This window comes from Sinohyriopsis cumingii, unplaced genomic scaffold, assembly GCF_028554795.1.
Source record: "Sinohyriopsis cumingii isolate HCF-2022 unplaced genomic scaffold, ASM2855479v2 utg001837l, whole genome shotgun sequence".
In the NCBI taxonomy this organism is placed as follows: domain Eukaryota; kingdom Metazoa; phylum Mollusca; class Bivalvia; order Unionida; family Unionidae; genus Sinohyriopsis; species Sinohyriopsis cumingii.
In genome coordinates, this window is record NW_028316068.1 from 428,125 (window position 1) to 716,482 (window position 288,358).

A 288,358-nucleotide genomic window follows, 5' to 3' on the forward strand; every position below is an offset into this window, starting at 1 on the left:
ACAAGTCTTCCATGGTTCGTTGCAAAAACTGATTTTTGGTGCCACGGTCAGGGTAACAGACGGGACATCCGTGAAATAAGCAACCGTTAAACTCGTACACGATCTTGGGGTTTTCTAAGTCCCAGCCATCTACCGAATACGTTCCGATGGTCTTTTCGCCCCCTCCGTTGCGGGCATGCTGAATCCATTTGTCTTCCTTGTCGCACAAGTAATGTAACCAACGTAGGGCTTTGACCGAGTATTGACGTTTGACATAGTGGGTCGTTTGAGGACTGATGACAGCCACGGTGTTTTCAGGCATGAATCGTTGGCGGTACACCAAGGAACACGCTTTGGCAATGGTGCAAGCTTCTTTCAAAGGATCGACCCCTCCGTGTTCCATAAACAGTTCTCGAAATTTTCCACAGCAACGCCGTAAAATGTCCACGTCGGAACGACAATACTTTAGCATTTCTTCCTGAAAGTCGAAAGGGTCCGAGGCGTGAGCCTGGTACCAAGCGTAGAAAGCTTCTCGTTGTTCGGTACGCATGTTGTCGGGGTCGTAATAGTGAGCCTCAGGTAAATGGGGTAGAACGGCGTGTTGATTGGCTTCCGTATTGAAAAAGTGTGGAAAGTACCCTTTAGCCATTTCTGTCATTCCAAACGTTTTAGGCATTCGACTCAAAGGCATGGCCAAATAGCTCATCGAATCTTTAAACTGTACCTGTCCCACTTGCATGAAAATGATTTTAGCTCCGTTCAAAGTCACTTTAGGACGCTCGGTGCCTTGTTCCGTATAGTACCTCAAAAGAAACTGTCCATCGTATCCGGAGAAATTGTGAGCCATCACCGTGGCATGACGATGACAATCTCCGTAACGTTCGATCTCCTCTTGGCTCCACGTCTTGTCGACGGGGTGTAAGACCCATTGGGCAAAATCGGCTAACGTGTTCGGCCCCCGAAAGATTTTTTCACGCCCTCCGGGAATCTTGCTGCAGTGAGGGCAATGACTGAAGATAGGTTCTTGAATGCACTTCTCGCACGCTCGATGAGCCACGCAGAAATTAGGAATGTGAATGCCGGTCTCTTGCATGCATTCGAAATCGAAAAAGATGAAATTGCCTTTCTTCTTGTGACCGTCCTCTTTCTCTGGTGGGGGTTGGTATTTTTGCACGTAGCATTGGTGTTCCAAGTCCACGATGTGGTGACAAATGTGACATTTTTTCTTTCCTGAACATACGTGTGCCTTGGTATTATTGGTACGTATGACTTGTTCACACGTAGAGCACAATCTCAGCAGTTGACAAGCGCATTTCTTCTGTGAACCTTGCGTCTTCAAATGTTGTTGGTAACAGGTAGGGCTGACAAACGTGCGCAGACAAGTTGAACAAGGCACTGGTTCTTCGCTCAGACAGGGTGAAGAGGCCAAACATCCTGTGCATTTCGATCCACAATGCTTGTGTTGCTCTCGATTGTTATAACCATGGTCACATTTCTCACAGTAATAACTGTATCCCAGGAATCCAGTGACAGTGGTAATCGTATCGAAATGGTCATCGTGATAATAGACATGAATGTATTTTCCGTCCTTAACGTCTTGCCCTCGAAACAATAGAGGTCCGCGCACTTCTTGAGGGTGCACTTTCAAGGTGTATCGTGGAGCTAGGACATCTTGCAATTTTTGCATCTCAGGAATGCCACAGGGTGTGTCTTTGGACAAGCCAGCTTGTTGCAACAGGAGTTCTGCTTCGTTTCGTTGTTTGGCTCGGTCCGATTGTTGAATAGTGTTCCAGGTTCTTTTCCATTCTACCGTGTCGTTCTTGTTGGCATAGGTTCGTCCCACCACGATGGCACGGGCTAAACACATCTGGTCATGAGGGTTGCGAATTCGGACGAGACTCTTTTTGGTGTTGCGAAGGTCGTCCACCAATAACATCTTTTTGCGTCCAGTCCCTTGAGGAGGAGAGACGTGGGTCATGTCCAGTGTGGCTTTACCATCGGTGATGTCAAACTGGTCATTGGATTGTTGCACGTGTTGAATCTTGTCCATGACTTTGGAAGCAGTCAATTCTGCAGGGGTGCTAAACTCGATCCAAACAGGGGATTTCAAACCGTCGTGTTGTATGGAAAGTCTCAAGCGGTCGTCTTCTTTGGGTTGATATTGTTGCTTGAGTGAAGTGAGCAAAGAATCCCACACCCCAGTGATAAACCCTTCTGCTTTCTCTAACGGCACTTCAGCCTTGAAATCTTTAAACTTCACCGTGTATTTGTAAGCCGTGGTTCTAAATTTTCTAGAGGAGCGCTTTTCCGTCTCTCGAATGGAATAGTACTTTTCAGGGTTAACTAAGGGTGGTGAATTTGGTTTAGAGAGTTCTGATTCTGGTTCACTCATGTCCTCTTCAAAATCACTGGCATGAATGTGTGCCAAGATTTCAGCCCTGGTACGAGGCGATAGATCACGTTTCTGCCTCTTACTTTCTTCTTCTTCTTTCTTCTCGAATGAATTAGATCGTTTCATCTTGAAAGCAAAAAGTCAAATGACTCAAGTTCAAACACCATGAGCTACTTTATAGTCATAGCAGACCAGCGTATATAAAAGGGTGTGTGTCTTGTCCTTTCACTATTCATTTCACTCCCAAGCCGAACACAACGATGGAAGAGACTAACCAAATCGAACGTTTCGTCAGAGCTTTGCGAGGGGTCATTAGAAAATTCTCTTCAGACCAGCCTACGGACTACTCTCCTTCCTTTAGAGATAAAAGTCAAGATACTTGCTATATCTGTCAGAAGAAAGGGCATTAGTCTTCAGAGTGTCCAGACCGTCAAAAAAGAACAAAAACAGGGACTAAAAAAGACAAAAGTCAAGATACCTGTTATTATTGTAAAGAAAAAGGACATTGGTCTCCAGATTGCCCAAAAAAGAAACAAGAGGAGTCAGAAGAAAAGAGGGATTCTTCAGAAGAAGAGAGGGATTCTTCGGAAGAAAAGAGGGATTCGTCAGAGGAAGAAAGAAGACAATTCTATTTACAAGAGGCAAAGAAAGAGGAGAAGAAAAGAAGAAGGGAAGAAAATGAGGAAAAGACGGTGAAGAAATTTAAAAAACAGAGAGACTAAACAAGGAGAAAGAAGAAGTCAATGAACTTTTTATTAAAGTGTTGTCTTGTGAATTGTGAATTGGATTGGAAAAAAATGGATAAAAGAATAAATTAATGATATAAGGTAAGTGTCTTTGAGTTTTGATTTTAAAATAAGAACGTACACTCACGCACTCATACACAGACACGTACTATAAGGGTAAAATGGGTGGGTTTTTTGAGTTATTGGCAAATTGAAATTGTATTTCTTTTCGAGAAATGTGGGTGGCCCTGAAAAGGGCCTTTTTTCTTCATGGTGAAGGGGTGAGTTTAAGCAATCAACTTTAACTGCCTTAAGCCTTTGCCACGGCCAAGGCCTACTTCTGGACTGCGTAATGTTGATGATGATGATGATAATGATTGGGTTGAAATCACTAAGGGTGGTACGGTAGGCTTAGTCACAGGGTTGACGTGTTTAGCTCGGGAAGGTCGTATTCTCTTCGGTCGTAATAAAGAAGTCTGATACATTTGTTTCAGACTTCTTAACTCCGCTAAAATGTCCAACAGTACCGTGACCGTTTGATTTTCACCCTCTTGTTTCTTTGCTGCTACTTCTTCTTGCTGTTGCTGCTGTTGTTTTTTTCTTACCTCTTCTTCTTGCTGCTGCTGTAGGAGAAAAGCTTGTTCCGCTTCCTTTTGTCGTTGCATAAATTTCTCCAATTCTTCTTTCTGTCTCTGTCTAAAATTCTCCACTTGCGGTAATGAAGAAGGTAACGCAGGTTCCGGAACAAATTCTTGCGAGGAGAGAAAATCCACAAAATCCCAATTCACCTCTTCTGAAAGTAAGTCCGGGTTCCCTTGGGCAGTCTCCCCTGTTGGTGCAGCCCAATGGATCGTTTTCTGAGTTTCCGTCATGTTGAATCACTGTCGCATAGATTGACTGCACACAAGCGCTAGCGAATCTATATAGACCAACAGACGTCACAGACTGCTCTCTTCGGATTGGATGCGGGCTGACTGAATTTTGTAACGCGTGTTCGGATTGGTGAATGAACTCAGTCCGTTTCAATCCTACCTGTACCTATAAATAAGCGCAGTTGACTGCATTGATTCACCTGTTCTCGTCGCTTCAAGATGTGGACCACAGTTGAGTCATCCACCCTTGTGTCTTCCATGATGTTTCGGACAGACTTGCTCATGTATGTCCGATCCAAGTGGACCGTTGTCCACAGGACAAACACCAGCCTGTGGATACGTAGGATCTACGTTGAAAGACAAGGATGCCTGAAAAGAGTGCTGGTTTACGGACCAACAGTGAGACGCAGCCTAAGGACAAGAAGAAGACCAATACGGTGCCCTTTATGTTAATGAATACATTAACATAAACCCAAAGGCCCTTTTCAGGGCCAGCCATATTTCTCGAAAAGAGATAGCCTTTCCATTGCCTACCCTTTTTTTATTTTTTAATTTTTTTTAAAAAAAATATAAAAAAAATCCCATGTTCAATTTCCCTTGACGCTATAAAGGCCCACTTTAGTGAAAGCCATTGACGCTATAAAGGCCCACCCTGTTTAATTTCCTTTAACGCTAAACTGCCCCACGATTTTTTCTTTCTCCATGTTAATTTCCCTTGACGGTAATCTTACCCACGATTTTTCTCCATGTTAAATTTCCCTTGACGGTAATCTTGCCCAGGGGTGTTTTTAATGCTAATTCCCATTGACCGTAAAGTGCCCCCCTTCACTACTGACATTCTGTTATAAGGAGAAAACATGTATTAACGTGTATCAAGTACAAGGGCATTCTGTTAAAGGAGCAAATAGATATGTAACGTGTCATCAAATATCAAGGCATTTTTTGTGTGCAGCTTTTGTTTTAAACTAACTTCAACCTAACATTTAAATGCTACAAATGCGGAAATATGACATCAGTGAACACGTCTTATTCAATGGAGTCACGACGTTTTAAAGTTCTACTACAGAATCCATGCAAACAATATAAATACATTAAAAAGTAGCTTATATTATATTAGATTAGTGTGAAGCTGCAATCTTTCCGTTTTAGCACAGTAAGATTTCCCGCAATTCAATAATTTAAAATTTTGAACTGGTATTACCACTATATGGACTTAAATTAAGTACTAGAACAGAGAGAAACCCACAAGTTTTGTAAAATTTGACAAATAATATTTATTTCCCAAGAATATAAAGTGACAATTTAGAAACAAGTGACAGTATTGTGAATTAAATCCCATATATTCCAAATCATAATACGATAATAGATTAATATTTGTAGCAAATCCATCTTATCATTTCGTTCCAGAATTGTTTGACTATTTCACTTTTCGGTATCAAATACTGCTTTGTTTCTTTAATAATATTACAAAATGAAGAACTTCAGTACAATCTTGCATAGCTGTTTTCAAGAAAGAGATTGCTGTCAGAATTGTACGAGTATTATCAACAGAAACCAAAAGAAATTCCCAACAACAAAACGCAGAAGAATATAGGTGGGTTTATCTTCTCATTTAGTCCGCTGTTCATTATCTATGACAATAGGGGCGGTTTGAGAAAGGGGTATGAAGTGTAACCTCCCCCAAAATAAAATAAAATAAGATAAATAAATGAGCGCGCGAAAAGCATAATTTTTCCTATGGGATTTTTCTTCTGTTTTTTTTTTCTTTGTGATTTGTTCACAGTTAGATCGTTGTCATTATCTCCTAGAAATGTTTCAGATGTAGGGGCTTCCAGGGTAAGGTGACCACTCTTCCGGATTTATAACGGAATTTCAGGTTTTTAGGTGATCTTTTCCCATACTAAACGTCCTCATTTTTGCGTGTTTGCAAACAAGTATCCATTATTCTTGAGTTCCGTCACTTGCCACCCAATTCCTTCGGCTTAGCCCCCTGGGTCATTGCCAGGGTTTCCGTCCAATGGACCGTTTGCCTGCTCGTCTACACTCTCCCCATGACGATAATTCTAGATCCGCCACTGGACAAAATAAAGTTCGAGAGACACTTTAATATCGGCATTATCTAACAATGACAGCACCACGCCACAGTTAACATAAGTGTATAATTTCCGCCACTTGAATAATATCCACTTAATGAAAGAGCATCCTCTGTACGTGACAACTTAAAACATACTGATATACCACCCTTGTTGCTTGAGTGGACCAATAAACCCGACCAAAGTGTCAACGTTTGTGCCGCATCATAACATATTATTGAGCACTGTACATCGGTCTTTCCCGCCATTTTCAGATCGCGGTGAAGAGATGCTTTCGAGGCAAATCCCGCTACTGCTTGAGAATATTTTCGGTCTTGAATGGCCCGGGTCCCTGGGATATTTGAATGTTCAGACCTCAGTGAAGAGGTGCACAAAGGAGGGAGCAAATAAAAAATTATACCCCGTAATCAAACTGTCCCTTACACCGCTACAGGATGGTGAGTGAGTTAACCTAAGTGTAAGTAATAAACGTATCTGTAATACACAACTTGTCAGTAGTACCAGTCAATGCTGAGACTTCTTTTTCGAATATCGTTTTCTTAAGCAATCGATATATTTCTTTTCTACATAGAAAACGGAGGTATTTCAAAATTATTGTATGCACAATGCTAAAGAATTCAATGAAAAATGGACCAGTAATGGCATTGCGAGTAAAAGATGAACACAAATTCTACGGTACCAATAATACGTCCGATAAAATTTCAGTACAGACATGGTTGTGCATCTCAGGGATATGAGTAAAAAATAGAAATGAGCCCATTGTGACTTAGTTTTCTGATCATGTTAATACTGTATAAAAAAAACTACACGAAACCTCACTATTTAACTGAGTGAATGAACAAATGCACGATCGAGTGAAATCAAAGACAAATTTTGGAAAGCCTGAATGTTTTAGGTTGTTTTTGTTCCATGTTTCTGCACACAAAAAATCTAAAAAAAGGAAGAAATATGATTCATTTGATCTTTTTATGAAGTATTGTTACCAGTCGATGTGGGTGGGGTGAGTTGAATGGAGACTGTACGCTATCAGACTCGTGGCTATAAACTTCTCTCAGATAAGGGATTTTACAACATCTGCATCAACGTCAAATGTTATTTTGTCTGTATAGTGAACACTCCTCTCTAACGTGGACTAAAACTGTCCGGGCGGCAAGACCATATTTGTTGGTATCATGACGTTAATATTATTCCGGCACATGTCGACAAGAATCATATGCCTACATTCAGTCTTCTAGGGATTATTAATAAGTACCCAGTTCACTTTAAGAAAAAAAAGTTTTATTGTGCAACCATCTTGCATGCCGTATATTGATCACTGATATCGTGCATGTTCAGCATAAATAATGCGATGTTGAAAATACATCAAATAAAATGAGGATTAATTGAAACTTAATAAAATGTTGTAATTTAAAGGAGATTTAGTGCTAATGTAGAAAAGTCCGATGTGATCCAAACGCTCCTGACGTTGGACGGTGAGATTCAAACAAAAACAGTGAGGAAACAAAATGTGATCCACAATAGTCCAAACAAACCAAAGAGCCGCTTTGTCTCATATCTCTAAATTTCATTAATTACATTCATCTTAGACGATAAAATGCAAAGAAGCAAAAGAAAGGCAAACACGAAATCGTCGAGGAGGTCTTCTCATTGAAACATAAACGAACAGTCAGGAAGAAATCCTGGTGGATCTTATCACCAATGCGAAAGGCACGGTCAAATAATAGAAGAAAACGACGATGGTTATGACGATAATGATGATGATCTTAAAAAGGAAACAATGATATAGTGGACAAATTAATGATTGTCACAATATACACGTGGCAGCGTTTTAAGGTCATAATAATTTGAAATGCAGTATAAATTTACATATATTTAGTAGGGCTAGGGTTACGGAGTGACCACATCTCTAATTGCAGGTCAAAGGCAAAATCAATATGTTTGTGCTTTGTTAGTGGTCAGCCGTCTCTTGATTTTCCATGCGAGTTGACACAACTGGTTATTTTTGCAGCATAAATAAGCTTCCAAGCAAGTACTGTGAGTTGTGAAATTCACCTGTCCTCCCTTATTTCTAAGATATTATCATTGCAGTATTTATTTTCCAAAGTAGAGAATCGTGAAGAATCCTCATCAAAGTCATAGTCAAATACGCTTTCATGCCGGTGTATTTTATATAATTGCTTGCAATCTATTATGAAGACGTGCACTTGAGGCAGAGTTTTCCGCAATAGTACGGTAGAGATACTGCTATCGGTCGAAGTCTGGTTAGGTGGAGCTTCCGCCAGTAGTGAAGTGGGATACTATAGGGACTATGGGAAAATACATTACAGACCACCACCACCCGGGACGGACAAGATTTATAGGGACAATCGGAATTAACATTGCAGACCCCCTTGGGACGAGATCGGGACAATGGGAAATTTAACATGGGTGGGACTATACAGGGACAAAAAAATATTGGGTCTGTATAGGGACAAGGGAAAGACTTCACGATTGGTACCACTGTAGCATGTAGGGGCATGTGACTTTACAAGACTGAGCAAAAAGCGGGGTGTACAGAGAGAATACAGACAAGACTTACATTATACATTATACAACATTTAAAAATTTTTGGAAGGGGTTAGGCAAGAAAGTCAATTTCTTTTCGAGATATAGGAGGGGGCCTGAAAACGGCCTTTGGGTTGTTCTTCTTCTACTTTCTCAATTTTTTCCACCAGCTCCTGACTTTCTCCATTATTCCTTTCTTCTTCTCCTTTTTTTGAGACTCTGGCATCCAGTCAGGGTGGCCCATGGCTCTAAACTTCTGTTGGATCTTCATCCAGTTATAGTTGAGCCTCTCAAACTCTTCCTTTTTCTTTCAATTCTCTTGTTCTTTCCTATCTTTTGCCCACCTGTCCTTGATTTTCTGCACTTCTACATCTATCACCTTTCTCATCAGTTCTTCCGTTTTCTTCAGTTGTTCACTACCCCTTTTGACAAACGGCCACTCTGACCATTGCTCTATCTCCTCTAAATAGAATCTGACTTCTGTTACCATGTCCAGAGACTCTTTTATTGTCCCCACTCTGGTATACTCTGGGTGAATGTATCCTCTCAACCTCTTCACCTGTTCCTTTATGATCCCCTCTATCATCTCCCTGGCTAATTTTTGTTCTTGACATAGTCAAGACTTTTTCTTAACCTCCATTCTCTTTCAATTTTTTCAATAGCATATTCCCCATCCACCATCCAAAAGTAAGTATTTCTTAAATCATTGAACAACGCTGACACTTCCATCTTCTCTTCTTATTCCGTAGAATGGCACGAACGACGAACGCTATGGATTTTATATGTAAAGCACGGACGTGAAGGAAAACATCCCCTACTTTTCTCTTCTCATATTATCTACTATCCACACAAAAGTAAGGAGACTGTAAAACATAACCAAAATCTACTATCCACACACGGGAGAAGCCAAATCAAACCCAAACTATACTATCCACACACTGGAAGCAGCAAAAAACATGACCACAATCTACTATCCACACACGGGAAGGAGCAAAAACAAAACCATAATCTACTATCCACACACGGGAAGCAGCAAAAACAAAACCAAATCTACTATCCACACACGCGAAGCAGCCAAAATAAACCCCCCAACCCCCCCCCCCCCCCCACAAAACAAACAAACCATCCATACAGAATGGAATGTTTAATAACCACACACTCTACTATCCACACTAACGTACGTGAGGCTTACAAAAACCAATAATCTACCATCCACACAAACGTACGCGAGCACTTACAAACACATACATACCCCCCCCCACACACACATTCACACCAGGAAAGGAGTGAGTGTTTATTTTCACACTACTCCACATTCACACATTGGCAATTTTATTACAGTTTCTTTTCTAGAGTTTTGGTTAGCCCTGAAAAGGGCTGTTTGTTTATAACTCCAGAGGCACCTGGCTAATGCTGGCATCTCCCAGGTCTGGCACCACACACACATCTTCTACTCCAATCGTTCTCCCAGTTGACTCTATTAGATGGGAGTGCAGAGGCTGGATGGTTATCCTCAGCACCCCACTCTTCAGTTTCTGGGATTCTGAACTCTTGTTGTTGTTGTTATCTCTGTCTTCTCCTGCGCTGCCAGACCCGAGGATGATGCCCTTGCCGTGGCTCCCGCTGTCTCTCTGATTCCTCCTCCCAGTTTTCCATTTGGGGGACAGCAGCTTTTGGTACTGGTGGAAGAGGTTGTGTCCGTGGCTGTGGTGCAGCTACTGGTTGTGGTACTGGAAGTGGTAGTGGAGGTACCAATGGCTTTCCTCACACTTAGGTCTTATCATTATGTGAGACCTGATCCCACTCTTCCTTTCCTCCTCTTCTTTCTTCTTTCCCCCCTCCTCCTCTTCTATTTTCGCTTCCTCGGCTATTGCCTCCATAGCCAGCTCGTCCAGGAGGCGTCTGGCATACTCCAGGTGCATCTGGAGTTCAAGAAGTTTTGCAATTCTTGTGTTCATTCTTCACTGTTGAAAGGTCAACGATTGGTAGCCAGACTGCCGAGTGTTTCGTATTTATATCAAAAGCACGAACGTGAAGGAAAACATCCCCCAAGACCCAAAACTTACTTACTTACTTACTTGCTTAGTTGGATTAGAGTGATTTTCGCTCCAATGGAGCATGTATCACTGTTTTATTAACGCACAGCGTGCTATTTAAATACTCCTGGGGGAAGGAAGGAGAGCTACATCCCCCATGCTTTCATGTGTTCATGGAACACTTATTAATTAGACCCTTATTAATTAGGCCGTCAGACTGAGGCACTATTTAGTTCCTAGCGATCTGGATGTATGGCCAAGGTGAGTGGGATTGGAACCAGCACGCACTCATTGCTTAGGTTGCATTGCTTCATTGAAAAATTAGCGATTATGGCAAATCATAAGTTATCAGAACATGAACCCTAAGCAGTCGCTGTCAGATCTTCACCATTTAACAGTGTTGATCTGATTTTAATCAGATTGGACCCAACGTAATGGTACAACGACTCTGAAATAATTAACAACTCAACAATAATCTGAAGAATACATGCAGACCTTGTTTTCGCAAACAATAACATTAACAGCTATACCAGGAGTAAGTTGCTCAGCACTTATTGATGTTAGTAGATTGAAATGGAAAATCGATATTACCAAACTTAAATTCACCCAGAAGTGATTTATACTTTTTGGGTTGGTCTGTATTACTATTCATACGATATAACGCAGACAAAAGGGCACATTAAAAACGTTGATTGTCATAAACTATTTAAAAGTATTTACTTGAGCACACTGCAGAATCTATAATGGCGTCGAAATCTAACACTATCCACTGATAGGATTAAATTGGGAAATACGCAGCTGAACATCCTAACCTCTATCTACAGTCCATCCTGAGCTAGTATTGTCGTATTTCATCAACGTTTCAATAATCTTTGCAAAACCTTTATCGATTTTATCAATGATGGTCTCATTATCTTTATGGCTCTAGGTTATAAGTGGATCGCTATGAATCTATAAAGTTGGATGCATCTGTAAGTGGTATAATCAAATTTAGATGCAAAACAATATTTACTTAAACTCTAGAGGTGCATGTGCGCTGTAATAGTGATAAGATACCTGGCAGTTTTACCGGGTCTTTATCTGGCTTGTATTTGGCTGGGATAATTACCGAGCATTTTGAAAAATACCAATACGTAATTCAGATTCAGGTATTTGTAATTGTTGAGTTTTTGCGTCAGCGTCCATAGTAATGGTAAGTGTAGTACGGTGTTATTTCAGCCGGATTGGTTTGTGTAGTAATCTTGATATAATACTATGCTGCGTTTCGCGAAGTTGCTGTACAGTTCACCGTGGTTCCTCTGGAGAAAGCCGGAATACACACACACACCCCTCGATAAAAAAATGAAAAAAATCGCAGAAAAGTGCGTTTTCCTGCGCTTTTGAGTTATTTTCCTACGCTTTTGAATCGTTTTTCAAGAAGTTTTTTTTGGAGAGTTTCCCGGCGATTTTTGTCGTTTTCTGGTCTTTCTCAAAGTCCAGATATTTGGGGTTTTACTGTACATGGAATGTGTTACTGTACATTAAATGTTTTACTGTATGTGGAGTCTTTTACTGTATATTTAATGCCTGTAATTAGGCCCTCAACCAAAAATATTTTGAAAAATTTCTTTTGGATGAAAATGTGGAAACTTCCTTTAGTTAAAGCAAGTAGACATTTTTGGCAATGACAAAAGGTAAAATCAAATACATGCAGATGAAACTTAAAAGTCACCTCTTGAATTTTACAATCCATAAATATCCATTATGTACTGTCTTAAAATGAATGATTTTTCATGGTGAATGGTACAGTTGACCAGTGGTGCACGACAACTCAGCCAGGTCTGGTTGCGAGTCCTGATAGCTAACAATTGAGTCACCATGGTTGCTGATAACCAGCTTCCTTTATTTCACAAATGTGGACACAGTTTTATATAAATAAAGAAAATCCAGAAAAATGAAAACATTTTTATGAAAAGTTGACATTTATTTTGACTTGCTACGATGGTGATTCCTCTAAATTTATTTTGTAATAAACATGATGAAAATGTGCACTGAATAAAGTATTTAATACATACACATAACTGAATACACATTTTGTTCCGAGTCAGCAGAAAGAATGAGTTCGATATTGCATAGGGATTCACTGAGGCTGTCATGCTTATTCATGAACCATATCAAATGAGCTCTTTTCCCCAGACTTGGTAATAAACTCAAATGCAATTTTGTGTTTATTAATATCCCCATTTTATACTTTCAAAATATTTGTAGCTTTATTGTATAAATGAAATTCAAGATTTATAAAAGTTTGATTCGTTGCATCTATATCAATGGCATCTGTATCAAATGCCAGACAAAGCATGGAAAATTAAACAAGTATGTGATAAAGTAGAATATAATCGATAGTGGGGTCGTTTTTATGTTTTCAGAAAATCTAAATAAAGAAAAAAAAATGCATTTTTATTTAAAGTCAACTTGGATTTTCTCTGCTATGTAATAAAATTGATAATAAACAGATGAACAAACTTTCTATAAAAAGGAAAATGTAAAAAGAAGTCAAAGTTCAAGGTCATCATAATTTTAAGAAAATAATTTCTGTAAAATTTATGACAATATTAAACTCATTCTGAGTAACATAAAAGTATTGGTAGTAAATTGGTATATATTATTTGACATGCATGTATACTGGGGCATAGGTATGTATAATATAACATGTAATTAAGTCATACAAATATTCCCATGTGCAAAATATAATAGAATGCATACAAAAAGTCATCTCATTTCCCATTCATTATTTGTACTTAATTGCTGGATTAGGTGTTTCATTATAAATACAATGTTATCATTGCCTAATGAAATGGGATACATGACCATATCTGCCTTGTAACGGGAACCATGTTATAATGAATAACCTTATAATAGGAAGTGTGTTATAATAAATAGCCTTATAAGCAGGAGCTGTGCTATAATAAATAGCTTTATAATAGGAAGTATTATAATGAATAGTCTTATAATAGGAAGTGTGTTATAATAAACAGCCTTATAAGCAGGAATTGTGTTATAATAAATAGCCTTATACCAAGAACCATGTTATAATTAATGGCCTTATAAAAGGGGCCCTGTTATAATTAATGGCCTTACAAAAGGAACCCCGTTATAATGAATGGCCGTATAACTGGAAACATCCTATAATGAGGGCCTTATAAAAGGAGCCCTGTCATAATGAATAACCTTATAACAGAAACCACCCTATAATGAAAGGCCTTATAACAGGAACCATATTATGATGAAGAGCATTATAATAAGAACCATCCTATAATGAATGGTCTTATAACAGGAATCGTGTTATAATGAATTTCCTTATAACTGGAACCATATTATAATGAAGGGCATTATAACAGGAACCATTCTATATGTAATGGCCTTAATACAGGAAATGTGCTATAATGATTGGCCTTATAACAAGAACTGTTATGATGAAGGACCTTATAACAGCAACCATCCAGTAAATGAAGGGCCTAAAAGTGAAAGAGGGCTTTACCTGTTTAGTTTTGCATATTTCTTAAATCCAAACATAATGGATATAATAACAGGAAATTTCCTGAGATTCATTCTTACCTTTTTGTCAGTTAGTGTTATTATATGTCATTTTAATGTGCAAGAAATTTGTCAACGGTCTCTTAATCTTGGCATCAGAATATGATGTCTGATTGGAATGTCTTTTAAAAAGTAATGTTCTACAGTAGAATACAAAAATTATTTGATGAGGAATATAAAACCAAAACTAAATTATATATAAGAAAATTATATATACAAAAATAAATCCAATCTTGTGGACACCTTTCAAATTATTTTGTAAACAAATCTATGTTCACTGTGTCTGAAAACTTTTAAGACTCTCTTTAAACAGTCACAATGAATTTTAATGTATCCTTTCCTTTCACAAAGCTCCAGATTTCAGGAGTAATTCAAAATTCTCTCTTTCACAAAGATCCATACTTCATGAGTAATTCAAAATTCTCTCTCTTTTACAAAGCCTAGACTTCAGGAGTAATTCAAAATTCTCTCTCTTTCACAAAGCCTAGACTTCAGGAGTAATTCAAAATTCTCTCTCTTTCACAAAGCCTAGACTTCAGGAGTAATTCAAATTTCAATCGCACAATCCAGCCGAAAGGTGAACTTGTATCCCAATCCTCAACATACTAGTATCATATTACTGGGTTATCTCTTCAGATTTTATTTCCTATTTTCTGATGGCACATTTCCCTGTTATCAGAATATGTTGCTATAAACTAAATGATTGTCCGAATTTGAGGTTATATTTAGCGTTACTTTAACAACTTGTATTTAGAATGTTTATTTCTTGTGCTTATCTTGCTTTTCATTTAAACAAAACCCTTAACCTTTACCGTTATATTTCACAGTTCCTATTAGATAAAACCATATATACTCATGAGTCCAACTGCAAACCGCATAGACCCAGATCCGCCATCACATAATGTGCTGGTAGATCTGGTTCTGTGCAGTGTGTAAAGAGTAATCACCAAAACAAACAACATACATACAACCAGATCTGCAGGTGCATTATGCTATGGCAGATCATCATCTTTGCTGATTGCAGTTTCACTTGACTTATAAGTGAGTATCAATGGTAATCCAAGGTAGTCCAATGTTAGAGTGTTGGACTCAATCCAAGGGCCCTGGATTTGATACCAAGGTCATCTGCCTTTGTGTGTTACCATGTAGCATGATTTTTCTTGACATGATTTACCCAATACTATGTTGTAAGTGTCATTAAAACCCAACCAACCAACCCAAAAAACTTGTTGCTACTTCTGATGGCAAGTTCGTTAACAACTTGTGTATATAGTTTTTTTTAATCCTGATACACCAACCAATTTGTCCATTATACTCTTCTCATTAATAACATTTATGCAAATTATAAGTTAATGAGTACATAAATTGTCATGCATTCAAACTAATTCTCAGGAAATTTATCATTTGAGGCAAAAACTGCATTATATATGGCATAATTATTATATCAAATGTGACATTATATTGGGTGTGACAATTATTGTATTAAATGTGCTATAATTGTTGCATTAAATGTGCAATAATTATGGTAGTAAATGAGATAATTATTGTATTAAGTGTGACATAATTGTGTTATTAAGTGTGACATGCTTATTGATGAATCCAATTACATTTTCTTTGCTCTTGCATGACTCAATAATCTAAATTAGTACTTGAAATTACAGTCTACCAATGTTGGCACTTTATAAATGGTTCTCAGTTCACTAATGACAGGTTTGGTAATAGTTGTGACATCAATAAGTAACATATTAGTGTTAAAAAATTATCTAGTAATAAAACATTTTGCCTGGATTAAAGTTTTAATGGAACTTATAAATATTAAAATTAAAAAATCATTACAAATATACATACAATAAGTAGATGCTGTGATGTCTCTGCCTTTTATTATAAATGTAACTGTCACCATTAGGGCTCCAAAATTTTACTTGACAAATTTCCATATTTTGCCTTTATTCACAATCTAGATTATACAGTGCTCTCTGGGATTTAGTTTCTTGCTCACTGAAATAATCACTATTCTTTGGATTTGAAGACTTCTAGATGGTTGAAACAGACTCTTTTACTGTCAAGAATTTGTATCACGGACATGTTCTTGTATATGCATTTCCTTTTAAATAGGTTTTGTTTCAAAAACATATATCCCTACCACATTCCTACTTATGTGTTTCAAATTTCCACATTTTAACACATTTACAATGCAGTATCAGACTGCCCAGTCTGAAACGGTATTATCGGACACATTATAAACCATTTCGTCCTTAGAGATTTTCATGGTAAAAAATGCTCACCCCTTTTTGTATTTTGCCCAAAACAAAAACCTTTGTCTACGATATAATACTGATTTGGCACCAACAAAATCTAATATTTAATCATTTCTGTCAATGGAATCTTCCCATTAATGATGTAGGTGCAGTCTAATCAAAGTTGTGAGAATGTCAATGTTATGATAATCTTGGTGTTACCAAATACATAAACAATTTAATTACCATACATTTAATAAGGTAGACATTGTTTTATGGGTACAATTTTCATTAAGCAATTTTAAATTCTGAATTCAAATTGTCTAAAAGCCTCATTTTATCTCTTAAAACTGTCCAGCCTTGAACAAGATCTGAACGTGTGTTACCTCCTGTAAACAACTTTTCATTCTATTTCTTTACAAGAATTTTATGATCTGCATTTTTCAGCACACAGGACTATGATTCATTTTTTTGTCTGGTGATTAGTTACCCTGCGCATGACCTTTTTAAATTTGTATCTATCTGCTTCTTGGTTATAAACCGTTCACGGAGTCTTTGCTTTGATCGTTCAGTGATGTATCCAAGTGTTAATAAACATAATTTTGTTCCTAATCTACCTCACATACACTTCAGTTTTAATTTATATAGAAATAAATGTATATTTCTTGCATGAATCTCCTATCAGATATATATCCCCATTTACAGTCTTTTTATTGGTTTACTTTTACATCTATATTTTTCCAAAATTCAAAAGGTATTTTGATGACCCCCACCCCTTTTCTTCAAACCTCACATTTTTTGGATTTTGCTACCCTTCAGTTTCCCAATTTTCCAGGTTGAATATAAATCATTTTAGTCTTTCTCCAAAGATTCCACATGTCTGGATTTTATTTAATGAGAAGTTCTTTGAGATCTTATTTCAAATTAATATTACTTGTTGCTCAATTTTTCTCATTGGTTTACTAAACTAACTTGCATTTTCTATTATCTTAATTTTTCCTTCATGAATCCTATCTGTTCAGTGTCTGATGCATTGGACTCAAGACAAGAAGAAGGCATGAGCTCGATTTCCACCAAAGTATCAGACCAGATCAGGTACTGCAGTTTGTCTTTTACTCTATTTACTTTGAAACAATTTTATATGTAAGATGTTCCTAGTCCTAAAACACACAGTGACTATTAGCACTAGTCTAAAATTCCTTGAACTATTGGTTTTACCTATCTCCATGAAAACCAAACATTTTCAATTTCATTTATAGGTAATTTTCAAATGAAGCTTCTTGGGCACATGCACAGAAATAGAATTGTATTATATATTATATCTGAAATACTAGATCAAAGTTACTCCAATGCATAAATAGTGACCTCTTCTGTGATCAATAAAAATTCCAGAAAATGCTACGTTATGCCTGCTCTGCAAAGGAAAATACCAAACAAAGTCTGGAGTTTGAAAAGATAATGCAAGATAAAGATTCTTGTTTCTTGTTTTGGAGTTGAACACCATTTCTCAGTTCAAGACAGGCTATGAATGGCAGCCAGCATAACTGGCAGCGGAACAACTAGTGAAACCCATGGTATCAATCATATACCCACTGGAAACCACTTTTAAGTTTTCTCATAACCACACTGGCAGAGGCCTAGGCTCAAACCCATGTTGACATAGGTGAGGTGCCATTGTTTAGTAGAGGTGAATACTTTATACCACTCTGCCACCCAGGGTCCAGACAAAGATTCACTAATTATATTTTGAACCTGACAAAAGTTATTTGTGTGGAAAAACAGTTTATGCTCTACTGTGAAACCAGCTTTTAAAGAATGCTACATGTTTAGGCTTGTTCTCTTAGCATGTGTGGCAAAAGCTACACTTTTAAGACTATCATGCCAAAGCATATAATGTTCCTTGTTGAAGGACCCCCTATGTCTGCCAACTGGTGCTGATTCAATGGTTGGAATCAATCCCATATTTTTTTGGTCACAAGGTCAATGCATTGACCTCTGATGTGATAAGAACACAAAATTCTGTCCTCTGTAAACAGGCATCTTTTATAGCAAGATTAGATGTGACAGTAAATGAATATTAAGGTTTAATGATGTCCTTTTTAAGCAGGTTTTCTTCCTAAGAATGTGTCCACTAAGGTGATTGTTTTATTCATGTCCAATAACATTAGCACACTTTCAATAAACAATCAACAATGATTACACAACAAAGGAGTATTTTGAATAAACAGACTTCATAAATTAATTTGGCAGAGATGATTGATACTGAACACAATTTATGAACTGTTTCCGACAGGCTCCAAAAACTGTTACAGAATCATTACTAGTTGTTACAGGCTCCAAAACCTGTTGCTCATTCATTACTAATTGTTATAGGCTCCAAGAACTGTTATTGAATTATAACTGTTACTGGCTCTAAGAAATGCTAATAAGTCATAACTAATTGTTACAGGCTCCAAGAAGTACTACTGAATCATAAGTATTTGTTACATGCTCCAAGGAATGTTAATGAGTCATAACTGATTGTTACAGGTTTGAGAAGTACTATTGGATAATAAACTATTACAGGCTCCAAGAACTATAACTGAAAATCATAACTGATTGTTACAGGCTCCAAGAAGTACTATTGAACCATAATTGATTGTTACAGGCACCAAGAAGTACTACTGAACCATAATTGATTGTTACAGGCACCATGAAGTACTATTGAACCATAATTGATTGTTACAGGCACCAAGAAGTACTACTGAACCATAATTGATTGTTACAGGCACCATGAAGTACTACTGAACCATAATTGATTGTTACAGGCACCATGAAGTACTATTGAACCATAATTGATTGTTACAGGCACCAAGAAGTATTATTGAACCCTAAATGATTGTTACAGGCTCCAAGAAGTATTACTGAACCCTAAATGATTGTTACAGGCACCAAGAAGTACTACTGAACCATAACTGATTGTTACAGGCACCAAGAAGTACTATTGAACCATAATTGATTGTTACAGACACCAAGAAGTATTATTGAACCCTAAATGATTGTTACAGGCACCAAGAAGTACTACTGAACCATAATTGATTGTTACAGGCACCAAGAAGTACTATTGAACCATAATTGATTGTTACAGGCACCAAGAAGTATTATTGAACCCTAAATGATTGTTACAGGCTCCAAGAAGTATTACTGAACCCTAAATGATTGTTACAGGCTCCAAGAAGTATTACTGAACCCTAAATGATTGTTACAGGCACCAAGAAGTACTACTGAACCATAATTGATTGTTACAGGCACCAAGAAGTACTACTGAACCATAATTGATTGTTACAGGCACCAAGAAGTATTACTGAACCCTAAATGATTGTTACAGGCTCCAAGAAGTATTACTGAACCCTAAATGATTGTTACAGGCTCCAAGAAGTATTACTGAACCCTAAATGATTGTTACAGGCACCAAGAAGTACTACTGAACCATAATTGATTGTTACAGGCACCAAGAAGTACTATTGAACCATAATTGATTGTTACAGGCACCAAGAAGTACTATTGAACCATAATTGATTGTTACAGGCACCAAGAAGTATTACTGAACCCTAAATGATTGTTACAGGCTCCAAGAAGTATTACTGAACCCTAAATGATTGTTACAGGCACCAAGAAGTACTACTGAACCATAATTGATTGTTACAGGCACCAAGAAGTACTATTGAACCATAATTGATTGTTACAGGCACCAAGAAGTACTATTGAACCATAATTGATTGTTACAGGCACCAAGAAGTACTACTGAACCATAATTGATTGTTACAGGCACCAAGAAGTACTACTGAACCATAATTGATTGTTACAGGCACCAAGAAGTACTACTGAACCATAATTGATTGTTACAGGCACCAAGAAGTATTAATGAACCCTAAATGATTGTTACAGGCTCCAAGAAGTATTACTGAACCCTAAATGATTGTTACAGGCTCCAAGAAGTATTACTGAACCCTAAATGATTGTTACAGGCACCAAGAAGTATACTGAACCATAATTGATTGTTACAGGCACCAAGAAGTACTATTGAACCATAATTGATTGTTACAGGCACCAAGAAGTACTACTGAACCATAATTGATTGTTACAGGCACCAAGAAGTATTATTGAACCCTAAATGATTGTTACAGGCTCCAAGAAGTATTACTGAACCCTAAATGATTGTTACAGGCTCCAAGAATTGCACTGCTGTTCAATCATAACTGATTATGGCTAATTATTTTTCTTACTGATCAGTGATCATGAAAAAGATTTTCTATGGAATACTGTAATGTAATTTTAAAATAAAAATTCTCAATCAAAACAAACATTTTGCTGGTCCCAAGTTCTAGGAATGTCCAAAATGTTCATGAAGCTCACTGCAAAATTGGAAAATGTTAAGTGCTGTTTTTCCAAAAGGGCTATTGGCTGTAACAAGACGTACATGCTGATAAGAATCTTCAATAATTATCGCAAAGCTTTAGTAAGAAAAAACATCAAAAACAAAAATGTAAAACATTGATACAATTAAATATGCATGAAATATATCAAAATTCTAGTGGAAATTAATTTAAAAAAAGTAAACTATAAACAAAATGAGAAATAAAAGAAATTATTGAAATGCAAGATGACTTAAAATCAGTTGTGAATACTATACATAATAAAGGGTTTGTAAATAAATATTAAAAAGTTACAAAAAATGGAAACTATTGCATATTAGTGAATTTTATAACTTCTGAATCGAAAGGCCTAAAAAAAACACAACAAAAATGATGAAAAGAATAAAAACAACACATTTACCTGTAATTTAATTTCAGATCTACATATATCTGACCATTTGAGAATTATGATTTCTGATCTTTTGGGCAAAAACTATTTCCGCATTTTCATCAAGAACAGTGTATGAATAGAAAGAATACAGTTTAATTATACAATCGATGAATAGATGGAATATGATTTCATTATACAAAAGATGAATAGATGGAATATGATTTCATTATACAAAAGATGAATAGATGGAATATGATTTCATTGTACAAAAGATGAATAGATGAAATACAATTTCTAAATACAATAGATGAATAGATGGAATAAAATTACATAAGCAAATGGAATAAAATGTCATTCCCATCATTAATGCAGAAAAGAAAAGAAAATTATATGCAAAGAATTTTCTTTTGTCATATAGAAAACAAAAGCCACTCACAAAGCTTTTGATTGTTTCAGGCAGAACTGTTGTTTTCTAACCCAGAGTTGGTTCAAAAATTGATAAAATATACCAGTCACAAAGAGTTTGATTGTTTCAGGCAGAACTGTTGTTTTCAGACTGGAATGTAGACCTAAAATTGATTATAATAAATCAGATATAAAATATATGTGGTTCTGGCAGAGCTGTTCTTTTTGAACTTTGACATGAACAAAAATAAACTAGTCACAGATTTTTTAACTGTTTCAGGCAGTACTGTTTTGTTTTGACTTGAACGTGTCTGTAAAATTTATTATAATATATCAGACACAAAGATTTTGATCGTTTCATGAACAGCTGTTGTTTTCCGACTTGAATGTGACCCTCAAATTCATTACAATCAACTAGGCACAAAGATTTTGACTGTTTCAAGCAGAACTGTTCTTTTCTAACTTGTACCTGGTCCCAAAATTGATTACAATAGCATCAGTGTCATCAGATTGGTTATGTTTTCTGGAAATTGGTTGGGTCCATGGATGCTGAACCTTTGCACGTGCAGGATTTCTCCGACTTGGAATAGCAAACATTGAGCTTGGCTGTATCACATATCTAGAAAGAAATAAGTAATTTACATATTACTTACAATTGTTCTATGTGAATTTTTCAGGGAGACCTGTGTTCAACCCAGATTAATGTCAATCATATATTGTGTTAATCAGATTACTGTCATTTACATGTATGTTAAAACAGAATACTTCATTCATATGTGTTAAAACTTGATTACTGTCATTTACATTTTGTTAAAAATAGATTATTTCATTTACATTTGCATTAAAACTTGATTACTTCATTTACATTTGTGTTAAAAATAGATTATTTCATTCACATTTGTGTTAAAACTTGATTACAGTCATTTACATTTCTGTTAAAACCAAATTAATGCCATTTATTTTCATGTTAAAACCAGGATACTGTACTGTCATTCACATTACTGCAAATTACCTGAATTGCATTACACACCCATTTAAACTTATATAGCTGATCTGGCAGTCAATAGAAATGTTCAATCTTTGATTCTATAGTACATGTCACACATCTAACCTTTCCATTCCAAGACTGAATTTCATGTGTGTCAACACGGACAAGTGAAAATAAGTACTTTTATTTCAACATACAGTATTATTACCCTGCAAATGACTAATCACTGCAACTAACAAAAAACATCGTGCATTAATACCAAATGCCAGTATATTTTTACAGTTATGGATCGTAACAATCCGAAGTCATCAAATGTATAGAATGGTGTGCATTCAACTGAATATTTACCCCCATATAAAGATGTACATAGAAAAGTAAATACATGTTTCTAATTATCCAGAATGTAACAGCTGAATGAGCATTTTAAAATTTATTAAATTTTAACATATCACAGACTTTTCGTATCAAATATAAAAAAATGAATGTTTGAAATTGAATTTTGTTCAGTATGACACCAATGTTCAGATCTGATTGGCCTTCAGCAACAGAAAGCCTGCATGGATGATTTATGCCATCTAGTTACATGCTAATGATTTTCCAAGGTTCTATACACTTTATGGCATAGATGATTTATGCCACCTAGTTACATGCTAATGATTTTCCAAGGTTCTATACACTTTATGGCATGGATGATTCATGCCATCTAGTTACATGCTAATGATTTTCCAAGGTTCTATACACTTTATGGCATGGATGATTTATGCCAGCTAGTGAATTGCTAGTGATTTTCCAAGGTTCTATACACTTTATGGCATGGATAATTCATGCCAGCTAGTGAATTGCTAGTGATTTTCCTAGGTTCTATACACTTTATGGCATGGATGATTTATGCCAGCTAGTGAATTGCTAGTGATTTTCCAAGGTTCTATACACTTTATGGCATGGATGATTTATGCCAGCTAGTGAATTGCTAGTGATTTTCCAAGGTTCTATATCCTTTATGGCATGGGTGATTTATGCCATCTAGTTACATGCTAGTGATTTTCCAAGGTTCTATACACTTAATGGTATGAATGATTTATGCCAGCTAGTGAATTGCTAGTGATTTTCCAAGGTTCTATATCCTTTATGGCATGGGTGATTTATGCCAACTAGTGAACTGCTAGTGATTTTCCAAGGTTCTATATCCTTTATGGCATGGGTGATTTATGCCAACTAGTGAACTGCTAGTGATTTTCCAAGGTTCTATATCCTTTATGGCATGGGTGATTTATGCCAACTAGTGAACTGCTAGTGATTTTCCAAGGTTCTATATCCTTTATGGCATGGGTGATTTATGCCAGCTAGTGAATTGCTAGTGAGTTTCCAAGGTTCTATATCCTTTATGGCATGGGTGATTTATGCCAGCTAGTGAACTGCTAGTGATTTTCCAAGGTTCTATATCCTTTATGGCATGGGTGATTTATGCCAGCTAGTGAATTGCTAGTGAGTTTCCAAGGTTCTATATCCTTTATGGCATGGGTGATTTATGCCAGCTAGTGAACTGCTAGTGATTTTCCAAGGTTCTATATCCTTTATGGCATGGGTGATTTATGCCAGCTAGTGAACTGCTAGTGATTTTCCAAGGTTCTATATCCTTTATGGCATGGGTGATTTATGCCAACTAGTGAACTGCTAGTGATTTTCCAAGGTTCTATATCCTTTATGGCATGGGTGATTTATGCCAACTAGTGAACTGCTAGTGATTTTCCAAGGTTCTATATCCTTTATGGCATGGGTGATTTATGCCAGCTAGTGAATTGCTAGTGAGTTTCCAAGGTTCTATATCCTTTATGGCATGGGTGATTTATGCCAACTAGTGCAACCCTAGCAGAATCTGTGTCACATCTCAACATTTCTATTTCATCATTATTTTTTTAAGTGACTGCTTATGTGATAGAATTAGTTTTGAGCTTGTCAATATATATAGTTCACAAAACAGTAATGTTTACCATATATATATAATATAGAAGAATAGCAGGGACAAAGTTAAGAAAAATAGGAAGTCCGACAAAAAAGTAGGAACAACTAGGGCTATTGGAACGCCAAAATAAAAGACAGGAGCTGGCAACCATGTGAGAGTTCATAGCAGCGCATTACACATTCTGTATATATTCTCAAGCATGCTATGTCCTTCTGCAAAACTCTTAGACCTTATTCTTCTGTCCCATAATGTGCCAGCAAATCAGGGTATATGTTGTTTGTGCTACAGATTACTTCTAACAAACTACATAGACTGAGATTTCCTGGTACTTTATACAATGTCAGATATGGACCTATGAAGTTTGCAGTTCGACTTATAACAGAGTATTTATGATAGGTAATAACAGACATCACATCAATGATGTCCATACTGTAATGATGTCATATGGCACATTAGGCATTGATATTGGGGGCGCTCACCAGATAATATGTACTTTTGAGAGAGTGACGTATGTAAGGTGAAGTAGTTCGCATTTAAAACATGCACAATGGAGAGAATGTTGGCATACCTCTATGCTACATTAATGTAATGTGGATGATATTTCTTTTGGATATTGTACTTTTGGAAATTTTACATGATTTAAGCACACTGCTAAGTAAAATGACTGCTCCCTTGTGTTAAAAAATCAGCCTGAATTAGTCTAAAGTACACTATACATAGCAGCTATTAAAATAGGGAAAATGAATTTTGCCAGACTAGACAATACCAGTTTCTGAAAGTGCAATGAATGAATTACCAAATATATAAAAGGTAAAAAAAGTTATCGGCTCTGCATCCGAGATGAATGCTCTAACCACTCAGCCACCGGAGCGGTGCAGTGAATGTAAACATTATGTTAAACTAAAACATTTGTAAAGTACATGTATACCTTATTTATCTCATTTACAGTTGCACAAACTTCAGTTCCAAACTCTATGCAGCTCAATGGCTTGTTCCTATTGCTCAACTTAAGTCTTTTTTTCTTCTTCATTTCAGATGCTGACGGTAATCATATATTCCGCCAGGTGACATACTCAAATTGACATGTGATATCCAATAAATATAATTTTGTCCCTTTATGATATCATTCATAAGAATTTGAATATTCCTTTTTATTATTTTGTGATGATTATTAACACTTTTTAAGAGGCTTAATTTCCGTTTCCTTTTCAACATGCATCGCTTGGTGGAAGCCATTTTTTAAAATTCTAAAATCAACAGTTTGATCATACAGATGCTTTACATTACAAAATGTGTACAGTTTGAAGCATCTGAGGTATTGCTGTAAAGTTAGTCTGGTACCCTGACTAAGCCCACTATTTTTCATGAAATCCGGATCCAGACCAAATACAGATGAACCAATTATCCAGATTTTTTTACAACAATAATTTTCCTATAGTTTTTGCTTTTATTCCATGCATGTATTTTAATGGTCATTTTCGTAAGACTTATGGCAAAATTGTAAGGATAGGCAGGTATGACTTAAGAGTGACAATTTAGACACAGTGATCTAATTTTGGTATGCTGCATTACTCCTATCCAATGTTTCTACATACCAATTAATGCAAGTGTAGATGAAAAAGAATGCAAGAATTATTGTAGGAGTAACAATGAACAGCTAAAAAAGGTCATTGAAGCCTGAAAGTTAGGTCAAAGTGGTCTTGTTTTGGTATGGTTATGTTGCTTTCATCAAGATGTATCTATATATCAATTTTCATAAGTAATGGTGATATAAGGTTTGATATAGTAAATGAACAGCTGAAAATATCAATGTCAATCTAGCATGCAGATTATCTTGTATTGACCTAGTTCAGGCATTACTGGGTTACATAATCCATATGTTTCAACCAATACATACCAATGTTCATGAGTAAAGTTGAAATATTGTATAAGCTATTAAGGGTGCAATCAATGAATTGCTTAAAATACAAGTCATTAAAGCATTCAAATTAAGTCACAGCGACTTAGTTTGGGGAATGACTGAGTTACTCCTCCTGAAATGCATCATCATACCAAATAACATAATTGCAGTTGAAATATGGTTTAAGATATTGAGGGGTAACAAAATACGGAAGCGGTAGCAAAGAAAATAATAAATGAATGAACATAAATGAATGGGCAAAAAATTATGGCACCACCCATTTCTGTTGGTCAGGGGATAACATAGTCATTCAAGTGTGGAATCTAAGTCAAACTGGCCTACTTCTATTTGTTTTTTTTATACCCAAAAAGATGTGTCCATGAACAGAGCTGCATATCTTCCAATGCAATAGTACACACGAAAATGAGGTAAATGAAAACCTTAACAAAAGTCGAGAATGAGTTAAATATAGATTACACTGACCTACATTTGGTAAAGTGGTGTTGTATATTAAGATGTATCCACAAACGAAATTAAATGTGACTCTGTGACTAAATTTACTTGAAAAACCTACTACAACACTGAAGTGAATGCAAAGTAAAAACCGAAATATTAATCTCTAAGTTAATAATGTATTATCACTGTAAAAACAGGAAAGACTAAATTTCAATGCAAGGACTTCCAATATCTAGGAACGTCATCTTGATTTAAAATCCAATGCAAAGACCTTCAAATGCCCAGGATCCTTATTTTAATTTAAAATTCAAAGCAAAGATATCAATGCCCAACATCCAAGACTAATTTGATTTAAAATTCAATGCAAAAGCCTTCTAATGTCCAGGATCATTATTTGATTTAAAATTCAACGCAAAGGCCTTCTAATGTCCAGGAACATTATTTGATTTAAAATTCAACGCAAAGGCCTTCTAATGTCCAGGATCATCATTTGATTTAAAATTCAACGCAAAGACCTTCTAATGTCCAGGATCATCATTTGATTTAAAATTCAACGCAAAGACCTTCTAATGTCCAGGATCATTATTTGATTTAAAACTCAACGCAAAGGCCTTCTAATGTCCAGGAACATCATTTGATTTAAAATTCAATGCAAAGACCTTCTAATGTCCAGGATCATCATTTGATTTAAAATTCAACGCAATGATTTTCCAATGTACAGGATCTTTTTTTATATAGAATAGATACTTACACTAGATCCCCAACTTTTAGTGTCCTTTGTGGAGAAGGGTTCAGAATGACATAGGATACCTCATTCTTTGAGCTTTCTATTTCACCTGCAAAAAAACCCCCCAGATATAAAATATTGATAAATGGCACAAATTTACTTAATGCTATGAAATGTATTGTGCTACTGCTGTCCAATTTACAGGGACACATACAATTTACAGGGACACATACAATTCTTGTAATTAAGAACATGGATTGAGGATACTGGCAGGTGGTATGAATGCATATTTTAAATATCAAGATTAGCCTTGAAATGTTATCTCCCTTAACCTGGATGCATTGTATCATGTGTACAAAGTAAGAGTGTGTGTCTGTGGGTGTGTGTGTGTGTGTTAAGATTTTTAACATAGCTTTAACAATTTTAGTTATAATCATTACGAGGTCTGCGGTTTAGAGTGATGTCTAGCACTGGGGCATCATGCTGCAGACATGTAGCATGATGTCCCACCCAGTCACATTATCCTGATACCAGGCCAACCAGTCCTATCATAACCTCTTAATGCTGACTGCCAAGTGAGGCAGCTGTTAGTACCATTTTTATAATTCTTTGGTATGACTTGGCTGAGATTTGAACCCAAGGTGGATGCTCTAACCATACAGGTCAATGGAGTAGTCCATACAAAGTAGGATGGTGATCCTATATTTTATTTTGATATGAGCAGGTATTCATATACAGAACGTGCAAGTCTAATCAATCTGCAAACAACAAACACCCTGATCTGCCATCACCTAATGCACCTTGGATCAGGATTTATGTTTGTTCTATCATTCCAGTGGCCTAGTGATTAGTGCATCCAACATGGGTGCGGAGGTCAAGGGTTCAACCCTGGCTGGGTCATACTAAAGACTTATAAAAATAAACTAACACCTGCCTTGCTTGCCACTCAGCATTAAGAGGTTAGTGTTAGGACTGGTTGGCCTGGTATCAAGATATTGTGACTGGGTGGGACATCATTTTACATGTCCTTGGCATGATGCCCCAGTGTTAGACATCACTATAAACAGCCACACTGCAGACATCAAAGCAATATGACTGAACTTTTTTTAAAGCTATGTAAAAATCTAAATCGTACACACACTTTTGTTCTACTGGATGCTTAATATGAGTAAAAAAGTTCTTAACATTTATAAATTGTCATTTATTTGGGTCAAGTGCAATGATCCTATTGGAGCAACGTCTGAGTCTCAAAAATGCATGAACACTTCCTGGAAGGTCTGCAGGTATGTTGAGAAAACACTTGTTTGTGAAATAAGTCATTAGTTACAATATTGGACTATGATGCTCTCCACTGCCTTTGCACACAGCTAGTTTGGTACACTTTGAAAAATTCCCAATATACAGTAATGTTAGCAGTTACAAGCTTTTGCAAATGACAGTATGCAATAATGTTATTTAATCTGGACAAGATGATATTTTGGGGGCTAAATGCATGAAGCGGCTCTGAAATGATATACATTTATTGCGTTACCTTGTATAAATATAAAATTAGCAGTAGTAGTACTGGTATATAGCTACCAACCTATCTATCAAAGTGAAGGAAAAAAATTCATCTGAAAAATAAAAAAGTTCACAATGACCAACACTTACAGTAATCTTCTTCACACAGTGCCAGTCTTTTCATCCTGTTACGCACTAGATCTGAGATATCAGCTTGTTCTTGGTTGTAACTTGTACTCCAGTGTTTTGACATGCACACAGATGAGTTTTTCCTCAAGTCATGCTTAAACCTTGGCTTGGCGGTGTTGTTGTTCTCCTACAACAAGAAAGTCATTTAAAAAAGTTAATTCACTGCTTTATCTCTTTAACAGAATGAAAATCTTATCTCCCTTAAGAACAGAGAAAGATGTCCTACAATACATAATCATGCCACACCTAGAATATTGTTGTTTTATCTTGGGTAATAGTGTTACACAAAAAATCAGGAAAGATTACTGAAATTTCAAAACAGAGCAGCTAGAGTTATCCATGATACAGATTTAGATTTTTAAATCCTACAGCGGCTTCCATTTCAACAGAGAACTCAGTTTCATAAGGTTTTACTTGTCAATAAATCCTTACATGGATTGGCTCCTGATTATCTTAAATGTAACTTTAAATTTGTTGAAATATACATGTGCATAAACTAAGATCCAGCTCAAACAGCAAGATATTTACCTAAACCAAGTTCCGAGTCTGATAAGAAGAGTTGTGCTTTTTCTGGAGCCAAACTGGAATTCCATACCACCTAATATAAAGTCAGCTGACCCATGCCAAGCTTTCGAAAAAAAGCTTCCAAGTCAACATCTACAGAAACAATCATTTGTATGATTTTGTTTAACTCATCTGGCCCCTGAGGTTTTTGTCGTTTTCTCTTGCAATGCGCGTAGGAAAGACATTGGGGGGGGCTATTTCTGAATACATCGTAATACATCAACTTTCAACAGATTTTCCACGAGTCTAATGCCTGGTTGTATTAGAAACATCATTTTCCATTGGTTATTTTGCTTGCGCATGAGCAGAAGGGTATAAGTTGGAGTTCTTTTTTTTTTTGCTTAATGGACCCACTATTTTTTTTACGGAGACTGCTCTTGATTCCTAATGCCCTTTTTTTTTTTTGCTTAATGGACCCACTATTTTTTTTATGGAGACTGCTCTTGATTCCTAATGCCCACCTTATCCTAGTTTTTGCAAAGGTTCACCTGCCTGTGTGAAGTTCAGACCAGTCTGTCTTAGATCTGAGGCCAAAAATCCATACACAAAATCGCATTCTGACCACGAACAAATTTTGGGTGAGGAAAAAAAAAAAACGGGTCCAAAAAATGAGTTTTTTTCCTCTGTATTTTGTAGTGCTACTAGAACTTCCAGATTATTTGGCATTATTTTAGAGCTATTTCTGTCTGCTTTTTTGTAATACCACCCACGCTGGTGTATCTTAAATGACCTTGATGCTGCAAAGCTCGGAAATAGGGTACAGTCTCATCACATCTACAGACGGGATTGGGGCTGAATCAGTTAATCAAGTTTATGGAAATTTCTTAGAAATTGTCAAAGAATGGCTTTTTTTGTAACTTATGTGCAATACTGATGCACAAGTGATGAAATAAATAAGTAATATTCAGATTTGGTGATGTCACCAAAATTCTCCCATTAACTCATTCAGCCCCGGAGGTTTTTGTCACTTTTGCCTGAAAATGCACGTTGGAAAGACATTTCGGGGGCTATTTCTAATATATCGGCTTTCAACAGATTTTCCATGAGACTAATGCCTAGTTGTATTAGAAACATCATTTTCCATTGGTTATTTTGCTTGCGCATGAGCAAAATGGTAAAAGTTGGAGTTCTTTATTCCTTTTTGCTTAACTCTTTACCTCATAGAGCATAGTGACAAAGTGCAGCGCGCTATAAATAAAACACCTGTTACCTAGTAGACCGCATATGCATAGCCTTCCTGTGAACTGTTAAGCAATGTAGTGTATGTTACGTTTAACAGCAATTTTAACCATTTTACATTTTTGTTACACATCTATTATTTGTGGAAAAATTTAAGAGTAAAGTCCGATTGTTATAGCTGTGTAATTATTTTTCACGGAAGAATTTTTTATCTGCTTTAAAATCTTGAGAGAACTCGTTCACCGTCATGTCAGTGAGGCCGCGTGACCAACTGTAGCTGCTATTTCCCATACTCGAAATTTACATGTTTTTCGTCTGTGTCTACATCACTAAATCATCTGAATTTGATAATTTATAAAAAATAATTGCCGCCTACATCAATATCAGAGCCTTTACTTAAGTTATTGAATCTTTCCTAGTTGTGATTCTAATCGTGAAAACTTCATAAGTACTGAATGAAATCTGCGACCGCCATTTTGGAGAGTGGAGATTACGACCCAGTTACTTTAAATAGCAGATATCGACAAGTGCATAAACAGTGACCACGTGATCTGACGTAATTGTCATTCACAGAAATGAATGTAGCATCTAATAGGTGGGTTTTCCCAAAAACCAGCTCAAAATGGCTGATGTTTACAGCAGGCGTCAAAAGGCGCTTCCATGTGAATGGAGTTGAGGTGTTGAAGGCTCTTCCATGCGTATGGAGTAGAGGCGTCCAAAGACGCTTGTATGAGATAAAAGGTTAATGGACCCATTATTTTCGTATGCAGACCGCTCTTTATTCCAAACACCCACCTTATCCTAGTTTTTTCAAAGGTTCACCTGTCTGTGTGTAGTTCAGACCAGTCTGCTTTAGATCTGAGGCCAAAAGGTCTAAAATCCATACACAAAATCGCATTCTGACCACAAGCAAATTTTGGGTGAAAGAAAACCGGGTCCAGAAAGTAAGGTTTTTCCCTCTGTATTTTGTAGTGCAACCAGAACTTCCAGATTATTTGGTATCATGTTAGAGCTATATTTTGTCTGCCTTTTTGTAATACCACCCACGTTGGTGTATCTTAAATGACCTTGATGCTGCAGAGCTTGGAAATATGGTACAGCCTCATCATGCCTACAGGCGGAATTGGGGCCGAATGAGTTAAATCAGTATTACTACTCTTTAAAACATAATTTGTTATATGATGTACAATGTGTTACATATGTTCGCTACTACTCTTTGTATGAATCCTGTGTGTACTCATCCTTAAAGCCTTCTGCATATTTTGCAGTAGCAAACCTGCCAACCCTGATGAGTCCGTCTCAGTAAGGCAGTTGATTTTTTTCCTGTATGATTGACCAGTTTTTGGTAAGGTGTAACACAATATCAATAACTGCTATTGTAAAGCTGGAAAACATAATTAAAAGTGAGATGCAGTGATGATAAACATTATGTTCAACTGAAAAGTTTGTAAAGTACACGCGTACTTTATTTATCTTCGTGGTATTGGTTTCAGAGCCCTTAAGAGCAAATCACAAAATAATTTGTAAACAATGTAAGTTTTATTAAATGTTCATTTACACTTTGAATCATCATTATACCTATACCAGCTTTTATTCACAAGAATCTGAATTTTTCTTTTTATTCTTCTGTTTATTATTAACACTTTTCAAGAGGCTTATTGCCCTTTTTGTCTTAAATATGCATCACTTGCTGGACCTCATTTAAAAAAAAATTAAATAATCAACAGTTTGATCATGCAGACACTTCGCATGAACAAATAGGTGCAGTTTAAAGCATCTGGGGTGCTGCTGTAAAGTTAGTCTGGTTCCCTGACTAATTTCACTAATTCTAATATGAAACCTGAATCCAAATCAAACACAGATATAACAATTATCTGGATTTTTGGCAATAATCATTTTCCCATAGTTTTTGCTTGTATGCAATTTGAGGGTAATTTTTGTAAGACATGGCAAAATCAGAAGGGTTGGCAGGTCTGTTGCAGTGGTGGATCAATTGTCTAGATTTTAATAGCATTGTTGTCTATAGATACCACTTCTTGTAAAAACTGTGCAATATATATATAGATAGAGAGAGAGAGAGAGAGAGAGAGAGAGAGAATTATAAATATACACCAGACAGAACGGAAAGTGCTATCCCTGGATTCCTACAGAAGAATGCTTGATAATAGTTGGCAGAATTATTATTATAATACAAATGAAACTATCATACAGGTTAGAGAATTTTTAATTCGTACTTTATGGAGATTCGAACCCATAAGCAGAATTAATATCTGCTACACACAAATGCATATAACACCGATTGAGTAACATCATTTTTGGTGATGTGTGCTTAGACGTGAGGGATCATGGACTCGTGTGTGCAGGCAAGGCAATGGGTACCATTTATCTGTGGACCTGGGTTCGAATCTCTGTAGAGTACAAATTAAAAATTCTCTAACCTGTATGATAGCATCATTTGTATTAAAATATTAATTCTGAGTACTATTAATCAAGCATTTTTCTATAGGAATCCAGGGGTAGCACTCTCCATTCTGTCTGGTGTATATTTACAATTCTCTGTAATTAATTTTATATACCTTGATTTCTTTCATAGGAATCCGGAATGACTGTAGATAAATGAGAATTAATTATTAGGTCATCATGCGAGTGTGTCTGCTCCACACAAGTGCATATAACACCGACTGAGTAACATCATTTTTGGTGATGTGTGCTTAGTCATGAGGGAATATGGGCTCGTGTGTGCAGGCAAGGTGATGGGTTCCACTTACCTGCAGACCTGGGTAGGAATCTCCATATAGTATGAATTGCAAATTATATAACCTTTATGATAGTAATATTTTTAATATATATATATATATATATATATATATATATATATATATATATATATATATATATATATATATATATACATACATACATACATACACTGGATGTACAAATGCAATTGTAGAAAGCTTATGGAAGATTGATCAGTTGACCAAATAAGCTTCTTTAAAGTCATTATTATTATTATTATTATTATTATTATTATTATTCAATAAATGTACACATTTAGCATGTACAGAAAAAATATGTTTGTTCCAGTGAACTCTTTATTTATTGAATAAATCAAACACTAAACCACAGATACCTCATCTTTATTTATTTAATAAATCAAACACTAAACCACAGATACCTCAACCCACTTTAATAAATCTAACACCAAAAAAAGAGATACCAAAATCCACTTTAATAAATCTAACACCCAGAGATACCAGGTACTAACACCCACTTTAATAAATCAAATACCAAAACATAGATACTGGGCACCAACACACTCTAATACATCTAACATTGAAACAGAGATAGCAGATACCTCAACCCACTTTAATAAATCTAACACAAAAACAGAGATACCTCAACCAACTTTAATAAATCTAACACTAAAACAGATATCAGGTACATCCACACACTTTAATAAATCAAAAACCAAAACAAAGATACTGGGCACCAACACTTTAATAAATCTAAGACTCAAACACAGATACTGGGCACCAACAATTTAATAAATCTAACACTCAAACACAGATACTGAGCACCAACGCTTTAATAAATCTAACACTAAAACAGAGATATCATGTACCTCCACCCATATTAATAAATCGAACACCAAGCCCGAGATACCGCCACCCACTTTAATAAATCAAACACCAAAACCAGATATACTGCCACCCACTCATCAGTGCATCATATTCTATATAAAAAAAGTGTTTTTCTTTCAACAATTATTCCTTTAAAATTACAATAATTACATATGTAACTATTTTGGTTTTCCACAAATGCTAAAATTTCATTGTATTACATATATCATGTACACATAGTGACCTTTACCTTGAGGCTATAAGAATGATTACAAATGCGAGAAATGTCAAGGCAAGATATGCATAACAAGCAAAAGTTTCATGAAAAAGAACATTGGTTCAAAATTTATAACCATATATGATTGAGATTTTAGTGAATTTCACTGAAATAGCAGTCATATTTTCACTGTCTAATAGTGTATATTTAATTCCTTCAGGGATAAACAGACCTTCCTACTGAATCAATCCACTCATAACTGATAAAAAAAATAACCTATCTACAGATAGGCCTACTGAACTGCTTCACTCACAATGGATAAAACACCAATTTCCAGACAGGCCTACAGAACTGCTCCACTCATAATGGATAAAACACCAATCTACAGATAGGCCTACACTACTGCTCCACTCATAATGGATAGAACACCAAGCTACAGACAGGCCTACAGAACTGCTCCACTCATAATGGATAAAACACCAATCTACATATATGCCTACAGAACTGATCCACTCATAATGGATAAAACACCAATTTCCAGACAGGCCTACAGAACTGCTCCACTCATAATGGATAAAACACCAATCTACAGATAGGCCTACACCACTGCTCCACTCATAATGGATAAAACACCAATTTCCAGACAGGCCTACAGAACTGCTCCACTCATAATGGATAAAACACCAATCTACAGATAGGCCTACAGAACTGCTCCATTCATAATGGATAAAACACCAATATACAGATAGGCCTACTGAACTGCTCCATTCATAATGGATAAAACACCAATTTCCAGACAGGCCTACAGAACTGCTCCCTCATAATGGATAAAACACCAATCTACAGATAGGCCTACAGAACTGCACCATTCATAATGGATAAAACACCAATCTACAGACAGGCCTACAGAACTGATCCACTCATAATGGATAAAACACCAATTTCCAGACAGGCCTACACTACTGCTCCACTCACAATGGATAAAACACCAATTTCCAGACAGGCCTGCAGAACTGCTCCACTCATAATGGATAAAACACCAATCTACAGATATGCATACAGAACTGCTCCACTCATAATGGATAAAACACCAATCTACAGATAGGCCTACACTAATGCTCCACTCACAATGGATAAAACACCAATTTACAGATAGGCCAACTGTCAGAACTGTTCCACTCATAATGGATAAAACACCAATCTACAGATAGGCCTACTGAACTGCTCCACTCATAATGGATAAAACACCAATCTACAGATAGGCCTACAGAACTGCTCCATTCATAATGGATAAAACACCAATCTACAGATAGGCCTACTGAACTGCTCCACTCATAATGGATAAAACACCAATTTACAGATAGGCCTACAGAACTGCTCCACTCACAATGGATAAAACACCAATTTCCAGTCAGGCCTACAGAACTGCTCCACTCATAATTGATAAAACACCAATCTACAGATATGCATACAGAACTGCTCCACTCATAATGGATAAAACACCAATCTACAGATAGGCCTACGCTACTGCTCCACTCACAATGGATAAAACACCAATTTACAGATAGGCCAACTGTCAGAACTGTTCCACTCATAATGGATAAAACACCAATCTACAGATATATGCCTACAGAACTGCTCCACTCATAATTGATAAAACACCAATCTACAGATAGGCCTACAGAACTGCTCCATTCATAATGGATAAAACACCAATATACAGATAGGCCTACTGAACTGCTCCACTCATAATGGATAAAACACCAATTTCCAGACAGGCCTACAGAACTGCTCCCTCATAATGGATAAAACACCAATTTACAGATAGGTCTAGAGAATTGTTCCACTCATAATGGGTAAAACACCAATCTATAGATAGGCCTACAGAAATGCTCCACTAATAATGGATAAAACACCAATCTACAGATAGGCCTACAGAACTGCTCCACACATAATAGATAAAACACCAATTTCCAGTCAGGCCTACAGACCTGCTCCACTCATAATGGATAAAACACCAATCTACAGATATGCATACAGAACTGCTCCACTCATAATGGATAAAACACCAATCTACAGATAGGCCTACACTACTGCTCCACTCACAATGGATAAAACACCAATTTACAGATAGGCCAACTGTCAGAACTGTTCCACTCATAATGGATAAAACACCAATCTACAGATAGGCCTACAGAACTGCTCCACTCATAATGGATAAAACACCAATTTACAGATAGGTCTAGAGAATTGTTCCACTCATAATGGGTAAAACACCAATCTATAGATAGGCCTACAGAAATGCTCCACTAATAATGGATAAAACACCAATCTACAGATAGGCCTACAGAACTGCTCCACCCATAATGGATAAAACACCAATTTACAGATAGGTCTAGAGAATTGTTCCACTCATAATGGATAAAACACCAATCTATAGATAGGCCTGCAGAAATGCTCCACTAATAATGGATAATACACCAATCTACAGATAGGCCTACACTACTGCTCCACTCATAATGGATAAAACACCAATTTCCAGACAGGCCTAAACTGCTCCACTCATAATGGATAAAACACCAATCTACAGATAGGCCTACAGAAATGCTCCACTAATAATGGATAAAACACCAATCTACAGATAGGCCTACACTACTGCTCCACTCATAATGGAAAAAACACCAATTTCCAGACAGGCCTAAACTGCTCCACTCATAATGGATAAAACACCAATCTACAGATAGGCCTACAGAACTGCTCCACTCAAAATGGATAAAACACCAATCTACAGATAGGCCTACACTACTGCTCCACTCATAATGGATAAAACGCCAATTTCCAGACAGGCCTACAGAACTGCTCCACTCATAATGGATAAAACACCAATTTCCAGATAGGCCAACTGAACTGTTCCACTCATAATGGATAAAACACCAATCTACAGATAGGCCTACACTACTGCTCCACTCACAATTGATAAAACACCAATTTACAGATAGGCCAACTGAACTGTTCCACTTATAATGGATAAAACACCAATCTACAGATATGCCTACAGAACTGCTCCACTCATAATGGATAATACACCAATTTACAGATAGGCCTAGAGAACTGTTCCACTCATAATGGATAAAACACCAATCTATAGATAGGCCTACAGAAATGCTCCACTAATAATGGATAAGACACCAATTTACAGTCAGGCCTACAGAACTGCTTCATTCAATCCAGATAAAACAAAAATCTACTACATGCCCACAGATCTTCTCCACTCACAGCATGTAAAACAACAGCCTACAGACATGCCAATGAACTGGTCCACTCATAATGGATAAAAGAGAAATCTACAGACATGCCTTTGAACTGATCTACTCATAACAAGTAAAACAAATACAAATGTTATGTTCTAAACCTAACGTGTGCAAATCTCTCATGACAAATGCATGTAAACATGTTTATAACACCTGTCTAAAGCACTGTAGAGCTGTAATATATAATTTCTGTGTTAACTTTGTTTGCGCTGTCCATCTTTCATTTTTAAAAATGTAAGTCATGTACCATATTTAGAAAATAATACTGTTCTGACCATGCTTTCCTCCTCATATGAGTTTGCCATATGTTCGTCCGTACGATACAAAGCTATAGGAACCTCTCCTGTTGTTGTGCACAGTCCATTGTAGAGCTCACCATATGTACGATAACTGGCCTTCGTTGTTTTCTTGACTTTAATCTTTAGAAGACAAAAGGGAGGATAATGTAACAGTCAACTAATTTACCATAAAATCTCAATCTGAATAACAAACACAATGATGAAAATAAGTGTATATAGAAAATAAGCACAGATGGGCCTTCCTGTATTTTGGTGGCAAATATAAGCATACATACACTTGAAAGACAAAGTACAAGATGCAACAAGAAGCACAACTGGACCTGATATCACTTACCTGGCTTACATATAACTCGACCAGTTCACTAAGTGCAATATGTTAAAATATACCCCAAACTTCTTATGTTAATTTCAACTACTTTATTATATCCTGATAAATCTTTGTTCAAAAGATGATGGTATTATTAGATTAGTATGCACAGGCTCTTCCTCATGAATGAAGTCATCCTAGATTGTGGTGATATAAATCCACATACCAAGTTTTATCAGTTTTAATAAAACAGAATATAAAAATGTTTTCTGCAAACAATAATCAACATGTTTCAACTGACTTTATCAGGGCAAGAAATATACCAGGACTAATTTAAGACTTACTTTTTATTGCCATAATCGGAACAAAAGTCAATTGTAATGTTTCCACAATCAGTGCAATTAAAGATAACCTCATCTTCTGTTAGAAAAACATAGCTCTTTGTATCCTACTTGATTGGACATGCATGCCAACTTTGAACATAATCTTGGGAAAGGATAGACACATGGACTCATAGATGTATGGACATTATGCCCACTCTGTGCTTAATTTTGGGAATGTATAGACATATGTACAGATGGATTAATGAACATGTATGCCAACTTTGACCTTAATCTTGGGAATGGACAGACAAATGGACTGATGGATGTACGGACATGTATGCCAACTTTGACCTTAATCTTGGGAATGGACAGACAAATGGACTGATGGCTGTATGGACATGTATGCCAATTCTGACCTTAAACTTGGGAATAGACAAACAAATGGACTGATGGATGTATGGACATGTATGCCAACTTTGACCTTAATCTTGGGAATGGACAGACATATGGACTCATAGCTGTATGGACATGTATGCCAAATTTTACTTTAATCGTGGGAATGGACAGACATATGGATGTATGGACATGTATGATAACGTTTACCTTAATCTCGGGAATGGATACACATACTGACTGAAGGATGTATGGACATGTATGCTAACTTTTACCTTAATCTTGGGAATGGACAGACAAATGGACTGATGGATGTATAAACATGTATGTCAACTTTGACTTTAATCTTGTGATTGGATAGACATACTGACTGATGGATGCATGGACATGTATGCCAACTTTGACATTGACCTTGGGAATGGACAGACATACTGTCTGATGGTTGTATGGACATGTATGTCAACTTTGACCTTAATCTTGTGATTGGATAGACATACTGACTGATGGATGCATGGACATGTATGCCAACTTTGACATTAACCTTGGGAATGGACAGACATACTGTCTGATGGTTGTATGGACATGTATGTCAACTTTGACGTTAACCTTGTGAATGGACAGACATACTGACTGATGGTTGTAATGGACATGTATGCCAACTTTGACCTTAATCTTGGGAATGGATAGATATATGGACTGATGTATGTATGGACATGTATGCCAAAGTGATTGCTATACTGAATTTTCACCAAAACAGGCACTACAAGTAGTTTATGTTATAGAATCTATGCTCAAATTCTAAAGAAAAGTTTATTTTGCTAGTTCAAGTTTTGTTGATAATATTATTAGTCAGATCACAATGAAGTGTCAAAATGGGAATCCATGAAGCTGATTTATGGCAGTGATGAAACTATATTTCCTGGAACTGAATACACTTTTATGGTTGATTTGTCTGTTTTTTCCCACACCTGGAATAGAAAGCTGTAATGTCCAGGAGCTCACACCATCTAGAAAGTAACACTACCTAACTATTCTTTCCAATGTGAAAGCCTGGTTGGGAAACTGAAAGTATCATTCAAAAATGATAATGTCAAAAATTATATATTTTCCAGTCAGTTATCTCCACATAATTTTGTAGATGAATGTTGGAGAACAAACTAATTCCCATATTTCAATAATTAATTATTTAATTAATTAATCATAGTAGATACTACCAGCTATTCAGGGTGAAACCATGAAGAAACAAGACATGCAAATGTATGTCTTTTGCCAACACACAAATGTATGGTAGTGGGTTTTTTTCTGTTGCCACATTTAATATCTACCATCTAGTATTATGCTTCCTCCTTGGTCTGTTGAAGAAATGGGCACTCACTGTAGAGACTGCAACAGTTGCAGCTGTTGGCTGACTTTAGCTAAAGTAATATGGCAAGTTTAAATAGTCCAACCAATCATTATTGTTGTTGTATACTGTATTGGTTTGTCTGATAATGGCTAAACACAATTTTTACATTGTTAGTTTATAGTTCCCTGACACCAAAGACAAAATGCTTAACAGTACTGGAATAATGTTAACATCAACAACAATAATGCTGACTCAGGTGAACATTAAATACGGATCAATTTGTGGCCAATGAAAGCCAACTACTCAAAAGCTGAGGACAACCAAACATCGTTAAGTAAAGAAAACTGTTTTGATTCTCTTTCATTTGCTGCTCTTAAATGGATTAAATAAGTGAGAAAACAAGCGTGACACTTTCCATTAGCAGGACTGATGGTGAGTTACAAATATTGTGTGTTATTAGAACTAACTATAGAGATGGCAAAAGTTTCTGAATAATTTTGATTATGTCTACCTTTGGAGTAAATGAAGCAATTTACCAGGCAACAAGATTTTAAAACTTAGTTGCCTAAGGAAAACCATGTACTTCACAATTCATATTTATATACAAGTATAAACAATAGTGTTGCTATAAATTTAAAGTTTTCAGTCAAAATTGAAATTATTCATTATATATACATAACATAACATTTTATAATGCTGATATAAACATTACCTATTATATACATAACTTACATGTGTAGATATTAAATGCTTATTTCATGACCAAACATCCTTATGGTGAACTTACACTGGACAAGTGCCCTGAGTTTTCCTCTTCATCAATTCCTAGCAGAAGTCGTACAAAGGTGATCAGGTACCCCTTCACAAAGGTCTGAAAAATAAAGTAATACAATGAAAAGTGCAATGACCCTTTTTAGTGACTTTTGATTTCAACATCGTATCCATAGAATGGACATACAGTGGTTCTTGTATTCATCTATCTCATCACGTCCCATAAATCCACTGCAAATTTTATTTTTACTCAGTCACTTTAAAATAACCATGGATTGAAACCTTTAAAAAAAATTCAATTAAGAATACTCTGATCAAGTTTGATTTTCAAATTTTTCTGTTCAATATAGCAAAAAACAATTTCAATTCTTATAAATATGTTTAATGCTGTCTGGTGTATATTTTTAATCTGGCAGTTTGTTGAATATACAGTGTGACCCTGCTATAACATGGTAGTTGGGGTTCATAGAACCCGACCTTGTTATAGACTGAACTGTGTTTTAAGCAACAAAATCATTTAGCTGAAGAAAATGATGCATTTACCTAAAATATGGTGGGGTGGGTGTAATAAAAGTGTGCACAAAAATACGTGCTTTTCATTAAATGAAGACAAACTAATCTGAAAAACACCTGTATATTGACAACTTACATTTGTGTAGTACAAAGCCATAATCCATTAAGTTATGTACTTATATACCATAAATTCATGAATTCGCCTCGGATGCAGGAGGTCGTGGGTTCGATCCCCGGCCAAGTCAAACCCAAGACTTACAAAAATGGTACTAACAGCTGCCTCGCTTGGTGCTCAGCATTAAGAGGTTAGCGTTAGGACTGGTTGGCCTGGTGTCAGAATAATGGACTTGGTGGGACATCAGCATGATGCCCCAGTACTAGACATCACTATAAACTGCCACAATGCAGACATTGTAGCGATATGACTGAAAAATTGTTAAAGCTGCGTTAAAAATCCAAATCACACATCACATGTAGTTATAGACTTCATGTGTGTATGACCAAAGGGATTATTAGTACATATGACCAAAGGGATTTTACAGTGGGATAAAGTCAAATATATAGCAGTACCAATATCACGTTTCTAACTGTAATATGATGGGTGTGTGAATATGGGAAATTCAGAGATAGATGTGAGGGAAGCAGTGATAAACCTTGGTAACCAGAAACTGATGTAAGTTGGATGCAAGAACATATCAATAGCAAGTCAAGTTTTGGGGTTTCAGGAAGGCTTTGACAAATCTGGGTAAACAGGTCAGAATCATGACATATCTTGGATAACTGGGTTGTATTCCTGCTGTTTCAGCACCATTTAGTTATGGTATGATCTGGAGGAAGGGAGCTGTCATTCGTCTAGTAATGGTTAGCAAATCATATTCTATATGTGGGTGTGGGATTACGATATGTGTATATAGACATACACATGTATAAGACATAGTGTGGGGCAGAACACAGAAGGATAGAAAGCAAAAAGAAAGCGGAGAAAGAAAAAGGGGCAGCAGACAGAGATGTACAAGATGGGAATTAAGAGAAGGGATAAATAATAGACATAATAAAGTGATAGATAATCTGAGTGGAAAAATATAGATAAACATTAGTGTAGAATTTAGAGAGGTGGACAGAACGAGTGTGTATACTGGATATAACAGCAGATTACAATATAACATAGTGTTTTAATTAGTATACCACTGGTCCCCACCTCACCCTGAAGTCAACAGAAAGACCCAATAGGTCAAACAGACCGCACCTAATGGGTCAGATATAACTCACATATCGTTAAAGAACACCAATAACACATTAATTTTTTTTTTTTAAATGGTAGTCCTCGTTTTGATCTAAATCCAATTGTCACTTAAAAATTTACTGCACTTGTCGCAAGTGGCATAATTCTATAGCTGTTTACATACATGTATATGTACTTAAATTGGGCCAGACAGTAGCATCTTTCTGAAGCCACCCTGGGGATGAGGCTATTGATAGGGAAATGAAAGGTTCAATTAACTTGACAGCCATATACCTATAGCTTCAAAAGATTGGAAATTTAATATGCATTTTATGCCGCCATTGTTAGCGAAACATATTTTGTTCCTGCAAAAATGATTCTTTCATGGCCCAGTCAACGTGTTCCAGTCACTTTGGGAAATGCCACAATCTATCAGATTCCTTTGCTTTTATTTAAGTTTGGTGCTTTGATGAATGAATCATTGTTGTTATTGGAGAATGTAGTTGGCTTGCCCAAATGAAGGGTACATATGATATTGAAGTTACCGTTAAAGGACAGCTTCGGTGGACCAAACAGATGTCTGTTTCTTATTGCAGTGGCAACATCAAATAATTATAGAATATTGAGACTGATTTTTTTTCCCTCATTTGCTTAGTATTTGATCAGAATGATCATTGGTTAAAAGGTGATCAATTTTCTTTGAAGTTTCAGCAAAACTAATTTTTCTGGGTACATTTTAAAAACAAAATTAATCAGTCATCATTTGGTTGATTTTCCTGCCTTCAAAAGTTAGCCGATTGTCGCTAGTCCTGGTAGCATAGATAGACCAACAAGTAGATCTCCAGGTGCTTTTTTCTTTGTGAGATTTTGGGTGGCTGAGTGATGCTGCCTTCCAGGCATGGGTCATAAAAAATTTTTAAAAAGAAGGCCAACAGGAGATGAATACACAGTTGCTGTTCTGTTCTGACAAGTATTACTATGGAAAATATGTGTGTTCTGAAAGTTTTAATTCTGTGAGTTAAAAGAAGAGGAATTTTACTGACTGGGCTGGTCTTTTAGCATTCTAATATCTGCCTGCATTTCATTATTACATCCCCATGATGCACTGACTGTACAAGTCATTTCAACATTGGCTGTTTTTGGTGATGCAGACTTGTACAGCAATTTAAGATGGGTTGTATTTGGTATGCAGCCATTTACAGCATGTCAACATTGGATGTATTTGTTGATACAGACTTATAAAGCAATTTAAGATTGTATTTGATCATGCATACTGAAACAGCACTTCAACACTAGCTGCATTTGGTGATGCAGACTTAAGGAGCATTTCAACATTGGCTGTATTTGCTGATGCAGAATTAAGCAGCATTTCAACATTGTCTGTATTTGGTGATGCAGAATTAAGCAGCATTTCAACATTGGCTGTATTTGGTAATGCAGAATTAAGCAGCATTTCAACATTGTCTGTATTTGGTCATGCAGAATTAAGCAGCATTTCAACATTGGCTGTATTTGGCAATGCAGACTTAAGCAGCATTTCAACAATGGCTGTATTTGGTGATGCCGACATATACAGCATTGCAGCACTGGATAAATCTGGTGATGCAGATGTAAACAGCATTTCAACAATGGCTGTATTTGGTGATGCCGACATATACAGCATTGCAGCATTGGATAAATCTGGTGATGCAGATGTAAACAGCATTTCAACATTGGCTGTATTTGGTGATGCCGACATATACAGCATTGCAGCATTGGATAAATCTGGTGATGCAGATGTAAACAGCATTTCAACATTGGCTGTATTTGGCAATGCAGACTTAAGCAGCATTTCAACAATGGCTGTATTTTGTGATACCGACATATACAGCATTGCAGCATTGGATAAATCTGGTGATGCAGATGTAAACAGCATTTCAACATTGGCTGTATTTGGTGATGCCGACATATACAGCATTGCAGCATTGGATAAATCTGGTGATGCAGATGTAAACAGCATTTCAACATTGGCTGTATTTGGTGATGGAGACTTATGTACAACAAGGGTACAATAAATGGAAAAGTACTCACCCACACCATGTTTATTAGTCCTCTATGGAGGCACTAGTATGGTATTATTGAATCTGGGTATTTATAACCAACAGGGGGGGCGCTCACCAGATAATATGTACTTTTGAAAGAGTGACTTATGTAAGGTGAAGTAGTTCGCATTTAAAACATGCACAATGGAGAGAATGTTGGCATACCTCTATGCTACATTAATGTAATGTGGATGATATTTCTATTGGATATTGTACTTTTGGAAATTTTACATGATTTAAGCACACTGCTAACTAAAATGACTGCTCCCTTGTGTTAAAAAATCAGCCTGAATTAGTCTAAAGTACACTATACATAGCAGCTATTAAAATAGGGAAAATGAATTTTGCCAGACAAGACAATACCAGCTTCTGAAAGTTCAATGAACGAATTACCAAATATATAAAATGTAAAAAAAGTTATCAGCTCTTTTTTATACAATTTACCTCTGAAGTTTAGGAAGTGAAAATGACCAAGTAGAGCTAGCACTTTTCTGAAAGGTGCACACCTGAAGTAAGGCCAAGCGGTATACTCTATAACCCATAGTACACCCATCAATCATACACCAAAATAAAGGGAATTAAAGGTTCTTTGCATTATACCTAAGATATACAAGGTCTTTTTTAAATAGCCAGTATAACCAGTGAGGAAACCTGGGGAAATTCTTTTTCTTTAAAATCCTAACCCTATGCAAAATACGAAACTGTAGAGCGTCACCTAGGTCTCAATAATCTTGACTTTTGGTCTGGGTATTAATGACCAATAGGTCTCAATAACCTTGACTTTTGGTCTGGGTATTAATGACCAATAGGTCTCAATAACCTTGACTTTTGGTCTGGGTATTAATGACCAATAGGTCTCAATAACCTTGACTTTTGGTCTAGGTATTAATAACCAATAGGTCTCAATAACCTTGACTTTTGGTCAAGGCATGCAGTTTTGAAATAAACATTTTGTGACTGCTAGCTGTTGCACAGGATGATCTGCATGTCTTTACACTTTTTAAAACAACATCTTTGTTTACCTGATAGAGAAGAGTATCCAGCATGCAGGCACTAAACACCTGTCCAGCTGCAAATGGAAGCCGCAAAATGTGAGGCAGATTGGAAAAGATGCTGGACGCGAGTTTCTGAAATAATGTAGAATCCAAAGAATTAAAATGTTTTTTTCATTCTGAGAAATTAAAAATGTCTTTTCCAAATGTGCTAATCATAGTTTAAAAAGGACAAAATCTAATTTTTCAGACAATAATAATGATACTACTATTATTATTATTAAAATGTAAATGATATATCCCTGTTATATATTTATCCCATCATGTACATGTGTTAATCAATACAAACTGGATAATGTATATTTTCTGCAGATTTATCAAAATATCTTGAAACATTTATTGTGTACATTAATTTTGAATGGTAGCTAATTTTAAAGCCAATTCATTTTAATTGTCTGAAGGGGTGTCTTCTTTAAACAGCTAATAAGCATGTCTTTCATTACTGTATTTTTATACTGATTATTTCAAAACATTTAATTGTAGAATACTTCTTTCAAAATTAAAGCAGAGTACCATGAGAAGCACATCATATGTCCCACCAACTAGCCTCTAGTCATCTTTCTAGATAACTGCAATTTTTTTTGCAGAAATCATGTTTCTTCCTTCAGTCAGTGATCTTGACCTTTGACCTTTAATCTCCAACAAATGAATAGATCTTTAAGTAGAAGCCATCCACAACTTAGCTCAGTCCTGGTCGGTTATGTAGAACTGATGTCATTGTGCATAAACCATTCTTCCTCTCCGTCACAGTGACCTTGAACTTTTGACCCTAAAATGAATAGGAGTATTCCTTACCCTAATTGCAAGCCATCCACAAAACATTTGAGTTATGCAGTGCAGAACTTATGATTTTTTTAAACAATTTTATTCTTTCAATCACAGTGAACTTGACCTTGGGCCATATGACTCCAATATCAGTGCTTTTTTTCCATACTCAGAGTATGAGATCTCAAGTTACTACTAAACGGAAACCATTTTTCTTCTCTCATTTACAATGTATTGAGACATTGTATGGAAACCAAATTGGGGTGAGTGAGTGATTTGTATCTTTAACATAGCTGTAATAATTTATGTGTCATATTGCTTCGACACCTGCAGTGTGGCAGTTTATAGTGATATCTAGCACTGGGGCATCATGCTGCAGACATGAAGCATAATGTCCCACCTAGTCACATTATCATGACACCAGTCCTAACACTAACCTCTTAATGCTGAGCACCTAGTGAGGCAGCTGTTAGTAACATTTTTATAAGTCTTTGGCATGACTTGGCCATGGTTCGAACCTGCAACCTACCACATATGAGCTGAACACTCTTACCACTAGGCCACCAGAGTGGTTGGAAACCAAATTGGTAACAGACCAACATTTGGATAGGCATCATAACATCATAGGTTCCATGTTTTGGCAGATGTATGTAAAAGAATGAGGAAAAAATAGTATATTCAGTTTAAAGATAGTGGAGGGGGCCATGTGTGGCTGAGTGGTCTAAAGCACTCTCCGTTACGGATCACTGCCATATCACCTCTGTCTGCGTGGGTTCTAGTCTCGGATTCAACCAATGATGGGTATGTGAGAACGCTTGCCAGTAGCTTCTTGTGGGTCAGTGGTTCTTTCCGGGGTTTTCCCAGGTTCTTTCTCCACCATTAATACTGGCCGCCATGTATAGCCTATCGTGTGCTAGAAAATAGCATTAAACCCTACAACAACAACAGCATCAAAGATAGTGGACGAGAGTTAATGTGCAGAAACAATATTTGAAAATGACTGATGGACAGATATCAATCATAGCATAATACATGTATGCCCCACCATACAGCAGATGCATAAAAAATGCATAAGAAAAAACATCCCTTTCAATTAACAACTAGGGTACAACTACAGTTAAAGTGAAACAATAAATTTGGAAACAGACTGATTGACAGACAGACAGACAGACAGGGAGACAGAGATGGATAAACCAACAGATGGAAGGACATCATCATACCAGAATATATTCTGCCATATGACGGCGCACTAAATGCATAAATATGACACACTTTTTGATCAACAAAGTTATCAATAAAAAGGAAAACAAACCAAACTTAGCCCTGTATATATAAATCTAAAATCAAGAACTTACATCATTCATTAATTAGTCTGATTATATATTACTAATTTACATCTTTTCTTAATTTGTCTAGTTATCTATCAAGCTAATATATAAAAAAATTAAAACAAGAAATGCTTCATTGCTTCATGCATGCACTTGATAAGTAAAAATTGTTTTTATACTGCTGAATGACATCCGTGTATTTATTCAGTATGAATTTCACTTGCTGAAATGTCAATTAGTAAATACCTGCTTGAAAACTGCTCATAACTGGTTACTTAAAAAAGACTTAATTACCATTGGGTCTATTTAAATTTTGAGAAAAAGACCTTCAAAATTATATACTACTGTATGAAATAGATTGAATTTTCTGCAAATTCCACTTATGTCTGTTTGTAATCTTATAAACCAGTCCCAAAATCTGTACTGATACTGACACAGGCTCATATCATTTCTTAAAATTTATCTAATATATAATAAAAGAGATGACACTTCTCCCATTTCTCCTGTGACCTATTTCAGAATTAACACCGATATTTCAATCTTCATGTTGTTACGTATATTTAATTTAATTGTTTCTAAGTTTTAAAATCTTTTTATTTTTAATTTCATTATATGTCAAAATAATGTAGTTTTGTTTACTAGGAACTCGATACTTTTCCAGAAAATAGTTTGACCATGACTGTTCAGTTGTAATCACCTTAAGCTGACCTAATTCCTGACCTTAATTCAGAAATCAGCAAGAGAAGAAATTTTTTTAAAAAAAATCTTTTTCTTAGTCAGATGATTGGTTCTTGTCAAGGTCATACTGGGACAACGTGCTTTTATACGTAAATACTTCTTGAAGGTTCTGGAAACTTGACCCTCATCTGGGAATTCGTTTTGCATTTCGAGTTACTGTATAATCATTGTTTATAGAGATGTTTCTTGGTTGGGCTTCTAAACACTGGGACATAAAGGTGTTTCTTTTGTTGTATCATTTTGTGAATTACATTTTAATTTTCATTCAGATTATTTGGATCTAAAGGATAATTCTGTTTCCTGGAGAAATCTGAGTGCTCATACAGAATTCTTGGACAAAGACATTTCATTCAATTTTATTGGGAAATTCAAACAACTGATTATTGTTTGTGAATAACACAGAACTGTAGACATTCCAAAACCAGAAAGGATACGGTATACATCATCGCATTCCATCTTGGATTCTTAATCAGGAATCAAATTTGGATTCATTTGAACATTTCATTATTAGAACTTCTAAAATTTAATTCATTGATTATTCTTGGATTACCTTTGGATTTGACTCTTAAAACTGTAAGTTCATATTTCTTCATTTTTACAGTATTTTTCTAAAGAAATAAATTATTTATTAAATTTTTCAAAGCTTGTTGTTTTCATTCTCTCTTTTGTTACTGTTCATTAGAGCCTAAACATGTAACATAAGAATGTCACACAGCATATTAATCTCAGCCGAATGCTCTTAAGTTCGATATTTTAGACTTTGTCAAATCCAACTCACAGTACTCCATTAGAAATGAATACTCATTTTCCAGTGACACCGCAGAAGTTGGCCATGATCGTGCTAATTTAATATGCAAGTGAGCTCAATGGAATACTGCTCTCTCACTAGTTTACAAAAATGAGGTTAGCAGCTAGTGCATTGTCATTTTGGTCAACCAATAAGTTGGTAGATTTCTATATATTGAGCAATGTTTATTAGTAAAATTCATCACAAATTAGACTCTTGACCAAGGTTGTCACTGACAATACTATTTAACACTGTGTTCCCTTTATTTAATTAAACTTTATCACAATAAATTTTCAATAATGTTAGGTATCAAAACAGAAACTGGTGACAACAAGCTGTCTAATTTATCTCTTAAATTCTCCGAGATCACATGTCAGAGACACATGCTGACTTCTGGTCTTCATACCTTCTGTGTAAGAAATGATACTGATGTGGGCTTCCTGTGGACTAACCAGCGTACTAGATGAACCTAATCAACTGTGTGTTCAAATTTACGATACAAATGTTTATGGCAAACAACAAAGTGATCCATACTGCAACCTAACATTATTTTGCTCAGAACTCAATAAATATAACTCATGATTAGTCAAGTTATGACTTAATTACATAATTGTTTCTATCATCAAGCGGTGGTGGAAAATTCCTGGGTTTGTCCTAACTTTAATCAATATTTGCAAAATTCAAAGTCTTTTCACAGTTGGGAAGAATCGTATTTCCAATTTCGTGGTAGCATGGTAATCTGTAAACAGAGTCACCTTCAGATTTGAGCACTGGAATTGTCCATATGTTTAGAAATGCAGAATATTTTTTATTAAACTGCAAACAAGATCTAAAACATATTTGTAAAAATTGGGGTTTTCTGGCAAATACTAACTGTGCTGCTCTCTAATTTTGATGCCTGCTTCAGGCAAATATTTCAAACATTTAAACTGGATTGAAAACAGAGTTGTTTAATAATGAATGTAATAATCTGTAACTTTTTCAGGGATTAATTACTTCCTTTAGAGACAAATTATTTACAACTGACAGGTACTGTTGTGGTTTATAAAAATATTAGAGTAACTGTGACTTAAAGAAATGCAAGAAGTATATATATTACTTGAAGAAATGCAAGAGGTATTTATATTACATGTACTTGGAGAAAGGCCTGAGGTATTTATATTACTTGAAGAAATGCAAGAGGTATTTATATTGCTTGAAGAAATGCAAGAGGTATTTATATTACATGTACTTGGAGAAAGGCCTGAGGTATTTATATTACTTGAAGAAATGCAAGAGGTATTTATATTACATTTACTTGGAGAAAGGCCTGAGGCATTTATATTACTTGAAGAAATGCCTGAGGTATTTATATTACATGTACTTGGAGAAAGGCCTGAGGTATTTATATTACTTGATGAAATGCAAGAGGTATTTATATTACATGTACTTGGAAAAAGGCCTGAGGTATTTATATTACTTGAAGAAATGCAAGAGGTATTTATATTGCTTGAAGAAATGCAAGAGGTATTTATATTACATGTACTTGGAGAAATGCCTGAGGTATTTATATTACTTGAAGAAACGCAAGAGGTATTTATATTACATGTACTTGGAGAAATGCCTGAGGTATTTATATTACTTGATGAAATGCAAGAGGTATTTATATTACATGTACTTGGAAAAAGGCCTGAGGCATTTATATTACTTGAAGAAACGCAAGAGGTATTTATATTACATGTACTTGGAAAAAGGCCTGAGGTATTTATATTACTTGAAGAAATGCAAGAGGTATTTATATTACATGTACTTGGAAAAAGGCCTGAGGTATTTATATTACTTGAAGAAATGCAAGAGGTATTTATATTGCTTGAAGAAATGAAAGAGGTATTTATATTACTTGAAGAAATGCAAGAGGTATTTATATTACATGTACTTGGAGAAAGGCCTGAGGTATTTATATTACTTGAAGAAATGAAAGAGGTATTTATATTACTTGAAGAAATGCAAGAGGTATTTATATTACATGTACTTGGAGAAAGGCCTGAGGTATTTATATTACTTGAAGAAATGCAAGAGGTATTTATATTGCTTGAAGAAATGCAAGAGGTATTTATATTACATGTACTTGGAGAAAGGCCTGAGGTATTTATATTACTTGAAGAAACGCAAGAGGTATTTATATTACATGTACTTGGAGAAAGGCCTGAGGTATTTATATTACTTGAAGAAATGAAAGAGGTATTTATATTAGAGAAGAGCTCAAGGTATGTATAGTACATGGAGAAAGGCCTGACGTATTTATATTACTCTGAACTGTTTGAGTGTCTTAAGACATATTTCATTGATTTAAGACTGAATATGAATAGAAGAAATGCTAGGATCTGCCTTGTCTTACTGGAAATAATGTGCCATACCAATGGAACAATTAATAGTGTAGATCTTTGTAAACAATTCCCTCTTTGGCTTCAGTGTAATGTAACTTTTACTTCTAATTGAGCTTATATTTGGAGTACCATCAGCATCTCTTTGGTGAAAGATATTGCATAGGCAGACAGGAATGACTTTCTGGGCACAAAAAAAATGCAGAAACATAAATTTGGACTTTCTAAAGAATATTCTGTAACATAATGGTAAAATCTTTTATACAATTCATTCCATCCTGAAAATTGTCAATACATTGATCTATAATTAAACTGTATGCCCTCTTTTGGAGTCTTATAAATTTTGTTATGCTTGAATTAGATGCAATGCCCCAAATTACATTACAACAGTCAAAGTAAGTCTGATTATAACTTTAATTAAAGATGCCCTTATACTGAAATGGAATGAATGCTCTGATGCAGCCAAAGATAAAAATTGTTTCTGAGACATATTTAATGTGAATAATAGCCACTTTTAGATATATATATACAAATACACCAAGAATATAATCTTGAGAGGTCACGTTCAGGATAACATTGTCAAATGGAAACTTAAGAGCTTATCACCATCTAGCCTTGATCTTTTCTTGTTTTCTTGTAACTAGTAAGGAATTTGATTTTTTGTAATTATAACCATGCTATTTTGCTCAGGTACATGGTTGAATTGGGTGCTCTTTTCTATAGCCTAAATTTTTATTTATTCCTGTTATTATGGCTCTTTTATAAAGAATGATTTTGGAAACACATGACACTGGTCTTGTATTTTTATTCCAGTAATAAGATTCTCTAAGCCAATTTTTTTTAATCTCACATTCAATTTAATTCTGTAGAAATTGATATTTTCTCTAAACCACAATTTGTACCTCACATTCAATTCAATTCTGTAGAAATTTGTTTTCTCTAAACCAAAATTTGTACATCACATTCAATTCTGTAGAAACTGATGTTTTCTCTCAACTAAACTAAGTACCTCACATTCAAATAAATTCTGTAGAAATTGATGTTTTCTCTAAACCAAAATGTGTACCTCAGATTCAATTCGATTCTGTAGAAATTGTTTTCTATAAACTAAAATTTGTACCTCACATTCAATTCAATTCTGTAGAAATTGATGTTTTCTCTAAACCAAAATTTGTATCTCACATTCAATTAAATTTTGTAAAAGCTGATGTTTTTTCTAAAGAAAAATGTGTACCTCATGTACAGTTAAATTTTGCAGAAATAGAAATGGTTTTTCTAAACCAAAACATCTACCTCACATTCAACTGAATTCTGTACAGAGATGTTTTCTATATAAAAAAATATATGTACCTCATATTAAATTATTTTTTATTATTATAGAGATATTTTCTCTAAACTCAAATTTATACCTCACATTCAATTAAATTTTGTACAAATAGAGCTATTTTTACATTTGTATCAATATTAAGTATTATGATCAATGTCTATTCAAGAAATGAAAGTTACAGGGAAGGTGAATTCCTGTTCCATTTTTAAAAAAATGGTGAATTTCTAAAATTAGGAGTAATTTCATAAAGAAACTTGATTTACTAAGGGTTTAAATAACAAGAATATTTAACAGTTGCATAATTTTATGCAATTTACATTTTGTACTTCACATCTGAGAAAAGTTAGTATTTTGTTGTTAGTAATATATAGTTTCTTGCTGAGTAAATATTGTTTATGGTAAGTATAGTATAAACTGAAATACATGGGGCTCAGATTAAGATCATTAGTATGGCAGCAAAGGTGTTACTTTCTAGACTACTGTAGAAGCTATGGTATAAAATGAACTATACGACTCAGTTTATTAGTGAGGTAAGTTCTCTTGTTATTGGTACATGCACTGCTATGGGTCACAGAGAGACAGATTGAAGTAAATCAAGACCATCTCAAGAAATAAGATGTCTTGGGATGTCTGTAACAAGAAATTCCAATAGTTCCCAAGTTATTTGTTATGCAGTTAGTTTCAGGATTTCTGAGGATCTCCCAGGATTTTTCAGGACATTTCTCGAGACCCGAATGCAAGACACAAGGATGAAAGAAATCTTTATCAAGACACTTCTCAAAAGACATTTCAGGATGGTTTATGTCCTGAAATGTCTTAAAATGTTTCAATACTGCCTAGAGATATCCTGAGAGCTACTAAGTCATGTTGGCTGAGTGGTTAGTGTGTTTATTTAACAACTGAAGAGTGCGGGTTCGAATCCTATAATTAGACCATTACCTCAGCTCTAAATAACCTACTTGTGTTACTGTGCTGTGAAGCACCAAATCAAACCAAATCTTGAGACCTCTTGTCTTGCAAGTCTAAATAACCTACTTGTGTTACTGTGCTGTAAAGCACCAAAATCAAACCAAATCTTGAGACCTCTTGTCTTGCAAGTCTAAATAACCTACTTGTGTTACTGTGCTGTGAAGCACCAAATCAAACCAAATCTTGAGACCTCTTGTCTTGCAAGTCTAAATAACCTACTTGTGTCACTGTGCTGTGAAGCACCAAATCAAACCAAATCTTGAGACCTCTTGTCTTGCAAGTCTAAATAACCTACTTGTGTCACTGTGCTGTAAATCAAATCAAACCAAATCTTGAGACCTCTTGTCTTGCAAGTCTAAATAACCTACTTGTGTCACTGTGCTGTAAATCAAATCAAACCAAATCTTGAGACCTCTTGTCTTGCAAGTCTAAATAACCTACTTGTGTCACTGTGCTGTAAATCAAATCAAACCAAATCTTGAGACCTCTTGTCTAGTAAGTCTAAATAACCTACTTGTGTCACTGTGCTGTGAAGCACCAAATCAAACCAAATCTTGAGACCTCTTGTCTTGCAAGTCTAAATAACCTACTTGTGTCACTGTGCTGTAAATCAAATCAAACCAAATCTTGAGACCTCTTGTCTTGCAAGTCTAAATAACCTACTTGTGTCACTGTGCTGTAAATCAAATCAAACCAAATCTTGAGACCTCTTGTCTTGCAAGTCTAAATAACCTACTTGTGTTACTGTGCTGTAAAGCACCAAATCAAACCAAATCTTGAGACCTCTTGTCTTGCAAGTCTAAATAACCTACTTGTGTTACTGTGCTGTGAAGCACCAAATCAAACCAAATCTTGAGACCTCTTGTCTTGCAAGTCTAAATAACCTACTTGTGTTACTGTGCTGTAAAGCACCAAATCAAAACAAATCTTGAGACTTCTTGTCTTGCAAGTCTAAATAACCTACTTGTGTTACTGTGCTGTAAATCAAATCTAACCAAATCTTGAGACCTCTTGTCTAGTAAGTCTAAATAACCTACTTGTGTTACTGTGCTGTAAAGCACCAAAATCAAATCAAATCTTGAGACTTCTTGTCTTGCAAGTCTAAATAACCTACTTGTGTTACTGTGCTGTAAAGCACCAAATCAAAACAAATCTTGAGACCTCTTGTCTTGCAAGTCTAAATAACCTACTTGTGTTACTGTGCTGTAAAGCACCAAAATCAAATCAAATCTTGAGACTTCTTGTCTTGCAAGTCTAAATAACCTACTTGTGTTACTGTGCTGTAAAGCACCAAATCAAAACAAATCTTGAGACCTCTTGTCTTGCAAGTCTAAATAACCTACTTGTGTTACTGTGCTGTAAAGCACCAAAATCAAATCAAATCTTGAGACTTCTTGTCTTGCAAGTCTAAATAACCTACTTGTGTTACTGTGCTGTAAAGCACCAAATCAAGACAAATCTTGAGACCTCTTGTCTTGCAAGTCTAAATAACCTACTTGTGTTACTGTGCTGTAAAGCACCAAATCAAACCAAATCTTGAGACCTCTTGTCTAGTAAGTCTAAATAATCTACTTGTGTTACTGTGCTGTAAAGCACCAAAATCAAACCAAATCTTGAGACCTCTTGTCTCGCAAGTCTAAATAACCTACTTGTGTTACTGTGCTTTAAAGCACCAAATCAAACCAAATCTTGAGACCTCTTGTCTTGCAAGTCTAAATAACCTACTTGTGTTACTGTGCTGTAAAGCACCAAAACCAAACCAAATCTTGAGACCTCTTGTCTTGCAAGTCTAAATAACCTACTTGTGTTACTGTGCTGTAAAGAACCAAAATCAAACCAAATCTTGAGACCTCTTGTCTTGCAAGTCTAAAAAAAAACCTCAGACATTTCTGGATTAATCAAGATATGTTTTGAGCATTGTCTTGAGATAAATTTCAAGATATTGCAGGCTATCTATCTGTCTGCAAGGGTAACTATCCATCTAACATAAGAAAGTGGAAAGCAGCTGAAAAGGGTTTCATCTAAATGGCTTTAATGACCTATGGTCGGAATAAAATCCAAGCATATGATTGTCTAACAAATAAGGAAAAACAAATGAAATTATATATTAAAAAAACAGTTGTGAAAAGATAACTCCAGCCTGGAAGGAAGGGAAAAATAAAGGAAAAACTACAAGAAGGAGCACACCAGGACCTAAATCAAAGGAACAATAAAGGGTTTTGTGTTATTAGTATTGTAAGTTTACATCAGCTGAATAACAAATACAAAAAAGAATAGCAACAACTGGACATCTATGTGGGTTAATATCACCTTGGTCCGAAAGACCTACCCTCTCAAGTCTGGAACCCATCTGCTGATAGACGTCATGAGCACAGAACTGTATGTATCGCATGTTTGACTCCTGTGTCAACTCAGTAATGATGTTTGTTTTTGGGAATAGTCTACATTAATACATAACAATAATTACAATATCTGCTTCTGTGAAACATGCAGGCAAATGTAACAACACAGAACAAGATATCACATCATATAAAGTACTAGCAAATCAGGATGGAGTCTATTCAATTCAGGCCACTTTAACAACACAGACCCAGATCTCCCATCACATAATGTACCTGCTGATCAGGATGTGGTCAGTTCTATTTAGGTGACTGTAACAAGACAGATCCAGCTCTCCCATCATATAATGTACCAGCAAATCAGAATGGTGTCTATTCTATTCAGGCAACTGTAACAACACAGACCCAGATCTTCCAATGTCACATAATGTACCAGCAAATCAGGGCTGCACTTTCGAGAGATTCACACTAATTTCTACAAACTGTGCCACAATCTCCACCAAATGTGCAAAAACTGCATGTCTAATTTGCAAGACCAACCTTCATTTCTTCACTAAATCCTTCCTTTAATTAAAAAAATATTCCCCCTGTTCTTTTAAAGGAGAGGATAATCATCTCCACCTTCCTAAACCACTCCAAATGTTCAGTTCCAAAAAAAAAGACTCTGCAAGGTCTATGATTTTTGTTGTACTTGTGATTTCAAGCATAAAGCAACAACACTCCTAATCTGCCAGCACAGTATGGAATCACAGATCAAACATTATGGAATCACAGATCAAACATTATGGAATCACAGATCAAACACTAATGGATCACTGGGCAAGATCTTTGATTTTAGTTGTATTTGTGATTTGAGGTAAACAGCAAAGTTCCTGATCTGCTAGTATAATGTATGATCACAGATCAGTGTCTGTTATTTTTGTTGTTGCATGTGCGATTTCAGATTTCAGGCAAACTGTAAAAAACTAACAAAGGTCTCATTTAGAAGATACAGACAAAATTGTAAGCATACATGCATTTCCATATTTGAAAACCAAACATTTACAAAACAGCATCATCACAAGCCATGGGCAACAACCCTTTATGCATGTTCATCACCAATGGTTGACTGCTGATATTGTCCCATTTTTCACAAATACACATAAATAAAATATGCTATCAACAACACAGTGTAACAATCTTCTACACGTAAATGAAAGTTCCTGCTTTATCAATTGGTAAGTGATTACAGTGTCTGGAAAAAAAACTTTCACTGGCCATTTTAAATAGTGTGATAATGAATTTTGACAGTCTGAATTATCCCTGTATCACAAGGCTGTAGTTTAGATGTTGTATTTGGGGGCAGAAAGACCAAACTGACAATCTGGATGTGCACTGCAGTTGTCTACAATAATTAAAATGTTCCGATTTTTCCTTTTCATTTTATTGTTGACAGTTACAAGCCATTTACTAAAGATGTCTGATGTCATCCAAGCCTTTCTGTTGGATTCATAGGCAACACCCACAGATCTTAAATTAAATGATCTAAAACATCTTGGGTTGCGTGATTTGCCTATAATTAAGGGGTCCAGTTTTTCTCCAGTTGCACTACATGCTAACAATAGTGTCAACCTCTCCTTTGCTTTTTTCCCTCCTTTGCGAACATCATCTTTCACCACTAGGGACCTGTCAGGAAGTCCTCTGTAAAAGAGTCCTGTTTCATCAGCATTAAAAATATCACATAGGTTATACCCTTCTGTGATGGTCGGTAGTCTTTTTTTCCAGTCATCAACTGTCTATAAATTCACATCAGCTGATTCTCCACTGAGCACACTTGCTGTGATATTTTATCTAACTGGGACAATGCTAGAGGGCAATTCAGGTGAAATCATACCCTTAGTGCCTGTCATTTTCCCTGAATAAATATATGCTATTAAAACATTTCTTATTTTGCTTTTCTGCAGTCATTTGATACACATAAAATGGCAACCCCCAAAAAAACATTAAGAAAAACCAGGGATTTCATAAAAATCCATCCTAATAAGATCTATTCCCCTTGGGAACTCTTCATATAAAAGAATTCTTATTTAATTGAGACAGGAATTCTGGTATATCTGTGTACAAATGTATACAGTACTTCTGTACCACTGGAATAGCAGCAACTGGTTCTGAGACTTTAACACAGGACCTTAATGTTAGTGATGCCATGCCTTCACTGCCAAAAATGTGATACTTATTATGTCTCATCATTGAAAGGTGAGACAAAAACAAAACTGCTTCATTTTTTTAGACTGATCCAGAGTCAGTCAGCAACTCTACTCACTTTTTTTCTGAGGCTCTCAGCCAAGAAAATAATTAAAAATGAATTTATACATCTGAAGAAATCTGAATGATTGTTGCATCTATCATATTTCATATAACGTCATGTTAATTTTGGCCAGTTGTAATTTAGCAATGATCAATGTAGCGTGATTGAAATAATTAAAGTGCTACATGATTTAATTTTGTGATTTGATCATGATATCACTAAATAAATTGGAAATGTATCCATTACTAAATATACACACTAAAATGTATCCATTACTAAATATAGACACTAAAATGTATCCATGACTAAATATACACACTAAAATGTATCCATTACTAAACATACACACTAAAATGTATCCATTACTAAACATACACACTAAAATGTATCCATTACTAAACATGCACACTAAAATGTATCCATTACTAATATACACACTAAAATGTATCCATTACTAAACATACACACTAAAATGTATCCATTACTAATATACACACTAAAATGTATCCATTACTAAACATACACACTAAAATGTATCCATTACTAAACATACACACTAAAATGTATCCATTACTAAACATACACACTAAAATGTATCCATTACTAAACATACACACTAAAATGTATCCATTACTAAACATACACACTAAAATGTATCCATTACTAAATATACACACTAAAATGTATCCATTACTAAGTATAACCACTATATGATACAAGATAAGAGTATTAAAACAGCATACTCACTTGGATATAGTCTGAACCGCCACAATGGTCTCTGCATCTACAAGGTAATCTTCATTATTTGTGCTTGAAGTCTCTCTGTTCACGATTACCAAGTGACTTGCCTTGTTAATGCCTGCCTTTAACAAGTCATCCACACTGTTGAAAAGAACAATAAAGCTTAACAAATTCAAATGCTGAACTGTTTTTCTATCTCTTTCTCATTTACATATCTACAGGTATTTATTACATATATACTTTTTAATATAACTTTATTTATCAGCATATGGTGTTAAAGTGGCAACAAAGATTGAAATAAAGCAAAATTTAAAATAGGTATAGCACAATTTCCTAAAAAAATCATAAATTTTATCTTTCTTTCTTTACTCATGTTATGATAACTCAAATTTACCAAGGGAAACTTATATATATACATATATATATATATATATATATATATATATATATATATATATATATATATATATATATATATATATACAAACATACATACATGCACACACACTAATGCAGATTGGTGCAGAACTTAAAAATCTTCAAATTTAGTTCTTTTACAAAATTTATTAATGCCATAAATTTTCTATTTTCCCTTCTTTCTTAGTTCACAACACATTATGGATTTTCAATGAATTTTATAAACATAAAATGCATCCAGAAAACAGTTTTCACTCATTTTCTGATGCAACCATGATTTTATTATGTATTATTTTAATACAGTATTTTATAAATAGTTTTACAAAAATTCAAACAACTCATGGGCATCTGTAAATCCCACATAAATTGGATCCAACTGCAAACAACACGCATCTGACATGTATAACGCAACAGCAGATCAGGGTCTATGCTGTCTGTTCTAATGGTTAATCCTGACAAACTGCATAGATCCAGATCTGTCAGTGCACTATGGTATAGCATATCTGGATCTGTGCACTTTACTGCTGAATCTGACTCATATAATAGTAATAATAATAATAATGAGGACTTTGTATAGCACCTAATCTTTAGAAGCTCTAAGCGCTTTACAACATTAGACAACACCTATAAGATAAAAAACATAATGAAATGATTACAAAAACAAACACCATGAAATTAGAAAACATTAAAAAAACATGCTGAGAATATTTAAGGTCCCAAACCAAAATGCATCCTTGCTGAAAGCTTGTGGCAAGCTTGCGGTAAGCTTGCGATAAGCTAGTTTGATGTTTATAAGCTAACATGGATGCTTGCGCAAGCTTATACAAGCAAGTGCAGGCTTAGGCAAGATAGCTGGATATAACCGCAAGCTTGCACAAGCTTTCGCAAGCTTGTACAAGCTTTCTTGTTTGCTTCAGAAATTAAAACTAGCTTGAACAAGCTTTCTTGTTTGTTTCATAAAGTAAAACTAGCTTGCACAAGCTTACTTGTTTTCTTCAGAAAGTAAAATTAGCTTGCGCAAGCTTGTTTTCTTCAGAAAGTAAAACTAGTTTGCGCAAGCTTTCTTGTATGTTTCAGAAAGTAAATTTAAACTAGCTTGCAACAAGTTTCTTCATTCATATATATATATATATATATATATATATATATATATATATATATATATATCCATTGCTTGTGAAAGTTTGAGACCATGTATCCAAGTAGCAGGCACCATCACTGTCACGCCCCTACAAAAACAAATTCATGACTTGATGAACAATCATGAAGTGTTCATGAAAGTTCCTCAGCTAAGTTCATGAACTTCAAGAATTTTGATGAATCATGTACTTGAAGTTCATGAATAACACTGATGAATTTTTATGAACTATTATAATATCTTTGAAGTTCCTGAAATGTCATGAACTAATGGTTCATGAACAATTCAAGTACTTTGATGCAATACCATGGTATTTCTTAAAAAATGTATATTAAATATCTATATCATTATATTCATAAAATTTTCATGAAAATTTATCATACAAACTTCTCACAATATTAGTGAAATTTAAATAAAGGTGAATTTTTTCTTCTTTTTTTAAAATGATATACTGTATAAATGTTCATATAGATCTTTAATTCAATACTTGTGTACTTAACCTGAGTATTTCTGGATTAATATGGGAAAATATTTTCTGGCCAGCATCAACAAAATGTATTTGCTTTAAAAAGCTTTCAATGACTTTGTCCTAACGTTTATTTTCTTCTCTCCATTACTGTTATAAACTGCATATTCTATTGACTTAGTCACTGGTTGCCAATTTGCAGTAAAAACCAAAATATATTAACAACGATTATCCTGACTGGATGACTATGAAAAAAGACGTGATATGATTGGTTAATATACGCGCGCGATTTCAACAGTTAAGCTTCCTCAAAAACCAAAGATCATGCAGATGGTTAGGCAAAAACCTCGAACAAAAACCGTGGACTCCATGGAATGGACAGATGAGAATATTTTTAATATCATTTTTTTAAAGTAAGTAGAAGTGCAGAGAAGCGATTTTGAAGAATATGAAGGAAATGATTTGGTGAGAGCAAAATTAGGCGGAAAAGCGTACCAAGCCTGGATGACCAAAATTACGGTGAGTATCTTTTTCTTGGTCATTCGTGATTATTTCAGTAGAAGTTATATGGATATTTTATTGGTTTATATATGCCATCATATTATTTATAACCAAGCTAATGACACGATTTTGTTCAGACCTAATTTAAACTTGCTCATCAAAGTTTTGAAAATCACTAAACATTATCACCCCCACCCTCCAGTTCTCGATACCAGACGTGGTATGATATTGATAGGAGTTGAGATGTTCAAGATCGTTTTCTTTTACATGACATCACTATTTCTATAATCTGATGTAATTTGGTAATTTAAAAAAAAAAATTAAGAAAATAGTTAATGCGTGAAACTTCACAATAAAAGTGCAAATAACAACGTGATGAAACTGGAAGCAGCTATACGCAACATGCGGAGTCGGAGTGGATGCATTAGTGACATACTAAGGGCCTATACCACACAAGTCTGGCGTTTTATCAATAAAAAATGCCGAAAATATTTGAAAGCATGAAATAACCATTATCTGTAATATATACGGTTATTTAGTGTAACGATGTTGTCAAAAAATTGTCATATTTTACTGAATAAAACATCCGTCTCCTGCGACTATACCTATGGCTAGACAGATTCAATTAATATAAAACAGTGACAAAATTCTGCAATAATATAAATGCTCAGTATTATGTGTAAGGGATTAAATCATTTTTGAGTTGGATCATATTATTCCAGTAAGTAAAGTGGGGTACAATGATAATGTGCTAAAAGCTAAAAACAATGTTGATCAGAGATTATCTGTAATTAACTAACTTTACCTTTTTTCAGACCAGACAGCAGAAAAGTAAAATTGTTAGAGGATGAAGTTTATAGGTTAAGGAAGAAAATTTGAAAACTGGAGGATCCAAGATGGAAGAGACATTAAATTGTGACTGCTGCAACAATGTTAAAGATCCAAACAGTAATCGGATGGAACAGCTTAAGTTGCAGAAGGAGACATTCAGTAGTGACAATGGACAGGATTTGATTAAATTATAGTCCCTGAACATCTTCACAAAAGAGTTATCAGACAGGTCAGTCTCTGGAAGAAGATTGGTCAGGAGAAACCCCAGCTGAAAGACAGCCCCATGACGATGAAATATGCTTCAACAGTTGATTGCAGGCAACTGCCCCAATATCTCTTGAACATTTTTCAAAGAAAAATTACAGAACATACAAAAAGTGTTGCTAAGGGTAAAAAAAAAAAGAATATCACTTGTCAGTTTAAATTTATCTGAAATCAAATACAGTTTTTAAGATAATATGTTGCATTTTATACTGTATTAACCCCATCCCCCATCTAAGGTTAATGTATGATTCAGGATGAAATAGGTATTTGTTACTTGTCAGGTAATCATATTTTGTTTTATAGGCACTGTTCATGAAGTCATGAATCATTGAGAAACTTTGTTCATCATAGTTCATGAATATGTTCATGCACTTGTTCATGAATGATGATGATCCAATTTGTGGACTGTTTTCAGTTCATGCACATTCTAGAATAATTCATACACCTTTTGATGAACTTTCATGAATGGTTCTTGAACCAAGTTCATGAACAGTTCATGCCAGTTCATTCAATATTCATGATCATTTCATAGGGGCGTGACACTTGCAGCTAGGGGAACACATAAAGCTTCTGCAGCCTTGGGTAAGCTTGCAGTGAATGAATAAACTTGAACAATGGAATTAAACTTAATGTTTTGGCAGAACAGATTTATTTTCCACTGCATTGCAACTATAAGATTACATTATTTAATCATTAAATATGCAGATTATTTCATTGGAATGAAGTAAATCTTTGCAATATATTATGATAATATGGTCCACCAGGAGCAGTTGAGTCTAAAATGCATTTTTGGACAGGGGCCTTCGGACTCACAGACCCCCCCCCATCACATTTTCAGGGGTTTTTTTGGAAGGGGGGAAAACACAATCATGTCTGATTTTTGAAAGCCCAGATGCTTGTAGCAAGAAATCTCTGCAAGCTTGCAACAAGCTAGTAACAAGCTTGCGCAAGCTAGTAACAAGCTTGTGTATACTTATTGTACTAGGTAAATAAATAACAAGCTTGCGCATGCTTGTGCAAGCTTAAGCTTGCGCAAGCTTGTGCAAGCTTAAGCTTTCGCAAGCTTGTGCATGCTTATGACACTTTTCTTAAATAAGCTTGCGCAAGCTTGCTGCAATGTTCCAAATACAAGCTTGCCACAAGCTTTATAAATAAGCTTGTGGCAAGCTTGCTGCAAGCTTCAAAACAAGCTTGCAATTTTGGTTTGGGGTAGGAAACATTATTAGGTCTTTAAGTTTGTTCTTGCAGTCAAAATAAGTGAGTTTTGAGAGCCCTCTTGAATGTGATCACTGTGTCTTTGTGTCTAAGTTCAGTGGGCAATTCATTCCACGTTGCTGGGCCCTGGTATGCCAAAGAACGCTGTCCATATGACTTTGTTTTCATAGTGGGAATAATGAGTAAACGATTGTCTGAAGAGGAGCGTAAGTATCTTGCTGGTGTGTACACATGGGTGAGGTCGGATAGGTATGTTGGACTGGAGTCCGACAGTGAAATGTAGCACAGAGAACAATTTTTGTGTTTGATTCTGGATCGAATGGATAGCCAGTGTAGGGTACAGAGCAGCGGAAAGGTGTGCTCTGATCGTGGTACTCTAAGTATGATCCGAGCAGCTGTGTTTTGAACTTTTTGAAGTTTCTGGAGCAGATATCGAGATGAACCAGACAGAATTGAGTTACAATAGTCCAGTTTTGAAAGTACTAATGAACACACAAGTGTTTTAGAGGCATCAACTGAAAGATATTTGCAAATTGAGCTGATGTGTCTCAGCTCAAGATATGCAGCCTTGCATGTGTTCATGACATGTTGGTGCAATGTGAGAGTACTGTCCAGAGTAACACCTAGGTTTCGTACTGATTGTGTGAATTTAATGTTGGTGCTGCTGATATTTATTGTTTGAGGTAAAGGATGTGAATGAGAAAGTCTTTGTGTTGTGATCAGAATGGCCTCAGTTTTATCATCATTCATCTGCAGCTTGTTACATGTCATCCATGATTTCACATCAGAAATGCACCTCTCTACACCTTGGATGGTAGCATCAACTTCAGCTGGGTGGCTAGATTTGTATATTTGGGTGTCATCAGCGTACGACTGGTGAGACACTGGATGATGATCTATGACACTTGAAAGCGACTGAGTGTACAGAATGAAGAGAACAGGTCCAAAAACAGACCCTGTTGGAACACCAAAACATATATCAACTGGGCTGGAGTGTATTCCATTTGCAGATACAATTTGTGTCCTGTTGACCAAGTAGGACTTGAACCACAGTAAGGCTGTATCATGAATGCCAAATACATGCTGGAGACAATGAAGTAATATATCATGGTCTATTGTGTCAAATGCTGCAGACAAATCAAGGAGGGTAAGGACTGTAATCTTTCCGCTATCCAACGCAGAGAAAATATAATTAACTACTTTTAGAAGAGTAGTTTCAGTACTGTGGCAAGGGTGATATGCAGATTGTACATTGCTAAAAAGACTTTTTGAATTTAGATGAGATACAAGCTGGGATAGAACAACCTTTTCTAAGATTTTTTATATGAATGGGAGATTAGAAACTGGGCGGTAGTTCTTTAAATCGTTATGGTCTAGTGTTGGTTTCTTCAGCAGAGGCTTTACAATGGCAGTTTTAAAAAATGATGGGAATTCCCCAGATGAGAGAGAGGTATTAATAACATCAGTTAGTGAAGGCAATACTGGATCTAAGCACTCAAGCAGCAGTGATGTTGGAATTGGATCAAGTTCACATGATTTTGGTGCACTCTTCATCACGATTGTACGTACAAAATCCATAGAGACAGGTTCAAATGCTGCTAATGGTTGCCGCTCAAATTCTGTATCCCAACTGTATGGTGACGACTAGTCAATTGAAATTGTGGTGTCAAGTTTATCTCTAATGGTTTGTACTTTGTCAGCAGAAGAAATTTGCAAACATGTCCGAAAGGTCGACTGGAGAGAAGGTAGTTGGAAGTGGTGTAGATTTGTTCCTTGAGAATACATACATTAGAGTCTTTTTATTAATATGCAGCATTATCTTTGTAAACAAGTAAAAAAGATACTATACAACCAACAAATAAACATGGATATTCATCATTAAAACTGCTTAAAAATGAGGTTTTAAATAGTTTAAAGTATAGCTAAAATTTGGTTAATCATGTCTACTAGGTGGCTGTGAGTGGACAACATTATATTTTGGGATTTCCTGAAAAAATGGCAACCTATCTTGTGCTTATGCAAAATCAATAAGATTTACTCCACTTACCTTGTAATCTTTCCTATCATCCAATAGACAAGAGGAAAGTGAGATATTGCTTCCAAAAATATGTAGTGAGGCCTGAAAGAAGAAAACATATCAGATGCAATCAAAGTACCATGAGGTAAGGTAGCTAATCCAAATAAAAGTACGAAATCCCAAATGTTTGTATGAATATTTTCTGTGAAAAATTTATAGTCCTATTTTCAGGATTTTGTATCACTGCACCTGACAAATTCAATGCTTAATGGAAGTAGTCTAGGTAAACTTGGTTGCATTATATGCTTGATTTCATGATAATGTTTCAATGTTTTCTTTTTATAAAAACAAAAATTTCGCTGCATTTCAGGTGTTTAAATTTTTTTCCAGTAAAACCTGTCACTCAGTTCATCTTGTACATGTGACACAGTGACTGGTAACCAGCTCTAAATGATACACCATATATACTCACTTAAAAGTTGCATCAAACTCCAAACAACAAAGATCCGTATCTGCTGTAGCATAATGCACCTGCAGATCAGAGTCTATTCTGTTTGTTCTACTGATTACTCCTAATAAGCTGCATAGACCCAGAATTGCCAGTGCGTTATGTGATGACAGATCTGGGTCTGTGAGACGTGTCTGTGCAGTTTGCAGCTGGACTTGTCTTATACGTGAATATATTTGGTAAATATTTTCATGTCTGTAAACTCTAGCCAAGTTCACAAATTGTGGAAGATATATGTTGCATAAAACATCTGAGTGAAGTATTAACAAAATCAAATGATTAAAGCCCTTATAAGTCTCAATCACTGCCAGAACTTATCAACGAATTTAACCCAGATTAGAGTAACATAATTATGCAAACTGTCTAGTGTCAATATCGTTTGAAAGATGAAATGATATAAATCTTTTCATATTATTGTGTCTAAACAAATCTGACAAGTAATCCATAATTTCCTTCAAAATGATTAAATCTTGATACTAAAGTGATCCAATTTCCTAAATACCAAAGTTGTATCCCCTACCTGATTGTTTTGTGTGTAAGCTTTTGTTACACAAGGACTGCTATTCACTATAGTGACTGTGGTATCATACACACTTGCATTTAGGCAGGAAATAAGTTATTCTGATTGTCTAAGCATGCGACAGGCATATGATCTCATGATTTATAAAGTAATAAATGATATTATTTTTAACATCAGTTTAGTGGTCGTGTTAATCTAATCTGGTGGATGTATGCTTTTCATCATCTATATCAATGATCAACACCACATGGAAACAAACAAATTGAAACTCTATTTACCCAATACATACCAAGATTTTTAAAAATATTTTTCTCCACTGGAGATGGGCAGAACACCTAATCCTCTACAACCCCATCCATTTTTTGATCTTACAGAGAATAACCCATAATGTTTCGTAAGGGTGACTATTAAATAGAACGATCTCATAACCTCATAAAAATGAGATAAGAATTATTTAAAGTGAAAATACAAAGCATTTATGATCTCCACTGATAACGACCTAATCAAAAGTTGGGATTATATAAAACTGATAGGAAAAATTGTTGTACGCCCAATTGTAATGCTGGTGGTGCCACATACAGTTGTGGTTACTCCCCCTTAGAGCTGGAGGTCACTTTGCTATTGCATAGGGAAACTAATGTGAATACTGTATGGTGTAATACTGAGCCAACAGCAAGACAGTTTGTTGTGTCCTTTTGGTGTGGATCATGTAATGAATCACAGATGCCCCTCCTGCCAATATGAGTATTAGCTATTATGATGCCATGATGCTGCATAACCATGTGCTCAGCTAAAGAGGCATCCACAGTGCAAATATAGGGGATATAAATAAAAAAAAACACAGAAGAAAGAAAGAAAAAATGCCAGCTTCAAATGGAGAGAAATATAAGCACACAAGAAAAACAGATTGCCACATCTTTTTTGCCATGTACTAAAGATGCTGATTTAACGGCATATGGAATCATGGCTGAATAAGGGATCAGAGGTAAAACTTATCTATATGCAGCTAAGATACATGCAGATAAGAACATGATCAGTAAACTAGTAAATCTAGATCACAGTAATCCAGTTTTAGCTCCAACATAAAAATCAGCCCAAGATAAACTCATGCTGCTAGTTTTGTTGTTGTTGTTGGTTTTAATCCCATTTTTCAGCACATGGTAGGCTAGACATGGCAGCCAAAATATCTGATGGAGGAAGAAACTTGAAAAATTTCAGGAAGAGCCACTGACCCGTGATGGGAAACTAGTGACAAGCTTTCTTATGTACCCATGCTGGCTGAGTCGGAGATTCAAACCCACAAAGACTGAGCTGAGATGTCATGATCAGTAAATGCAGGCACTGTAGACACATTTGACCTGTGATCAGGGCCTCTGTGTGTTTTCTTTGACTAAGCTACATTGTACTACAAGGTTCATCCTAAAGAATAATCTGGGCATAATAATCACCTTAAGGTCTGTCATTTTGCCTTAACATACCCCAAAAGCCAAGCTAAATGTTGCCTGGCCTTTGAATTCATGGCAACTCCACCACCACTACTGTTTCAATACAATGTATTAATAGCCAACGTAAAGCATTTACTTATGTGTAGTCTTCATTTTAAGGTCGGACAAAGAAGTTTTATGTTCTAAAGTTGATTTTAATGCTAATTTGATTCAAAATTGCCAGAAATTACAGTATTATCAATGTCAGGCCCACAAATCGTCCTTGTGAAAAAAACATTTAGTTGACATTCTGGGCAATTAAAAATAAACTTTATCATTTTATCTAATAAACATATGAAAAGATGACTGTTGCTATGGAAACATTTTTGAGGTTGCCATAGTTGTCTTATACAACTGAGGTGAAGCAAGACAAGGAAAGGCTCTAATATTTGCATACAGTTTTAAAAGTATCCATCTTGATAAATATTGTAATCATCTAACAGCATGAAAAATAAATGATTAAAATGAATACTATCAACACTTCCTACTCATATTGTCAACAATTTCGCCCAATTCCACGGGGCTGATAAGTTATTGTACCTAAATACGAGAGTTCAGCAAGGACCCCAGTACCTGGTATAATACTGAGACACAATTTAAAAGGAATATAAATTTAATTATATCACCAAACAAAATCTTTGTGACAAATTTTCATATAAAGATGTACCCATACTACATATTTCATGGCAGTAGTTGGAAGGAAATGTAAAAATGGCATGGACAGGACAGATGGACCAATGAACAAACTGCAAAAAGTGAATTCCATACATCAGCTGCCTCTTTTAAAGTAAGAAATAATACTGTATTTACCATATATATTGAGACACAAAAAAAATAATTAATTCATTTCCTGTCCAGAACTTAAGGTGAAATTTGTTTTCAGCTATATCATAGTCAAAACACTTTTATAGGAAACAAAATGAACTGTGTTCAATTTGTGCACCGAAACACCCTGCATGCTGCATGTTACAATACAACGGATAAATAAAATGCTAATTCGATAATAAAAAGAATTAACCTTGTATCATGTATTCACTTTTTTCTTCATGAGCAATTTATTAAAGGCAAAAATATATCCACAAACTCCATATATGTACCGTATGCATCCACAGAGTGTATCACTTTTGTCAGCTAACATGACACATTGCTCATTGACATAAATATTGCCATTCATGCATGACACAGCGTACGGTGCAAAATAACTAAGAGTGCATTATATCCAGGTTAACAATATGACAGTATCTCACAAATAAAATAATATTATTAGAAATTGCATTCTCTCTGAGTTCAAAAGCCAGTCTAGTCACAAACATGGGTTACAAAGAGTCAATTATGACTACAGATGGTAAACAGATAGAAGCCCTGGTGTTCAATAAACACAACTGGTAGCAAGCAATTATAATACTGTAATCTAGGTACTTGTATCTATTAAAATTAATTACAAGTGCATAAAATCAAAAGTCATTTGGTCGAAATAAATGGCAAATAAACCTTAGCATGTCATCAAGAAGAAACTTTATGGAAGCATAACTTAGAATAGAAAAGGTTGAACTCATTCTTACACAAACAATTCATTCTTACCTGAACTATTGCTTCCAAAATAAACGTGCCATTAGGAAGGAAAGTGCAAACAAAGAACACTCAAAGCATTTTTTAAAGTTTTCTTAAATAAAATTTAAATTTGAGTTCATTTTTTGGCATGCAATTTTCAAAAAATAATAATAATAATAATAATAATAATAATAATATTTTTTTATTTATAGAGGGTGACTCATTAGTCAAAGACTAATCTCCCCAGAGACCCTCTTGAGAAGAGTATAACAATGCATATTAAATGAAGATAACAATAATTACTGTTTATTTTAAATGTTTAGTATTAAAATACTAAATTCCATTATCTATTAGAAACACATACATGCTCATGATATCTCTTCTTAAATAATCTAATATTTTCAACAGATTTTACATGTAGTGGAAGCTTGTTCCACAGAACTGTAACCAGAGTACTGGAAGGTCTTTTTAAATTGCTCTGTTCTTGGTTCTGGTGCTAGGTTTCCATGTGATATTGATGTCAACTGGTATTGTGTTGAAAAAGGCCTGAATAAGTCCTGAAGATACTCTGGTGCAGTTCCTTGTAGACATTTATATAAAAGAACTGCCTTGTGAAAATCTATCCTGTCATATAATGTGAACCATTTGAGTTCTGTAAACAATGCTTTTGAGGGACGATCAATAGATGCATGTAAAATTATGCGTGCTGCTTGTTTTTGAAGTTTATAAATCCTGCCAAGCTCAGATTTAGCACAGTTTCCTCATACATTTGAACAATAATCAATTGTTGGAAGAATATGTGACTTGCAGTATAGATTGCAAGTTTCTATAGATAAATATTTCTTGATTCTGTTGAGTAGGGCAATTTTGGATGACGGTGTTTTACAAAGCTGATAAAGAGGGTCATTCCATAATGAATTATTATCTTTGGACACACCTACAAGCTTTTCATGTTAGACATTTTCTAATTGATGGTTATTTATTGCAAGAGATAGTTATGGGCTCCCTGACTTGTGTAGCTTTTGTGATGTCCCCGAAATCATACATTTTCTTTTACCTTCATTAATTACCATCCTATTTTGTTGTGCCCAGTTTTGGACTCTAATAAGGTCTGAGTTGAATCTCATTTGGATAACTTCAGTATCAGAACGAGATGTATACATGGTTGCATCATTTGGAAAAAATTCTGTATTTATGGATTTACTATTTAATGGTAGATCACTGATATAGATAAGGAAGAGGAGAGGGCCTAAAACTGAGCCTTGAGTGACCCCTGAATAAACAGTGTGAGTTTGAGAGCTAATATTGCCAATGCTTACTTGTTGAGACCTTTGGTTTAGGTATGATCTAAACCAGTTTATAGAAGGATTGTCAAACCTGTAATAGTTCAACTTTTGCAGCAGAATTTCATGATCAACAAGATAAAAGGCTTTCTTGAAGTCAAGGAAAACAATCCCAGTCATATGTCCATTATCCATTTCCCTCAGCCAAAGATCAATTAATTTGGTAAGTTCTGTTTGGCATGAGTGGTGTTTTCTAAATTCTGATTGTGCTTTATGAAATAGAGAGTATGTTTCAAAAAATTTATAGACCTGAATGGCTACATGCTTTTCAAATAATTTTGACATCACAGGTAGAATTGATATTGGTCTGTAATTCTATGGATGCCCCTTTTCTCCTTTCTTAAAGATAGGTGTAACCTTTCCACATTTCAGTTTTTCTGGAAAATTACCACTCATTATACTCAAGTTTATGACATGCATTAATGACTTTGTTATTATTGGTGCAGCAATTTTAAGAATTCGTGGACCAATACCATCCAATCCAGAGGTTTTATTAATATTCACCTAATTAGCATATCAAAAACATCAGCTTCACTAACATTAGCTACTGAAAAATAATTATCATCAGGAATTTTAGCTCTTATAAATGATAGATGAGCATCAAGTTCGATTGAGATGTTAGTCTGGTTCTGAATACTGTTACTGGAGATGCTTATGAAGAAATTGTTGAACATTTCCACAATGTCTTGTACAGATGTTCCTATATCATCATTTTGCTTAAGGCTTGGAGGAAAACAATTCTTGGGTGGGTTCAGCTCTTTTAGATGTTTCCACAATGTCTTGGTACTCTTACTTTCATCAATAACCTGTTTATAGTAGTTCTCTTTTGCCTTATCTATCAGGTGCTTAGCTTTATTCCTCCACTTTCTATAGCTTTTCATGTCTTTTTTCTTGTGGAAATTATCTCTATGGTGCCTAGCCTCATTGATGTTATGGGCAATCCTCTTTGAGTGTAATTTGGTGTTTAACCCTTTTTGTTTTAATTGGGGCATGCTTTTCTAAGGCTCCACTGAACATCCGATACTATTTGTCTAAGGCAGTGTTGACATCAGCTATATTTCAAAACGACTAATTGGAAGGGTTTGCAAACTAAATCATTTAAAAACATTTCCTCATCAAACTGTTTAATGTCCCTGTAATGTACTTATGTTGACCATTTTTAGATGATTTCGGAACATGTCTAGTTATACAGACTGGGTAGTGGTTACTCAGTGTGTACACTGGCACATTAATTTCACTTATGTTTTCAGGTTTATTAGTATAGAGCTAATGGAACTGTCTACATAGAGAATACCCCCACCACACATGGATTCCTTATCTTTTCTTTCAAAGTTGAACCCCAGTATTTGGAGAGTCAAATCATCAGTATCATCAGAAAGAAAGGTTTCACATAGACCTAGAATTCTGACTGATATAGTTTGCTGTAATATTAATTCAATCTCATTCAGTTTTGGGAAGGATTTGTTGACTATTTAGGTTGATTACTTGCAGACCTCTTTTGAGAAGGCCTTAGACGTGACAATTTTGATCAGAGGATTGATTTTTAGACATGGTAGTATGCAATGTATTGCTTTTAGACTTGACAGATTTCTTTTCATCACCTTGATTATTTACATATTAAATGCATGAAGAAGGCACCAGACAAGATCCATCTGTTGTACCATGACCACATGTAGTGGATACATGAGAATGTTCAATATGAGACTGATTTACACACATACAAGATCCATCTGTTGTACCATGACCACATGTAGTGGATACATGAGAATGTTCAATATGAGACTGATTTACACACATACAAGATCCATCTGTTGTACCATGACCACATGTAGTGGATACATGAGAATGTTCAATATGAGACTGATTTACACACATACAAGATCCATCTGTTGTACCATGACCACATGCAGTGGATACATGAGAATGTTCAATATGAGACTGATTTACACATATACAAGATCCATATGTTGTACCATGACCACATGTAGTGGATACATGAGAATGTTCAATATGAGACTGATTTACACACATACAAGATCCATCTGTTGTACCATGACCACATGTGGTGGATACATGAGAATGTTCAATATGAGACTGATTTACATACATACAAGATCCATCTGTTGTACCATGACACATGAGAATGTTCAATATGAGACTGATTTACATACATACAAGATCCATCTGTTGTACCATGACACATGAGAATGTTCAATATGAGACTGATTTACATACCTACAAGAAGACATTGATATATTAGACACTTAAGGAGCTTCAGAGGGGGAAGTAACTTGAACATTATCACATAGTTGTTTACATATTAACAAGCTGCACTCTGTACACAAATCAGATAGTGCCTAAATCCTGTTTATAGAATTATAATTATTACATTGAAAAGTATACACATATTATAATGCATTTTGTTGCTGGATATGTGTTGTACAGGCGTGTACATCAATGCCTTCTACCTATTGGTAGTGCACCACTTTTGTTTATGTCCTAGTTCATTACAAACATTGCAATAAATCTGTTTTCCATAGGTGGCTCACAATATGCAACTCCCCTCCTCCATATTCTTGAGCATACAGTGCAAAAAATTTACTTTAAAAATTCATTTATGGTGTCCCCATATATATTGTAAATACAGTAGATCCTATGCATTAAAACTTGACTTGTTTGCATGTAATACCATTAAAATGTATAAAAATCCTCAATTTGCAAATCTGTTTTCCTTTAGGGCTTACTTAACACAAAACCAAGTTGCTCATATTTGTTTAGATCCTTTTTGTGCATGAATAAGGCTTTTAGAATTAATACCACATCTATAGAATTGATACCATATCTATAGAATAATATAGAATTAATACCATAACTATAGAATTAATACCATCTCTATAGAATTAATACCATATCTATAGAATTGATACCATATCTATAGAATTAATACCATACCTATAGAATTGATACCATATCTATAGAATTGATACCACATCTATAGAATTGATACCATATCTATAGAATTGATACCATATCTATAGAATTAATAACATAACTATAGAATTGATACCATATCTATAGAATTGATACCATATCTATAGAATTAATACCATATCTATAGAAATCATACCATATCTATATAATTAATACCATATCTATAGAATTAATACCACATCTATAGAATCATAACATATCTATAGAATTAATACCATATCTATAGAAATCATAACATATCTATAGAATTAATATCATATCTATATAACTGATACCATATCTATAGAATTAATACCATATCTATAGAACTGATACCATATCTACAGAATAATATAGAATTAATACCATAACTATAGAATTAATACCATATCTATAGAATTAATACCATATCTATAGAATTAATACCACAGCTATAGAAACCATAACATATCTATAGAATTAATACCATATCTATAGAATTAATACCATATCTATAGAATTAATACCACATCTATAGAAATCATAACATATCTATAAAATTAATACTGTATCTAAAGAAATCATAACATGTCTATAGAATTAATACCATATCTATAGAATTGATACCATATCTATAGAATTGATTCCATATCTATAGAATTAATATCATATCTATAGAATGATACCATATCTATAGAATTAATATCATATCTATAGAATTAATACCATATCTATAGAATTAATACCATATCTATAGAATTAATATCATATCTATAGAATTGATACCATATCTAGAGAATTAATACCATATTTATAGAATTAATACCATATCTATAGAAATCATAACATATCTATAGAATTAATACCGTATCTATAGAAATCATAACGTCTATAGAATTAATACCATATCTATAGAATTGATACCATATCTATAGAATTGATACCATATCTAGAGAATTAATACCATATCTATAGAATTAATACCATATCTATAGAAATCATAACATATCTATAGAATTGATACCATATCTATAGAATTAATACCATATCTACAGAAATCATAACATATCTATAGAATTGATACCATATCTATAGAATTAATACCATATCTATAGAATTAATAAGATATCTATAGAAATCATACCACATCTATAGAATTAATACTGTATCTATAGAAATCATAACATGTCTATAGAATTAATACCATATCTATAGAATTGATACCATATCTATAGAATTAATACCATATCTATAGAAATCATAACATATCTATAGAATTGATACCATATCTATAGAATTAATACCATATCTATAGAAATCATAACATATCTATAGAATTAATACCGTATCTATAGAAATCATAACTTCTATAGAATTAATACCATATCTATAGAACTGATACCATATCGATAGAATTAATACCATATCTATAGAATTGATACAATATCTAGATAATTAATACCATATCTATAGAACTGATACCATATCTATAGAGTTAATAACATATCTAAAGAATTGATATCATATCTATAGAATTAATACCATAACTATAGAAATCATAATATATCTATAGAACTAATACAATATCTATAGAATACCACATAATTAATACCCATATCTATAGAAATCATACCATATCTATAGAATTCATACCAAGTCTATAGAACTAACACCACAGAATTAATACCATATCCTATAGAAATCATACCATATCTATAGAATTCATACCATATCTATAGAAGTCATACCAAATCAATAGAAATCATACCATATCTATATAAATCTTACAGTATTTATAGAATTAATACAATATCTATAGAATTAATACCATATCTACATAATTAATGCAATACCTATAGAAATCATACCATATCTAGCATTAACACCATATCTATAAACATCATACTATATCTATAGAATTAATACAATATCTATAGAATTCATACCATATATATAGAATTATAGAATTCATACCATATCTATAGAATTCATACCAAATCAATAAAATTCATACCATATCTATTGAAATCTTACAGTATCTATAGAAATCATACAATATCTATAAAATTAATACCATATCTAGAATTAACACCATATCTATAAACATCATACTATATCTATAGAATTAATACAATATCTATACTCACTCTTCTTCAAACAGAAGTATGATGGGACTCAGAGTTCTCATTCTGAGGAATTCGGACCGAAGAGGCACAATGAAGTTGTATATTCCATTGTTGGCATGTTCAGTTGACAAGATAATCAGATTCTGATGCCATCTTGCATTATTTGCATTCTTGTATTTACAGTGTTCACAATCCTGAAAGGCAAAATGTTCCAGTGTTTACTTGGTTATCAGCTCAGGAAAATAGAAGACCTATTTACCCTGAATGGGGTCTATTAGTGATCAAATACCTGTCTGTAATTTTAGCCACCAGTCCTAACAATGTCATCTAAGTATAACAGCAACAGTTTTGAAGAACCCCACAAAGTATGCACGTCACTATTTCTAAAGTAACTGATCCTAAATCCTCTAATCAGATACCCCTCCCACAATGCCAACCAGTTTCCATAAATTAGCTTAGGCATATCATACTTTTTGAGTGCATATTTTTATTTATAATAAGACTATATCATATGTTATGAGAGTAATAATAAATCCAATTAACAACTCCAATACCTTCACTTTTTTCAAGACCATCTCCTGTGTTATTAGAGTCATAATAAATCCAACTGCTTTATTTACCTAACAGCTCATCACAACATCAAACTCACAAGTTCATTTCTCTAATAATGCTTGAATATGGAGTGACAGAGATCTCTCAATTGCTTGTGACATGAATCTAACCAACAGCAGCTCATCACAACATCAAACTCACAAGTTCATCTCTCTAATAATGCTTGAATATGGAGCAAGAGAGCTCTCTCAATTGCTTCTGTAAGTTACGAGTCTAACCAACAGCTCATCACAACATCAAACTCGCAAGTTTATCTCTCTAATAACGTTTGAATATGGAGTGACAGAGATCTCTCAATTGCTTCTGTAAGACACGAGCCTAACCAACAGCTCATCACAACGTCAAACTCACAAATTCATCTCTTTAATAATGCTTGGATATGGAGTGACATAGCTCTCTCAATTGCTTCTGTGACACGAGTCTAACCAACAGCTCATCACAACGTCAAACTCACAAATTCATCTCTCTAATAATGCTTGGATATGGAGTGACATAGCTCTCTCAATTGCTTCTGTGACACGAGTCTAACCAACAGCTCATCACAACATCAAACTCACAAATTCATCTCTCTAATAATGCTTGAATATGGAGCGACAGAGATCACTCAATTGCTTCTGTGACATGAGTCTAACCAACAGCTGATCACAATGTCAAACTCAAGAAATTCATCTCTTTAATAATGCTTGAATAAATTGGAGCGACAGAGATCTCTCAATTGTTTCTGTGATACGAGTCCAACAGCTCATCACAACGTCAAACTCACAAGTTCATCTCTTTAATAATGCTTGAATATGGAGTGACAGAGCTCTCTCAATTGCTTCTGTGACATGAGTCTAACGAGGCATTTAATGAATCTCCTAATCAAAAAGAACCACATTTGAAGCTACCTAAAATGATTTTAGAGTATTGCTCTGGAAATGAAAGTGTGAATGATGAATGAGTGGATGAAGACAAATGGATGAAAATGTTGATAAAAATGAAAATGAAGAATTGGGAATACCACATGTTACATCTGGACTGTAAGTCTTCTGACTGGTTTTTGGAGTTTTATCCTCAAAATGAAAGTGTGAATAGCTGGCAGACAAACAGACAAATGCATGAAAATGAATGAAAATGAGGAATTATGAATAGCAAAAGTCACATACAGACCATTTATCTAATAATGCATATGAAATCTAAAGGACTTTTTTTATGGTTTTGGAGTTATGATCCTAAAACAAAAATATGCATGAATGATGGATGGACGAAAACTTTAAAAAGTACTGGAATTGAAGAATTGAAGAATTGCATACATGAAAAATCATCTCATATGTGTTCATTTGAATGGTTTTGTAGCTATGCTCTAAGAAAAACACATGACTGATGGAAGGAATGGACTGAATAATGGAAGGAATGAACTGACTGATGGAAGGAATGGACTGACTGATGGAAAGCATGGACTGACATGGATGGAATGGACTGACTGATGGATGGAATGGACTGACATGGATGAAATGGACTGACTGATGGATAGAATGGACTGACATGGATGGAATGGAATGACTGATGGATGGCATGGACTGACATGGAAGGAATGGACTGAATGATGGAAGGCATGGACTGTCTGATGAAATGCATGGACTGACTGATGGAAGGCATGAACTGACGGATGCATGGAATGGACTGACATGGAAGGAATGGACTGACTGATGGAAGGCATGGACTGACTGATGGATAGAATGGACTGACTGATGGATGGAATGGATTAATGGAAGTCATGGACTGACTGATGGATGGAATGGACTGACTGATGGAAGGCATGGACTGACTGATGGTAGGAATGGTCTAACTGATGGAAGAAATGGACTGCCTGATGGATGGAACCCATTCCTATAGACCCTCCAACTTCATTGGGCATGGTATAATAAACTTCAGCTTTCTTCATGAAAAGCCCAATTTTTATGTTTTTTTAATTATTTCTGCCACAACATTTTTATGGCAGTCATAAGTTCCAAGTAGTGGGGGGCCAAGGGCCTGTACTTGATACCTTCAGACAGACATAAAAGACAATATCAGCATGCAATTTTTCTCTTTTAATACTGCTAGACATTAGTCAATGCTTTCCTTTTTTCCAAATATTCTGCCTGTGAATTACATTATTTCAATTTTTCCAGCAGGTCAAAATCATCCTGTACTTTACCTGGACTGAGGCTATTGATTAAGGTAGCTTTTACCAATATTCAGCTTTATGGACAATAATTTACCTTATAAAAATTGCTGCAAAATGCATGCACTAACTTCATGGAAGAAGTACACATATTGTGTACTGGTTCATCAAGTGCACACAATTTTATTTTTTTCAAACAATGACCATTGATGTCAATAGAAAAGGAATCAATGGTCTGATCCATGTATTTTGCAATACTTACTTTTGCCCACTCCAGGCAACATTCGGGCCTGCATTCTCTCATTAAGTAACATGTAGTTCTCTTGGAACCTACATACAGTGTTACTGGTGGTGGTCCTGTTATGAATCTGGAAATATATTTAATTAATTTCAAACTTTTAAAACACAAATCTCCCACTGCAGATCAAAATATTTCAATTCCAGAAAATTTGAAAATTTGTACATTCCTAGAATGCCATATTCAGTTTACAAAATATGTACACAAACATTCTGAGCAAACTTCTAAAGTCGACATTAAGTGTTTTTAACTTTAATGCCCTAGCCCTAACTAGGTTTTAATTACAGAGGTCCGAAGTAATCAGAAGAACAAATAACAAAGCCCCTAATCTGCCACTACAGTATGCAATAGCAGATAATAATAATAATAATGAGGACTTTGTATAGTGCCTAATCTTTAGAAGCTCTAAGCACTTTACAACATTAGACAACACCTATAACATAAAAAACATATAATGATATTAATACAGAAAACAAACACCATGAAATTAGAAGACATAAAAACATGCTGTAAATATTTAAGGTAGGGAATATTATTAGGTCTTCAAGTTCATTCTTGCAATCAAAATAAGTGAGTTTTAAGAGCACTCTTGAATGGGATTACTGTGTCTTTGTGTCTAAGTTCAGTGGGTAATTCATCCACGTTGCTGGGCCCTGGTATGCAAAAGAACGTTTTCGTAGTGGAATAATGAGTATACGACTGTCAGAAGAGGATCGTAAGTATCTTGCTGATGCGTACACATGGGTGAGGTCGGATAGGTATGTTGGACTGGAGTCCGTCAGTGAAACGTAGCACAGAGAACAAATTTTGTGTTTGATTCTGGATTGAATGGATAGCCAGTGAAGGGTACAAAGCAGTGGGGAGGTGTACTCTGATCGTGGTACTCTAAGTATGATCCGAGTTGCTGTGTTTTGAACTTTTTGAAGTTTCTTAAGTAGATACTGAGATGAACCAGACAGAATTGAGTTACAATAGTTCAGTCTTGAAAGTACTCTAATGAACATACAAGTGTTTTAGTGGCATCAACTGAAAGATATTTGCAAATGGAACTGATGCAGGTTTAAGTATGTTGTTTGCAACTGGACTGTACTTATAAGTGTATATATAAGGTACCAAAAATGAAATGTTCATATTTGATATCTGCTTGTCAACTTGTTTCCCTTTGTTTTGCACGAATGTGTGGTTAAAACCAGTTTAGCATGAATGTGTGGTTAAAACCAGTTTAGCATGAATGTGTGGTTAAAATCAGTAAAGCATGAATGTGTGGTTAAAACCAGTGAAGCATGGATGTGTGGTTGAAATCAGTGAAGCATGAATGTGTGGTTAAAACCAGTGATGCATGAATGCATGATTAAAACCAGTGAAGTCTCTACTGATCATTATGCAATACCAGTATAATTGTGCAACAAATATAGTTGTGTGTAAATGAACATAACCATTATGTAATATGAGTATAGACATGCATAGTGGAAATAACCATTATGCAATATGAGTATGGTTATGTGTACATGAACATGACCATTATGCAATATAAGTAAGGTTATGTGTAAATGAACATAACCATTATGCAATGTGAGTATAGACATGCATACTGGAAATAACCATTATGCAATATGAGTATGGTTATGTGTACATGAACATGACCATTATGCAATACAAATATAGTTGTATGTAAATGAACATAACCATTATGCAATATAAGTAAGGTTATGTGTAAATGAACATAACCATTATGCAATACAAATATAGTTGTGTGTAAATGAACATAACCATTATGCAATGCAAATATAGTTGTGTGTAAATGAATATAACCATTATGCAATGCAAATATAGTTGTGTGTAAATGAACATAAGCATCATGCAATACAAAGTTAACATGTAAACAACTATGTGATACTTATATTGCATAATGGTCATGTTCATTTACACACAACTATATTTGTATTGCATAATGGTTATTACTGCTCCAGTGGCCTAGTGGTTAGACCATCCACCTCAGATGCGGGAGGCTGTGGGTTCAATCCCCGGCTGAGTCATACCAAAGACTTATAAAAATGGTACTAACAGCTGCCTCGCTTGGCGCTCAGCATTAAGAGGTTAGTGTTAGTACTGGTCAGCCTTGTGTCAGGCTAATGTGACTGGGTGGGACATCATGCTACATGTCTGCAGCATGATGCCCCAGTGATAGACATCACTATAAACTGCCACACTGCAGACATCGTAGCGATATGATGGAAAAATTAAAGCTTTGTTAAAAATCCAAATCACACACACACACACATACATAACGGTTATGTTCATTTACACACAACTATATTTGTATTGCATAATGGTTATGTTCGTGTACACATAACCATACTCATATTGCATAATGGTTAGTCCCAGTATGCATGTCTATACTCATATTACATAATGGATATGTTCTTTTATACATAACTATATTCAGATTTCATAATGGATATGTTCATTTAAGCACGATTTGCTCAACTGGTTTCAACAATACTGTGACAAATTACAAAAAATCAACAGGGGAAGCAAAACTGAAACTCTACACTTAGCAAAAGCCCCCACTCGCTATACATGGCAAAAGATGTATTACAAAGGTCCCCACTCTCTACACTTGGCAATTGATGTATTGCAAAGGACCCCACCCTCTACACTTGGCCCAACAGCATTTAAGCAAATTAACTAGCAATCATGAGCGATAACTTGTCTCAATGATATTGTGGTATGCTGGAAACTAAACTACATTAAGACCTCATCAGTATAAAGGTGCTTGCCAAATCTGTTTTAAATCCAGTGTGCCTTGGTATGAAGAACCAAAGTCAGGAGGAGATGGTAATCAGGGGGACATAACTCCTCTAAATGATACTGTAAAATGCTGAATCAAATTCATTCAAGCTCTCATCAGTATAAAGCCACATACCAAATCTAGTTAAAATTAAACAAAGCCTAGGTAAAGATGTACAGTGGAAACCAGTCAAAATGATAAGCAAACAGGAAGCATAACTCCTGTAAATGATGTGGAACAAAAGGATTTGCTTGTGGGTTTTACCAGCACTTTTAACACAGTACTGGCGATATCAAGCTGATAGAATAGGAGCTAGGTCCCTTTCAAAAGCAAGCACCATGGCCAATGACCTGGGCTAGCATGGGTGGGTACTGAACCCATGACCCAAGGGACTACATGTCCAATGCTCCACCAACTGAACTGCCATGGCTCCCAGGGAGCAACATAAATCAAACTTGTTTAAGGTCACATCAATAGAAAGCCACATACCAAGTCTGGCTGAAATGCAACATATCTTCATAAAGTTATGCTGTGAAAACCAAGTCAAGAATAAGGGCAGCCATGGGGCCTAACTCCCTAAATTAAGTCATAAATGCTGGAAAATGAACTCGGTCAAGGTTTCATCAATGCAATGTCATTTATAAATTATGGTTGAAATCTAGCTAAGCCGATAAATTTCTACTGCAGAAGTATGGAGCTAGGTAATCAGGGGGCTCAAATAGTGTAAATGAAGTCATGAAATGCTGGAAATCAACATCATTCAAGGTCTCATCATTGTAAAGTTGCATACAAATTCTGATAAAATCCAACACATCCCAGTAAAGTTATATTGCAGAAACCAAATGTTGATGGACAGATGGAGAGACAGATATGATTGTTGATGGATAGATGGACAGATGGATCTGATCACTATAGGGCCTTCAAACCTCATTGGGTAATGTCCTAATTATTTCAAAAACTAAATTTAAAATGCAACATTTTAAAAAAAATGGTAAATGATATCTCTATCTTGTTGAGCATCTATAACTTAAGATAATGAAGAATTTTTTTTTCCAATATAAACAAGAGACCTTTTTCTGTCAAGGCATACTCTTATTTAGCTAGAAAGGAAAACTTAATCTAAAAATCTGTAACACTGATCCTAATCCAGGATGTGGACAGCCAATTGGACAGACAGATATACAGATACATATATGGACAGCAAAATGATAGCTTCATCAAGTTTACACAAGGCAGGCTTGACATTAAAGTAAATCATCAACTTACTCATCCTGGCCCATATCCTTGTATTTGTTGTGTAGCTTATCATTAAATGTTTCATTTTCTTCCCTGTTGTGGTTTGCTTGCTGTGTACCTGTCTCCTTGCTTAATAGGTTACCACAAGACCTGCTGGGAATTGTGGTTTGCTGTTGGAGACGTGCGGCTACGGCAAAACCTCTCTGACTGGTGATTGTGTTGAATGCACTTTCCTCTTCTCCCTCATCTTCTTCCTTATCGATGCTCTCTTCCATTATCCGCTGCAACTCCATGGTCATTTTCTCTATAACATTTTATATAATTTTATAGGTATTTTCTTAAATGCATTTATTTTGCCTGCATGCCACACTATAATTCATGTCATGTGATTATCAAACCCTGAGACAAAATGTTAATTTAGCCTGCAAATTCGGCAAGTTTATCATGAGATAATCAGAAACAAGAGTACCACAAAACATACCCATCTCATGACCTTGTCCTTACTGATTACTTTTTCATTCTGAGGTACAGACTTGGCTTGTTTGATAAAGCTTGCAAGTATCTTCACTGAGTCAAAAGACAGCCCTTCATCGACAGAGGTCAATGATTTACAATTTCCCAATACATCTAGATGATGAAGCAGTTAGCCTAGCAATGGTTTGTGACACACTTCAATGCATGATATATAACTGTCAGAACATGATGTATAACTGTCAGAACATGATGTATAACTGTTAAAGCACAATATTATAACTGTCACAGAATGATATATAACTGTCTTGTATGATATATAACTGCTTCAAGCTTCATTAAAATATCATCAATGTTAAAAGGTTATTCTCAGGACAAGGATACAAGCTGGAGTTACAATTTCCTATGCTGTGGCCTTCAGGTGGTGGGGCTGGGGCAGTTAAAATGATATGTGATACAATGGCAAGTCAAAACATTTAACTGGGGTACAGTTTCATTAAAATATATTTTGTGCATCAAAAAATATACTCCAGGCTTGGCTAAAACTCACAGAATACTGTTTTCAATTGCTGTGAACTGTCAATGAAGCAGCCAATTCATGAGCTTCATGAAAACCATTACAAAGCAATAGGTCAAACAAGCAATTGTTAACAGACGGAAAATGCAATAACACAATATGGCCAACTTTTTGGACAAGCATATACAAACAAAAAGTGAAAAGGGAAGCAAAACTGTTAAGTAAGTCAGGGCTGAGCCAATTTTTTTTTTAACCACTAGTCCAGGACAAGTGGTTTCAGAAAATTCACTAGTCCCACCTTTCTCTTCACTAGTCCCACCTTACTTTTCACTGGTCCCAAAATGGTAATCATTTGCTGAGATTTGATGACACGTATGTACTTAATCCATAGAAAGAAAAAAAAAAGGAAATAATATACAACGTAATTATTTCTTAAAAGAATTTAATTTGTAAAAGCATTGGTTGTTATACATTTGGCTTTTTCAGGTTCATGTATGTATGTTTTAGCTCATGGATTTGAAAATATGTCCATGTATATGTCTGCCACCTTCCGAGTCATATATTCAAGACAAGGATAACAAGCACACTCAGTATCCGTCTTACGTTTTATCCCTCCATTTTCAAACAAATTTACCTTCTCCGAATCACTGTTATTACCTTCCTTGCGATTTCTTTTTTAGCAAACTCATTTTATCCACAGAGTAACTATCAGCTTGCTTGACAACTACTTCTAAAGTGATCACAAGATCAAATTTCTCTTTTAAATAAGAACTGAAACAGCTCATTAATTAGCGTAATTGTTTCACTTCAAACACAATATTGTATGTGGAAGTTAATCATCTGTATAATCAGTTATAAATTAAAGAATCATTACTGTCATTTAATCAGTTCATAAAGGAAACCAACACTGATGTCGGTAAAGTAGGTTTCATTGATTTAATTACACTGACTTGCTGGATCAAAATCATAGTGAGCCGCTGGTTATGATCTAGACTGAGTAAACTGCTATGATCTAGACTGAGTAAACTGCTAATTGATCATACTGGCTTTCTTTTGTTTGACGTGTTTTGATTTGCCAATAATTTGGTCACTTAGCACAATATCCAGTCAAGCCGTAACAGGATGTAAATGTATACACGAAGAGGTATAGAATCAAGTATTCAGTACGCCCGGAGGGTATGATTGGCTAAATAAAGGTAGATATAGTGATTAAAGCACGAAAATAAGGACTAGCCCGACTTTTTTAAAAAGCACTTGTCCCGGACTAGCGACTTGGAAAATTTTACTTGCCCGACTTAAAAAATTACTAGTCCGGGACGTCGGGCTATTGGATTTGCTCAGCCCTGTAAGTATTGGTAAATATTCACCTTTTTACTTTCTGCATGAGATTTTTATTTCTGAATGTTGTATGAAAGCTATACTAGTATCTGGATACTTTTACATTGCCACATTTTAACTTAACTGATGGAATACAACATGAAATATTACAAAAAAATCTCTTTTTCTTTAAAGACCTGGTATCATCCTCAAGTCTCTGGGATAGTCAGTGATAAAGCTCTCAATACCCTTGATGATCCCTCCACCAGTATGATGCAATGTCGCTGCTTGTAACTGGGGGCAATAAGTGTATATTGCCAGCAAATAAGACAATGCTGCTTTGTTATTGTTTTGGGGCTTATAATGCCATTTCTCACTGCAAGATGGGTTATATATTGCAGCCAGTGTCACATATACACATATCTTCTATAGTTAATTCATCTAGTCTCTTTGATAGACCATGGTCAAAGAGCTAGTGTACATAGCCTGAAGATATTTGTTGCGAATCACCCATGACTCCCTTCTGACATGAAAGAGTTCCGACTGTGGGAAAATGGAAAACAAAGTGAGCATCATAGCAAAATTCAAAGAGACCAGACCGTATTCAATCAAAACTAAGATATTCAAATTTAGGGCAGATTTTCTATGCAAGGAAACCATTATTTTTAGACTAAATTCGTTTTGAAATTAGTACATGTGTGAACCCAGGCAAGAGACGAGTATAGAAAGTTTCGATTGTACTCTGAGTGGGAAACCTGACATTTGTGAAAGGGGAGAAGAATTCTCATGGAATTTGAGGCTGGGATCTGCAAACGAAGGCTTCTTAAGGTAACATAGTTGTGCTCAAATATTCGTCCTACTTTCATAAATAGGAATTTGTAAGATTGATACATTATTATGTATAGTAGATTGCTGAACTGAAATCTAAGTGTATTGTGTCATTTACTACTATGCTGCATCAAAATGCATAACTGAATTTACAGAGTTGTGTTAGAACTGTAAGTACTTATCATATGAACATATAGTCATTGTCGGACTTATGCACACGAATATATCGTATTTGTGTCTTTTATAAATCGTAGTGTGGAATTTACATGATTGCTATTGATGATGATAATTTACTATATCAAGAAGTCAACAATTAGGGATGTGTATCTGAATTCGTTAATGATACTATTATCGTAGCACAATTATTACAGAACAAAGTGTGTATGGAATATTTAGATGTGAGTGCATGAGTTGGCCTGTTAATTTATTTGCCATTATTCTGATCAATGGTCTTTGAGAGAGTGGAGAATTTTCCTTAGAGTAGCCTAGGGAGACCAGACTATATGTCCCTTCTAATTTTACATTATATCGGAAGCTTTCCGGGTGGAATTGGAGGTTTCATGTCCATAGAGAGCGAACACAGGAAAAGGCACAAAAAGTGCAAGGAAGATGTCATAGTGATGTTAGAGGTGGAGGTGCAGTGCTGGGAGGAGCATGTGATTGTGTCACCAGAAGTGCCAGGAAAGCACGTAAGCCAGGGTAAAGGAGTACCAATGACAACTGGAGGAGTGACAGATGAGAAACCGAGTCAAACGTCAGAAAGAGAAAACTCTCTCTCTTCAGAATGCTCAATTTATGTGATGACATCTGGCAACATGTAAAAGGTCATCGATTGTAATAGTCTGAAAGAGTTGGATATGAGAAACTGTTGTGGGAATTATTTAATTCATTTGTTATATTTTATTAAATAGTTATACTTTCCACTTTCAGTTATTTATATACTTAGACCATCAGCAATGCTGACTGGGGGCTTGGAGCTATTTAAATTTTAATTGTCCATCTTTCTCTAGTATTAGAAATAATGCCATAGGAGACATGTGATACAGTGTAACTGGTGGAGGAAAAACCTGGGAAGACCAATGGAAGAACTACTGACCCATGGAGAGCTACTGGTAAGCTTTCTCACATACCCATATAGGCCGAGCTTGAGACTTGAACTCATGTGGACAGATTTGAAATGGCAATGACAGGTAAAGGTGAGCATTTTAGATCACTTGGTCACCCAGGGCCACCTAGGACAATGCAGGGGATATTCTAGAAATTAACATTAATGAAAGGAATCTCCTTGTCCACTTGTGAAAAATACTCCCTCAAAGAGACTGATGTTCTGATGGGCAAAAAATGTAAAGGAATTCAAGATAAGACAGTTTCTTCCTTTACACAGCTGACAGTTGAAACCAGCTCTGATAATCACAGTGATGCAATTTTTGAAATTAGCTGCTGTGGTGGACACAGTGGATATCAGATTGACACCATTGTCATTTAGGGCCAATGACTCATCAATAAAAGCCTTTTGGTGAAAAATCCATGTTAATATGACACCTATTCAGGATGAGTAGTGACAGCAAGATTTTAAAAGCAGCCATCATGGAAGGCATACTGAATGCATAAATGGCACCGTTTGTTTTAGGACCAACTTAGTAGTAGAAAAAGTCCACTGATGAAAACTCCAATGTTGTTACAGAGGAGGAAGTAGGGATAATAATTTCAACATGGCCATACTGAGGGCCAGTTTCCATCATTATTAAGGTCATATTATACCTAATTATGATGGTGAATGATTTCTAAATTCTTCCCACTAAGTAGTTAAAGAGACTTTTGTTGGGTTTGGTGGTAAACTGCATAGTGGCATACTTGCATTTAGGAAACTGCATTTTCCAGATGTTTGTCCACCTGTCACTGCATTTTCCAGATGTTTGTCCACATGTCACTGCATTTTCCAGATGTTTGTCCACCTGTCACTGCATCTGCCAGATGTTGGTCCACCTATGTCATTACATTGCCAGATGTTGGTCCACCTGTATCATTGCATTGCCAGGTGTTTGTCCACCTGTGTCATTGCACTGACAGATGTTGGTCCACCTGTGACATTGCATATGCCAGATGTTGGTCCACCTGTGTCATTGCATTGCCAGATGTTGGTCCACCTGTGTCACTGCATTGCCAGATGTTTGTCCACCTGTGTCACTGCACTGATAGATGTTGGTCCACCTGTGACATTGCATATGCCAGATGTTGGTCCACCTGTGACATTGCATATGCCAGATGTTGGTCCACCTGTGACATTGCATATGCCAGATGTTGGTCCACCTGTGTCATTGCATTGCCAATTGTTGTGTCACTGCATTTGTCAGATGTTGATTCACCTGTGACTGCATTTTCCAGATGTTGGTCCACCTGTGACACTGCATATGCCAGATGTTGGTCCACCTGTGACATTGCATTTGCCACATGTTGGTCCAACTGTCTCACTGCATTTGCCACATGTTGGTCCAACCGCATCACTGCATTTGTCAGATGTTGGTCCAACTGTGTCATTGTTGGAGTATGGTTTGATCATCACTATTCATGATAGTTCTGAAAATGATGCAGTGACTGTATTTCATCTCATGGGTAAAAACACAAGTATTTTTGCCAACTCCATGAAAATGAGTAAAGACTTTATAATGTTTCACAGAAAACTGGGATTTACAGAATGTTATAACCAAGAAATGTTATGTCCAACTTCATCATTTGTTTGAATGTTAATGTACTTGTCCACATCGATGATAATGGATATAAGTCTACCAAACAATTTATACTGGTATGATTACTGTTGGAACTCATATGTGAAGGTAAGAAACATTTTACACAACATGCAGCATATAAATACAAGTTATCATGATAAACAGTTTATTATCCAATCAATGTGTCAACATAGACATACAATGTAAAGGCTGGTGAATTAAAAATCACTTTTATGTGAAACTGTCTAATTTCTGTCAATCACTAATTTTACAAACAATATCTCATGGAACAACAATTTATGTTTTAAATTGTTTAAAACACTTACTAAAGCCTGTCTTGACAAAACAGTTTGTAACACAATCTGTGGAAACATAATGCCATGCATAATATAAATCATACCAATTGCAGACAGCATGTTTATATCATGCTTTTTCTTATTGTCAAGGCTCACAATTTAGCAGTACTATAACTTTCGTTCCTCATAATGTTTTATCCATAGCTTTGTTTCTAAGAGACATTGTTCTTTTATCTGACTGGCAAATGTTCAGCCATTTCACAAGTCAAAATAATAAGAAATTAACACAAGAAAGATTTACTTCAAGCTTTACTCAGTTAGTCAATATACAGGGTTGGAACAACAACTAAAGCAAATTTTAAATTATTTAGTTAAAAATAGAATAAAACTGAAACATTTCTTTTCTTGCTTTAATTACATTGAACTAGAAACCCTTGTTTCTAAAGTACCAATTATGAATGCAGTGTGACTATCATGACTTTATTACCTAGCATCTATGCTTATGACAGAGAAAATATCCAATCCAAGAACATAATTAACAATCTTTACTATATATGTTATTCAATCAATACAAGCAAATACCATCTATTTATCAGACATATTGGCAGGGCGTGACATTGGTTTGGATGAACCAAATCATCTGTATAATTGAGGATAAAAGTGTATGCTTCAACATTTAAGCACAATTCACATACCCATATTTCTGACCCTGGCAATTTGCTTTCCATCACCCTGGGCCAATGCCTTGGTATTAATTTTGGAGTATTCATCTTTAGCTGTACTCATGTAGAAACAGAAATCTGTGCTCTTCAGAATGTGATGGGGTCCTGGATTGAGCTGCAGTCGTGGATCATCTAATGTCGAGTCCATTACAGCCATCAGGCAAACCCCATATCTGAAACAAAATGGAGTCCATTTTAGTATGGAACCTGGTGATATCTGGTACAATTACACATACTAAAACAACAATATCATAGTCTGTAATACAATCTTCAGGAATCTTCTCTGTACCACAGTGACATTGACCCTATTTACATTTCTATCCCTTAAATCAACATGCTTCTTTGCACTCCCAAAAGCAACACAACTGAAACTTCTTATTTCTTTAGTATTTTCAGTGCAACTCTAATTCTCTCATGAATACTTTTACTTGATCTTGACATCTAACTTTAAGCCCCCACATGTTAAACACTTTTATTGTACAATAAACATCAACATTACTGTGACGTATAGTGGTCAGGACATGGTCAGTGGAAGTCATATCATTACATGGAAACTGTTTTTCTTACCATTATGTTAGCAATCTTGACCTTTTACTTTTATGACACTTAAATCTCAAATTGTCATGCAGAAACAAGTTTTCAGAGGAGACAAATTCAAAGCACAGTATGCCTTATCATTAACATGTTTATAAAGACTCCATGAACATGCTTATGAAGACACCATGGACATGCTTACAAAGACACCATGAACATGCTTACAAAGACACCATGATAATATTTATAAAAATACCATTGACATGCATATAAAGACACCATGGACATGCTTATAAAAGCAACATGAACATGCTTACAAAGACACCATGATAATGTTTATAAAAATACCTTGGTATTGCTTATAAATACACCATGACCATGATTATAAAAGACAACATGGACATGCTTATAAAAACACCATGAACATGCTTATAAAAGATGCCATGGACATGCTTATAAAAACACCATGAACATGCTTACAAAGACACCATGAACATATTTATATAAATACCATGAACATGCTTGCAAAGACACCATGATAATATTTATAAAAAAACCATTGACATGCATATAAAGACACCATGGACATGCTTATAAAAGCAACATGAACATGCTTAAAAAGACACCATGATAATGTTTATAAAAATACCTTGGTATTGCTTATAAAGACACCATGACCATGATTATAAAAGACACCATCGACATGCTTATAAAAACACAATGAACATGCTTATAAAAGACACCATGGACATGCTTATAAAAACACAATGAACATGCTTACAAAGACACCATGAACATATTTATATAAATACCATGAACATGCTTGCAAAGACACCATGATAATATTTATAAAAATACCATGGACATGCTTATAAAAACACCATGAATATGCTTACAAAGACAGTATTAAAATATTTACAAAGATACCATGGACATGCTTATAAAGACACCACTGTAAAGTAATGAATGCTGACACAAACCACAAGTGTTAATACAGTCTGATTAGAAGCATCTAGTCTTACAAAGGTTTCATTTTTCTCTTCTCTGAGGATGACTAACATGCATTATGCAAACAGGATTGCTTGTTATCACTTAAAACTCATGTTTATTAGTATTATTATGTTACCCAATAAGTACTTTTAGTAAATACTGCAGAATAATTTAACACCTTTGCTTAATAATCACCTATTTAAGGTCATTAGACACAAAACTTTATCAAACTATTATACAAGTCATTAAGACATTTAAAATTGTACGACCACAATGTTGGATCTTCATATGTTTGAGAAAAGCTGCAATATGTTTACATAAGACAACTGCACATCTTTTTAATCTTGCAGCCAACAATGAAGGAAAAACTGGCTTAAACTCAAAACTTCATTCAAGTCACTGAATCCTAAAATATACAATATACTGACCTACACTCAACAGAAGGGTTTGCACTCAGTGCCACCAAGACTGACTGACACACCAAGTTACATGACCAAAGTCAAAAGTAGAAAAGAAACCAACTTAATTGCAAAACTGAATCAAGGTGTGACATATAAGTGGATAGAAAGAGAGTAAACAGCTTTTAATTTGTTCCTAATTCAAATGTCTTTACATTCTGATTTGCAGCAGTAAAATATGAATAAACCAGGAGGAATGGATTGATAGACAAGGGCAGTGTACAGTTTCACCCTTCGACATTAGTGGTGGGCACAAGATTTTTTCTCATTCTATTCATGTACAATATATATTTGCATTCAAATCAGATCCAACTGCAAAACCGCATAGACTTGGATCTGCCACGACATAACATGCAAGCAGATCAGGGCCTATGTTGTTTGTAGCTGGAACTGATTTATAAGTGAGTATTTATGGTATTAGCAGGAAAGCTTTGTAACATAGTTACTTTTGATGAGCATCAAATGACGCCTCTGTGAACTTCTGTCCTTCATACTCCTTGAAGAAAACACTTCTGCCCAGCTGTATGTGATAGATATCATTCCCTGCATGATGGCCATATATCTGCTGCCATTTTTCCTTGGCAACTTTTCCATCCCTAAAAAAAGAAAAATACTGAAGGACGTCAAAATTTCCATCAATGAATATTAGAGCATACATTAGGTATATTGAAACTTCTTACTTTCAAACATAAATGGGTTTATCTCTCTAATATCTCATAAATGCTGAATAGGTTTCACACTTTTTTTGCACACATTAGCAATCGAATGACTGGCATTATAAACAGATGAATAGTTAAGACACAGTTTAACATTCCAGTGATTTTATAGTTTATTCCCTACATTTTTTCTCTGTACTTTTAAACAGTTCAATATTCCAATGTCTTTATAATTCATTCCATATTGTTTTCTTTTGTATTTCAAAACAGTTCAACACTCCAATGACTTTATCCATATTGTTTTCTTTTGTATTTCAAAACAGTTCAACACTCCAATGACTTTAGAGTTCATTTACTGCAGTTTTCTTTGCATTTTAATGCAGGAAATGAACCAAAAAGAAAGCTGTGTGAAAACGTATATGTACAATAATACATGCCTTGAAAATAATGTTCATTTGAAATTTCATCCAAAAATCTACAGGGTTAGGAAACAAACTAACTGAACAATGTGTTATCCTGGGATAACATTTTGTACTTAGTATATTGTGTCCACAATAATGTAGTTAAATATTAGTATCCTATAACTTCCGTGAACAGTTTAATTTCTGTAGATAGATGTTAATTTGAAACTTTCATCATTATGTTCTTAATACAAAGTATTTTCAAAATATGATTCAAGTGATTTTCCACAACAAAATGTCAAAATTCAAAGACAAACAATTTCTTAACTCATGATTTTACTGAACATTAGGCAGAAGGCACTCTGCTTGTGTACTGAAGAAACTGCAGTGTTCCAAGTCTTAAGTAACGTCAGATGCCTGACTGAAATTCAGAATTGCCAGTGAAAACTGTCAACTGATTGCCATGTGGCAACCTCAGAATCACAATGCAGCTACTAGAAAATGACATCAACACTTTCTAATTGCAAGTATATACATGTACAATGTTTTACACTAAAATCAGTTCGCACTTGTCATTTAATTCATCTTTTCCAATTGTGAGACTGTAGATTTGTATATCATGTCACGACCTTTATGTTCATCTACTCTGACTCACAGCATACAAGTAACTAGCGCACACTCTACTCACCAAGTGTTGTTACAAAGAATCAAAACTGTATGTAATGCTTATGCCTGGTTTTGCAATTGTTTTTCTTGGCAGTGTTGAAATATATTTTGTCAAAAAATTAGTGGTTACTGGTTGCATTTAGCCTGTGGTTCTACATGCCAGTGCATTTATATCATAATACAATCAACCCAAGCTAATGACACAAATCCTGAAAAATGGTATATAAAAAGAACCAGATAAATGCAACAAGGAAACAAATATAAAGAAAAATTTGGTTGGCAGTATAATTACAGACAGCTGAATTTTTGATAAACACAAATGTGGCAAATACTTTCTTAATTTATAAACTCTCATCAGCAGAAAATGGAGATAAAGGCCTTTTATCAATGAATTTGAGACCAGACAGGATGCAGAGAGTGGAGATAAAGACCCTTTATAAATGAATCTGAGGTCAGACAATGTGCAAAACGTGGAGGTAAAGGCACTTTAACAGTGAATCTGAGGTCAGACAATATACAAAGAGTAGAGGTGAAGGCCTTTTGTTAATGAATCTGTGGTCTGACTATATACAAAATGTGGAAAGAAAGGCCATTTATCAGTGAATTTTAGGTAAGACAATATGCAGTGAGATGGTTTAGAGAACTTCATGTACATAGTTTGATTCCATTGCTGGCCTCAGGTTGAAACAGATGACTGTTGATAGTTCTATCAAAGATATTCTAGATATATTATTAAAAAACATAATTTTTTAAATAATTAATCTTCGATCTGCCTTAAATAAAACCTCATTTTGTCATATTCTACTAATATTTCCCCATTCAACTGATTTCTTTTCACAATATATACGGCAACCAAACTATTAGGAGGTGTGTGTGTGTGCTTTGGATTTTTAACATAGCTTTTAACAAATTTCCAGTCCTGTCGCTACAATGTCTGCAGTGTGGCAGTTTATAGTGATGGCTAGCACTTGGGCATCATGCCACAGACATGTAGTATGATGTCCCACCCAGTCACATTATCCTGACACCAGGCCGACCAGTCCTAACACTAACCTCTTAATACTGATTGCCTAGCAAGGCAGCTGTTAGTACCATTTTTGTAAGTCTTTGGTATGACTCAGCTGGGGTTTGAACCCTCGACTGCTTGCATCTTAGTTCTGGTGCACTAATCACTAGGCCACCAGAACGGTCATAAACTATTAGGATTTGGCAATGTTACAAATGACCAACAAAGTTTTCAAGTGGATCACCCTATGGTCACCAAAGCTTCATAGATATATAATTCTTCTCAAATTATGTCTGAACATAACTGAAAAATTATTCCATAGACTGATCTTAAGATACAAATAAACAATTGTTTACTAAAGGCCCTATTTATATCCAACTGACCTAGAACATTCTAAGCTGACAAACTATATATACCTACAATCATGGACAAAAATTATCCATATAAACATGTTTACAAATAACCTATATCATAATGTACAATATACAATCATGGACAATGTTAATTACACAACACAGATCCACATAATACTGAATATTGTTTCCAGTGCAAACTGCAATGTCTTACGTCTTGCTAACAAAAGTGGTTACAATGTATAATTGCTTGTAAGTTAAATCCAACTATAAAGTACACTAGCAGACCTGGGTCTATGAAGTTCCTTAGGACTGTTCTGTACATAGACCCTAATTTGCCAGCACATTACGCACATTACGCATGGCAGATCTGGGTTTTTCGTTTGTTTTAAAAATGAGTAAATAGTCACAAATTGAGTGGGAATTTGTACAGTTGGGTGAGAACTTGTATAGTTGGATGAAAACTTAGTGGGAATTGTACAGCTGAGTTGGAACTTAGTGGGAATTTGTTCATGGGTGTGAACTTAGTAGGAATTTGTAATGTTGAGTGGGAAATTGGTTGCGAATTTGTCAAATTTGACCTCATAGAATATCTGGTTTCTCAGCAGATATAGTGTAGAACTGGTTCAGAGTTATTATTGATATTGTTTGCTTATGTGTACACTTGACAAGAAGGCCTGAGACTAATTTTCTTTTAAAACCCAGAATCAAAGCATTGAAAAACTAACCCAAACTGTATCAAATGTTTTATGCCACTGGCTTCAACTGAAAAGTGACTATTTCTTACTGCCATATAACACAGTAATGACAAAAATATAATTAATAAGTACATGAAACACCAACACCAAGTAGTATGTGATACTTACAGCCCTGCTGTAGTACGGACCAGGAGAGAAACAATGGTAGATAATCCTGGATACAGACAGTTGTTTGCCAGCAATGCATACTTGAACTCATCCTCGCATACAACATGTTCTGATAAATCAAAAGGAAAATATAAAGCTTACGTTTCTAAATATGTTATAAATGTAATAATAATAACAATAATAATAATAATAAAGACTTTATTTAGCGAAGGTAACTCAATTAGTTACAGAACTAATCTACCTTGAGGCCTTCTGTTATGTATAATATATACAGTATAATTATATACCATGATGTGAAGAGTCTGGCTTGACACGAAATAATTAAGTAATTTTAAATTCAAAGTATCAAGCCTGGAACACATACACAGGCATCAGTGAAAATGTCAACATATATAAAATATAAAATATAATTCTGCATTGAAAAATGTAGCTATGAAAATGATGTAAAATTACAGAAAAGCAGGCAGTATTTTTTGTGCTAGAACTGTTCAATTTTCTAAAGATTTCATCCATTTAAGACACTGAATGTGAAATGTGTTGTTTTCCCTGTATCATCATTTATACAAATAATTTATACAAAACATGATCAAACAAATATCGCTATGAAGCTATATGCAGATCTAATCATTACTATGACACTCACCTTTCGTGGAAGAATTATATTTTTATTTGATTTAGGGTGTTATAAATTCATATGAAAACACATTTTCAGATGCTAAATTAACAATTTTTTGGGAGCATATGTTATTCTTTTGGACAAAAGATGATATTTTGTTTGTACATGCCCTTGATGGAGACAGGAGTCATACTGTATTCTAATGTTAAAGGACAGACAGTCCAGTTGTCTTCACATATGATGGGGAAGGCAATCCAGTCTTCTCAAGTGATGGGGAAGGTAGTCCTATTACCTTCTCATGTGATGGGAAAGGGAGTCCTTTTGCCTTCTCATGTGATGGGCAATGGAGTTCTATTGTTTTCTCATACAATGGGGAATGGAGTTCTATTGTCCTCTCATGTGATGTGGAATGGAGTTCTATTGTTTTCTCATACAATGGGGAATGGAGTTCTATTGTCCTCTCATGTGATGTGGAATGGAGTTCTATTGTCTTCTCATGTGATGGGGAAGGGGGTTGTCTTTTCATCTGATGGGGAATGGAGTTCTATTGAGGTACCAGATTGTAAACCAGCTAGCTGACATCCCAGCAGTACCATACCTCCACCAGACACCAGCATATATTAGAGGATTTCTCATGTGTTTCACCAGAGCCAATGCATACAAGGATTCCTTCTGCCCATCAGGAATCCACCAGTGGAACTCCCTGCCATTCAACCTAGTCAATGCCAATTCCATTGATACTTTCTGGGCAGGGGATGGTGTGGGGATTGCTTAGCTCCAGACCAGGGATGATTTTAACCTATTTTAACTGCACTGGGACCTCCCAGCACATGTACTTAGTTCACATAATGTGCAAGTACATTTCAGAGGAACCCAGCACATTATTGGAAGAAGAAAAGTGAAATTGATAAATTAAACTAGACTTACCAAGTTGAAGTTTGATTGTAATTTCATGAACCCCATAAGTGCCTTAGTGATCATATGCCCAGCCTTAATGCTTCCCACCCAATGAGACACTGAGGCTTCCGTATCTTACGCTCTCAAGACTGATCAGTCACGTGACCAACGTCATCTCATGTGATCACTAAGGCACTTATTGGGTTCATGAAATTACAATCAAATGTCGACTTGGTGAATAGTTTAATTTATCAAGTTGTGTCTTATCAAACACCATTTTTAAGACAGCAAGTTATGGAATCAAGCTCACTAGGAGATACAGTGCCAGAAGAACCATGTAGCTGGTGAGTTATAGCAACAGGATTTGCTGCAGTCACTCTAGTTTACTGTGGTGTAGTAAGAAAATCTTGAAATTTCTATTAGTCCTAGAAGATTTACTGAAACAGTGAAACAAGCCTTGAAATATTGAAATATTCTGGTAAGTTAATTTTTCAGTACTTTTAACTGAACATACTTCACATCTGTGTGACATACAATAAAGAGAAATACAATGCAGGCTCATCTGTTTAATTCTTGCTGTGACACCACTTTAAGATCCTGTCATGATGATGCACCATGACTCCCAAAGGCAATCACCTCCAAAGGAATATCTTTATCTTGAAGAAACTGGGACAACAAACCAAACAAGACTTCTGCTGTTGTATTAACTTCGGAATCCTTTACTTCAGGTTTACCCTGGTTATCAAGAAACAATGTCCTGCAATCTGATCAAAATCAGATCTCCATGGTCCTACATGAAGATCTTACAGTGACCACTAAGAATCATGTTCTAGTTACCTTTGAGTTAGCCAATGGAAATGTAGCTTTCAAAAAACTGAAAGTGAATCAAATCATTCAGCACACACTGATGCTCTTCAGCCATACTGTTCAGTCTCCCAAGGATATAAAACTTCATATGCATGGTTGATGAAATTAACAATTATGGTAACAACATACATGTAGGTCATTAGAACATGATCCCTAAGAGGTCGCTGACAGATTATCATGTAGGACAGTGGAGATCTGATTTCAATCAGATTGCAATGTTCTGCATAATAAATGTCAGTGACAACATTGCCGTAAGCAAATATGTTTCTTCACAGATATGTTGGGGGGTTCAGTAATGGCGGCTATAGGTGGAAGCTAGTAAAGTGGGCTCTGTAGATTTTGGCAGTTATAAGTGGTTATTTTTACAGTGAAATGGTTCATACTTGTTGGGATTATGTGTGAATATTCAAGGAATGCAGGACATACAACATTATTGGTAGATCTTAATCAGTTTTGAAAAAAAATATGTTTTTCCATTCAAAATTCAAATATGATGGAATAGAGATGGAAGTTTAGTGGTGCAGTTTTGAGACATTCCCTACCTGATCTGTTTGACTCATTTACTTACTTCAGTGTAGTTTGCCTTCAATTGTAAGAATTGTTTGGCACATGGTGAGTAATAAATGTCAGTGTCACAACTGAGTAGTGAGAAAAAATTAGTTCAAACAAGATTATCTACAAGTATGAGTGGAAAGAAAGATCAAGGCAAGCAACAAATAAAAACCAGATTACAGAGTAGCACCCTAATGGAGACATCTGACACAAGTATGAGTGAATCAACCTTGAGTACAATTCAGCTGGACTTCGATGAAATAAAGCAAAGTCTCAGAGGGAGCATTTCAAAAGCAGATTTTACATCTGCTATTGCTGACTTGGTGAAAAAGGATGACCTAGCAGAAATTGTTACAACTATTGTGAGGAAATTGTTAGAGAATGTGAAGGAAGATCTGAGAAAGGAGATAGTAGCAGAAAGTGAGAGGGTAATAAAGGAGAGGACAGGAGAGTTGATGGACAGGGTGGATTCACTGGAATTTGAAAACCACCAATTGTTAGAAAAATTACAAGAAGCAAAGAAGGAAAATGATAAAATGAGGATTGATATGAAAGATTATGAGAGGAGATCAGAGCAAGCAAGTGCAGCTTCAAACCAGTTCGAACAATATTCAAGGAAGCTGAACATAAAAGTTTTAGGGCTGGAGGAGGAGGAAAATGAAAATCTGAGAGAAAGAATTCTGAAGTTGGTGAAGGAAGTCACAAAAATTAATTTAGATAACAGGGACATAGTGGCTGTGCATAGGATTCCAGGTCGACAGGGACAACCAAGGCCAGTGATTGTCAAATTCTGGAGTCTGGATTGTAAACTTCCAATTATCAAGAAGCGGAAGGATTTTCTGCAGTACAAAGGAATTAGACTGGTAGAGGATGTAACCAGGCTGAATACTGAACTTATCAATAAATTATCTAGGCATCAAGAAATTGACAGTGCATGGTACTTTAATGGATCTGTGTATGGTAAAACCAAATTAGGAAAAAGGATAAAATTTGACATCTATGATGAAATTGATGAGAAAATTAGATTATAAGTGTAATATGCAATTCTGTGAACTTATGAAATTGACCGAATAGGTATGTGAACTTTCATTTTTATACTCCTTTTTCAACTCTAATTTGTTTTAATATTTTGTTTATAAGATCGACACTTCTTTCCCTCACCAATTTTATCCATAATTTATATGTCTGATGATTTGCTGGTCCACTGTTATATCTCTCCCTAATAAATTCTCTCACTAGTTTATAAATCATCTTTCACTCTTATACTCTCATATACACATTTACTAAGTTGTTTACTCACTTTTCTCAACATTACTCTTCCATGATAAATCTCTCAGTCTCACATTTTTTGCTCATACATTCAATCACCCACCACTTCCTTGTATGCGCTCTTTCACTCTTTCTTATTCTTCCCTTTTACCCCTTTTTTCATTCATTAAGTTGTAATTTATATTCTTTTTAATCTGTGCCGTTTGGTTTACAAAACTGTCTCCAGCTCCGGAAAGGTCTGTCAGAGGTGCATAAGAGTTATCGCAAATGGAGTTGTTTCACTTGTTGTCCATAGTATACTGTATCAATGTTAAATGCAGCCAAAGCTACAGCCTTTACTGTAACACCATGGATGATTTTATTATGGATGTTTGTATTCTGTGTGAGTGTGAGTGTGAAAGCCATGCATATGATAAACTCAAGGTGATAATTACTTCATATATTCCTGTACAAGAATATGTATGTGTAAAATTTCTGCTGTTTTCATGGATAATAACATAAAAATTATATCTATTAATGTTAGAGGCCTGCAAGGTTCAGTCTTAAAACGAAGGGATATTTTTCACTGGGTAAAACAAAAGAATGTATCTATAATATGCTTGCAAGAAACTCATAGTACAAAGAACGATGAAATATATTGGGCAGCTGAATGGGGATACAAATGTATATTTAGCCACTGCTCTAGTAAGAGTGCTGGGGTTGCAATATTTTTTAGAAATACTTTTGAATTTATAATTCATAGAGAAAGATGTGACAGTCAAGGGAGATTTATTATTTTAGATATTACAATTAATGGCAACAGAATAACCCTCGTGAATTTGTTTGGTTAAAATGATGATAATCCTAGCTTTTTTAGAAAGTTAAAGGAGGAGACTTTATTTTTTGAGAACTCATCAATTATAATGTGCGGAGACTGGAATACTGTTCAAGACTTAGATTTGGATACTTATAATATTTTACATGACAAACACCAACAGTCTAGGGCAGCGATTCAAGACCTGAAAAACAAATTGGAATTAATTGATCCCTGGCGAAATTCCAACCAAGACTTAAAGATGTATACCTGGAGGCAAAAATCTCCCTTGAAACAAAGTAGACTAGATTACTTTCTTGTATCAGATGACATTCATATGAATACAGCTGATGCATGTATGATCATTCAGCTATTGTTTTGAGTGTGGCGTTTTCAACGTTTCCAAGGGGAAAAGGATATTGGAAATTTAATAACCAACTGTTGAGGAACATTGAGTATACTGATTTGGTCAAAAAGTGTATAACTGACACTGTAAATGAATATTATGTAGGGGGAAATAAAGATGACTCTCTCCATGTTTCTCTTTCCTGTAAAGACCAAATGTTCTTTGAAATTTTGAAAATGAAAATAAGACCTGAAACTATAGGTTATTCTATTAGGAAATCAAAAGAGAAATGGGAAAAATTAAAGAAAATTGAGCAGGAAATAATAGAAATTCAGGGGGGACTGTCGAATAACATAAATGGGGAAATTTATGGAAAATTTAGAGAGGAAAAAAGCAGAATTAGAGGAATCTAGGAAAAAATACATAGAAGGTGTTATATTAAGATCTAAAGCTAGATGGTATGAATTTGGGGAAAAAAGCACAAAGTACTTTTAAAATCTTGAAAAAAGAAACAATGTTAATAAGACAATAAAGGAAATTATTTTAGATGATGGGACAAATATATCTGACCAAATAGATTCCCGTACAGAAAAATCTCACCAGTTCACATGAGCTGCTCATAAGCTGCACATGAGAACCTTGTTAGAAATGTATGCAAATTGGGTAGATTTTGCAGCCTCATGTGTGCAGTTTGTTAGATCTTGTGAGCCAAGGAAAAACTAACCTGATTCTCACGTGAGCAGATTTTGCTCACGTGAGAATCTAAATTTTCACATGAGAAAGTAGAACTTAGAAAACATTCTTTTCCATTACATACAACCATGTTTGAAAATAAGACAGAGTTCTAATTTCTCACGTGAGTTATCACGTGAGAAACTTGGACTTTGATTCTGGTTAAACACTTATTTCAAATTTATTCAAAGTTGGATTTTCTCATGTGAGTTATCACATGAGCAATTTGGACTTAAATATTTTGTGTATGTTGAATGTCAAGCATCTCCATTATTGTCAAATAGACATCACTTCTATTTTGCACTTGCTGTTACTTTGCTGTAATTTTTAAATTTTAAAACATTTTCAACTTATTTTCTCGCAGTGAGTTTTAATCTTATTTTGACCCAACAGGCTCCTTGTATTTGAACATATTAAGGTTCATTTCACTGTTTATAAAACGAAACAATTCAGAATTAAGGTCTTGTATAACCAGACTACCCATTAAACTTTAACAGCTGTCAAAGAATAGAGTTAATAACTTGCATACTGATCGTGCTTGATGTTTAATAATCCATAAAAAGGTGAAATGTTTCTCTCCCCAAAATTCACAGTTTACAAATATAAAAAGGAAATAAAACTTTTGCCCTAAAATGAATCCTATGTACCATAAACATATGATGCAACTCCTTTATTCACAAACTTCTAACACCCCACAATCAAATTGTAAAACAAATACATAACCTCATATCTGGAAAAAAATAAACACTGATGCACTTTTGGCCTAATAAACTCTCAAGTTATTTTCCATAAAAATTGGAGAATTACATAAACTACGTCGTTTTCTTCCATGCCTAACGTTCGCACAAAAGTCAATACAATTTTATACTTACTGAATTGCGTAATTCGGCTTAGGGGTCTTCCATTTAGTACCTACGCAACAGTCTGGCAAAGCTTGACCCCCCCCCCGTACGCTTGCATACTTTTGTTACGCCCCCCCCCCCCCCGCGTACGAACACATGCATACTTTCTTACGCCCCCACCTTCCCGCGTACGTACGCTTGACACCCCCCTTCCCCATATTCTATAAAACGGCCTATGTTTAATCCACGCAGAAACCATAAAGGATTAATAATATTAACGTGTTTAATAAAACATTGTCCACCGACGTTGAATGTCTGGCAACAAAGAAATACATGGGGTAACATTAAACATTTTGTCTAGTGTCCGCTAAAATTCAAACATCGACTGAACAGTCGAACAGGTTACGTATTAGACAAATTATTATCGAGGTTTCACCCCAACCCCGTTTCCTATGCATGTGTACATTATCATTAAAAAAAAAAACAACATGTACTACTGTACATAAAATTTAATAAATCCGTAAGAAACTAACTGCCTAATCTAGTCGTGTTTGGTTGTGTAGCTGTTTCGTACTGTTTTACATGTGTATATTCTTGGCAATAGAAACTTTTGCTTATTTGCAGCCTTTTAAATGTTGTAATCATGTCATTTCAAAGTTTATAAAAGAAGTTCCCTATTGAAATAATCACAAAACAAATCACTGACGTTTCCGTTAACTTTTCTGTGACCCAGGTTATCAGAGTACATGGTGGAAGAATCGCCTTGTTAGAACCATTAGAGTGTCCTGTGGGGCATGGCTCGGCACAAGCTAGTGTAAAAACATCAAAATTAACTAGGTCTATATTAATTAACTTATTAATGATATGAATTCACTTATAGCTCAGTTTTTATGAACCATCAGATAATAAAATAGCATTTATTTAATATATAAAAATAACATTAAAAAATACCCGAGTACATGTGTACAAAGGAGTGTAAAACCAGAAGGGTTCGCATCATTGCTTACAATTTAAATGTCAGTCATACAGTAGTATAAAATAATAAAAGTATTATTTTTATACTACATGTATGACTGATTTTTATATTGTAATCAATGATACAAGCACCTATGCGTACAACAACATGTTTTCTAATAATTTACCCTTTATGGCGCCTCAAATGAACTCAACAGATGCTGGAGGTTGACCTACAGTGTACATGAAGAATAGCACTTTTAAACCGAACAGACAGAAATTTACGCGCGGGCCATGTTCTCTTAGCAAGGGCCACGCTGTTTATGGAGAAAGTTATTTAATATTCTCCTGCAACTTGTTTACTCTTAAAACATTCTGACAGCAAGAGTGTGGACATTATTAAAATATAGAAACCAACACCAACATTTTAAGATATCCACGTCGGTACGGTTGTTAATGTCCAGTACGAAACAGAAGACGTCGACGTGCTGTTAGGCAAAATTCAAGGATTATGAAAGACTTGTTCATTGCCGAGAAAGAGGTAAGTTACTTTTACTCATTTCTTTTTACAATTTCGCATATAGAATGATCAAAGTGGATAGCCTGAATCATCGACATTATAAGCATAAGCATAAATTCGCATAGTCGTTTAAAATTGAGCCAAGGGTTTGTTTCAGATTTTACTTAAAGATAATAATTCAACCTCCTGTTTCTAAAAATGATATCTACACCACACTATCATCGAATATTTAAGCCTTCTGCAATTTAACTGTGCAACCATGTCTGGCTCTTACCCCCACCCCCAATAATAATGCAGGCGCTCAGTGAGGAGCACTTGCGTTACCGATTGAAACAATTTGTACAAACATAACTGTTTTTCGTATTATTTTATTGCTGATTGGGTGGATCAAGATAAGCATACACGATTGAGAACCAAATGCAGTAGCTTAATTCATGATTTTATTCCTAAAAGACATTTGCCCTGTCTGTCAAATATTTTGATTGGTAAATTTAAAATAGAGATTTAATTGGATAAGGATTACAGCTTTTCTTAATGCTTATATACACTAGGACTCTTGCCAACCAAATCGTTTTCTCATTTCAGTGCATTCTTTCAGTTATGCATAGATAAATAAAACGATCAATTATACTAATTTTTATCTTTTTACAGATTAAACTTCATGAAGGTCACAAAATTCAATCAACACAACAAAGTTAGCAATCATTTGAAAGAAATGCAAAACATTGACAGCAACAGGAAGAAGTCAGACAAAACCCCATTGCCATGCTAGAGGAAATTCCGACTCCAGTAAAGGGTATGTATAAGACGCTTCAAATCTTTTGATGTAATACACATGATAACATACGCATTTCAGACATTAAAATTTGACCCCCAATACATTTTTTTTTATAATATAAAAATTGGAAACCAGATTTTGAATTTCTTTATATATTGCAAATGTACATATTTTGGAAAAATGTATCCTAAAAGTTTTGGAGAAATCTTCCAGAGGACTGTTCCAGAAGTAGAGATGTCAATTTGTTTGAAATTTCTAATGTGTACCCATCATTCCTAACGATTGGTTACCAGAGTATACAATCAAAAGGAAATTGTATTAAATGTGAAGCTGAACTGCTTCGTTGTAGGTTCACATGTTCCATCCCCAAAAAGAGCTGTAAGCATAATTATTACTAAAATAAGTGGGCAAAAATCATAATCTGAGCACAACGAGTATAAATTACATGCCATTATTACAGAAAACTATGAAAAATATTGTATATGCAGTTATAATTTTTGTCACAAATCAGCTGAACTTGTGTGGATTAGTAGTATGGATGAGAATAGACACAAAAGAAATTGATAAATTATTGGTGCATAAGTCATTTCGACTAGTGTACATGTCTACAGTAATCGTCATAAAGTCCATAATTGTTCATTGTTGTATTATCCTCAACCTGCCATGGTTCATCCCATAACGACGGTCCAGTGCAACATGTTTTTAAGTTTAACAAAATATCTTTTCTCTAACATTTTTCAGTTACATAACATCCATCAGTTGCATTGATACATCCCGGGTTATTTTTATTGTTGTTTTTTCTTCTTTTTTTAAAAATGATATCTGGTGCCATTTATTTTCTATTTAAGCTGGACTGCTATGTGTATAGTATCATAATAGAATGAATCTAGGGCAAATGGTTTCACATTCAAGAACCTGTCTGTTTTCTTGGAACTGTTTAATGTAAAATTCATGCAGAAGTTACCAATACATTAATTTTTATTTGATTTTTTTCAAAACTGTTATTAAGTAGCAAACTTTTTTTGATCTTTATATTTCAGTCTGTTTAGTTGTCCATTTCATTCATTTTTTTGTCCTAACATGGTGGTATAAGAAGTGCATGTTACAGTAGCCAAGTTAAACCAGACATTCATATTGTGCTTAATTTTATTTGACCCAGATAATGTCACCAGGATCTGAAAACAAGAGTGTTTTAAGTCATGAGAAAATTGGCACATGAACCATGGACAGTCATGACATTAGGATGGTCAGGCTTGAAATATTAGCATTGATTCTTAAATAGGTCACTTGAGAAAGGATTGTATTATTATACAGACCACGTATGACAAGTAAATTGTAAGCAACCATATGAGCCCCTGTGAACACTTTTTTTTTAACGGGTACCCAATTGTTCGTTTTATTACCCAGGTTATTATCAATGGGAGAATACCCGGGTACACATTGGCATCTTTATCCAGAAGTAGTCAAATTTGGAATATGCAACGTGACTTGCAGGTATCTCATCAACAGTGCAGTTTATATGTTTGCTACTGAACTATGGTAATTCTATTGGTAGAGCAATTTGACTCATAATCCAAAGGATGAATTTTCAGACTGGGTTGGCTGCGTAAGTGTGTCCTTGGGAAAACAGTTTGCTCCTATTTCCACAGTGTGATAAAGTGCCATCTAATCCAAACTACAATTATGTATTTTGCCTTTACCTTGTAAAACAAATCTTCAAAAATCCACCTTACAGAATGTCTCAAATGCTGTGATCAGAAAAAAAATTTCTACCAACTTTTTCATTTCCATTTCAGGTTCCATTTTTCAACAGTTCAAAACTGAGCCTGCTAACTTAAATTCAATGGTCAACAGGAAGTGCATTGATTCAAAGAGAACAATCTCCAAGTGAAAATATTGTTGCAGACTGGCAAATAATGAAATTCAGAAGCAGGAATGTCAATTACACGTTTTGTTTGCTTTGAATTGTCTGGAACAGTGAAGAATGGTCTTCATGTGAAGCAAATTTCCAGCAGTATCTTTCATTATGACCTTAAAGTTTTTAGAATAAATGTGATGTATTAATATAACAGGTACATACATACATACATACATGCTCTCGTTGTCTTACCTTATTAAAAGATCACTAATCGAACTCAAATTATATGCTTATGATTACTAGATTTGAATATTGATCTTACTCTGTTTAATTCTTGTATTCAATAAAAACTAAATACTATAGTTGTTTTTTGTTGTTTTTGCTCATGTGAGCAAAATCTTGCTCATGTGAGCAAGATGCTGCTCATGTGAGCAAGATGTTGCTCACGTGAGCAAGGTGTGGCTCACGTGAGCAAGATGTTGCTCATGTGAGCAAGGTGTGGCTCACGTGAGCAAGATGTTGCTCACGTGAGCAGATCTTGCTCACATGAGCGAGGTGTGGCTCATGTGAGCAAGGTGTGGCTCACGTGAGCAAGATATTGCTCTTGTTAACAATTCCTGCACATGTGATTTTCTTATTAGAATCTATTTGCTCACGTGAGTTCTAACCTAATTTGCATGTTAAATTGCACATGAGACTAACCTGAGTTAGATCTCACGTGAGAATCTCATGTGCAGAAGGGTAGGCAGTTTTGGTGTGGGATATTTTAGAAGCACAAAAACAGTTTTATATGGAATTGTTCAAAAGTAGAATTGCTCAGCTTGATGATGAGGCTATTCAAGAAACTCGAAATAGATTTTTTAATCACAATATTAAACTTAGTCGAGAGGAGAGAGAATCATGCGAGGGTCTGCTTACAATTAATGAATTTGGTATGTCTCTAAAACGGATGGAAAATGGAAAAAGTCCTGGCTCAGATGGATTCACTGTAGAGTTCTATAAATTCTTTTGGAAGTCTCTGGGGGGGATTTATATGTAGATCAATAAATTACAGATATTCTGTAGGAAAACGTTCAGATTTTCAGACTCAAGGAGTCATCACCTGTCTACCAAAGGAGGAAAAAGACAGAAGATATTTTAAAAACTGGAGACCTATATCACTTTTAAATACTGATTATAAGATTGCTTCGGGAGCAATTGCAGCTAGGATTAAAAAGGTTCTTCCATCAATAATCAGCAATACTCAGAAAGGATATATGAAGGGTAGATTCATTGGAGAAAACACCAGACTATTATATGATATCATGGAGCAACTTGAGAATGAAAACAGATATGGTTTATTATTGTTAATAGATTTCGAAAAAGCCTTTGACTCAATTAATTGGATCTTTGTGGAAGAAGCTCTACAATCTTTTAATTTTGGTGATTCCGTTTGTAAGTGGTTTAAACTGTTTTGTAATGACTCTAATAGTTGTGTTATAAATAATGGACATATGTCATCTTTTTTCAGACTTGAAAGAGGATGTCGTCAAGGAGATCCCCTTGCACCTTATTTGTTTATCATTGGGGTTGAGATTTTAGCTATAACTTTAAAGCAAAACGTGGATGTACGGGGAGTAATCTTTGATGCCAGTGAATATAAATTGGGTCAGTTATAATGCCGATGACACTTTTATTCTTCTTGATGGATCTAGTTTTTCTCTTGAAGCAACCATGAATATCTTGCAAGGTTTTTCTCTATTATCGGGACTTAAATGTAACATAACAAAAACAAAAGCTATTTGGATTGGAAACAGGAAATTTTCTAATGAAAGAATATGTCCCGAAATGGGCCTAATTTGGTCCTCTTCTAACTTTACACTCCTTGGCATAGAATTTTCTCCAGATTTACAACAGATGGTGGAAATCAATTATATGAAGAAACTAACAAAGGCAAAATGAATACTGGCAAGTTGGAGTCAAAGACATCTATCAATAGTTGGTAAAGTAATTGTTGTAAAGGCTCTTGTTCTGCCCATATTCATACATCTTTTTTCAGCACTTCCTAACCCATCAGCAAAAGCTGAAGCAGAACTAAATCGCATGTTATTTAAATTTGCATAGGGTGGAAAAGTAGAGAGAATAAAACGTGATATACTAGTTTCCCCAGAAAATGAGGGAGGACTAAATATGATACACATATTTTCATTCATTAGGTATATTAAGATAAGATGGGTTAAAAGATTGCTGGAAAAGGAAAATGGAACGTGGCAGAACTTAGTCAATACAACTATACTCAGAAATAAAAAGGATATTTGGAATTTAGGGAGAAGGAAATTAGAAGAATTTTGTAAGTTCATTGAAAACAGTTTTTGGAGAGATGTAATTTTGGCAGTATCTAAATGGAAAGAAGAACCGCAAAGTCCTAACGAGTATCTATCCATGAGTATTTTAAATTTTGTCCCCCCTAAAATGATCTATCAGTACAAATCCTGGACAGAAGCTGGTTTTGAAATTCTGAACGATCTAGTAGATGTTCACGGTAATTTAATACCTTTTGAGATAATAAAACAAAAAACTGGAAGCGATGATTTCTTGAAATACTTCTCCTTAATATCCAGAATTCCTAAAGCATGGAAAGATGCCATAAAAAAACACCTAGTACATAATAATTTTGATAAGCAGGAGGATAAAATAACGAACTTGCGAAAACAAGATTCACTCAAGTTTGTTTACAAAGATCTTTTACAGGAAGCTAAAAGGCAACACACTGCGAAGCAAGAAACTTGGATGCAAGTATTTAATAAAAATATAAGTAGTGAGGAGTGGTCTGATATATATAGCCGGGCAAAATGCTGTACCAAGGATACCAAGTTGATCTCTTTTAACTTTAAATTAATCCATAGAATAATCGCTACTAATGATTTTCTTAAAAGAATTAACATATTTGATGACAACAAATGTACTTTCTGTAAGAGTGAAACTGAAAGTATTGAGCATCTCTTTTATGACTGCAGTATTACTTCACAGTTTTGGTACTGTTTTATTTAAGTTTTTGCACCTTTTTGCCCAAATATTGTACATCTGTCCAAAAAAGAAACATTTTTAGGAAGTGAACAACTGGACAGTTTGGGTAATTTTCTGCTTATTTTGGCAAAATATTATATTTATACTTGCAGATTCAATATGAAAAATCCTTCTATTTTTGCTTTTAAGCAAATAGTTGCAATGCATAAGAACATTGAAAAATACACTGCTAAGGTAACTAAAAAAGAGGACCAATTTCTTCAAAAATGGACCTCAACAATGAACATTTAACTTGTCTCTGACTTGAGGGTAAACAGGAACAAAATACTGTAATATCACAAAAGCCATGTCACCTAGATTGTGTGCCATATGCATGTGTATATGCGTGTGTGTGTGTGTGTGTGTTTTTCTTTTTTACTTTCTCTGTAGATTATATTTATTATCCCTAGATTATCTGATAACCAGAAATGTTTGATTGTAAGGCGACCCTGGGATGGTTCCCCGACCCATTGGTCAACCTATTACGGGGTTAATAAAAAAAAAAAAAACAGATATGTTGGAACTTCTATCCATCATTATTGTCACAAATTCATTTTCTTAAACTTTTTTGTCCAAGTCAGCCTGTATAACCTCAGCGCACACTAGTACAAATTACGCTCCCAAGCTTTTGACTCATAGGTGGTGTTGTTAGAAGCTTTAAGAGATGAAAGTGCATCACATCCATTTCCTCATTGCAGTTTTAACAGTGAGGGGTATTTTGAAATAGGAACATTTTCAATGGCAGTAAAATATGCCATCCTCACCATATATACAAATACATCAGATTTTTCAGACTCTTTCTTTAAAACATTAGAACAGCAGCTTCCAAGTCAGACTTGAGTACCATACATTAGCCCTTAATTGCCTGTTTATGATCATGTGACTTGGCATGTTGTGTAAGAGTCAAGGGCATGCAATTGCTGAATTTCTCTAGACACATGTTTCAGTTATAATTAGCAGAATTTCCAAGAATAATTTTATGTTAAAATACACTTGCATACTTTGAAATGGAAAAAGGAATTGTGACCACAAAAAATCCTTCTTTTGAATTATTTTGTATTCCTACTTATTTATCTTAATATTTAAAAATGATACAACTGCAAGTATGTTTTTCAGTGCATAGCTTTGAACTATTTTGTGGTAGTTCTTGCACATCACTGCTTTTGAAATGCATGAATTATACCAAATTTTGAGTGATTCATGTGCCCTGCTAATATCGCAGCATATCTGAATTTGTCTGCATATTAAATTCTCATGATTAATATTTTTCCCCTATTCCGCTTCTCTTACAGGATATACTCTAAACATATTGTCTGGTCCCTAAGGTTACAAAATGTTCAATGAAATTGGAAAAATAAATGATATTTACAAAGTTGAAGTTTGATGATAATTTTATTATATCTGTAGTACCATTTAGATCAAAAACCCACCTTCCCTCTGTCTCTCTCATCTTGTATCTTGTGACTTTTCTAAAGGTTAACCAGTCACATGACCTATGCATCATCCCATTTCATCCCTAATGGTACCATGGGTTCATACATATAAATCTCCTGGATAGGTGGGTATTCTTCCTAAGCTGAGGGGCGTCCCCATCCCTTCTGTTACTCACTGAAATCTCCCATGTATGCAGTATTATTACTGAAATATTATGTTTTCCATTTATGTTCACAATGTGCTTCCAGTACAGTATATTTACGGTAATACTGCCTGTAATCACATGACTATGAAATGACTAAGCAGGGCAAAACAATTTAGTTGCTAATTTCAACCAGCATAAAACAATCAACACCCTTGTGATTATGTCAGCAGGGTTGGTTGACTTGAGTGTTTTAAGTATGTTGACACGGATTATATTATGTAGGGTCAGAAGTAATTGTCAAGGATTAAAGAGATTAAATAATTATGGCTGGACTACTTTAAGACATTAATCATCATAAAACAGGGTTGGTTTGACTTTGGTGTTTAAAGTTTGTTGAGCTGTTGTAGCATGTGTTATCTCAAAATGCTAAAATGACAAAATCAAAGCATCCAAAATATCACATGAAATTCAGCGATGGATGGAAACAGGAATTTCAGTGGTTGGAACCAAGTTATAAGGACATAAATATTCTGCCCTACTGTAAAGCTGATCTTAATATCTTCTACACTGGCAATAACGACACAATTATGTATCACACAGCATATAAAAGCAAATGAATCAAAACAACAATCACTGAAATCAAGGAATTTGCATGAAACATGGAAAAAGATATCTCCTGTTTTAATACTACAATTTTCAGATCTAGTCAAAATGATATTCTCCAACTCAGAAACTGCACAAGAATTCTCATACAACCCGTACAAAATAATTAGGTGGATTCCACCTGGAATTTAAGCAGACTCCAGGCGGAATCTGCCTAAAATGTTAAAAATCTAGTTAATACAAAGGCGGACATGGAAAATTTGAGAAGTCATTAAGATGAATCCATCTAGAGTCCGTCTAACTCTAAGATGGACTTTTGTCAAATTCCTGCTATCTCTAAGATGGACTTTTGTCAAATTCCTGCTATAAATACATCTTTAGGCATAATTCTGGACTTGGTTGATTTTCCACCCACCATCTAGGTGGAATTAGGAACTTAGTCACTGACATCTATTACATGAAAGGAGGAATCTGGACTTAGTTTATCTTCTAACCAACATCTAGGCGGAATGAAGAATTTAGTCATTTACATCAGTTAAATAAGGCATAATTAGGACTTGGCTTTTGTGTGTCTGTAAAGTTAAATGACTGAAAATATAGTGATATTTTGTGATTGTAATATCACTGACAGTTCAATAAAAATATCAATAAGATACAATAACATTTATTGTTTCTTGTACAATTTGAATGATTTTCAGCAGCATTTATATTTCCTGTTTTTGATAGCTGTAATTTTATTGTTTATTTAGGGCACAATTTATAACTTCTTTCCACAGCTTTCCTTGTTAAATTTCTTTTTCAAATTTGTTGTTGTTGTTGTATTTTTGTTTAACTTCAACTGGATTTAACTGCCCTCAAACAAGTTTTCATCTTGTTTTCTGTTTTAAAACATAATTTCGCTTTTCTCCTGACCTGAATTTCCTCGATATGGACCCATTATTTAATATCGTCTCTGAAACTTTTTTTTTAAAATAATGCTCTATCCAGTCCCATTCCACAACGAGCTTTCAAATAAGTATTTGTTCCATTTATTGTTTAACAGAGGCTCGTTGTATAAAGCTTTCTGATTGGTCAAATTTTTGTAATTGCCCAATTAATCATCATGTAACAGAAACTGATGGGAAAGAGCATGTTTGCTAAACATGGCAATTCAAATTTTCGAGCAGGACGAGAGATTGAATAACCATTTGAAAAATGTGCAGCAATGAGAATACCCTGAACGCAAATTTGATGGGAACATAATTGGTCAGTCTGTATGAAAACTGAATGCCAGGACAAGCATTTTGCTTTTTGTGCCATAAAGAGCTTTACAGTAGCGGCTAACGTGCTAAATAGGACAAGGAACTGAAACACGAATCAGGATGATTTCGAAGTTATACAACTCCAAACTGATTAACTTCAGAATTTAAGGAGGGACAATGTGTAGATCACTGGTGGGAATTGTTGCCAGATATCCATGCCTACCAAAGATAGTCATATCTTTGCAGAATTTTCTTGGCTGAAAAGTAGAATCTACTTTCAGTCTCGTGAGGCATTATTGTGTATATTATCAAAATATTCTTGGTGTGTTGGAATTCAGTGTAAATTAAGAGTAATTATATCATGATAAACGTTTGTCATGGCCACTTATGGAACAAGGACTAATTCGAGAGACCACAACAGCATCATAGTTTGTGCAATCAAAAATCCAGTCTACAGTACAAGTGATGTAAGGCAGGCTTCTAGCTTTTCTTCTTCTCATAATCAAATTGCCTCAAATGGATGTTTTTCTGTAATTTTGCATTATTTTCACGGCTGAATTTTTCAATGCAGATTAATATTTTATATATGTTTATGTGTTCACAGATGCCTGTGCATATGTTCCTGGCTTGACACTTTGATTTTTAAAACCACTTAATTGTTTAGTGGGGGGCCCCGAGTGGCCGAGTGGTCTAAAGCGCTCTCCGTTACGGATCACTGCCATCTCACCTCTGTCTGCGTGGGTTCGAGTCTAGAATTCAGCCAATGTGGGTATGTGAGAAAGCTTGCCGGTAGCTTCTCGTGGGTCGGTGGTTCTTCCCGGGGTTTTCCCGGGTTCTTCCTCCACCATTAATACTGGCCGCCATGCATAGCCTATCGTGTGCTGAAATATGGCGTTAAACCCAACAACAACAACAACAACAACAATTATTTAGTGTCAGATACTTCATATCATGTTGTATATACTGTATATATTGTACATCACAGACAGAAGGCCTCAAGGTAGATTAGTTCTGTAACTAATTGAAATACCTTCTCTAAATAAAGTCATTATTATTATTATTAGTATTAACTCCCATTTCTCTTGCCTTGGATGTCATATAATTACATCAATATAATTGTTTTCACACACACTTAAATATCACCTTGGTTAATAAAGTCCTGTTTAATTCATATTCATTATTTCTTTGAAACCTGCTGAAATGTCTGAAACACTAAAAAAAAACTTCAGTAAAATGCTGTATAATGCTTAAAATGTTAGTGGAATCTTACAAAAGTTTTAGTCAGTTTTTTGTGAAACCTCACAAATATTTCAAAGAAATTTGAGTTAGACCTCAACATAATTTCAATGAAAGTTTTGGTCAAAATATGTGTGAAATCTCACCATACTTTAAAGTGAAATGAAAAATACTTAAGTGATGCCATGTTGGATTAGATTTTGTATGCAAAAAAGAAAATGGCATTGCCCCTTAGGACAAGAAAAACCTAAATCTTATTTGATAATGTCTGTCAAAATAAAATTTATGATCCATTTTAAAAATTACTGTGAATATTTATCATTGATTCCCAATAATGCCTAAAAATCATTAGGCAGATTAATAAGTATATTTTTTATGGTTTAGGCAGAAATTGCTTTAAAAAACCCATCTGAAATCTGCCTTGACATTTCATTATTGGATGGGGTTTCTCAGGTATTTCCATCTAATTAGGCAGAAGTAAAGATTCTGCCTAGTAACAGTAATTTGCATATTTCGAGGTATATTCCACCCTGAATCTGCCTAAAAGTGATAATAAGGGGAATCTAGGCTAAATAAGCGGAATAAACAGATTCCGCAGAGTAGACGGAATAAACAAATTCCACCTAGCAGGCGGAATAAACAAATTCCACCTAGTAGGCAGAATAAACTAATTCCGCCTAGTAGGCGGAATAAACAAATTCCGCCTAGTAATAGACGGACTAATTTGCATGTTTCGGGCTGTATTCCACCCTGAATCCGCCCTGAACCCACCTAAAATTTATAATAAGTGGAATCTAGGCTTTAAGTGAAATCCGCTTTAAAATTCCACCTGGAATCTGGTTAAAGTCAGGGCGGAAGTTTTTGTACAGGAAATGGATCAAAACTAATCGCATAGAGACCCAAGTTTGGGGTCTTTGTTGGGATAAGAATTTCAAAGACGTGCCATATTGAAAAACCTGCCGTTCTCCTTGAAAATTTTCTCTCTTTTGAAGTCAAAATTCTGACCAAATGTTTTAAATTTCATAATTTATCCCAAGCTGACTTCTCTGTTCCATCACATGTATTTGATTTTTATGAAATTATCATCAGCTTCATAAGCATCATCAGAGTTTCCAATTTTAGAATGATGAGAGAAATTTAGGAATAATAAATACCAATGCTCTTACCTGCAAATTTGACATGGATTATGTTCTCAGGTTTAAAGAGCTGGATGTATTGTTTACATTCTGGGGCAAAATCCTTTACGGCCCAAGATCTCAGAACTGTATGGTGATCCTAAAAGTTTGTAAAAGATGCATCATACAGAATGAATGATAGTGGTTTGAAGATCAACAAATGTACTATATGAGATTAAGAAAAGTCACTTTTAGTCAAGAATTGGATCATGATTCACATCACATGTGTGTGTGTGTGATTTGGATTTTTAACATAGCTTTAACAATTTTCCTGTCATATCGCTATGATGTCTGCAATGTGGCAGTTTATAGTGATGCCTAGCATTGGAGCATTATGCAGCGGACATGTAGCATGATGTCCCGCCCAGTCGCATTATCCTGTCACCCGGCTGACCAGTCCTAACACTAACCTCATAATGCTGAGCACCAGGCAAGGCAGCTGTTAGTACCATTTTTGTAAGTCTTTGGTATGTCTCTTGGCCAGGGATCGAACCCACAACCTCATGCATCCAAGGCGGATGCTCTAACCACTAGGCTACTGGAGCGATCCAAATCACATATCAACATATACGACTACTATTTTTTCAGCAACTTTTTTTTAAAGAAAAATAAAATTTTCTAAATGATTGATATTAACCTCTTAATTCCAAGAAATATTTTCTGTTTGATTGGTTACTTCATGTAATATGTTGACAGATGTTCAGCTCAAAGGTTTGGTTTTTTCTATGGCACAACAACACAAGTAGGCTATTTTGCCAAGGCAAATTGAGAAAAGTGCCTTGATCAATAATGCAGCATTATAGTTGACCCAGGCTTACCCAATGGAAGAATTTGAACCCATGCCCTTTCAGTCACCTGCCTGGCATGCCAACTGCTCTGGTGGCCTAGTGGTTAGAGCGTCTGCCTTGGATGCAGGAGGTCATGGGTTTGATCCCCGGTTGAGTCATACCAGAGACTTACAAAAATGGTACTAACAGCTGCCTCACTAGGCAAGACAATAAGACTGGTTGGCCTGTTGTCAGGATAATGTGACTAGGTGGAACATCATGCTACATGTCTGCGACATGATGCCCCAGTGCTAGACATCACTATAAACTGCCACATTGCAGACATTGTAGCGATATGACTGAAAATGTGTTAAAGCTACGTTAAAATCAAAATCACATCACATCACGTCTGGCATGCTAACCACTCAGCCACCACAACTCAAGCCCCCATTGGATGCCTCTAATGATATAGGATGGGGAGCATCAGGTCTATTCTATATCCCAAAGGGATTTCACAGAGGGACAATACAGGAGGTCTTGACAAATGTATTTTCAAGGAAAGACAGTTTTATTGTATGATCAGTTAATATCATGGTACCAAAACCTATGCAATTATTTAAAAAAACACCTGGTACATCAAAATGATGTTTTCTCTTCAACTCTGCAAAAAATGGTCAGAAAATTATTGGTTTGTTTTAAGTACACCTCTCCCTTGATAACTTGCGCATATTTGGGCTACAAAAACAGGAACCGCACTATAAGCAAGGGCATGAGTTATTGAGGGACCTCCCAAAAATCCACTAGACAAAAGACATCCAGAGAACCACATGGTTGGTGTGGGGAACTGGCTTGTTTAATGACTGAATCCTTATTTTATAAAGTGTTGAGAAGCAATTGCCAATAAAGCACTTTTTCTGATGAAGGTGTTTGTTATTCTGTATAAGTTACATTTATTTTCAAAATGTCCAACATCTGAAAGATTGATAATATAAATCCAACTGGTTTCAACAGTCAACACAGTATGCAAAAACATTCATGTATTACATCAAGTCTTTTTGTTTTTGTTGATTAAGTCTGGTTCCTGGAGTGGTGTAATATAGTCTATGAAGCAGGGACCCAGGCTAACTGTTTATAAACTACCTAACAAGATTCATTTTTATACAAAAAATGCATGATTTTGTGAGACAATCGTTTACATCGAAACTCAAATTTTGAATGTTCATTTAGTAAAATATTAATGATATGATTTAACTGCAAGCAACAGTGAAACTTCTTATCATCCTTGAGAATATCTCTATGTGTGAATTCTGGAATTCTCTGAAACTTGTTTCCCCCACAATGGTCCGTATCTGTGAAACAAATACTCTATTTTACAAAGTACACATTTCGCTTGGTTGCCTTGCAATCTCTTATCACAGTTATGATCGAGTAGGTTAATTTAAGGAAGTTTAATTAGATTATGTACATAATAACATTTATAAGTGTTTGATTGATCAAATGAATTGAGTTACTCGACATACGACAGGAGCTGCTGGTTTTTAAGCATGTAGGATTTGTTTGCCTTTTAACTTTTTTGTTTATTACACTCCCTTTATTTGATTCAAATTAATGTGATAATAGAAAAGGAGGGCCGCTTTTTATTTAGTGCAACAATACAGCAAATGTTTCCGCTAGTCCGATATCAAAACATGGCCAGCACTTAATAAGGTTCTCAGAGAAATGCTCGTGGACATAGCTGTTATGGTAGATTGACACATTTTATGTTTAATTACAAGAGGACACATTGCATTTATGATGATTTCACTAAAAATGAACTAAAAGACAGAACTAGAGCACAAATTTCAAATGATAAAAAATATTATTTAATTGGTATTTATCAAAGTACTGCCTCCACTAGGTGTAAGTGACATTTTCATCGATCAAAAGTATCATTAATTATGGTGTACTAAGAATGTTTGGATAGAAATATAACAAATTTATGACTTCTTTTTAAAGTTGATATTTCATTATGTTCAATGTTTCAAATTTCTTCACTTGATGTACTTTCAGTGGTGCATGCTTAGAGACTATATCCATAAATAAGTCAGTCCACACCCTCAGAGCTTCATCTATCCCTTTACCTCATGCAAGCGTCTTTGGACGCCTCTACTCCATTCGCATGGAAGCGCTTTTTTATGCTTCTACTCCATTCGCATGGAAGCACCTTTTGACGTCTATAGACGCCAGCTGTAAACATCAGCCATTTTGAGCTGGTTTTCATTGCGCCACCTTCGGGGAAAACCCACCTATTAGATACTACATTCATTTCTGAGAATGACAATTACGTCAGATCATGTGGTCACTGTTTTATAATGCACTGGTTGATGTCTGCTATTTAAAGTAACTGGGTCGTAATCTCCACTCTCCAAAATGGCAGTCACAGATTTCATTCAGTACTTACAAAGTTTTCACGATTAGAATCACAACTATGAAAGATTCAATAACTTAGGTAAAGGCTCTGATATTGATGTAGGCAGCAATTAGTTTTTATAAATGATCAAATTTAGATGACTTAGTGATGTAGACGCAGCCGAAAACATGTAAATTTCGAGTATGGGAAATGGCAGCTAAGGTTATTCACACGCCTCACTGACATGACGGTGAATGAGTTCTCTCAAGATTTTAAAGCACATAAGAAATTCTTCCGTGAAAAATAATTACACAGCTATAACAATCGGACTTTACTCTTAATTTTTTCCACATATAATAGATGTGTACCAAAAATGTAAAATAGTTAAAATTGCTGTTAAACGTGACATACACTACATTACTTAACAGTTCACAGGCAGGATTTCATTCAGTACTTACGAAGTTTTCATGATTAGAATCACATCTATGAAAGATTCATTAACTTAGGTAAAGGCTCTGATATTGACATAGGCAGCAATTAGTTTTTATAAATTATCAAATTCAGATGACTTAGTGATGTAGACGCAGATGAAAAACATGTAAAATTTCGAATATGGGAAATGGCGGCCTCACTGACATGATGGTGAACAAGTTCTCTCAAGATTTTAAAGCAGATAAAAAATTCTTCCGTGAAAAATAACTACACAGCTATAACAATCAGACTTTACTCTTAAATTTCTCCACATATAATAGATGTGTACCAAAAATGTAAAATGGTTAAAATTGCTGTTAAACGTAACATACACTACATTGCTTAACAGTTCACAGGCAGGCCTATGCGCATGTGGTCAGCTAGGTAACAGGTGTTCTATTTATAGCGCGCTGCACTTTGTCACTATGCTCTATGAGGTAAAGGGTTAAGTCATACAAATTTTGGATCATTAATTGTTCATTAAAATTTTTGAACGACCTGTAAGTGATTGTTCTGTATGTATTTTTCTTAATTTTCTTGCATTTAACCTTTCTTGTAACAAAAGTAGGATAGTGGTCACATTTCGTACACACAAGCCACATTGTCTAATAGGTTGGTATAAATGTGATCAATAAGAGTGCTTGATTTTTCTGTTACCCACATGGAATCATTTACCAGCTGGACTAGGCCTAATGATTCAATAAATTCCATCCAGTTGTTCCTTTTTTGAGTATTGAGAAGGTCCTTATTTATATCGCCAAGTATATATGTTTCTTTCTCCTGTGCAAGAACATTTTCCATTTGTTTCCAAAAGTTAACATTCCAAATTGGCTTGGACAAGGTGGCCTATAAATGAAACCAACTAGGAATGATTTTGCATTATTCTTCCCTAATGTATACAAGACCCACCCTGCTGTCTCTCTGTCCCTACGTAATAGTTTATTGTAGCCTTGACAGTGAAATAGATTATAATTGTGGTCAGCATTTAATTTGGTTTCAGCGAGTACTAAAACATGTATATTATTTTTTCCTTGGAAGTCAACATTAACTTAATCTGGTCTATTTTTCCCACTATACATTGTACAGTTAAGTGACCTACGTTAAAAACCTAATGTATTTAGTTTCATATCAATTATATGTATGTCATCATGCAATGGGGTACTCACTGAGATTATACCCATAATACTTTTATCATTCGGACATCCTATTTCCATATTCATATATATCAGCATCTTCAAAGTCACATACAGACCCTGAAAATCCATTAACTTTTGCATTTACAATTGTATCCACTGAATAGAGTCAAGAGTCTCACTAGGTACATTTAGATTTTTTATAAATGAACCACAGGCATTCTCAAAATTGAGACTGCATGTATCCACTTGCTTAACTCATTAACTCCTGGAGGTTTTTGTCGTTGTTGCCTGAAATGCAAGTAGGAAACACATTTTGGGGGTATTTCTGAATACATCCTAATACATCGACTTCCAACAGATTTTCTATTAGCCTAATGCCTAGTTGTTTTAGAAACATCATTTTCAATTGGTTATTTTGTGTATGCATGAGCAGAAGGGTAAAGGCTTATTGTGTTTGTTTTGCTTAACGGACCCATCATTTTTGTATCGAGACCGCTCTTTATTCAAATGCCCAACTGTAGCATACTTTTTGCAAAGATTCACCTGTCTGTGTGCACTTCAGACCAGTCTGCTTTAGATCTGAGGCCAAAAAGTCTAAAATCGGGACATAAAATTGGATTTTGACCACGGGCAAATTTTGAGTGAAAAATAAATGGGTCCAAAAAATTAGTTTTTCCCTCAGTATTTTGTAGTGCAACTGAAACATCCCGATTATTTAGTATCATTGTAGAGCTACATCTGTCTACTTTTCTATAATACCACCTGCCATGTAAATGCAGTGCCAGGAGTTAACAAGGATTTTGGAAATTTTTTACAAATTGTCAAGAAATGGCTAAATTTGTCATTTATGTGCAACGTCAATGCATAAGTGAATAAAATATGCAAGGAATATTCAAATTCGGTAACGTCATCAAAATGCACCTGTTAACTCATTACCCCTGGAGGTTTTTGTTGTTTTCGCATGAAATGCGAGTAGGAAACCCATTTTGGGGCCTATTTCTGAATACATCCTAATACATCGACTACCAACAGATTTTCCATTATCCTAATGCCTAGTTGTGTTAGAAATATCATTTTCCATTGGTTACTTTGCTCACGCAAGAGCAGAAGGGTAAAAGTTGGAGTTCTTTTTTCTTTTTTTGCTTAATGGACCCATCATTTTTCGTATCTAGACCACTCTTTATTCCAAATGACCACCATATCCTACTTTTTGCAAAGGTTCACCTGTCTTTGTGCAGTTCAGGCCAGTCTGTCTTAGATCTGAGGCCAAAAAGTCTAAAATCCAGACAAAAAATCGAATTCCGATCACAGGGCGAATTTTGGGTAAAAAATAAACAGGTCCAAAAAATTGTTTTTCTCTCAGCATTTTGTAGTGCAACTAAAACATCCCAATTGTCTGGCATCATTGTAGAGCTACATCTGTCTACCTTTCTATAATACCACCCACTTTAGTGTATCATACATGTACTTGACACTACATAGCTCAGCAGTAGGCTACTATCTCCTGCCACGTAAACACGGTGCCAGGGGTTAATGAGTTAACCCAATCTTTAATCCTTATCTTCTGCAATGCATCCCCTCCTTTTCTGCATTTGTTCTCTTAAATTTTACATTTGTTCCTAATGATGGCCAATTTGCAAAATAGTGAACATTCACGTCTGGCTATAACTCGTGTGCTCCCATCCAGTTTTCAGCAACATCTCTCTCTCTCTCTCTCTCTTAGGCATGAATTAATCAATTATTTACTAAAGATTGCAGAATTAATAATATTTTCATCAGTTCAATCATTCTTCATTTAAATTTACCATTGAACAGTAAACATGTGTCAAGTCAGATTTTAGATGTAAAAGATTTTTGTGACTTTTTCCATCAATATATCACATTTTAGTAAGCAAAAATTGTTTAAAATTCAGAATTTTTATGATGTAGAAACAGCTGCAAATGCTAATTATGAGGTAAAGTGTAAATGTCCAAAACAAAACATCTTCTGTTATATCCAAACACACACACCTGGCTAATTTCTTAACTTAAGGGTATGGTGTGACTTTTGGATATAGTATTGTGTAAAAATTAAAGATATGGACATATCTGTGAATTTGATCTTTCTGGCTTGTGTTGTTCTTCAAACTTATGTGAGGCCTGTACATCTCATGTAGTCACTGCCCTGTATATAACAAGTGAAATACCAATAGTCAGCTAGGAAGCAGAGCTAGCTATTTATAGCAGTAGCTATAATGTGTCGTTGGTGCAAGGCAAGTAGAATATCTCAAAAACTGGTTGGATGACAACTATTAAGTACATCATGTTTTTCAAAATTATCACCCAGGCAAAGGACTTGTGTTTGCACTGTGAGTACTATGTGCTCTCAAAAATGAACTTCGGACATAAAAAATGCATGCATAAATTTGGGTGGGGTGGATCAATATTTTATTCTATGAATTTCCATTGACTTGCAAGATCAAGTGAATGATATTCTTATTTGTTGCTTTATTAAACCTACCCAAAAATATGGACCTTTTGGACCTCATTCGTGTTTTATTTTTTATGAATTTTTATATGAGGCAGGTGACTATACAACATTAAATTTATGCATAAAAAATGTCCTCTGCCCCCTTTATAACATTTACCTTGATCTTGCCCTTAGAAATTTAATACCTCTGTCTCACCAAGTTCTTACAAGCACAATATTTGTATGTTTTATGTCAACCAATAGGATTTTCTTTAAAAATTGAAAACCAAATTAACAGATTATTAAACAGTTTAGCTTGTGGGTAGGTGAAGTATTCCCCACTGTTTCCCAGAAATTAATAATATTACTACAGAACCAAAGAATAATGGTAGTGAATCTTGATAAAGTACCACATAGTTTAAGTACTCACAGCCTGACTTTTGTCTGTCCAGTTCCTTGGAGCCAATATAAAACATGCTTCTGCTTCAGATATCCTGAAGAAAAAGAAAAATAATATGAGTCCACTAATTGGGGTCACTAATCCAGGTCGCTAAAACAGACAAAATGAATTATTTAGATATCCTGAAATAGACAGATTAACATCCCTACATCTCTGGAGTCTAGTTTTGAGGGTCACTATTCCAGCTTACTCAAACAGATAATATCAATCGTTCAGATATCCTGAAACATACAGATTAATATCTATACATTTCCAAGTCTGTTTTTTTTTTTTTTTTGGGGGGGGTCACTATTCCAGCTCACACAAACTGGAAATAGCAATCATTTCAACTATATTGTTTGCCTGCATTATTAGGTTTATGATAACACTATTCTCAACTGTGCCCATAATGAATCTGTGCTTAAAACTTTTTAAATATCTTACATAAAATGACCATATCAATCATTTCTACACAAAGTGTTTGTCCCCATTATGCAGTTTATGATAACACTAATGACAACTTTCACTTTCATGTGTTTTTATTTAAAACTGCACAGGTTTGACTATTATGAGATTACAAATTGCAGCTAATTTTGTTTTAAATTGATCAATAAGGTAACTGAATCACATCCATCCATGCACAGGTGAAAATTGGGTTCCCACAGGTGAAAAGTGGGGTTCCCACCATGTCTGACAGAGCATGGTATGTGTATTCATCCAAGTATGATGATCAATCACAATAATGATGTTCAGAGAAACAACAAAAAATGAACTTGAATGTATACAGTATAGGTATACTATACTATAGGCCAGGCTGCCATATACCTGTATACAGTATAGGAGCACTATGTTACAGACCAGGTGCCATATACAGTGTGACCCCAATATAACACAGTAGTTGGGAGCCATAGAACCCGACCATGCTATAGACCAAAGCGTGTTATAAACAACCAGGTTAGTCAGCTGAAGAAAATGATGTGTGTACCCCGCTATAACACAGTAGTTGGGAGCCACAGAACCCGACCATGTTATAGACCGAACAGTGTTATAAACAACCAGGTTAGTTTAGTCAGCTGAAGAAAATGATGTGTGTACCCCAACAACTTTTGGGGGTGGGGGTGGGTTGATAGGTAATAAATGCAGGTGGTAAAATACGTGCTTCATTGGCACAGTTACCATGTTAAATAGATGCATATTAAATGGGAAATACATCTGTAGTGAAACAGAATAGGCGTATATAATATTTTACTTTATTTAGAGCACCACAGACTGGTACAATATGTGTATACTGTTTATATATAGATGCCTTATGTATAGCATGAATAGAGTATCAACACCACGTACTCACCTGTAAATGACATCACATACATTAAATCCACAATAAAAATAGTTCCATCGAAAAAATGCACACACAGATTTCAAATATTCAATCATTTTGTCACAGATCATATAGGTCTGAATTCAGTGGATAAACTGATCACAATCACATAACGAATGATAAAGCATATTTATGTTTCAGTACATCCCAAGTCGGTAAAAGTTAGCATTTTAAGCCGATGTTGGTAGCGTTCGTAAACACAAACTTTTTCACTGCAAAAAGGAAACTTTCATGGCACAGTAAATGTGTTCCCATCAAGTTGGAAATGAAAAATTCATCAAATTCCATTAAGTTTGGTACTGACTTCTTTGAAGAAAAGTTCTTTGTTTTATTGAAGATTGTAATCGGCTTTCTTTGATGAAAGGTGCATGCGTTATGGAAGTCACCATTAAAGGCCAGCTTTGGAGAACCAAACAAATGCCCATTTCTTATTGTGGCGGCAACATCAAATAACTGTATTGCATGATTGAGACTGATTTTTTTCCATTTGCTTAGCACGTTTTCATAACAGTCAGTGCTTCATCAGTAGTATTTTCTTTTAAATTTAAGCAAACTATTTTATCTGGGTGCATTTTTAAAAAAGGAATTGGCCATCGTTTGGTCAATTGAGTTACCATTCCTCCCAGTCTATTGAATAGACCAACAAGTAACATGGTTTTCTTTTTTATACATTTAGGGTAGCGGAGTGATGCTGCCTTTCACTCATGTGTTAGAAATTTAACAAAGGGTCAACGGATGATAGAGAGTCAACGGTCTGGTCTGACGACAAGGATTAGTACAGAAAATGTGGGTGTTCTGAATGATTTAATTCTGAGTGGAAAGAAGAGGAATTTTACTTACCATCCACACACAAATGTCAGTCTATGTAAATATATTAATTGTTAGCGAGTGGCTGAAAATCGAACAAAAGATAGATCGCAAGATAACGCTTAGCACGTTTTCATAACAGTCATGTGATGTTTTACCCCAACCCCTTGTATTATACATGTATTTATAAGTCTGTAAGTGGAGCCAGGTAAGCTTTGTTTTTCCAAGTGCCTAAGTTGGCTAATCCTCTTACGTAACCCAGTCTTTGTTTGAGCTCTTGAGTGGAAATCTGGCGGGAATCTTTGTACATGGGAACACGTGACGTAGACAACTTCAAAGAGCCGGAAGCCGACAATGGTAGGCTGGACAGTACATGGGGACACACAGACTGACATTTTTATGATTGACAGTTCGATCAAATGACCAGAGTCCGTCGCCATCCAATCGGGATGCGTTGTAGGTGGGACTTGATTCGAGAAATTGACATAAGACTTGTACAAGCCTGAAATTCGTCAGTTGGTGTTTAAGAGTCGCAGTGACACACACTCCGTTAGCCATTCGTAAAAATTGGCGGAATTTAGGAAATTCATGAAATAGCTTCGATCAGGAAGCTTTCGGGGGACGAAAGAATTTCAGAGAATTTCGGGGGACGAGAGAAGTTCAGAGAATTTCGGGTGACGGTGAGAGATACCGAGTGAATTTCGGGTGACCTCAAGGAATATCGTCAAGGGTTCCGGATACTAGAAGAGGAACCGGAAGTCAAGATAACGGCAAGGAACAAGGATTACAGAAGAGGAAGCGGAAGTGGAGATCACGAAAGGAGAGAAAGACAAGGGAACGAAGAGATTTAGATGAGTAGCACTCAAGAAGGGAAAAATCTCCTCACACTGTGAACTCAAATGATGATCAAAGGGATCATTGGGTGAAAGAGAGACATTGATTACTTTAAATTCTTTTAAATTTCATTTATTAAATTGTTATTGTTTAAATTTCATCTTTGTATTTCTTTTAATTTAACTGTCGGCATAGCTGACTGGGGGCTCGTAGCCATAAATATATTTAGTCAATAAATAATATAGTGTCCAGAATTAACCTTCTGAATAAGGACCAGGGGAACTTCTCATAATTCGTTAAAGTCTATAAGAAGAACCCCACCCCTAGACCACTACACCCCCACAGTGGGCGCTTCGTCCGGGATATGAATTAGACATATATATTATTTTGGGACTTAAAGTTATTGGTAGAAGTATTAGTGAACAGTGTGAGATATTTTCCATTCTTTGTATTTGAAATTTTGTGATTTTCTCATCTTGTATTTTTATTGTCATATGTGCAGGCTTTGTAGATCTTCCATTCATAGCAGTACGTGTGAAGCAGATATCGAACAAATATCTTACCTGAACGAAACTAGTTGTTGTCGACAGGTAAGTATTTAAACTGGTATTACAAATATCTGTATATTGTTTGAATTTTGAGACAAGGTATCACTTTACATTAGTATAATGGCTACCGAACGACAAATGATAAAGGAATACCGCGCCATGGGGTCGGAAGATCTTGGATATGAGGGAGATCGCCTGGCAACCTTTATAGAAGAAAGGATCAAGGAATGGAAGGCCGAAAAAGCAGCGGAAAGAGAAGCCCAGAGAGAACTAGCGAAGATAGCAGCGGACCAAGAGTTAGCCAAGATAGCAGCGGACCAAGAGTTAGCCAAGATAGCAGCGGACCAAGAGTTAGCCAAGATAGCAGCGGACCGAGACGCCCAGAAAGAGCTGGAGCTAGCCAGACTCGCTCACACTCTGGAGATGGAAAAGGTCAGAGTTGAAGCTAGGACCAACGGACGGGACGACGCCAGTACAAGCTCTGGAACAACCGGCCGACCTTTCATCGACCACCGGATAGTCCAGATCAACATGTCACGCTTCAATGATAGGGAGGAGGCTATTGACGATTTTCTCGTCCAGTTTGAGAAACTCGCACGCGCTCATCAGGTCCCTGAACAGCACTGGGCCATTCATGTCTCAGCCTTTTTGCAAGGTGCAGCTCGGGAAGTCTACCACGGCTTAACTGCAGAAGAGGCTGATGACTACACTGCCCTCAAGAAGGCGCTTCTCTGCCATTATCGGCTGACCGCCGAGACTTACCGGAAACTTTTCCGGGACTCGGTGAAAAAGGTAACAGAGACCCACTCTCAATTCCACAACCGTGTTCGAGGTTTATTTGAGAAGTGGATGAAAATGGCCGAAGTCGAACGCACGTACGAAGGGCTACGCGAGGTAATACTCAAGGAACATGTCCTGGGTACTTACCGTCGCGAGTTGACAGTTTTCTTAGCAGAAAGAGAACACCGGACGCTCGAAGAGATCGCTAACATGGCGGAGCGATACGAGCAGGCGCACTCGAAGAATGGAGGTTCCGGGGTTGCTGACCGACCCCGACCCTCTGAGTCGCGTCGTATGGGGGAGGTTGAGCCGGCTGTCCGTAACCGTCAGGGCGACGGGAAGGTCGGAGGGGCACCTACAGGTAGGGCTGCCGCCTATCGACCTGGACAGGCCTCACCCACGAAACCAGGACTTGCAAGTCGGCGAGGGCCGCCGACATGTTTTAATTGCAAGCGCCTGGGGCATTTTGCCAGGGACTGTCCCAAGGGCAGGCAGACCCAGGTGAATGTCGTAGCTAAGAAGGAAGGTGTGCCGGAAGCGAGTCGCAACCCAGCCAACCTTGCGGCCGCAACTGTCAATGGTGAAGGCGCCACCATCTTGTATGACACTGGGTGCAGCGTCCCCGCGCTTGTCGACAAGAAATATGTCAAGCCGGAGGACTATACAGGGGAGGTAATAGAAGTTCAGTACGCGAACTGCGCGCGTGACTCATTACCAGTAGCTGTCATTGACCTCGATTCACCATACGTGAAGGGGAAAATTGAAGCTGCTTGCTTGGAGGGGCTATCACATGACGTCATATTGGGTTGCCGTTATGTGTTACCCCAGCCGAACCCCGAAACCTGCACACCTATGCCAGTGAGTGCTGTTGAAACCAGGGCCATGAGTCGACAGCCGAAACAAAAGCCAATCCAAGTTACATCGACACCGGTTAGTAATGTTATTCCAGCGGAGTTAAGGAAGCTGCAACAGGAGGACGCAACTCTGGCGCAGTTGCACAAACACGCAGAAGCGGGAACAGAAAGGGAAACTCCGAACGGCGCGGTGAAGTTTGTCTACAAGAAGGGAATCTTGTATCGCCACGCCAGGAAACACAACGAACACTTCAAGCAAGTCGTCGTGCCAAAGGAAAAGCGTTGCGAAGTACTGAAACTTGCACACGAGAGTCTCATGGGTGGACACATGGGAATTGCTAAGACGCGTGACCGTCTTGTAAAAGAGTTTTACTGGCCAGGGGTCCAGGGAGACGTAAAACGGTTCTGTCTCTCCTGTGACAAATGCCAGAGAATGGCACCGAAAACGGATCAACGACCCATCCCTTTGGGGAGTACGCCCCTTATCGATGAACCATTTAGACGTGTTGCCATGGATTTAATCGGACCGATAAAACCCGCGTCTGCGCACGGAAATCGATATATTTTAACGGTTGTCGATTATGCTACACGCTATCCGGAGGCCGTTGCGTTGCGTAACATTGACACGGAAACCGTCGCGGAAGCTCTGTTTGCGATCTGGTCAAGAGTCGGAGTGCCCGACGAGATCTTGACCGATCAAGGAACACAATTTATGAGTCGTGTGATGGCGGAGGTGAATCGTCTCATGTCGATTAAACACCTCACGACTACACCGTATCACCCCCAATGTAACGGATTGGTCGAACGGTTTAATGGGACCTTGAAAAACACGCTCAAGAAATTGTGCGAAGGCCGCCCCAAGGATTGGGACCGGTATATTCCGGCCATGCTTTTTGCATACCGGGAAGTACCGCAAGCGAGTTTGGGGTTCTCTCCCTTTGAACTCTTGTACGGGAGAACCGTACGCGGCCCAATCGCCGTACTGAGACAGCTGTGGACAGACGACCACGCTGTAGAGGAAGTACGCACTACCTACCAATACGTCGCGGACTTGCGCAACAAACTGGAAGAGGTTTGTTCTCTCGCGCAAGAAAACCTCAAACGAGCTAAGGCGCAACAGGCGAAAAATTACAATAAGCGCGCAAAACCACGTCAGTTTGAGGTAGGGGACAAAGTGTTGTTGTTGTTGCCCCAGGAACACAACAAGTTGCAAGTTTCCTGGAGGGGTCCATACGTCGTCACCAAGAAGGTCGGAGGTCAAACCTACCGGATACAGCTACCGACGAAAGAGAAATTGTACCATGCCAATTTGCTCAAGAGGTACCGGGAAAGGGAGACCGCCAGCGATTTTGTTGTCGCAGCGATAGTCACCGAGGATATCGAAGGCGATACGGAAGGTGCTAACACTGTCCCGAGCTGTCCATTAACGAGGGCCGAGACTCCGTCGGACGTGGAGTGTGACCCCATGTTAACTGAAGGGCAGCGGAACGAGATAGAGACCTTGCTGGCCGGATATTCCGACGTGCTAACCGAAAAACCCGGGAGGACGACGCTTGTCGAGTTCGGGTTAAAGATGGTGGACGACCGACCAGTTCAGCGTAAACCCTACCCCTTGCCCCACGCGAAACGACAAGTTGTAAGGGAAGAAATCGAGCAGATGATTGCTCTGGGAGTAATCGAACCTGCCGACTCTCCGTACAGCTCACCAGTAGTCTTAGTGCAGAAGAAGGACGGCACCCATCGGTTCTGCGTCGACTACCGGAAGCTGAATCAGGTGACAGAATTTCAAGTTGAAATGCTACCTGACCCCGAACATATCTTCGCTTCGGTCTCGAAAGCGAAATATTTTTCCAAACTGGATTTGTCCAAGGGGTATTGGCAAATTCCGGTAAGGAAAGAAGACCGACCGAAGCTTGCTTTTGCTACTCCCGACGGGACATACCAATGGTTGGTGATGCCGTTCGGGGTACAAAACGCGCCCAGCGTCTTTACCAGAATGATGCGGAAGTTGTTGGAGTCCTTGCGCGATAGGGGTGTCCACAACTTCATGGATGACCTCTTGTTAGCTACAGAGACATGGGGTGAACACCTCGCTCTGTTAGCTGACGTTTTGGAGCGGCTACGTCAGGAGGGCTTGACAGCCCGCCCTTCCAAATGTCACCTTGGTTTCAGGACATTAGACTATTTAGGACATACCCTGAGCCAAGGCACGCTGTCTCCAGAGAAGTCGAAGGTGGAGCAGTTGAGAAACGCCGCACGCCCCACCACGAAAACGGAAGTGAGGTCATTCCTGGGACTGGCCGGATATTACCGGAGGTATGTCGCTAATTTCAGCGCGATTGCGGGCCCGTTGTCTGACCTAACCAAGAAACGGACCCCGAGTAAGTTCGTTTGGACAGATGCGTGTGAGCACGCATTCCAAACGCTAAAGGATAGACTTACATCCGACGCAGTTGTTCGTCTACCGGACTTGGATAAAGAATTCGTTCTGCGCACCGATGCATGCGACACGGGACTGGGAGCAGTACTGCTCCAGGAGCATGACAAGACGCTTTTTCCTGTCGCATACGGCAGCCGGAAGTTGTCTGCTGCCGAGAAGAATTACTCAGTATCGGAGAGGGAATGTCTTGGAATCGTGTTCGGCATATCACGGTTCGAGCGATACCTATATGGACGTAAGTTCATATTGGAGACCGACCACCAACCACTCGCCTATCTGGCGCAGGCAAAGTTGTCCAATGGTCGATTGATGCGATGGTCGCTGTTTTTACAGCAGTATCAGATGCAGATCAGATACGTGAAAGGATCTGAAAACGTAGGCGCAGATTTCATGAGTAGAAGCGCCGAAATGATATAGATCATTTGTTATATTTTCGTGTTCATACTCAGTTTAGCATTTAGTTCATTTTGCTGATTTTGTTCTTTATATCGTGTAACACTTTTGCTTTTTTAGTTTGAGTGAATAAAATCCTGATTTTATTCTCAAGCGTGGGGGGATGTGATGTTTTACCCCAACCCCTTGTATTATACATGTATTTATAAGTCTGTAAGTGGAGCCAGGTAAGCTTTGTTTTTCCAAGTGCCTAAGTTGGCTAATCCTCTTACGTAACCCAGTCTTTGTTTGAGCTCTTGAGTGGAAATCTGGCGGGAATCTTTGTACATGGGAACACGTGACGTAGACAACTTCAAAGAGCCGGAAGCCGACAATGGTAGGCTGGACAGTACATGGGGACACACAGACTGACATTTTTATGATTGACAGTTCGATCAAATGACCAGAGTCCGTCGCCATCCAATCGGGATGCGTTGTAGGTGGGACTTGATTCGAGAAATTGACATAAGACTTGTACAAGCCTGAAATTCGTCAGTTGGTGTTTAAGAGTCGCAGTGACACACACTCCGTTAGCCATTCGTAAAAATTGGCGGAATTTAGGAAATTCATGAAATAGCTTCGATCAGGAAGCTTTCGGGGGACGAAAGAATTTCAGAGAATTTCGGGGGACGAGAGAAGTTCAGAGAATTTCGGGTGACGGTGAGAGATACCGAGTGAATTTCGGGTGACCTCAAGGAATATCGTCAAGGGTTCCGGATACTAGAAGAGGAACCGGAAGTCAAGATAACGGCAAGGAACAAGGATTATAGAAGAGGAAGCGGAAGTGGAGATCACGAAAGGAGAGAAAGACAAGGGAACGAAGAGATTTAGATGAGTAGCACTCAAGAAGGGAAAAATCTCCTCACACTGTGAACTCAAATGATGATCAAAGGGATCATTGGGTGAAAGAGAGACATTGATTACTTTAAATTCTTTTAAATTTCATTTATTAAATTGTTATTGTTTAAATTTCATCTTTGTATTTCTTTTAATTTAACTGTCGGCATAGCTGACTGGGGGCTCGTAGCCATAAATATATTTAGTCAATAAATAATATAGTGTCCAGAATTAACCTTCTGAATAAGGACCAGGGGAACTTCTCATAATTCGTTAAAGTCTATAAGAAGAACCCCACCCCTAGACCACTACACCCCCACAAGTCAGTGCTTCATCAGTAGTATTTTCTTTTAAATTTAAGCAAACTATTTTATCTGGGTGCATTTTTAAAAAAGGAATTGGCCATCGTTTGGTCAATTGAGTTACCATTCCTCCCAGTCTATTGAATAGACCAACAAGTAACATGGTTTTCTTTTTTATACATTTAGGGTAGCGGAGTGATGCTGCCTTTCACTCATGTGTTAGAAATTTAACAAAGGGTCAACGGATGATAGAGAGTCAACGGTCTGGTCTGACGACAAGGATTAGTACAGAAAATGTGGGTGTTCTGAATGATTTAATTCTGAGTGGAAAGAAGAGGAATTTTACTTACCATCCACACACAAATGTCAGTCTATGTAAATATATTAATTGTTAGCGAGTGGCTGAAAATCGAACAAAAGATAGATCGCAAGATAACGCGTCATCTGGTTCATCTCGCTACCAGAAATGTCAACAACAAAAAAGTGGATATCTCACAACATACAGTACTCATGCTCAATGTCAACATAAGCGGATTATCATATAACAGTGCACTGTTAAGATGGTTTGTCAATATTGTTTATGTAACAATAGATAAATATCAGTACATTTTATATCAAGTTTGTGGCTTTCTTTCATGGGGCCTCTGAATTTCTCCACTCCAAACCAATGGTTGTATATACAAGTTTAAACAACAATATCACCAATAAAAAAATCGCCAGATGGTATATTTTGCCTCCAATAAGGGAAACAAAATCACAGTTTGCGACATTGGTGAAGCCCTATGCAATCCTAGAATAAACTTTTCAGACTTTATTTTTCGTACTTTTAAGAATAAAAATCTATTTTTTTGCGTTCAAGAAAAATACATATAAAATTTCAGGAGCCACGCCACGAACATCTTGTATTATTCAAGCGTGATCTCTTCCCCAAAATGATAATAAACTTTCTGGGTTTTTGTTTTGTACTTCTAAGACATTTTTTTCATGTGCAAGAAAAATACATGTATAAAAAATTTTGGGAGCCACACTGCGACCGTGTTATATCCGAATTTGTGTTATAACAGAGCGCGCTATAGCAGGGTCACACTGTACTTGTATACAATATAGGTGTACTATGTTATTGGCCAGGCCCCATTATACTGGTGTACACTATATGTGTACTGTGTTGTAGGCCAGACTGCCTGATGCATGTATACACTACAAGCATTCCGTAGTATGGGCCATACTCCCTTACACTTGTGTTCATGTACATTTTGTACAAATGGGAATAATGAATCCACTCTCTCAAAGCATGCTAAAACTGTGAAACTTGCACTCAGTAAGGGAAATTTAATGTTGAAAGTTTTGAGCATATACAGAGAAGCATATACTTATACTTATGTAACTATTACACCATGGATGAAACTTAAATGCACTCGATGACTCCTTTTCTGGAACAAATGCATTCTCTGTTATAGGTAACCATATAACTGCCTTTGTTAAAGCAGTACACAGTTGCTGCTTTGAGACTGTTGATAAAATGTATGTTACTGTCTTGAAATAGACATCTGTTTTTCCATTGGCAGATTACATTACTATGCAAATTTAAGTCTCCCCACCCACCCACCAGAGAAAGGCACATGCTATCTGTTCAGTTAATGCCCTATAGTACATTATCAATGATGTGCTTCAGAGACATCAACCCATGAACATGCTTTATCAGGAAATCCTGGTTTCAATTTTGGGGGAATCTAGGCAGCCAGTCTGGATTGTATAACACCATTAAAACGTCCCTGCAATATTATTACGTGTTCCTAACAGTCTATAACATTTATTTAGCAACAACCATAATGATTGAATGATGGTGGCTTTCTCATCAGTACTTTCCAAGTGTGCTAAATTCTGGTAACCCATGCCTAGACTATGGGGTACACTATTGAAACTGTTATTCCTTGGATGTGCATTACCAAGTAGAATACTTAATTAATGATATTCAGTCAAATAAACCTATATCACTATTACTATATCACAATGACAAAGAGAGGATTTTTATTTCAAATCAAATTATTTAGCGTGAGTGGTAGACATCAACAAGGGCAACTGAAGAAAAAAACTTAAATTACTGAAAATAATGAATCAGTGGGATGTTATTCCATTAAAGTCTGGTTTCTGGAATCTATTTCTGGGAGCTGAATTTTTTGTGTGCAGATTTGTAATTATTCTGCACAGTTTTGGACATCAATACAACTCTAAGTCTGGCATCTGTTTTTCATGCTGCTACTCTGTCCAGCCCTCACAAACAAAAAGAATGTCTTCTTGCTAGTTTAAAAAAAGTTGTAAAGAATTGTTTGTTTGCCAAGCAAAAAGGCAACAAGTGATCTTCCATTGGACAGAGGAAGTTGCACCACATCTCACTGATTGTCATCGACTGAAAGTGCATTCTGTTCTTTGGATGTGAGGTATGGGTTAGGGGTTAGCACAGGTCAATAAATAAATGTAAGTTTAAGAAATAATTATTCTCCTGCAAAAATCCAGTGGATTGAAGAGCAACCAATATCTTTAAAAAGCTGCTGATAAAGTATGAATTTCACTACTTCTGCATTACATAGCTAGAGTGATTAGGGAGCAATTCTTATACAAAAGATGAGTTAGCAAGGTTCCAGACAGTCATATGAAGGGCTGAACCAAGTTAGAACCAACATAAGGTTTAATTTTTGACAAAGGGCCAAGACCTTATGCCAAAACGAGTTGAAATTAGCAAAAAGAATGGAGCAGTCTTTGTTCTAGCCTACCATATACACTCATTTACAGAAGAGTCCAACTGAAAACTGCACAGACCCAGATCTGCAGTCACATAATGTGCTGGCAGCTCTGGATCTGTGCAGTTTGTTAGGATTAATCAGCAGAACAGTAGAACAAACAACACAGATTGTGATCTGCAGGTGCATGATGCTATGGCAGATCAGGATCTGTATTGTCTGCAGTTTGATTACACTTATAAACAAGTTTAAACAGCATGTTCCATTTTCCATGATCATAAAATATATTAGAAATTGAGGAACAGTAGTCTATGATTGTTATTGGATCTAACTACTCAAAAAAACTATAGAAGCAAGTGAGCTATTTGTGGTATTGAGAGTTTTAAAGAAGTTTCCCTGCTCAAACCACTTGGAGGAACTTTCCATTTCCCCTCACAGGCTTTCAAAGTGTTGGACCTTCTTGCCCCAACAATTCTGTCCATCAATTGTTCTGAGAAATGTCATTTCCTGAGGGTTTGTTTCACATCAACCTGCTGTACTGGATCAGCATTTCTTCGGATAAAAAGAAATGTGTGTTTAAGGTTGATGAGCAAGAGAGGATTTTCATGTACATTTCCATCATTGCATATAGGAGTTAGTTGATCCATGACTTGTCCCACTTGAGGGAGCAATCAGGATTAGTCAGCACTTGGATACCCTTGCTTTCTGCAAAACTTTGGGGATTATAGGCATTTGGGTCTGTGTGGGGGGATATACACTGAGATCATTCCAGTTCAATGAAAGGCCATTAACTGCAATGTTTTCAGATCTGGAACTGGCTAAATATTGTAGCTTGGCATTCTACCTCACTGCAAAGAGACTGACAGCAGACCATCCTAAATGAACAGAGTCAACTTAAGACTCAGTGGTCAATGTACTATTCTGAGTCAGTTGAGACCATCCTGAATGAACACCAAGTCAACTTAACACATTAACCCCTGCAGGTTTTTGTCATTTTCATCTGAAATTCGAGTAGGAAACACATTTTGAAAGCTATTTCTGAATACATCCTAAAATACTAACTTCCAGGTGATCTTCCAATAACATACTGCCAAGTTGTGTTAGAAACATCGTTTTTCATTGGCTATTTGGCTTGCGCATGAGTAGAAGGGTAAAAGTTTCTAAACAGACCCATTATTTTCGTACTGAGACCACTCTTTATTCCAAGTGCCTTTCTTATCCTGCTTTTTGCAAAGGTTCATCTGTCTGTTTGCAGTTCATACTGGTCTGCCTCAGATCTGAGACCAAAACATCTAAATTCTGGACACAAAATTGGATTCCAACCACAGGCAAATTTTTGGTAGAAAAATCGGGTCCCAAAAATGAGGTTTTTCCCTCTGTATTTTGTGTGCAACTAGAAATTCCAGATTATTTGGTATCATTGTAGAGCTACATCTGTCTACCATTCTATAATACCACTCACTTTAGTGTATCATACATAACCTTGAAGCTACAGAGCTCGGCAGTAGGCTACTACCTCCTGCCAAGTAAACACGTCACCAGGGGTTAATGTGTTAAGACTCAGTGGTCAATATACTATTCTGAGTCAGCTGAATCTGCCTGGGATGAGGTAGACTTATTATGAAATGAAACCAGAAAGAAAATCCTAACAATAAGACACAGATCTGGGGTTGTGGTTCCCTCTTATATTTTGAGATAACAGATGATTGTCAAGTTGTCAGAAAGAATCATAATGCCCTTTCCAGATAAAGTCTCCTGCCAAGATCACAAGGTATTTGGTTTTGATCTTTAGGAGGCTGCAGAACATAGTGTACTCCAGAAGGAACCTAACCCTGCTTGAAAGGAGAGAAGGTCATTGACAACTTAACCACTCATGCTGGCATTTGTACCAATTGTCATTGCCAGTGGTTGGACATGCAGAAGGGTACCAGCCTGAAGCATGCAGATGGATGTCAACCTTAAGACAGTAGAGGTCCTCCCATATGAAGAGACTGGACCACTTTTGATCCAAAACTTAGAGATTTCATCTAGTTGGCAAAGTTTCAGCCACAGTTGGGATAGAAGGATCCCATTCAACATCTTCCTGCATAAATCCCTTAAAACCACAATCCCATTGACAAAATTAGATTTCCTTTTCCAGGATGTTTCTACTGTGAGATTAAATGTCTTAATTTACTCATAAACACAGTGCTCCCATTCTTATATGGCCTTATAAGATGGGTGATCTTTCCAGAGGGGGACTAAATGTTTTGCGAGAAGTACATGTAATGTACATAGTAAGAAAGCTAAATACTTCAAAGCATTTAATATCTTTATTTAAAAGTAACTTTAATGATAAAAAGGTTCTTCTTGTCTTAAAAATATACTTCTATTAACTGAACAGATTAAGATTTCTTATTCTTGATGTAAGCATAAAATGTGAGTGGCGTATTGTCGCCATGCACACTGCAACACCATTCTTGGTACACAGATAATTAATTATTTTTCTGTTAGCTCCATCCTCCCAGTGCAGCTAAATATTTTCCTTATCTGTTGTGATGTTTACTCAAGTGATTTAAAAAAAAAATAGTTTGGCAAGTCACCCCCCCCAAAAAAATGTTGAGTCAAATAACTCTGACTTTCTTCTAAAGTAACAAGTCTTCATTTATGTGATGACACGTTACAGTTTTGTAATGATTTATCTCCATGTTGCTAATTGTAGTGTGATTAAATTATGCAGATGAAACTTTGGTAGAGTGGACAAAATGCCTTCCTTATAAAGGAATTGATATATGTACTGTAACACGATTTTTTGGTTTTTGCCTGGTGCCCTGTTTTGTTGAAGGTTAATTTGTCTGAGTGTGTTAATCCACAAAATCTAAATTTAGCCTATGCTGACCATGATCTTGACAATTACATCTGGATCTAATCATCAAAGATAGAACTCAACAGCTGAGTGAGGCCAAAAACTCAATCACAACACTGTTGAGCCCATTTCCTGTAAACATCAGCTTTTATAGATAATGATATAATATTAATAGTATTTATCTTAGTGTTATATATACTTTAGCTAACACTTCTTTCAGTAACGGAAACCTGACACTGGGAAAAAGGTATTGGCGGAGATAATCAGATTACTTACCTTACCATATAAATTAATTATTTGTTCAAGACACATTTAAAAAAAAAATGGCTGCATGTGAGAGGAACATTTTAATTTTTTTTTACTGTTATGTATATTTGATTTAATTCAATTGTTTGTTTGTTAGTTTTCAATTTTTTTAATTCCATTACATGCTATTGTAAATGTAACTTTATTTACTGGATTTGACATTTTCCAGAAATTCAGTTTCACCTAACTATTTCGTAAACACATAATAACAAAAGCTTTTATCTAATGCTGATCTAGTTCCTGACCTTGATTCAGAAATCGGTGAAAGTTGAAGTAAACAACTTTTTTTTTTTATTTATTCTTTCCCAGAGTGAAAATCACTGGTTTTAGTCAGGGCCATACTGGGAGTATGTGATGTTAGGCATGTAAAAAGCTTATTATTCTAGAAACATGATCATGTGACCCTCATACAGGAATCTGTTTTGCATCTTAAATTAATATAACTTTTTCCTATAGAGAATTTAGTCAGTCTAGCTTTAAACCACTGGCACATAAAGGTATTTTGTGGTGACCAGTCTGAGTTGAAATTTTTAATTTTTCTTCAAATTATTTGCATTCCAAGAGATTACCTTTCCCTGGAAATACTTGTGCTCTTAATTAATTCTTGGACAAAAACAGTTATCATAATTTACACAGAATTCAAACACTGGAATATTATTTTCTGTGATTCGATGAAGAGCTGTTGACACATCAGTACAACACTGAATACAGCATACATCATTACTTTCCATTTTGGTTTTCATCAGGATTCAAACTCAGTTTCATTGGGACATTTTATTACTAGTACTTCTATTTTTTTAATTCTTGGATTATTTTTCGATTTGATTCATAAAACCATAAGTTCTTTTTCTCATTTTTACCTTGTTTATTGGGGAAATTATTTGTTAATTTTACAAAGCTTGTTGTCTTCACTCTTTTCTTTTTGCGTTTTGTAGGAGTCTAAACATAACAGAACTAATATGCTGGCCGTTTTTGGTGTTAAAGGGGTGGCCATTCTTGAGGGGTACTTTTAACACAAACTCATCAGTGCCAAAGCATTCTGTCTGTAAAAAGCGAGTGGCCATTGGTCGGGGGGTGGGGGGGCATTCAAGAGGGGGACCACTCTAATGATAAGACTAAACTCACTTTTAAATCTGATTTCACTGACACTTAATTGTTGGAATACACATTATTTGCACTGTAGCAAAATTACAGAAAGCAGCAGCAAGTTCAAAAGACACGCCGGTACTAATCCTTTCTGCGATATGGTTCCACGTATCAGTGAACAATGGTCAACAATAAGCTGGTCCTCTGTATAATTAGTGAGCTGTGTTTACAGAGAAAAAGACACTGATCCACTGCAGTTGCTTTAGTGCTAAATGTGTACTTTAGCCGAATACAATAGCTCATACAGACCAATTAAAATTATGGCTTATTAGAAACACTGGTTATTTTTGATGTTAGGAATACAATATCTTACTTTTCCAGTATACAACAGGTGTATTTGTTTTGGAATTTTAACGTAGCTTTAAAAACATTTCAGTCATATCACTACGATGTCTGCAGTGTGGCAGTTTATAGTGATGTCTAGCACTGGGGCATCATGCCACAGACATGTAGCATCATGTCCCACCCAGTCACATTATCCTGACACTAGGCCAACCAGTCCTAACAGTAACCTCTTAATGCTGAGCGCCAAGCAAGGCAGCTGTTAGTACCATTTTCATAAGTTTTTGGTGTGACTCAGCCAGGGTTTAAACACTCAACCTCCCGCATCCAAGGCGATGTTCTAACTAATACATTATATACAGAATTATGTTATAATGAAGCGCATTAAAACGAGGGAGAGTTGTAGATAGTGTCAAGCAACTTATTTAACAAAGTATATGGTGCCATGTAACTTGTCATGTAACAAAGTAAACTGTGCCAAGTAACTTGTCATGTAACAAAGAAGATGGTATGAAGTAACTTATGTAACAAAGTAGATGATACCAAGTAACTTGTCATATAGCAAAGTGGATGGTGCTATGTAACTTGTCATGTAACCAAGCAGATGTTGCCAAGTAACCTGTCATGTAACAAAGTATATGGTGCCAAGTAACCTGTCATGTAATAAAGTTGATGGTGCCAAGTAACAGAGTAGAAGAAGCCAAGTAACTTGTCATGTAATAAAATAGAAGATGCCATGTAACTTGTCATGTAACAAAGTAGATGGTGCTTAGTAATTTATATGACAAATTTAAAAAAATGGTATGAGTAATTTGTCAGATGACAAAGTTGATAATGAGAGAGCAAAACAGTCATCTACATTCAATAAAATTTATGCAATACACTTTCCTGTTACAAAAAGATTCAGAATACTGCAAACTTGTAGCAATGCACCAAAATGCATGTTTTCACTAATTTCCAACCAATTCCCAAGATCAATGCCAACACTTCTATCCAAAAGGGAGCTCACTCTTTATTTACTTATGTGTTGGCAAGGAGATGACTTAAAACAAGCCAAAAGCCAGGCTTAACTCATTCAGCCCCGGAGGATTTTGTCGTTTTCACCTTAAATGCGAATAGGAAAGACATTTTGGGGGCTATTTCTGAATACATCATAATACATCGGCTTTCAACAGATTTTCCATGAGAATAATGCCTAGTTGTATTAGAAACATCGTTTTCCATTGGTTATTTTGCTGCAAAAGGGTAAAAATTAATGTTCTTTTTTTTTAATTTTTTTATTGCTGAATGGACCCATCATTTTCGTATGGAGACCTTTATTTCAAATGCCCACCTTATCCTAGTTTGTGCAAAGGTTCACCTGTCTGTGTGCAGTTCAGACCAGTCTGCCTTAGATTTGAGGCAAAAAGGTCTAAAATCCAGACACAAAATCACATCCCAATCACAAGCAAATTTTGGGTGGAGAAAAAAAAAGGTCAAAAAAATTAGGTTTTTCCCTCTGTATTTTGTAGTGCAACTAGAACGTCCAGATTATTTGGTATCATTGTAGAGCCATATATATATCTGCTTTTTTGTAATACCACTCACTTTAGTGTATCTTAAATTACCTTGATGCTGCAGAGCTCGGAAATATGGTACATCACACCTACAGGTGGGATTGGGGCCGAATGAGTTAATGTCTATTTTAGCTTGGGAGGGATAGATTTGCTAGTTGGTAGATATTCAATTATGGTGTGGTAATGTAATTTAAGCAATAATTTTGAGTACTACATTCCAAATAAAAAAATTAAACAGAATGATTGCACACACTGATTTCAAAAGAAGTTAATTGTTGCTTATCATGTGAAAACTGTATCACAAATTATGACTTGATGTTGAGAATATAGCAAAATGCCTGATCCAAACCATCATTCCAGTTATCCTGAAAGCGGAAGACAGCATTTTAACTTGACATTATGTAAATTTCAATTTATTAGTGAGTGTATAATATTTGTTTATTTACCAAGTAATTTTGATAAAATCTGTTTTGCATTAATTTTGTGATAAAATTTTCATAATGTGTATGCTATAAATGAAACACATATTCTGATAAACAGCCTGGAATCAGAATTAAATATTACTGACCACCATTTCTGTATGTACCATGTTATGCTAATTATGGTAACGAGTCTGTAAACGGACAATCAGAGCATGCTGATGTTATGAAATACTGTGACTGATATAATTGGCCATGTTATTTGCAGTTTTACGCTCAGGTGTTGAAATAAAGCAATCACACTTATTTTCATTTATGTTTGGATAATGGACCATGTACGTATGCATTACATTTGTTAGGACAACATAAACATTACCTTTATAAATTTATCTTTTGCATATTGATGAATCACTAAATTGTATGCAAACAAGAGGATTAAAATGAAGATTGACTAAAAATTAATTACGTAATTGTCACTTTTATTGCATTTTCTTCTACATGTATGGAAGCCAGGAATATAATTCGGAGTTTTGAAGAAAAAAAAGCTCTTCAGGAACTTATTAAATAAAAGTATTATACATATAGCAGTATAATGTCTTACCTGCAGCGCCGCAAATCTATATCTTTAAGGGCTGATCCCCTCAAGTAGATGACTCTCTGGGTCCATTTGGGGTCCTTAAGGATCATTTGCATATTGTTGTCCATTTCATCAGATCCTAGTAACACAACCATGTATGCCTAAAACATGTAACATTGGGACTTTTAGTTCTCATGCTACAATTGGTTGTCTTCATATCTTATCACATAGGTTTCTCTTTCATGCATGATTTTAAAAAAATTGTGAAACTTGTTTATCGCTGAAAATGCAGCGAACAGCAAATAAATTAGAACTTCAGTAAATCAAAGATTACATGCCATACAAGGAAACTATACTGTATCAACTAAAGCAACAGTATTTGGTAAGGGAAGTAACTCATACACGGTTCTACAGACATCAAGTTTGTTATAAGCATGATGGAGTCATCTAGTGTATTAATGTGAGATATACAAATTCAATGCTGCTTTTCCATGTGGGCAAAGTATGCCATGCAGACATTTTAATTGGAGACAGTACTGTATTTCATACCTCTAGCTTGGGATGAGCAAAGAATTCTTGCAAAAAGTCCATAACCGACTCGGTGCTGAGATTCTGAGAGCAGACAACAACATGCTTGTTTCCGGCCGCTTTACGCTGTGTGTACTCTTTTCCAGCCCGGCCTCTCTGAATCCATGTCGAGACAATAGTCTGTATCTGAATAAGGACATCAACACATTTGAAAGAAGCGCAAAATTTTAGCTCTGACTACGATTAATTTTGTATTTGAGTTTCAACAAATATCAGAAGTGGGTGATTTGTCTAATGTACACAAACCAGGTGAATAGTTAAATTCACACAAGACAAATTAATGCTGCAAATTCAAAAAAAGCAGGTGAAATATGGTGTAAACATGAAGCAGGTGAATGGTGTAAACACAAAGCAGGTGGACTGTGTAATATACAAAGCATTCTGCATCTGAACTTCAGCAAATAGTACAAGCAGGTGAATGTTATAAATGTACACAAAGTTGTTGAATGGCATAAATGTACACAAAGCAGGTAAATGGTGTAAATGTACACAAAGCAGGTGAATGGTGTAAATGTACACAAAGCAGGTGGATGGTGTAAATGTACACAAAGCATGTGAATGGTGTAAATGTACACAAAGCATTCTCTAACTGGGATTCACCTGATTACTACCATGATGATCAATAAAAGACATATATAGTTAGAAGTGAACACTATTTCTACATAAAAAAAACTGGAGAAAAGTAAATTAAGCATGAAATATGTGTCACAGTGACCTACTTTGGAATATGTGTGTGTGTGTGTATGTGTGTGATTTGGATTTTTAACGTAGCTTTAACAATTTTTCAGTTATATCACAACGATGTCTGCAGTGTGGCAGTTTATAGCGATGTCTATCACCATGTCATCATGTCGCAGACATGTAGCATGATGTCCCACACAGCCACATTATGCTAATACCAGGTTGACAAATCCTAACACTAGCCTCTTAATGCTGAGCACCAAGCGAGGCAGCTGTTAGTACCATTTTTGTAAGTCTTTGGTATGACTCAGCCAGGGATCGAACCCATGACCTCTTGCATCCAAGGTGGAAGCTCTAACCACTAGGCCACCGGAGTGGTTTACTTTGGAATGAAAATACCACAAAGTATCTGTACCAAGGTACACATTCCTATAAGATTACTTATGTAACTGACATAAAAGTAAAATTACAACCATAAACCAAATGTATCTGTACAGAAATTTCTCATGGATTCCATATGGAATACTTCAGGAATCCATATGGAAGAGATATGGACTGAAAAACTTATGGAATCAGACAATTTATTCCATATCAATTCCATAAGTATTTCACAGCAAGTGAAAATTCCATATGGAATAAAGTTGCTCATGTATTATAGTGTCATTTGAAAAATGTGCAGCAATGAGAATAGCTTCAATGCAAAGTCGATAAGAATGTAATTGGTCAATCTGTATGAAAAATGAACACCAGGACTAGCATTTTGTTTTTTGTGCCATAAGATCTTTACAGTAGTGGCTAACATGCTAACCAGGACAAGGAATTGAACCAGGATGATTTTGAAGTTATACAACTCAAAACTGATTAACTTTCAGAATGAAATAAAGGAGGGACAACATATAGATCACTGGTGGAAATTGTTGCCAAATACCCATTCTATCAAAGATAGTCATATCTATGTGGAATGTTCTTGGCCCACAAGTAGAATCATCTTTCAATATTGTGAGGCATTATTGTGTATATTATCAAAATATTCTAGGTGTGTTAGAATTCAGTGTAAAATAAGAATAATTATATCACTGAAAATGGTCACATGATATGAGTGTGATATTGCCAAAAAATTTCAAACTCTTAAGATATTTATGCTCTGAGTATGGGAATTTCCTAATAATCAGGAAACAACTGAAAAGGTTGCTTCCTTGCTCAATTTAATTCATGATCATCAGAGTTTGAAGTTTCCAGCAATATCACATTGCCTTCTCCAGCCACTAATGTTGATCAAGTGACCTATAATGATCACATGATTCGAGGAGACGGGTGAAAATGGGTGATGCTTTTAATACTGTACACTGCCGAACATGTGGCAGCACTGGCTGGAAAAGTATGTACTATGTCTCACTTCCCACCAATATGGACTCAACACAAAGTACAGCTTATATTACCTACCTGAAATGGAATAAAAGCAAAGGCGACGCAAATCATGAGGATCATAAAAAGCCGGCCAAGCCAGATGTCAGGTGCTATGTCTCCATATCCAACAGTTGTAAAGGTGACAATCACAAAGTAAAAAGCATCAAACATGGACAGGGGTCTGTGTTGGCTGGCCCTCTGTATATGATGTATACCACAAACTCTGTGACAAGAAACACTTACATTAAGATACTGCACAGCATATTTTCTGTAACAAAGGATACAATGAATAAAATGTGCAGAATTAGTATTAATTATTATATACCCACTGCACAACTTCCAAAATGAATAGCATGGGATAATCCAGTAAAGTTTCCTCTTATCAAATGATGTCAGCACTTTTTGAGTGCAGTTCAACACATGTGGAACCCAATAAGTTTGTTACTCTGTAACGTGACATGACGGTGGATATATCAAGACATAAGATTTGTAAAGCTCATTTAAGTGCCATAAAAACATAATCAGGTCACCGACATATAATTCTGCATACCAAACTTAATTTGCTTGGATCAAGCAATTTATACAAAGTCTTGCTAACAAGGATTTTAAAAAACTGGTCTATATATTGAAAGTCATCACAAAAATTTCAGAAAAGACTGAAATATTGTCATAATATGTTGTATTATGATACAGGTCCAACTGCAAACAAGACAGAAACTGTTCTGACTCACATGATATGTCCACAGAATAGGGTCTATGTTGTTTGTTCTACTGATGAATCCTAACTGCATAGACCCAGATCTGTCAGCACATTTTGTGATGGCAGATCTGAGTCTAAGCAGTTTGCAGATGGATTCGACTGAAGCAACTTAGCTCCAGTAAAGTCTTTCCTGTTTTCAGGCAAATTAACTCTATAAAGTACACAAGGTTTATTACAAAATGCAAAACTTCTACAATGAAGAGTTTTGAAAATTTCATTTTAAATTAGCACATTTCTAGCAACTAACTGATTTTACTGAATCGATTGCAAAATTTGTTGTTGTTGTTGTAGGGATTAATGCCATTTTTCAGCATGATAGGCTATACATGGTGGCCAGTATTAATGGTGGAGGAAGAACCCGGGAAACCCCCCCGAAAGAACCACCAACCCATGAGAAGCTACTGGCAAGCTTTCTCACATACCCACATTGGCTGAATATGAGACTCAAACCTACACAGGCAGAGGTGAGATGGCAGTGATCGACAATAGAGAGCGCTTCAGACCACTCGGCCACTCGGGGACCCTCGATTGCAAAATAGTACAGTTAATGATTCTGAACTACATATGAATGTCTCAGACATCATGGTTCTGCCTTATATGATGTCATTTGTGATGTTATAAATTGATATTTATAAGGTGTAATACAAATAATTATGAAGTGGTTTCAGAACCTAATATCACTGACCTCATGCAATTAAGCAATACTCAAAATATCCATCTGCCCACTATTCCATAGACAGTGTGATTTTTTTGCTTATCTGTGATGTTGTCAAATCTTCAACTATTTCAGTAAGCGTGATGTAATCATCAATATGACTGGTCAACAGAATATAAAATTAATTAAAAAAATTAAGTTTACTGAAGTTATCTTTGATTGAGCTCCTTGTGGAATCATCCAACAAGATGGTTAATAAGGGTCAATTGGTATTCTGAAGGGTTTGTTAAACATTTCACATTTCTGCAATGTACTGAACTGCACTGTAAGAAATTTTTTAAAAAATATGACTATCATGGGGTAAATATGACTATCATTGGGGGAGAGAGAATAAACAAAAGGCTAGTCTAGTGTATAGTAATAGGGAGACAGAATACACAAAAGGTTAGTCTAATGTACAGTAATAATTTTAATTCATGTCCATTAAAAATATTGGTTTCACTTTATGGTATTTGTGCATTTCAGTTTCACAAATAATGATTTTTTATAAAGGAAAGAAAGATATCATATTAGGCTTCATTTTGTTTTCTTTTAGTCCTTGGTGTCATACATCGGACAGACCAATTACAGTACAAGGATTTAATTTTGGTCACATGGATCCTAGCAGTACTGCATTATATCCAGTACTGCATTATATCCATAACTGTGTTATATCCAGTACTGCATTATATCCGTAACTGTGTTATATCCAGTACTGCATTATATCCATAGCTGTATTATACCAATTACTGCATTATATCCATAACTGTGTTATATCCAGTACTGCAATATATCCATAACTGTATTATACCAATTACTGCATTATATCCAGAACTGTGATATATCCAGTCCTGCATTATATCCTTAACTGTGTTATATTCAGTACTGCATTATATCCATAACTGTATTATACCAATTACTGCATTATATCCAGAACTGTGATATATCCAGTACCGCATTATATCCAGAACTGTACTATAATGCTGTTCATTATAAAGAGAGATAACTTTACTGTACAAATACCAAGAACACTGAAGTTAAGGGAAAATATTTCATTAAATCTAAATTTCCCTAAATTTCACACTAACAAATGTGATAGTAAACTCTAAAATGGGCCAGCAACTTTTGAACATAGCAAAATGTTATATACCTTGCAAAATTTCTCAAATTTGTTTGAACATTATTTATTACACTAAGAGTTGATACATACGTAGTGAATGTAAGGCACAAGAGGACCACTGTTAGTAGTAACATTTGCTGTGAAAGTGTCACAGAGATTGTCTGGAATTTGTCTCTGGTATGGTGGAGGTCATTCTGATGAAAGAAACAAAAGGTGCATAATTTGAAGAAAATTAAGTTCAATATTATATTGTTGTTGTTGTTGTTGTTATAAGGTTTAATGTCATTTTTCAGCACAAGATAGTCTATACATGGCAGCCAGTATAAATGGTGGAGGAAAAACCCGGGAAAACCCCAGAAAGAACCATCAACACACGAGAAGCTACTGGCAAGCTTTCTCATGTACCTACATTGGCCAAGCCCAAGACTCAAACCCATGCAGACAGAGGTGAGATGGCAGTGATCTGTAATGGTGAGCACTTTCGACCACTTGGCCCCTTGGGGCTCCTTCAATATCATATAAAACTTGTTTAAAAGTTTATTTCCAAATGCCGTGCTCACAAGGAGCCCCACACATAAATCCTGGGGGCCAAAATGATCCAAATCAAGCCAAGCATTTGCTAAGCCATTCCTGACTGCACAATCATCAAGAAATCTTTCTCTCTCAGGATGGGGTATAATTTTTATTTGATCATGAGGTGCAATAAGAAAATTGTGATGGAATATCTTTGTCATGGTTGTTCATCTTCTATATTGTCAATTCTAATGCACATTATATCAAATTTAAACAATGTATATTACTAATGCATGCTGCTTTAGCACAATTACTTCTGTTTATCCTTAATTTTTAATACTGACGATCATGTAATTGTTTAAAATCTTTTCAATGTGGGTCCTATAATTTTGTATACACAATCTCAATCCCAAAATGAAATATTTTGTACACATTATTTTTCGATCTTGTGAAGAATCTTTTTTCCATATGAAAAATAATGTGACATAACAATAAAGTGATTCAGATGACAAGATCCATATTTACTGGTAAGTCATTTCGGAGTATAAGACGATGCTAAGATTTTCTGGTCAAAAAGTATCATCTTATATGCTGGCAAACACAATATGTTACATTGCAATCACAACAATGTCGCTGCCCCACCTAAGGAAAATGGACTCTTGTTTTTAACTTCTGGAAAAGACTTTAAAATAGGTATCTCATATGGAAATTCTTTACAATGATAAGGGATAAAGTCATTGTGGCAACATCAATACTTACAAGTATTTTTTCCAAAGCTATCTTGGCAAGCCAGCAGTTCAGGAAATGGGGCACAAACAAGTCTTTCAACACTGAAGGATACGCTAGCTGAAAGAAAATGCAAATGAAAACTTTAACTACTCCCATAACTACTCTCTCTCTCTTATAAATATGCTGGAGATGTGTGTGTGCACATGTGTGTGATGAAAACTGTACATCCTCTGCCTCTGCCCATGAGTAGCATAGCTATTAAGTTTGGTGAAATTCAATTCAATGAAAAATTGTCAAAAAAAAGTCAACATTTTGGCTCCAACACCTGGACCTTTGACCTAGAATCATCAAACACCAATACACCTCAGTCTCTACCCATCAATGAGGCACATATGAAGTTTGAAATACACTAAACTATACTGTGCAACCACATTTAGTGAATGGAAAAATAAATGGTCATAGACAAATGGACCAAGTGATTAAATTTTTTTTTTTAATCCTGAAAGCATTTGGTGACATTGTAACCAGCACTTGAAGTTCAGCTCAATGGTAAACCAGCACATATATGAATTTTAAACTGGCAAATTGATGACAAAGGTTACAAGGAAAGAAAATTGACACCTATTTCTCATCGCTCATAGATTGGGCTTTTATCTCTTCCGTCTGCTTCTCTCATGTTGGTTGGTTGGTTTTCTTGCTCTGCTTACATTTATTGTTATTGTTATGCGTTTATTGCCATTTTTCAACAGACGATAAGCTAAACACTGCAACCAGTATAGCTGGGGAAGAAAGAACCCAGGAAAATCCGAGCAAGAATCAATGACCCATGGCAAATCTTTCTCACATACCCACATTGGCTGCGCCTGAGACTTGAACCAATGTTGTCTGAGGTGAGATGGCAGTGGCAAAGTAAAACAAGTGCTTTTGGCCGACTGGGGTTCTGCCCTACTTTCAACATTCTGATGATGTTATAATATGGTCAGAAGGAGAGTGTCAACATTTTCTAAAATTTCCAATTTCCATTTCAATTAATCAGGTTATGAAATACAGGACAATTAATCATCTTTTCCCTTTCTCTTACCTAATGTGACATTTGACTTCTGAAGAAGATAAATGGCTAATGCAGGGTCAGAAGTGAAACTGAATTTTAAAATTTTAGGTTCATTTTTTTCTCTCTCAAGGTTTTTAAATATTGTTGAGTTTTAAGATAAACAACAGTTACAAGATTACCTCCATGGTAAGCATAACATTTATTAAAAATTTAATAAAGTATGCTTTGAGTTTGTTCCTAAATATAAAGTGAAAATTAATAAATAATTAAAATGACTGGATGTCTTTAATGTGCATAGCTCATGCACTTTCTAGACTATTAACCAAAAAAACTGTGCAAAAAGAAAACTTTTTTGGGGTGTCAGGGTAGAGCTGTTCACCATTGTTTAAAAAATAAAAGTTGTTATTATTTACTTAGGTTTTCTTCAGTGTTTTAAGGCTTTTTTATGTTTCTAAGGTCTTTTAGGTTTTTCTGAGGTTTTTGAGGTCCACTTCTGAAACCCTGGTAATGGAAAAAATTTCATCCTCTAATTTTAATTTTTCTATCCAATTACCAATTCTGACCTGGATTCTATCTCATTAATTAATGACAGGGGAAACAGAGAACATGCTATAAAGGGTGCATGCCACCTCACCCTCCACATACACATACATTTTATGCACTGCTATTGTCAAATTGAAGAAAAAAAAATACATTTTAAAAGTTCAGAAGTGTAATCTGACGCAGCAACAGTAATGATGCAATGGATCAAATAAAACAATTGTCAAAGTTGAAAAGAATAAATAAGTATAAAAAAATTACTACCTATGTAAAGTTGTTTTTTCAGGACACTTGGTTATGATAAAATTATTAAGTCTATACAAGATAAAATACATTTGCACAAACCAAACTATGTATTTCGTGACAGCATGAAATTCTTGAGATAATTCAATTTCTGAATATGGTCTGCTATACAGTAAAAAATGTTATAAGCAGCCTCTGCTATAATCGACCACCTGTCATTTCTGACCACAACAGTAATGCATGGATCCATTTTTTATTACATGCATGTTCTGTCATGAGTGACCATCTGCTGAATGCAACCAGCGACTGTGATGTCTTGGCAAAATATGCATTTTGACACTGCTATCAACACCCGCATTGCAAAAATGAGGATAAACTCCACTGACCTTTGTTTAATCCCTGTAACAACGACCGCTCATACCATTCTAAAATAAATTTCACAAATAAAAATATAGGCTGGCTACTGATATCTGACATTTTGTATCTATGCTTATAGTGTTTTATAGTTTCTGTTGAAAACCTGACTAAAGTACATGCAGATTATTCCCTAGTCTGGTTCCCTGCTTCGTATGCTCCCTGTGTTGTTCTCCACTATTCATATAGGGGTGACCAATGCAGTAAGCATACGAAGCAGTGAACCAGACTAATTATTCCTGCACTTAGCCTGCTTCCTGGCCTTATCGTAGGACCCAGCATCCTTATGAACAACTGCATCACAAGAACATAGACAGACACCACTGACATATATGTAATCAATTGTTACAATGACCACTTGATTAGTAATGATTGTTCTGATAAAAAACAAACATAAAACAAATAATAATTGTAACAAATAAAAAAAAGGATGTTGTCTACCAGTGATACATGCTACAGTCCATCAACCAGGCTAATGTACATGTCACAAATTGCCATTGTAGTGGCAAAGTTGACATAGTGGTCATGTATACTGTTTGTCTTTAGAGCTAATCTGTATTGCCTGGGGGGAAAAAGATCATTGTCTATTAAACCAGCAAGAGAATCGTTTGAGGAATTCAACTGATAATGTTCAAGACTTGTGATGTTTTGTTGTTTTTGCCTCCGATGTTAAGTGATTACATCCCAATCACAAAGCTTTCGTCTATTCAAGTTGGTGCAACCGGGTTACACACTTTGTTTATAGAGTTAATCCCTGCATGTCTTCTTTAAATGAAGCCATTGACATTTGTCTATGAGTAAATGGTTTTGTTCCAGATGAGATAATTGTTTCTTTTATTTCGTTAACTGGTAGATATGCAATGCACATGTATAGCTTTTTCATATTTTCCCAAATCTCAGTCACATCCATCTTTATGTTCGATATTACAACTGAGCACTAATAATTTTAACACCTAGAATCTTAATAACAATGAACAAACCTTGAACTAAAAAGAGACAAATTTCAAGACATGGAGAAAATAATTACTGTAACTAACAGAAGTGAAAAAGAGCAGACCCTTCACAAAAAAAGCAGTTTAAACGTTGGTAAAACAAATTTAGGTTGTTATACAGTAAAAGGAGTAATTCAGAAACAATTTCATATGCTAAAATATATAACCTTCAAATGTATTGTGATTTCATATTTAAGGATAGAAGTGTATCTTTACTTCTATATAATTTTGTTTTCAGATGAATGCATACAATAGTTTAGCAAGAACTATTAATAAAGAAAAGAATATATGAATATATGTACAGTAATTGTGGTTATTTTTCTTTAAATTGTTCTGAAGCAGGACCTTGGAAACTGGTCTTTTTGTATAAACCTGCTATGAGAGACCACCTGTCTTGAAAGACTGCTTTTTGTTGGCAGAAGGGGCAGTCTCTCATAACAGGTTTTACTGTATCCTATTTTGCTTATTCTACAATTCATTACTTTACTGAATCACACAGCGCATGAACAGCAATTTGTAAGTATGCTTCGTAATGAGTTAGTATTAAAAAAAGCCACTGAAATGAAAAACTGGGCTGCTTTGTGCATTTATAATGATTAACACATCTGATTCAAAGCATGCCATACTTACTACAGTCTGTTTATATTTCCAAAAAAGGATGCATAATCCCCTTACATGGCAAACCAAAAAATGAGAAATGAATACTGCAGTAACGTTAGATGAACTAGTGGATGACTGAATAGCAAATATCTGCAATGAAATTAAATGTTATTTTACGTGCATTTATTCAGTGAAATTGGCAATTCTGATTTTAAATAAGAAGACTATTTCATTTGCTTAAGGACATGTATGCGATACCTTCAAGCTCTTTAACAATATGCCTAAAAAGCGCTGGCTATGAATTGGACCCAACGGCTCCATGGATATTTATTGGGACATGTTAGTAACGATTCAATGATTTTTCACTGACTTTTATTTTGCAGCAAAACTGGCATTTCTGAAAAATATTATATTTTTTAAATTACTTTTCGTCTCTGTTATCTTTTAATGAATAGAAAATCTAAAATCTTTAAACATGTAACAGTGATTAGTGTTATGCTATAAATTTGGTACCAGTAATTATGAATATATAAATGTCATACATATAGAAAAACAAAGTTAAAGCTAGCTTCCATATATAAGAATGGGACAAGAGGCCCAACTGAGCCTGAGATTACTCATCTGAATAAAAATCTAATGCAAGAGAAGTTGATCTTTATCAAGGTGTTTAGGATGCTTCATGTGGAATTTCTTTTCTATTCTGTAGATTGCATATATTGTGAAAACAAAATGGTTTGCACATTTCTGTATTTTTCTATCTTCACAATATTTGATGCCACATAAGAACAATTTTGTCCAGTACTGAAATGCCTTTATGCCAGGATGATTTCTGTTAAAGTTGGTAAAATTCTGATCAGCATCTATTATAGATGAAGTTGTTGATAAAATATTTTTTTTGATTTCTAGTAACCCATCCATATTTTATGGTCTTCTGCCACATTTGTTTAAATTATGTCGAGTTGTTTTTAAAAAACGATCATTTAAGATTTGTACATTTTTTATAATTGTGGCAATATATGAAAGAGTACTGACATTACTTGTACAAACTTAGAAGTCTTTTATGCTAGGATGCTTTCTGCCAAATTTTGTAATGGTTTTTGAGAAGTTGTTAAAACTTTGTTCTATTTTTAGTAGTTGTGGCCAAATCTGATGACAGGAAAACATAATCTGTTTAAATATGAAAGCTCTTCACATCAGAATGTTCTATGCCAAATATGTTAAAATTGGTCCATTGGTATTTGAGAAGTTTAAAATAGCAACTGTTGATGGATTACAGATGATGCAAAATGGATAAAAGACTTGATACTGGGATATACCAGCCAGATGAGCTAATAAAATGGATTTGCATGCAGTTAAGTTTTGGACTGATCAATGTTTTTGAGTTTTTGTTGATTTTGCTTGCTGATTTGTGGACTTCACATCAAGCTTTTGTGAACACCTTGAACCATTTAAAGCACAGGTACATCATAAAATTCCTGAATAATGGATAACCAGGTTTAACTGATGTATATTTAATTTATATTGTGTGCTTGACCTCTGTCCATAACTGAGGGTAGGAATTTGGGCCTTCCTGACTTCTGTCATTTTTGCTTTAAATGATGTTTACTTGGCTCTGAGTTCTTGACCTTGGTTCTTCCTTTTGAAATTATATTGTTTACCTAATCTTTGTCATGTTGTTAACCAAAATTTAAGTAAAAGACCTGACTTTGTTTGCAAATTAGAATATTCTGAAAATGAACTTTTAACCTATATCCTGGTCATCTTATTATGTTTGTTTTTTATAAAAGGAACAAGTAAACATAAATTATTCATTCCTATCTGTAAGTTCAGTTGTGTTCAGATATAATTTGATAAGAATCTTATATTTAAATTATTCATTTGAATTACAGTGTTCATTGACTATTTGGACTAAAACACTATTTTTGGGATTATTGTGAATTCATTCAAAGACATTCTGGATTATATTATTGCAATATATCATGGCTGTTAGCATGTGAATCAATTCACAACTAATGTTCATAAGTACATTCAAAATTTTAATCTATTCGGAACACTATACTTCTGGACTTGTGATAGAACTGTTAGGATTATTTTGGATTGAATTCACAATACTGTAAATTCCTTATAGATTTTCACTTTGTATTTGTGGGAAATAAACTGTTTGTTGCATTTTACAAAACCTGCTGGGTTTTGTATTCTTTCTGTTACTGAGTTTAAAACCAAAGACTTGTAACAAAACACATAAATTTGATACCCACAAAAATACTTGAATTCACAGTATTTTACAAGAAATGAAACTCATGTGAGTGACATCATGACATGTTTAAAATATTTTGCGATTTTTTTCCCCACTGACATAGCTATACTGTGTATCCAACAACGTAGATACTTACTGTGGCAATAAGTGGTACTGTTGTGATGAATTCAAGCAGAAAACTACCACGGAATAATATCTCACATCTCGTTCCCTAGAAACAAAAGAAAACAATCTGATTTTCGTCTGCATAATGGAACAAGATCTCTCAAAGGGACTGAAGCTCTACTTACCCAAGGAATTTTCTGGAATTGAACATAAGACCATTTCTTTCTTTTAACCACCAAGTGTTAAAAAACCATCTCTAATAAAATCTATAGCAATAACAAGATTTCAGAATAGATGTGGTTAACATCTGGAAGTCAGATTGGCACTTGTGGCCAAAAAGACATCATAAAATGTCTTCTGGTGGAAACCCAATGCATATATGATTTTCCATTTTGGTAATAATTGCAAGATTTTCAAGATGGCTTACATGGTGGTCATATCGTTTCATATCATCATATTATAAAATGATTATGACTTATTATTGAAAGTTTATAAAAAAAATATAAAAACTGTTCTTACTTCTCTTTACGACAACGGCTGTCTAGCATACAAATAAAACTGCATTCAACTTAAACTGTATAGCAGACAACTTAAAATAGGTTACTGTTGAACCTTTTCCATAAGGCCTTTCTCACATTTTTATATAAGTAAATATTGGACAAAATTATTAATTTTATTAGTAATAAACGTGGATAAGTCAAATGAGCTAAACTTTTCTTTAGATTGGGCAACAACATTTTTGTACTTGTTTTATTCAAGGTTTCTGTACAAAATTAAGGCAAATAATTCAACAGATTGCATTGTACTTATGATATTAATGATTATCAAATTAGAACCATTTTAGATTACAGAACATAATATGTCTTGAAAATTAACTATTCTGTCCAATACAAATACATCAAATCTCATCTTTCTGAGATTCTGTATGTTTCGGTTTCAAATAAGGACATATTTAATAAAATACGTAGAGAGTTGTGATACCAATCTAATAAAGTTGCATGGAAAGCCTCAGGCTGACATATAGACTCCTTAAGCCTATATATATATTTTAATTTTATTTTGTTGTATGTTGTTTGATGTATTTCATTTAAACCACAATTATAACAAAGAAATGGTGTTTTGATTAGCTGCTGTTTTTGAGAAAAGTTGTTATGCATATCTGCAACACAGTAAATGCCTTTTACCTCCTTCACCACCCCAACCCTCTTTTGCAAGAGCTTAGTTAAAAATATTGTTTATTTTTTGCTGTTTATCTTGTTTTGTTTTATTTTAGTTTATGGAATATCCCTGTGTTGTGAAATACTCAAGACCTAAACATTCCTCACTTAAACAGTGTTTTGCTTTTGTAAACTATTTTGTGAAGTGCTGAATTTACCACATGAAACTTTAAAAACAAATCAATAAATGTATTGCTAAATAAAAAAACGTTATAAATTCTGTATGATTATCATATTACTGATGATTTTTGGAGTGATTTTTTCTATAGCTGTGAGCAAAGAAGTTCTTTGCATCTGGAACATAAAATACAGTCACAGCATACAATAATAAAAAATACATGCAGAGAATTAAAATATATGCTAGGAATTGATGTTGTTATCCCTCTGTATAATAAATTGGGGTGTCATGCACATCAGAATGTTTTCTTTCAACTGACATTGGGTTTCGTATGAATTTACAATACAGTATATCCTTGTGGTGTTCTGATTCAAATTCAAATTGTGCAAATCAGATTCAAAAAGTGTAAGGAATGTTATGATTTTTGAAACAGAAATGAATTTAAAGCAATTATAATATTAAGATATATATTTTTTTCGCAATATAAATATTTAGTAAGTTTCTGTACTAAACAGCAAAGTCTGACAACAAGCCACTTTAAGTCAAAAGGGCAATAACTCTTTCAAAAACCATGGAAACTAAAGGATGTGTCTATGTCAAAAAAGCAATAATTCTTATGAACATTATAAAGATTTGTCAATATGTGCATGATGATCCTAGAAAAACTAGCTGCTCTAACAAGCATGGTATGTGCTGCTTTAGGCTAAATAAACAAACAATGGCAATAACTATAGCAAAATTGTTGGAGAAATCGTATTGTCAATATTTCCAGGTGATGGCCACAATATATATCTAGTTTCATGGCAATCATTAGACAACTGCATAACTACTTGCACCAGCAAGACGTATTCATACACTAAATTAAGGTACAAAATAAAAAGGGGAATAACTCTTTAACAAAACTTTATACCAGCAAGGGGATTTTTTTTATTATGTAAATCACAGATGATAACCATAATATTTACCAGGTTTAATGGCAATTCATCACAAAACGTGGGGAGAAGTTGCAATAACATTTGCTGGATGTAAGCTTTATTTTCCGTTAATGTATTCCTTAAAACTCCAAAACAATGGCAAAAGAAATGTATTTTTTCTTCAACCTTTTAAAACAAAATCCCCTCACAAAGAGAAATGCTGTGTGAAATTCTGGATGAAAACCTTGTCCTAAAGCTTAAAATCATTGATAATATGTGTGTGATAATCCAACACACCACTCAATTTGAAACAAGTGTAAATAGTATAGCAACCAACCATTGTTAAATATCAATTATTTATATAATATATAAAAAATTATACCTTATTACGTAAATGATTATCAAATAGTTCAAAGATTTTGCCAAACCTTTATAACAACCATTTAAGCCAGTTAAAACCATAAGACGTGATACAGAAAACTCGATGTTATCAGCTCATCACACCATAAAGAAACAACAGATGTATTCATGTGTCCTTCTTTTGTGCTTTGACTATATTAAAATGATATTAATTTCACTGTTTACATGATTTGTGTATCTTGTAAAACATGAAGAGCAGCTCATAATTAGCACAAGTATTCATCACAGGATATATTGTACATTATACCTGCTGTCAATTTAATGTATACAGCATAGCGAGAATTGGAATATGGTAAGAATAATAATTTAGTGAAGATAATTGAAACAGACAATATTTTATTTATGAGAAATAACTTCAAATGGACTACCATATAAATTAGCTTACAAGTCAATTCCAACTGCAGACAAAATAAATCCTGATTTGCTGCTGCATGATGCACTGGCAGATCAGGGTCTATGTTGTCTGTCTGCTTATTACTCCAAACTACAAATACTCAGATCTGATAATATGATGGAGATCAGGGTCTGTGCAGTTTGTAGTTGGACTCTACTTACAAGTGAGTACCGGTATCATCAGGATACGAACTATTAGTCAGATAATGGTCTGAAAAGTTATTTTCAAATTTTTTATTAAGGCTACATTTTTTAAAATTATGAAATGTTACTTTAAATATTTTTTAGTTTTCTTTCTAAAAAAATTGTGACCATTTTTGTTATTACCATAATTAAAATGCAGAATTCTGTTTAATAAAAGATGATTAGCTGGGTAAATTGCTGTTTGTTACCATGGTTACTGATATTATTTTCTTCAACTATATATCTTCTCTTTGAATAATTTTGAAGGTATAAAAATTTAAGTTCTTTGGCAAAGTGAAATCTGCAAATTAAAATGCAGATCAGATACATTTATACATTCATTTTAAGTTTTAAAATTTTACAATCTTAAAAGTTTGTTTGTGGAATGCCGCATTTAGATCATATGCACATAAAATTCATTCCCTCTTTCACTGACAAATATGTGAAGAAATAGAAGTACAAATAAAGTACAAAATTTGAATTCTGTAAAGTACATTTTACAGTGTAAGTCACACAAACATGCACACAAAGAAAGAAAGAAAGGCACAAACTAACCTATGCAATTGTCTCACCTTGGCAATATAGATATTGAGGAGAGCTTTGAAAAAAGCCACCAGACCTAGGGTCACTTGCAGAATCCACAGAGGGACAGGTCTCTGTACCCATAACAACACATACCTACAGCAAATATCAAAAACAAAACAAAATTCAAAACTTAAAATAAAATGACTTCTCTACTTGGAGTTTACTAGATGCATGCTCTAAAATGCAACACAGGAGTTTCATGAAATAGTGTCTCACCTGTACACTCGTATAACAACCCTCAGCTGTACCTGTAAATAAGAGACTCTCTTTTTGTGAGCTTACCCTTTATTTAGCAATAAATTTATGATTTCAAGAACTTTACAGAATCTGTAACAAAAAGCATTAAGAACAAAATCTTAACAATGATGACACTGATGCTGAGTTATATCCAAATGTACATAATATTAAGGAAAACCTCAAATTATTCTATTCAAAATTGCATTATAATGAAAAGCATCAAATTAATGTACAGCTGTATTAACAACAATGATGCAATGTAATGTACAGAACTGCATCATAATGGATTCTCGACAGAAACGGTAATTCAAAACATTAAAAAAATCTTCACACCGGTAACAATGATGCTGTGCTATATCCTGATATGCAGTATAATGAGGTACAGCTGTACTGCCAACAATGATTCAATGTTAGATGCACAACTGCATTGTAATGGAGTTTGTTATGACAAGAGACAACTATACTGGCAATAATGATGCCATGTTATATCCATTATATCATTATCCTGAAGGGCATCATAATGAAGGAAAACTGACAACATTGATGCCATGTTATATTAAGAACTGCATCATAATGAAGTGTTTTATAATGAGACCTGTACTGACAACAATGATGAAATGTTTTATTAAGAACTGCATCATAATGAAGTGTGTTATAATAAGAGAGACCTGTACTGACAAGAATGACGAAATGTGATATTAAGAACTGCATCATAATGAAGTGTGTTATAATAAGAGAGACCTGTACTGACAAGAATGACGAAATGTGATATTAAGACCTGCATTATAATAAAGGTATTATAATAAGGGAGATTTGTACTGACAAGAATGATGCCATGTTATATGAAGAACTGCATTATAATAAAGGTATTATAATAAGGGAGATTTGTACTGACAAGAATGATGCCATGTTATATGAAGAACTGCATTATAATAAAGGTATTATAATAAGGGAGATTTATACTGACAAGAATGATGCCATGCTATATGAAGAACTGCATTATAATAAAGGTATTATAATAAGGGAGATTTGTACTGACAAGAATGATGCCATGCTATATGAAGAATTGCATTATAATAAAGCTATTATAATAAGGGCGATTTGTACTGACAAGAATGATGCCATGTTATATGAAGAACTGCATTATAATAAAGGTATTATAATAAGGGAGATTTATACTGACAAGAATGATGCCATGCTATATGAAGAACTGCATTATAATAAAGGTATTATAATAAGGGAGATTTGTACTGACAAGAATGATGCCATGCTATATGAAGAATTGCATTATAATAAAGCTATTATAATAAGGGCGATTTGTACTGACAAGAATGATGCCATGTTATATGAAGAACTGCATTATAATAAAGGTATTAAAATAACGGAGATTTGTACTGATAAGAATGATGCCATGTTATACGAAGAACTACATTATAATAAAGGTATTGTAATAAGGGAGATTTATACTGACAACAATGATGCCATGTTATATGAAGAACTGCATTATAATGAAGGGTGTTAACATAAGGGAGACCTGTACTGAACACAATGATTTCCTTTCTGCTAAAAAGTGATAACTATGACTTGCCATCTACTGACTTGAAAAATGGGAGTTTATTTTATTTCTTACATCACACTTTGTAACAATGATCTCTGATCTTTCACTTCTTGAATGAAAGGAAATGGTTTTGATCTTGCAGCTAAAGTAAAAAATGCGGTTCATTAAGAATCTTGAGATGTTAACAAGAAAAACAATCATCTTGAATTTAAAAGTACTTCAACAAACCTTGATGCTAGAAAAGAGATTTTCCTACCATTCCTCAAGTTGCAGCTTAGGATCTTGGAGTATGGAAAAAAATCAGTGCAAAGTAGCTAAACAGGCAATTTTCAGAATAAAAGGCAAAGAAGACTGCAAATGTATTAAGGAACTAAACTAAGCCATGTTTTAATGACACAAATCAGTCAGTAAGGACTATCTTAAAACTGACTGAATTAAGTTATTGGATAATCTTGTACAATCTAGCATGGTAAAATTTATCAACTTTCCCATAAAATAACTGTGATGTATTATTTTTATTACATATTTTTTTAATTTTTACTTATAAAACACAATATGAGAGAAGTGATTTTGTTGATTTACTTAATCACCAACCTAAAGACTCTAAATTATTTATTTTCTGATCAAAATTGAGAATACACTGTATGTACAGGATTTGGAGGCTGGGGAAACAAGGACAAAATGAAGAAGAAAAAAAAAACATATTGTAAATACTCACTACTAGGAATATTCCTTTTTTTCGAAAATTAGGCTTGCATATGGCACATGTTGTTATAGCAACATCGTTGTTACTTTCTACGCATTTCGATCTTTCAAAAGCAAAATCGTGTCTATTTTTAGTGACATCCCTTGGTTGATAATGACCCTGACCTTTAATAACCACTGCTGTAACATGTTGTCGAGGTGAAATGCAATAATTTCCAAAGAGTGGCTTCTGAAGCCTGCCATATGCCCTCTTTGGCAAATGGGTGAGTGTAGGAAGGTCTGTGCAATTACATTGTTTTAACTTCTAATGGTTGATTTTAAGCTGTGGCTTGTCATTTTTTATTGGAAATCACAGGAGTGGGTGGGTGGGAGCTTGTTGTTATAATTATTAGGGTGTAGGGCGTTGATATAGATAAAATTTCACATCAAATGATCTGGAAACAGGGAACCAAAAGTAGTCTGTAGAATTTATCAATGTGTAAAAAATTCCTGATCAGTATCACGTGGCCATTTACATCCAATCAAAATGTGGAAAATGCAGTCAATTTATAAAAATCTGAATTATATTCACATAAAATCATACTGTATATACTCACACACAATCATCTATATATACCCACATAAAATCATACTGTATGTACTCACATACAATCATACTATATATACCCACATACAATCATACTGTATATACCCACATAAAATCATACTATATATACTCACATAAAATCATACTGTACATACTCACATACAATCATACTATATATACCCACATACAATTATACTGTATATACCAACATATAATCATACTGCATACACTCACATACCAAGTCAGGTACAACTGCAAATAGCATCTAACAGATGTGAAGTCACATAATGCATTAGTAGATCTGGGTCTATGCAATTTGTCAGGATTAATCATCATACTCACAGAAAACAAGTTCTATTATTTTTGGTGACATACACACCGTGTACAAATAAGCCCTGAACAAAATTAAAAGACATCACTGTAAACTTAGTATCACACTGAACAGTATAATGCAATAGTGTGAAGAACACTGCTCACATGCACACCACACTGCAAACTTCGTATCACAATGAACAGTATGATGCAATATAGTTTATAGAAACAATGCTCACATGCACACCACACTGCAAACATGGTAGTACACTGAGCAGTATGATGCAATTCAGTAAAGAAACACTGCTCATATGCACACAGTACTGCAAAATTGGTAGCACATTGAGCAGTATGATGTAATAATGGATATAAAAACATTGCTCAGTTCCAAGAAGGCTGAATTAATAGAAAAAACTCAGTATATAAAACATGCATATTACATAATCAAACATGCAATAATTGATTCCAGAAATCAAAATGAAAATGTAATGTCCAATAAGGACACATGGCATGAAGAGACAGAAGAAAGATAAAATAGAACTATCTTCCAAAAACTGCTAATGGGTTACCAAACCAAAAATGCTTATTATGAAACACTCATTCACAGTAACCTAAATGCAAAATTTAAATAAACAAAGGCCAAGTAGCTCGGCAGACATTATTAACGTGTGTCCCTTCCACATTTTGTGACACATGATATTTAATAATGCCTCTACTAATACATGATAAGACACTCTGAAATACTGCATCATCTGTACCTTTTCAATGGGATGGAAAGACTTGAGTAACTAAAATATAATGAGACGGGATCAATGGACGTGGCTAACTATACCATGACATGATGGGATGGATGGTCATGAGTAACTATAACATGACATGATGGGATGGATGGACATGGGTAACTATAACATGACATAATGAGATGGATGAACATGGGTAATTATTTGACATGATTGGATGGATGGACATGGGTAATTATGTGACATGATGGGATGGATAGACATGGGTAATACTAATTATGTGACATGATGGGATGGATGGACATGGGTAATTATAACATGACATGATAGGAAAGATGAACACGAGTAAAAATAATGTGGCATGATGGGATGGATGAACAGGGGTAATAATAATGTGACATAATGGGATGGATGAACATGGGCAATTATAGCATGACATGATGGGAAGGATGAACATGGTAATTATAATGTGACATGATGGGAAGGGTGAACATGCATAATTATAACATGCCATGATGGACAGAATGAACATGGGTAACAATAATGGGACATAATATGAAGGTGAACATGGGTAATTATAACATGCCATGATTGAAAGGGTGAATATCAGTAATTATAATGTAACATGAAGATGGGAAGGGTGAACATGGGTAATTATTACATGACATAATGGGATGAATGGACATGGGTAATTATAATGTGACATGATGGGATGAATGGATATGGGTAATTATAATGTAACATGATGGGAAGGGTGACCATGGGTAATTATAACATGACATAATGGGATGAATGGACATGGATAATTATAATGTGACCATGGGTAACTACAATATGACATACTGGATTGGATGGACATGGGTAAGTATGATATCATATGTAGGGCTGAATGGATATGGACCCTTAACCGATATGGCAGGATCATAAATATGTAACTTTTTATGCATTGATTGGGTATACAAAATTACAGACAATATGTCTATAAGCAATGTAGAAATATGGAAAATTAATTACATATATACCGCTTATAAGTCAGATCAATCTGCAAGCTGCACAGGCTCAGGGCTGCATTCAAATAATGTGCCAGCAGATCTGGGTCGGTGCAATTTGTTAGGAATAATGAGCAGAACAAACAAAAAGACCTGGATCTGCTAGGGTATTATGCAATGGCAGATCAAGGTCTATGATGTTTTTTAGTTTGACTTGACATGCATGCATCTATATACTGTAAAAACTGCACAATATACCAAACAGGAAGAAATATATTTTTAAATGCATTTGAAACAAAAAATATTGAAATAAAATCACTGCATATACCATGGCAAAATGCAATCCTACAAATTGATCCTGCATGACTGAACAATGACTGCATGTGTGAATGAATTATCTATTTTATCTTTTGTCAGATATATGTATTAATTTACGTATAGAACAAACCTAGTGTATTTGACCATCTTACAAAGGCATTTGTTATATTCAGGTGGTCACTATAGTAGATATGACATCTGATCTAATGGTAAAATTGTTTTTAAAAAATAAACAGATTCAAGTGGGCCCAATATCGCTCACATGGCTTACATATTTTAAAAATTGACCAGGTTACTATGCAGGCTTTTGTGGACTTAAATGAGCAAAACTCCATGTCATCTATCTCTTAAAATTTTATATAATGTTGATTTCACTATAGTCTAATAAAAATTCCTTCCAAAGATAAAGGTATTATTTATATAAATATCTGACACTCACAAGCAAACCATGATCTTGATGACAATATATATAAACTCATTTACCACTTTATATTTGAAATATCTCTACAAAAGGAAGAAGCTCAGCCAATCAGATGCAAGACTGTCTCATTAATATGCACAGATCTAATTTGTTATAGAACCTGTCTATGATCATGACAATAATCTGATAACAGCTTATTTAACATGTTTGAGCAATATGCAATCTAAATTAATCTCCAGCCAATCAGTATCTAGAGCAGTGACAAGCTCAGCTAATCAGATGCAAGATAACCTCATTAATATGCACAGATCTAATTTATTATAAAACCTGTCAATGATCATGATGATAATCTGATAATAGCTTTGTTAACACATTTGAGCTAAATGCAATCTAAATTAGTTTCCAGCCAATCAGTCTCCAGAGCAGTGACAAGCTCAGCTAATCAGATACATGTTTACCTGCTAGATATGTGTAGATCTCGCTCATAAAATCAAACTGATCCAATAATCTGATTTGATCAAATCTAAGTGTGGCTAAATTCTGGACTGGCTCAGGCAGCCAGATGCAGGATCACATAAATATGCACATATCTCAGTCAACACTATTCGAATGAGTTCCTGATGTACAAATTTTATCAAAATCATCACAATACAATCACTTGAGTATGAAGCTTTGCCAGTCAGGTGCAAGGTCACCTAATTAATATGTGTGGATCTAACTTTTAATTCTTTCAAGACCCAGATTATACAGGCCTATTTCTGAGTCTGATCAAAGCTGGATAAAAAATATGACCTACATAATGATAACAGGGTCAGTCAATCAATGGGGAGACTATATCAACAACATACCTAGCTCCAAGTCATTATAAAAAATAAAAAATCTTTGGACAAATTCATGATATAATCTATTGTACCAAGTTGCGTAAAAATTGGATCAATAAAAGAGTCATTCACATGGTAACAAGCTCAACCAATCAAATCTATGATCATCTTAACACTTTGCAAAGATAATGCTTGGATTATCCACCTCATCAAAGACCTTGATAATATCAGTTTATACTACAAGTTTGATTAAAATCAGTACAGAAATATGATCTCCATATTTATAACAAGTTCAGCCAATCTTTTAGCATTTTTATCCATCAATCTTGCTCCATAACCAACTTTTCCATTTGTCAATATTCCAGGCTAGATGACACTGAATGAAAAATATGACCTCATAATGGTAACATGCTAAGCCAAGAAGACAATATCACCTTGCTGATGTTTATACATCAATCAGTCAGACACATGATCACCTCACTATCGTGTGGATCTCATTAATTATCAAGCTCCTCACAGATCATGATGGTATAAGCCTGTATTTCAAGTGAGATTAAAAAAGGATCTAAACTATGGCCTTCAGTGTCACTACAAGGTCGATGCAATCACCTGCAAGATGACCTCATTAATATGCATGGCCTGCACTAATTATCATATCCATTAAAATGTTTAATGAGCTCATTAATATGCATGTCCGCACTCATTATCATACGAATTAAAATGTTTGATGGTGCTAGCTTGTATTCTGAGTTTGAATACAATCAGACAAGAAATTGGGCCCACATGAATGGCAATAAGTTCAGCCAATCAGATGCAAGATTACCTCATTTATTATATGTGCAGATCTTGCTTATTACTTAAGTTGTCTTGGCAATAAACGCCACACATTCCAAGTCTGATCACAAAAGAATCAGAAATATAGCATTTAGAGTTGTAAGAAAGCCAATTAGATGCAAGCTCACCTATAAATATGCATGGTTCTCATGAATGAATGAATCTGTCTGGCTGATAAAAGCCTATATTCAAAGTCTAATCAAAATCTGATTAAAAAATATGGCTTCCAAGGTGGAAACAAAATGAGACAGTCAGATGCAAGATTACAGCATTGATATCCATGGAACTTATTATATCCAAGCTCATCCAAGAACTTGGTGACATAATCTAATATTCAAAATTTGATCAAACAAGATCACAAATATGTCTTCCAGGATGGTAACAATGAATTCCTTATGGATGGACTGGTGGACAGCAAATGCTGGGTCAGAGCATAACCTAACTTAATCTTATGACCCAGGTCACTAAATATGATTACCAGTTGATATTTGTTTCATCACTTCCTCCTTCACCAAAGACTGTGTTATTTCCTGTGCATGGTGATCCATTGCTGCAAAGGAAACAAAAGAAAGAGTTTGATATTTGTTTTGTTAAAAACAAACTGTTTAATTTTTGAAGTGGTTAATAGGAAACATTAGGATAATGATATTTCATTTCAATCAGCTTTATTCTTTTTTTTTCAGTACATACCCAAGTCTTGCATGACATTACTTTAACTACATAAATTATGTTCTGTAAACCTTCCAACCGTCCAGGCAGTGTTGAGGATTTTCTGAAACTCAAAAAGTTTGTTCTGTGGTCTAAATAGTGGAGGGTGGTGCATGGTGATCAGAACATGTGACTCAGATGATGATGCAAATTCAAATCTGAAATACAGTCTCCTTTTAAGTATTTAATATACTTTGAATCAAATAATTGCTAATACAGTTAGCACTGTCAGATATCATGACTACACACATTCATAAAAATTTGTAAAATATGCAAACTTTATGTACGGTATTCCATGAAGATTATGTTTATCTTTTCTCAGCATTGAAAATTATATCACTGCATCTACCCAGAAGAAGGATGCGTACTTTTATGCCAACAGATGTCATATGCTCCGAAATGACTAATACTGGTATGGTATTTACAGCATGTGTGCAAAGTAAAAATGCTGCTCTACTTTGAGAAGTCAAACTCTATCAGTAGGGAGTTCTAAAATTTAGTTTTGCTGGGCTAAATTGCCAATAACCCATCCTCCCATGAATAACAGTTAATGTTTTACAGTGTGCAGTCAAAAATGTCTTGCATTTTATGAATGGAGTATAATCTGATTTCAAGAAAATATTATCACTAATTATGAACTGGTCAATAATCTTAAATGAAGATGATTTAAATACCCTCATTCAAGGCAAGAGTAATAACTTTTATATCTTCAACAGGGGCCCCAGGAGACTGAATGGTCAAAGGTGCTCACCTTTACAGATCACTGGCATCTCACCTCTGTCTGTTTGGGTTCAAGTCTTGGGCATGGCCAACATGGGTATGTAAGAAAGCTTGCCAGTAACTTCCCATGGGTCATTGATTCTTTCTGGGATTCTCCCAGTTCTTCCTCTACCAAATACACTGGTGCTATGTATAGTCTTTCATGTGCTGAAAGTGACATTAAGCCCGTAACAACAACAGCAACATATCTTCAACACCCATCTCTGATTTACCTAACATAAAAAAAACTGGACTGTTCTACTTGTTTATCTGACCTGCACAAATTAACCTAACTGACTCCCCAAGCAATGGTGAAGATACTAGAAACACAAAACCACCCTACCTACTAACATCATTCAGTTTAGTAATCTGGAGAATGGTAGTTGTTAAACTTTGACCACCTTTACTTTTTAATCACTTTCATTATGACTAAATAAACTGTACAGTGATGAAAGTTTTCCATCAACATGTAGCGTGAAGCATATTTTGGTCATGTATAGTTAATTCTTTTGCAGATTCACCAATTTATCATTTCACAATTAACTTTCTATTAAATGGAAGCCATAAAGGTGACCACTGCTTTCAGCAAAGGAGCCTTGTACTGAGGAATATCCTTATAAGGAGACAGTCTTAAATGGAGGCATAACCTTATACTGAGGTAATTCTATATACTAATGAAATATCCCTTAAGGGTGAAACGATTCATCTATATATCAATACATTGACACTTTTGCTGAAACGATACACATATTGATACAATAGACGGAGAATCGATACAAAATGATACTTATCGTATGCATGTTATTTTAGTCTTTAGCAGTCATGAATAATGATTAGTAGCCTTGCTATTCTAGAAAATTATAATCCATCTGAAACAGCATTTGCAGTCACAGGCACTCATGTTTATTATTAACAACGAAAAAGACTATTTGAGAACACCCATTCACCATCTACAAGTTAACACAAAATGACATGGTTCGTAATCTTACCCATGCTAAGTATTTTAACCCAGAGGTATGTTCCGCATAAATTCCAAATGTGTTCCACTTGTATAATGAAGTCTTTACTCGTCAATTTAATAACCACTTTCACACAAAATTTCTTCTTTGAATTGTATCTTGACTCCTTAAGTCAATTTAAAAGCTATGCAACCATTTTTTTGCACGATGAAATACATTACATTTAATTTTCATTTGTGGTTACTGCTTGTTCCATCCAGGTTGAACAATAACCACCAATCAGAAATCAATGTAGCTTATTCTATGAAAAACAGGAAGTATTTGCAGAGCAACAGAGTCTTCGCAAGAAAGTCTTTAGATATGTCAAGTACTTAAGTAGAGATGCTTTCAGGGTGTTCTGTTGTGTGAATCATGCAAAATTTGTATGAATGCATGCACTTGGAGAACAGTGAAACACGAGAACTCCAGCAAATTCATTGAAAGACCCACATATGAAAATGTGCTCAGCAAAGTATACAATTTTTATTTAACGATTGTTTATGCGACATCTGTTTTTTTGGAGAGCAGCTGTTCCACATCTGAGTTCTTCAATCACGACAAGAATGGTTGTGAAACTAAATTTGATTAGCACAACATGCCCAGGAATAAGCATTATGGCAAAGTTTGCAGCCATTCATAAAGGAAGTTTTATAAATACTTGTTTAAAATATGGGTACCTAGTAAACCCAAAATATCTGCTTCCGGCATGGATCATTATGATTTTATTTGGCAAACAGTTACTGCTGATAGTGATGATGACAATAATTTTTAAAGTTATGAAGTATGTCAGATTACTGGAGCTGGGAATGTGTTAATGGAGATACTATTTAGTGATTTTGAGCCTGAAATGATGTTAAATACGAGTCAGATGTACATGCTGGATGGAAAAAAAATAGATAGCATCACTCTTTCAGTGGTATTTCGAAATTACATGTACAAAGAGCAATTTATAAGTATAATGCACTTTTCATTTTTTTTCATTAACTAGTTTTGCCCTGTGGATCATATGCTACAAAACCATATGCATGTATCCATATCAGGGTCAAGATAAACTGAGTAATATAAGGGTCAAAAATGAAATTAAGAAGTAAAGACATTTATTTTAATACCTCTGTCTGCACAAACATTGATGGACTAAAATACCCTCATACAGTATTATGTAAGAAATATGGCATAGTAGTCAGTAAACTACTGATTTAACAGAGGAAGTTTATATTAGTGAAATATCCTATTTTGGAGCAGATGTATCCAAAAGATAATGATCTCTGAGCTCTAGAAAATTGTACATAACAGTCACAAAGATCAGTTTCCCAATATATTCAAGCTGACAAAGCTAGCTATGTAACTGCAACACTGCAGACATTGTAGCGATATGACTGAAAAATTGTTAAAGCTACGTTAAAAATCCAGATCACACACACAAAACTAGAGGTGACACCTGTCCAAGATGTTGATTTTAGTAGAGCTCTAAGAAAGTGGAGCAAGAAGAGAGACATATATTGAAGTTTTGATAAATATTGACCTATGATAATTTCTTCCTCCCCTCCTTATATCTTTGATATATACTGTCATCATCTCTCCTTAAATTGTCAATGGGGAACAAAGAACGAAATTCTCTTTTATATGCAGAGATATTTAACCAGTGAATGAAGGTGCTGATGGAATAAATAAAATTAGCACAGAATGAGCAAAGGGGCAGATTTCAAACTGCTCAAGCTTATCACCTTGTGTAAGTTAAAACAAACTGTAAAATAGAACTGTGTGTAGTCAATGTCTTCCCTTCTTCAACAAATACATGTACTTATAGCTGTAACAGTCTTTTGCATCTGCAGGAAGTAAAATATGATAGATTTTGTTGGCATTCAACCTTATTCCCATGCAAAAATTGGTTCTAGCCGACAGTTTCTTTGCACGAGGAAATTGCATTATTTCATCTGTTTTAAAGATAACGTAATGTCTTCCACATGTAACTGAGACACGAAATTGGTAATAAGTTGTTTTCAAATCATTCATTTTGTATAAAACTAAGGGAGTTAAATGAAACCACCATTATATGGCCTAAAACATTGGATAAAACTCGCTGTCATCAACAGGTAGTCTGTTTAAAAGTATTGTTGATATCTTCTCGTCAATGAGAATTGTATTTCAATATACGAGAACTATTTGTCTATCTGTAGTCTGCATACTGGAAATAGGACCAGAATGCCAATATACATGAAAGGGCACCACCTACCTTCCGAAGATGGAAAGACCATCAAGTTCATATATGTATCGATATGTATCATATCGCAGGCTGCGTATCATGTATCGCATTAATATATGGCACAGGTGTATTGTTTCACCCATAATATCTTTATGACGTACATACTTATACCAAGTAACACCTTATTTTGAAAATATAATATTAAAAGCTAAACAGATGGGAAAAATACCAGTTTTGTCACCATTCCAAATCAAAATACTTGTACATGCAGATTGAAAATGTCATATACAATTCATTCAATGTAATAATCAACAATTAATTTGAATCGTTTTGGTGCCCCTGTTGGGTTGGTGCCCTATGTACGTGCTTAGTGTGCTTAATGGGTAATCCGGAACTAATGCAACCATATGATATTCTCATTAACCAAGAACCAAACTTATAATGATATTGTCAAGTAGAAATGCCAAAAGAAAATCAAACTAATTTAATGGGATCCTTCATAACAGAGGCAGTAGTATATTGATGGGATTTATAGTGAGTGACTATTGTACTAATGAAAATTGACACAACTTACCATTCATATTGGCTGAGATCATCAAGGTAGATTCGGACAACATATAAAATACATGCCAATGTTTTCAAAACCAAGTCAAACACTGCACTGGTGAAGCCTAGAATTAAAAAACAAAGAAAATTAACACACATTAAATTTATTCTACATTCTAAGGCACAAGAAATATTTATACTAATATTCAACATGCAGTTTCACAATGGAGGAATGACTACTGATCAGCAGAAGGGAATTATTATAGTTTTATCTGACATTTATAGTTGCTTTTGTTCAGCATGAATTCAAGCTGAACTCTACCTCAAAGCCCATCATACAAATCTTTGTCTCATGGCCAATCATACAAAAATCTACCTTATAGTCGGGGCCCCGAGTGGCCGAGTAGTCTAAAGAGCTCTCCGTTATGGATCACTCCCATCTCACCTCTGTCTGCGTGGGTTTGAATCTCAGATTCGGCCAATGTGGGTATGTGAGAAAGCTTGCCAGTAGCTTTTCAGGGGGGTCATTGGTTCTTCCCAAGGGTTTCCCAGGGTTCTTCCTATACCATTAATACTGGCTGCCATGTATTGCCTATCGTGTGCTGAAAAATGGCGTTAAACCCTACAACAACAATAACCTTATAGTCAATCGAACAAAACTCTACCTCATGGTCAATCATACAAAATTCTACCTTCTGGTCTATCATATAAATCTCTACCTTCTGGCCAATCATACAAAACTCTACCTTATGGCTAATTATACAAAACTCTACCTTCTGGTCAATCATACAAATCTCTACCTTATGGTTAATTATACAAAACTCTACCTTCTGGTCAATCATACAAAACTCTACCTTCTGGTCAATCATACAAAACTCAACCTTATGGTTAATCATACAAAACTCTACCTTCTGGTCAATCATACAATACTCTACCTTACGGTCAATCACACAAATCTCTACCTTCTGGTCAATCATACAATACTCTACCTTCTGGCCAATCATACAAAACTCTACCTTCTGGTCAATCATACGAAACTATACCTTATGGCCAATCATACAATACTCTACCTCAGGGATCGTCCTGGGCTTCGCCAATGTCGCAAATTGCGATTTTTTTTCCTTATTGGCGACAAAAATATCCCTTCTGGCGATTTTTTTGGCGACAGACTTTTTGGTTATTTAATTTGTACATACAATCATAGATTTGGACTGGATAAATTAAAAGGGAGAACGAAAGGAAGCCACAAACTTGACTAAGCAATGCATTGGAATCGATCTGTTACACAAACAATCCTTTGTTCTTTTACGTTAAAGACTTCTTAGAGAAAATACTGTATTAATGTAGGGGCGAAGGGGGACCCTAAGGGCCTGCACAAGGTTTATAATCCGGCACTGATCTCGCCGGTCATGTGGTTCAATCTTGAACATCATTAAATACTTATCAAATCTTCTGTAATCTTACTTTAAATGAATATGTCACACAGAAATGTGTATCACACTTATCTTCCAATCCAACTCATCATTTGAATACACTAAGCTTGATGACTTCAACAGCTGACATCATCAAAATACGTCTGCAGGCAAGATGGCCGGCACTAGCTCTCATGCCCGGTTCCAGTATGGTTCAAGTCATGGGTCATGTATGCGCATTTACTCATTTTAAATTAAATATAAATTGTTATTTTAAAATTTATCACTAATTTTGCTTAACCAAAGACCAAAGTCTATTAAATCCTGATTATTCAATGCTCACCTTAACTGTCACCAAGAAACTTCCAGACGAAAATTATATATCCCTATGGACTTGTACAATGGTGGTCTTGTACAAAACTTGGGTTATTAAGAGCACATCGAGTGGACTCGTCACAATCGAGTGTAGCGCGAATATGTTTATCAACATGAGTAGCTTTCATTGTAATATTACAGCGCGCGACATTCATCCCCGATTGTACTGGATCACACCTTTGGGTTAATTTCGTCCAGAAATGTCTACGTACTTTAACATTGATTTTGCCGTATGCACGTCTCGGTGCGTCTAAATAATGACCTTTCAAAGGAATATAGATGAATACGAATCTAGATGACGTGAATACTTACCACTTAAAGGTATGTAGAATCAAATTTTAAAAAATGATACCCATTACTGAAATGGTGTTGAATACCTTCATGATCCATGTTTCTTTGTTATAGATCACGTGTCCAGTTCCACACATTTCTCACGTTCACAATTTGATTCAGTTTCAAGTGTTCATTGTAAATGTTGGCTATCTTTTATACAAGTAAGAATAGGTTTTGAATATTTAATATCGTATTCTTCATTTTTATGTTGTTCAACATGTTATCATTATTGTCAGCGTTCATTGTTACTTGTTTACGTTCAATATGTTATCATTATTGTCAGCGTTCATTGTTACTTGTTTACTCTTCACCCAAGCTTAGCAGGCTTAGTTACGACTTAAAATACTTTGATGTTTGACGGACAGGACATGATACATAATATTTATATATTTGCTAATGTCAGAGTGTAAACGGACAAATGATGGTAGTTGAATTGTATTCTCGCAGTCGGACTGACGTCATCGAGTCACGTGCTCAACATAGCAACTCGTCCGCCATATTTGTTTGGGGGACACGTTTGTGAAAGATCGAAATTCGAGGGTGGCCACGTGTATATCCAAAGCCGAGCCAGTTTGATTTATAACCAAACATGCATCAGTTTAAGTCTTCTGTTGAAAATCCATGAAAGTATGGCTTTCTGTTGAGTAACAAAAGCAATAACATATTCAAGGTGGCTGATGTGCTGGTCATATTGGAATTCAGATCTGCACCATTTTAGCTGTATCAGCTAAAAATCATAAGAAGTCTCTGGGTGAAAAGACCATGTTGATATGACCATCTATTCAGGAGTATCGATGTTAAGATTTTCAAGACGACTGTTGGGGCGGCCATAGTGGATGTCTCATCAGCACCAATTTCATATAGAACAAACTGGACTTTGGAGTTGATGTGTGTATAAAGTTTCATGGCAATCGTCGAAGTAGTTTAGGAGAGTAGCAATAACGACCTTGTGCTAACGGACGGACGGACAACAGGCCATCCCATAAGCTCTCCTGGTCTATGAAAAGTATAGCTAAAATTTCGTTCTATAAAGGTATATTTAATATGCAGCGTCTTAAGTGACTAATCAAAGTCATCTTAGATTCTAATGACATAAACGCATTTGCCAAATTTTACAGCAGTTGGATATGAAATATAGTCTCTAGAGCTAGAGTGGTAACAGGCGCAACCAATCAGATGAAACGTACGTCTCATGTGCGGATCTCACTTATTATAAACAGGAAATACGACAATGATAATATAAGCTAATGACGGAGACAAAATTTGATTGGAATTTCGGTCTGCAGAGTGGTAATGGACTTAGCCCATCATGCACAAAATGATCTCATTAATATGCATATACTTCGCACATAATCAAACTCATCCAACATCTTGGCAGCACAAGGCAATATCTAAAAATAAGGGAAAATCGGATAAAAATATGTATGATACAGCATTGTGAAGCTTAGATAGATGCACGGTCAATGGGTTCCTGATGACATAGGTCTATTTACCTAGTTTGATCAAAATTCAATCAAAAATAAAGTCTCTACAGTGGTAAAAATAACCCCACAGCCAATCAGAATCAAGACCACATCATAAAGATACATAGGTCGTGCTCATCTTAAAATTCATTAAACATACATATTGTCATTATACATACATTATATATATATATATATATATATATATATATATATATATATATATATATATATATATATATATATATGGTGTGATCAAAATCGGATCAGAATTTGGGCTTTCTGAGTGGAAGCAAGCTCAACGAATCTGACGCAAAATCTCCTCGCTAATATGCACGGGGCTCACTCATCAATAAAACTGTCCAAAATCCTGAAGATGTAAGCGGATAGTTTGATCAAAACTGAAATAGAAATATAGCCAGTCATACAATACTCTACCTCACGACCATTCATATCAAACTCTACCTCATGGCCAATCATTCCAAACTCTACCTCGTGGCCAAGGGGCCCCGAATGGCCGAATGGTCTAAAGCGCTCACTGTTATGGATCACTGCCATCTCACCTCTGTCGGTTTGGGTTCGAGTCTCGGATTCATCCAATTAAGTATGTGAGGAAGCTTGCCAGTAGCTTCTCGTGGGTCGTTGGTTCTTTCCAGGCTTTTCCCGGGTTCTTCCTCCTCCATTAATACTGGCCGCCATGTATAGCCTATCTTGTGCTGAAAAATGGCGTTAAACCCTACATCAACAACAACAACAACCTCGTGGCCAGTTATTCCAAACTCTACCTTATGGTCAATCATTCCAAACTTTACCTCATGGCCAATCATTCCAAACTCTATCTCATGTCAGTAGTTAAGGGGGGCACTTTACGGACAATGGGAATTAGCATTACAGACCCCCCTGGGTTAGATTACGGACAATGGAAATTTAACATGGCGAAAAATCGTGGGTCAGATTACGGACAAGGGGAATTAACATGGCGATAAATCGTGGGTCACTCTACGGACAAGGGGAATTTAACATGGCGATAAATCGTGGGTCACTCTACGGACAAGGGGAATTTAACATGGGGAATAGTTTGGGCTTGTTTAGGGACAAGGGGAATGGAACATGGGATTTTTTTCTTTTTTTAAAAAAATTTTTTTTAAAAAAGGGGTAGGCAATTCAAAGACTATCTCTTTTCGAGAAATATGGCTGGCCCTGAAAAGGGCCTTTGGTTTATGTTAATATGCCCTTAACATAAAGGGCATTTGCGACATCTTCTTGTCCTCAAACTTCGTCTTACAGCAGGGCCGTACATCAGAGTCCTCTTGAGGCAACCTTGTCTCTCTATATAGACTCTTCTTATCCACAGGCTGCTGCTGGTCCTGTGGACAACGGTCCACTTGGATCGGACATACATGAGCATGTCCGTCCTGAACATCATTGTTGACACAAGGGTTGAAGATTCAACGTCGGTCCACATGTTGAGGCTCCTACAATAGGTGAATCAATGCAGTGAACTGCGCTTATTTATAGGGACAGAAAGGATTGAAACGGATTGAGTTCATTCACCAATCCGAACACGCGTTACAGAATTCAGTCAGCCCGCATCCAATCCGAAGAGAGCAGTCTGTGACGTCACGTAGTCTATATAGATTCGCTAGCGCTTGTGTGCAGTCAATCTATGCGACAGTGATTCAACATGACGGAAACTCAGAAAACGATCCAATGGGGTGCACCAGCAGGGGAGACCGCCCAAGGGAACCCGGACTTACTTTCAGAAGAGGTGAATTGAGATTTTGTCGATTTTCTCTCCTCGCAAGAATTTGTTCCGGAACCTTCGTTACCTTCTTCATTACCGCAAGTGGAGAATTTTAGACAGAGACAGAAAGAAGAATTGGAGAAATTTATACAACGACAAAAGGAAGCGGAACAGGCTTTTCTCTTACAGCAACAGCAACAAGAAGAAGAGGTAAGAAAAAAACAACAGCAAGAAGAAGTAGCAGCAAAGAAACAAGAGGGTGAAAATCAAACGGTCACGGTACTGTTGGACATTTTAGCGGAGTTAAGAAGTCTGAAACAAATGTATCAGACTTCTTTATCACGACCGAAGAGAATACGACCTTCCCGAGCTAAACACGTCAACCCTGTGACTAAGCCTACCGTACCACCCTTAGTGATTTCAACCCAATCATTATCATCATTACGCAGTCCAGAAGTAGGCCTTGGCCGTGGCAAAGGCTTAAGGCAGTTAAAATTGATTGCTTAAACTCACCCCTGCACCATAAAGAAAAAAGGCCCTTTTCAGGGCCACCCACATTTCTCGAAAAGAAATACAATTTCAATTTGCCAATAACTCACAAATAAACCCCACCCATTTTACCCTTATAGTACGTGTCTGTGTATGAGTGCGTGAGTGTAGCTTCTTATTTTAAAATCAAAACTCAAAGACTCTTACCTTATATCATTCATTTATTCTTTTCTTCATTTTTTACAATCCAATTCACAATTCACAACTCAACACTTTAATTAAAAGTTCATTGATTTCTTCTTTTCTCCTTGTTTAGTCTCTCTGTTTTTTGAATTTCTTCACCGTCACACTCTTTTCCTCTTCTTCCTCCTCGCTTTCTTCCCTTCTTCTTTTTTTCTCCTGTTTCTTTTTCTTCACCTGTCTTCTTTCTTCCTCAGAAGAATCCCTCTCTTCCTCTGAAGAATTCCTCTCTTCTTCTGAAGAATCCTTCTTTTCTTCTGACTCCTCTTGTTTCTTTTTTGGGCAATCTGGAGACCAATGTCCTTTTTCTTTACAATAATAACAGGTATCTTGACTTTTGTCTTTTTTAGTCCCTGTTTTTGTTCTTTTTTCACGGTCTGGACACTCTGAAGACCAATGCCCTTTCTTCTGACAGATATAGCAAGTATCTTGACTTTTATCTCTAAAGGAAGGAGAGTAGTCCGTAGGCTGGTCTGAAGAGAATTTTCTAATGACCCCTCGCAAAGCTCTGACGAAACGTTCCATCTGGTTAGTCTCTTCCATCGTTGTGCTCGGCTTGAGAGTGAAATGAATAGTGAAAGGACAAGACACACACCCTTTTATATACGCTGGTCTGCTATGACTATAAAGTAGCTTATGGTGTTTGAACTTGAGTCATTTGACTTTTTGCTTTCAAGATGAAACGATCCCATTCATTCGAGAAGAAAGAAGAAAGAAGTAAGAGGCAGAAACGTGATCTATCGCCTCGTACCAGGGCTGAAATCTTGGCACAAATTCATGCCAGTGATTTTGAAGAGGACATGAGTGAACCAGAATTTGAAACCTCTAAACCAAGTTTACCACCCTTAGTCAACCCTGATAAATACTATTCCATTCGAGAGACGGAAAAGCGCTCCTCTAGAAAATTTAGAACCACGGCTTACAAATACACGGTGAAGTTTAAAGATTTCAAATCCGAAGTGCCGTTAGAGAAAGCAGAAGGGTTCATCACCGGAGTGTGGGATTCTCTGCTCACTGCACTTAAGCGACAATGTCAACCCAAAGAAGACGATCGCTTGAGACTTTCCATACAACACGACGGTTTGAAATCCCCTGTTTGGATCGAGTTTAGTACCCCTGCAGAATTGACTGCTTCCAAAGTCATGGACAAGATTCAACACGTACAACAATCTAATGATCAGTTTGACATCACCGATGGTAAAGCCACACTGGACATGACCCACGTCTCTCCTCCTCAAGGGACAGGACGCAAAAAGATGTTATTGGTGGACGACCTTCGCAACACCAAAAAGAGTCTCGTCCGAATTGACAACCCTCATGACCAGATGTGCTTAGCCCGTGCCATCGTGGTGGGACGAACCTATGCCAACAAGAACGACACGGTAGAATGGAAAAGAACCTGGGACACTATTCAACGTTCCGACCGAGCCAAACAACGAAATGAAGCAGAACTCCTGTTACAACAAGCCGGACTGCCCAAAGACACACCCTGCGGCATTCCTGAGATGCAAAAATTGCAAGATGTCCTAGCTCCACGATACACCTTGAAAGTGCACCCTCAAGAAGTGCGCGGACCTCTATTGTTTCGAGGGAAAGACTTTAAGGACGGAAAATACATTCATGTCTATTATCACAATGACCATTTCGATACGATTACCACTATCACTGGATTCCTGGGATACAGTTATTACTGTGAGAAATGTGACCATGGTTATAACAATCGAGAGCAACACAAGCATTGCGGATCGAAATGCACAGGATGTTTGGCCTCTTCACCCTGTCTGAGCGAAGAACCAGTGCCTTGTTCAACTTGTCTGCGCACGTTTGTCAGCCCTACCTGTTACCAACAACATTTGAAGACGCAAGGTTCACAGAAGAAATGCGCTTGTCAACTGCTGAGATTGTGCTCTACGTGTGAACAAGTCATACGTACCAATAATACCAAGGCACACGTATGTTCAGGAAAGAAAAAATGTCACATTTGTCACCACATCGTGGACTTGGAACACCAATGTTACGTGCAAAAATACCAACCCCCACCAGAGAAAGAGGACGGTCACAAGAAGAAAGGCAATTTCATCTTTTTCGATTTCGAATGCATGCAAGAGACCGGCATTCACATTCCTAATTTCTGCGTGGCTCATCGAGCGTGCGAGAAGTGCATTCAAGAACCTATCTTCAGTCATTGCCCTCACTGCAGCAAGATTCCCGGAGGACGTGAAAAAATCTTTCGGGGGCCAAACACGTTAGCCGATTTTGCCCAATGGGTCTTAGACCCCGTCGACAAGACGTGGAGCCAAGAGGATATCGAACGTTACGGAGATTGTCATCGTCATGCCACGGTGATGGCTCACAATTTCTCCGGATACGATGGACAGTTTCTTTTGAGGTACTATACGGAACAAGGCACCGAGCGTCCTAAAGTGACTTTGAACGGAGCCAAAATCATTTTCATGCAAGTGGGACAAGTACAGTTTAAAGATTCGATGAGTTACTTGGCCATGCCTTTGAGTCGAATGCCTAAAACGTTTGGAATGACAGAAATGGCTAAAGGGTACTTTCCACACTTTTTCAACACGGAAGCCAATCAACACGCCGTTCTACCCCATTTACCTGAGGCTCACTATTACGACCCCGACAACATGCGTACCGAACAACGAGAAGCTTTCTACGCTTGGTACCAGGCTCACGCCTCGGACCCTTTCGACTTTCAGGAAGAAATGCTAAAGTATTGTCGTTCCGACGTGGACATTTTACGGCGTTGCTGTGGAAAATTTCGAGAACTGTTCATGGAACACGGAGGGGTCGATCCTTTGAAAGAAGCTTGCACCATTGCCAAAGCGTGTTCCTTAGTGTACCGCCAACGATTCATGCCTGAAAACACCGTGGCTGTCATCAGCCCTCAAACGACCCACTTTGTCAAACGTCAATACTCGGTCAAAGCCTTACGCTGGTTACATTACTTGTGTGACAAGGAAGACAAGTGGATTCAGCATGCTCGCAATGGAGGGGGCGAAAAGACCATCGGAACGTATTCGGTCGATGGCTGGGACTTAGAAAACCCCAAGATCGTGTACGAGTTTAACGGTTGCTTATTTCACGGATGTCCCGTCTGTTACCCTGACCGTGGCACTAAAAATCAGTTTTTGCAACGAACCATGGAAGACTTGTACCAGGACACTTGTCAGCGGCGCCTAAAGTTAGAACAGCAAGGATACCAAGTGGTGGAAATGTGGGAACACGAATACGATCACCGTTTGAAAACCGATCCCGAGTTTAAACGCCTCGTGGAAAGTTACCAGTTCATGGACCCGCTGAACCCGAGGGATAGTTTGTACGGAGGAAGGACCAATGCCACCTGTTTGCTGTACCAAGCCGACGAAGAGAAAGGAGAAGAAATCAAATACTTGGACGTGTGTTCGCTGTATCCCTACGTGTGCAAATATTGTCGCTTTCCTGTAGGGCACCCGCAATTGCTGACGGAACACATCGACCTGAAAAACATTCGACAATACGAAGGCTTGATCAAGTGCAAAGTTTTGCCTCCCACGAACCTATACCATCCCGTCTTACCTCACCATTGTCAAGGCAAACTGATGTTTCCCTTGTGCCGTACTTGTGCCGAAACGTGCAACCAAGACCAACCTTGTCAGCACAGCCAGGAAGAACGGGCCTTGACGGAAACCTGGGTCAGCGTAGAATTGTTCAAAGCTCTGGACATGGGATACCAACTGTTAGAAGTATACGAAATTTGCCACTTTCCCAAGACACAACATTACCACAAGGGTGACCCTACTCAGAAAGGCATTTTCGCCGACTACGTGGATGCCTTTTTGAAACTGAAGCAAGAAGCCAGCGGCTATCCTTCCTGGTGTCACACTCCCGAAGACCAAATACAATTCAAAGAGAAATACTATGAACAAGAAGGCATCTCTTTAGACCACATCGAGAAAAACGAAGGCAGGCGATCGTTTGCCAAAGTGATGTTAAATTGCTTGTGGGGTAAAATGGCACAACGACCGTGTTTACCCAAGACGGAATATTTGACAGAACCTTCCCGCTACTTTCAGATGATTCACGACAAAACCAAATTCATGAAACACGTGGACGTCGTTCGCGAGGATTTGATCTTAGTCAATTACGAAGAAGATCTGGACTTTGTACAAGACGACCCCTTTGGAAATGTCATCATTGCGGCTTACGTGACAGCCCATGCTCGCTTAAAATTGTACGAAGCTTTAGAACTGTTAGAAGAACGCGTCCTGTACTTTGACACGGACAGTTGCATTTACATCCATCACCCGATTCAACATCACCCTGACATCGAAGGAGACCGTTTAGGAGCCTGGACAGACGAGCATCCCGACGACAAGATTCTAAGTTTCGTCAGTGGCGGTCCCAAAAATTACGGCTACAAATACCGGGACAAACAAGGAGAAGTGCACACGACGTGCAAAGTGAAAGGACTGACTCTGAATCATCGTACCAGTCGAGTGGTCAACTTTGGGGTATTGAAAGAAGCCTTGCAATCGGAAGAGGATGGAAACTTTAAAGTGACCACTTACCAACCGAACAAGATTGTACGTTTACCCACTCACCACATCGTCAGTCGACCTTTGGAAAAAGTTTATCAAATCGTGTACCAGAAGCGAGTGCGACTTCCCAATCATTTCACCTTACCGTACGGTCACGTCGGTATTGGTCTGTACATAAAAAGGAACCCTAGGCAAGATCGATAGTTCATTGGGACTACCAAGACCGAGCGAACAAGATGAATACTTTGAAAGAGACATCGTTCCAGTTTGGGGATTGTAAAAAAGTTGTATCTTCCTCTAGTGTGACTAATACTGGATGGATAAGACCCAGGCATTGCGACGGAAAATGTCCAGAAGGAAACTGCGATTGTTCATGTGGTTACCATTGTAATTGCGTAACGGAGTTTGCAGACGAGTGCGATTGTGAGCCTTGCGATGGATACGATGCTGTACGTTGTGACCTGAGCGATGCCGTAAAGCATCATGGGAACTTTGTTCTCACTGCCCCTGTCATGGAAAGTGATGCTGTGCGTGTCAAACCTGAGGGATGCGAAAGTGATGCCGCTCGTCCTCTTAGACATTTTACCGGGTTTAAAGGGGAATGTTCACCTTCACGTCTACCCCCCTACGGATGTCATCCAGCCTTGAGCAAACTCCTACCCATGTCACTCAACCCTCATCGAAACGAACCTGTGAAAAACGAATATTCCTTTCCTGTGCGTTTGTCGGAATACTGCGACTTTGAAAATCGTCTTCAATCGTTCAAAGGAAAATGGCCAAAGTATCTGGGAGGACCGACCCCCGAAGAATTAGCCAGAGCCGGATTTTTCTACTTGGGCGAAGGAGATAAAGTCAGGTGCTTCAGTTGCGATGTGACACTTCACCACTGGGAACCGCAAGATTCGGCCTACGTAGAACATGCTCGATGGTCACCGAATTGTCATTACTTACCCTTAGTGGGACCGAGACATTGAAGTAACTTCTTACCATAATAATAATCTGTTCATGGATACTTTACAAGAGAACATTCGTGCTTTGCCTGTGGAGTTGAGAGAACGCATTTACCGAGAGCTGGTCAAAATACAAGTGAAACGTAAAGAACAATTGCATCCGTTACGTCACCGGTGTTTGAACCACTGGTACCTGAAGGCTATACAAGGATTGATTCAATTGAAAGTGTTCCATCGGACAGACATTGATCAACGATCCTCTAGTTTTAAAAAGGATTGGTTTGGTATGGACGATTCTACCTACATCATTGTAAACGTACTGCATCGAATTCCAGAGGAAGAGTTAACGAATTACCAACATCTTGAACACAATGTCAACTTAGTGAAAGAGGAAACTTCTGAACGAATTGTAATGTGTAGATTAGTGACTCAACGATTTAAATTCGACACTGAAGTGAAACCATGTTTGTGCAAAGAGTACATTTCTTGTGTCAGACCAAAGAGGATTTAGTATGACCTATTCATGGATACTTTGCTAGTGAACATTCGTGCTTTGCCTGTGGAGTTGAGAGAACGCATTTACCGAGAGCTGGTGAAAATACAAGTGAAACGTAAAGAACAATTGCATCCGTTACGTCACCAGATCTTTAACCACTGGTACCTGAATGGTATAAGAGAACTGATTCGTCAGAAATTGTTTCAGTGGTCAGACCTTGTTCAACACTTTGAGTTAGTGAATGATCGAAATGTTCATTATTTTGGTTACTTCGAGATTCACCTACAGCAATACATTGAGGAAGACAAGTTAAAGGATTATCAACATATTTTACGTGGAATCTACTTAGAGGAAGAGGAAACTTCTAAACGAACTCTGAAGTTTCGGTTACAGTATGCAAGATTTAGATTCCCTACTGGAGAACGAAGATCTCTGGCTAGAAAGTACGTGTATTGTTTCCGAAACAAAGAGACTATAAAAACAGGCTGCCATGCCACGACTTATGTCACATGTCATCCAACAGATTCCGTGGAAGGAACTCAATGACCATATTCAAACCGTGGATCATTACCATCGATTATTACAAGAACTGTATCCATTCAATTTGGGACGACAAGTGGTGTGTGTCTTAGTGACTTGTTTTTTGGGATTTCGTTTACCAGCCGATTCTTTGTGGACTCTTTACGATCAGTACTTACCACCTCCATGGCCTTAAATGGTCACGAAAAACTCCTTTTGCTCAAAGCCTTGCGTTTTCATCTGGATACTTCTCGACCTCTACGGGAAAAAAAGATTCGTCAACTTTTAGCTACCCAAGACGTGTATGACGATGTGTGTGTAGCTTGTGACTTACATCCCCATTGGACAGATGTCCGTGCCTGGAAAGAATGGGATTTTGAGGCTTGGACCCAAGAAGTGGCCCAGTATGCACGAGAGTTGTTCAAGGAAAAAAGTTACTTTTCAACCCGTGTTAGTGACGGTGCCAGAAGAACCCGTCACCCAGGACAGGACTGTCGTGGACAGACCTGAAAGACCCTTTCGGGAGGACACTTGTGTGACCTTACCCCCTGTTGAACTGGTTAGAACATTACCCAAAAGATGTGATTGTTGTACAGACACTTGTGTTTATTCCACGTTCATCGTTATCATGTGCCTTTTATCCTTGTACTTAAGCCTTTGGCTTTTATGTATTTTTGTCTTTCGTATTCATGTTTGATAAAAAAACATTCAATAAACGTGTTCTGAAAAAGTATATAAACTCTTGTCTTGTTCGTTTTCGTGTCACAAGTGACATTTCTCACACCATGGCTACCTCTACTGTCTCTGCTCCCTCTTCCTCTACTGTCAAAGTCATCGACGAACACTTAGATCGTGCCAGTTGGGAGGCTTTGTATCTTAGCCATCCCTTTAACATGCTCATTGCTGGACCTAGCGGTTCAGGCAAAACCGAATTCGTCAAACGTTTGATCGAACATAAACATCATTTGATCGATCGGCCCCCTCAACGGATCGTGTGGTGTTACAAAGAGTGGCAATCGGCGTACAGCCTCTTGCGAGAAAGTCAAGGCGATTCCATCGTGTTTGTGGAAGGCATTCCTAAAGAAGACGACGGCATCGTCTCTGACTCCCGTCAAACCCATTTGGTCATTTTCGACGACATGTTAGGAGAAGACGAAGAAGAAATTAAATTGTGGTTCACGCGCAAAGGGCATCACCGTAATGCCAGTGTCATTTACATCACCCAAAATTTGTTTCAACAAAGTAAAGCCCATCGCACCATCAGTCTCAATGCGCATTACGTGGTCTTGTTTAAAAGCCCTCGAGATAAATCGCAAGTGCAAGTCTTAGCCAAACAGTTAGGAACGCCTTGGCTGACTCAGGCGTACGACGATGCCACTCAAACGCCACACGCCTATTTACTCGTCGATTTGAAACCTACGACCCCCGAGGATTTGCGATTTCGTACCCACTTGTTTCACCACTGGTGCCAAGACGGAGGGCCTGTCCTGTACACGTCTCCGTCCTCGACTTCATTTCACTCCCCATCAAAAAATCTATAAAAACCTCAGACCCTTTTTCGTCTGTCTCACACAGTGTGAACATGACGTCCCTTCAGTCGCATCTTCCCGTCAAATTGATTCGTGCCTTGTATGTCATCAGTCGAGAAAAAGATCCACAAACACGAGCCCGTGTCTTAGAAGCTAGTCTCAAAGAAGTCTTACGATGGTTCACGGTGACGGCACGTCAATTACTCCAAGGAATCATTCAGATTCCTCATCAAACCAAACGCTTTTTCGATCGAAACAAAGTCGCTTTGGTCCAACTGGCCGATCCCCGCATTGACACTCAAACCAAAAAACAAATCATTTTGAAACCTGGAGGGAGCGGTACTCTAGGAGGGGTCATCATTCGCTCACTCTTAAGATGGGATCCTAATGCCCCCAAAGTTATCCCCAAGACAAAAGTCCAACGAAGCCCCAAGAAGAAAAAGAAAAAGTCCAGGTCCCCAAGAAGAATAACTTCTCCAGTGGCAGGACCCTCCTCTTACCAGACACCACCACCCCGGAAAAAGAAAAGAAGCCCCCAGAAAAAGAAACAGAGAAAAAGTCCCCAGAAAAAGAAAAGTCCACAGAAGAAAACTAGTCGCAAGAGAGGCACTTCGGCCAGGACGCAACCTTACACTCGCAAACCACGACCTGCCACGGCAGTGACTGCGTCTCCGGCATCCTCACGTTCATCCACTTCTCCGTTGATGACACCCAGAACTGAAGAGTACTTGGAGACGTTGATCACACCAAGAACATCTCCGTTGATGACCCCCAAAAGAACTTCCCCAGTGGCAGGACCCTCCAATTTAGTGGCAGTGGCTGCTGCTCACAAAGTACCTTCTCCCAAAATCAAAGTCCAAGAAAGATCGGGCATGTTACAAAGTTTACTGGATTTGTCCAAGCAAGAACTGGCTCGATTTAGTCCGTTGCGTACCCCTGCACGACGTGTCATGCCTGTCCTCAAACTGATAAAACGTAAAGACAATCAGTGGCGACGCGTTCCAGTATAAAAAGAGCCTGTGACCAAGTCGGGGTATCAGTGAACTTGTAAAAAAGATGTCACCTCCAAGAAGCCACAAAAGAAAGAGACAAAGGCAGACGCGTCATCCGACAAAGCGCTTAGCCAAGCATCGACATTACCCTAAGAAAAGACACAGTCGTTCCAAGAAAAAGAGGCGTCAACAAAGGGGAGGATTCCTTGGTGATTTTGGGAAAAGCATTGTCACCTTTATGACAAAGCGATAGTCCCAAAAAAAAGATAAAAGGGTGTGCGTTAAGTCATCGACGTTAGTGTCTGTTCGGTGAATGTCCCGGAACCCACAAGCAAAAATGTCACCCTCCAGAAAACCCCAAGGAAAGAAAAGAAAAGGACTGCCACCACGTTTAGCTAAACATGGGGACATGTTATCTGTCCTGTCCAAAGCTTCTTCACCCCTACGAAAAAAACTCATTCAAACGGCCTCCAAAGAGGTCATCGATACCGTGTGCGAATGTTGTTTGAACGTTTTGAAAGGCACGATCCCTTTGTCCAAACACCAGAAACAATGCTTAGGCAAACATCGTCACGTTCTTCGCCAAATGGTTCGAAAGAAAATTCCCATTCGTCAAAAAAAGAAGATGTTGGTCCAACGTGGAGGCATTTTACCTCTCTTGTTAGGCCCCATACTGAAAGGAGTCTTGGGAACCATGTTGGGAGGACTGGTGGGAGCAAGATAAAAAGGCCCTCGGAAGTCCCAAGATCTCAGAATCGACCCCTGACAACCCATGGAAGGACGAAAACTAGCTTTAGTGCCTTACAAACGATGGATGGAATACCATCGGTGGCAAGAACAACGCACCCCGCATTTACCTCCCAATCCCAATTTGAGCGAGATGTCCCAGTTACAACACGAATTGCAATCCTTGATGGATCGCCAAGATTTGTCCGAAACAGAAAAATCGCAAAAGTACGGTCAACTCTTGCAACGACTGCAACTCTTTCACCAGAAAGCTTTAGACGAAACAGCTTTACCCACTCTGAAAGATTTTAAGACCTTGATGAAAAGTCCAGCACCATCATCATCATTACCACCACCACTACCATCCCCAAGGGTCACCAGAGAAGCTACCCCACAAAGACCTGAGGAAGAAGAGATGCGCGAAGTGTTTCAAACACCGTCAGCAGCTCCCATTTCGAGTAAGATTTCAGCATCCTTGTTGACCCCGTCCCCCACACCCCAACGAGAAGAAATGAAAGCTTGGGTTAAAAAGATGATGTCCACGCCTCCTTCGACAGAAGTGAAAAAGAAAGAAGGGAAACCAGAAGTGAAAAAAGAAAAGAAAACCAAAGCCATTCCATTGCCACCTCCACCACCACCACTACCTTCGACTTCTACTCCCGTAGCCCATCGGACACGTAAATCTGTTTCCAAACCACCCTTTCGTCCCACCCAAAGTAGCATCACCGAAGAGTGGGTGACTTATTAACACACCAACACAAAATAAAAAAATGGAAAAAGTCTTAGCCAGCATTTACTACGATCCCTCGCATCCTGCAGGTTACGCAGGAGTTCAAAAATTGTATCGTGCTGCCAAAACGCGACTGAAAAGTCTCCGTTTACCTCAAGTGCAACGATGGTTACAAGAACAAGCTACCTACACTTTACACAAACCCATTCGACGCAAGTTTGCCAGAAGTCGCACCCGAGTGGAAGGCATCGATCATCAATGGCAAGCCGATTTAGCCGATGTCTCTCATTTGGCCAGCTACAATCGTGGCTACAAATATCTGTTTTGTGTCATCGACGTCTTTTCCAAATTTGCCTGGGTCGTGCCCTTGACTTCCAAATCCAGCAGCGAGTTAGTGCGAGCCCTGCAACGAGTGTTGAAACAAAGTGGCCGTCACCCTCTTCGATGGCAAACGGACAAAGGCACCGAATTTCTGAACCAAGCTTTCCAAAAAGAATTAAAGAAACGTGACATTCATTTTTTTACCACCGAGAATCCCGAAACCAAAGCCAGCATCGTGGAACGTTTTCAACGCACTTTGAAAGAACGCATGTGGAAATATTTTACGCATCACCACACTCTGAAGTACATCGACATCTTACCGCATCTGGTGCAAGCGTACAACCAATCTTACCATCGAAGCATCGGACGTGCCCCGCAAGACGTGACTCCCGACAACGAAGTGCTGGTGTTCGAGCGCCTGTTCGGTACGTCCCCGACGAGGGCTGTCCCCAAGAAAAGTGGAGAGTTGGCCGTAGGAGATTGGGTGCGCATTGGCAAAACCAAACGCACTTTCGACAAAGGTTACTTACCTAACTGGACGACCGAATTGTTTCGTGTCACTGGACGAGTGCATGGCCGTCATCCTGCCGTCTATAAATTGGAAGACATGAACGGAGAAGTACTCAAAGGAACGTTTTATTTGCCCGAGTTACAACGTGTCACCAAAAAAGAAGACGACGTGTACGACATCGAAAGCATTCTCGAACGCAGAACCCGTAAAGTGGGCAAACGACGTGTCAAAGAAGTCAAAGTACGTTGGAAAGGATATCCACCCAGTTTCGATTCTTGGATCGACGCTTCGCAAGTCATCGACTATAAAAAGAAGAAGTGACCATCATGCCCTTTCACACAGCTGACGCAGCTACGTCGACCACTCCTCCTTCTTCACCTAGTTCTTCTGTGCAAGATTTACAAAAACAACCCTTGTGGGTGTGGTGTGGAGAACGTGTGCCTAAAACGCAAATCGTCTTTTTCTGCCAAATCTTCGTGGTGTATTGTGTCATCGGGGCAGCCATCGCCAATTTGAGTTTGCAACAAGGAGACAAACAATTGTGGACCATTTTATTGAGCAGTTGCATCGGTTACCTGCTTCCCAATCCCTCCCTGAAATTCTCCTCGAACGGGAACGTTGTGTCTAGTGCCAGTGCCAGTCACCACTCCAACAACAACCACAACCAGAACCCCATTTTGGGCGGAGACACGCCTCTGACGTCCAGTAACCCCTCGGACAACCACAGAACTCTGGAATTATGAGTCACCAAAACCAATTTTACTTAACCTTACCCAGTGACAGTTCCATGGAGGTGTTTCCCAAGAACACGTTGTGCTGTTACACGGCCAAACTACCTCAGGCCATCCCCTTAGATCACGAAGCCCATTGGGAAGTGGCTTTAGTGGAAATGATTCACCCGACCCAAGTCCTCAATGTCCTTCCCAATCAAAATACATTTGATGTGGAAGTTCATGACGAGCAATTGCAAAAGCACTTGAATAATGTCAAATATGACAATAAAACCTATAATGAAAAAACTCAAACGTGGACCTACCACTTGTTGATTAACCCAGGCTATTATTTTAGTGGTCAACATTTGGTCAGCACCATAAGCTCCAGGTTTAATGTCGTGTTTCTGAAAGCTTTGGAGCTTGCCCAAAAAAAGGTCACCATGGAGTACCACAAAGCAGCTCGTCGCTTCTTGATGAAAATTGAGCCGAGTAAAATCGTGTCCATTGTATTTTGTCCTGAATTGTTTGACATGTTGGGCGGGAACATGGAGATGAGGAAGAAAGTAGAAGAAAAAAAAGAATTACCAGTCATTTCTGACAACGATTCTTTTGCCAGGTATTTTCGTTCCCCGGTAGAACTGAACCAAGGACTGAATTTGATGTTTGTGTACTCCGATGTGGTGGAGTACAACGTGGTGGGACACACCTCCGTACCGTTACTGCGTGTCATTCCTTTCAAAGTGGATTCTGTCACGAACGCTGACGAGGAAGGTGGAAACACTTACCACGTCCACCGCGAATTTGTCCATCCTCACTATTTGCCTGTCAGCAAGTCGTATTTGGACACGGTCAACATTACTATAAAAGGAGATTTGGGACAAAATATTCCATTCACCAAAGGAAAAGTCACGGTGAAACTCCATTTTAGAAAACGGTTCTCTCACGACTCGTAAGTCATGTATCCAGTGTACCGAGGAGTTGCTCGACAGCGAGGACACGGTTTAGGAGATATGTTAAAATCGGCCTTTCGTTCGGTGGCCCCGGTGTTGAAACCGATGGTGACACGCGGATTGCACGCTTTGAAAGATGCGGCACTGACACAAGGCAAAGAATTTCTCCAAAATGTCATCATCGACAAACAAAACCCTAAAGAAGCCTTCATGAGGGCAGGCAAAAATGTCTTGCTGCAAACGGGCAAAGACATTTTGGGTCGCCGAGACACACCTATAAATGCCCTGCACGCTACCGAGTCAGGCATTCAGCAAGAACAAGGCAGAAAGAGACGAAGAAGAAAACACCCTTTCACCAGACTTCAAGCGAGAAAAGCCAAGAAAAGAAGAACCGTTCGAGACTTAGACGTTTTCGATTATTGAGACACAGCAACAAAAAATGATGCACCGAGAGTCTTGCGCTTGTTCCAAGACGGAACTGGATCTGTTTACCATGCCCCCCACCATGATGACCATGCAAGAATCCCAGTGGGTGGAATTTCATCCCGTCTCCTCATTGACCGATTCCGCTCCCATCGAGTTTGAAATCAAAGGACAGCCCGAAGATTACATCGATCTAAATAGCAGTTACCTGCATTTGAAAGTCAAAGTGAGCAAAACGGACAACACCAATCCTGGAGCCAATGATAGGGTAGCTCCTGTTAACAATTTCATGCATTCCTTGTTCAGCGAAGTGGACTTGTACTTGAATAACAAACTGGTCAGCAGCAGCATGGATACTTACCCATATCGTGCCTACCTGAAAATCTCTTGACGTACGGAAAAGAAGCCAAGGATACTCATCTGGATGCTTGCGTGGTATGGAAACCTGACACGGCAGGCACGTTTAACGACACAGCCCTGACAGAAGCTGACAATCCTCACAATGTGGGGTTTAACACACGTAGAACTAAAATTCTGCAAGGGCGAAGTTTAGAACTGATGGATCGTTTGCATTTGGACATGTGGTTACAAGAAAAGTATTTGCTGAACGGCGTGGATATCCGCCTGAGACTGAATCGTAGCACTGCCGCTTTCCATTTGATGGCCAATGCCAACGAATACAAAACTGTTATCCAAGAAGCCAGACTTTACGTACGCCGTGTGGAAGTGTTACCTAAAGTGGGAAACGACATCAGTCAGACGTTGAGCAGAACGACCTCCAAGTATCCCATACGACGCGTGGAAGTGAAAACGTTCACCATTCCTGTTGGACAGCAATCCATGATCGAAGATCATCTGTTCCAAGGACAGTTACCCAAGCGTTTGATCGTTGGTATCGTCAGGAATTCAGCTTTCAATGGACTTAACAACGAAAATCCTTTTGAGTTTCGACACTCTAGCGTGTCCAAGATCGAAGTCAGTCGCGACGGCAAGACCTTGTGTACCCGACCCTTTGAGTCTAATTTTACCCAGAACAATTACTTGAGATCGTACTTGTCCCTGTACGAAGCCACGGGACAGTTAGGGACCAACACCAGTCACGGGATTACGTACGACGATTATGTAGGAGGCTATGCTTTGTGGGCTTTCGATTTCACTCCAGACCAAGGCAGCGACGAGGGACATTTCCACCCTATAAAATCAGGCCAGATTCGTGTGGAAATTCAGTTTGCAAACCGAGACCCTGCTGATCCAACGTTGAACGTCATCCTGTATGCAGAATTTGACAATACGATAGAAATCAACAGTTTGAGAGAAGTCATTCTAGACTATTAGAAAGCCATGGAAGACTGTTATCCCTCTTTACCTAGTGGAGAAACTTTGGAGATGAAATGTGAGGAGACCGTGGAAGGAGAAGAATCTCAAGACAAAGACGAAGAAGTTGTCATGATGAAGTCGAGATGGCCAGAACAAGAAGCCCATTTAGTCTCCTGTTTTGCCAAACACTTGGTCGACAAAATGACGGAATTGATCAAGAAAAATTGCTATGGATGTTAAAACGATCATCCCAGTCAAATTCAACACGATAAATGCCTGATGTTGAGTCAAGAAGAAAAACTGGACGAGTATCTGGACGAAGCTTGGAGTCTCATCTCGAACAAAGACGTGTTGCACCAGTGGTATAAAGACTTGCGTGAACATTCTTGTCCACCATTAACCACTCAAGAGATCCATCGTATTGAAGCTATCCTGAATCAGAGTGAGGAAACAGAACGAATAACCGTTTATTCGTCAGACATTTTCAAGCAAAAAGTCAGGATCGAATTGACGACTTATTATTACCTGTGAAGAAGAAGAAAAAACACAAAACAATGGATACCTGGGAACTTTATTACCTTTTGAACCACAGTTCGTATACGGCTTCTTGGAATCCTGTCGTCTGTGCTAAAGATGAACTCCCTCATCGCAAACCTAAAGACCATCAAGCTTACGTGATCAACACGGACGACAGTCATCTCCCAGGAACCCACTGGGTAGCCGTTTACTTTCCTCAAGAAGGATGTGTGGAATATTTCGATTCGTACGGATTGCCCCCTTTGGAAGACGATATCATCGACTTTATGAGAAGAAATGCTCAAACCACCCGATTCAATAACGTGAAATTACAAGGCACAGATTCCTTGGTGTGTGGACAGTACTGTGTGTATTTTCTGCATCATCGCAGCCTGGGCTATTCCTTAGAACATTTAGTGACTCATTTTGATCCTCGTTCTTCTGCTAGAAACGATGTGAAAGTAGATCGATGGTTTTGTGACCATTATGCTTATCTTTTGTCTCAAGCTAGGAAACGTAGTGTCCATCAATGGCCTAATGATTTCCAACAGTGGAAATCACAATTTCATTCACAACGTTGTCAGCCTTGTTTAAAGTAGATTGTAATTGAAGAAAAAAATGTTAGTGATTTGAAAAAATTGTTTGATGTTATAGTGTTGGATTATTGTTAAAAATGTTAGAGTTGTTGTTTAGTGTTAAGTGATTTTTGAATAAAAAATGTTGTGTTTTGAAAAAATGCTTTTGTCTTTTGTTTAGCTATAAGAATGTTGAATTGATGCTCTTTCATTTCTTACTATCCCTCTCATGACAATCACTGAACGTTGCGAATCGAAAACCGTGTGGGGGATGTTTTCCTTCACGTCCGCGCTTTCACTTTAAGAACCGGGGTTGTTTCCAGTCTAACCATCCATTGTCGACTCATCCTCCTACGAAGATGTGCTCCAAACTAGCTAAGCTCAACGAAGCCTACGTGAATTTGCATAGGGTCAGACACAGTCTGATACCGAAGCCAGAAGAAATAGAGAATGTGAGAATGTTAAAAATCACTGAAGACCTGATAGAAGAGCTCTTCAGAGAAGAAGTGAACAGGGAGAAAGAAGAATGGACAGAGAAGTACAGACTTCAAAAACAGCAACAACAACAACAACAACAACAACAGCAGCAGCAACCTGAACCTGACAGAGGCTTTGTCGATTGCCGTATCGACACCAAAGAGTTCTTCTTCTCTTTCCGAAGAAGCAGACCTATCGCCAGAAAGTCTATCCTCAGAGGACATCGCATTCTTAGAAACTAAAAAAGAATGCCATAGCAAACAAAAAAAACAGCCCTTTTCAGGGCTACCCCAATACTCTAGAAAAGAAGTAACGATCGATTTGCCAATGTGTGTGTGTGTAGGTAGAGTAGTGTGAAAATAAACACTAACTCTTTTTAAAAATGTGAGGGTATGTGTTGGTGTGTTTGTGTTTGTAAGAGCTCAAGTAAGTTGGTGTGGATAGTAGATTAAAATGATATCTTTTCTTAGTGTTTGAGGTGTATATTTGGAGTTAGATTGAATTGCTTTGCGTATGTGGATAGTCTATTGAAGTGATTTATAAAAAAAAAAAATTTTAAAATAGTGATGGGTAGCATAAAAAAGTGAGTGAGTGTTTCTTTTAGGTCGGCGCGTTGTTGTTTTTTTTGGTCATGATCTAGGTAAGATGAATTTTATGTTATTAGGGGGATGTTTTCCTTCACGTCCGCGCTTTCAGTATAAATTGAAACTCGTTCGGCAGTCCAGCTACCCTTGTTGATTGATCAACACCAAAAAATGAACACGAGACTTGAGAAACTGTTGGAGCTTCATGTGCATCTGGAATATGCCAGGCGCATATTAAATGAACTGGCCGCGGAAGCCATTGTCGAGGAGGGAAGGATAAGAGAGGAGGAAAGAAGAAACAAAGAAGAGGAGGAGAGAAGATATAAAGAAGAAGAAAGAAGATATAAAGAGGAAAGAAGAAACAAAGAAGAGGAGGAGGAAAAGGAGAGAAGAAATTTCAAAATCCCAGAGAGCGAAAATTGGGATTCTGAAGCGACATATCCTGCCTCTGCTCTCTCCCCCCAAAAGGTAAAAAGTAACTGGGGGATAAGATGTGTATGTGGCGCCAGGCCTGGAAGGTGCCACCATTAACCAGGTGTCCATGAAGTTCCAAAAAAAAACAGCCCTTTTCAGGGCTACCCAATACTCTAGAAAAGAAATAACGATTGATTTGCCAATGTGTGTAGGTAGAGTAGTGTGAATATAAACACTAACTCTTTATGAATAGTGGAAGTGTGTGTGTTTGTGTGTTTGTGTTTGTAAATGATAAAGTAAGTTTGTGTGAATAGTAGATTAAGGGTTTATTTATTGATTCTTAGCGTATGTAAAGAGTATAGTTAGGGTTATATTATATGAAATGAGAAAGTAGGGGGATGTTTTCCTTCACGTCCGCGCTTTCACTATAATAACCCACCACGTTCGTCGTTCGAACCATTCTACGGAATAATAAAAACGAAGATGGTGGTTGCAAGTGACTTGTTCAACAATTTGGTACATATATACAACTGGATAATAGATGGTATCTATGTAGTGGAGAGACTGGAAAAAGAATGGAAGATAGCAGAGTACCTGGACTACGCTAATTGTCTAAACATAGCCAAAGAAGTGATAGCAGGAATGATTGAAGAGGAGGAAAAAAGATTGAGAGGTATGATAAATCCCACCTATGTCAGAGTGGGAAGCCTAAAGGAAGCACTTGACAATGCAAGCAAAGTCAGGTGCTTTCTTGAAAAAATGTCACATGGGACAGAGTGCTCTTATGTGGAGAGAGGCCAGGAAAGACTGAGGAAAGGAGAGGAGTTGATGAGAAAAGTGATGGAGGTAGAAGTCAAGAAGATTAAAGAGAGATGGTATAAAGAAAGAAAAGAAGAACAAAATAGAAAAAAAGGGATGAATTTGAAAAACTGAACACAAACTGGATGAAAATCCAAGAGAAGTTCCGGGCCATGGGCCACCCGGACTAGCTGCCGGAAACAGAAAAGAAAAAGAAGAAAGGAATGATGGACAAAATAAGAGGATGGTGGAAGAAGTTAAGAAGTTAAAAGAAGAAGAAGAAAAACCCAAAGGCCCTTTTCAGGGCCAGCCATATTTCTCGAAAAGAGATAGTCTTTGAATTGCCTACCCCTTTTTTAAAAAAAAGAAAAAAATCCCATGTTCCATTCCCCTTGTCCCTAAACAAGCCCAAACTATTCCCCATGTTAAATTCCCCTTGTCCGTAGAGTGACCCACGATTTATCGCCATGTTAAATTCCCCTTGTCCGTAGAGTGACCCACGATTTATCGCCATGTTAATTCCCCTTGTCCGTAATCTGACCCACGATTTTTCGCCATGTTAAATTTCCATTGTCCGTAATCTAACCCAGGGGGGTCTGTAATGCTAATTCCCATTGTCCGTAAAGTGCCCCCCTTAACTACTCATGTCTAATCATTCTAAACTCTACATCATGGCTAGTCATACAATACTCTACCTCATGGTCAGTCATACAATATTCTAACTCATAGCCAATTATACCAAACTCGACCTCATGGCCAGTCAAGCAAGACTTTAACCCATGGACAATCATATAAAACTCTTCCCCACATTACACTCGGATGTTGTTCTAAAGCCAGCTATCACTTTGTACAGTGCCATTTCGGAAGGACACAGTGGAAAAAGAGGCTAAAATGAGTTGCGATAGACCACTGATATATACAATGCTGTCGGACATTTCTGCGCACGTAAGGTTTCCGTCTCCAATATTAAAGCAAAACGCACACCGAATTCGACCAATTGACGAAAATAAAATACTGCAATCCTTAAAGAAGCAATTGTCACCAAAATATTCTGTTCAGAATAATGTTAATTTTGGACACACTGGATACCACCCCCGTGTTTTCATGACTCGCGATATGTCGGCCTATTCTGCGCACAGCTTTAAAAACGTGTAATGCTTATCCAATGGGTTATAGAATTGAAATACATTACTTTGGACTGTTTCTGTCAGCAGTTCAGTCGAGTAAATAGGTCAGGTTTATAGCTACTTTTACAAAATGCAACATAACAATGCCAATAAATGGCAATAGATGGCAAACTAAACCGATCTTGTAAAAAATTAGTAAAGTTCAACATTTTATAATTTCAAAAAACGTATTATGTGGAAGAGAAACAACAATGAATAGGATGTAATGTCTTTACAACGTCTTGTTTGTGGGGGAAAATTACTAAATAATTCAGAAACAGACTATACGCCGGGGAATTTATTGAGAATCCCGTTCTAGCGGCAAGTTGACACGTTGAGTAGCAGACGATTTTGTGCAACTTCTTGCAAAGTTGGAAACTTGGATTAAGAAGCAGGATTTTTTAAAGGTATACATTTCCGTCTTTTAAATAATGTATTTGTTTGATTCTAAAATATACATAGTAAAAATGATTTTCTGGGTTACAGTTTCAAGAAGGTCATGGAGTGAGTCTTGTTGTTGACATTTAGAAATCACATTTTCATATGCATTTCGAGGTGAAATGTGGGATATTATTGTACACTTTATGAATATAACTTCTCTTAATTAAAGTACAATCGTTCTTTCTTGATACAAAATGGATTTTTGTCTCAAAATAACACGTGTTCTAGTGTATACAGAAATGACGTATCCTTGCGCAGAATTACCCGACGCGCGCGCGCGTGTATATATATATATATATATATATATATATATATATATATATATATATATATATATATATATATATATATGGGGGGGTAATATAATTTAAGAAAATTACAAAATTTGGAAAACACAATGTTCATACACTGATACAGACCCATGCACTAAATTAAATGTTTACTACATTAAACATCTTGACTCCCTAGTTGCACGCAGGTGTTGAGCTAATGTAAGCCGTCGCCTTATAAGGCGCTAGTTTTGGGGAAATACGGTAGATTGAGATCGGGTGGAATCAGTCGCTGTTTAATTTCGGTGTGTGTTGTATCTGTTTGCTAATGGTATGTTATGCACAATATAGACTCCACACAGAATTATAATGTATGAGGTGTTCCTAAGCCCAGACCACCCGAGTCCCACGGCACAATAAGAATAACAATTACCAAATTGACCATGTATTCTATCTCACTATTTGGCTGTAGCATTGCATAAATCAATTCCATTTTATCTTTATTGTTCCATGTAATTGGGGTTATGTTTATCTTTATTGTTCCATGTACTTGGTGTTATGTTTATCTTTATTGTTCCATGTACTTGGGGTTATGATTTATCTTTATTGTTCCATGTTCTTGGGGTTATGTTTATCTTTATTGTTCCATGTACTTGGGGTTATGTTTATCTTTATTGTTCCATGTAATTGGGGTTATGTTTATCTTTATTGTTCCATGTACTTGCAATAATGGTTGCTATTATTACACTTTTACGTTTTTCAAGTGTTACTAATCTCTCTCTCTCTCTCTCTCTCTCTCTCTCTCTCCGCTAAAGAATTAAGTACTACGTTATGCACATATGTTTATGTAATGGCGCATGACCAGTGGCCGACATGCGACTTTAATTCCAGCCAGTCGGTCAGTGCGAGAGAGTCTGCGTGTAGTACTAGCAATTAAATGTGTAGGAAGAAATACATAATTCTTGGACCAAAGCTCAGTTATATCAGGTATTCACTAAAACGATAGTCTAATTCCCCAACATAGCAGTTACATCACAATGTGTGCCATTACAGCATCAGGTATTTCTGACGCCAATTTAAATAATGAGTTAATGTATGAATATCTCTTCAAGTAAAACTTACTCCACAGCCAACCGTACAGAAAGTGTTTGATGCTACTTTAATTACGACATGTATACAGTGTTTCAAGTAGAGTTTTACTCTTACCGGTACGGTACCGACCACTTCCCAGGACCATGTCTTTCAGGTACGATCGTATCGGCAGTAAATTTTACGGCGTACCAAACCATGCAGGGTTACTTGCACCACTGCATGTATTTGTCAGTGACCAGTCTAATATATGATCAGTGCAATTAAACTCAGCTTATGGTACGGGTCTAGAAAAATGCAGAAATTAAAACAAATAGGGATATTGTTTAACTGGCATTAATGTTTCTGTAAAATTGCCATAACAATGATAAAAGTGAGCTCGAATAATATCAAGTATCAGTACAAGCAAATTATGGTAAAGGCAATTTCTTGGTGAATCGGAGGCCTGGCGATAGGTAGACGGATGGTTTAGAAAGCTCAAGATTGTAAATTCCAGTAAATGGCATGAGGCTGGAGCAGATGGTAACTTCCAACAGACAGATGTGGTTACAAGTATCCGAGTCCATTGAAAGGACCGACGCTCTACTGGCCAAATATGAAGATAAGACCGTTTCGTCTTTTTTAATTGCTGCGTGTTAAAACTTTCTCTGATTTTCCGTGGTGGCCATAATGAAGCGCATATTGGCGCCATTTTTTGTTTTGGACCAGCTGGCAGCTGGGCATTCTAAGAAGGCTCTTATTGATGTTGTTGTTGTTGTTGTAGGGTTTAACGCCATTTTTCAGCACACGATAGGCTATACATGGCGGCCAGTATTAATGCTGGAGGAAGAACCCGGGGAAAACCCCAGAAAGAACGACCGACCCACGAGAAGCTACTGGCGAGCTTTCTCACATACCCTCCCAAGTTGATATGACCAGGTTGGTGTAAGGTCCAAAAGCAGCTGCGATGGCAGCTATATTCAATGTCTGAGTGATGCCATTAGTTTTCCCGAAAATCTACAACAAAATTATTACGCTTGGCGACCCAATTTTGAAGTAAGTTACCGAGTGATTACTCAGGTTTTAAAAGTACGTGGATAGGTGATGAAGGAGTTTGCCAAAGAATGAAGTCCACCTGCCACGATCCCAGTACAGATTTATTACAAATCTTTATCACGTGCTTTTACTGATAGGTAGTGTTTTGTAATAGTTTATGTGTCTTTTTTTAAAGTTGAGTTAAATCTATTATGTAAACTAACAGAATTATTTAAATACAGGAGATGATCACCACCTTTAGACTGTAGTTCTTCCATCATAGTTTCATGAATGTTTGCATATAGCAGTCCGTATGCTTTAATTCAAAATTAATTACCAAGAAAACTAATTGTTTCTAAAATTGTGTCCTCTTTAAAATCAAAATATCAAAATGTAACTGAACACTAATAGCGGACTGGATGGAGAGTTTAGAAAGTTTGTAAATATAAATAACTAGCTACATTTTGTAACAAAGAATGAACTTGTGAACGCTGTCTAAAAAGAATGTGACGCTTGATATTTAGCAAAGAATGACTACTGTCTAACACGAATGCTCTGGTTGATGTTTAACACAGGATGGACTTGTGAAATTGGCTAACAGGAGTGTTCTGATTGATGTTTAACAAAGAATGGCTACTGTTTAACCGGAATGTTCTGTTTGATGTTTAACGAGGCATTGACTTGTGGATAATGTCTAACAGGATTTTTCTGGTTGATGTTTAACAAAGAATGGCTACTGTTTAACCGGAATGTTCTGTTTGATGTTTAACGAGGCATTGACTTGTGGATAATGTCTAACAGGATTTTTCTGGTTGATGTTTAATAAAGAATGGCTACTGTCTAACCGGAATGTTCTGTTTGATGTTTAACGAGGCATTGACTTGTGGATATTGTCTAGCAGGATTGTTCTGGTTGATGTTTAATAAAGAATGGTTACTGTCTAACCGGAATGTTCTGTTTGATGTTTAACGAGGCATTGACTTGTGGATATTGTCTAACAGGATTGTTCTGGTTGATGTTTAAAAAAGAATGGCTAACTGTCTAACCGGAAAGTTCTGGGTGATGTTTGACAAGGAATGGATATTGTCTAACAGAAATTCTCTGGTTGAAGCCATGTTTATCCATCATCTTCGGAAGCATTTTATTTCATCCACAGATTTGACAATACATCATGTTGGAATAAAACGATCACATTTCATTTCACCAGTGTATACACATGGAGGGATTCAAGCACGTACTTGTTTGATTAGATAAAATAAAACCTCATCTTAACCTTGTATTATTCCTCATCGTTAATTCGTTAAAATTGTACGTAAACTACATACTTACGAGCTTTTGCCCTCCTGTAAAAGAACTTGTGGAGTCTGCCTCGCAACGAGCGATGCTCCTTCACCTTCAGTGGGACAAACCTGGAGGAAAATAAAAGTCATCATTTAATTTAACAAATGGGTGAAACCAACCAAAAAGATCATTTTGTTTTAGCAAAATATTGATAATATTAAGGCATTGAGTAAGATAAGGCGGCAGTCTCTTTAGTCTGTATTTTTATACTCTGTTTACACGACTTCTCTTAATACAACTTTTTAAAGTGAGATCTTCCAACTGTTTGTGAAGGCTAAATTGTGGCCCAATTTCGATTCTACAAAAGATGTTTATATGACATCCTCTGAGTTTATGACGATTGTATTTACGTGGCTGCACAGTTCCTCGACAAATGTCAATTTCAAATTCTCCTGTTTCAATTTGGAGTCATCAACATTTTGTGTCACGTTGCGTTCTTGTGGTCGTCTGCTAGGCTGCATCTTGATATTGAGCTTGGAGACTATGATTATGTGGTCAGTTCAGCGTTCTACACTTCTCAATGCCTCGTCACTGGTACATCCTGTCTCTCTCTAACATGCCTGTGCTTGGAGAGTGGGTGCATACAATACGTCTTATTGCGGTTTGGCAGGAGGAAGATTGTCTCGGTGTTTATTCGATCGTGTTCGGCACATTTACTCAATAAGAGGATTCCATTTTTGCATTTGCCAAAGACATTTTTGCTAGTGATATTGGACCATGACTGGTAATCTGTGCCAACTCTAGCAATGGAGTCACCAAGTATGATAAACTTGTCTGCCTTTGGTATTTTCATGGTGGGTGCAAAGGCGCAATGATAGTTGCATGGCATTTTCCTGATAGTGAAAGTCTCATATTTAATAATCAAATATTCACGCCCTTAGGGAGAATTGTGAGCTTTCTAACGACGTGTTATTTCATGACAAAGCCAACACCAGCTTCATATCGAACTTATTTACTTCAGCAACTCCAGAAGAAGGTTTAGCCGTTTCTTACTTCGGTGAGTTGTCCATCCGTAGCTACGCGAGTTTCATTTAGGGTTACTATCTGGATGTTGAATCTCTGTAGGTCTCTACCAACTAAAGCTGTTCTTCTCTCTGGTCTATCTGCTGATGTCCATTAGCTTGAGTGAGTTCCAGAAACTGATGGTGAATTGCGCCACCTGTATCTTCTTACTAGGTTTTCGACCGCTGACATGTGATCCCTTCAGCTGCTGTGATCTGATCATTGTTAAAGTGAACCAGGCTGTGTTTAGGGTACCTTTTCTAGCCCTTTCCTCATGCTACGGAGGTGAACAGTGTCCTAAAAAGAGTTGCTCAGTCATCCAAGCTGCGGCTGAGTTCCACCGCTGCTTCAGTCCGATGTAAAACAATCACGTACTCTGAACTGCATTTGTGTAAATCTGCAGTTAAATCTTTCGGTGTATCCAGACATGCTGCTTGGACGCTCGCCCATCGCCGCAAGACTTGAAGGTCTCTGGTATGGGGAGGGAAATAACGTCGTGATTTGCGCTTGAGATTGTTCTAAGTGAGGAATTTGCAATAGAAGACAACACGTCTGACCTTAGGTTGTTGTGAATTAATATATTCTGTGTCACTAGGAATCCATAAACCAGTATGTAAACCAGAAAATTGGTGGCTTCTCAAGATTCAAACGGCAATAACTGTTCCCTTGAATAAAACTTTTTGTGTGTGCTTGAAATACAATGTATTGATTGCATCGAATGAATATTCGTAAATAAATAAATAAATAAATAAATAAATAAGTAGGTAAATAAATAAATAAAAATATACGTTAACAAATAAAAAGGCCTGATTACAGTTAAAAATATGCAAACTTAAAGGCTTATTTCCATTATCATCTCCATATTTAAAATTTTTTCTTTAAAACTACGTTACTCTTTAAAATATTTGTGAAAAAATTTACTTTCTTATGTTTGTTCTACAAACAGGTACATTTTACATCTAAAAAGGACATGACAAGAACTGTTCGAATTTTATTGGTGAGAAATAAGTATAACAAAGACTAATTTGGATATATGTTGTACCATGATTATGTATTTACTGTAGGCTAGATTTTTGTCTCAGTACTTGACACTTGTTAGACCTTTCTGACAGTGTCATTTTAAACACAAATCAACAACCAATTCGGTCGTCTATAGCCATCAACGATTGCGTACATGATCGTCAAAATAATTTTCTCAACGTTATAAAAGTTTTTTTAATGGTTTGAGGACTAGTACATTGTTTGGGAAAAAGAATAAGCATTGCCTTCATTTTAGCATTGTCGTGCCACGCTTCACTATTTATGTATGAAACTATTAAACCAGATATATGGGGTTTGTTTTCACTAGAAAACTATAATATAGAGTTTTGAACAATAACATTATTTCATTGAAAAAAAGTTAGGCATCTACCATTGAAGGTTGGACAAGCGAAGTTCAATATTTTCCCACCATATTTAGACAGGAGAATAACTAGCAAGCAGCCGAAAGCACGTGCCAATTAAACGATTTCCTATATTTAAGATTTCGTTCCAAAATTAAATCAATCTCAGCAAATTTTAACTAGTCGACACTTTCTAATTACAGTACAATTATTATATAGCTATACTGTGTACTGAAAATTTGCCCATGATTGTACTTTATGATATTGTTGCTGCCCAAAATAAGATTGAAATTTTCTCTAAATTGTGTTAAAAGTAATTTTTCATTAAATTATATTGAAAGTAATTTTCCACTAAAATATATTGTGATTATTTTATCTATTTGTGTAATACAACTGTATGCTATTTTATAAAGACCGCGCTTTACGAACAGGTGCATAAATCCATAAAATACATTTCGCTTGTATCTGAAAGTCAGCAGTTTAGATTTTGTGGGAAGCTGCTGAGCAGGCAAATTATTAAATCAATAACGGATGAGTTAATCAGATGATTCACACGATTTCCCTGGAAAAGGTCGAGATCCTTGTTCTGACTGGACTGAGCGAAAGCAAAAAAACTGTATAAATAGAGTAGCAGACTTAAGAAGAATTAGTTCGTTCCTCGAGTCAGAACAGTTCTGTCTTTTCCTTACAGGTAAGAATCGTCTGTGTTCGCAAACTTTTTTAAAGAATGTCCATTTTAGATTTTAACAGTAAAGTTCATATTTTTCTAACATTTTTATATTATAGTATAATGGAAAGTTTGATTTTATTTGTGTTATGTATTATTGGAAAAGATGAATTCTCTACCAACTTCATGTTTAGATTTAATTTGGAAATAAAAGATTCTTTAAGTAATAATGAATAATGTTTAGTAACCTATTACAAATTAGTATTCTATTATCAATTTAGTAAAATACATTTTGTCAAAATGATTGTCGCATTAATCGCAACTATTGAATTTTATACTCATTGGCTATCATGAAGTTAATCGAGATTTATATATCTGTATTACATTCTAAAAGGCACTGTAATTAATTAAAGAAACCTTGTTAAAATTAATAAACAGATAATACGTCCCCAGTCAAGCTGTCAATATATGAATACTCCTTTTAAGCTGTACACAAAGCTGTTTAATATTCAGAGACTCTAACGCTGAAACGCATTGACATACGAAACACATTGACATAAGTATATTTCGTGACACGAGAGACAATATCCGTGCAAAGAATCTCACGAGAACAATTAAGTGGTTCATAAAATATAACAAGCGTAATAATTAAAATATAACAAGCGTAATAATCCTGTCGTTTTATTATCCGTAACTGAGAAGGGACGGAGGAAAAATCCGCTTTAAAACAAGCACACAAAAAAAGATATAACAGACAGTGTTAGTGGGTTCATATGATACGAAAGAAGCCTTTCAATCAACATGTAACATTATTGCATGAGTATTTATTCAGTTATTAAAATAAAGAATGCGAGAAATAATCATAACTTGAATGGGTTATTCCTTCAGTCACTTTTAAATTGTCTTCTAAACATGTTCCCACACAATAAAATATCCATAGTTCTATCTAAAATAACTTATAGTCAAGCTTCCGCACGATGTATCCGACACATTTTCTCAAGAACTAGAAACGTGATGAGCTTTACAGTAAACCTACTGTTTGTACGCAGATTATTCCATGCACTTGCTGCTTTATTTTTGCCAACAGCTCAAACGATTATACCTACAATGCTGGTTTGGTCGTCTGACGAGTTTAATATTACCAAAGGTAACGGTGAAAGTGACGAAAGAGCATAATGACTTAAAAGTGCGGTACGATGCACTTATATGTAAGTAAATACGCGCGCTTGGGTTAAGTTAGGGATTAAAGGGGTGTGAAGAAAAAGCTGCGTGTGCGATTACTGTAGTCTCATGATGAGCAGAGAAGGGATTTATGTGTTTTCTTGCCATGTTGTGGTTGGCGGGTTTGGTGTTTGAGCTGGTAATCAGATCTGCCATGTCTGTGGGTGCACATCCACTGCAAGAAATCTCAAATGAGTAGAAAAGGGCATTGACACAGCTTAATCAGGTTTTTGTGAACTGTCGTTAGACAAAACAAAGTGTTGGGAAAGGTACGGATAATTGATAATAAACTTTCACCAACGTATACTCTTTTGCTCCCAGTGTCCAGTTTAGGGTCCTAGGCGCTGGGTTTATGATAAGATATTTTTATTTTGTTTTTACATATGTATGACATTCTCAGTAATGTGTTGTTTTTTTTTGTTTTTTTTTTTGTTTTTTTTGTTTTTTTTTTGTTTTTTTTCTTTTTTAAAAGCCGCATTGAAAATAGTTTGGAAATGAAATGACTATCACGATAATGTTTACGACGTCGGGGTTTCTCATATCTCTTTGTTTTGCATGTCGACTTATGGGGCCAATGCAATAAAATCACCGAGGGGTACAATGAAATCCGCTACGGCTGCAATACAATTCGTGACGGAGTTCCACAAGAAATGTTGAAATGTAATTTATATTTAACGAAACGAAACAAACTAATAGGATTGGTGTTTTTTTTTTTTTTCACGGTGAAAACGTACATATCACGTGAGAAGGAGTGGTACAAAGTGACAGGTGTAATTTAAAACGATGTGCAATAAGTAACACTTTACTGAAATAACATGATGTGGTAAACAAGAAAATTAAAAAAATGTTGCCTAGTTCTTGACACAAGGGACATTATCAGGGACAGTATCCATGCGTGTAAAGAATAGTATAGGCAGAAAAGGTTTTGATTTAAATATTAAAGAAAACCTTTAGAAATGTGTCAACAGGAAATGCTAATGCAGCAACATTCCCTTGGGTGGTGCTCTACAGTTTCATATTTTGCATGGGTTAGAATTTGAAAGAAATTTTTTCCCCGGATTTCCTCACTGGTTATATTGGCTATTTAAAGAAGACAATGTATATCTTAGATATAATTCAAAGAACCTTTAATTCCCTTTATTTTCATGAATGATTGATGGGTGTACTATGGGTTATAGAGTATACAGCCTGGCCTTACTTCAGATGTGCACCTTTCAAAAAGTGCTAGCTCTACTCGGTCATTTTCACTTTCTGAATTTCAGAGGTAAATTGTATAAAAAAAAAGAGCCGATAACTTTTTTTTACATATTATACATTTGGTAATTCATGCATTGCACTCTCAGAAGCTGGTATTGTCTAGTCTGGCAAAATTCATTTTCCCTATTTTACTAGCTGCTATGGATTGTGTACATTAGACTAATTCAGGCTGATTTTTTTAGCACAAGGGAGCAGTCATTTTAGTTATCAGTGCGCTTAAATCATGTACAATTTCCAAAAGTACAATATCCAAAGAAATATCATCCACATTACATTAATGTAGCATAGGGGGCGCTCACCAATTAATATGTACTTTAGAGAGAGTGACGTATGTAAGGTGAAGTAGTTTGCATTTAAACATGCACAATGGAGAGAATGTTGGCATACCTATAAGCTACAGTAATCCAATTACTAATAGGAGATACTAATAATAATAAAAATAGTTGTAAAATGATCAGCATATAACAATTAAATAGCATTGACAGAGTACATTATACAAGTATCAACAGTTCTCAGAATACAGAATATTGCATACTTACATACATACATACATACAATGCATACATACATACATACATACATACATACATACATACAATGTCATCCAACAAGTATGACCTATAATATTTTACAAAACTTGTTTCCAATAGGATTCTGATGAATCAAGATTTTGGGAGAGGGTAAATTCAGAAAATTAAATATATAATCCAGTAACCGAGCAGACTACAATTAATACGGAATTTTTGTCATTCAAATATAGATCATTTCATATAGGATGTTAAGACACACCTTTTAAAACAAAGAAAATCAAAAGAACAGAATTCAATGATATTTTACTAGAATGAACTGCAGTTAATGTTACTGTTTAATTCTGAAATAGGGATACTGAGTAGTAATACAGCAGCCGGTGCATACCAAAGCAACCTCTAAAAAAGCCCGGATGATAAAAGGTCAAATTTAAATTGAATAAAGGTCATTTGCTGACCCTTATCTGTCAGACTTTGGGCAGTCCTCCTCTGGTCAACAAACCGAAAATATCCAGGACAGAATTAATTCCTTTTTCTTAGTTGTACTGTCAGATGTGCGGATTCTAGCCTCCACTGACTACAATCACCAGTTTGAATTCAATCCCCATGGTGCTAGTAGGGCCACAACATCTGCTTCGAATCCAGCAGGTAATTCAAACTATATGTAACGCCTACCTGCAGGGGATAAAGTGCACGGTGTCCCCAACCATCACGTGGGTCTGCGGGACCAAAAATCAATGTATTACATGTATTACTTACTGTATTCAGTTCATGCAGATACAACTTCAGTTGGTATAATGCATTCTTTTGGTGAACATGACGAATACGGCAAAACTTCGCGAATGTCCCACGAATATGGTTTTATTATTATCACTTTAGTTACTTACTTATTACAGTTTGACCCGATCCAGTGTGTAGCAGTTTGAAGCCAACAATGTAAAATTACTGAAATTAAGTCCATAATCGCCCAAACGGAGTGGAATCTTTCGGAATGAACAATTTCTTTAATGTCTCATTAACACAGCTTGGACTCCGAAACAGTAGAATTAACAGCGGTGATAATCCAAGGTAAAATGACTTACGATATGCATGTACACAAGACAGAAAAAAGAGTAGTATCAGTAAGTGCTGATGGAGGAAAATAAGATTGCTTTTCTTTCCATTATTGTGGTATCAGCTAATTTCTCCTGGGCATCCATCAAATTATCGTTCGAAATTGACTGGAAATGCCTTCTGTTATGTTGATTAAATGTGGCATCGGTGTCTGCGGTAAATAAGATTATAATTACTATACAATTAACAACCTCAAGTTTTGTACGCCGATTTAGCTTTAGCTTCAAAGAAGCGGAATTTCTTCTTATTTACAGTTGTTTCTCCTTTTTTTTCCGGGGGGTGGGGTGGGGTGGCTATTTGTTTTGTTTTCTCGGTATTCTATTACCTAAAGATAAACACATTATCTCCGTCAATAATACTTTGCATATAGCCAGAAACAGTTAAGCTACGTGTTTGACAAGGCCATGAAATTTATCAGTTTGACGAGCTATAAATACTGTATGATGTCTTTTACCCACTAGGCATTGCGCCATCGGCCATATTGTTTTCGGACGAATATAAGATACAGAGTTCAGTAAACTTTATTGTTGTTTTCATCTTTATCTAAGTTAGGGGTCTAAAAGCCGTATCATGTGGTATCACAAGGTGTCATGAGAGATAACAGGTGGTGCGGCCCTGGGGTCATCGAAAATGCCATCATGCGGCCCTTAGGATGGTTTGAGTTTGAGTCCCCTGATCTAAGTAATAACTTTTGAGTGTTGTCCAAGAGTGACATTGAAACAACATTTTTTTACGGAAAGTGGCCTGACTGTTCAGGCTTCTGTTCATTGTTTTACCCAGCATAATAATAATAATAATAATAATAATAACAACAACAATTATTATGCTATTTTTTGTCTCCCATAACTTTACAGTTTCAGAATCGTGCAATATTTTACATAGAACTAATATTAGTACCCTTACTCCTACCTCGTGGACATGGTACTAACATGAGCACTTACGTGTCAATGGAGCAAGCAGGGATTCACACCCGGCGCTCTTTTAGCCCAGCAATAACAGTTTGAACATATTCCTTGTATATAATCCAATAAATTGAGTAGTCCTCTTATTTAATACCGGAAGTATCGAAAATCATTGTATAAATAGTTGTAAAATCTCTGTTACCTTTTTTTTAGCTGATATTTTCGTTTAGATCGTCCGCCTTATCAGTTCAAGTAATGATTACTTCCGTTCTCATCCTCGTTCGTTTGTGTGCCATATAAGAAAGCTGAGGCCTTATTTGGAAACGTAAACAAATCGTAGTAAAAATTTGGCACGGTTTGAGTCAGAAATTCTCTGTATTAAAAGTAAATACGGTTTATCGGCAACTTTGAAATTCCACCAAGAAGCGATTATTCGCCACTTGATTGATCATAACATAGCGTAGAACAAATATGGTCTGGCAAGCCTTACGTAGAAAAGGGGTCATGACGAGAGTCTCGCGTTATCTGTCGTGGCGGACACGGTGAGGTTAGTGTAACCATGCCAATTTATTTTATCGTGTAAGTGCTTAATAAATTCAAAATAAGCCAACTTCTTTCACAACATGATTATACTTATGTAATAGATTTCTACGCTGTTTGTTTTTTCTGATTTTAGTGATGATTTTTTGTGCTCCATTACATGATATGGGATCAGTTCGTAGCCTCAGCCACAACAGATCAAGTTGAGGCTACGACATCGTAGCTATATGTACGATGATGAACACCATAATATTGCACGCACGTGCACGACAAGTGTGCCTAAAAATAGTATAGTGTATTAGGAACTACTTTGTAACCAAAATATGTACACTCGTGTAGTAGATGCGCTAGGTTTTGGTTCATTAAATTTGTTTGTGAATGAACTAATGCAGCTGTTTCGTCCATTTGAAAGTATAGATGATAAAGTTGACGATATGGACGAAGACAATGAGTCAGAAACAAAAATTCCAAACAAGCAAACAAATGAACGGGATGTAATATTCGTAATGTCAACAGCAAACATGAGAGACGCATTAATTGAAAATACCGTTCTGATCATTTAAACAGTTATTTAGGAGAATACTGATATCTTTTCGCAAATAGAATGGTTCAGACTATGACGAGTGCTTTCTAGGGTCTAAAAAATATGGCATAGAAAAGCATATTGAGGACAAGGGCTATCACATATCTATCAGAAACGTACAGCTTTACAAGTCTGTCAAAATACCAGATTCGAGAAACATTGCAACTAAAGGTTTCGGTAGAAAACTGAAAGCCTCAGAGCCAATAATCAAAGACGCCGAAAAAGTATTAGTTCCGCTCGGCAAATGGAGTATCACACAAACATGCCTTTCATTTTTTTTCCCGTGTAACTATTTTGATACAATTCTATACTATTTACTATTTGAATTTAGTAAAAAATAATTACTCATACATGTATTTATAATTAAATTTTAAAATCGTTCTAATTTTAAAATCCATCCGGTGGCCTAGTTGTTAGAACGTCCGCCTCGAACGCGGGAGGTCGCGGGTTCGAACCTCGCTAGGTGCTCAGCAATAAGAGGTTAGTGTTAGGAGTGGCCGACCTGGTGTCTGGATAATGTGACTGGGTGGGATATCATGCTACATGTATGCGGCATAATGCACCAGTGCTAGTCCGAAAAATCAGCGTCCCAAATCTGCCTTGATACTGATGGAGGATATGTAGGTATGATTAGACCTGTTCATTAAAATATGCAATTTCGCCGGAACAAACCTGCGTACACGTTAGACACATACCGGTAATTGATAACAGCCATACCAAGCGCGAAATTCGAAACGGCCACAGGACAGATGTTTGTGCTATTTCACGTGGATTTACAAGTCACCAAACATAGGATTTGCTCCGGAAATATAATGTACATGTCACCAAAAGAACCCTTCAGCCGACGGTAGCTCCACAGCTACGAGAATTACTGGTAAGTGTATACAATGTACACCGATGTATGCAGCCCAAAATGTCTGCAGAAGTTTGCATGTTTTAATGAATAGGTGATATCGGCCCCAAAACCGAAAACAATATCATTACAGGAAGGGGCTGATTTATTGCCCTACCCCAGTGCTAGACATCATTATAAACTGCCACACTGCAGATATTATAGCGAAATCGTAGCGATATGACTGAAAAATTGTTAAAAACTACGTTAAATATCCAAATCACACACACACATATATACACACCGCGTTGGCATAGGTGACACGTGACACGTGTAAAACATGTGATTAAAGTGCCATACATATAATTATGTTTGACATATTCGCCATTCATTTGTCGCAGATGAAGCATTTGTGCAAAAATTGAAACTTTTGTCATAAATAATGAAAGCACGTTGTTAATATCATTAAAGTCGTAACAGGATTGTTCGGGAATTTCCGTAATTTTTTTACTGACGGAAACTACCGACATACCTGTACAGTGAAAAAGTTCCGTGGTACACAGACAGGAAAAAAAAAATACCGTACTAAATCGGTACACCGGTAATACCGAGCATTGCTACTGTTAATATGATTGTACGCTTTGTCATGGACAGGGTTGGGAGCTTATCCCAAAATTTAAAACCTCGTATTTCCGTATTACGCACGTTCGTTTGTATGTATCCCTAGGTATCCCACTGATAAATAGCCATACGACTGTTGCTAAAGGTTTCACGGTACTAATTCAACTCCCATATTAAACATATGGATACAACATCATATTCAAAATTCAATAACTTAAATTTTCTGGCTGCTGATGATCAGACTGAATTTCTCCATGCACAAATATCCTTGGTGCAAGCTTCTGTGTGGAAAACACCATATGACCCATGGCATTTTTTAAATCTACATGTGCATGAAACACATGTTATTGATTCTGCACCATATGAATCAGGTGCTACTTTCATTATTGAGTACTCCTAAGTCAAGCCTGTAAAAATACTAAAATTGGATCAATAGAATTTTGTCTACAGGTTAAAAAATATTACAGATAGGATAAGCTCTCAAAAGATATTTTACTAAAATTTTAATTTTCATTATTAACTAATTATGGACCACCAAACCCGTATATACTACCCATTTCTAGACTGGTTCACAGTTCTTCCGTATAATTAGTACCGTGTGTCCTAAATAGAGGTATGAAATTGATACTCTTCATGGGCTGGTTTACGTTCGGCGTGTCTCCCATCTGTTTGTTTACTGTGTCGACTTGCATGGACAGTGCAATCAAATCAGCTAGGGGTGCCATGAAATAAACAACGGCTACAATACAATCCATGACAAGAACTAGCGAAATGTAATTTATGTTTCGAGAAACTACAGAAACGGATATGTTTGTTTACACAACGGACAACGGACCCGTCGAAGGAGCAGGAGCGGTGCAAAATGCTTGGTGTAATCTAAAATTGCATTTTATGGAAATAAAATAAGGCGATACAGGCGACAATTAATTTAAATATGTCCTACTCTTGACACATTGTCACCAATTAGCAAGTTTTCATTATATATAATCCAGCTATGATGGGAATCGATTGAGGAATTTATTTTATTATTGGCGACCAACTTTAACAACTTCAGATGCCACCAGCCCTATCCGCTTCTTTAAATGACTGGTGAATAGGCAAAATAATCGAATCATGTAGTTCATGCAGGGAGTGCGGAGAAGGGTGGGTAAACAAATTTTAATTATTTAATAATTACCTGCGATTATTAGATTGCTGTCTCTTTTCAGAGTGCTAGTCCCCATACCAAAGGTAAAAAATTTCCTCCCTCTCTTAGAGTTGGAGGCCTAGCACAAAAACAATGAATTCCGAAATTACACCAGTCGCTGAACTAATACACGTAAGATCACCTTTCACTAACATGAGTGAAGCATGTGATCGATCATCGTTTCGTCTACCTGTTGTATCACATGGGTAAATAAAAGTTGTGTTAAATTTACCCAACGTATTCAATGCCCACCAGATACTGTGACACTATATAAAAGGCTAAATTCTATGATCCCCCAAAAGGCACATAAACCAAGGACGGGAGATAGTAGAATCATATGATAATGCATATTTTAAGTAATTAAGAACTGTTTAAATCTAATTTATGTTTTGTTGATTTGTTTAATTTTTTTATATAAAAAAAGTTTCTGACCCGATAACCCCACCCGTCCAGAGACTTTATCCGAGAGCTGACAGTGGTGTGTGTTGAATGGGAAGTATGGGATCAAAGAAAATTGTAACTGTATAGTGAATTGAAAGAGGGGTTTATTTAAATATTGGAGAAACACTTATGAAATATATGTGTCCACAGGATACTGATGCCACCACCCTATCCCCCTGCTTGAATGAGTGGTGCAAAATGGACAAGAACATTAACTCATGCAGAATGTATGCATGTACGATATGTGTGAAGAGGCAAAACAAATATAGTTTTGCGTCGTAAATTTTTTAAAATACCTGCTATTAGTTGATTCTGCTCTCTTTTCTCGCCACCGCTCCCCATTAAAGGTGAAAATTCCCCCTACCCTTTCCAACTAGTAGTTTAGGACAACAAACCAAATACAGTCTCACTCCAATGATTTAGTCACCTTTGTCATGAAAGAAATATCTCTCTCAGTGATACGCTTGTTTGATAGTACAACTAATGTAACTTGAAATGGTGACTGACTTTGAGAGACAATTCTGACCACTTCGTTTCCCTTCTGAGTTAGGTAAATAAAAAAAACCTAAGCGTCTGATTAGACAAAGAATTTTATCATGAACATCGCTAGCACAAATTCAACTGAGACCGGGGCTGTAGAAATAGTCCAGGAGCTAGCGAAGGTGTCTGATTCATAGCCAAAACGTCAGGCTGGCACAGAAAATAAACTAAATCGTACTCCTCATAGAAACGACGACAACGCTCTTCCGCCAAAAAAGCATGAGTTCACTCAGCCTGACGGGTGCTATAGAAAAAATGAAGACCGTTTTGAGCGTAAGACCATAGAAAGACACATCGCTATAAGGTTCATACGGAAGTTTAGATAGTGACTAAAGAACAAATATAAAAAAAAAAACAAGTTCCACCTCAGCATTATTGACTTAGAGAGTGGTCTCAGGATTTAAAGTTCTAAGAGCTGTTACTAGATATTAATGGTGAAAAATGAGGAACACTTTTCTTTGAAAAGAAAGAAGAAAAGCGGCAACTGTGTTTAATGAGGACAGATTGGATCAATACCACACTGACTGCACCAATTACAAAATACTCTCCACACGACGTTGTAAAACTTGGAAGTCGATTGCTTCCTAGCCTGAACAATGCAGTCTTCAACCATACTGGAGGATTAATCTTGACATATGATAGATCATTTGAAATGATTCAGGCTTGAATGTGGAACATCTTTGAATTCTCGTGTTTGAGGTACACTGTGCTGCAACAGCAGTTCCTGCTCAGCAAAAAACTAAAATCAGGGAGGGTGAGGGTCCACTAGTAACCCACAACAATTGGCGGCAAAGTATATCTGTCAGGATGAGCTTTGAAACTGAAGTCCTAACACTGAGAAGACATTGATGAATTTATCTGAAATGTGGAAAGGCGAAGGCGGTCAGTCGATGCCACATGAGACTGAAGATGGAAGGTGGTCACTGCCCATGTCCCCTGGTGTGGGACTGGGATTTAATAAAGTGGTAGTTTGTTATTGAGCCTCACTCCAGAGTAAACCACGCACTACTAGTTCCAACATAGAGGAATATTAAATACGAGATGGACCTATGATGCGCAATTGACGTTATTATTGCTTCCATATGAATACAGACACCCCGATTTTTAGTTCTAGAATTTTTCTTTTTGCTTCAATATCCTTGACCTTAAACTTTATTCATGCAAGAAATGAAAAGTAAACAGAGTGACGTACATATGAACAGATAGGGTAAGGTAGCTCTGCCAAATGCATAATTATGTGTAATTTATCAGTGATATAAGGAAAAATAAATGCATGGGGCGATTCACTGGTAAACATCTTTACTTTGATGTCAATTCATTCATCGCAAAGATAGATAGTACTGTCAGATCCAAAGACTGTAACTATTGGCCACCCAGCTAAACATGACCACCTGTTCCCTGTAACCATGATCTTTGAGCTCCGTGTCCATTAATATCAAGGGATGTTACTTCCCAACTGGATGCATTTGTGGGCAGAGTCTGATCCACCAAGAGGGCGGAATTTAGACGGTTCCAACACAAGGTCACACAAGATGTTGATGTTAAGTGCTGTTTACATTTTTCCTGGATTGTATTTTACTGAAGCATATATGCAAAGAGAGTATGATTTAGAAAAATACTGTTCACGTCATCTAACATTTAGCTTCTCTGCATGACGGCTATGACAAGGGTTTACGCTACCAAGCAAAGTTGTGCGAATCTTCGAACCAACAGACTTTGCCCTTACTGAGTGCTTGACAAAGTCACTTTCTTCTTACTCCCACTCCCCCTAAAATTCTGATACAGCTTGAGCCCTTTATATTATACATACTAATCTATTAAATATATTTATTATAGGGGCCACGGACTAGAAGGCCTAAAACTGCACTCTGCACATTAGAGTTTCGTGATTTTCACACATTTCAGCGCAAGAGTTTTTCGGTCCCTATATGTCAGACATACTGTTTCCAGTTGTGTGTGAAGTCTACAAGACTGAAGCAGTAGTACCATTCAAGCAGACCCTCGCGTTGCTCCATGAGATTGCCGTCATTCGAGTGTCTGATTGGATGTTTAATTGATAATTGTTACTGTCAAAGAGTGATTCGGTCAAACCTTGTACAAGTCAAGCCACTATGAGATTGATTGCTATATCAAATCTCATCCTATAATACTTTCTAAGATCATTCAAGCAGCCAAAATTCTGTTAGAAACCTAGAAGTATATTGTTACACGTAAATACCTTTGTTTACCGAGATGCCGATGGGAGAGGTCTGTCCCAATCAGCCATTAAACTGTCATTATTTATTCAAAATATTGCATCATCTTACCATCAAAATGACGTATTAGATCACCTCATCTCATCAGCCAATCAAATCACTTCATATTAATTTGGAAAAGCTTCATGCTATCATTACAAGAAAACGTTTTAACCAGACCCTCTTTTTGATAAAGAACTCAAGGATTCACTCAAGAGATCCGGTTGAACGAGACCGCCAAAATCACTGAATCAATGCAGACTCGTAGGGAGAAAAGAAAACATTGGAACACGTACAATATATCTTTATCAGAATAGGAATATTAACGTAAGGGAATTCAGAATGTGTGATGATATTACATTCTCGTTCTAATGTGAATTGGGTAAGGCGGTGATTGAAATAACAAATAAAATATTAAACCTCAAATTTTAATCCAAAGTGCCCCACATGTACTCCTTGACCACAGACACCGACCGCTCCGGAGGCTTAAGTGGTTAGAGCTGTCCGCCTCAGATGCGAGAGATAGCGGGTTCGAATCCCGACCAAGTCATACCAAAGACTTATATAACTGATAATCGCAGCTGTCTCAGCTTTCAGCATTAAGAGGTTAGTGCTAGGACCGATCGGCCTGGTGTCAGGATGATGTGACATTGTGAGACATGCTACTTGTTTGCGGCATGATGCCTCAATGCTGTACATCACTATGAACTGCCACAATGCAAACGTCATAGAGATTTGACTGAAAAATTGTTAAAGCTACGTTAAGAATCCAAATCACACACACAATAAATGTAGTCTTAAAGTTAACGTTAATATTAGAGTGCCTTCTCTGGGCTATCAAATACTATTTAAACCTCAAATTTTAATCCAAAGTGCCCCACATGTACTCCTTGAGATCCAAGCTGGGCTACCAGTTCCTTTCTTGGTAGACTACCAGGTTACCATATGACTAAATTTGTTGGACCCAATTTAGGTAGAAGCTTCCAAATAGCTAAATGCAATAGAAGTTAACGAAAAAATTTTTGTTAGGAGGATGCTTCTTGTAAAATCTAAACAATGAACCAAATGACCTAGGTGGCCTAGTGGTAGAGCGTTCGCCTCGGATCCGGGAGGTCGCAGGTTCGAACCCCGACCGAGTAATACCAAAGACTAATAAAGATGGCACTAACAGCTGCCCTGCTAGGCGCTCAGCATTAAGACGTTAGTGTTAGGACTGGTCGTCCTGGTGTCAGGAAAATGTGACAGGGTGGGACATGATGCTACATGTCAGCGGCATGATACCCCAGTGCTAGACATCACTATAAACTGCAGACATAGTAGGGATATGATTGACATTTTTTAAAGCTATGTTAAAAATCCAAATCACACACACACACACACACACACACACACACACACACACACACATGAATCAAACGTGAACGTTTATCCCACACTATTTTCTTAAATAAATGTCTTATACATGCTAATTTTAGAAAATAATACATACAAACAAAGATGGGTTTGATATACCGCCATCTAATTCCGTGATTTCAAACGTAAAGTTTAAAATAAACATTAAATAAATGCACGACAAATCGTATTTTTTAATTATCCATATGCTCTGCTAACACAAACCAAAATGTTGGATCAGATGTCGTTCGTTCCTAAATATAGGTCCCTATTGTGTCGTCACTTAAAACACGATTCTTGGGATTTAGGTTGCTACCTCAAACAAGTGGAAATTCATAGTGTGGCAGAATGCCTCTAAAACGTGTTTCCATTTTGTTGATGTTGTTGTAAATCGTCTAATCCAGGTGATCTTTAATGCTTCTACGAAAGCAAATACATCTATCAATTTCAACCCTCCCAAATTGTAAGCATTGACAACAACGTTTCTTCTAATTTTATTCCACATAAATTTATCAAATGATTGTTAATTTCCATTAGAATTTTATGGTAGAGAGAGGTAGATGGCTTATTTTAGATAATGCTAAACATTTTATAACTGATTCTACCAAATGACGCAAGTGTTCTTTATAACTACCGGTTTAGTAAAAAGCTGCGGGGCAGATTTTGTGTCTCTGATTACGACAAAATGTACTTGTGCAGAACATTATGATTTATCCAAAGAAAAGGTGTTGTTTGGTATATACAATAGGCAAGAGTTTTATGGTGTTTTCATTTGTATCCTATTACACGCAAAGTATACATTTATAGGTGTATGTATCGTGAAACCCATCCTTATCTATCACATTTCAAACAAGTTGTAAACACTTTTATTTGATAGAAAAATACAATATTTTAAGCATTTTGACGACTAAACATTTCTGTAGACGACATAAAAAATATGCTTCAGTAAACCATGTTGACTCTAAAACAAGATTAAGGTTAATTCAGTAAGATATATATTCATTTAGCACGCAAGCTGTCTAACCTGAACATACAAGGTTTGTAAGATTCAACAAATACCTTTTCTCTAGAAGACAACGTGAACACTGTAAAAAGAACGTACGGTATTGAACTTTAAATCCCAACTGATCATAGAATTACTAACACAAGTCCTAAAAAATAAAGTTCTGAATAAATGTTTGTGATATTCCCAAATAAAAACAACGCTGAAAGTGTTGATGTGCCTGTGGTTGTCTGTGTGGTAGTATGTGTTAACGGTCTTTTGTTGAATCACAAGAATACAGTCTAAGAATGTATCCTTTTTTGGTATTTCACTATAAATCCAACTCCCTATTTCCAATAATGTTATTTTTTAGCGCTTTGTGTGAATTACTTGAATTAAATAATTTTTGAATAAATTCCAGCCCAAATGAAATAATGGACACAATAATAGCACCACTGCTACTGTTCAGATCTAACTGCAACATTAATAACAACTTCTGGATAAACAAGATTAAACAGTCCTCTACTCGACCTCAGATCACAATTAGTATTTTCTAAACGAAATGACTATTACATAATGGGAAATTTCATTCTGGAAGGTTCCAAATGTTTGCAAGATAGAATCGTAGTTATAATTTGAACGTCTGTTACTAAATTACAATATAAAGTGTGGTAAACAACAAACAGACCCGGAATTTCATGGGAGAATTGCTTATGTTCTAGACACAGATTGAGAAAAAAAACATCTTGTTTACAAAACCAAAATCAATGATACACGTCAGGTCGAAAATGAACTTAACTTCGGTCAAGGTCAAGTCCAAATCACAATATCCATTCCATATACTAAAAACAAAATTAACTAACAAACAATGCAAATTAAATATACATATTAATAGTCATATTGGAAACATTACCTTACCTACTTTTCAAAATGTTTGTTCCTTTCGAAACCAGCTACGAATGATAAGTACTGGAGCCTTCCAGCTTTTTGGAAAGCTGATTTTTGATGAATATTAAATTTAGGCAAGGTTTAAATTATTACATTTGAATTAGATTTGTAGCCCTGTGAACCATAGAAAAATTATTATCCTAACAGCTAATGAAGGTTTTAAATCACCAAAAATTTATACTAGTCTCTTGAAAGATGACTTGAATGTTTAAACAGTATACATCAGTTACCTTGTCCAAGGTTCAAGCACACATAAAAACAGCCCTTAACAGTTTCTGGCCTTGTTGGCCAATTCACTCTCTTGTAAATACTCAGATATTTACAGCAGACTGAGAAAGATACGTTGTATCAAGTAAATGAGATCAGTCCTCAGTTAAAGCAATCTTTTATATATGACTTTGTCTCGGAATAAATTCATGAATACATTAATCATACGTTACAATTGTATTGTCATGTGATATTTGTCAGTACTACTAGTACACGCTCATGCATCTTATATTATTGTGGGGTTTAACGCAATTTTCCTGCACTTGATATGCTACATATGGCGGCCAATAGAAGCGGTGGAAGAAGAAACCGGGAAACGCCTAAGAAGAACAACCGGCCACTGGAAACTACTGGCAAGCTTTCTGACACATCCACTTTGGCCTAACCTGAGTAGTCGGACCTACGCGGACAGATTTGAGATGGTAGACCACTGGCCAACCGAGGCCCCGATAAGAAAAGTAAAGTCTTTTTAATTTGGTCCTGAAAGTATTTTCCTAAATAAATAAGATTATATAAGTCAGCTTAGCGGAACTGACACACTAATTTGGACGGAACAACAACCCACTACATGTATCAAGAAACATCAGTAAGACGAGATGCATTGCGGAATCCGGACTGATTCATTCCTGCAATAACTCCTAGACAAGATCAGTATTGTTAAGATTAAAGCAACAATCAAACTTAGACTTCCGTATTCAGCAGAGGAGACTGTCCTGATACGTAAAATTCCTTAAACATCAGTTGTACAGGTAGACAAAACGTTGCAACATGTATATTCAGTAGCGTACTGACGGGGGATGGGGCGTACGGGGCGGTTGCCCCTGGCGCTAGCGGTACTGGGGTGCCAAACACATTTGGTTCATCAACATCGCCCAGGGCGACATTTACCCTTAATAAGCCACTGTGTATATTAGTTAACACACAATCAGCCACATGTTACTTATACAATAACATTATCTCATACACAGAACGCAGAAATGTGCTATTTCAGTCAAGTAAATGTTACGAGCAAACAATCAGACATTCTTAACTTTCTCTTTCAAAGATCATATACAACTTTCAGATATATGGAAGTCAGTTAGCCTTTATTTACATGCAAAACTAATATACGGAGCAGCTAACAGTGTACTCACTAGTATAACAACTAGCTAACAATATACTCACTTGTATAACAATCAGCTAACATGATACTCACTAGTATAACAATCAGCTAACAGGATACTCACTTGTATAACAATCAGCTAACAGGATGCTCACTAGTATAACAATCAGCTAACAGGATACTCACTAGTACATCAATCAGCTAACATGATACTCATCAGTATAACAATCAGCTAACATGATACTCACTAGTATACCAATCAGCTAACAGGATATTCATTAGTGTAACAATCAGCTAACAGGATACTCACTAGTATAACAGCTAACAGGATACTCACTAATATAGCAATCGGCTAACATGATCCTCACTAGAATAACAATCATCTAACAGGATACTCACTAGTATAACAATCAGCTAACAGAATACTCATTAGTATAGCAATCAGCTAGCATGATACTCACTTGTATAACAATCAGCTAACAAGATACTCACTAGTACAACAATCAGCTAACATGATACTCACTTGTATAACAATCAGCTAACAGGATATTCACTAGTACAACAATCAGCTAACATGATACTCATTAGTATAACAATCAGCTAACAGGATACTCATTAGTATAACAATCAGCTAACAGGATACTCACTTGTATAACAATCAACTCACAGGATCCTCACTAGAATAACAATCATCTAACAGGATACTCACTGGTATAACAATCAGCTAACAGGATACTCATTAGTATAACAATCAGCTAGCATGATACTTGTATAACAATCAGCTGACAGGATACTCACTAGTACAACAATCAGCTAACATGATACTCGTTAGTACAACAATCAGCTGGCATGATGCTCATTTGTATAACAGTCAGATCACAGGATCATCACTAGAATAACAATCATCTAACAGGATACTCACTAGTATAAAAATCAGCTAACATGATACTCACTAGTATAGCAATCAGCTTACAGGATACTCGTTAGTACAACAATCAGCTAGCATGATACTCACTTGTATAACAATCAGCTAACAGGTTCCTCACTAGTATTACTGGGTAGCAGGTAGATGCATGTATATTGCACACATTATAATACTGCACTCCCTCGCAATAATGCAGTTCATTAAAATACAATTCCTATCATAAGATGGATATTCTCATGGATCCCATTTTAACATTCAGGAATATAAAAAAAAAATTGCGTCATGTCCTTCGTTGTATGGTAGCCTCACTAGTATTCTCTATGGCTTCCACTGACAATGTTGGAGAGTACCGTATCATGTGCTTCATCGTAAGGCATTCTCACTACACGGAAGTACTCTGTGACTCATGTGGACAGTATTATAAAGGAGAAAGTAGGTACATTTTGCAACGGCCATATAAAATATTGGTTTGATCAACCAAAAAACCTCCGTCTTTAAATGAAGTCATAATGATTACACACATAAATTTGTTTCAGTTTAAATTCACAAATATATACATTACTCTTCCTAGTGTCTTGCCTGGCAACTGTTGGTAAATAACATGGGTACAGAAACAATCAAACACATGTATTGTATATACCGAACTATATTGTTGTAAAAGGCCTCGTAGAAGATTCGAGTTTATTAATCAAATGAACTTCGCAGTGGATTACCTCCCCTTGACAGGTTTAGCAAACTGCCACAGGACAACACATCTGGTAAAATACCACCAACAGAAAAACCGTATATTTTTTTTTAATAGCTTAATGAAATTAATTTTGACTTCAGTGTACTCTGTTCTTTGATATTATGTTGTTTTAATTTTGTTATGGCTTAGAAATTGAAGAGTTTTGTATAGCATACTGAGAAAAATCCATAAACATGTTTATTTTTATCGATGGCACACGTGACAGATGACGTTATAAAGTAGCGCATACATTGTGATGTCAAAATATATCATAATCTTTGAACATGCGCCTAGTCTGGTTCATTTACTCTGGTTCTTGATAACCTTTCGTAACAGGCAACAATAGTAGGAACTAGTCAAAGCTCTTGTCATACTCCATAGAAATAATGAACTATGGCGTATCTGAAGGGACCAAAGCAACAATACATTCGGGGGAGGGGGGATGGGTGTGTGTGAGGAAAAAAAAACTCCACTAAACGTATCATCTATATATTTTTACATCGCAAATAGGAAATGGTAACATAAATTTTATTGATGAATGTCTTATATCAGGTGTGCACAACCTTTTTCGGCCAAGGGCCAGATTGTATTTTCTAAGACCACTCGAAGGCTGCAAACACTAATTTCTGTAATACAATTACTGTTCACGGGCCAGATTTCTGTGTTGTTTTAATTTGCCGTGAGGGCTGGACAGAACACGTTCGAGGTCCGGATCCGGGCTGGGGGTTGTGCACCCCTGTCTTATATATTACTCAAACATTACCAACTAAATGATCGTGGATAAAAGCTGGCACTAGCTCTCAAGTGCATAATTTCTGCTGACTAGAATAATGGTATATCTAAGCAAAAGTGACCATTAACTGCTTTGCAGACTTGACTACCACTGAAGTCACTTTAAAACACAGATGTTGGATTGATGAAACAAAACTTTATTTGTAGAGATTGAAATCTTGCATGAATTTTCTTTAGCTGATTACGACTGATAATAATACTTGTGCATCTTCTTTTAAAAAAAAATTGAGATCATTAAGAGAGATTATTAATTATCAACTAAATGAGGTACCCTGATTAGTTAAAGACTTTTTAAGACTTTGTATAATAATAATAATAATAATAATAATAATAATAATGATAATAATAATAATAATAATTATTATTATTATTATTATTATTATTATTGTTGTTGTATTCCCTTATTGCTCATGATCAATTTGCACACGTAGATAAACAAATTAACTTCGTGTCCCTATATTATGATATTTGTAACGATATATATATATATATATATATATATATATATATATATATATATATATATATATATATATATATATATATATATTGTAAATTGTTGTTTCTTTGTGGTAAGTGTATATGGCTGAATATGATACATAAGTATTCAAAATCTTTTATTGGTACATGCTGCTGTTAATGGCGAAGATCTGGTTAGAAAATGCAATGTCCTCCTAGCATCAAATTCAGAATAATAAAAACAGCATTATCTTCATTAAACACTTCGCTACAAAAGCAAATCATATATATCAATACTGCAAGGATCCAAACAAACATTACATACTACAAGGGTCAGAATAAAGTTCCGAGCATTTTTCCTTAAAACATAAAGCCAAAATTAAACATGGAAGCTTTAACCTAAATCTTACCCTGGGGGAATACTCTCTTCAGAGTCTTGTCGTAGAAGTTCTGAGGGGCGCCTTCTGCTCATAATTTCTCTGAAAACAAAAAGAGACAAATTTAAGTAAATTACACACCGCCAGTGTTTTGTCCTGCCTGGAAATTCTGTGCGTTAAAAGAGACCTTCCATGTGAAGCTGCTTTCAAAATAAGTTTCAGGACGTCGCATAAAACTTTCATTTGCAAGGCTTACGCAGAGTGGTATATTCTGTCTGTGTGCGTGCGTGCGTGCTTGTCTCCTCGATGGAATGAGCAATTCCGGAGCATCTGGGAATGCAATAAAGATTTGTATTTTATTATTTGTGGGATTATGCCCTTTCCATAGCCAAATAAACTGTTCGTAATGCACTGATAATAACTTCTTTGTTAGAGATCAACGGTGGCTCATTGGTTGTGGGTTTGAATCCTGTCATTGGATCAGTCCAGGTTGGCTACCACAGTGTTTCCTTGGGCATGACGCTTTACTTTACTGTTTCAGAACTAAATAATCTTCTTGTATTGATGTGCCGAAAAACAACACACTTTCCTTTAACGGACTACAGTTTGCTTTTGCATCTTAGCGTATATAATTTGATTCAAAGGCAATTTTGTGATGGGGTTCTAGCAAGATCCACGACTTATTTTTATTCAGTCTGAATTACAGCCGGTAGTGCCTCAATCACTGTCCGACTTCTGCTGTAAATGAGGCCAGACATCCTGCCACACTTCACAGGTATATGTGCCACTCAATGACACACAGGTAACGAGGCCAATCCGACTCTATTCGTACCCATTTTGATAGATGTAGCTCCTTAACAGATTGGAGTTTTAAAACTATGCGACATCACTCTCCGGATGAAAGGTGCACCGTGGGATACATACAGCATTGTAAAGCAAAAACCGTGGCTTCACGAGTCTTAGATAAAGGAAACAAACAGAAAATATCTTTCCCAGGAGTATAAAACAGAGACAAAAATGTGTTTCCTTTTTTAGAGAAGTTCTTTTTTATTGTTGCTAGTCAGCATGTATGTTTTAAAGCACTGTTAAGGATGCAAATTAGGTCACGAATAATGGTATCGTTATATTTGTCTCTTTCACCAATTTCTGATGTCAAAAAATTTTGTTTTGTCATAAATTTCTTTCCTAATCTTCCTTCCTTAACGTTATCTGTTTTCAATCAAGAACCCGTATTAATTTCTTACTGTGCAAAATAGTTTTTTTTTTGGCTACCGAGCAGTTTGATTGTGCGCTTGTGTGCGGGTGTGTGCCTTTCTTCACCTGTCATGTTAGTCTGACAAGAGATACATTGAATCATTCCATTATATGCTGGCAATTATCTGTTATTCTAGTAAATCGATTATTTTCAGTCATCTTTGTTGAACAATCTCTAATTCTTAATGTAACCCTTGTTCTCATGCGTTGTTTACAACGACAATATGGATATAAGCATAAATTCAGACTATAAACTACTTTAGTATGCTAACCACAACACAGTGCTCTTTTGCACAGCAACGTCTTAATTTCACACCTCGAAAACTGGGTGTGGGACTTAAGTCACGTAATCACTGGTTTATTGATAATAAATTCTCACTCCATCTTGATAAAACAGAATCTATTCTTTCTGGTCCAATATGGAAACTTAAACATACAAATATAAAATATTTTAGAATTGACTAAAATCGTCATGTCCTCAAGTCACAAATATCAGTAAAACATTTAAGTCTTTTTTTTATCAACATTTTTATAGGCAGGCAATAGCCAAAGTTTTTTTAAACAAAGTTAATAACAGGCTTACGTTTTCTAAAGGGCAATGCCATTTTAAAAAAAAATATTTTACTTTTAAAAAATAAATCTGTACTCGGCATTAATCAGATGCCATCTATATTATTTTTATTCTTAATTTTCTCTGGACATCGTCAGTATATTGGAAAGGCAAATGTCAGATTTCTCAAAATAAAACTGTTCAATTTATATACAATTTTGACCCAGTATCTAATATTTAACTAGAGCTGGCTGAGATGGTAAATGTAGAAACCAGTCAAACAGCTCAGACTAAACCATGTACATAGCATAGTCAACAGCATAGGCCCAGCATATGCATTTGGTACTTTCAACAGAGTATCAGTCCTTCACCGTTACAGTACAGGGGGCATAACCTTTAGCTTTGTAGTACCAAGAGTAAACAAGACATCCTCCAGAGATTTTTATTATAATACAAAACAAAACTGGAATGCCTTAACACATAACAGTAAAAGCGCATATCTCTCTGAGTGCCTTTGACATGGAGGTGACTTCGGGCGAGTTAGTCCTTGAAACAATGCGGAAATGGACCAGAACAAAGACGGTGGGACAAGCAGAGTCAGATAAGTTATTTTTGTTGTTCAGAGATTTTATCCCATTGTTATAGGGCGTATACACCCTGGAACATTCGAGAACGTGTACTCGGTATTTACGCGAAAATCCTCAAACAAGTCACTCAAAGACTGAGGTACAGAAAATTAGAAACAGTGGCACGCCAACCAAGGTGCAACACTGGAACAGTGAGGATTATGTACAGAAGGAACAGTAAGGAAAAGAGTATAATATGTCAATCATCAGGCTTAAATTTCCTTGTAATGAAGTGTCTTTTTTTCTAGAGGTATACAGGTGGAACGGCGAGGATGAGATGCAGAAGGAACAGTCAGGATGATGTACAGAAGGAACAGTGAGGATGTTGAACAGAAGGAACAGTGTGGATGATGTACAGAAGGAACAGTGAGGATGATGTACAGAAGGAACCGGGAGGATGATGAGCAGACGAAAAAGTGATAGTGAAGTATAGACGGAACAGTAAAGATGATGTACAGAAGGAAACAGTGAGGATGATGTACAGAAGAAACAGTGAGGATGATGAGCAGACGAAAAAGTGATAGTGAAGTACAGAAGGAACAGTGAGGATGATGTACAGAAGGAACAGCGAGGATGATGTACAGAAGGAGCAGTGATAGTGACGTACAGAAGGAACAACGAGCATAATGTACAGAAGGAACAGTGAAAACAATTGTAGAAGTTGGTTAATGATTAAAATATAAACCTAAAATGATTTAGTATCAATTTACTTCCTTTACATAACTGCTGAAATGAATCTGACAGTAGGCAAGTTCTATTCTCAAAGAGAGAGAGAGAGAGAGAGAGAATTAGTTTACACCTGAGCACCATGTGCTCCATACCTACAATTATCTCTTTATGATTTCCCTACAGTTGAAATTAAATAGCTCAAAAAAATTATCCGAAATAATAATGATTTAAATTTTTAATTCGTTTATTTATTTGCATTTGCGATGGGAAAATTATAGCCTTATTTATTAAAAATGCATTATGGTTTATTGTCACAAAACATTACAAAAAACAATACTTAATTGACTGAACTATTTACCATATGTACAAGCTTATGAGTCCGATCCTACTGCTATTGTGCAGCTTGTTTGAAGTAATCATTAGAAAAAAATAAAATAAAACCTGATCTTTCAGCGCATATGTGACGGCAGATAGAATATATCTTGCTTGCAGTTGAACCTAACATATAAGCGGGTATATAAGGAGAATTTTATTAATATAATTAAGTTATGCCAAGATTATTCTAACTATTCAACAAAGAAAAAACTATTTAATTGAACAATTAATTATTTAAAGAGACGTTTCAGTCATGCTCATTGTATTCGCTTGCTCGTGTGTTATACATAACTCAAAGGATACTCTGGTCATCATTAATGTAATTTTATTTCAAGGTCATTGACAGTGTATTCTTTTCCAAATTATAACAAGAGGACTAAGTGAGACGTATATTGCTCAACTGATTTACATGAATTAACATTTGACCATTTCACTAAGCACGCTTATGTTGTATTGAAGATCACATCTCCAAAACTTTTTATCATTTTCATTTGCTTATACTGTTATATTCTGATGCAATATTATTCTAAAGATGATAGTATAATTAACATGTACAGCACCGTATTCATAACAGACGTCTTCCAAGATCTTGATCATATAGACCCATGTACCAAGTTATGCTGAATGAGAAAGAGCGTTTCAATATCTAAGAGGTAGAAAGTTCAGCCAATCAGATACAATGTATTTCTTTACCGCGCACTGATATCTCCGCTTGTAGAACGGTTTACGCCAAAGTGGAGGTGATGAGACTGGAATTCATTATCCAGGGTGGCAGAAAAGGTTAGCCAATCAGACGCAAGATTACCAAGTTAGTTTGCGTAGTTCTTGTTCATAACCAAACTCATTCAACGCCTTCATTATCATACTATTTGTTTCCGTCTACAGAAGATTGCAATCCGAATTTTCCACAAGGTTAAAAACCAAAAGCAAAATGACACTAATAGTATGTACAAATAACGAAGAAGTAGGCATACTATACAGAATGGTTTTCCTGTGAAGAAAACCACGAATAGGCTGCAGAAACGACAGAAATTATATTTTGCAGCAAAACAATGTAATGATGCAGTATGACTATCGTGATACGTTTATCGATGGTACATAATAAAACCTGAAACTCAATGGTATCATGCGGAAGTTGCGAATTACAAAACGTATACCTGTAAAATATATTTTCACGCTATCGGAGAAAAGTATGCGCAATAGCGAACAAACAGATTGGGGTTTTCTTTGTCGATTACACCTGATGGTGTCCCGATACCTGGAAGAAACTGCGTTTGCCGCTCATCATCAAACACATTAAAATGTAGTCTGACTTGAGAGTCAGGAAATCCCCATAAGAGTTTTCGAAACTTGACACACAAGGACATGCAGCACAAATCTAACTCAAAACGTCTGCGTAAACATTCCCATAGAGGAAACACGTGTCGACATGTGTTCAGCAACATCTGCTTATGGTCTAGCTACAAAAGTAAAGACTTCGTGTCTTATCTCGGCGTATTACCATACTTGGGCAAATTTCACGTTTTCTATGTAATATCATTACTCGTCAAACGTAATCATGAAGAAAAAAAAATTAGTTTCCTTTTCTATCACGTTCGGACTGCGCTATGTATGGATTGCAAATCCTTGTAAGTGTTTGTCAAAATACTTTAGAGTTTTATCCAATGAAGAGAAGTCACTTTGGGAACTATTACATCATAATTTACAACCATTAAATACTGAATTGAATATTACCTTTTGATAACAATTGCAACAACCAAACGGTTTTAACAATTAGGTTGGTTTCAATAGAGTCAGGGCCGACCTTAGGCCGATTGGACCGATTTGACCCAATCGGACCGCGCGCTTACAGGGCCCAGCGCATTAGTAATTTTTAAATATAGGGCCTATATGGAGAAAGACAGAGAGAAAGTAATTTAAAAATGATGGAATAAAATCGTAAGTTTAATATTTTATCAAACTTGTTTAAAGGTTTATTTCCAAATGCTGTGCTCACAAGGAGCCCCGCGCGTAAAATCCAAATCGGGACCCGCGTTTGCTAAGGCCGTTTCTGCATATTGTATCGCTATGTTTACAACCTATGGAGTCAGGCTACAAGTTCTTGCATCTTAGCTATGTCCCTCCTCCAAAATGTCTCTTTTTATACCTATTTTTTTTTTCAGTCTGGACGTACCAATATCTCGAAACAGTTGCTTTTAAATCTTTCTTTTTTTCACAAAGTCTTACATGACACTCACTTAAATACGTATTTTTTCTTCAAGTCCGCTAATTTGCAAAGATAATGTTAACAAAAGAAAGAAGATAAAGAAAAATACATCTTGCATGACATCCAAGTGAACACGCTAATAGTCCATCAACAGAAAGAATGCGCATACTTTGGAACGTTTGAATGCTGTTCAAAATAGAAAATTAAAACGATCATCATTTCTGTAGAACATATTACTCGAGATGGATTATGAGTACATGTGCTACTTTCACTTTGTATATTTTTATTATCACGGCTTTATTTAGATAAAAATGCAAACACGAGAGATATTTACTTTCCTTTGATGACACCAAATATTTCTTGATTAATAGTTCTGTCAAAATTTACATTAAAAAAAGCAGAAGTCTAACAAGTTTTGAAAAATGTATATAAATTAAATATTTAAATAAAGAAATAAATTTATGATATTTTCAAAACTTTGATCAGGTCATCTGCATATAATTAGAAAAATGATTAAATCTGAATTTTGTCCAGCGGTTTAAACCTGAACTTGCTAATAATGATCTATCTTTAGTAAAAATGTCGAATTCTAAACATTTTCAAAACGTTTAAAAACAGATGTCTGTAGTGACTTGAAAGTCAGATCATCTATGTATACATACAAACTTGCAGACAAACATTTGTTGTTGTCGTGGAAGGTCTTAATCGCTGCTGCTGAAAAGCTACTCCAGGCAGACGTACGAACGTATGGGATGGACCTACTAAAATTGACCTTACTGATTGCACTGATTATATATATATATATATATATATATATATATATATATATATATATATATATATATATATATATATATATATATATATATATATATATGAAGATACAACCACATAGTGGATACAATATATATGAAGATATAACCACATAGTGAATACAATATATATGAAGATACAACCACATATGAATACAATAGATATGGAGATACAGACACACAGTTAGCACAAAAGATAGGAAGATACATCCACACACTGGATACAATGCATAGGAAAATATATCCAGACAGTGGATACAGTATATAAGGAGATACATCCACACACTGAATACAATACATAGGAAGATACATCCACACAGTGGTTACAATAGATAGGGAGATACATCCACACACTGGATACAATAGATAGTAAGATACATCCACAGAGTGGATACAATACATAGGAAGATATGTCCACACAGTTGATACAATAGATAGGAAGATACATCCACACAGTGGATGTAATAGATAGGGGATACATCCACGCAGTGGATACAATAGATAGGAAGATACATCCACACAGATGATACAATAGATGGGGAGATACATCCATACACTTGATACAATAGATAGGGAGATACATCCACACAGTGGATACAATAGATAGGAAGATACATCCACACAGAGGATACAATAGATAGGAAGATACATCCACACAGATGATACAATAGATGGGGAGATACATCCATACACTTGATACAATAGATAGGGAGATACATCCACACAGTGGATACAATAGATAGGAAGATACATCCACACAGTGGATGTAATAGATAGGGGATACATCCACGCAGTGGATACAATAGATAGGAAGATACATCCACACAGATGATACAATAGATGGGGAGATACATCCATACACTTGATACAATAGATAGGGAGATACATCCACACAGTGGATACAATAGATAGGGAGATACATCCACACACTGGATACAGTAGATAGGGAGATACATCCACACAGTGGATACAATATATAGGGAGATACATCCACACAGTGGATACAATAGATAGGAAGATACATCCACACAGTGGATACAATATATAGCGAGATACATCCACACAGTGGATACAATAGATAGGAAGATACATCCACACAGAGGATACAATAGATAGGAAGATACAGCTGCTCATTGTTTATCTGATTCTAATAATTGGAGACATAGACGTACTAGTTTCTCGAGTTTTGTTTTTTGCATTAATGTATTTTTATGTAAATAAACTTTTAATTAAAAAAATCTTTTTTGTTTTATAGTTAAAAATGTTATTCAGATAGAGACGCATCATTTTCATTATTTTTATCAGATTTTGGTCTTACAGTACAATTATTTTAATACAGAGTGAAATACAAAAACAGTATTGCAGTGAATAGCAAATAAATTAGGAAGTCGTAGCTGACGCAAGTTATGGCATCAAACGTCACATGTCCATCTCATTTATAGTGGTGGAATCTACTTGGGGTTTTTTTTGCTGGAAACGACATCATATGGACGTTCAAGTACATTTATGAATTTAAAGGAAATAAAAGTCGATAACTATAGTGAAGTAATTAGATAACCATTTTGATTTAGATATATAAAGAAGTATGGCTTTGCTGTTACCTTCAACATTTTAGTTGACATCTGCATATTCATCTTCTTCTAGCTCTACTCTCTCTCTCTCTCTCTCTCTCTCTCTCTCTCTCTCTCTCACACACACACACACACACACACACACACACACACACACACTCACAAACACACACACACGCATTTAAAATAAACAAGACTTCGGTATTTACTTGTACATTACTTATGCGAGGTGTGCAGGTTGATGGTGAGGCAGATACACGAAGGTCTAGATTGTGCCCCATGTTATAGAAGAATACACAGGACTTTTAGAAAACGTAACTGTTTCAAAACCTGTTTGATTTTATCTCGTTTATTTTTTGTTTCTTCGTCTTTTTTTTTAAATTTGACTAGTTATATTTGCTGGAATATGAGACACTGATTACGGGAAATTAACTTAAATGAACGAGTTTAATTTACTGTAATCTTTCTCGAATTCTGCATCATTATTAAAACAAGGTGTACTATGAATAATATTATAGTTTGGAAAGTATTTACAAACATAAAAAATAGATGATCTTACATGAGTGAAATGAAATTACCAACCGAGTCGAATAATTTTATCAGTTGTGAGTCTTGGCAAGATAAAAGATTGAAACTATTCGAGTAAATCTTAAAAAATTATTTTGAAGTGAGCGTAAATTTAAGATTATATTTAATGCATGCCTAAAAACACTGATTTGTTTATAAACCAAACAGCAGAATTTCGTATTAAAGTGACTTGGGAACACATTCGGATGACTCGGTTGTTGCATAATATTATGACATTTGCTGCGTCGTGAGATATATATGAAAATTCTGAAATTGGTTTAATAACGTAAAATATATTTTACACGCAAACAATCATTGAACTAGACAGAAGGCGTGGTGACATCACGGATGAATGCATGGCGTTGAATGGGCTGGACAGAGTTTCATCACAGAAATTTTTACTCTGTCAGAATCAGCAAAAAGGACCACAAGTACAACCTAATGAAGAAGAATTATAGACTAAATAAACATACATGCTTCTTTTCATTCAACGTTTGGAATTCGATCCCCGAGGCTATCGTAAACTTCCCGAGATTTGTCCTTCTGCTGTATATCAAATTAAAATAACTTTTAACTATTTTATTTTCACGACCACATCACGTGTATGCATATAATAGTTGAAGCTGTGTTTGAAAGAGATTCTGATATACGGTATCAGCCTTTCAACATGTCAATGCGTCATGAGGTATGAAATATACAAGCTTGCCATCAGGTTGATTGTCAATTGTTAATGCTATCTGACACCATTTCACTGTTAAAAAGATGTTATAACATGCAAGGGGTCTCACTACAGAAAGAGTCAAACTAGACCTGTGTGAGAATCGCTTGAGGTCCATAATTCTCTCATTTCCAACGACCTTGAGATAACTTTCGTTGCTAGCTAGAGGATTCATAAATGTGCTAATACAACAATTTTTTTCCCCCAAAACCCAATTAACAACCACACATTAACGATACCCTAATTTCACATTTGTATGTTTTTTCTTGCTTCAAATTCGAATACCGATCAGTAAACCTTTCCAAGCCGAAGATTGTCATTTCACGCCACACACCGTAAAATACGACTCAAACACGTACAAACAAAAAATTATTCTTGTCTGAAATTATTAAAAACCTTTAATTGAAAATATCCCGAGAATCACTTGCGATAAGAAATTAGGGAGGGTCAATTTTACGAAATTATTCAATGCTACCATAAAATTTTGTGAATACTGTGCATGACGAAGTCTCCTCCTTCTCAGTTTGAGAAATATATTCCCAACACCGATTAACATATCAAACAAATAATCACAAAAACCGAACAAAGCTATAAACAGAGACGTAAATACAAAGATCACATATACTGGGCTTGTTGCAGTACCCACGCCCCGAAAAAATATAATTACAGTTGATTACTCCCTCTTAATCAACCACCATCCCCACTTGTGATTTCCAAACATGATTACATATCAGATTCGTAATCAATGGATATGATTCTCTTCTTTGAGCACTGTCCATCAAACTAAAATTAAAGCATAATCGTTCATCGCTTGAAAATAAATCAAATCCATTGAAATATCTCAGAATCTTATCAGTTTAAAAGAAAAGAAACGAAAATATCAGAGTAAATCAACCATTTGACTAGTAAATAAACTGTTTGACTAATAAATCAACCATTAAACTAGTAAATAAAGCGTTTGACTAATAAGTCAACCATTTGGCTAGTTAATCAACCGTTTGGCTAATATATAAACCGTTTGACATATAAATCAGCCGTTCGACTAATAAACTGTTGCACTAGTAAATCAGGGGTTTGACTATTTAATAAACTGCTTGACTAATGAATAAACCGTTTGACTAAAAATCAATCGTTTGACTATTTAATAAACTGCATCACTAATGAATAAACCGTTTGACTAATACATTAACCGTTTGACTAATAAATCAACCATTTGACTAGTAAATATACCATTTGACTAGTAAATCAACTGTTTGATTAATAAATCAATCGTTGGACTAGTTAATAAACTGTTTGATTAATAAATCAACAATTTGTAATAAATGAACCGTTTGACTAATAAATCAATCATTTGACTAGTAAACATGTAAAAAAAAATCTACTTCTTCCTACTACTACATATGGCATATGCCAAATATCTACCCTTCTACAATCAGGCCACTAACAACTGGTCAAATGCAGAGGAACTTCATGCTACCACGAGAAGTATACTGTAGGTCCAAAACTCAGGACCGCACTTCTTAACCAAGACGAAAACTCCGATACAGAGTTAACGCTTCCTACAGGACAACTTTTCTCTACCAAAACCAAAATTTGTTCAATACCCGCGGCGCCCCACACTAAACAGGGACAAAGTCATTGTCGTCATCATACCATGCCAGTCGACACTGCATCCTCACATTTGCACACAGGTGCAACAGCGACAGAAAACCTTAACTAGCATCTAAACAACCACAATTTAAAATGTCACATTTCAGTATTACAACTAACTCCAAAGGCAGAATCTTACACCAAAGTATACTAAAATGAATAGCACATATCAGATCTGTAAGACCAACAGTACTAATTGCTTGGAAAAATGGGAACCAGTCTAGAAATGGGCGGAGATAAAGTAGAGCGCATATGCTTTTGTCTGGCCAGGATTGGTTGAAAATGAAAGTTAGAGATTAGTTTTAAAAAATCTTTTGAGAGCTTATGTTTGTTGTAACTAAAATAATAGAGACATTGTTTTCAGTCCATTAACAGCCTAGAGTTTTGAACACTCATTACTCAAATAAACACCTGACGTTTGTGCGGAATTGAAAGCACGTGTTTTTAAACAGACAAAGATTCAGAAAATGCAGTGGGGTCTATAGTTTTCAATACATAATACATATCGTCTGTTCCAGGATGCATCTATACTGATAAATACATGTTGGATCATGAGTACTCAAAAATGTAAAGTTATTGAATTTTCCATAGCATGGTGTTTACATAGGTTTGCCATGAGAACTGAATTAGTACCGTCAGTCCATTAACAATGCACTGCGTTATTTAGGAGTGTTTCAGCATACGAATCAATACACCCATTTCGCAATATGCGTGTCGGAAAAGTTGCCCTTCCTCATGTCAGTCAAAAGAAGACTTTCTCTGCTGGGTTTATGTTTGTCATATTAATCAGGGTGTGGAGACGGGCGTTTGAAATAGTTGCTAAAGTTTGAGAAAAATAGTCATGTTTCCTATTTGACTGAATTGTTCCATCATTCATTTTAACAAAATATATAGTTTATGGCCAAACCAAAATGTTCTAGCAGAGAAGCACTTTATTTTGAATCTGGATGGCATACTCTTGCAGAAAGACAAAACATAAAAGATCAGCAGTTTTCTTTTGGTTATCAATATTCTGTCTCTGGACTATTTATCTACTGTCACTTTGTTCTAATAACCTTCATATATGAAATTTGTTTTTCAATAGACATTCCTGCTGCCGATATAGGACACTTAACTTAAAAGCACACTTAACTATTATCATTTAATATCAAATACTTTTCCATCTACACTTGCTCCAAACCCCAGGCTAGCCCTGGCAATTGTTTTATACAAATATTGCTCGAAGCAGTAAACACACGAGCTTTGACCAAAGTTTATAGAGGTTAAAGCTGCGCTTGACTAATCCTTAAACAATTTAACAAAAAGCGGAATCTGCCTTCACATAAAAATTTAAGAATCACATAAAATCAGTGCAAGATATACATCAACCTTAGGGCAAAAAACTGCATTATCTGTGCGCCTTTGTCAAGTCAGCTCGTTTGACAGCATTGGGCAGTCATTAACCCAAACATTCAGTACCCACGTGGACACAATTATTGCCTACACTTAAACGAATTTTCTTGTCACGAAATAAAATGGCTATTATTTGGACAACTCATTATTACTATTCAAGAGCATTTGTACAGATGTGTGTGCATGTATGTGAATGGGGGTGAGGGGGACAAATTAGACATTAATAGGCCATTCAACACACTTAACTATAAATTCGTGAAACTCGTAAAAAGAAATCATTTTGGAAATTGTATTTCATCATTGAGATATCAGGAGGTTACAGTCGTGTATTTCAAGTAGGCTAATGTCAGGTAAAAAAGAAAAGAAGAAAATGCGTCTCTCACGTGATCCACTTTAAGGAAGACCCGGTCACTCTTTTAAAACATTCCAATGGAGAAGACGATGGATCTTGTATTCACCCAAAAATAAAACAAAGAACAATTTGCAACAGCACCGGCTTTGCAAACGCTGGGCCAGATTTGGGTCATTTTGGTGGCGCCCTCTGGATTTACACGCGATGTCTCATGTGAGTACGGCATTTGGAAATAAACTTTTAAACAAGTTTTACATGATATTTAACTTACAGTTGAGACTATCGCTTTAAAAATTACTTTCATAGATACATTTTTAAAATTACTAAGGCGCGGGTCCCAATTCGGCCAAATCGGTCCAAACAGCTTAAGACAGGACCTGACTTGTAAAATAAACTATACCTCAAAGCCCGAGGACACCTGGGCGAACGTGAAATTTTTTTAATTCTTTCGGGACTGAACTTTCTGGCAAACCAACAAACACGAATTTAAAGGCCCAACAACACTGACCCCTTAGGTGAAAACGGTATGAAAACAAATCCACGAATTTAAAACATTTTTTTGTTAACAAAACTTCGAAAATGGAATATCAAGAACGTATATATTTGGATATATCTATATAAAAAAAGATATGCAAACATCTATATTCAAAATGGATACTCAAGAATGCATATAACATGAGTACTGAATAATGTCAATAAAATGAATACTCAAGAAGCTATAAAAAATAAATGCCCAAGAATCTCTACAAAATGAATCCTCAAGAACCTACACAAAATGAATATCAAGGATCTATAACAAAAAATGAATACTCAAGGATCTACACAAAATGAATATCAAGGATCTATAAAAAAAATGAATGCTCAAGGATCTACACAAAATGAATGCTCAAGGATCTACACAAAATGAATACTCAAGAATCTATACAAAATTAATACCCAAGAATCATTACAAAATGAATATCCAAGGATCTACAAAAAATGAATACCCAAGAATCTATACAAAATGAATACCCAAGGAGCTACACAAAATGAATACTCAAGAATCTATACAAGAATGGATACTCAAAAATGTGTAAAAAAATTTGCAAAATATTAACAACTATACTCACTCTCTTGGTGCGTATGTTTCGAAATGACTACAACACGGCTGGTTTTCCTCTAGCTTTTGGACGGGGATAAAGCTTGTTCCGTCTTTAACTTTTGATATTTTCTCGTGTTCTCCTCTCTCATTTTTTTGCAAAACCACATTTTCCATAGTCTTAGTCCAAACATTATTCTTCTCGGAGATCCCCACTGCCTTTTCCTCGGGTTTAAGATACCCATTCACAATTTTATGCAAAACTTCCGTCTCCTTGAGTTTATTTGCATCGTTATTTTTCTGCAAAATAACATTTTCTTCAGTCATGTTCCCCACATTATTTTTCTGGATGATCTGCACTTCTTCATTTGGTTTAACACCCACGTCACTTTTCAAAGAGATCACTGCATCCTCAAATTCATTCCTCTCACTAACAGAATCAGACATCTTGAAATTTGGTAACAAATTCTTTTTGAAATTATCCAGGAAGTCTGTTTTATGAGGAATTCAGTTTTCATTATAACAATGTGATACACTTTATTTGTCCCCTCTTGTAATGTTTAAACGTGGACAACAAATCACACTTCGATCGCCCAAAGAAGGCACTGAACTTATTTCCATTCATGCAGGACCCTTTTAAATACGCCGTCATGCGCTGTAGCTCTCAACGTGTAACAGGTAAGTTTCCATCAGACGTAGAAAAATGTGTATCAATACATTATATATTTCAACAGAATTTGTAATCATTCCAGGATGCATGATTCAGACAAGATTATTTTGATTATGATTTGAATATATTTGACGATGATTTCCGTATGCAGCAGTACAAAGTTTCCTTCAGAACTGTCTTAAATATAACTACAAAGTGCCGTATTATAAAACAGAATAATTAATAAGTGTTCTATCAGGAAAATGCTTTAGTAAAAATAAGACAACTGTAATTGAAGTATTGAGACTGGCATACAATTATCTTTCTTGTCTGAAGACCTATAATGTACGTTACGAATATAATCGTTTCCGTGTACCAAACGTACAGAAAAATAAATCCAAACGTAACAGGCACAATCGCCACACGTTACACCAGCAGTGACAGCTCATTGTCAGCTATCCAACCAGTAAATTGTTATAAAGTAAAATGATTGCATTTATATTATTTTATGCGCTTATATTTTTTTTTAAACCTTTGTTCAACATGAACATTAAAACAGAGCTAAAGACTATCTTGTCCGCGGGTTCTATGGTAGCGCGTGACGTCAGATATTCCTACAGTACTTACTCAGTGCATCAGGGTTTTATTTTTAAAATGTTTTACATTTCCCAATATGTCATTTTGTTTGCATTTTAGCAATATTTTTATTAAATGTAGTCAAGATCATCTTTATTTCTATATTTTATTGATATAAGTAGTTGTTCCAAGTGAAGTAGTTTATATCGTTATCGATCCATTTTGATTGTTTTCGACCTGACACAAATTTTAATTTTAACATACGACGTTTATTCTAAACTTAGTTTTTAATGTTAGCAAGCTGGAAATATTGGAAAGTAGCTTTCATTCTGATTAATTGATTAATTGATTTATCAGGTGGTAATCCATCTTCTCAATTACATCAGTAATTCCAACCCACTAAATGTTCTACAAACTGAAAATAGATGTGGGGGGGGGGGGTCGGCACTATTTATTAGTAGGTAATACACCTTTCGTTCTACAAGTTTAGTCCAAAATCAATTAGCGGTTTTACAGTCTGACGGAGACTTAGAAGGACGCTATACTCTTCGTCACTACTGTACTTTAATAGTTCATAAACTATTGATATGAGAATGACCAATCATGGGCTGCTGACTAAGGTATGCATGCTCAATCACCCGAGTTACCATGAGTGAGATTTCTGTGACAGAGGATACCTGTCAACACTTATGGCCGCTTACGACATGCCCCTATGCTATGATTTCAAGTATTATCTGGGGGTACATTTTCCATTGCTTTTATACACAGGTGTTAGATATATGAAACCATGCCACGCACTTTATTTAGCACTAGTTAAAAAAAATTCAATGTACACGTGTTGACACCATGATATTTCAATTTTTCAAATTTAATGTTTATTTGGATGTAGGTTATATACATCACTTAAATGTCACGTATTATATATGCAGTGCACGTGGAAAGAAATATACGTAGCCTCCCCATATATATATATATATATATATATATATATATATATATATATATATATATATATATATATATATATACTTATAGTCGCTTACAAAATACAGCTTCATACACGTACTCGGTCTCTCTCTATAACACACACACACGCACACACACACGTCCACCCCACCCACTACATGAATTCTATCATAAATATGTACTTGGACATTGTAACATAGTAGATAAAGAGCTCATTTAGGCACAACAGCATAAGCTATTAATGACTACAAAACATCACAACTACATAAATAATAAATATATTTCGTACAGTGTGTGTAATTGAAAACGTACTGACTACCGGTAATATATCAGTGCAGGGCATCTAAGAAGTTATTATCGAAGCGTTATTCCCCTAAAGCAAAGGAGCAAAACAAGTCTGGGTAATCCAGAATTACCAAGTTGGGGTAGTCTATAAATGCCAAGTCTGGATAGTCTATAAATGTCAAGTCTGGACAGTCTATAACTGTCAATTTGGGCAGTCTATAAATGTCAAGTCTGGGCAGTCTATAAATGGCAAGTCTAGGCAGTCTATAAATGGCAAGTCTGGACAGTCTATAACTGTTAATCTGGGCAGTATATAAATGTAAAGTCTGGGCAGTCTATAAATGGCAAGTCTAGGCAGTCTATAAATGGCAAGTCTGGACAGTCTATAACTGTTAATCTGGGCAGTATATAAATGTAAAGTCTGAGCAGTCTATAAATGCCAAGTCTGGGCAGTCTATAACTGTTTATCTGGGCAGTCTATAAATGTCAAGTCTAGGCAGCCTATAAATGCCAAGTCTAGGCAGTCTATAAATGCCAAGTCTAGGCAGTCTATAAATGCCAAGTCTGGGCAGTCTATAACTGTATATCTGGGCAGTCTATAAATGTCAAGTCTGGGCAGTCTATAACTGTTAATCTGGGCAGTCATAAATGTCAAGTCTGGGTAGTCTAAAATGTCAAGTCTGGGCAGTCTGTAAATGCCAAATCTGGGCAGTCTATAAATTTCAAGTCTGGGCAGTCTATAGCTGTTAATCTGGGCAGTCAATAATTATGTATCCAAGTCAAGAAGTTTCTTCCAATTAATTTTTACAAAATTTTCAGCTGTGGTATTGTTTTCAGTTTTCCTGTGACAGGCAACTTCTAACTCCAAACCACTTTAGCAGGTATTAACTTGTGTCAGGCTCTGGCGAAAGTTACAGTTCTAATGATGGTCATAAAACATGCCACTACGCTATATCGAATAACTGGTCTAATAAGTATTGTATAAGCAAGATTTTAGACGAGCAAAACAAGGCACCATTTTTGCTGCTGTAATATCGGTATCACATCTGAGCGATTATGATGCTTTAGTTTTCAAGGCAGAAAACGTTGTAATTACAGGCGATATGCGGCAGTTTGAATGTACTTACGTGTAAGCTATGCCAGTTCATCTGAACTAGAAAGAAGGCGTGGTGACATCACTGTCGATTTTAGCACAGCGTTGAGGTAATGCTAAATGTTTGTCATTGTACAATAAAATTACAAAGACTTGAAAAGTGACAAAAAATTAAATAAGCGTATCAATCTAATTAATAACAATCGGTAATTGGAAATAACCCTAGACAAACAGTCAGGAGCACAAAAGTTACAATCGACATTCTATGAGACCGTTAAGTTAAAGAGAAAAAAAAGAAAGATAATACGTGTCGCTAAATTTGATAAAATATGAAAATGTTACGATGATTTCGTGTCCCAGCTTTTATACGCATTCAAATATATTGTTGAAAATATTTAATTCTGTCAAAACTTTAGTAGTTTTACAAACTATATTTATTATGGCGTATCCGAATTTTAGATTTATACGGAAAGAAAACGTAAATCCTTTTGCTAGTTAGAAACGTTTAATTAATATTACAAAACGTTAGATACAAGATGCCTATCGCAGTTTTTTCTCTCTGTATACGAATTCTAAGTCATAATGTCAAAGGCATGCTGACAGAAGATACAACTATACTAATTAACTACTACTACTACCACTAATACTAATACTAATGAGAAGAAGAAAAAGAAGAAGAAGAAACGTGAAAGTAGGTTAAACTTTTCTGCCAGGAGGATATGGTATCAGGCCATAATAGACATCCTCATCATAGTGGTATATATGTATGTATGTATGTATGTATGTATGTATGTATGTATGTATGTATGTATGTATTGTATTGTACTGTATGCATGCATGCATGCAAGTAGGTATGTATGCATGCATGCATGCATGCATGTATGTATGTATGTATGTATGTATGTATGTATGTGTGAATGTGTGTGCGTGTGTGTGTGTTTAGTTTAATGGTAAATCAACACAATCATGGCTATATAGTGCAGAGTATTAGACGAAAGGTGAACAATTTCGATCGCGTAAATAAAACTCCGCCTCTTCGTCAAATTATCCCTACCCCTATGATGAAATTGAGTCTGTAGTATAAAACAAGTGCAGAACTCTTCCCCAAACAGTGCTAGTACAGTACGGATGTCTTCAGATGATGACCATAATATGTACGAAGTTTCACAGCAATCGACTGAAAACTGAAAGAGTAGTTGACGTCATAAAATCCTATATCGATGTGGGTCTGAATGAGCCAAAGCTCTGACAGCCTCCAGAAAGGAATGACGCTGAACTTGCAGAAAATGGTTTCCAGAAATCCACGATGAGACCGTTTCTTATTTTTAACTGCTGCATGTTGAAAACCATCTCTAATATTCTGGAGCAAGAACGAGACCTTTTTTTTTAATTTGCTGCCGTGGCGGCACTAGATTGCATAAGAAGGATTTTATTTAAAATCTCACTTTGATATGGCTTTCCTTTCAGGAGTAGCGGTAGAAATATTTTAAACATGGCTGTCGTGACGGATATTCTAAATGTCAGATCGGTATCACGTTATTTAGTATGTATGAGCATAGTTGAGTTTGACAAATATATATATATATATATATATATATATATATATATATATATATATATATATATATATATATATATATATATATGTGCAAATAAATGTAGAGTCTAAGTAACAATTACATAAAGTTAAGAAGATAAACACTTCCCCAAAAATGTAAACATGACGTACAGTGAGATAAAATATAAAACATAGCTATGTTTGACTTATGCAAGGTCTATATCATGTTTTGTTCATCCTTTAGGAGGTATGCCTGAGTTAGGTATACATGTCCGTCACGTGATGAGCTCAATATCATCTTATTGTACGATTGGTTCTATGCGAAGGATGCCATTCTCCAAAGGTGGGTTTGATGGTCTTAAAATGTACGCAGTTTTAATTCCATGTATGTGTCATGTATGACGAGCATATTACACAACTTACAACCACAAAGACGTTATACTATGTATTTTCATTGGTGAAAATTCCATGCTGATATGGCCACCCGTTCAGGAGGAACAGCAATAAGATTTTCAAGATGGCCGCTGTGGTCGTACTATATATCCAAGCGGCAACATTTATATTTAGAACCAACTTGACTTTGGGATGAATGTGTATTATAATGTTTCATGTCAATCCTCCAACCAATTTAGGAGCAGCAACAAACGGACAGACGGACGGACGGACGCCAATAATGCATCATATGACGGCCTTTTGGTCTGTGATCAGTAGACTTAAATTGAAACACATAGACTTGCCAATATAGACAACTTTTGATAACAACATTAACATTCAAAAGTTTCACATCATAAAAAAACGTTCTGTCTTACACTGAAACAAAAAGTTGCGAGAACACAGTGATTTGTCAGAATGTTCTTATTCAGACTGTGGCCAAAACGTTTCATTGCGATCCATTTAAAAACCGTATGAATAGCCGCGTTCACACAGTTAACAAACTCTAGATCCGGCTGCAAGTCCAAAAGATCCATAACTCTCAATAAAACAGCAAGTGAGCTAATATTCAATGTGAATATCTTCAGATGTTGACCATAATATACACGATTTTTTTTTACAGTGGTTAACCAATAACTGCGCAACTAGTTTCATTCAGAAAATTGCAAGTCATACAATGTATTGATTTACAGGGCAAAATGGGCCACAACTCTAACATAAGTTGTGGGTCACACAGTAATTTCTGTACCTGAACACCCTCACGTGATGGCCCAAGCTTCAAAGTTCAGATGGTTACTTTTGCTTTGCTTATTTTTAAAAAGGATCAATTCTATTTATTCATTGTGGGGTTGAAGCCACGTGCAAGGGTTACTACCTCCAAAACTGAAGAGCCTAATGAAGAACAAGAACCAGTCACCCCTGAAAGTTGGCATATATTTGGGAAGTTACTTAATTCAAATAACGATCAAGACATATTAGACTGATCTTAGGAACTCATGTCAACAAGCAAAATATAGGGTCACGTGTAAGGAACTAGACTCATAACATAAGTGTCCGCCGATCTGGTTAGCGTATGGATAATATGCAAAATTCCGAGGTAAATCGCCAGATAACAAATGCGCTTACTTAGCGGCTATGGTGCAGAGTGGTGATGAACAGACGATATACAAAGATACAGTGCGATCCAATGTAAACTGACACTAGTTGCGTATGCAAAATTGTGTTATACATTACATCTGACGCCATGTCAGAAAGGGCGATCTGTAACAAATACCAGAGAAGCTAGAAGATTTGTTGACAAGCTGCGTCTTCAAATTATCCTAAAATTTCCCAATTTGCATGCCGATGCAATAAAATCTGTCAAACCAGTTGCATTCACAAGATACCAGTTTACACTACAGCATTTCCCAGTCACAAAGTGCAACAACTCCATAAAAAAAAAATCACTGAAGCTAGGTGATTCGTCTAAATGCGCATCTTCAGTTGATGACCTTAACTTGTATCAGGTTTCATGACACCCCATCAGAATTAATCGAGAATGGCTGCGTTCATAAGATTTTGTCGCACACTGCATTCATCAAGAATAAAAATTGGCAATAACTTTAATAAAAATTGTGGAACTAAAAAATAATAACTATTATATTTTTTCCATTGAAGTTTCTTTAGTAATAAGGAGCCATATTTACGTTTGCGAGTAAATTGTTTCAGACAACAAATGTAATGAAGTTCGCCATCTTTGATAATATCTGAATAATTTCTTAACTTTATGAGTTGCATCCCTTATGAACGCAGATGTGTATGGGTTCCGTTTTAAAGTTTTGTTCAATGTATTTGAGAAATATTAAAACTAGACTTTGCATATATTGGGTGCAGATCGCATTTTTTTCTCATAAAATTCGACTTTTAAAAGCAAACAATATGGTAGTGTTAGGGTTGTCCTGGTAAATACGTTTTGTGCATTTTTATACCATTCGCGCTTTTGGTTTTAAAAATCGGGGAGGGGATGATACAAAAAGGGAGGGTAAGCGAATACTATAGATTCGCTATGAACACTACGACAGACAAAAGAACAGAAGGACACGATGATTTCTATATACCGGACCTCTCTAAACAGGCAGGTGTTATAAAAGAGTAAAATGTTTCAAATACAAAGTCGGTTTTTAAATTCTATTTTAAAAACCCTTTCACCGCTCTTGTTTATAAAAGTTTTTGACATTCCGAATTGCATGCAAGAACTAATACATTTTTTAAAATGAGAAATATAATAGATTACAGCATCGATACGTATAATTGAAAGGAGTGATTAATTTTATAATTAGCAAAAATTACTGAAAAGAAAAAGAAAAATGCAGCAAAATGCAAAATATCAAACAATACATTTGATGTGTGTGTGTGTGTGTGTGTGTGTGTGTGTGTGTGTGTCATATTATCAATACTTCTCCAACATGTCGTGTAAAACATTAATATTGCAAGCTGGCTAGGTATCTTCATGACTGTTGGCAACTACGATATCACAAATGTTCATGTCAAACAACTTAACGTAATTTGTGAACGGTCAGGAGGAGAAACTTCAAAGGATACTGGATAAGAGAAGTCGATTTAGAAAATAGGTTTCCATTTTTGGAATTTGAGTGTACGCATGAGAAATGCATAGCTGAATGTCAATCAAATACGTGTATATATCCATGAGCAAAAGTCGATGAACATCAGGCTGTAACAAGTTCAATGGTAAACTACGGAAATTTTGGTGCAAAGTCCGTCAAATTGCTGACTGCGTAAGATATACAAATCCAACTGAGCAGAACTTCGTCATTTTGAAGCTAATTTTCATAGATGTTTAAAAATGAACTTATTCTTCGTACTAGTTCAAATTAGTCCATTTGTCTAACGAAACAAGTTTGAATTTTATGCTAATGATGCGTGGTTGTCTCTGCTTTGGTGACAGGTAAAATCTGAGTGTTTTAAATCTTTCAGACATGGAAAAGGGCATTCCAGAATTTACTCATAGCCTCTTAGCCACGTCTGGTTTGATTTACTCACGAAAGTCTCTCATAATACGCAAACGGATGTATTTGTCTATATGTATAATTTATTTCACTTTTATCACAGAAAGAAAGCTAAAGTCGTTTGATCAAAGCCCGAGCAGTATTGTGGGGTATTATTTCATCAAGTAAAGTATTTTTTGCTTGAAGTCTGGTTGTCAAAGAGTTCTTTAAAGCCTTTGCACTAACTCAAAAGCAGAGCAACTACCACATACAACCTAAATATACAGCATGCACCCGTAGCAAGACTTAATACTTGATGTTTGAGAAACATTCCATTTAGACCTGAGTCAGTAGCTCAAAAAAACCTCAATGGCAACAGACGTTCACAGGATTACCTGTGGGTACCAAACGAGCCGAGGTGTACACTGTAGTTGAAACAAACACATACAGGTTTATACAAGCACATACAAACACACGCACATACATTCTTACTATTATAAATCTATACCTTATAAAGGCAGTTATAATTTGTAAAATACTAATATTAACGGGCTTACGGTTTATTTGAATATAGACAAACTAAAAGATGTGCTACACTGCAGTTATTTAAACATTAGGTATAAGTCCTTAAACATTTCCCAGAACTTTCCAAATCGACGAGGATCTTGCAAAATCGGTAGGGAAAACGGTAATGAATGGTGTTATTGAATTATTCAAATCCTGCTTGTAAAAAAAGTAGTTGGAATAAAAACACATCGACATAATGACTTCATATTAATTTACGGAATACACATCGACATAAGGATTTCATATTAATCTACGGAATACTCATCGCCATAATGACTTCATATTAATCTACGGAATACACATCGACATAATGACTTCATATTAATCTACGGAATACACATCGACATAAGGATTTCATATTAATCTACGGAATACACATCGACATAATGAGTTCATATTAATCTACATAATAACAACAAATTTATACACGGTTAGATGCTGGCAGGGTTAGATGCAGAGAGAGAGAGAAATATTACATCATATTACAGGCAATTAATATATAATAATACGATGCACTGCAACATATAATGAATTCAGAACCTTGCCTACAACCTATCAAAGTGGTTTCAGCCAATTGCTTGATGTTTTCACTTGTGGAATAATAACAGTATTGCCATATATAAATGAATTCAACCCATATCTTGTTGCTTTTACTTTTGGAATAATCACCGTATTGCCATATCTAAAATATAATTCATCTCTGAAATTACTTGAATCGTGGAGATAATTCGGGTAGTTTTTCGAGAAAAAATGCAGGTCTTTATCCTTCTGTTTTACACGAAGAGGTGTTAAATTTAATTTGATCAAGAGTTCTTCGCACGTACTAGAGTAATCATTATTATGTAAGAAATGGCCATCGCTTTCAACTTGTAAATTTATATTGATCTCGACACAAAATTGTCAAAGTTAGGTACAATACTTGAAGTGGTACATAAAAGAATATATATATATATATATATATATATATATATATATATATATATATATATATATATATAATTTTCCGAAGCTGTTGAGGTATTTGCCTATTTTTTATTATGCAAAGTTGTCTTGATGCATTTTCGCACATATCAGATATATGCATATTTAATTTCCATTTTGTAACATACTGTAAATTTCCATTTTGTAGCATACTGTAAATTTCCATTTTGTAACATGTTGTAAATTTCCATTTTGTAACATACTGTAAATTTCCATTTTGTAACAGACTGTTAATTTCCATTTTGTAACATACTGTAAATTTCCATTTCGTAACATGTTGTAAATTTCCATTTTGTAACATACTGTAAATTTCCATTTTGTAACAGACTGTAAATTTCCATTTTGTAACAGACTGTAAATTTCCATTTTGTAACATACTGTAAATTTCCATTTCGTAACATGTTGTAAATTTCCATTTTGTAACATACTGTAAATTTCCATTTTGTAACATACTGTAAATTTCCATTTTGTAACATACTGAAAATTTCCATTTTGTAACATGTTGTAAATTTCCATTTTGTAACATACTGTAAATTTCCATTTTGTAACATGTTGTAAATTTCCATTTTGTAACATACTGTAAATTTCCATTTTGTAACATACTGTAAATTTCCATTTTGTAACATACTATAAATTTCCATTTTGTAACATACTGTAACGGCTAAGTTTGACCTGCCTTTCATTTTGATTATATTACCTTAAATTAAAGGAGGAAACATGTGATTTGTTTGTGTACATTCGGAGAGGAAAATTGCCAGGACTGGCCTTCACCTGGTTTAAAGTCCGAGAGCATGAGCTTGGAAATTGTCAGGACTGACCTTCACCTGGTTTAAAATCTGAGAGCATGAGCTTGGAAACTGTCAGGACTGGCCTTCACCTGGTTTAAATACTGAGAGCATGAGATTGAAAATGTCAGGATTGGCTTTCACCTGGTTTAAAGTCCGAGAGCATGAGATTGGAATTGTCAGGACTGGCCTTCACCAAGTTTAAAATCTGAGAGCACGAGCTTGGAAACTGTCAGGACTGGCCTTCACCTGGTTTAAATACTGAGAGCATGAGATTGAAAATGTCAGGACTGGCCTTCACCTGGTTTAAAATCTGAAAGCACGAGCTTGGAATTGTCAGGAATGGCCTTCATCTGGTTAAAAATCTGAGAACATGAGCTTGAAATTGACCGGACTGGCCTTCACCTGGTTTAAAATGCGAGAGCATGAGATTGTAATTGTCAGGATTGGCTTTCACCTGGTTTAAAATCTGAGAACATGAGATTGGAATTGTCAGGACTGGCTTTCATCTGGTTTAAAATCCGAGAGCATGAGATTGGAATTGTCAGGACTGGCCTTCACCTGGTTTATAATCTGAGAGCATGAGGTAAAATCTGAGAGCACGAGCATGGAATTGTCCGGACCGGCCTTCACCTGGTTTAAAGTCCGAGAGCATGAGCTTGGAAATTGTCATGACTGACCTTCACCTGGTTTAAAATCTGAGAGCATGAGCTTGGAAACTGTCAGGACTGGCCTTCACCTGGTTTAAAATCTGAGAGCATGAGCTTGAAATTGTATGTACTGGCCTTCACCTGGTTTAAAGTCCGAGAGCATGAGCTTGGAAAATGTCAGGACTGACCTTCAAAATGTCAGGACTGACCTTCACCTGGTTTAAAATCTGAGAGCATGAGATTGAAAATGTCAGGTCTGGCCTTCACCTGGTTTAAAATGTGAGAGCATGAGCTTGAAATTGTCCGGACTGGCCTTTCACCTGGTTTAAAGTCCGAGAGCATGAGCTTGGAAATTGTTAGGACTGACCTTCACCTGGTTTAAAATCTGAAAGCATGATATTGAAAATGTCAGGACTGGCCTTCACCTGGTTTAAAATCTGAGAGCACGAGCTTGGAATTGTCAGGACTGGCCTTCACCTGGTTTAAAGTTCGAGAGCATAAGCTTGGAAATTGTCAGGACTGACCTTCACCTGGTTTAAAATCTGAGAGCATGAGATTGAAAATGTCAGGTCTGGCCTTCACCTGGTTTAAAGTCCGAGAGCATGAGCTTGGAAATTGTTAGGACTGGCCTTCTCCTGGTTTAAAATCCAAGACCATGAGTTTGGAATTGTCAGGACTGGCCTTCACCTGGTTTTGATTATATTACTTTAAATTAAAGGAGGAAACATGTGATTTGTTTGTGTACATTCGGAGAGGAAAATTGTCAGGACTGGCCTTCACCTGGTTTAAAGTCCGAGAGCATGAGCTTGGAAATTGTCAGGACTGACCTTCACCTGGTTTAAAATCTGAGAGCATGAGCTTGGAAACTGTCAGGACTGGCCTTCACCTGGTTTAAAATCTGAGAGCATGAGATTGAAAATGTCAGGACTGGCCTTCATCTGGTTAAAAATCTGAGAGCATGAGCTTGAAATTGACCGGACTGGCCTTCACCTGGTTTAAAATGCGAGAGCATGAGATTGTAATTGTCAGGATTGGCTTTCACCTGGTTTAAAATCTGAGAGCATGAGATTGGAATTATCAGGACTGGCCTTCATCTGGTTTAAAATCCAAGAGCATGAGATTGGAATTATCAGGACTGGCCTTCACCTGGTTTAAAATCCAAGAGCATGAGATTGGAATTGTCAGGACTGGCCTTCACCTGGTAGTAGTGAAGTGGGGCACCCTACGGACAATGGGAATTAGCATTACAGGGACCCCTGGGTCACTCTACGGACAATGGAAATTTAACATGGCGAAAAATCGTGGGTCAATCTACGGACAAGGGGAATTTAACATGGGAATAAATCGTGGGTCACTCTACGGACAAGGGGAATTTAACATGGGATTTTTTTTCTTTAAATTTTAAAAAAAATTTTTTTAAAAAAGGGGTAGGCAATGGAAAGGCTATCTCTTTTCGAGAAATATGGCTGGCCCTGAAAAGGGCCTTTGGGTTTTTTCTTCTTCTTCTTTTAACTTCTTAACTTCTTCCACCATCCTCTTATTTTGTCCATCATTCCTTTCTTCTTTTTCTTTTCTGTTTCCGGCAACCAGTCCGGGTGACCCATGGCTCGGAACTTCTCTTGGATTTTCATCCAGTTTGCATTTAGTTTCTCTAGTTCTTCCTTTTTCTTTCTATTTTCTTCTTCTTTTCTTTCCTTTGACCACTTTTCTTTGATCTTCTTGACCTCTTCGGTCAGCACATTCCTCATTACTTCTTCCGCTTTCTTAAGCTTGTCTAAGCCCCACTTCACAAAAGACCAATCTGTCCATTCCACAATGTCTTCTAAAAAACACCTTACACTTGTCACATAAACTATCGCTTCTTTCAACTTACCCACTTTCACATACGGTGGGTTAATTAAACCTCTGATTCTCTTCTCCTCATCCTCTATCATTTCTTTTACTATATCGATGGCTAAGTGGAGGCTGGTTACTTGTCTTGAGACGAAGTCTTTTGTCACTGCATGCCTCCATTCCTGTTCAAGCCTTTCTGCTACATTCAATCCATCCACCATCCAATACCAACTTCCCATAAGGTTGTTGTACAAAGCTGAAGCTGCTGGCATCTTCTTGTTTGCTTATTCCGTAGAATGGGCTCCAATGGCAAACACTGTTAGTTTTATACTTAAAGCGCGAACGTGAAGGAAAACATCCCCCTAAAAACATAAAATTGATATTACCTAGATCATGACCAAACAAAGCGCGTACGTGAAGGAAAACATCCCCCTACTTTCTCATTTCATATAATAAAACCCTAACTTTACTCTTCACATACGCTAAGAAACCCATAATCTACTATTCACACTAACATACCTGAGCTCTTACAAACACAAACACACTAACACACAAACTCATACCCTCACACTATCTTAAAAAAGAGTTAGTGTTTATATACACACTACTCTACCTACACACATTGGCAAATCTATCGTTATTTCTTTTCTAGAGTATTGGGTAGCCCTGAAAAGGGCTGTTTTTTTAAACTCCAGATGCACCTATCTAATGGTTGCACCGTCCTGGCCTGGCGCCGCACACGCATCTTCTTCCCCAGTCTTCTTTCACCTTTCTTCTGGGGAGCGCAGAGGGAGTATGATTCGCTTCAACACCCCAATCCTCTGTCTCGGGAATATTGAACGACATCCTCTCTTCTCTTTTCTTTTCTTCTTCTTCCCTCTGTCTTCTCTCCTCTTCTTCCTTCTTTATTCTTGCTTCTTCTACTATAGCCTCCGCTGATAGTTCGTTTACTATCCGCCTGGCATATTCCAGGTGCATCTGGAGTTCTAACAGTTTCACTATTCTGCTAGTCATTCTTCTGGCTGTGTTGATCAATCAACAAGGGTAGCTGGACTGCCGAACGAGTTTCAATTTATACTGAAAGCGCGTACGTGAAGGAAAACATCCCCCTAATAACATAAAATTCATCTTACCTAGATCATGACCAAAAACAACAACGCGCGGACCTAAAAGAAACACTCGCTCACTTTTTTATGCTACCCATCACTATTTTAAAATTTTTTATAAATCACTTCAATTGACTATCCACATACGCAAGGCAATTCAATCTAACTCCAAATATACACCTCAAACACTAAGAAAAGATATCATTTTAATCTACTATCCACACCAACTTACTTGAGCTCTTACAAACACTAACACACCAACACATACCCTCAAAATTTTTAAGAAAGAGTTAGTGTTTATTTTCACACTACTCTACCTACACACACACACACACATTGGCAAATCTATCGTTACTTCTTTTCTAGAGTATTGGGGTAGCCCTGAAAAGGGCTTTTTTTTTTGTTTTTTTTGCTATGGCATTCTTTTTTTAGTTTCTAAGAATGCGATGTCCTCTGAGGATAGACTTTCTGGAAAGAGAAGAAGAATTCTTTGGTGTCGATACGACAATCGACAAAGCCTCTGTCAGCTTCAGGTTGTTGCTGTTGCTGCTGTTGCTGTTGTTGTTGCTGCTGTTGCTGCTGTCTCTGAAGTCTGTACTTCTCTGTCCATTCTTCTTTTTCCTTGTTCATTTCTTCTCTGAAGAGCTCTTCTATCAGGTCTTCAGTGATTTTTAACATTCTCACATTCTCTATTTCTTCTGGCTTCGGTATCAGACTGTGTCTGACCCTATGCAAATTCACGTAGGCTTCGTTGAGCTTAGCTAGTTTGGAGCACATCTTCTTAGGAGGATGAGTCGACAATGGATGGCTAGACTGGGAACAACCCGGTTCTTAAAGTTAAAGCGCGGACGTGAAGGAAAACATCCCCCCACACGGTTTTCGAGCCGCAACGTTCATGAGAGGGATAGTAAGAAATGAAAGAGCATCAATCCAATAATCTTATAGCTAAACAAACCACAAAGGCATTTTTTTTCAAAACACAACATTTTTTTATTCAAAAATCACTTAACACTAAACAACAACAACTCTAACATTTTTTAACATTAATCCAACACTATAACATCTAACAATTTTTTTCAAATCACAAACATTTTTTTCTTCAAATACTATCTACTTTAAACAAGGCTGACAACGTTGTGAATGAAACTGTGATTTCCACTGTTGGAAATCATTAGGCCATTGATGAACACTACGTTTCCTAGCTTGAGACAAAAGATAAGCATAATGGTCACAAAACCATCGATCTACTTTCACATCGTTTCTAGCAGAAGAACGAGGATCAAAATGAGTCACTAAATGTTCTAAGGAATAGCCCAGGCTGCGATGATGCAGAAAATACACACAGTACTGTCCACACACCAAGGAATCTGTGCCTTGTAATTTCACGTTATTGAATCGGGTGGTTTGAGCATTTCTTCTCATAAAGTCGATGATATCGTCTTCCAAAGGGGGCAATCCGTACGAATCGAAATATTCCACACATCCTTCTTGAGGAAAGTAGACGGCTACCCAGTGGGTTCCTGGGAGATGACTTTCGTCCGTGTTGATCACGTAAGCTTGATGGTCTTTAGGTTTGCGATGAGGGAGTTCATCTTTAGCACAGACGACAGGATTCCAAGAAGCCGTATACGAACTATGGTTCAAAAGGTAATAAAGTTCCCAGGTATCCATTGATTTGTGTTTTTTTTCTTCTTCACAGGTAATAATAAGTCGTCAATTCGATCCTGACTTTTTGCTTGAAAATGTCTGACGAATAAACGGTTATTCGTTCTGTTTCCTCACTCTGATTCAGGAGAGCTTCGATACGATGGATCTCTTGAGTGGTTAATGGTGGACAAGAATGTTCACGCAAGTCTTTATACCACTGGTGCAACACGTCTTTGTTTGAGATGAGACTCCAAGCTTCGTCCAGATACTCGTCCAATTTTTCTTCTTGACTCAACATCAGGCATTTATCGTGTTGAATTTGACTGGGATGATCGTTTTGACATCCATAACAATTTTTCTTGATCAATTCTGTCATTTTGTCGACCAAGTGTTTGGCAAAACAGGAGACTAAATGGGCTTCTTGTTCTGGCCATCTCGACTTCATCATGATATCTTCTTCTCCTTCCACGGTCTCCTTACATTCCATCTCCAAAGTTTCTTCACTAGGTAAAGAGGGACAACAGTCTTCCATGGCTTTCTAGTAATCTAGGATGACTTCTCTCAAACTGTTGATTTCTATGGTATTATCGAATTCTGCATACAGGATGACGTTCACCGTTACATCAGGGTCTCGGTTTGCAAACTGAATTTCCACACGAATCTGGCCTGATTTTATAGGGTGGAAATGTCCCTCGTCGCTGCCTTGGTCTGGAATGAAATCGAAAGCCCACAAAGCATAGCCTCCTACATAATCCTCGTACGTAATACCGTGACTGGTGTTGGTTCCTAACTGACCGGTGGCTTCGTACAGGGACAAGTACGATCTCAAGTAATTCTTCTTCTCAAAGTCAGGCTCAAAGGGTCGGGTACACAAGGTCTTGCCATCGCGACTGACTTCGATCTTGGACACGCCAAAGTGTTGAAAGTAGAAAGGATTTTTAGCCAAAGCTCCGTTGAAGGCTTCATTTTCGACGATACCAACGATCAAACGCTTGGGTAGCTGTCCTTGGAACAGATGATCTTCGATCATGGATCGTTGTCCCTTGGGAATGGTGAAGGTTTTCACTTCCACGCGTCGTATGGGATACTTGGCTGTCGTTCTGCTCAACGTTTGACTGATGTCGTTACCCACTTTAGGTAACACTTCCACACGACGTACGTAGAGCCTGGCTTCCTCGATGACAGTTTTGCAAACAGTATTACCTATCAAATGGAAAGCGGCACTGCTCCGATTCAGTCTCAGGCGGACATTGACCCCGTTTAGTAAATATTTCTCTTGCAACCACATGTCCAGATGTAAACGATCCATCAGTTCTAAACTCTGTCCATCTTTGATTCTCTTTCTTCGTTCTATAAATCCGTCATTGTTTTCTTTCTTTTCATCAGTTTCTAAATTTTCAAACTTTTCAGCTTCGTCAGCTTCCCATACCACACAGGCATTGAGATGAGTGTTCTTGGCGTCTATTCCGTACGTCAAGAGATTTTCCAGGTACGCTCGATAAGGGTAAGTATCCATGCTGCTGCTGACCAGTTTGTTGTTCAAGTACAAGTCCACTCCGCTAAACAAGGAATGCATGAAATTGTTGACGGGAGCTATTACCTCATCGCCATCTAGGGTCGAATTGTCCTCATCGACAAGTTTGACTTTCAAGTACAAGTAACTGCTATTCAGATCGATGTAATCTTCGGGCTGTCCTTTGATTTCAAACTCGATGGGAGCTGAGGCTGTCAATGAGGAGACGGGGTGAAATTCCACCCATTGGGATTCTTGCATGGTCATCATGGTGGGGGGCATGGCAAACAGATCCAGTTCCGTCTTGGAACAGGCGCAAGATTCTCGGTGCATCATTTTTTGTCTCTTTTCTCAATAATCGAAAACGTCCAAGTCTCGTACGGTTCTTCTTTTCTTGGCCTTTCTCGCTTGAAGTCTGGTGAAGGGGTGTTTTCTTCTTCGTCTCTTTCTGCCTTGTCCTTGCTGAATGCTTGACTCGGTATCGTGCAGGGCATTTATAGGTGTGTCTCGTCGGCCCAAAATGTCTTTACCCGTTTGCAGCAAGACATTTTTGCCTGCCCTCATGAAGGCTTCTTTAGGGTTTTGTTTGTCGATGATGACATTTTGGAGAAATTCTTTGCCTTGCGTCAGTGCCGCATCTTTCAAGGCGTGCAATCCGCGTGTCACCATCGGTTTCAACACCGGGGCCACCGAACGAAAGGCCGATTTTAACATGTCTCCTAAACCGTGTCCTCGCTGTCGAGCCACCCCTCGGTACACTGGATACATGACTTACTTACGAATCGTGAGAGAACCGTTTTCGAAAATGGAGTTTCACCGTGACTTTTCCTTTGGTGAATGGAATATTTTGTCCCAAATCTCCTTTTATAGCAATGTTGACCGTGTCCAAATACGACTTGCTGACCGGCAAATAGTGAGGATGGACAAATTCGCGGTGGACGTGGTAAGTGTTTCCACCTTCCTCGTCAGCGTTTGCGGCAGAATCCACTTTGAAAGGAATGACACGCAGTAACGGTACGGAGGTGTGTCCCACCACGTTGTATTCCACCACATCGGAGTACACGAACATCAAATTCAGTCCTTGGTTCAGTTCTACCGGGGTACGAAAATACTTGGCAAAAGTATCGTTGTCAGAAATGACTAGTAATTCGCCTTTTTGTTGTTCTACTTTCTTCTTCATCTCCATGTCCCCGCCCAACATGTCAAACAATTCAGGACAAAATAAGAAAGACATGATTTTGGGCCCCTCAGGAAATTTTATCAGGAAGCGACGAGCTGTTTTGTGGTACTCCAGGGTGACACTTTTTTTGACACTTTCCAAAGCTTTCAGAAACACACCATTAAACCTGGTGGCTATGGTGCTGACCAAATGTTGACCACTAAAATAATAGCCTGGGGGAATGAACAAGTGATAGGTGGTCCACTTTGGATTTTGTGTGTTACGGGTTTTCTTGTCATATTTGCCATGGGTATCCAAGTACTGTTGCATTTGTTCGTCATGAACTTCCACATCAAATTTATTTTGATTGGGAAGGACATTGAGGACTTGGGTCGGGTGAATCATTTCTACTAAAGCCACTTCCCAATGGGCTTCGTGATCTAAGGGGATGGCTTGAGGTAATTTGGCCGTGTAACAGCACAACGTGTTGTTGGGAAACACCTCCATGGAACTGTCACTGGGTAAGGTTAAGTAAAATTGGTTTTGGTGACTCATAATTCCAGAGTTCTGTGGCTGTCCGAGGGAATATTAGTGGATGTCAGAGGTGTGTCTCCGCCCAAAATGGGGTTCTGATTGTGGTTGGAGTGGTGACTGGCACTGGCACTGGACACAACGTTCCCGTTCGAGGAGAATTTCAGGGAGGGATTGGGAAGTAGGTAACCGATGCAACTGCTCAATAAAATGGTCCACAATTGTTTGTCTCCTTGTTGCAAACTCAAATTGGCGATGGCTGCCCCGATGACACAATACACCACGAAGATTTGGCAGAAAAAGACGATTTGCGTTTTAGGCACACGTTCTCCACACCACACCCACAAGGGTTGTTTTTGTAAATCTTGCACAGAAGAACTAGGGGAAGAAGGACTGGTCGACGTAGCTGCGTCTGCTGCTGTTGTGTGAAAGGGCATGATGGTCACTTCTTCTTTTTATAGTCGATGACTTGCGAAGCGTCGATCCAAGAATCGAAACTGGGTGGATATCCTTTCCAACGTACTTTGACTTCTTTGACACGTCGTTTGCCCACTTTACGGGTTCTGCGTTCGAGAATGCTTTCGATGTCGTACACGTCGTCTTCTTTTTTGGTGACACGTTGTAACTCGGGCAAATAAAACGTTCCTTTGAGTACTTCTCCGTTCATGTCTTCCAATTTATAGACGGCAGGATGACGGCCATGCACTCGTCCAGTGACGCGAAACAATTCGGTCGTCCAGTTAGGTAAGTAACCTTTGTCGAAAGTGCGTTTGGTTTTGCCAATGCGCACCCAATCTCCTACGGTCAACTCTCCACTTTTCTTGGGGACAGCCCTCGTCGGGGACGTACCAAACAGACGCTCAAACACCAGCACTTCGTTGTCGGGAGTCACGTCTTGCGGGGCACGTCCGATGCTTCGATGGTAAGATTGGTTGTACGCTTGCACTAGGTGCGGTAAGATGTCGATGTACTTCAGAGTGTGGTGATGCGTAAAATATTTCCACATGCGTTCTTTCAAAGTACGTTGAAAACGTTCCACGATGCTGGCTTTGGTTTCGGGATTCTCGGTGGTAAAAAAATGAATGTCACGTTTCTTTAATTCTTTTTGGAAAGCTTGGTTCAGAAATTCGGTGCCTTTGTCCGTTTGCCATCGAAGAGGGCGACGACCGCTTTGTTTCAACACCCGTTGCAGGGCTCGCACTAACTCGCTGCTCGATTTGGAAGTCAAGGGCACGACCCAGGCAAATTTGGAAAAGACGTCGATGACACAAAACAAATATTTGTAGCCACGATTGTAGCTGGCCAAATGAGAGACATCGGCTAAATCGGCTTGCCATTGATGATCGATGCCTTCCACTCGGGTGCGACTTCTGGCAAACTTGCGTCGAATGGGTTTGTGTAAAGTGTAGGTAGCTTGTTCTTGTAACCATCGTTGCACTTGAGGTAAACGGAGACTTTTCAGTCGAGTTTTGGCAGCACGATACAATTTTTGAACTCCTGCGTAACCTGCAGGATGCGAGGGATCGTAGTAAATGCTGGCTAAGACTTTTTCCATTTTTTGTGTTGGTTGATGTGTTAATAAGGCACCCACTCTTGGAAGAGGCTACTCTTTTTCTCTTGGGGTATTTTCTTGGATTGCAAGGCTTTGCGTGTGCGACCAGCAATAGGTGTCGAAGAGGAGGATGTCTGTGCAGGGGATATCGGTTCTTGTTTCACTTCTGTCTTCACTTTCTTTTTCTCTTGTGATGAAGAAGGGGTGGCCATCATCTTTTTAATCCATCCAATTCTGGAGGTAGGTGGTGTTGTTAACTTGCGTACTTTTTCTGGTGGAGTTAGAAACCCTTCCTCTTCTTCTTCTCCTTTTTCTGTCTTGACCACTGGTACTGGTACTGGTACTGGTACTGGTGATGGTGCTGGACTTTTCATCAAGGTCTTAAAATCTTTCAGAGTGGGTAGAGCTGTTTCGTCTAAAGCTTTCTGGTGAAAGAGTTGCAATCGTTGCAAGAGTTGACCGTACTTTTGCGATTTTTCTGTTTCGGACAAATCTTGGCGATCCATCAAGGACTGCAATTCGTGTTGTAACTGGGACATTTCGCTCAAATTGGGATTGGGAGGTAAATGCGGGGTGCGTTGTTCTTGCCACCGATGGTATTCCATCCATCGTTTGTAAGGCACTAAAGCTAGTTTTCGTCCTTCCATGGGGTTGTCAGGGGTCGATTCTGAGATCTTGGGACTTCCGAAGGCCTTTTTATCTTGCTCCCATCAGTCCTCCCAACATGGTTCCCAAGACTCCTTTTAGTATGGGGCCTAACAAGAGAGGTAAAATGCCTCCACGTTGGACCAACATCTTCTTTTTTTGACGAATGGGAATTTTCTTTTGAACCATTTTCCGAAGAACGTGACGATGTTTGCCTAAGCATTGTTTCTGGTGTTTGGACAAAGGGATCGTGCCTTTCAAAACGTTCAAACAACATTCGCACACGGTATCGATGACCTCTTTGGAGGCCGTTTGAATGAGTTTTTTTCGTAGGGGTGGAGAAGCTTTGGACAGGACAGATAACAGGTCCCCATGTTTGGCTAAACGTGGTGGCAGTCCTTTCCTTTTTTTTCCTTGGGGTTTTCTGGAGGGTGACATTTTTGCTTGTGGGTTCCGGGACATTCACCGAACAGACACTAACGTCGATGACTTAACGCACACCCTTTTATCTTTTTTTTCTGGGACTATCGCTTTGTCATAAAGGTGACAATATTTTTCCGAAAATCGCCAAGGAATCCTCCCCCTTGTTGACGCCTCTTTTTCTTGGAACGACTGTGTCTTTTTTTAGGGTAACGTCGATGCTTGGCTAAGCGCTTTGTCGGATGACGCGTCTGCCTTTGTCTCTTTCTTTTGTGGCTTCTTGGAGGTGACATCTTTTACAAGTTCACTGATACCCCCGACTTGGTCACAGGTCTTTTTATACTGGAACTCGTCGCCACTGATTGTCTTTACGTTTTATCAGTTTGAGGACAGGCATGACACGTCGTGCAGGGGTACGTAACGGACTAAATCGAGCCAGTTCTTGCTTGGACAAATCCAGTAAACTTTGTAACATGCCCGATCTTTCATGGACTTTGATTTTGGGAGAAGGTACTTTGTGAGCAGCAGCCACTGCCGCTAAATTGGAAGGTCTTGCCACTGGGGAAGTTCTTTTGGGGGTCATCAACGGAGAAGTTCTTGGTGTGATCAACGTCTCCAAGTACTCTTCAGTTCCTGGTGACATCAACGGAGAAGTGGACAAACGTGAGGCTGCCGGAGACGCTGTGGCAGGTCGTGGCTTGCGAGTGTAAGGTTGCGTCCTGGCCGAAGTGCCTCTCTTGCGACTAGTTTTCTTCTTCTTCTGTGGACTTTTCTTTTTCTGGGGACTTTTTCTCTGTTTCTTTTTCTGGGGGCTTCTTTTCTTTTTCCGGGGTGATGGTGGTGGTGTCTGGTAAGAGGAGGGTCCTGCCACTGGAGAAGTTATTCTTCTTGGGGACTTGGTCTTTTTCTTTTTCTTCTTGGGGCTTCGTTGGACTTTTGTCTTGGGGATAACTTTGGGGGCATTAGGATCCCATCTTAAGAGTGAGCGAATGATGACCCCTCCTAGAGTACCGCTCCCTCCAGGTTTCAAAATGATTTGTTTTTTGGTTTGAGTGTCGATGCGGGGATCGGCCAGTTGGACCAAAGCGACTTTGTTTCGATCGAAAAAGCGTTGGGTTTGATGAGGAATCTGAATGATTCCTTGGAGTAATTGACGTGCCGTCACCGTGAACCATCGTAAGACTTCTTTGAGACTAGCTTCTAAGACACGAGCTCGTGTTTGTGGATCTTTTTCTCGGCTGATGCCATACAAGGCACGAATCAATTTGACGGGAAGATGTGACTGAAGGGACGTCATGTTCACACTGTGTGAGACAGACGAAAAAGGGTCTGAGGTTTTTATAGATTTTTTTCATGGGAGGAGTGAAATGAAGTCGAGGACGGAGACGTGTACAGGACAGGCCCTCCGTCTTGGCACCAGTGGTGAAACAAGTGGGTACGAAATCGCAAATCCTCGGGAGTCGTAGGTTTCAAATCGACGAGTAAATAGGCGTGTGGCGTTTGAGTGGCATCGTCGTACGCCTGAGTCAGCCAAGGCGTTCCTAACTGTTTGGCTAAGACTTGCACTTGCGATTTATCTCGAGGGCTTTTAAACAAGACCACGTAATGCGCATTGAGACTGATGGTGCGATGGGCTTTACTTTGTTGAAACAAATTTTGGGTGATGTAAACGACACTGGCATTACGGTGATGCCCTTTGCGCGTGAACCACAATTTAATTTCTTCTTCGTCTTCTCCTAACATGTCGTCGAAAATGACCAAATGGGTTAGACGGGAGTCAGAGACGATGCCATCGTCTTCTTTAGGAATGCCTTCCACAAACACGATGGAATCGCCTTGACTTTCTCGCAAGAGGTTGTACGCCGATTGCCACTCTTTGTAACACCACACGATCCGTTGAGGGGGTCGATCGATCAAATGATGTTTATGTTCGATCAAACGTTTGACGAATTCGGTTTTGCCTGAACCGCTAGGTCCAGCAATGAGCATGTTAAAGGGATGGCGAATATACAAAGCCTCCCAACTGGCACGATCTAAGTGTTCGTCGATGACTTTGACAGTAGAGGAAGAGGGAGCAGAGACAGCAGAGGTAGCCATGGCATGAGAAATGTCACTTGTGACACGAAAAAACAAACAAGACAAGAGTTTATATACTTTTTCAGAACACGTTTATTGAATGTTTCAAATATGAACACGAAAGACAAAAATACATACAACCCAAATAGTGATGTACAGGAATATAAAACACAGCAAAGCGATCAAAGTGGAATATAAACAAGTGTCTGTACAACATGTTTTGGTTAACCAAGATGTCCTAGGGACAGTGTGTAATGTTCTTACAGTCTCTACATGAGGTATTGTCACACAAGTGTCCTCCCGGAATGACCTTTCAGGCATGTCCATGACAGTCCTGTCCTGAAGCGAGTGGTTGTTCTCGGTGACGGGTTCTTCTGGCACCGTCACTAACACGGGTTGAAAAGTAACTTTTTTCCTTGAACAACTCTTGTGCATACTGGGCCACTTCTTGGGTCCAAGCCTCAAAACCCCCCTTTTTCCAATCACGAACATCTGTCCAATGAGGGTGTAAGTCACAAGCTACACACACATCGTCATACACGTCTTGGGTCGCTAAAAGTTGACGAATCTTTTTTTCCTGTTGAGGTCGAGAAGTATCCAGATGAAAACGCAAGGCTTTGAACAAAAGGAGTTTTTCGTGACCATTTAAGGCCATGGAGGTGGTAAGTACTGATCGTAAAGAGTCCACAAAGAATCGGCTGGTAAACGAAATCCCAGAAAACAAGTCACTAAGACACACACCACTTGTCGTCCAAAATTGAATGGATACAGTTCTTGTAATAATTGATGGTAATGATCCACGGTTTGAATATGGTCATTGAGTTCCTTCCACGGAATCTGTTGGATGACATGTGACATAAACCGTGGCATGGCAGCCTGTTTTTATATTCTCTTTTTTTCGGATGCAATAGACGTACTTTCTAGCCAGAGATCTTCGTTCTCCAGTAGGGAATCTAAATCTTGCATACTGTAACCGAAACGTCAGAGTTCGTTTAGGTGTTTCCTCTTCCTCTAAGTAGATTCCACGTAAAATATGTTGGTAATCCTTTAACTTGTCTTCCTCAATGTATTGCTGTAGGTGAATCTCGAAGTAACCATAATTATGAACATGTCGATCATTAGCGACCTCAAAGTGTTGAACAATGTCTGACCATTGAAAGAATTTCTGACGAATCAGTTCTTTTATACCATTCAAGTACCAGTGGTTAAAGATCTGGTGACGTATCGGATGCAATTGTTCTTTACGTTTCACTTGTATTTTCACCAGCTCTCGGTAAATGCGTTCTCTCAACTCCACAGGCAAAGCACGAATGTTCTCTTGTAAAGTATCCATGAATAGGTCATACTAAATCCTCTTTGGTCTGACACAAGAAATGTACTCTTTGCACAAACATGGTTTCACTTCAGTGTCGAATTTAAATCGTTGAGTCACTAATCTACACATTACAATTCGTTCAGAAGTTTCCTCTTTCACCAAGTTGACATTGTGTTCAAAAACTTTGTAATTCGTTAACTCTTCCTCTGGAATTCGATGCAATACGTTTACAATGTAGTAACTACAATCGTCCATACCAAACCATTCCTTTTTATAACCAGAAGGTCGTTGATCAATGTCTGTCCAATGGAACACTTTCAATTGAATCAGTCCTTGTATAGCCTTCAGGTACCAGTGGTTCAAACACCGGTGACGTATCGGATGCAATTGTTCTTTACGTTTCACTTGTATTTTGACCAGCTCTCGGTAAATGCGTTCTCTCAACTCCACAGGCAAAGCACGAATGTTCTCTTGTAAAGTATCCATGAACAAATGATTATGGTAAGAAGTTACTTCAATGTCTCGGTCCCACTAAAGGTAAGTAATGACAATTCGGTGACCATCGAGCATGTTCAACGAAGGCCGAATCTTGCGGTTCCCAGTGGTGAAGTGACACACCGCAACTGAAGCACTTGACTTTATCTCCTTCGCCCAAGTAGAAAAATCCGGCTCTGGCTAATTCTTCGGGGGTCGGTCCTTCCAGATACTTTGGCCATTTTCCTTTGAACGATTGAAGACGATTTTCAAAGTCGCAGTATTCCGACAAACGCACAGGAAACGAATATTCGTCTTTCACAGGTTCGTTTCGATGAGGGTTGAGTGACATGGGTAGGAGTTTGCTCAGGGCTGGATGACATCCGTAAGGGGGTAGACGTGAAGGTGGACATTCCCCTTTAAAACGAAACCCAGTGAAATGTCCAAGATGACGAGCAGCATCACTTTCGCATCCCACAGGTCTGACACGCACAGCATCACTTTCCATGATAGGGGTAGGGGTACTAAAGTTCCCATGATGCTTTACGGCATCGCTCAGGTCACAAGGTACAGCATCGGTCCCATCGCAAGGCTCACAATCGCACTCGTCTGCAAACTCCGTTACGCAATTACAATGGTAACCACATGGACAATCGCAGTTTCCTTCCGGACATTTTCCGTCGCAATGCATGGGTCTTATCCATCCAGTATTAGTCACACTAGAGGAAGATACAACTTTTTTACAATCCCCAAACTGAAACGATGTCTTTTTCAAAGTATTCATCTTGTTCGCTCGGTCTTGGTAGTCACAATGAACTATCGATCTTGACCATAGCCCCTTTTTTATACTAGTCTCAATGCAGTCTCCAACTTGTACATCTTTCCTTTTTTACGTTTTTTATGTCCTGTTCTGGAAGGTACCGTCTCTAAGGTACCGTCAACATTGTACCGTAGTGTGATGGGTGGAAAGGCCATAGAAAGGTAAGGGCAATTCGGAGACCATCGAGTATGCTCCAGAATAGCTGAATCTTTATAGATACATAGATCCATTCGTAACTTCAGTCCGCAAGCGAAACACTGTACCTCGTATCCCAATCCTGACTCAGGTCCCAAGTAGACAAATCCTGTTCTAGCTAAAACATGCGAAGAAGGTAATCCTTCCCTATCCGTAGGCCATTTCTGAAACGTGTCCAATCGACGGGCACAATCACAATAGTCAGGTAAGAAGACTGGAAAATGGTAGGGTTTGAACTTGGAGTTCTCATCGGGTTTCTCACTCGATTCTTGCTGTGGCGAAGTCATCTTTCTGGTGGGGTAACTATCCTCTTACAACCAATGTTTTATACCAACGTGTCCATACGGTAAGGTGAAATGATTGGGAAGTCGAACTCGCTTCTGGTACACGATTTGATAGACTTTTTCCAAGGGCCGACTGACGATGTGGTGAGTGGGTAAACGTACAATCTTGTTCGGTTGATAGGTGGTCACTTTAAAGTTTCCATCCTCTCCCGATTGCAAGGCTTCTTTCAATACCCCAAAGTTGACCACTCGACTGGTACGATAATTCAAAGTCAGTCCCTTCACTTTGCACGTCGTGTGCACTTCTCCTTGTTTGTCACGGTATTCGTAGCCGTAATTTTTGGGACCGCCACTGACGAAACTTAGAATCTTGTCGTCGGGATGCTCGTCTGTCCAGGCTCCTAAACGGTCTCCTTCGATGTTAGGGTGATGTTGAATCGGGTGATGGATGTAAATGCAACTGTCCGTGTCAAAGTACAGGACGCGTTCTTCTAACAGTTCTAAAGCTTCGTACAATTTTAAGCGAGCATGGGCTGTCACGTAAGCCGCAATGATGACATTTCCAAAAGGGTCGTCTTGTACAAAGTCCAGATCTTCTTCGTAATTGACCAAGATCAAATTCTCTCGAACGACGTCCACGTGTTTCATGTATTTGGTTTTGTCGTGAATCATCTGGAAGTAGCGGGAAGGTTCTGTCAAATATTCCGTCTTGGGTAAACACGGTCGTTGTGCCATTTTACCCCACAAGCAATTTAACATCACTTTGGCAAACGATCGCCTGCCTTCGTTTTTCTCGATGTGGTCTAAAGTGATGCCTTCTTGTTCGTAGTATTTCTCTTTGAATTGTATTTGGTCTTCGGGAGTGTGACACCAGGAAGGATAGCCGCTGGCTTCTTGCTTCAGTTTCAAAAAGGCATCCACGTAGTCTGCGAAAATGCCTTTCTGACTGGGATCACCCTTGCAATACTGTTGTGTCTTGGGAAAGTGGCAAATTTCGTACACTTCTAACAGTTGGTATCCCATGTCCAGAGCTTTGAACAATTCTACGCTGACCCAGGTTCCCGTCAAGGCCCGTTCTTCCTGGTTGTGATGGCAAGGTTGATCTTGGTTGCACGTTTCGGCACAAGTACGGCACAAGGGAAACATCAGTTTGCCTTGACAATGGTGAGGTAAGACGGGATGGTATAGGTTCGTGGGAGGTAAAACTTTACACTTGATCAAGCCTTCGTATTGTCGAATGTTTTTCAGGTCGATGTGTTCCGTCAGCAATTGCGGGTGCCCTACAGGAAAGCGACAATATTTGCACACGTAGGGATACAGCGAACACACGTCCAAGTATTTGATTTCTTCTCCTTTCTCTTCGTCGGCTTGGTACAGCAAACAGGTGGCATTGGTCCTTCCTCCGTACAAACTATCCCTCGGGTTCAGCGGGTCCATGAACTGGTAACTTTCCACGAGACGTTTAAACTCGGGATCGGTTTTCATACGGTGATCGTACTCGTGTTCCCACATTTCCACCACTTGGTATCCTTCCTGTTCTAACTTTAGGCGTCGCTGACAAGTGTCCTGGTACAAGTCTTCCATGGTTCGTTGCAAAAACTGATTTTTAGTACCACGGTCAGGGTAACAGACGGGACATCCGTGAAATAAGCAACCGTTAAACTCGTACACGATCTTGGGGTTTTCTAAGTCCCAGCCATCGACCGAATATGTTCCGATGGTCTTTTCGCCCCCTCCGTTGCGGGCATGCTGAATCCACTTGTCTTCCTTGTCGCACAAGTAATGTAACCAACGTAGGGCTTTGACCGAGTATTGACGTTTGACAAAGTGGGTCGTTTGAGGACTGATGACAGCCACGGTCTTTTCAGGCATGAATCGTTGTCGATACACTAAGGAACACGCTTTGGCAATGGTGCAAGCTTCTTTCAAAGGATCGACCCCTCCGTGTTCCATGAACAGTTCTCGAAATTTTCCACAGCAACGCCGTAAAATGTCCACGTCGGAACGACAATACTTTAGCATTTCTTCCTGAAAGTCGAAAGGGTCCGAAGCGTGAGCCTGGTACCAAGCGTAGAAAGCTTCTCGTTGTTCGGTACGCATGTTGTCGGGGTCGTAATAGTGAGCCTCAGGTAAATGGGGTAGAACGGCGTGTTGATTGGCTTCCGTATTGAAAAAGTGTGGAAAGTACCCTTTAGCCATTTCTGTCATTCCAAACGTTTTAGGCATTCGACTCAAAGGCATGGCCAAATAGCTCATCGAATCTTTAAACTGTACTTGTCCCACTTGCATGAAAATGATTTTGGCTCCGTTCAAAGTCACTTTAGGACGCTCGGTGCCTTGTTCCGTATAGTACCTCAAAAGAAACTGTCCATCGTATCCGGAGAAATTGTGAGCCATCACCGTGGCATGACGATGACAATCTCCGTAACGTTCGATGTCCTCTTGGCTCCACGTCTTGTCGATGGGGTCTAAGACCCATTGTGCAAAATCGGCTAACGTGTTCGGTCCCCGAAAGATTTTTTCACGTCCTCCAGGAATCTTGCTGCAGTGAGGGCAATGACTGAAGATAGGTTCTTGAATGCACTTCTCGCACGCTCGATGAGCCACGCAAAAATTAGGAATGTGAATGCCGGTCTCTTGCATGCATTCGAAATCGAAAAAGATGAAATTGCCTTTCTTCTTGTGACCGTCCTCTTTCTCTGGTGGGGGTTGGTATTTTTGCACGTAGCATTGGTGTTCCAAGTCCACGATGTGGTGACAAATGTGACATTTTTTCTTTCCTCGACATACGTGTGCCTTGGCATTATTGGTAAGTATGCCTTGTCCACACGTAGGGCACAATCTCAGCAGTTGACAAGCGCATTTCTTCTGTGAACCTTGCGTTTTCAGATGTTGTTGGTAACAGGTAGGGCTGACAAACGTGCGCAGACAAGTGGAACAAGGCACTGGTTCTTCGCTCAGACAGGGTGGAGAGGCCAAACATCCTGAGCATTTCCATCCACAATGTTTGTGTTGCTCTCGATTATTATAGCCATAGTCACATTTCTCACAATAATAAACATATCCCAGGAATCCAGTGATACTGGTAATGGTATCGAAATGGTCATCGTGATGATAAAGGTGAATGTATTTTCCGTCCTTAAAGTCTTGGCCTCGAAACAACAGAGGTCCGCGCACTTCTTGAGGGTGCACTTTCAAGGTGTATCGTGGAGCTAGGACATCTTGCAATTTTTGCATCTCGGGAATGCCACAGGGTGTGTCTTTGGGCAGTCCGGCTTGTTGTAACAGGAGTTCTGCTTCGTTTCGTTGTTTGGCTCGGTCGGAACGTTGAATAGTGTCCCAGGTTCTTTTCCATTCTACCGTGTCGTTCTTGTTGGCATAGGTTCGTCCCACCACGATGGCACGGGCTAAACACATCTGGTCATGAGGGTTGTTAATTCGGACGAGACTCGTTTTGGTGTTGCGAAGGTCGTCCACCAATAACATCTTTTTGCGTCCAGTCCCTTGAGGAGGAGAGACGTGGGTCATGTCCAGTGTGGCTTTACCATCGGTGATGTCAAACTGATCATTAGATTGTTGTACGTGTTGAATCTTGTCCATGACTTTGGAAGCAGTTAATTCTGCAGGGGTGCTAAACTCGATCCAAACAGGGGATTTCAAACCGTCGTGTTGTATGGAAAGTCTCAAGCGATCGTCTTCTTTGGGTTGACATTGTCGCTTGAGTGCAGTGAGCAAAGAATCCCACACCTCAGTGATGAACCCTTTTGCTTTCTCTAACGGCACTTCAGCCTTGAAATCTTTAAACTTCACCGTGTATTTGTAAGCCGTGGTTCTAAATTTTCTAGAGGAGCGCTTTTCCGTCTCTCGAATGGAATAGTACTTTTCAGGGTTAACTAAGGGTGATGAACTTGGTTTAGAGGGTTCGGATTCTGGTTCACTCATGTCCTCTTCAAAATCACTGGCATGAATTTGTGCCAAGATCTCAGCCCTGGTACGAGGCGATAGATCACGTTTCTGCCTCTTACTTTCTTCTTTCTTCTCGAATGAATGGGATCGTTTCATCTTGAAAGCAAAAAGTCAAATGACTCAAGTTCAAACACCATAAACTACTTTATAGTCATAGCAGACCAGCGTATATAAAAGGGTGTGTGTCTTGTCCTTTCACTATTCATTTCACTCTCGAGCCGAGCACAACGATGGAAGAGACTGACCAGATGGAACGTTTCGTCAGAGCTTTGCGAGGGGTCATTAGAAAATTCTCTTCAGACCAGCCTACGGACTACTCTCCTTCCTTTAGAGATAAAAGTCAAGATACTTGCTATATCTGTCAGAAGAAAGGGCATTGGTCTTCAGAGTGTCCAGACCGTCAAAAAAGAAAAAAAGGGGTTAGAAGAGACAAAAGTCAAGATACCTGTTATCATTGTCAAGAAAAAGGACATTGGTCTCCAGATTGCCCAAAAAAGAAACAAGAGGAGTCAGAAGAAAAGAGGAATTCTTCAGAAGAAGAGAGGGATCCTTCAGAGGAAGAGAGGGATTCTTCTGAGGAAGAGAGGGATTCTTCTGAGGAAGAAAGAAGACAGGTGAAGAAAAAGAAACAGGAGAAAAAAGAAGAAGGGAAGAAAGCGAGGAGGAAGAAGAGGAAAAGAGTGTGACGGTGAAGAAATTCAAAAAACGGAGAGACTAAACAAGGAGAAAAGAAGAAATTAATGAACTTTTAATTAAAGTGTTGTGTTATAAATTGTGAATTGGATTGTAAAAAATGGAGAAAAGAATAAATGAATGATATAAGGTAAGTGTCTTTGAGTTGTGATTTTAAAATAAGAAGCTACACTCACGCACTCATACACAGACACGTATTAAAAGGGTAACATGGGTGAGTTTTTTTTTTTTTTTTTGAGTTATTGGCAAATTGAAATTGTATTTCTTTTCGAGAAATGTGGGTGGCCCTGAAAAGGGCCTTTCTTCTTCATGGTGTAGGGGTGAGTTTAAGCAATCAATTTTAACTGCCTTAAGCCTTTGCCACGGCCAAGGCCTACTTCTGGACTGCGTAATGTTGATGATGATGATGATTGGGTTGAAATCACTAAGGGTGGTACGGTAGGCTTAGTCACAGGGTTGACATGTTTGGCTCGGGAAGGTCGTATTCTCTTCGGTCGTGATAAAGAAGTCTGATACATTTGTTTAAGACTTCTTAACTCCGCTAAAATGTCTAACAGTATCGTGACCGTTTGATTTTCACCCTCTTGTTTCTTTGCTGCTACTTCTTCTTGCTGTTGTTGCTGTTGTTTTTTTCTTACCTCTTCTTGTTGCTGTTGCTGTAGGAGAAAAGTCTGTTCCGCTTCCTTTTGTCGTTGTATAAATTTCTCCAATTCTTCTTTCTGTCTCTGTCTAAAATTCTCCACTTGCGGTAATGAAGAAAGTAACGAAGGTTCCGGAACAAATTCTTGCGAGGAGAGAAAATCCACAAAATCCCAATTCACCTCTTCTGAAAGTAAGTCCGGGTTCCTTTGGGCAGTCTCCCCTGCTGGTGCACCCCACTGGATCGTTTTCTGAGTTTCCGTCATGTTGAATCACTGTCGCATAGATTGACTGCACACAAGCGCTAGCGAATCTATATTGACTACGTGACGTCACAGACTGCTCTCTTCGGATTGGATGCGAACTGACTGAATTCTGTAACGCGTGTTCGGATTGGTAAATGAACTCAATCCGTTTCAATCCTTCCTCCGCCTATAAATAAGCGCCGTTCAATGCATTGATTCACCTGTTCTCGTCGCTTCAAGATGTGGACTACAGTTGAGTCATCCACCCTTGTGTCTTCCATGATGTTTCGGACAGACTTGCTCATGTATGTCCGATCGAAGTGGACCGTTGTCCACAGGACAAACACCAGCCTGTGGATACGTAGGATCTACGTCGAAAGACAAGGATGCCTGAAAAGAGTGCTGATGTACGGACCAACAGTAAGACGCAGCCTAAGGACAAGAAGAAGACCAATGCGGTGCCATTTATGTTAATGAATAAATTAACATAAAACCCAAAGGCCCTTTTCAGGGCCAGCCATATTTCTCGAAAAGAGATAGCCTTTCCATTGCCTACCCCTTTTTTAAAAAAATTTTTTTTAAAATTTAAAGAAAAAAAATCCCATGTTAAATTCCCCTTGTCCGTAGAGTGACCCACGATTTATTCCCATGTTAAATTCCCCTTGTCCGTAGATTGACCCACGATTTTTCGCCATGTTAAATTTCCATTGTCCGTAGAGTGACCCAGGGGTCCCTGTAATGCTAATTCCCATTGTCCGTAGGGTGCCCCACTTCACTACTCCTGGTTTAAAATCTGAGAGCACGGGCTTGGAATTGTCAGGACTGGCCTTCACCTGGTTTAACATCTGAGAGCATGACTTTTGAATTGTCAGGGCTGACCTTCACCTGGTTTAAAGTCTGAGAGCATGAGTTTGGAATTGTCAGGACTGGCCTTCACCTGGTTTAAAATCTGAGAGCACGAGCTTGGAATTGTCAGGACTGGCCTTCACCTGGTTTAACATCTGAGAGCACGAGCTTGGAATTGTCAGGACTGGCCTTCACCTGGTGTAAAATCTGAGGGCATGAGATTGGAATTGTCAGGACTGGCCTTCACCTGGTTTAAAATCCAAGAGCATGACTTTTGAATTGTCAGGACTGGCCTTCACCTGATTTAAAGTCTGAGAGCATGAGTTTGGAATTGTCAGGACTGGCCTTCACCTGGTTTAAAATCTGAGAGCACGAGCTTGGAATTGTCAGGACTGGCCTTCATCAGAGCATTTGTACACTACTATAAAAAAGATGATTAACTTTCTATTTCCCCGAGTTTTTATTACATAATTGATATTTGTTTCCATTCTCGTTGAGAAGCACAGTACTAGTTTGAACAACGTCGGAATTTACAAGTTTTTAAAGTTTTGGAGAAGTAATTTTGTCATTACCCGAAGCATTGCTGATCTGTATTCTATGTTTACTTACAAAATCATTTTCTACTGGGATAAGAAGCTAGTTTCTTTTCTTTTGAGAATTTGTGCCGTACGATGTATACGCCTGTGTGTTATTTAATTGAATGGATTTTGTTTTTACCGTTATCTTTGGCAACAGCACAAATACGTTATTAAACATTTTATATTTCTTTTTTCAGTCAGTTATTAATTTACTTCGCCTAACAGTAACTTTCAATAACCAGGCATTTGGGCTCCCTTATTTGTCAAAGACGGCTTCACATTTGGCCAAACGTTGTAATCCTTAGAGCCATCTTTCAGCGCAGTAGACCTTGACGGATTACCTTTACAGTATTATATATTTTCGTTCACAGTTTGTATATAGCTCTAATATTTTAGTTCAGGCTGCCTGGATGGGAATGTGGACCCACATTTTGTAACTTAGTAAATCTAATCAAACTAGGTCTGAACTCACAACCCTCTCAATTAGGTACTAATTGTGACTGAGTGACATGTCAGTAGTGAATTAGTAATGACTAAGTGCATCTGAATCTAAAATAAAATTACCAATAAGGGACACATGAGGAGATAATGCCTACATGGTTAAAAGCGGATGGCGGTAGGGGGCCTAGAGTCTGAACAATAAAGCAATATCAAGTACCTTCTTATAGCTTTTGCTCCCCATATAATTGACCTTAATTATCTACCTGAGAATCAAAATATAACTGCAGATACAGTGACATCTGACTATGCACTCTTCAGTGGACAATAATCATATAATATAATTATACTACTGTATTTAATTTGAGTGTAATTAGCTCGCCCCGTGGATATTATATAAATCTTAGAATTCTCCCTCAGTTTCTTGCATAACGTACTTTCGTTACAGAACATTAGATAAAGTTGCTGAACAATGGAAATTTGGATACTCAAGAAATGGGTCTTCTACGCGAATTATACTGACAAGTTAATGGCAAAATGGTTCCAGTCCAACCATTACATGTTATTTGAAGAAAAGACCCGTTCTTACAACCAATTATAGGGATCATACAACATTACATTTTGTGTAATATATGTGTTGAAACTTTGGAAAGGACACACAATTAAATGCCTTTGAGACAATATTCCATCCATTCATTTATTCGTCCGTCAATACATCTATTCAAAATGGAAACTGTATATATGTATACATTTTCTTCAGCGGGCGTTTATTCTTTCATCTCCGTTCTGTCCATCTGTCCAATTATACAATGATTCATCCACCCATCAAGCTATCTACATATTATTTCGTGGTCTGTTCTCTTTTACTGTGGGAAATTAAACTGGTAGAATTTTAAATTTTTACTGTGGGGATGTGGCCTGGCCCGATGACCCCTCTTGCATCTCGTATGAGGCAAACTAAGTGGTGATAGGGGGCAGTTTTGCGACAATGGGAAAATACATTACAGAACCGCTTGGGCACGTTAAGCGACAACACATTTTACCACATCCTGGGGCTGTTTAGCGGCAAAGGGAATTTAACATTGGACATGATTGGCATATATAGGGACAAGGGAAAGTTGGGTTGAATGGGAATGAAACAGGTGAGTTGACGTCACGGTACTGGATATTGGTACCAATGTGGCAAGGGGTTGACCTCAATACGCGCTATTCTAGGAAGAGACAAATACAGTAGAGATATGGACACAGACATATAAAACACATAGATATAGATTGATGAATATTAATCTATCACACCTAAACTACAAAATCGACTGAAAATTTTTAGGCAAGAGAATAAATATATTTTCGAGACAGTGTAGAGGCCCTGAAAAGGTCCTTTGGTTTTATTCTTCTTATTCTTTGTCTTCTAATTCCTTCTTTTACTCTACCATCTTCTTAGTTTTGCTATCGCTGATGTCTTCTTTTTTCCCCATTTTTTTCCTCCAGCTGTTTCTCCTGTTCGTAATCTTTCTTCCTCTTTTCTTTTCTTCCTCCTTTTCTATCTTTTCATTCCATTCCCTCATTCTTATTCTATTTTCTTCATCCTCCTTCTCCTCTTTTTTCTTCTTTAATCATTTCCTTTAACATGTCCTTTGATTTTCTTAGATTGTTGATCACCATCTTCACTCGATGGGGACTGTAATAATACAAATCGTCATCCAGTTTGACTTACATCTCTTTGATCATTCCCACATTATCGAAAACCTCATGTAGCTTCTTCATTTTATCAAGGTGGTTACTTCAATGTTGAATGGCGCGAATGAATGAATGAATATAATTAATTATAGTCGCTTACGCAAACTAAGTGCTTTTGCGACTTGTTAGTTCCAGATGACCAGGATATTTAATTAATCGGGGTTGTAGGAATGGATCCCGCGTTTATGTGTGATTGTCACACTTCTTAATTATGATGTCTGGATGAGGCAAGAGAGGAAATACATCTTCATGACGCGCCCGACGTCACAGGAAAGCCAGAAACGCTACTAGGAACGCCAAGGCCTATTGTAACCAAATTTAGTCCAGTTGTACGATTGGACGATAATCACATGTTCCAACGGAGTGTAAGCCACTTGTGTAATTGACCTAATCGATTGAGTTTTGTAATTTTGTTTACCATAAATTATAATAGTTGGAATTTTGTGTACAGAGTGTACTCAGGTTTAGAGAAGAAGAAAAAACATAAATAAAAATAAATAAATCAATACAAACAAAAAAGCTGCTAATCATCTGGGTGTTAGTCACCGGATTATTTTTGGGTCTTGCATTTGTTATTTTTGAAGGTGGTTTAGAAAGGATCATGTCTGATTAGGGCCATAAAATATAGAGTCAATAGCCAAAGGAAGAAGCCCATGTTTTAAGGCAATTGTGGAAATCATTGTTCTTTGTTGTTTTCCTTCCCCTCGTTTTGTTGCTTTCTGGGTTGTTACTTCATCCGAGGATGGGTTAGGTTGACTTTTGACTTGACTTCCTGGTCGCTTCATTCTTGATGATTGACGACCTTTATTCGTTGATGTTGTACTCTTCTTCTTTGCTGTTTGCTGTCACAATAATTTTCAAATAGAACATTATCACCCCACCCCCCTTTTTGTCAGCAATTGGTCTGAGGTAATTGCTTAGTGGTAGTTACTTGTGTGATGTGTTGATAAATCATCGTTTTTGTGCATGTTTCGTTTATTTCCGCCTTGTGCGGAGGGTCCTGATGACTGGGTTTGGGTCACCTTATAATTCTTAATTTTAGAGGGTAATATTTACTAGTGGTTGTGATTTAATTTCCAGGGGCCTGGTGGCGGCGTTGACCACCTTATAAGAAAATGATTTACGGGGTCGATTAAATTGTAATGTTCTGTTGTTGTGTTTAGACCTTGGTTAGTACAAATGTTGTTATGATTAGTTTGTTAGCTACATGTATCAGGCTGGGAGAAAAGAAAGTGGAAACCTTTTGGGGGTTCTTCAATTTTTAATTTACTGATTTATTATTTCTTTGAGAATACTGGCCTTTTTGCTGAATACTCAGGTCCCAATGGACTTATCAAAGGCGCCATCTTTGGTTAAGACCTAGGTTATAACGGTCCGATCTGAGTGGGTTTGATCTTTAGCTAGAGGCATACTATTTTTAAATTGCTGCTTTAGCTCCAGGGTTCTAAGTTTGTTGCATTTATCGAGTTGTTTTAAGTATAATGTTATTTTTTTGTATGTTAATTATATGTTGTTGTTTAGCTTGTGTCTAGGAAGTCTGGATATTTGAAGGGGGATCCACTCCTTTTTTGGTATGTCTGAAATTCCATTCTGTGGGCGTGATATCTGGGACAGTTGTTGAAGACATGTTCCAAAGTTTCTATTGTAGTGCAGTGAGGGCAGTGCGTATTGTTATTTGGTCCATTACTGAGATGTTTCCCAAAACTTCCCTTAAGCACGTTTTCTTTCGGTTTTTATTCTATTAATAAGTTTAATGTCGGAGTGTAGGCTGTTTGGTAACGTGATGTTCCTAGTGACATTTTTCTGCCATTGATACAGGTGTCTGTCCTTGCTGGTGTTACCCCATAGCTGTTGTCATTTGTTGTTGATTTTATGAGTTATTTGACAATATATTTCCTGCACACTATACTATATGGGCACTACTGTGTTAAACATGAGGCTGGATTTTGCACTTAGATCTGCTTTATCATTCTCTGGTAAGTTGATATGTAACGGTACCCCGAGGAAATCTAGTTATTGTTGTTTGGTTTCTATTTATTTGATGTTTTATAGTGCCTCTTCGATTAGATTTCCACTGCTTTTGAATGTGCCGTATTCGAATGATTTTAATACACTTAGGGAGTCGTGGATGAAAACAAATTGTTGTGTAGTTTGGCATGCTATCCATTTGAGTGCCTCTTTTATTGCCCATAATTCAGCCGTGTAGATTGAGCACTCATTTAGGAGCCTATCCCGCAATGCAGTATTGTGCTCCGGGATGACCAAGGCCGCTCCCGTTCTGTTTAGCTCTTTGGATTTGGTTCCATCCGTATATATTTTGATATGTGTTGGATATGTTTCGGCGATGATCTTTTGAACTTCTGCTAAGATTCCTATTGGGTTATGAAACTTGGATCCAAGCTTTTGGGCGGATAGGTTGATGTTTGGGGTGCTGTTTTTCCATAGGGTGTGATCAGTTAGTTGGAGTTGTTCTGCTTGTATCCCAGTTTGTCCTAGTTCTGCACAGAGTGTGTGAACGATTTTAACTGTAGGGAGATTCGAGACAAGTTTTGTCGAAATGGTGTCTTGCCTTTATTAATTATGGTTTTCTTCGGGTTGTTTTCCTTGTGGATTGAATTCCTGGTGGCATACCTTAGAATTTGTTTTTCCCGCCTTAGGTGTAGGGGAAGATCCCATGTTTAGGAGCTGTGGTTCGTCTATTGAGATGTTGGGTAGAGTGCCCGTGCAAAGCCTTAGCGCTTTATATTGGATGTTGTCTAATTTGCGGAGTAGAGTGGTATTTGCCGATTTGGCAGCCGTAGTCAAGTTTGACCCTAATTAGTGACCTGTAGAGCATTATTATGGTTTGTCGATCCGCTCTCCATGATGTTCCCTTTATTATTATTTTTTTATTATAGCAGTTTCAGATCATGCCTGCATCTTTTAATGAGACTGGTTAGATGTGGTTTCCATATGAGATTTTCATCTAACAGCATCTCCAAAAAGTAGGTGTCTTTGACGAAGGTTTTGGGGGTATTTTGTAGGTACAGTTTAGGGTATACTTTGTTGCGTTTGTTGGGTGGGGAGCAAAGCATTCCTACTGTTTTAGTATTTGATATTTGGAATCCCCCGTTGTCTGCCCATGTGCCGATGAAATTTAGGTTCTGTTGCAGTTGGTTAATAGTGTTCTGGCTGTTTGGGTTGCCCGCTGTTCAAATTCCACTATCATCCGCGAACTGTGATAAGTCTATCTGTTTTGTATCAATACATTTTCTGAGTTCGTTAGTAGTGAAGGGGGACACTTTACGTACAATGGGAATTAGCATTAAAAACACCCTTGGGACACTTTACGTACAATGGAAATTTAACATGGAGAAAAATCGTGGGACACTTTACGTACAAGGGGAATTAACATGGGAATAAATCGTGGGACACTTTACGTACAAGGGAATTTAACATGGGAATAAATTGTGGGATACTATACGTACAAGGGGAATTTAACATGGGATTTTATTTTTTTTAAAAAAAGTTTTTTTAAAATTTAAATTTAAATTTAAATTTAAAAAAGGGGTAGGCAATTCAAAGACTATCTCTTTTCGAGAAATATGGCTGGCCCTGAAAAGGGCCTTTGGGTTTATGTTAATATGCCCTTAACATAGAGGGCATTTGCGACATCTTCTTTTCCTCAAACTTCGTCTTACAGCAGGGCCATACATCAGAGTCCTCTTGAGGCAACCTTGTCTCTCTATATAGACTCTTCTTATCCACAGGCTGCTGTTGGTCCTGTAGACAACGGTCCACTTGGATCGGACATACATGAGCATGTCCGTCCTGAACATCATTGTTGACACAAGGGTTGAAGATTCAACGTCGGTCCACATGTTGAGGCTCCGAGAATAGGTGAATCAATGCAGTGAACGGCGCTTATTTATAGGGACAGAAAGGATTGAAACGGATTGAGTTCATTCACCAATCCAAACACGCGTTACAGAATTCAGTCAGCCCGCATCCAATCCGAAGAGAGCAGTCTGTGACGTCACGTAGTCAATATAGATTCGCTAGCGCTTGTGTGCAGTCAATCTATGCGATAGTGATTCAACATGACGGAAACTCAGAAAACGATCCAGTGGGGTGCACCAGCAGGGGAGACCGCCCAAGGGAACCCGGACTTACTTTCAGAAGAGGTGAATTGGGATTTTGTGGATTTTCTCTCCTCGCAAGAATTTGTTCCGGAACCTTCGTTACCTTCTTCATTACCGCAAGTGGAGAATTTTAGACAGAGACAGAAAGAAGAATTGGAGAAATTTATACAACGACAAAAGGAAGCGGAACAGGCTTTTCTCCTACAGCAACAGCAGCAAGAAGAAGAGGTAAGAAAAAAACAACAGCAAGAAGAAGTAGCAGCAAAGAAACAAGAGGGTGAAAATCAAACGGTCACGGTACTGTTGGACATTTTAGCGGAGTTAAGAAGTCTGAAACAAATGTATCAGACTTCTTTATCACGACCGAAGAGAATACGACCTTCCCGAGCCAAACATGTCAACCCTGTGACTAAGTCTACCGTACCACCCTTAGTGATTTCAACCCAATCATTATCATCATTACGCAGTCCAGAAGTAGGCCTTGGCCGTGGCAAAGGCTTAAGGCAGTTAAAATTGATTGCTTAAACTCACCCCTGCACCATGAAGAAAAAAGGCCCTTTTCAGGGCCACCCACATTTCTCGAAAAGAAATACAATTTCAATTTGCCAATAACTCAAAAAAACTCACCCATGTTACCCTTATAGTACGTGTCTGTGTATGAGTGCGTGAGTGTAGCTTCTTATTTTAAAATCAAAACTCAAAGACTCTTACCTTATAACATTCATTTATTCTTTTCTCCATTTTTACAATCCAATTCACAATTCACAACACAACACTTTAATAATAAGTTCATTGATTTCTTCTTTTCTCCTTGTTTAGTCTCTCTGTTTTTTGAATTTCTTCACCGTCACACTCTTTTCCTCTTCTTCTTCCTCCTCGCTTTCTTCCCTTCTTCTTTTTTTCTCCTGTTTCCTTTTCTTCACCTGTCTTCTTTCTTCCTCAGAAGAATCCCTCTCTTCCTCTGAAGAATCCCTCTCTTCTTCTGAAGAATTCCTCTTTTCTTCTGACTCCTCTTGTTTCTTTTTTGGGCAATCTGGAGACCAATGTCCTTTTTCTTTACAATAATAACAGGTATCTTGACTTTTGTCTTTTTTATCCCCTGTTTTTTTTCTTTTTTGACGGTCTGGACACTCTGAAGACCAATGCCCTTTCTTCTGACAGATATAGCAAGTATCTTGACTTTTATCTCTAAAGGAAGGAGAGTAGTCCGTAGGCTGGTCTGAAGAGAATTTTCTAATGACCCCTCGCAAAGCTCTGACGAAACGTTCCATCTGGTCAGTCTCTTCCATCGTTGTGCTCGGCTTGAGAGTGAAATGAATAGTGAAAGGACAAGACACACACCCTTTTATATACGCTGGTCTGCTATGACTATAAAGTAGTTTATGGTGTTTGAACTTGAGTCATTTGACTTTTTGCTTTCAAGATGAAACGATCCCATTCATTCGAGAAGAAAGAAGAAGAAAGTAAGAGGCAGAAACGTGATCTATCGCCTCGTACCAGGGCTGAAATCTTGGCACAAATTCATGCCAGTGATTTTGAAGAGGACATGAGTGAACCAGAATCCGAACCCTCTAAATCAAGTTCACCACCCTTTGTCAACCCTGAAAAGTACTATTCCATTCGAGAGACGGAAAAGCGCTCCTCTAGAAAATTTAGAACCACGGCTTACAAATACACGGTGAAGTTTAAAGATTTCAAGTCCGAAGTACCGTTAGAGAAAGCAGAAGTGTTCATCACTGAGGTGTGGGATTCTTTGCTCACTGCACTCAAGCGACAATGTCAACCCAAAGAAGACGATCGCTTGAGACTTTCCATACAACACGACGGTTTGAAATCCCCTGTTTGGATCGAGTTTAGCACCCCTGCAGAATTGACTGCTTCCAAAGTCATGGACAAGATTCAACACGTACAACAATCTAATGATCAGTTTGACATCACCGATGGTAAAGCCACACTGGACATGACCCACGTCTCTCCTCCTCAAGGGACAGGACGCAAAAAGATGTTATTGGTGGACGACCTTCGCAACACCAAAAAGAGTCTCGTCCGAATTAACAACTCTCATGACCAGATGTGTTTAGCCCGTGCCATCGTGGTGGGACGAACCTATGTCGACAAGAACGACACGGTAGAATGGAAAAGAACCTGGAACACTATTCAACGTTCCCATCGAGCCAAGCAACGAAACGAAGCAGAACTCCTGTTGCAACAAGCTGGCCTGTCCGAAGACACACCCTGTGGCATTCCTGAGATGCAAAAATTGCAAGATGCCCTAGCTCCACGCTACACCTTGAAAGTGCACCCTCAAGAAGTGCGCGGACCTCTGTTGTTTCGAGGCCAAGACTTTAAGGACGGAAAATACATTCATGTCTATCATCACGATGAACATTTCGATACCATTACCAGTATCACCGGATTCCTGAAATACGGTTATTACTGTGAGAAATGTGACCATGGTTATAACAATCGAGAGCAACACAAGCATTGTGGATCGAAATGCACAGGATGTTTGGCCTCTTCACCCTGTCTGAGCGAAGAACCAGTGCCTTGTTCCACTTGTCTGCGCACGTTTGTCAGCCCTACCTGTTACCAACAACATCTGAAGACACAAGGTTCACAGAAGAAATGCGCTTGTCAACTGCTGAGATTGTGCTCTACGTGTGAACAAGTCATACGTACCAATAATACCAAGGCACACGTATGTTCAGGAAAGAAAAAATGTCACATTTGTCACCACATCGTGGACTTGGAACACCAATGTTACGTGCAAAAATACCAACCCCCACCAGAGAAAGAGGACGGTCACAAGAAGAAAGGCAATTTCATCTTTTTCGATTTCGAATGCATGCAAGAGACCGGCATTCACATTCCTAATTTCTGCGTGGCTCATCGAGCGTGCGAGAAGTGCATTCAAGAACCTATTTTTAGTCATTGCCCTCACTGCAGCAAGATACCCGGAGGGCGTGAAAAAATCTTTCGGGGACCCAACACGTTAGCCGATTTTGCCCAATGGGTCTTAGACCCCGTCGACAAGACGTGGAGCCAAGAGGACATCGAACGTTACGGAGATTGTCATCGTCATGCCACGGTGATGGCTCACAATTTCTCCGGATACGATGGACAGTTTCTTTTGAGGTACTATACGGAACAAGGCACCGAACGTTCTAAAGTGACTTTGAACGGAGCCAAAATCATTTTCATTCAAGTGGGACAAGTGCAGTTTAAAGATTCGATGAGCTATTTGGCCATGCCTTTGAGTCGAATGCCTAAAACGTTTGGAATGACAGAAATGGCTAAAGGGTACTTTCCACACTTTTTCAATACGGAAGCCAATCAACACGCCGTTCTACCCCATTTGCCCGAGGCTCACTATTACGACCCCGACAACATGCGTACCGAACAACGAGAAGCTTTCTACGCTTGGTACCAGGCTCACGCCTCGGACCCTTTCGACTTTCAGGAAGAAATGCTAAAGTATTGTCGTTCCGACGTGGACATTTTACGGCGTTGCTGTGGAAAATTTCGAGAACTGTTCATGGAACACGGAGGGGTCGATCCTTTGAAAGAAGCTTGCACCATTGCCAAAGCGTGTTCCTTAGTGTATCGACAACGATTCATGCCTGAAAAGACCGTGGCTGTCATCAGTCCTCAAACGACCCACTTTGTCAAACGTCAATACTCGGTCAAAGCCCTACGTTGGTTACATTACTTGTGCGACAAGGAAGACAAGTGGATTCAGCATGCCCGCAACGGAGGGGGCGAAAAGACCATCGGAACGTATTCGGTCGATGGCTGGGACTTAGAAAACCCCAAGATCGTGTACGAGTTTAACGGTTGCTTATTTCACGGATGTCCCGTCTGTTACCCTGACCGTGGCACTAAAAATCAGTTTTTGCAACGAACCATGGAAGACTTGTACCAGGACACTTGTCAGCGGCGCCTAAAGTTGGAACAGCAAGGATACCAAGTGGTGGAAATGTGGGAACACGAGTACGATCACCGTATGAAAACCGATCCCGAGTTTAAACGCCTCGTGGAAAGTTACCAGTTCGTGGACCCGCTGAACCCGAGGGATAGTTTGTACGGAGGAAGGACCAATGCCACCTGTTTGCTGTACCAAGCCGACGAAGAGAAAGGAGAAGAAATCAAATACTTGGACGTGTGTTCGCTGTATCCCTACGTGTGCAAATATTGTCGTTTTCCCGTAGGGCACCCACAATTGCTGACGGAACACATCGACCTGAAAAACATTCGACAATACGAAGGCTTGATCAAGTGCAAAGTTTTGCCTCCCACGAACCTCTACCATCCCGTCTTACCTCACCATTGTCAAGGCAAACTGATGTTTCCCTTGTGCCGTACTTGTGCCGAAACGTGCAACCAAGATCAGCTTTGTCAGCACACACAGGAAGAACGGGCCTTGACGGGAACCTGGGTCAGCGTAGAATTGTTCAAAGCTCTGGACATGGGATACCAACTGTTAGAAGTGTACGAAATTTGCCACTTTCCCAAGACACAACAATACCACAAGGGTGACCCTACTCAGAAAGGCATTTTCGCAGACTACGTGGATGCCTTTTTGAAACTGAAGCAAGAAGCCAGCGGCTATCCTTCCTGGTGTCACACTCCCGAAGACCAAATACAATTCAAAGAGAAATACCGGGAACAAGAAGGCATCACTTTAGACCACATCGAGAAAAACGAAGGCAGGCGATCGTTTGCCAAAGTGATGTTAAATTGCTTGTGGGGTAAAATGGCACAACGACCGTGTTTACCCAAGACGGAATATTTGACAGAACCTTCCCGCTACTTCCAGATGATTCACGACAAAACCAAATACATGAAACACGTGGACGTCGTTCGAGAGAATTTAATCTTGGTCAATTACGAAGAAGATCTGGACTTTGTACAAGACGACCCTTTTGGAAATGTCATCATTGCGGCTTACGTGACAGCCCATGCTCGCTTAAAATTGTACGAAGCTTTAGAACTGTTAGGGGAACGCGTCCTGTACTTTGACACGGACAGTTGCATTTACATCCATCACCCGATTCAACATCACCCTAACATCGAAGGAGACCGTTTAGGAGCCTGGACAGACGAACATCCCGACGACAAGATTCTAAGTTTCGTCAGTGGCGGTCCCAAAAATTACGGCTACGAATACCGTGACAAACAAGGAGAAGTGCACACGACGTGCAAAGTGAAAGGACTGACTCTGAATTATCGTACCAGTCGAGTGGTCAACTTTGGGGTATTGAAAGAAGCCTTGCAATCGGGAGAGGATGGAAACTTTAAAGTGACCACCTACCAACCGAACAAAATTGTACGTTTACCCACTCACCACATCGTCAGTCGGCCCTTGGAAAAAGTCTATCAAATTGTATACCAGAAGCGAGTTCGACTTCCCAATCATTTCACCTTACCGTACGGTCACGTCGGTATTGGTCTGTATATAAAAAAGGAACCCTAGGCAAGATCGATAGTTCATTGTGACTACCAAGACCGAGCAAACAAGATGAATACTTTGAAAGAGACATCGTTCCAGTTTGGGGATTGTAAAAAAGTTGTATCTTCCTCTAGTGTGACTAATATTGGATGGATAAGACCCATGCATTGCGACGGAAAATGTCCGGAAGGAAACTGCGATTGTCCATGTGGTTACCATTGTAATTGCGTAACGGAGTTTGCAGACGAGTGCGATTGTGAGCCTTGCGATGGGACCGATGCTGTACCTTGTGACCTGAGCGATGCCGTAAAGCATCATGGGAACTTTAGTGCCCCTACCCCTGTCATGGAAAGTGATGCTGTGCGTGTCAAACCTGTGGGATGCGAAAGCGATGCTGCTCGTCCTCTTGGACATTTTACTGGGTTTCGTTTTAAAGGGGAATGTCGACCTTCACGTTTACCTCCCTACGGATGTCATCCAGCCCTGAGCAAACTCCTACCCATTTCACTCAACCCTCATCGAAACGAACCTGTGAAAAACGAATATTCGTTTCCTGTGCGTTCGTCGGAATACTGCGACTTTGAAAATCGTCTTCAATCGTTCAAAGGAAAATGGCCAAAGTATCTGGGAGGACCGACCCCCGAAGAATTAGCCAGAGCCGGATTTTTCTACTTGGGCGAAGGAGATAAAGTCAAGTGCTTCAGTTGCGGTGTGTCACTTCACCACTGGGAACCGCAAGATTCGGCCTACGTAGAACATGCTCGATGGTCACCGAATTGTCATTACTTACCTTTAGTGGGACCGAGACATTGAAGTAACTTCTTACCATAATCATCTGTTCATGGATACTTTACAAGAGAACATTTGTGCTTTGCCTGTGGAGTTGAGAGAACGCATTTACCGAGAGCTGGTCAAAATACAAGTGAAACGTAAAGAACAATTGCATCCGATACGTCACCGGTGTTTGAACCACTGGTACCTGAAGGCTATACAAGGACTGATTCAATTGAAAGTGTTCCATTGGACAGACATTGATCAACGACCTCCTGGTTATAAAAAGGAATGGTTTGGTATTGACGATTCTATCTACTACATTGTAAACGTATTGCATCGAATTCCAGAGGAAGAGTTAACGAATTACCAACATCTTTCACACAATGTCAACTTGGTGAAAGAGGAAACTTCTGAACGAATTGTAATGTGTAGATTAGTGACTCAACGATTTAAATTCGACACTGAAGTGAAACCATGTTTGTGCAAAGAGTACATTTCTTGTGTCAGACCAAAGAGGATTTAGTATGACCTATTCATGGATACTTTACAAGAGAACATTCGTGCTTTGCCTGTGGAGTTGAGAGAACGCATTTACCGAGAGCTGGTGAAAATACAAGTGAAACGTAAAGAACAATTGCATCCGATACGTCACCAGATCTTTAACCACTGGTACTTGAATGGTATAAGAGAACTGATTCGTCAGAAATTCTTTCAATGGTCAGACATTGTTCAACACTTTGAGGTCGCTAATGATCGACATGTTCATGATTATGGTTACTTCGAGATTCACCTACAGCAATACATTGAGGAAGACAAGTTAAAGGATTACCAACATATTTTACGTGGAATCTACTTAGAGGAAGAGGAAACACCTAAACGAACTCTGACGTTTCGGTTACAGTATGCAAGATTTAGATTCCCTACTGGAGAACGAAGATCTCTGGCTAGAAAGTACGTCTATTGCATCCGAAAAAAAGAGAATATAAAAACAGGCTGCCATGCCACGGTTTATGTCACATGTCATCCAACAGATTCCGTGGAAGGAACTCAATGACCATATTCAAACCGTGGATCATTACCATCAATTATTACAAGAACTGTATCCATTCAATTTTGGACGACAAGTGGTGTGTGTCTTAGTGACTTGTTTTCTGGGATTTCGTTTACCAGCCGATTCTTTGTGGACTCTTTACGATCAGTACTTACCACCTCCATGGCCTTAAATGGTCACGAAAAACTCCTTTTGCTCAAAGCCTTGCGTTTTCATCTGGATACTTCTCGACCTCAACAGGAAAAAAAGATTCGTCAACTTTTAGTGACCCAAGACGTGTATGACGATGTGTGTGTAGCTTGTGACTTACACCCTCATTGGACAGATGTTCGTGATTGGAAAAAGGGGGGTTTTGAGGCTTGGACCCAAGAAGTGGCCCAGTATGCACAAGAGTTGTTCAAGGAAAAAAGTTACTTTTCAACCCGTGTTAGTGACGGTGCCAGAAGAACCCGTCACCGAGAACAACCACTCGCTTCAGGACAGGACTGTCATGGACATGCCTGAAAGGTCATTCCGGGAGGACACTTGTGTGACAATACCTCATGTAGAGACTGTAAGAACATTACACACTGTCCCTAGGACATCTTGGTTAACCAAAACATGTTGTACAGACACTTGTTTATATTCCACTTTGATCGCTTTGCTGTGTTTTATATTCCTGTACATCACTATTTGGGTTGTATGTATTTTTGTCTTTCGTGTTCATATTTGAAACATTCAATAAACGTGTTCTGAAAAAGTATATAAACTCTTGTCTTGTTTGTTTTTTCGTGTCACAAGTGACATTTCTCATACCATGGCTACCTCTGCTGTCTCTGCTCCCTCTTCCTCTACTGTCAAAGTCATCGACGAACACTTAGATCGTGCCAGTTGGGAGGCTTTGTATCTTCGCCATCCCTTTAACATGCTCATTGCTGGACCTAGCGGTTCAGGCAAAACCGAATTCGTCAAACGTTTGATCGAACATAAACATCATTTGATCGATCGGCCCCCTCAACGGATCGTGTGGTGTTACAAAGAGTGGCAATCGGCGTACAGCCTCTTGCGAGAAAGTCAAGGCGATTCCATCGTGTTTGTGGAAGGCATTCCTAAAGAAGACGATGGCATCGTCT

At 37.0% G+C, this 288,358-nt stretch overlaps 1 protein-coding gene and 1 long non-coding RNA gene across 2 annotated transcripts; one reads left to right on the plus strand and one right to left on the minus strand.

The window, feature by feature from the left end:
* Positions 1-20,541: 20,541 nt before the first annotated feature.
* On the minus strand, positions 20,542-174,353 carry LOC149771459 (potassium channel subfamily T member 2-like). The gene is made up of 27 exons (XM_089948428.1): positions 174,005-174,353; positions 173,351-173,447; positions 168,587-168,658; positions 160,575-160,680; positions 156,789-156,863; positions 150,586-150,672; positions 149,404-149,507; positions 146,776-146,962; positions 144,613-144,777; positions 144,088-144,224; positions 124,974-125,037; positions 117,323-117,431; positions 97,429-97,537; positions 93,927-94,076; positions 91,472-91,671; positions 84,652-84,925; positions 80,559-80,664; positions 77,560-77,732; positions 67,088-67,159; positions 60,215-60,349; positions 57,171-57,282; positions 46,535-46,639; positions 41,713-41,796; positions 38,525-38,677; positions 29,326-29,488; positions 27,700-27,784; positions 20,542-22,260 (listed from the first exon to the last, which is right to left on the minus strand). The coding sequence occupies exons 1-27, from the start codon at positions 174,351-174,353 to the stop codon at positions 22,080-22,082; spliced, it is 3,654 nt and encodes a 1,217-aa protein (XP_089804554.1). The 3' UTR covers positions 20,542-22,079.
* Positions 105,556-108,801, plus strand: LOC149771460 (uncharacterized). The gene is made up of 3 exons (XR_016418283.1): positions 105,556-105,837; positions 106,468-106,612; positions 108,391-108,801. It is a non-coding gene; the product is annotated as an uncharacterized LOC149771460 (long non-coding RNA).
* Positions 174,354-288,358: the final 114,005 nt, after the last annotated feature.

What these genes read in the sequence shown, in the direction of transcription:
- LOC149771459 (XM_089948428.1), bottom strand. Translation starts at nt 174,353, where the DNA reads ATGATTGACCAGAAGGTAGAGTTTTGTATGATTGGCCAGAAGGTAGAG. An exon ending in ATAGATTTGCGGCGCTGCAG is followed by an intron (nt 125,038 to 144,087) that starts GTAAGACATTAT and finishes CTTTTTCTTCAG; the next exon opens with GATATCTGAAGCAGAAGCAT. An exon ending in ATACTTCTGTTTGAAGAAGA is followed by an intron (nt 67,160 to 77,559) that starts GTGAGTATAGAT and finishes TTCTTCTTTCAG; the next exon opens with GCCTCACTACATATTTTTGG.